At 44.0% G+C, this 288,358-nt stretch overlaps 2 protein-coding genes across 4 annotated transcripts; one reads left to right on the top strand and one right to left on the bottom strand.

Annotated features, from left to right (window-relative positions):
• The first annotated feature begins 111,623 nt into the window (after window positions 1-111,623).
• LOC147455909 (proteasome activator subunit 4-like) lies at window positions 111,624-218,502 on the top strand. Of its 3 annotated transcripts, XM_086514533.1 has the most exons (35): window positions 111,625-112,203; window positions 161,731-161,833; window positions 162,013-162,125; window positions 162,211-162,333; window positions 162,474-162,584; window positions 162,717-162,888; window positions 163,004-163,123; window positions 163,211-163,278; window positions 169,913-170,014; window positions 170,092-170,317; window positions 170,399-170,614; window positions 170,692-170,822; window positions 170,901-171,006; window positions 171,199-171,417; window positions 171,496-171,645; window positions 171,742-171,818; window positions 181,564-181,784; window positions 181,877-182,087; window positions 182,238-182,317; window positions 182,464-182,581; window positions 182,690-182,863; window positions 182,944-183,112; window positions 183,339-183,382; window positions 183,532-183,574; window positions 183,999-184,153; window positions 184,267-184,373; window positions 184,450-185,333; window positions 211,588-211,845; window positions 211,956-212,051; window positions 212,197-212,375; window positions 213,022-213,103; window positions 213,207-213,331; window positions 213,667-213,762; window positions 213,847-214,000; window positions 217,928-218,502. In XM_086514533.1, exons 1-35 carry the CDS (start codon window positions 112,040-112,042, stop codon window positions 217,967-217,969), a joined length of 5,439 nt encoding a protein of 1,812 aa, XP_086370659.1. In that variant the 5' UTR covers window positions 111,625-112,039; the 3' UTR covers window positions 217,970-218,502. The 3 variants fall into 3 exon arrangements, 2 of the variants coding, with proteins under 2 accessions (XP_086370659.1, XP_086370660.1); XR_015188422.1 differs by lacking the exon at window positions 217,928-218,502 and having other exon boundaries at window positions 111,624-112,203; window positions 213,207-213,509; window positions 213,847-213,861; XM_086514534.1 differs by lacking the exons at window positions 111,625-112,203; window positions 161,731-161,833; window positions 162,013-162,125; ... (3 more) ...; window positions 163,004-163,123; window positions 163,211-163,278 and adding an exon at window positions 163,298-163,316.
• A 17,008-nt stretch (window positions 218,503-235,510) lies between these two features.
• Window positions 235,511-238,030, bottom strand: LOC147455908 (pentatricopeptide repeat-containing protein At2g13600-like). The gene has a single exon (XM_086514532.1). The coding sequence runs from the start codon at window positions 237,901-237,903 to the stop codon at window positions 235,993-235,995; it is 1,911 nt and encodes a 636-aa protein (XP_086370658.1). The 5' UTR covers window positions 237,904-238,030; the 3' UTR covers window positions 235,511-235,992.
• Window positions 238,031-288,358: the final 50,328 nt, after the last annotated feature.

The following is a 288,358-nucleotide window of genomic DNA, read 5'->3' as shown; positions in this document are numbered from 1 at the left end:
GGATTCAAACAAGACAATTGTGTCTTGTACAGTGATAGCCAAAGCGCTATTCATCTTGTGAAGAACTCAGCCTTTCATTCAAGGACAAAGCACATTGAGGTGAGATATCACTTCATACGCACTCTTTTGGAAGAGGGACAGCTAAAGCTAGGAAAGGTGCATACAAGTGAAAATCCTGCAGACATGTTTACAAAGGTGGTCAACAAGGAGAAGTTGAGCTTTTGCTCATCTTCAATCGGCATTCAAGGATAAGAAGCCAGAATGGAAAGCAGTCACAGGTTTGGTTTGGAGATCAGTCTCCAAGTGGGAGATTGTTAAGTATGGAGCCTGATTTACCCTTGTAATTTTCTGTGGTAAAAGCGCACATTTGTAAGGCCCCCATTATGAGGAGAAGCCATCGTGCATAAAGGTAAATCACTCACCGAAAACCAAAATTTTCACACAGTTAAAAACCAGGGGCAACTTTAGGGGCCCCCTAGATTTTTTTCCTTCGCCGGAATATTATGGCCGGACGGCGGCCGGAAAGTGGTCGGAAAACAACCGTCGGTTGGCCGGTAGTCAATGGCCGGTGGCCGGTGGCCGGTAGTCAATGGCCGATGGCCGGTGGTCGGAAGTCAATGGCCGATGACCGGTGGCCGAATTCAAAAGCGGACTTGTCTTCTCAAGGGCGGCCACACATGGGCAGATAGGAGGGTCCGATTTGGACTTATCTACACAAGGGTGGCTACACATGGTTGCCTCTCATGAGAGAGGGCAGCCCTTTTGGCCTATAAAAGGAGGCCATTTCTACACACATTTCAGAGTCTGAAGTTGATGCAACAAGGTGAGTGTGAGGTGGTGAGAGTGAAGCAAGGCGGGAGCTCCATTAAGGGTATAATCCCTTTGTAAAATACTTCTTGTTTTGAAGTACTAAAGCCATTGAGTGGCTGCTTTCACATGGACGTAGCCCACATTGGGTGAACCCCGTATATCGTGTGTACTCTCTCTCTCTCTCTCTCTCTCTCTCTCTCTCTCTCTCTCTCTCTCTCTCTCTCTCTCTCTCTCCTCTATACTCTCGTGTATGTAAATATGTCTCTCTCCATTAAGTAATCTACTCAATTATCTATTTAGCTACGTCTTATTTCCTAACAATGCCAGTTCCTTGAGCCATTCTTGCAAACAACACCACTCAACTAGCATAGCAAGAGGTCACCTTGTAACAAAAACATGTATGAATTCAACATTTGTAAGCTATATAATAAAGACACTTGTTAAGTATATGTTGTACAAATTTGCAAGTATTTCTATCTAACTGGGAATAAACAATCCTAAAATATACGTTAGGATGAGATTACCACCCCTAATAAGCATGGATTTGAATCACCTACCTGCAAGATGTAACAAAGAAGACTGTTTTAGAGGAAAAGTGGTGACACTTGGCCTCTCTAACCTGCAGCCTTTCACTATTTGTGCATAAAAGCAACCTTGGTGCCACGCACTACAAAACAAGTAGAGGCAACACCTTAGACTTCAAAGTTTATGATAAGAAGAACACAATTAAAAGTAAGAAGTATATTGTTACCTTGCATAAAAGGGTGTTTTATTCAAATATGTGATGGTATTGGCAAGATATTGAAGAACCATCAGCATTCATCTCACCGATGGTACGACATTCTTGGGATGACCTCTGCTCACCCTCACGTTCGGCCTTAGGTGCAAACATTGCGAACAAGCAAATATGTATGCATACGATTTGTGATGTCCTTGAGCACCATGGTAGCTGTTGCATGAGGAAGCAAAGGATGAAAAGAGAGAGGGGGGAGGGAGAGAGAGGAACATGGGAGGAGACAAGGGGGTAGTGGGGGAGAGAGAGAGAGAGAGAGAGAGAGAGAGAGAGAGAGAGAGAGAGAGAGTGGAGAAGGACGAGAGAAGGGGGCATGGAGGGAGAGGGAGGAACATGGGAGGAGAGAAGGGGACAGTGGGGGAGAGGGAGAGAGAGGGGAGGAGGAGGAGAGAAGGGGGAAGGGAGGGAGAGGAGAGGGAGAAAGGAGGGAGGAGGAAGAGAGAAGAAAGGTTTTTTTTTGGGGGGGAGTTTTTTTTTTGAAAAATTGGACTTTTATTGCTTGTAAGTTTTAAAAAAGGCCAAAAAATACTTTTTTGATATGGATATATGTTGGGGGGGAGTTTTAAGTCAAAAATAAGTAAAAATAACTTTTTTTTTTAAAGTCAAATTTTGGCTCTTAGTGATCCACATTTTTTATGATGTGGCCACACCTCTTTACTCCCTTCAGTTTCAAAAAGCTAGAGAGAGAAGGTGACCTCCTAGGTCCACATCCTACATGTGTCTAAAAAAAAGGCTAGAAAAGCCTACTCAAAACTAGCTTCTTGAATGCCCTTGTCCCCTTAACCCTACACACCATTAGCCTTAATCCCTAAAAATTAGGATTCCTTACAAGGCCCATGCAAGGTTCATATTTCTCCTAATGGTGTAGTCCTCCACAGTCGTGGGCATCTGGATCTTCCTAGCTCGGTTGCTTGGTTGATCAATGTGCCTCTGGTGTGAGGAGAATGTGGGATCTGTTGTGGTAGTAGCTGCTCCGATGGTTTAGTGCCCGCTCTAAAGAAGTCTATGATCCGTCTTGAGACTCGCTAGCTTCTTCTCTTGTCAGGCTCTTTTTGTGTGTGCGTAGCTCGAGCAAAAAGAAATCCCAAGCATCGATTATTATCTTTGGTCCTCATTCCCCATGACTCTAGAGAGTGGTCCAAAGCCCTCTCTGAACAGGCAATGAAAGCGGCCTCATATCTCATAGTTAACGGGACGTGTCCTGGCCTCTGTTGGTACTTCGTTGTATCGAAGCTGGTGTCTTGTCACAACGCTGTCCTTCGCAAGCTAGAGAAGACGCGCTATATAGAAAGCCATCTTCGTGCCCAACTTCTGTGTGGCTGTATCCAAGATCACAACTGTGTACCATAGTTGCCCTACTCTGACAAGCCCCAAAGTGTAAGATCACAGCTCGAAGAGGTGAATGCACCCATTCGTAGGAGAAGGCCCTCGTTCACACCTTAATTGAGTGGTAGTTTAAAGCTTGAATAGAGGGAGATCACTAACTCCTTTAGAGCACTTCAGAGCAGCCCACTTATACCAGAGGTATATTAGTTGATTGAGCCATTGAGCTCAGAGAGCTCGATGCCTATGTCTACAAGGGAGACCACAACATCAATGGAGGCTCCATTAGAGGATCATGACAATTCTAGCATGACATATATGGGAGACACTCAATACAACTATTTGCATCGGCGGACATTGACCCGATGCCGGTGTCCTCGGGCATTGATGATGATGATTTAGTCTCACTTTAGGTCATTTTTTTGTATACCAAGGCATTGGATTAGATCCATCAATATTTTAAAAATGACCTTTTGAAGAGGTCGAACGCCGCGGCTGTATTAACATTTTATTTCATTTCATTCTCTCTCTCTCTCTCTCTCTCTCTCTCTCTCTCTCTCTCTCTCTCTCTCTCTCTCTCTCTCTCTCTCTCTCTCTCTCTCTCTCTCTCTCTCTCTCTCTCTCTCTATCGCTATCGCTAGCACATCTTTCACACAGGAAACCTCACCGCTTTGCTAATTATAGCTTGCGAAGCTACATCCATGGTCCCCTGCATTTAGCAGTCGAGCTACACTGCGCCAATCAGCTAGCCGTGCGAGCTGCTCAAGCTCCCTCCTCATTCGCTTCCCTCCCAGCCGACCACGAGTTGCAGTAGGGCGGCCTCTACTGGCTTAATCTACCCATGCACAAGCTCCACAAGGCGTGCGCCTGGCCTCTCTCTCCAACAAATCCCCAGCAAAACCTATCCGGCCCCTCGGTATCACCCCCCCCAAAAAAATTCAGTTTCCGATTACCTAAGAGACTTGTCAGAGTTCTTAGGACGTGACCAAGTAAAACAGGCTAATGTTGTTTGCTTTGTGCAGCAATAACTAGTACATCTACTGGAAGATGATTAGGCCAACATAGTTTCACCACATAAAAGAATCCTAGAAGCGACATTCAAGCCCACGACCCTCAAGCCCACGTCGTCCCCCCTCTGCAACAAATTTCCAACATTAAGTTTTTTGATGCACAGTCACTCTCACTCACTGAGAGAGAGAGAGAGAGAGAGAGAGAGAGAGAGAGATTATTTTCTACAGAGTCTGCTGTTTTCAAGTCATTTTTTTCCTACATTCACTGCATGTCAATAGGTTCTAGATTACTCTTAGCAAATTTTGCATCATATCAGTATCCTTCTAATTGTAAAGCTTGCGTGCTTGTAGCAAAGCTACAATATGACACAATTGGCCAGAACATAAATCCAAAAACGTTAGCTTATCCATCCTAATAGAAAGCACGTGTTCTCCATGTGTCATAGACTCTTGCTCAGACAAGTTTAGACCACCGTCGACAAATAAAATGGTCCACACTATGGAATTATGCGCAACTTGCCAAATATTTTTGTGTCAAACTGTGGAGTGCAAGATGGAAATATGACAGCAAGAGGAGGGCAACAAAGAGAGAAAAACGCAAAAGAAGAGAAGTGGCTACTAAAATAGGACGGACTCATGAGAGAGACACTATGTGAAGGTAGACATATTTGTTCAGCTTTATACAAGTTGCTCAACCTGTTGCTGCCCCACCCTGGCCAACTAGCATTGTCTGACCAATGCAGCCTTGACTGCCCCTGCACTGCCTTCCCTTTGTTGCTCGTAGCACCTGCCGTCTGCTGTGTTGGCTGTCACTGCTTCCTTGTAAGTCTTTACATCGCCCTCGCTTGTGTCAAGTAAACAATGACACCCTATTGGCCCCAAAGGTTGGCATCCCTTGCTTTATTTCTTTACTCTTACTGCACTTGAGAAAACCTATAAACAATGACACCCTGTTGGCCCCAAAGGTTGGCACCCCTTGCCGCTCTTGGAAGCCCATGTGTAGTCTTGACACCATCTCCGAGGGCCCCCATTTCGCAGCTCCTCCTCCTGCCTTTGCTAAGATCGCGTGCTGCTTCTCGCTCAATCAAACCGCTAGCTAGCGCTGCAGTGCAACCCGACTTGCGTGCCCAATACCTGTTGTATTAATAAGCTGCCTTTTAATATTCACTTGCTAGCTATTTAGCTATATTCAACTGCAATATATTATCTCGCCTCTACAAGGTTATTCTCGCGACGTCAAATCAAAGAAGACCGTACTCGTCAGCTGGTCCGTGCGAAGCTGCAAAGAGTATAGTGGTTCGCTTCTCTGAAACATCAGCTATGAGCACCCTCTGTAGCAGCTGAACGTTTCCTCCTACGAGCCCTCGAACATGCGCGTCCTCGGTTAGTTGTGTGGCGCAATTGGTGGCGGACTGACTTGAAAGCTAAGCATCGTCTCTGGATTACTGTATCCACTTGTGAAGCCTACTTACATGGCTTTAAAACAATCGAACTCCTTTTTTTGTAGAAAAAGTGTGAAACTAGCTCTTCTACTATGTGTGAAGACTTGGTAGCCTGGCTTTTATTAGAAGGCACGATGATTGTAAGACTTGAAAAGATTGGCTTTCTTTCTTTAAAGGATGTAGAAGTAGCCAATGATAAAGACTAATAGTTGTATGATGGACTTTGTAAGAATTTTTGAGAGACATCTACACGAAAGTGATCATTTTTAGTTTTCTATTTAGCCTTTATCTCTTTTAGTCAAAAAGTATGTGCTATTTTGTATATGTTATGTTAAATTGATTATTTATGTGAATTATTATAATACAACTACATAGATAGCATTTTGTGGCTACAACCATGTAGATTAAAGAAGAATTTTTTACTGCATGGTTAGTTAAAACTCCCATATAGCTATAATATTATGGCTACAGCCATCTAGGAGAATTCGAATCAAACTAGTAAGAAATCTTGCTATATGGTTACTTAAAACTCTCATATAGCTATAATATTATGGTTACAACCATATAGGAGTATTCTCATTATTACTAGTTTGCACTCTTACTAGATATGTGTATTCAATTTAGTAAGTTGCTTAGAAATTATATTTTTTTTGCTATATAGAAATGCGTCCAAAGTTCCTTGTGAATATATGTTTATAGCATCACTTGATCCTGATCAACTGACCCGCTGGTCAACCCCTGTCCCAGCTGCACTTTGAGATTATTGGGCTTCACAGTGCTAGTTGCTCAAACTCAGCCGCCCTTCGAACCCTCTATGCGTGCAGTTGTTCAATTCCTTGTGTAGCGCTGATGATGGTACCCCCAATAGCCACCTTCACGTCACCTCAGGCCCGCCCTTCCTTCTCAAACTCGGTAGGTTTGCAACCCCAAGAGATTTTACCCTCTCTGCTCAGTGGCGCTCTAAGTGCCAACCTGCTCCCCCAGTGCTTGCTTTAACGCTCACCAGTCCTTTCCCTTGTTTGGCCTTTGGCGGTACCCTCTTTCCTCCCTCGGCCCACTGATTTGCTCTGATAATCACACCCCACCGTGGTTCAAACCCATGCAGTCACAACCCTTTGCCCTGACGCCGCAAATTGTCACCCTCATTCTAGATCCATGCTGCTTTTGGTGAGCATAAACACATGTGGCTTCTCCTTCTCTCTCTCTCTCTCTCTCTCTCTCGCGAGCTCGAGTGCCTTCTCTTGTTCTCTGGTTCTCCATTGGCTCTGCAGCATGCGCTATGTGAGCTAAGGCACCTCTCCCTCACTCTCTGTTCCTGCTCGGCTCCTGCAGCGCTTCCCGTTCTGAGCCTCCCATGCCCTCCTTTATATAGGCTTCTGCAAGTGGGAGCCTTGAGAAGGGCCCTAGCATGGCCTCCATGCTCTGCACGGCGCCGCCCTCCCTCTCTTCCAGTCGGCAGTGGCCCACGTGCAAGTCTATCCCTGCAAACCTTGAAAAAATCATTTACTTTTAAAGGGCCTTTTGTTTAAAAAATGCCATTCAAGGGCGGGTTCCAACCATTGCAATGAAAATCCTCGGTCGGCAGTTACAAACTCCATAGGAGAAGACCAGTGAACAGCAATAAAAAATATCGGTCCATAGTTGTCAACCAAGAGGGTGTTCCTAAGATGTGACTTGGCAGGCCCGCTAAGATTGACCTTCCCATCTTAACCAACATTTTGACTATTACTTTGTAGCTTCACGCTCGAGATGGCACCATAATGAATGGGTGAAGAACTAAGGAGAGCACGGAATACTCCACTGCTTAATTTCTACTGTGAGCATAGATCAAGGAGCCCAAAGAAAACCAAATTTCACGGTTTGAGATATTTATAAAAAGATCGCAACTAGATCGTTCTTCTTACATAATATTCACAGCTTCAATCCCTGCTACTTGATGCCAACCACATCAGAAGGCTATGCTACTTGATGCCAACCACATCAGAAGGCTATTTACATTTGCTATCATACTATATATACAATATTTACAAATTGTCCTGAAACTCATCACCGGTTTAGGCTCCAATTTTAAAAAACTTACATATTTGTCCTTCCAAGCTGCTTTGCCTCCCGAACCATAGTGTGTGAGAGTTTGTTTGGGCCGAACTTCGCACTGTTGTCTATAGGATGAGCCCATTGCAACTTGTTTGCCCTTTTCCTACATTGCTCGGTTGCACTCTGCATCTGCCATGTTGCCTCCGCGATAGCTCCTATGTGGATTTGTGACTTGGTTGGCCGTTGCATGCCGTACACTTTATTTATTATTTTTATAAAAAAAAACATGTAGCCCTCTAGCCACGATGCTGAAAAACGCTCATTGGGGGCATTTGGGAATTGAGCATGCAATGCTTACTCGATGTAGCGTGCATGAGCGGGCCACTGGTCTCAAAACTTCACAATAATTCTTATTCGCTGAGTGTATAAGAATCTGAAGATGGCATCAAAATGCCCTTCCCTGTGTTGTACCAAAGTCCACTTTGCCCCCATACTTTACTCTATAATAGCGCCCATGCGTGTCTGAGTGCATCAATATCCTTGTCCTTTGCATCTCGGGCGGCATGATCTGAAATGGGGGGACTCCCCCTCCCCTTACCAAAACAAGCAAAGCCACAGGATCCCCGGTCGCTCCGCCTCTCACGGCACTTGCTGCCATGAGACACATGTTTGCATGCGTTTCCAGAAGAAGTGCGTCGAGCAGTTGTGGACTATCGACAATGCTTGGGTGAAGCACGAGTCGAATGGAATCGCATTGGGCCGTGTGATGGAAGGGAGTAGGTCGGTAAGAAGGGAGCGTGAAGGAGGTCTCGTCAATCGAGGCTCTGGACGTAGGGAGTCCCTCCCTGGATCCCCCATGGCGTGGTCTGCTGAGAAAGACTGTAGGCCACAAGCTGCTATTGAGTGTAGTGGCCAAACAATCTCCGTCAAACAGAGGTACTCATCTCACAAAGAGAGTGCACATTGGAAATTTGGATCTACCATTGACGGAGGAACCTGGGTAGAGGGCCATGCATGCTCAAGAGTCGGGTCCACTAGAGGCAACGTCCACCCTGGATGGTGGCCCATTAAGGACGTGAACCAACTAAAGAAAGAATGACTGGGTTTCTCCCTAGTAGGTGGTCTCTCAAGTAACTACACTTAAGTGGTTTAGAATATTGTTTATTGCAAAGAGTAGTGGAGTGGGTTTAACAATGATAAGTTGACACCGGTTTCTATCGAGCTTGCTAATAGCTCAATAATGGTTAAGCCGTAGGAAAGTCTGAAAAGACTCCATTATTAAGACCATAGTTCTTGATGGTGTGCCTCAAATTCTGTAAACAAGCATGCCAACCAAGATAATAAACCCCAATCCCACTTACCCTATTGCAATGAACAACTCTAAGCTTTCATAGATTAGAGGGATGCATCTCTTCTTAGGTAGAGAAGAAAGAAACCTAGGCTCTAATCACTAACTATCTATCTTTGCAGTCTCTTTATAGAGAGGTAGAGAGGGGTAGGATGAGGGCAATAGAGTAGAGAGAGAGCAATAGGAGATTATTTACTCCTATTGCTCTCTCTCTACTCCTATTGTCCTCTATCTATCTAATATGATAGAGATAGATAGAGAGAGGCTTGAGAGAGTGTAGAGACTAGAGAGATAGGATAGAGAGAGCAATAGGAGATTTATCTACTATTACTCTCTCTATCCTCTATCTACTCCCTATCCTCTCTCTCTACATTCTATCTAATTTAAACCCTAAACATTCCCTCCCTCCCTCTCCCTCTCTCTATTCTCTCCCTCTTTCTCTCTTTCTCCCTCTCTCTATCTATATTCCCTCTCTCTCTCTCTCTCTCTCTCTCTCTTTCTTTTATTTTGCAAACCAAATTTTTTTCTCTCTACTCTCTATATTAAACCTATTTTTATTTCTCTCTCTATTTTTGATTTCCTATCTCTACTCTCTCTCTCTCTCTCTCTCTCTCTCTCTCTCTCTCTCTTAGATATCTCTATTTATACCTATTTTTTCTCTCTTTTCTTAATTCCCCTCTCTATCTCTAATTTCCCTCTCTTTCTCTCCCTTGATTTTTTTGTCTCTCTCTTTATTATTCTTCTCTTTTTCTCTATCTCTATTTCCATTCTACTCTTTCTTTTTTCTATTTACATTTCTATTTTTTGCTTGACACTTCATTAGTTTTTTTAATCTTTTTTCCTACACAGTCTCTTTATTTAATCTCTATTCAAGTTTCAAGTTAAGTGATCAAGAAAGTTTCAACCAAGCTTAATCTACAAGCAAGCAGATTTACAAACAAAGTGTGTCTTCTACAATTAATGTTGTATGCTTAATCTACTCTACCAATCGATTTACAAGAAAAAACCCTAAACCCTACATCTAAGCTAATGCTACAAGCGAATGGAAGAGGTGTATGTGTCCCCATTTTTGTTTTTGTTTTAATCCTTTTGTGTGTACACGTGCATGCACGCGGACACACAAGAAGATGTGATGTGATGTGTGTGTGTGTGTGTGTGTGTGTGTGTGTGTGTGTGTGTGTGTGTGTGTGTGTGTGTGTGTGTGTGAGTGTGTGTGTACGCGCGCCCACAAGACGATGTGATATGTGTGCAAGGTTATCCACATCGGTCCACAATGCCTTGCGGGCCATCATTGGTGAAGAAGAGGCCAGATGCTTTGCGTAAGTCTATCCAAACAACCATCATTTCTTATCCCAAGGTCATAAAAAATACAAGGCTCCAATAAATGAAAAGACGCCACGAAAGTGCAGGTTGGCAGATTGGGCAACTATTTGGAAAGGGCACTACAACAATGATCCGGCCCCGACTACTCCACCAAAAGGTATGTCAAGGTATTCCATATTGGAAGGACTTAAAAATACAACACCTCGTGGATCCCACGCACATATTCAAGAATGTAGCTCACACCCTATGGGACCACTTTATTGACAAAAAAGACTCATTGGGGGTGAGGGAGGATTTGAGGCCTTGAAATGTCTCCCCGCCTCTGCCACTCCACGCCAAGAACCCAATGGGAAGATTTTTCTTTCTAAAGCGCAATGGATGCTAACCAAAGAAGAGCTAGATCAAGTGAAGGGTTCCATTGCGTCTATTCGCACACCAGCATGATACATGAGGTCACTAAAGGGAGCTTTCACAAAATCAAATGAAGGTGAAAGCGTTCAATTGTATGGGTTGAAGTCTCATCATTGGCACAAGATGATACAGGTAATTCTTTCTCTCTATTCTCTCCCTCTCCCTCATTTGTCTAGATATTGATTTGAGTGTATGACTTTCTCTCACTTTCTCATTTACTATTTTAACATTGTAGTTCATTTTGCTGGTGAGTATGTGCATATGACTGGACAAGAAAGTGAAGGAAGCTATTTTCAAACTTGGAGACTTAGTAAGGTACACCACATCTCCACTCAATTAAACTTTTCTATGTACACAATACCTTCAACAAGCACTTAGTGTACTCTTGTGTGTTTTCTTGTAGATCTGTAAGGTCCAAAGAAATTGAAACAGATGCCATCCTTGATGCTCAAACACTTGTCATGGAAATTGTGTGTGCCATTGAGGATGCATTTCCTTGATCAGTTCTTCTTGGCCAAATCCACCTCTTAGTTCACGTGGTTGAGGAGATTGCTATATATGGAGTAGTGCATAAGGTTTTCAAATTAGAAAGTTGGACTCACTTTTGGGCCTTTCCGTTCTAGAGAGAGAGTGGCGCTCAACCAATGAGGAAGAGGCCAACGTTACGTTGAAAATCGACATTTTGGTGTCAAGCTCTTTTTTTAAAAAGGGAGGAAATATTATTTTTGTTCATCAAATTGCACAATTTCACGCTGTCATGGCATAAATGCTGTAAGTCGTACTAACTCTGTACCGAGGAATTGCAGAACTTTCTTTGAAGACTCTATCTACTATCTTTGTTCCCGCCCAAATATGACTTTGAGTAGCTCTACTTCCCTCTCAAAACTTCTTCCCTTTTTCGTATTTGCGCTAGCCTTTTTGTGTATTCTAGTGCACACCATGAGTACTCCTCGAAGGCCTAGCACTACCATTGACTCTATTAGCATTTTTAACATTTATACTACAGATAATTAAGCATGGATACCATCTCGAATAATTATCGGAAGTTGGGTTGTACTGCAAACTAGGAGGAGGAAGAGGAGGCAACGCAATGATTTTGTGGATGCTTTCAAGGGACAAGTTAAAGAGTTTAAAGTGTGTGCACAAAGAAAGCGGGTGAAAGAGGTCCTCATACAACATGCTTTCCAGCATGCAGACTTAAGGTTGCAAACATCTCCTCCAAGTTTTCCAACGCATCGACCCAACTGTAAGTTATTTTGAGCATCTCGCTTGGTGCATGATTATATTTGAAGGTTAAGTGGTGGATATCATCTTTGGTATGTTTCAGATATTTATCCATCGAATAGGACAGATTGGCAACCAATTGAGAGCATACTTGGTATTTTTTATGCTTTCCATGCATTTATTGGTGAGAAAATGTATTGAGAAATACAACACAAGGAACTTGCAGATAATGGAATTTTCTTTTATGATATGTCATATGTGGAACCGAGAACTTCCATTGGTTGGGGTCGTGTAGCTCCTTTGTCACTTCCATCCTTTGACAGCAAGGATTGGTCCTTGCCAGCTTCGCAAACTAGTGAAAGCTTTAGGAATAAGTTGTGTCAGGATATACAAAAGACCCTCAAGTATTCAATTGCCACAAAAACAGTTCTGCTCGCACTATTTATGCCTTTTGAAGTGTTTGTAATTTTTTTTCTTCGATGAGCAAATAAGAACTACCGCAACAATGTTCATTTGCAAGTCTGAGAGCTGTTTGGACTTTTTAGATGATAATTGGAATAGGAAACAATCACAGAGCAAAATTTGTATTTTGCAAAAGAAGTCCATAATTTGCAAGATTATAAGCTCTCAAAATTTCTTAGTGTAGTTTTACTATATTAGATATCATCTTCTTAGTGGGCAGCTTATTCCACTCACCAAGATACAGAGAATAGCCTCGAGAACAAACATTTATCAATGGAGCTCTACTTTCGAGACAGCCTACTTACTGTGATGGAGACAATGTCAAGCACAACTCTTGCGCAACTCAGGGTAGATCTTACATGTGAAGAACTTCCACTTTTGCCGGAATTGTATGCATTCAGTCTCAACAATAGAAAGGTGCTTACTAAATGGATGAATTTTGATTGTCATTAATACATTAAGACAGAATCTAACTTTTTCTTCTTTTCAGATTCCAAGACTCAAGGAGAAAACAACATTGTGCAAGGAGTCACGCACAAATACTGTCATAATAATCAATATCTGATTCTCCTAAATGATTTTCTCATGTTAAACTGATCATTTAATATGGGGAAGTGCCAGGGGAGAAAAAGCTAGAATATTGGTTAAGCTGGCAGACCATCCACAGTATGGATCCAAAGGAGGGAAAATAGGGATCCAAAGAGGGGGACATCTGCAAAAGAGCCATGTGCAACAATGGGCTTAAAAAGACCCTAAGGTTCAGGCCATTAAGACTTCCAAAATGCTAAGGTTCCAAAATTCAAAGGTTGTGTCCAAAGGTCAAGCAGGGGGGGGGGGGGGGGCAATTGGATTCTTTGTGTGTGTCCCAAAAGTCTTTATCAATCCCTACATAGGAGGAGGCGAGCCTTGGGAGTAGGGGATGAGAGAGAAACTCACACACACACACACAAGCTCCCTTTACACAAAGGGAATGAGGGACACATGTCAGCTCCCTAGCCCAGATGTCCACAAGGTGTACCCAATTCCTATTGGATAGCCTTGGAGGTGGACCAATGAGAATTAGGCTAGAGTAAATCTAGTTTAATTAATTTAAACACACTTAATAAAAGAACCAATGAGAATTAAGCTCTCTAGAAGACTATTGGACAGTCTCCCAAGGGGACCAATGAGCATTCAGCAGCCCAATGGCTTGCCTGATTCCTATTGGCCAGGAGGCAAAGGGGCCCAATGAGAGTTTATTTGCATTTTTTAATTACATAAAGCTCTCACAAAATGGGAAAGGGGGACACATGTCAGAAGGCTATCACTTATACTGCTTAATTATCATTGGCTAGCTCTAGGGAGGTCCAATGAGACTGTAGCATGAGCACATAGCAAGAGGGGTCAACGAAGAGAGAGAGGGGGCTGATTTTTTCCATGCATTATCACACACACACTCACACAATCTCATGTGTGAAGAAAAGAAGACTCTCTCTCCTTCTCAAGCTTTAATGGAAAGCTTACCACCTACTCCAAGCTTGTGAGAAGGGAGGCCTACACCAACAACTCTTGGCTTTGTGATGCAAATCCAACCAAGAGCCAAGCTTCAATGCATGCTCATCTCCTCTGCCATGCTAATTACTAAGGTAAGATATGCTAATATGAGTGATTATGTGAGGAGATGTACATCTTTCTTGTAAGAATACTCCTTCTTCCTCTCAATCTACTCTCATACCCCGCTAGCTCTCACCATCTTCGAAGGTGTGTGAGGTCTTGGGTCTGAGATGGGAGAGAATTGATGTTGTGTTTAATAAGTGTTTTGCTTAGTGCATGAAGCTTTCATCTTCATTGCACTAGCTAGTCTTGAAGGAAAACAAAGAATTGTATTGTACAATGTCTCTCTTGATGGGAGAAACCATAATACAAAGCCTTTTGGAGGGGGGACTGGCTCCATGTAAATTCGGTCCTCAACTATTTTCAATAGCTTAATTGCTCTCTCTCTCTCTTTTGAAAGTATTGTTCATGCTATCTAACTAGGTGTTATGCTTTTTGTTGCTCTCTCTCTCTCTACCCAAGAACTCTTGTAATTCTCATTAGGAATCTATTCTAATGAAATGCCCACTATGTTCATGCTAATTGCCGCTACACACAAGGTTTTAGGCCATTAAATGTTAAATTGGTATCAAAGCACAAGGTTTCTCTTTTCTTGCTCAAGAAGGGAGGTCCTCAAGCTAGCTATAAATGGTTGGTATTATTAATTTCCTGTGAGTAAGTAGAATAGGGATTTTTCAGCCTTGCAGTGCGCCTGCCTTCGTGCAGTTAACAGGGTATCACCGTCGAGAGCTATGGTCTTAATAGTGGAGTCCTACTAGGCTTGCCTACGGCTTAACCACTATTGAGCTATTAGAAGCTTGACAAGAGCCGGTGTTGTTTTGGTGTTGAACGACCCTGTCTTCTGTTCCTTGCAATTAATGGTATTTGACCCACGGGTACAGTAGCTTGAGTGCTTTTTCTAAAGTGATAAAGAGGAGTAGCAACTAGGGCTTGAAGTGCCAAAGTACACCTAAAAAGTTCACACCTAAAAGTTGTTAGAATGGCTGACAATAGTAAAGAGAGTGAAATTAATGTTGATAACTTTGATTTTGCTAATGAGCAAGCTACTAATGATGCCCCGATGCTTGTTAACTATCTTGTTTCTAGGCTTCAACAATCTATCTCTCCAAAGTGAAGTGCAATGGCAGCTCCATGCTCATGGGATTCTCCAAGCTCACCACCATGACGAGAGAACACCTAGGAAGCCTCCGTGTGAGACTTCCAAAAGAGGTCTCTCTCCGACTCGGGAAGAAGAAGATAATCCATATGAAGGGCTCAAGAATTTACTTCTTGATGATGCATCTCCTTCCCAAAGGAGAACGAGAAATAAGTGAGTCTCCCGCCACCTCGGTGGAGATGGCTCCACGCAAACGGCGGGCTAAACGCTCTCCATCACCTCCGAAATGGAGAATACCATTGCATCCTTCTCCACACCATAATTCAAAGAGGGATGACAAAAAGCAAGAGAAGAAAAAGGCGAGAAAGAGGACACCCTCTTCTCCATCTTCTTCATCCTCTTCCTCTTATGAAAGTGATGGTGAAGACGATGAAGATCAAGACAAGAAAAAGGGGAGAATGAGGTCACCCTCTTCTCCACCTTCCTCAAATTCTTCACCTTCTGTAGAATGTGATGGTGCAACTTTTGAACCATCAAAAAGAAGAGGCCATAGGAAATCCTATGCCGCGTCGAAGAGGTCATCCAAGCTCAAGAAGTTCAAAGAGGGAGGGAAGAGCATCTCTTTACTTACCTATGATGGCACCTTTGGTGCTACGGACAAAGTCTTGGCCTTTATCCAACAATTTGATGTGGTGTTCGGAGATGAGGGCTTCATGGAGTCCTCTTAGCTACGCCATGTAGCTATGCACTTTCAAAAGTCCGCCAGGCAGTGGTGGTGTCATAATAATCAATATCTAATTCTCCTAAATGATTTTCTCATATTAAACTGATCATTTAATGTGGGGAAGTGCCAAGGGAGAAAAAGCTAGAATATTGGTTAAGTTAGCAGACCGGCCACAGTAGGGATCCAAAGGAGGGAAAATAGGGATCCAAAGGGGGGGCCATCTGCAAAAGAGCCATGTGAAACAACGGGCTAAAAAGACCCTAAGGTTCAGCCCATTAAGACTTCCAAAATGCTAAGGTTCCAAAATTCAAAGGTTGTGTCCAAAGGTCAACCTTAGGGAAAATTGGATGCTTAGTGTGTGCCCAAAAAGTCTTTCTACATCCCTACATGGGAGGGGGCGAGCCCCAAAGCTAGGGGATGAGAGAGAAAGCCACACACACACACACAGGCTCCCTTTACACAAAGGGAATGAGGGACACATGTCAGCTCCCTAGGCCAGATGCCCACAAGGTGTGCCCAATTCCTATTGGAAGACCCTTGAAGTGGACCAATGAGAATTAAGCTAGAGTAAATCTAGTTTAATTAATTTAAAAACATTTAATAAAAGAAACCAATGAGAATTAAGTCTCCTAGAAGACTATTGGGCAGTCTCCCAAGGGGTCCAATGAGCATTCAGGAGCCCCATGGCTTGCCTGATTCCTATTGGCCAGGAGGCAAAGGGGTCCAATGAGAGTTTAGTTTAATTATTTAATTACCTAAAGCTCTCACAAAAGGGGAAAGGGGGACACATGTCTAAAGGCTATCACTTATGCTGCTTAATTCCTATTGGCTTGACCTGGGGAGGTCCAATGAGGCAAAGACCAGACTTATTTAGCAGCTAGGGCTCGCCCAAGAGAGAGGGGGGGCTGATTTTTGCTTGGCATTGACACACACACTCTCACACTTGACCATGTGTGAAGGGAAAATACTCTATCTCCTTCCAAGCTTTAATGGAGAGCTCATCACCTACTCCAAGCTTGTGAGATAGAAGCCTACATCAACACTCTCTTGGCATGTGGATGCAAATCCAACCAAGAGCCAAGCTTCAATGCATGCTCATCTTCTCTACCAAGCTAATTACTAAGCTAAGCTATGCTAATATGAGTGATTATGTGAGGAGATGTACTTCTTTCTCGTAAGATACTTCTTTTTCCTCTCAATCTACTCTCATACCCTGCTAGCTCTCACCATCTTCGAAGGTGTGTGAGGTCTTGGGTCTGAGAACGGGGATAATTCAAGTTGTGTTTGATTAAGTGTTTTGCTTGGTGTATGAAGCTTCCATCTTCATTGCACTAGCTAGTCTTGAAGGAACACAAAGAATTGTATTGTACAATGTCTCTCTTGATGGGAGAAACCATAATACAAAGCCTTTTGGAGGGGGGACCGGCTCCATGCAAATCCGGTCCTCAACTGTTGTCAATAGCTTAATTGCTCTCTCTTTTGAAAGTATTGTCGATGCTATCTAACTAGGTGTTATGCTTTTTGTTGCTCTCTCCACCCAAGCACTCTTGTAATTCTCATTAGGAATCAACTCTAATGAAATGCTCACTATGTTCATGCTAATTTCCGCTACACATAAGATTTTAGGCCATTAAATGTTACATTGGTATCAGAGCTCAAGGTTTCTCTTTTCTTGCTCAAGAAGGGAGGTCCTCAAGCTAGCTACAAATGGTTGGTATTATTAATTGCCTGTGAGTAAGTAGAATAGGGATTTTTCAGCCTTGCAGTGCGCCTGCCTTTGTGCAGTTAACGGGGCATCACCGTCGAGAGCTATGGTCTTAATAGTGGAGTCCTACGGGGCTTGCCTACGGCTTAACCACTATTGAGCTATTAGAAGCTTGACAGGAGCCGGTGCTGTTTTGGTGTCGAAAGACCCTCTCTTCTATTCCTTGCAATTAATGGTATTCGAGCCGCGGGTACAGTAGCTTGAGTGCTTTTTCTAAAGGGGTAAAGAGGAGTAGCAACTAGGGCTTGAAGTGCCAAAGTACACCTAAAAGTTGTTAGAATGGCTGACAATATTAAAGAGAGTGAAATTAATGTTGATAACTTTGATTTTGCTCATGAGCAAGCTACTAATGATGCTTCAATGCTTGTTAATTATCTTGTTTCTAGGCTTCAACAAGCCATGGGCAATCCATCTCTCCAAAGTGAAGTGCAACGGCAGCTCCGTGCTCACGGGATTCTCCAAGCTCATCACCATGACGAGAGAACACCTAGGAAGCCTCCTTGTGAGACTACCAAAAGAGGTCTCTCTCCGATTCGGGAAGAAGAAGAGAATCCATATGAAGGGCTCAAGAACTTACTTCTTGATGATGCATCTCCTTCCCAAAGGAGAACTCAAGAGCCTCCACCGAAGGAACGAGAAAGAAGCGAGTCTCCCGCCACCTCGGCGGAGATGGCTCCACGAAGACGGCGGGCTAAACGCTCTCCATCACCACCAAAGCGGAGAAGACCATCACACTCTTCTCCACGCCATAATTCAAAGAGGGATGATAAAAAGCAAGAGAAGAAAAAGGCGAGAAAGAGGACACCCTCTTCTCCATCTTCTTCATCCTCTTCCTCTTATGAAAGCTATGGTGAAGACGACAAAGATCAAGACAAGAAAAAGGCGAGAAAGAGGTCACCCTCTTCTCCACCTTCTTCAAATTCTTCATCTTCTGAAGAAAGTGATGGTGCAACTTTTGAACCATCAAAAAGAAGAGGCCATAGGAAATCCTATGCCGCATGGAAGAGGTCGTCCAAGCTGAAGAAATTCAAAGAGGGAGGGAAGAGCATCTCTTTCCTTACCTATGATGGCACCTTCGGTGCTACAGACAAAGTTTTGGCCTTTATCCAGCAATTCGATGCGGCGTTTGGAGATGAGGGCTTCACGGAGTCCTCTAAGCTACGCCATGTAGCTATGCACTTTCAAAAGTCCGCCAGACAATGGTGGTCTAGCCTACGAGCCAACGGTGAAGCTCCACGAACATGGAAGGCTTTAAGAGCTTCCATTATGAAGCAGTTTTTGGCCACCGATGCCAAAGACAAAGTACTCACCGAATGGCGAAGCTTAAAGCTCTCTCCCAATGAATCCATCCACAAATATGTAGACAAGTTTTGGGACCTACAACTCAAAGCCACTGTCTTCAAAAAGTTGGATTTTGGAGAGCAAAAGCAACAATTTTGTGCGGGCTTAACCGAAGAAATGGCGGAGTATGTCAACTCCCAAAGGCCACGTACCATATCGGCGGTAATACACCATACTATGGTGGCCTCGCGAATCAATTTCCAAACGGGGGGTAAAAGAAATAATAAGCCCCCGGAAAACAAAGGTTCCAATGAGCCTAAGGGGAAGGACAATGTCCAAAAGTCTCCTAAGGGCAATTCCAACAAAGCTAAAGAGAAGGGAGTTTACAAAGGAAAGAATAAACTCTCTCCTGAAGAGCTTGAGCGTTATCGTAAAGATAACCGGTGTTTCAAGTGCGGCGAACAAGGGCATGCGTACCGCGCTTGTCCCCAAAAGAACAACCGCCAAGATCCTCCTAGAGCTTCTTTGGTTGAAATCCAAGAGGAGGAGATTCACCAAACTCACCACAAAGGATCTCCTCTATGCCATGCTTGGGGAAAGGTAAGAGAACATGATGCTTTTATTCTCTTTGACCCTGGTTCTACTCACAATTTCATATCTATGGAGTTAGCCACCAAGCTAGGCATACAATCCTACGAGATGGGAGATATCCTACCCGCAGACAGTGCCTTCAAGGGGCAAGAAGCTTCAGTCACTCCCTTAATCGGGAAATTGAGGCTTCATGTCCAAGGCTATGTGGACAAAGAGGATTTCTTTATCTCTCCTCTCAAGCATGAGGATGTAATCCTAGGGGCACCATGGTTTGACCGTCTGGCTGCCCATGTTAAATTTCCTGAAAGGAGAATCTCCTTTAAGTTCAGGGAAAAGGACATGTATATAGATGCTAGGGAGATGGGTAACACCATCCCCATTGTACATACACCAGCTTTCAACAAGTCAATAAAGAGCTCTATTTCCGTGTACATGATTTTTGTTAAAGATTCTCAAAATGAACCTAATGCTTTAGCAAAAGAAAATAAAAGCAACCAAAAGGAATTAGAGTTATCCAATTTTCTCAAGGGGTTTCAAGATGTCTTTATTGACGACATCCCTTGTGAGCTACCTCCTAAACGAGGTAATGACGACCATGCAATTGAACTTCTTCCAGGAAGTTCACCGCCTAACAAACCTCCTTATAGAGTTTCTCAAGCTCAACAAGAGGAGATTATGCGGCAAGTGCATGAGTTAATTGAGAAGGGCATGGTTAGGCCTAGCTCATCTCCATTTTGCTCACCTGTGCTATTAGTGCAAAAGAAAGACGGCACATATCGTATGTGTGTCGACTATAGAGCACTAAATAGGATCACTATCAAGAATAGGTTTCCCGTTCCACGGGTAGAAGACCTATTTGATAAGCTACAAGGATCGACCTACTTCAGTAGGATTGACCTAAAAAGTGGCTATCATCAAATAAGGATAGTTGATCAAGACATTGTAAAGACCGCATTTCGTACTACATTTGGTCTTTACGAATACATTGTCATGCCTTTTGGCTTGACTAATGCACCAGCCACATTTAACCGCTTGATGGAGAAGCTGTTCAGACCTCATCGAACCTTCACTGGAGTGTTCTTTGATGATATTATCATCTACTCTAATTCATTGGAGGAACACAAGCAACACCTCCAGGTAATATTTCAAGTTTTAAGAGAGAATAAACTTTATGTTAATCGAAAGAAAAGTGAATTTTTCTTGCAAGAGATTCAATATTTAGGTCACATTATCTCTCAAGATGGAATCCAAATGGATCCATCCAAGTTAGAGGTAATAAAAGGATGGCCTAAACCAAGGAATCTTCATGAACTAAGAAGCTTTATAGGTATGTGTGCATACTATAGACGCTTCATAGAAAAGTTCTCACAAATTGCGGGACCATTACATGACCTAACAAAGAAAAATGTTAGGTATACGTGGTCTGCTAAGGAGAACAATGCTTTCGAAAAGCTTAAAGAAAAGCTTATCTCTCAACCTGTGCTTACACTACCGGATCTCTCAAAACCATTTGAGGTCCAATGTGATGCTTGTGGTGATTGCCTTGGGGCTGTTTTGCTCCAAGAAGGGCACGCCATAGGCTATGAGAGTCGAAGGCTCGACCCTGTTGAGCAAGCTCTAGGCATATACGAAAAAGAACTCCTTGCAGTTCTACATGCCTTAGACTCATGGAAGCACTATTTATTGGGGACTCCTTTCATTCTGCGAACGGATCACCAAAGTCTTAAGTACTTCATGACGCAGACCAAGCTCTCCGACAAACAAATGAGGTGGGCAAATTTCCTTTCGCAATTTCATTTTCATATTGCTCACATTGCTGGCAAGCATAATCAAGTAGCCGATGCACTCTCAAGACGACCGAGAGTGAATGCGGTTTCCATAGCAACTCACAATGATCTATCTTCAATGATAGATGAGTATGCTATTGATCCCGATTTTAGAGATGTGATTTCAGCCCTTGCATTAGGGAAGAAAGAAGAACCATTTACTTTACAAGATGGTTATCTTCTCTATGGCAATAGACTATGCGTTACTAACTCACTACGTGAGAAAGTAATGTATGAATCTCATGCTCCCCCATATGCGGGGCATAGAGGGATTCAGTCTACCCTAAAGGGAATTGAAACATATTTCTATTGGCCTACCATGAAAGTGAACATACACGAGTATGTTTCCAAATGTGTGGTATGTCAAAAGACAAAATTTGATAGAGGGAAGCAACCTGGATTGCTTCAACCCTTGCCAATCCCTAATTCACCGTGGGAGAGCATATCCATGGATTTTATCTTTGGATTGCCTAAGTCTATCCATGGGAATACGGGAATATGGACGATAGTAGACAGGTTCAGTAAACAAGCTCATTTTATACCTGTCAAAAAGACTATCAAAGCCCATCAAATGGCAACCCTCTTCATTTCACAAATTTTCAAGTACCATGGCTTGCCAATGTCCATAGTGTCGGATAGAGATCCTAGAATGACCAGTAATTTCTGGAAGGGTCTCTTTGAGAATTTAGGAACAAGGCTAAACTTCTCTTCGGCCTATCATCCACAAACTGATGGCCAAAGTGAAATAGCTAACCTAACTATTCTCGATCTACTAAAAGCCTATGTAACGGAAGTAGATCAAAGATCCCAATGGGAGAAGTACTTACCCTTAGTAGAGTATGCTTACAATAACACTGTACATACTTCTACAGGAAAAGCACCTTTCGAGGTAATTGAGGGAAGATCAAAAAGTCCCTTGCTACTTAAGGTACATGGGAAGATCTTCGCTGCAGATGAGTATAGCCGAGACCTACAAGAATCTTTCCAAAAGATTAAGGATGCTATCTCTATCTCACAGCAAAGGCAAAAGGCTGCTGCTGACAAGCACAGAAGAGCCCAAGCCTTTAAAGAAAACGATTGGGTCTTGTTAAAGTTTCCCAAGGCTCGATTAAGGCACACGACGGGCAAGAATCCTACGGGCCACCAAAAGTACTATGCTAAACTAGCAAAAAGGTACTATGGTCCCTTCCAGATTCTTAGGCCAATCAATGAGATGGCCTATCAACTTAAGTTGCCCAATCATTGGCTCATACACAATGCTTTTCATGTGAGCCTCTTAAAGCCTTACAAAGGAGAGCCACCTCAAGAACCAACTATTGAAGACCCACCGGAGATCGAGGACCACGAGGAGGTGCTGCAGCCCGAGTCCATTCTCCGACATGAAGACAAGGTATTAAGAGGCGGTAAGACTATCCGACGATATCTTATTAAGTTTAAGAATTATCCTTTTGAAGATGCTAGATGGATGCAAGGCATACAATTAAAGGATAACCTAAACCTTGTCAATGCTTACAATGCTTCCCAAGAGTAAGCAAATGTACAAAATGTTAAAAATGAACAAAAATTTTTGTCTTATAAGACTCTCTTTTTCTTTATTTGTGCACAAAAATGAAGTAGTATGCATGCTTAGATCAAGTTTGCGGAGACGACGTCTCCCGAACACCAAGTAGAGCTTGTCACTCTACTATGGAAGATTGATAGGACTAATGTGCAGACATGCTTGCGGCAGCCTCAGGCTCTCAAGCGCCAAATGGACTAGTCATCCATTATGGAATGATGTCGTAGGGTAACATAGGGATCCTCTACCCGCTAAGAAAAGGACTCATGCATATGCTTTATCTTCTCTACACCATAGTCGAGGACGACTATGATTTCAAGAGAGAGGTAATGTCATAATAATCAATATCTAATTCTCCTAAATGATTTTCTCATATTAAACTGATCATTTAATGTGGGGAAGTGCCAAGGGAGAAAAAGCTAGAATATTGGTTAAGTTAGCAGACCGGCCACAGTAGGGATCCAAAGGAGGGAAAATAGGGATCCAAAGGGGGGGCCATCTGCAAAAGAGCCATGTGAAACAACGGGCTAAAAAGACCCTAAGGTTCAGCCCATTAAGACTTCCAAAATGCTAAGGTTCCAAAATTCAAAGGTTGTGTCCAAAGGTCAACCTTAGGGAAAATTGGATGCTTAGTGTGTGCCCAAAAAGTCTTTCTACATCCCTACATGGGAGGGGGCGAGCCCCAAAGCTAGGGGATGAGAGAGAAAGCCACACACACACACACAGGCTCCCTTTACACAAAGGGAATGAGGGACACATGTCAGCTCCCTAGGCCAGATGCCCACAAGGTGTGCCCAATTCCTATTGGAAGACCCTTGAAGTGGACCAATGAGAATTAAGCTAGAGTAAATCTAGTTTAATTAATTTAAAAACATTTAATAAAAGAAACCAATGAGAATTAAGTCTCCTAGAAGACTATTGGGCAGTCTCCCAAGGGGTCCAATGAGCATTCAGGAGCCCCATGGCTTGCCTGATTCCTATTGGCCAGGAGGCAAAGGGGTCCAATGAGAGTTTAGTTTAATTATTTAATTACCTAAAGCTCTCACAAAAGGGGAAAGGGGGACACATGTCAAAGGCTATCACTTATGCTGCTTAATTCCTATTGGCTTGACCTGGGGAGGTCCAATGAGGCAAAGCCAGACTTATTTAGCAGCTAGGGCTCGCCCAAGAGAGAGGGGGGGCTGATTTTTGCTTGGCATTGACACACACACTCTCACACTTGACCATGTGTGAAGGGAAAATACTCTATCTCCTTCCAAGCTTTAATGGAGAGCTCATCACCTACTCCAAGCTTGTGAGATAGAAGCCTACATCAACACTCTCTTGGCATGTGGATGCAAATCCAACCAAGAGCCAAGCTTCAATGCATGCTCATCTTCTCTACCAAGCTAATTACTAAGCTAAGCTATGCTAATATGAGTGATTATGTGAGGAGATGTACTTCTTTCTCGTAAGATACTTCTTTTTCCTCTCAATCTACTCTCATACCCTGCTAGCTCTCACCATCTTCGAAGGTGTGTGAGGTCTTGGGTCTGAGAACGGGGATAATTCAAGTTGTGTTTGATTAAGTGTTTTGCTTGGTGTATGAAGCTTCCATCTTCATTGCACTAGCTAGTCTTGAAGGAACACAAAGAATTGTATTGTACAATGTCTCTCTTGATGGGAGAAACCATAATACAAAGCCTTTTGGAGGGGGGACCGGCTCCATGCAAATCCGGTCCTCAACTGTTGTCAATAGCTTAATTGCTCTCTCTTTTGAAAGTATTGTCGATGCTATCTAACTAGGTGTTATGCTTTTTGTTGCTCTCTCCACCCAAGCACTCTTGTAATTCTCATTAGGAATCAACTCTAATGAAATGCTCACTATGTTCATGCTAATTTCCGCTACACATAAGATTTTAGGCCATTAAATGTTACAGGTGGTCTAGCCTACGAGCCAACGGTGAAGCTCCACCAACATGGAAAGCTTTAAGAGCTTCCATTATGAAGTAGTTTTTGGCCACCGATGCCAAAGACAAAGTACTCACCGAATGGCGAAGCTTAAAGCTCTCTCCCTATGAATCCATCCACAAATATGTAGACAAGTTTTGGGACCTACAACTCAAAGCCATTGTCTTCAAAAAGTTGGATTTTGGAGAGCAAAAGCAACAATTTTGTGCGGGCTTAACCGAAGAAATGGTGGAGTATGTCAACTCCCAAAGGCCACGTACCATATCGGCGGTAATACACCATACTATGGTGGCCTCTCGAATCAATTTCCAAATGGGGGCTAAAAGAAATAAAAAGCCCACGGAAAACAAGGGTTCTAACGAGCCTAAGGGGACGGACAATGTCCAAAAGTCTCCTAAGGGCAACTCCAACAAAGCTAAAGAGAAGGGAGTTTACAAAGTTAAAAATAATCTCGCTCTTAAAGAGCTTGAGCGTTATCGCAAGGATAACCGGTGTTTCAAGTGCGGCGAACAAGGGCATGCGTACCGCGCTTGTCCCCAAAAGAACACCCGCCATGATCCTCCTAGAGCTACCTTGGTTGAAATCCAAGAGGAGGAGACTCACCACAAAGGATCTCCTCTATGCCATGCTTGGGGAAAGGTAAGAGGACATGATGCTTTTATTCTCTTTGACCCTGGTGCTACTCACAATTTTATATCTATAGAGTTGGCCACCAAGCTAGGCATATAAGCCTATGAGATGGGAGATGTTCTACCCGCAGATAGTGCTTTCAAGGGGCAAGAAGCTTCAGTCACTCCCTTAATCGGGAAATTGAGGCTCCATGTCCAAAGCTATGTGGACAAAGAGGACTTCTTTATCTCTCCTCTCAAGCATGAGGATGTAATCCTAGGGGCACCATGGTTTGATCGCCTGGCTGCCAATGTTAAATTCCCTGAAAGGAGAATCTCCTTTAAGTTCAAGGTAAAAGACATGTATATAGATGCTAAGGAAATGGGTAACACTATCCCCATTGTACATACACCAGCTTTCAACAAGTCAATTAAGAGCTCTATTTCCGTGTACATGATTTTTGTTAAAGATTCTCAAAATGAACCTAATGCTTTAGCAAAAGAAAATAAAATCAACCAAAAGCAATTAGAGTTATCTAATTTTCTTAAGGGGTTTCAAGATGTTTTTATTGACGACATCCCTTGTGAGCTACCTCCTAAACGAGGTAATGATGACCATGCAATTGAACTTCTTCCAGGAAGTTCACCGCCTAACAAACCTCCTTATAGAGTTTCTCAAGTTCAACAAGAGGAGATTATGCGGCAAGTGCATGAGTTAGTTGAGAAGGGCATGGTTAGGCCTAGCTCATCTCCATTTTGCTCACCTGTGCTATTAGTGCAAAAGAAGACGGCACGTATCGTATGTGTGTCGTCTATAGAGCATTAAATAGGATCACTATCAAGAATAGGTTTCCCGTTCCACGGGTAGAAGACCTATTTGATAAGCTACAAGGATCGACCTACTTCAATAGGATTGACCTAAAAAGTGGCTATCATCAAATAAGGATAGTTGATCAAGACATTGTAAAGACCGTATTTTGCACCACATTTGGTCTTTACTAATACATTGTCATGCCTTTTGGCTTGACCAATGCACCAGCCACATTCAACCGCTTGATAGAGAAGCTGTTCAGGCTTCATCGAACCGTCACTGGAGTGTTCTTTGATGATATTATCATCTACTCTAATTCGTTAGATGAACACAAGCAACACCTCCAGGTAATATTCCAAGTTTTAAGAGAGAATAATTATGTTAATCGAAAGAAAAGTGAATTTTTCTTGCAAGAGATTCAGTATTTACGTCACATTATCTCTCAAGATGGCATCCAAATCGATTCATCAAAGTTAGAGGTAATAAATAAACCAAAGAATCTTCGTGAACTAAGAAGCTTTATAGGTATGTGTGCATACTATAGACGCTTCATAGAAACGTTCTCACAAATTGCGGGACCGTTACACGACCTAACAAAGAAAAGTGTTAGGTATACATGGTCTGCTAAGGAGAACAATGCTTTCAAAAAGCTTATCGCTCAACCTATGCTTACACTACCGGATCTCTCAAAACCATCTGAGGTCCAATGTGATACTTGTGGTGATTGCCTTGGACCTGTTTTGCGTCAAGAAGGGCACACCATAGGCTATGAAAGTCCAAGGCTTGACTCTGTTGAGCAAGCTCTATGCATATATGAAAAGGAACTCCTTGCATTTCTACATGCCTTAGAATCATGGAAGCACTATTTATTGGGGACTCCTTTCATTCTGCGAACAGATCACCAAAGTCTTAAGTACTTCATGACGCAGATCAAGCTCTCCAACAAACAAATGAGGTGGGCAAATTTACTTTCGCAATTTCATTTTCATATTGCTCACATTGCTGGCAAGCATAATCAAGTAGCAGATGCACTCTCAAGACGGACGAGAGTGAATGCGGTTTTTAAAGCAACTCACAATGATCTATCTTCAATGATAGATGAGTATGCTATTGATCCCGATTTTAGAGATGTGATTTCAGCCCTTGCATTAGGGAAGAAAGAAGAACCATTTACTTTACAAGATGGTTATCTTCTCTATGGCAATAGACTATGTGTTACTAACTCACTACGTGAGAAAGTAATGTATGAATCTCATGCTCCCCCATATGCAGGGCATAGAGGGATTCAGTCTACCCTAAAGGGAATTGAAACATATTTCTATTGGCCTACCATGAAAGTGAACATACAAGAGTATGTTTCTAAATGTGTGGTATGCCAAAAGACAGAATTTGATAGAGGGAAGCAACCTGGATTGCTTCAACCCTTGCCAATCCCTAATTCACCATGGGAGAGCATATCCATGGATTTTATATTTGGATTGCCTAAGTCTATCCATGGGAATACGGGAATATGGAAGATAGTAGACAGGTTCCGTAAACAAGCTCATTTTATACTTGTCAAAAAGACTATCAAAGCCCATCAAATGGAAACCCTCTTCATTTCACAAATTTTCAAGTACCATGGCTTGCCAATGTCCATAGTGTCGGATAGAGATCCTAGAATGACCAATAATTTTTGGAAGGGTCTCTTTGAGAATTTAGGGGCAAGGCTAAACTTCTCTTTGGCCTATCATCCACAAACGGATGGCCAAAGTGAAATAGCTAGCCTAACAATTCTTCATCTACTAAAAGCCTATGTAATGGAAGTAGATCAAAGATCCCAATGGGAGAAGTACTTACCCTTAGTGGAGTATGCTTACAATAACACTGTACATACTTCCACAAGAAAAGCACCTTTCGAGGTAATTGAGGGAAGATCAAAAAGTCCTTGCTACTTAAGGTACATGGGAAGATCTTCGCTGTGCAGATGAGTATAGCCAAGACCTACAAGAATCTTTTCAAAAGATTAAGGATGTTATCTCTATCTCACAACAAAGGCAAAAAGCTGATGCTGACAAGCACAGAAGAGCCCAAGCCTTTAAAGAAAATGATTTGGTCTTATTCAAATTTCCTAAGGCTCGATTAAGGCACACGACGGGCAAGAATCTTACGGGACACCAAAAGTACTATGCTAAACTACCAAAAAGGTACTATGGTCCCTTCCAGATTCTTAGGCCAATCAATGAGATGGCCTATCAACTCAAGTTGCCCAATCATTGGCTCATACACAATGCTTTCCATGTGAGCCTATTAAATCCTTACATAGGAGAGCCACCTCAAGAACCAACTACTGAAGACCCACCGGAGATCGAGGACCAAGAAGAGGTGCTACAGCCCGAGTCCATTCTCCGACATGAAGACAAGGTACTAAGAGGTGGTAAGACTATCCGATGATATCTTATTAAGTTTAAGAATTATCCTTTTGAAGATGCTAGATGGATGCAAGGCATACAATTAAAGGATAACCTAAACCTTGTCAATGCTTGCAATGCTTCCCAAGAGTAAGAAAATGTACAAAATGTTAGAAATGAACAAAGTTTTTGTCTCATAAGACTCTCTTTTTCTTTATTGTGCACAAAAATGATGTAGTATGCATGCTTAGATCAAGTTTGTGGAGACGACGTCTCCCAAACACCAAGTAGAGCTTGTCACTCTACTAAGGAAGATTGATAGGACTAATGTGCAGACATGCTTGCGGCAGCCTCAGGCTCTCAAGCGCCAAATGGACTAGTCATCCATTGTAGAATGATGTCGTAGGGTAACATAGGGATCCTCTACCCGCTAAGAAAAGGACTCATGAATATGCTTTATCTTCTCTACACCATAGTCGAGGACGACTATGATTTCAAGAGAGAGGTAATGTCATAATAATCAATATCTAATTTTCCTAAATGATTTTCTCATGTTAAACTGATCATTTAATGTGGGGAAGTGCCAGGGGAGAAAAAGCTAGAATATTGGTTAAGCTAGCAGACCGTCCACAGTAGGGATCCAAAGGAGGGAAAATAGGGATCCAAAGGGGGGGGCATCTTTAAAAGAGCCATGTGCAACAATGGGATTAAAAAGACACTAAGGTTCAAGCCATTAAGACTTCTAAAATGCTAAGGTTCCAAAATCAAAGTTGTGTCCAAAGGTCAAGCATAGGGGGGAAATCGGATGCTTTGTGTGTGTCCCAAAAGTCTTTATCAATCCCTTCATAGGAGGGGGCGAGCCTTGGGAATAGGGTATGAGAGAGAAACTCACACACACACACACACACACACACACACACACACACACACACAAGCTCCCTTACACAAAGAGAATGAGGGACACATGTCAGCTCCCTAGCCCAGATGTCCACAAGGTGTACCCAATTCCTATTGGATGGCCTTGGAGGTGGACCAATGAGAATTAGGCTAGAGTAAATCTAGTTTAATTAATTTAAACACACTTAATAAAAGAACCAATGAGAATTAAGCTCTCTAGAAGACTATTGGACAGTCTCCCAAGGGGACCAATGAGCATTCAGCAGCCCAATGGCTTACCTGATTCCTATTGGCCAGGAGGCAAAGGGGTCCAATGAGAGTTTAGTTGCATTTATTAATTACATAAAGCTCTCACAAAATGGGAAAGGGGGACACATGTCAGAAGGCTATCACTTATACTGCTTAATTATCATTGGCTAGCTCTAGGGAGGTCCAATGAGACTATAGCATGAGCAAATAGCAAGAGGGGTCGACGAAGAGAGAGAGGGGGCTGATTTTTGCAAGGCATTATCACACACACACACACAATCTCATGTGTGAAGAAAAGAAGACTCTCTCTCCTTCTCAAGCTTTAATGGAAAGCTTACCACCTACTCCAAGCTTGTGAGAAGGGAGGCCTACACCAACAACTCTTGTCTTTGTGATGCAAATCCAACCAAGAGCCAAGCTTCAATGCATGCTCATCTCCTCTGCCATGCTAATTACTAAGCTAAGCTATGCTAATATGAGTGATTATGTGAGGAGATGTACATCTTTCTTGTAAGAATACTCCTTCTTCCTCTCAATCTACTCTCATACCTCGCTATCTCTCACCATCTTCGAAGGTGTGTGAGGTCTTGGGTCTGAGACCGGAGAGAATTGATGTTGTGTTTAATAAGTGTTTTGCTTAGTGCATGAAGATTTCATCTTCATTGCACAAGCTAGTCTTGAAGGAACACAAAGAATTGTATTGTACAATGTCTCTCTTGATGGGAGAAACCATAATACAAAGCCTGAGAATCTGAGCCCATTTATTACTGGATGTCCTTGTGAGCGCAGCCCACATGCCTTTTTCGAGTGACCGTTTAGAGTCATACAAAAGCCAATTGCCCTTGCAGTCGCCATCTCCATATCCAAGTGGAACAAACAGATCGCCGTTGCCTTTGCCTTTTCTGCGCTCTTCCCCTTGGCAGCTCTCATGATCCTGCGTTTAGAGTCAGATGCTGATTGCCCTTGCAGTCATCTCCATCTCCAAGTAGAACAAATAGATCTCCATTGCCTTTGCCTTTTTTGCGCTCTTCCCCTTGGCCACCTCTCGTGATCCTCCGTTGAGTGGCCTCCACTGGGTTGAGTCCTTTGCTGCCGCGTCGCCATCGCCATCGCCACCTTCTAATTCTTGCTGTCGGCGGCCTGCGACATCACCATCCAGCTCTGTGCCATTGGATATTGCAGAGACAGATTCTTTCTCCCCCCTTCCTATGTGTTGTGAACTTTGTGCGCACCGAAGCCACTGCGTTAGGGTAAGACTAGAAGTCTCGCACCGCATGGTTGAAATAATTACTCCTTATGTGGCCGTGCCGAAGTTTGGGCATAGTGAGTGAGTAGGCCGTTATATCTATCAGTGATAACATTAAATTCTCTATTCTTATCCACCTGTTCCGAATGCTTGGGTCAAAACCAAGCGAATAGGGCCCTTCGGAGATTCTTGGGGCCCCTATTTGCTTGGTTCTGACTCAAGTGATGTCACCTTTTATGACATTAGCGCACGGAATAGAACCAAGCGAATAGGGCTCTTCGGAGATTCTTGGGGCCCCTATTCGCTTGGTTCTGACTCAAGTGACGTCACCTTTTATGACATTAGTGCACGGGATAGAACCAAGCGAATAGAGACCTTGAGGGGTACTCGAGGCTCAATATTCGCTTGGTTATGACACCAAATAGTTTTGGCTTGCTTTTTCTTTCAGTCATGGGGATCATAGTCCTGGAGACAGACGTTGTGAGCAAGGATACATGTGAAGAAAAACTATTCACGTTCTTATACAACGCCCGTGCTCATCACCATGCACCAGAACTATCAGGAATGTTTAATGCAGAGTTTTCTATACAGAGGATTATAGATTGCTCATTTGAGTACCTACAAAGCCATTTGCAATAGTATGAGACAGTCACTTGTGACAATTCCATGACAGTTCATGGCATGAGATATGTGCATCGAGCCGACCTTGTCCCTGACAAGAGTGCTTCAAGGAGACTGAATCGCTGTCTAGAAAAGTGTCCCTCCAATGCACTCCTTGTACAAGACAGGTGTATGAAGCACTTCAAAAAGTGTCGCTTAGTGGAATTCTACCACGGTTTTGTCTGTTACTTATACTTGCAGACGGATGGTGAGTCAGAGACTTCCCAGTCAACAACTTTCGGTAGTTGTCCATTGGCGCCGGAGGAAGAGGTAGAGGATGTGGAGGTGCGGTTCGACCCAGAAGAAGAGCGGGTAGAGGTATTAAAGGAAACATTTGATGCAGGCTTAACTCTTGCTTCTCTTGAGGATGCAGCAATAGGGTGCAAGCAAGAAAGCCCAAGTAAGGAAGTGACTTTGCCTATGAATTGCGCTCCCAGCTTTGCTATGGCGGGCGACACCCACTATGTTCTGCTCACAAATATCATGAGCTGAATATACGGGAGGACTACTGCCCAGCTGCAATTGCGAATTTTTGTGAGGCAGACATGGGGTTTGTGGATGATGATGGAGTGGACCAACATCTTATTGTTTGCTGACACAGCTGTCCGCGACTCACAGTTCACTTCAGGGTGGCAACTGATCAAAGATACATTCAATGAAGCGAAGTACGAAGCGGCCAATTTGCCAACAGATGAGCAGTTTGAATCGACAACAAAACAACTCGGCTTGGAAAACATGGGTAGGCTCGTGGCACCCAGAGATCAGGTAATGAATAGTCGGTCTATTCACTTGTGGGGGAGGTCGATGCTGGAAATGGACGAGAATCAGATGGAAACTTTTGTCGTGCATTCAGATGGTATTGGAGATGGCCTAGTGATAAAATATCATGATCATTTTTTTTGTTGACAGGTGCTAGTGTATGACGATAGTTTCCTTAGAAGAGCGGGAGGCTCACGGCAACGGCTTCTCACTGGAGTCCAAGGCAAGGATGCAGCGTTGTCTCACAACATCGGGTGTTTCAACCACAAAAATGTTTGTAGAAACAATTCAAGTACTTGGCAATTGTACTCATCTCACTTACGGCCCATAAATTCATTACAATTTTTATGTAGATCATAATATACCACAAGGAATACTCCGAGGACAATGCAAAGTTCCCACTGTTTGCAATGAAAGTTATTACAAGATTGTGTGGTGGGCACCCCCTCCCACTAAATGCAAAAAGACTAATTCTGATTGAGAAACAGTTTGCTCTACGCGTATTTGGCATTGGGTATGGGTGCCAAGCACTCAGAACCCCCTATTTCATGTCCCACACAGCTCAAGCTCTGGCTGCAGGGGTTGAAGACCCGGAGAGCTTAGATCCATACAACAAGCGGATGTTTCTGAGGGAAAGAAGACGCCTGATGCCCGTGGGGATGCTGCCATCAACAGAGGAACGAGCTCGTCTACAGAGCTTGCACATCGAAGAGGTACAAAGTGAGGAAGAAGGAGGTGCATCGAAGAGGATAAAACCGACGGGCTCAGGTCCATCTTCTTTCGCTCCTGACTCGTGACCATCGCCACCTTGCATGGCGCTCCCCCGCATTTGAAGCTCCCCAAGCCATCTGTTTCTTCTCTTTGCGGATGTGTTGTAAAGACCGTGTAATTTGTGAACTCTTAAGAAGTTCCTTCTGCCTTGCTCTATGAATTAGTCGTCTATAAGTCCATTGGTGTAACTCTAATAGGCTATTGGCCTTATCCTTTCCTCCCCCATGTCTAGTGTGCTTAAAATAGCATGTTCTTGCCATGGTGGGTTTTGTCCATGCCTTGTGTGGACCATATTGATGGTGAGCCGTATGTCTTGGCAAAATATGGACCATGGTTGAACAGTATGTGTTGCATTGAAATAAAACAAAATGGTCAATAGAGTACAATTTAAAATTTTGTTTTGTATACGTAGAATGCTAACCTACCATGTAATGTGTGATATGTTGCCCACCCCACCCTGTAAGGTAAGCCATTTTCCAATCCAGCAACGCTGCTTGAAATGATGTGAGCTTACTTTGGTCCCAAGAATCCTGCTCAACGTAGTGAAAAATTTTATCTAGTGATTTCCACACGTTCGCCTTGTGATTCTGGATTGCCCCACCACCAGCATTGTCTTTAACCACTTTATGTAATTGTTTCCATTTGTTGAACAAGTTTCTCCTTTCTTCTCTATCTGAATCTTTGAGGCTAAACCGAAGAAACCTTCTTGCCTTCACGCCGCCTATCGATGCTTTCCTAGGTACCTTGTACCAACTTTGAGACATCTTAGGGTCCTCTTCGATTTTGCATTGCCTCCATGCAAACTGATGTCTGAGAGCACTCCCTCTAATGCTTTGATCACTCTTTTTAACTCACTCTCTGGCTTTAATGTCCATGCAAAACATATGTACAAATGAACCACCTTTTCAATTATTTGACAGAGTGCATGAAGTGTACAGACGTGAACTCTACTCAGAGGAATAGCAAGCACTGGTCTAAAAGCTTTATCTTGAAGATGTCTGTTGGGAGCTCTATTCCATTGCACACTCTCAAGAGATTGTGCATCAGCCATGCAATATAAGCATGGATTTGCCACAACTTCTCCGTGTGTTATGTTGTACATACACTTAAGAGTCTTTAAGTCACCTACCACGTGCCATTCCATTGTATAGTCACCAAATCCTTCCACTGAAAAAACGGCTCCGTTTCTTTGTTCATACTGATGATAGAAGGACTTTGGGTATGACTAAAAACCCAATCAAGGATTTCAAAATTTTTCTTATCAACCTGCAGTGAAATACGAAAACACAAAATCAACAACCAAATAATCAATATTTTTGTTATCATAGAGTGAACAAAGTATACCTGAAATGATCCTAGAGTTAGAATGTCGTTTTCGGATTGCACGTTGAAGTATCGTGGACCCTCTTTCATTATTGATGGATCCAGAGCTCTGTTCATGAGGGTAATGGTGACTCTGTCCAGCTTCTTGTTCTTCAGGACCTCACACTCGTCGAGCTTCAAAACAAACTTGAGAACCCCACCGCACTCCTCTCGACTAATTTCAAAGAAGTGAACTGCATACCTTTGCAATGCTTCAAGATCAATGAAGAGGTTGTTGTGCTCGTTAAACTGTACCTCTGTGCGCCCTCGAAGATTATGTGGGTTCTTTCTTTGGGTAAGTGTTAAAGATGAAGGGGTTGAGGATTGCATGTTCAAATTGTTGTTTTCATCAGGAAAAGAAGCATTTTCCAATCTTAGAGTTGATAGAGAAAAAGACGGAGACTCGAAACTCATGAAATATCTCAGGTTTTGGGAGGGATGACCATATTCTCAAGTTTAGAGTTTATAGAGTCCATGTGGCTTACGTTTCTAGAGGGAACGCTTGTAAGTTGGCATTTCAAATCATTAGTCATACGGTTAGTTGGATTTCGGACAAGAGAACGAAGGATAAGAATGATAAAGACGGTGGCTACCTACCAAAGAATGTCATTTTGGCTTTTTGTTATGCAAAAAAGTATCACATAAAATGCACAAAATTAACATTTTCATTTTCTCTCTCTAAGCCGATGTGGCACTTCTTACAAGGCCCAAAAGTGGGTCCAACTTTCTCCTAATGTAAAGACTTTCAAAGATTTTGTGTGGCTATGGTCCCAACCAGAGGCAATGCATTGCCAAAGAATGGATTGTGCAAGAGAGATTTGTTTATATTTTAGAGTATTTGGCACAAGTTGATCCCTCCATGCCTTGCATGTGGTCAGATGCGGAGGATGCAAGGATGACTTAACACTTGCCAAGTGGAAAGGGAAAATTATTTAACATGGATATAGATCTATCCCAAGTGGTCAATAACTTTTGTCCTCAATGCAAAGGTTATGACCAAGTGGGTGGACTTGTGGACAATGGCAAAGGCAAGGCTTTAGCAAGAGAGGGAAGCATGGAAGCAAGCATATGGAGGTGGGAGGTCACCCCCAGTGCTTAAACACCTTGCATGTTTCCCAAATCTCATTAGTGTCGAGTGGATTCATGAGAGAATGACCAAAGCAAAGCACGCGGAGAAGACATCACCGACAAGGAATGGGAGTATGCACGAAGTTGCATATCAAAGGTAGACTACTCATATACTTAAACCATATTGTGTAGTTTTTTCTTAATTTTATCTTTGTAATTGATAAAAGATATTTTCTTATTTTGTAGTGTCTTTCCTTTAACTCTATGTGGTCAAAGGGTCGACACTTTTGTACATGCCACATTGAGGAGTGTTGAATCACTGTGGACTGTGGCATCATGGGAACTTTGACACAAATGGTGATGAAGCCAGGTATTGTGGGACTATTGAAAGGATACTAAAGGTTAATTTTAGAACCTTTCATACCTTCATCTTTGAGTGCAAGTGGTTTGAAAATGTGTCTAGATGGCATGGGAATGGCCTCTACATGGTGGACTCGAGTGTGCATCACACAAGAAGGTATGAAAATTTAATTTTTCCACACAATTGTGAGGAGGTGAGTGACTACCTTCTTTACCCTTATTTGCTTGTAGCATTAATTATAGCAATGTTACTCACTTTGAACTTCTCTTCTATAGGTCATCTATATCCCAGCAATCCACCAACCAAAACTTTGGTTCCTAGTTCCAGTAACACCTCAAGGGAGAACCATTTTTGCCACTAATGAAGTGGAGACCATCTTTGACCCTCTCCCACCTACTACTACTTTGGATGAGGAGGAGACAGAGGAGAGAGAGATCAATGATTCAAGTCCCACGGCTGCAAGTCTTAGCGAGGATGATTGCCATGATGATGATGATAATGAGATGGAGGATGACGAATTCAAAGATGATGAAGCCAACACATCCACAAATGAAAATTTTATTTATCTCTTTATTGATTTAGGAGCCATGGGCTTAGAATTGGATGACGCTTATTGTAGAGATCTTTTGGAAAATGATTCATAAATATTTTGTATACTTTATGAAATTTTTTATCGTGTCGTCCATTATTCTCTCTCAAATTTTTTGTCGTGTCTTCCATTCATCTCTCTCTGTCTCTCCCTCTTTCTCTCTCTACTTTTGTGAAGCATGCTAAATTATGTTAATCAAGTGGTTGTGATTAATTTAATTGATGACAAATTTTCAATAATTTTTTGGAACAATTATTTACGAAAATAAACAAATGCTTTGCATTTTTCTAAGAAGCATTGTTATTATGTAGTGTTTTGTGTTGTGTGCATTGCGAGAGTGCTTTGTAGAAGAGCTTCTTTATTGTGCTCCTTGGTCAACAACTTTTCATGACAAAAGAGCTCTTTGGTACCACTACATAAAGCCTTTCAGAATATGTACATCAACACACACATAGACTTTCTTTTTTGGTGCTCTCGGCTTTGGCAATATTGATAACATCATCTCTCAAATTGCCATTTTGACATACTTCTCGACAGCTTACAATATCGACTTCAATCATTGTGTCTTCAGCATTCTTCTCGGTGATTTGTGGTGGCTATGGCATTGACGAGCGCTTTCCTTTGGCAGTGAAAGGCAGCATTGACTTTTTTCTTGGCTTCAAAATAGTGACAGGAGCAAAGAGATACCCGAACCCCTACAACCTCTAAAACGTCGGGGGCCGATGGCACGCCTCAAGCCGGTCACGATAAAGCGAACAGGGGGCACCACCTAGCTTTGAGCGGCTAGGACGCAGACCACGGTGATATGAACACCGCAAACTTACACACACGCACACAGAGATTGACAAATGATGAAAACCCTCAGGGGTGTGAGGGAGAATTATTTCTTGCAGTATTTACAAATGACCTTCCTTTCGGCGAGGTGGCACACTGTGGTGATAGAGAGGTAGGGAGAAGAGATGGTGAATCTACTTGGTGCGTTCTCTAAAGACGACTCGATGATTGTGAAACTTGCTACCAAGAACGTGTATGTGTGTGTGCATCGACCATTGGAGTCGAGAGGTGGACGTAGCTCCCTTCACATGGTGCAATTCCCAAAGCAAACCATCACACAAGTCCACTCCCCATGATGCCAACAGTCCCACTAAAACTCTACCAAGTGCTGACCTCTCATGATTTGCCTGCCCCCCCCCCCCCCCCGATAGTCACCTCTCAGTGCCCTTTTATAGGTGTTGGTTGCTTGGATTCGGGTAATCCCGGTTTGATTAGGGTAAGCTAATCGGGGAGACAAAGCAAGGCGGTGGGCCCGGTGTGGTTGCCCCTTGGGAGTTATTAAAAATGAAAACCTCTAGGTGGGCCTTTGTGACCATCACCTAGAGAGAGGGAATTTACAAATTGGGAATTTTACAAGGGTTGGGTGAAAACTAAAAAATGATGATGATAACCTACGGTTTACTGAAAATGGTGTCGTGATTGCATGATACCGACGAATTGTGGCTTGCCGACGCGTCGGTGTAGCGCGTACGTGTTTTCGGCGTCGGCTGGGGCATGCCTTTGGCGCCTTTTTTCTTTTTGTTGTCGGTGTTGCGTGCTTTGGGCCCCTTTCTTCTTTGGATGGTGTCGATGCCGATGGATCTTACGTTTTTTTTTTTTGTAGTGCGGTGTGTGCTTTTATGCATGTATGTACGAGTGGGTAGGTGTGTGGATATATGTTCAAGGGTGTACGCATGAGTGTGTGTGTGTGTGTGTGTGTGTGTGTGTGTGTGTGTGTGTGTGTGTGTGTGTGTGTGTGTGTGTGTGTGTGTGTGTGTTTGTGTGTGTGTGTGTGTGTGTATTTGTATATGTATATGTGCGAATGCGTGCATGGGAAAAGGGGGGGGGTGGCTATATATATTTATTTATTTATTATTTTATTTTTTTTGCGATGTTGTGGCGACGCAGAGGCGGAGGGGAGGTGAATGGGGTGAGAGAGAGGGGTGCGCTATGCTCGGGGGTGTGTGTGTGGGGGTGTGTGTGTGGGTGGGTGTGTGTGTGCGTTCGGGCTGCAGAAGGGTGAGCGCATCAGAGAGCGGGGGGGGTTGATGGGGGCTTGCCTGCGGCATGTGCGCACAGAGCGCGCGGGAGAGGGGAGGGGTGAGTGCTAGAGAGGGGGGGGCAAGGGTGTGTGAGGATAGGGGAGGGGTATGGGTGGTGTTCACAGCGCCCGCAAGGGCCGGGTGAATAGTACACGACAAAGAGCGAGGGGGGCCTGTGTGCCAGGAACGGGGAGGATTAATCAACGAGAGAGAGAGAGAGGGGGGTGAGCTAAGAGAAAATAGGGGGGAGGTCCCACCATGGGATTAAGAGAGAGGGAGAGCAAGTGGTGAGGGGATAAGGGAGGGGAATGGGTAGAGAGAGAGAGAGAGAGAGAGAGAGAGAGAGAGAGAGAGAGAGAGAGGCAGGGAGAGTGTTGCTTGCCCTAAGGCCCGCGAGGCCGCTCCTAAAGGAGAGAATGAGAGATAGCTAGAGTTAGGGGTTAGGTGAGGGGGGGGGGGGGGGGGAATATTAGGAGGTGGTCCGCCAAGAAGAAAATAGGGGGGAGGGGGGTATAGCAGCCCGCCGGGGCTAGGGTGTGGACAAGGAGAGAGAGAGAGAGAGGGAGAATATTTAGAAGAGAGAGAGAGAGAGGATATACAACATCTGTGGTGGCCCGTCGGAGGGTGTGACAGAGGCACCAATGTGCCTACTGGGCCGGGTGATGCAGCGTGCGGCAGAGTAGGAGAGAGAGAGAGAATATTGGCGGAGCCGGGCAGTAGGAGATAGAGGGATTCATCTTCTGGCGATAATGGAGAGATGTGTGGCCAAACTGGCGGCGCCCCGCTAGTAGTTAACCTTAGAGAGGGGGCGGTATGGTGAATGGTAAGAGCTTTTTTTTTTTCTTATTTTGGTAACAAGCCTTCCCTTCCTTAGGGTGTGGTTCTCATAGTCATGGTTTCGAAAACCGACCATCATTAGCCCTCCCATCTGGCTAGAGGCATTCATGCTTCTAGCCCTTCCTCTGCATCTTTAGTTTTGGAGTTAGAGGGTTCTCCTTCTTCTGCAATGTCTAGCACGAACTCTGAATCAAACCTAAGAAAATACCTTTTCAGCCTCCATCATTGACTCTAGTCTTGTGAATTCTCCCATCTGCTTCCATCAGCTTATAGCTGCCGTTTTCATAGCGTCTTTTGACAATGAATGGTCCTTCCCATCTGGGTTGAAATTTCTTGTCCTTCCTGGTGTCAAATCTGTTGTTGTATCTCAGCACTAACATACCCTTTTCCATGCCCTTTTCTTTAAGCCCTTGATTGAAGGTGACTCGGCGTCATTCTGCCTACACTACATAGTGATTGATTGCTTCTTCCCTATCTAGTTAGAGTCTCTTCAGATCTAGGATGTGGTTTTAAATATTTATAATTGGGCGTTGTATCTGGCTAGCCAAGACTCGTAAGCTGGCTATCTGTACGTCAATGGGTAGAATTGCCTCTTTCCCATAAACTAGATGGAAAGGGGTGAAACCTAATGATGTTCGGAACGTCGTTCGGTAGGCCCAAAGAGCTGCCATGACATGTTTATCCCGGTCTCCTGTGTGATTATTCACCTGCTTTGTGATGATTTTGCAAATCATTCCGTTTACTTTCTCTACCAGACCATTGCATTGTGGATAGTCTGGTGTGGAATGTCGGCGTGTGATGGCTAACTTTTTCATCAGTTCTCCCACCAGATCGCCTCTGAAACCTGGTCCTCTATCTGATATTATCTCTAGAGGAGTGCCAAAACAGCAATAGATATGCTCAAAAATGAACTTTGCTACCTCTTGGGCTGTAATGCGGGTGGTGGCTGTTGCTTTTACCCATCGAGTCATGTAGTCTACACCCACTATGCTGTACAGTTTACCTAATTGGGCCCTTGGTGAAGGACCGATTGCATCTATTCCCTATTTCTCAAATGGACCATATGAGATGATAAGAGTTTGTGGCTCGTAGGTTAATGTGCGATCACTGGCCACTTGACAAGCCTTGCATGTTTTACACCAATGGTGTACATCCCTGTTCAAGCTAGGCCAAGAGTATCCTGCTTGTAGAATCTTCCTACTGGTGATATCTAGAGCAAAATGACCGACGTAGACACCATCATGGCAACTTGAAATTACCTATGTGATCTCACTGGAGGTCAGCACTCGCCTGAGAATCTGATCTTGCCCTTACAATACAAGTGGTCGTTTACAAGGCGGTATCTAGTAGCCTTCCTTACCAGCCACTATTTCTGGCCTTTGGTGTACCCTTCCGGACATTCTCGTGTATCTAGAAAGTTAATGATATGAGGCATAGTATCACTACCTTGAAAGAGGGGTAGCTTAAGTTTGATTGCTCCTACGGGAACGTCTTGTATTCTTTCTTTGGCAAGAGCATTTGCCTCCTGATTTTCTGCTATGGGAACATGAAATAGTTTCATTGCTTCAAATTTCCTTAGAAGATCCTTAACTTGGGGTAGTTGACCAAGTAAAACCTGATTTTTACAAACCCAAGTGCCGTTTATCTGCCTTATTAAAAGCAAAGCATCGTCAAACACATTTAGGCGCTGAATTCCTTGTGAAATACATTGTTCCAACCCAAGAATTAGGGCTGCATATTCTGCTTCATTGTTGGAGTGGGAGTGTAATAACTGCCCGATGGAGAATACTCTTTCTTGTTGCTCATTGAAAATGACTATGCCAGCTGCTGCTGCAGACTGGTCCACTGTTCTTTTGTATGCTCCATCAAAGAAAAGAGAGTGAGCTCTTTCTAGCCTAGGACTCTCTATCATTGGTGTTTCTTCCTTTGCTTCCGTGTTGACCTTCAACTTCTTCTCATAGTGGCGATGAGTGAGAATTCGCGATAAACTAGCCCTGGTGGAGTTTTCTACTTGCATGGTGTAGTCAAACTCTTGTAATCTAATTAGCCACCTTGTCAGAATTAGAAACGGTCTAGGCAGAAGATAGGAGCGGAACTTTGTGGTAGCAAACATTAGTGCCAGAACCATGTGTTCTGCTTCGGTAAATCCTTTTTCTGACGGGGTCATGACACAACTAGAGAAGTAAATAGGACGCATGAAAGAAGTTTGGGGGTCCTTTTGCATTAGCACGGCTCCGAGTGTGTCACTTTCTACACTAGGGTTCACATAAATGGCTCGTCCCACTTAGGGGGTGAAATGGTGGGAAGCTTAGCTAGGATTTGCTTCACCTCGGTAAATTGCTGCTCATTTTCTTCACTCCATGAGAAGACATCCTCTGGGTGATTTGTTGTAGAGGGAGGACCACTTGAGATAGCAAGTGAATGAACCTGCTTAAGTATCTTACCTCCTAAAGGAAAGAAACCAACTGCTTAGTGGTGGTGGGTGATGACAAAGATACCAAGGCTTGAATCTTGCTAGAGTCAGCCTCAATCCCTTTTGCTAAAATTACATGGGCAAGGAGAGTGACTTTGCTTTCACCAATGTGACACTTATCCACGTTGAGCTAGCCACCCAAGTTTTGCAGCCTGGTTAAGCCATCATAGACTTTGCCTAAATGAAGGGCTCGTGAACTATAGATGCAAAAATCATCTATGAAAACCCATATTGATGTTCCAAAGTAGGGTTGGAAAACAAAGGTCACATAGCGCGGAAATGTGGCCGGAGCGTTAGTGAGGCCAAAAGGAATCACTCTATAAGCAAAGCATCCCCAAGGTGTGATGAAGGTTGTCTTCTTCTTATCTTCTTCCGCAATGCTAATCTGGAAGTATCCTGAGTAGCCATCGCACACTGTGAAATCATTCATGCCCCGCCACTTCATTGAGAATTTCATCCTGGAATGGGAGGGGAAAGTGATCCCTCTTCGTGGCTGCATTGAGAGGTTTATAGTCCACACATACTCTCCACTTATCATTCTTCTTTGGCGTGAATACTACTGGGGAGACCCATTCTGAGTCTTCGAGAAGGTAGATGAAACTTGCCTGTAGCAAACTTCTCACTTCTTTAAGTAGTGCCTCTTGTTGGATTACTCCAAGTCTTCTGAGTTTCTGCACTACAGGTTTACTGCCTTCCTTGAGTTTTATGTGGTGTTGCACTGCTGTAATTCTTGGGATCTTATCATAGCCATCAATGAACAAGGTAGTGAAGTTACCTAGCATGGAGACATACTCCTTCCTTTCTTCATCGGTTAACTCATTTGAGAGCATCCTTTGTAATTTACCTGCATCCTCTAAGGACTGCGTACCTGATGGTTCCTCTTGGTTTTTCGGGGGTGTTTCAGATTGTGTCAATATTTTTGGGTCTTTAAGAATGACCCCCATCACTTCAATGCTATTGTCGCTCCCGTCAGTGGTGGTTGTCTCTTCTCCTGAGGTAGACGAATAGTCGTTGGTGGACTCATCTTCTGAAGCCTCCAAGATCATGTTGCGTTGCTTCCCACTCCTCATGTTGTAGAACATTGACTTCCCTTTAGCGTCCTTCATCTGAATCATTCCGGTGCTCCAGTCTTGTTTAGCTTCCATCGCCATAAGCCAAGGCCTCCCAAGAATGATAGGGTAGCCCTCCCCTTTGTGTGGCATGACAAAGATGTCCACCTCCACTTCTGTATTGAATGCTTTTACTTTGACCGCATTCACAATGCCCACGCATTTCACTCTTACATTATTTGCCATTTTAGCTCGGCCAGGTGCCGGCCTACTTACCTCTAGTCCTAGATGGTGCATCATTTTTTCACTCATGACGCATCTTTGCGCGCCACCATCGTTTGAGATTCGTTGCCCCTTGATGTGGGTATCCATAGTTGGTAGGATGTCGTCGAGATCCCTTCCAGAGATAGCCCCAGCTATCCTGGGTTTTGATTTCGTGGTACTCACCATTTTTTTCCATTGCCTCCTCATTCTTGGTGCAAGGTGGAGGAATTGCGGCCAAGTTATCTTCGGGCCCTGCATCAACACATCCTGAACTAAGTCATAGGGTTTTGCATACTCACCTAGGTGAGAAGTCCACAATGTCTATCTTCCGTCGCGGTTTAGCTGCTTGATTGCTAGACTCGGCCTTCCCTTTCATTTTCTCTTCTCTATGAGAGGCTTCCTCGTGCCTGGCAGGCTTCACTCCCATAGCATCCACTTCTTCTACCTTTGCTTTCCCTTTGTGCTTCTCTCGAACTGATTCTTCTACCTTTGCCTTCCCTTTAGTCTCCAAGCTAATAACACTCACCGCTTGGTTCACAGCACGTGGTGGGGGTAGTGGTGGAATGAGAGGTTGTGGTGGTGGTTGTTGTTGTATAGGTGGTCCAAGGATCTGGACCGGTGGAATCCGCTCCGGTTGCCTAGGTGGTGGTGGTATTGCTCTTGGCAGAGAGGTCTGATTCTGTCTCCCCCCTCTATTGAATTTCTGCCTCCTTGGATGTGGGCAGTAGTACATACCATGGCCGTCTTTCCCGCAATTGTAGCAATGGTACTCTTGGTTCTGTCTTCATTGTCCTCTTTCTTGTTCTCGATTCCTGACAGGTGCATGCCCTTGTTGCACCAGATGCATGGATAAACTCTCTAGTTGGGTCTTGTTGCTCCTTTGATGCCTCTTGCGGTTGGGCTCTATGGCTGGCTGTTGCAGTCATTGGGGTTGGTTGGGCCGAGCTTGTTTCCTCTGACTCATTTACTCTTGCTTGCATGCGCAACTTCTTGTCTTTAAGTCGGGCTACTTCTACTGCCAACTCATATGTTGCAAGAAACCTTCCCTTCACCTTCTCTCTAAGCGGCGACCACAGACCAGCAATGAAATGGTCCTTCTTTAGGAAATTAGGCGCTCCTTCGCCTTCCTCTAGTGAGGCAGCTGCCATAGCTTCTCTGAGCTTGTACCTCCACCATACCTCTTTACAAAAGCAGCCCTTAACACATCCATGCATTCTTGGTAGCCTGGGACAATGCATTATACCAGGACTTGGCCTCTACTTTCATCAGTAGAGGAAAAATTCGAAGTTGTGAAGCGTCGTCATCTTTGTTGGAAACGACACAAGCAATGCCGAAATCATCCAAAAAGTCGGTGGTGAGATCTTCTCCCTTCTTTCCACTGAGCGTGGGGAAAGAAACACTTGCCATGGTAGTGACTCAGGAAATTAGAAACCTTTTTTTTTATTTTTTATTTTAATCTTAATGATAGTAGCAGCTCATAGCGGCTTTTTACATAGTTGAATGGATAGGTTAAACAAGATAAAGATAGAAACATTAAGGAATGGTGGTAATCCAATATGGGGAGAATGATAGGGTTTGGGGAATTAAGGATTTCTCCTAGCACCGCCGCACCGAATAGGTACACGATCTTCTGTTGGTAGAAGATTTTCCTATCTACATAGATATTCACATGCATATGCTGCAAGAATCTGAACGCGAATGCTGTCGGCCCGTTTTCCATCATGCACAGAGGGTGGAGTACTTACTTATACTCTTACCGTGCCAGTGTTGATGAGTCGGCACATCCACAGGAGGTTGTCGCCTTTCATGGGCTCTACCTTTCCTTCGTCGCTCAGCACGTATGGGGTGATGGCGACGCGTCTGACCACTCCCAGCCTCTTCGCTAGTAGCAATTGCAGATAATTTCCGTAGTCGGCGTGTTGCATGAATTCCACTCCATTCAGCTGCAACTCGTCTCTAGCCCACTGGGTTTCGCCCGTGGTGGAGAGCTTCTTCAGGATAAGTTGTACAGAAAGAGGAGGAAGACCCTCTACCCGTCTTCCAAAACAGCGAGAACAGTAGCCGAACCACTCTTCCTTAGGACAAGGGAATCTTCTTACCACTTCTTCTTCAGGATTGTCGAAGTGGACTAGTAGTACTCGCATACGTCGTGCAAATCGATAGGCGACCTTCCGCCGCTTAGCTTCAAATGGCTTCTTCTTTGGCAAGCTGGGTATGACCTGGCTCTCTGAGCTTGAAGCACTTGCTTGGCCAAATGCTTCTCCCTTCGGAGTCATGTGTTTCTAGACTGGCTTCTCTTTTCCTTACCTTTGGCTCGAGCAGCCCCTTTAGGCCGGTTTGGAGTAAAGGTTGTAACTTTGACTGCAGTTTCTTTAGGGAAGAGAGGCCTCACCGTTTTCTTTCCTCCTTTTATGTGGATGACTTCTTCGTGATGAGTGTCGATGTAGACGATTTTAGCCCCTTTGCTGCCTTCGTTGTTGGCACTCATTGACAGTGTGTTTTGGTTGACAACAATGATGGCACTTCATAGACCTCCCTCCTGATGCTCTCAACTTGTGGTTAGAACAACCAACACGAGATGGAGAATTTACCTCTTGAATACTGACGACACTACAGTGTGGCAGTAGTATTTCGATGAAAGCGGCTAGTGCCTCCTTAGTCTCCTCCTCTTCCATCCTCCAGTTAGAAAATTCCTTCAGCCATTTGTCCATGATTGATGGCATGCGTCACTTTTAGCATTGTAAACTGAAGGTTTCTTAGAAACCCTCCTCAGTGGGGGCACCAAATGACGGGAGCAAAGCGATACCCGAACCCCGACGGCCTTTAAAACACCAGGGGCCGATGGCACATCTCGAGCCTATCACGGTAAAGCGAACAGGGGGCACCACCTAGCTTTGAGCGGCTAGGACGCAGAACACGGTGATGTGAACACCGCAAACTTACACACACACACACACACACACACACACACACACACACACCACACACACACACACACACACACACACACACACAGAGAGATTGACAAATGATGAAAACCCTCCAGGGTGTGAGGGAGAATTATTTCTTGCAGTATTTATAAATAACCTTCCTTCCGGCGAGGTGGCACACTGTGGTGATAGAGAGGTAGGGAGAAGAGATGGTGGATCTACTTGGTGCGTTCTCTAAAGACGACTCGATGATTGTGAAACTTGCTACCAAGAACGTGTATGTGTGTGTGCATCGACCATTGGAGTCGAGAGGTGGACGTAACTCCCTTCACATGGTGCAATTCCCAAAGAACCATCACACAAGTCCCCTCCCCGTGATGCCAATAGTGTCAATTCTTCCCACTAAAACTCTAGCAAGTGCTGACCTCTCATGAACTGCCCCCCCCCCCCCCCCCCCCCCCCCCCCCGATAGTGACCTCTCAGTGCCCTTTTATAGGTGTTGGTTGCTTGGATTAGGGTAATCCCGGTTTGATTAGGGTAAGCTAATCGGGGAGACAAAGCAAGGCGGTGGGCCCGGTGTGGTTGACCCTTGCTTTGTCTTGGGAGTTATTAAAAATGAAAACCTCTAGGTGGACCTTTGTGACCATCACCTAGAGAGAGGGAATTTACAAATTGGGAATTTTACAAGGGTTGGGTGAAAACTAAAAAATGATGATGATAACCTACGGTTTACTGAAAATGGTGTCGTGGTTGCTTGATACCGGCGAATGGTGGCTTGCTGGTGCGTCAGTGTAGCGCATACATCTTTTCGGGGTTGGCCGGGGCAGGCCTTCGGCGCCTTTGTTCTTTTTGTTGTCGGTGTTGCGTACTTTGGGCCGCTTTCTTCTGTGGATGGTGTCGATGCCGATGGATCTTCCGTTTTTTTGTATTTTGTAGTTCGGTGTGTGCTTTTATGCATGTGTGTGTGTGTGTGTATGTGTGTGTGTGTGTGTGAATGTATGTACAAGTGGGTTGGTGTGTGGATATATGTACAAGTATGTACGCGTGAGTGTGTATGTGTCTGTGTATTTGTATATGTATATTTGCGAATGCGTGCGTGGGAACGGGGGGTGTGTGGCTATATATATGTTTTTTTTTTGTTTTTTTTTTAGTAATGCTGTGGCGACGCAGAGGCGGAGGGGAGGTGAGGTGAATGGGGTGAGAGAGAGGGGTGCGTTATGCTCGGGTGTGTGTGTGTGGGTGTGTGTGGGCGCGTTCGGGCTACAGAAGGGTGAGCGCGTCAGAGAGCGGGGGGGGGGGGGGGGGGGGGGGGGGGGGGGGGGGGGGGGGGGGGGTTAAGGAGGGGCTTGCCTGCGGCATGTGCGCACAGAGCGCGCGGGGAGAGGGGAGGGGGTGAGTGCTGGGAGGGGGGGGCAAGGGTGTGTGAGGATAGGGGAGGGGTATGGGTGGTGTTCACAGCGCCCGCAAGGGCCGGGTGAAGAGCGCACGACAGAGAGTGGGGGGCCTTGTGCGTCGGGAACGGGGGGGGATTAGTCAACGAGAGAGAGAAGGGGGGGGGGGGGGGGGGGGGGGGGGTGAGCTAAGAGAAAATAGGGGGGAGATCCCACCATGGGAGTAAGAGAGAGGGAGAGCAAGTGATGAGGGGATAAGGGAGGGGCATGGGTAGAGAATAAAGAGAGAGAGAGAGAGAGTGAGAGAGATAGAGGGAGGGAGAGTGTGGCTTGCCCTAAGGCCCGGGGGGGCGCTCCTAAAGGAGAGAATGAGAGATAGCTAGAGTTAGGGTTAGGTGGGGGGGGGGGGGGGGGGGGGGGGTGGGGGGGGTTATATAGCGGCCCGTCGGGGCTGGGGTGTGGACAAGCAGAGAGAGAGAGGGAGGATATACAACATCTGTGGCGGCCCGTCGGAGGGTGTGATAGAGGCACCAATGCGCCTACCGAGTCGGGTGATGCAGCAGCAGAGTAGGAGAGAGAGAGAATATTGGCGGAGCCGGGCAGTACTAGGGGAGAGAGGGGTTCGTCTTCTGGCAATAATGGAGAGATGTGTGGCCAAACTGGCGGCGCCCCGCTAGTGGTTAACCTTAGAGAGGGGGGGTATGGTGAATGGTAAGAGCTTTTCTTTTTTGTTTTTTTTTTTTCTTCTTTTGGTAACAAGCCTTCCCTTCCTTAGGGTGTGGTTCTCACGGTCATGGTTTCAAAAACCGACCATCAATAGCAAGAGCGAGAGAGAGCAGTCCGCTCTCTTCATACATACTAGTAATTTAGCTAGTAGCACCTACTTGTTGGCACATTCACCTTTCAGTGGGGGGTGGTTGGGGCTAAAGGCATTGTGCCTTTGCTTGAGGCCAAACGTACTGTCCGGTCGCCCAGTAACCTTATTCTTGTACATATCCAGAGAATAAGGGGAACCTCACTTTGAGGCTGACTCCACCCACATAACAGTGCTCTCACCTTCTCCCTCTCCCCTTACTGCATGCATTGCACCGCATGCATTCTGCATTATGCACTCAATAATTGCCAAGGGATTTTTGGAAGAATCCGACTATAATTAAAGGTGCACCTTTGGTCATGTTGGAAGTATATTTAGTTTATTGTAATTGGCCATTTTATAGGCCCATGCCTCATGATTTCATCACTTGTTCTAACCAGGAAGAAAAGTTTACCATCAGTTAAATTTTGAAGCATTTGCCATATTAACACTAGAACTCGTCAAATTTTATTGGTTTTCTTCTAAGACAAGCTCTGAATCTAGCCGGTTAGAAACACGCTAAAGCACGATGTTTTGTGAACAATGGCTAACATATCCATGATCCATACACATTCCACCTATATGATTTCAATAGGGCGATGATGTTAATTAAAAAACTCATGAAACACATGAACGATAGGAGTTGGAAATTGGACAGCTCAACCTTTAAGAGACTGTGATGGTGACGCTTCTCTCCTCTCTCTCCCTCAATTGGTATATAAAATGAGCCGATTAGCTCTATTAAAAATCTCTCTCTCTCTCTCTCTCTCTCTCTCTCTCTCTCTCTCTCTCTCTCTCTCTCTCTCTCTCTCTCTCTCTCTCTCTCTCTCTCTCTCTCTCTCTTCTCTCTCTCTCTCTCTCTCTCTCTATCTATCTATCTATCTATATATATATATTATATATATTATATATATATTATATATATATCATGCAGTGATCAATGCGACCCATCTCCGGATTCTGATACACATAACCACCATTTTGTATCTGTTCTCTAAGATACACACCCACTTTTTGTATATGTACCTAGGCTCTTGATGCCCACCTTTTATAGTTCTAGTAGTGTTTCTGTTTAGTTAGGTGTCATTCAAACTGCACAACAAGCTCTGGAGAATGGAAAGATAAGTTAGCCCTAGAGTGATGGGCATATATACAATGCACAGGGGGGGGAAACCTCCTAGAGAGGGAAAAAATGCCCCCGGCAGTCCTAAGTATGTTCACGCACATCACTACCACATATATATGGTAACAAATCCCCCCTCAAGTGATGCAGTGAACGAGAGCTGGCACATAGAGTAAAGGGAAGTGTCATGCCCTGAGGACATGATCAGTCCACAAAGGGGAGTAATCCCAAAGCTTTGCAAAAAGGTTTGAACTTCTTACGAGACAATGACTTTGTGAAAAGATCTGCAAGGTTGTCCTGTGTTGGCACATAAGCCAAGTTGATCTCTCCTACTGATAGCCTCTCCTTGACATACTGGTAATGTACCTCAATGTGCTTTGTGCGAGCATGAAAAATTGGGTTCCTCGCAACTACCAATGCGCTCTAACTGTGAGTGTAGATAGTGTTGGTAGTGTCCTCTCCAACACTCAAGTTAGCCATAAGGCGTCTGAGCCATACACACTCAATCGTAGTTGTGAAGACTGCCTTGTACTCAGCCTCACAACTAGAAGTGGCCATAGTAGGTTGCTTCTTTCTCAACCATGATATACATGAACTGCCAAGCATGAAACAAAAACCACTTGTGGGCACTCACGTGGTCAAAACAACCAACCAAATTTGAGTCCGAAAAAGCATGTAAGTCTGGCGGTAATGATCCCCCCTTGGGATAAAACAAGCCAAGATGTAAAGTGCCACTCAAGTAGCAAAACTTTCTCTTGACAACCTGCCAATGCTTAGACCATGGGCTACGCATAAATCTGCTAACATGTGAGACTGCAAACTAAATATCCGGCCTCATGTTGCATACATAAATGAGGCATCCAAGAGTAGTTTGGTAAAGAGTGACATTTGTAGGAGCACTAGCATCATGAAAACTCAATTTCAAATCTGTTTCCATGGGAGTGGCAATAGGTTTTCAATCCTCAAGTCCAAACTTACATAGCGCTGTTCTATGTAACTTTTTTTACACAAGGCAATACCACAATCACACTGCTTAAATTATATACCCAAGTAATGATGCAACATCCCCAAATTTTTCATCTTGAAAGTAGCATTCAAATCAGCCTTAAATTCAGCAATATGTCTCTCATTTGGTCCAGTGATCAACAAATCATCTACATAAAGAATCACAATGAGAAGTACATCACCCTCACGCTTTACATAGAGTGTGCTTTCTGTTGGACTGTTTTACAAAAGCCTCATTTGACCAAATAAGTGGCAGCTTCTCATACCAAGCATGAGGAGATTGCTTCAACCCATACAAAGCTTTCTTACGCCTGCACACTTTATCTTCTTGTCCTTTCTTCACAAAACTGCAATGTTGCATTACATAAACTTCCTCAAATATGTCACCATTCAAGAAAACAGTAATAATGTCAGATTGATGTACATCCCAACCAGAATAAGCTGCCAATGCACATAGAAAATGCACAGTAGTCATATGACAAGTGGGAGCATAAGTCTCTTCATAATCTATGCCTTTTTGTTGTGCATAACCTTTTGCAACAAGTCGAGCCTTATGGCGATCAATCTCAACAACCGGATTACATTTCAACTTGTAAACCCACTTCATACCAATGGCCTTTTTTCTAGGAGGCAAATCACATAAAGTCCATCTGTCAATTTCTTACAAGTGCACCATATTCTCATTGCATGGCAGCCATCCAATTTTTTGAATTTTGTGCTTCATCAAAAGAGAGAGGTTCATCAACGTCATGTAAGCTAGACATAGACAAAGCATAACAATCCGATGCATAAGATGCATGGCAAGAACCTAAACAAGTACGACTAGACAAAGGTGCATCCGATTTACTGTCACGCAAAGTATGCACCAGCCATTTAGGCATACCTCTAGCCTCTGCTCATTCTCGGCCCTTTCCTCATCAAGTACATCATGTACATCTGCATCAATAATAGGCTGATCTGTAACATTTTCAAAAACCCCCAAAGGCTATACATTTGCCTCATTAGAGTTTACATACGAACATCCACCACTGAAAAGAGGCAACAAACTGTCATAAATGTCGTGTGAGCTTACATTATTGTCTCTAGTACATGACAACAAGGACTGAACAGAATCTTCCACAAACACAGCATCCTGTGAGACCAAGATATGCTTTGTTTGCAAATGATACAACCTATAACCTTTTCTTTCAGCACTATAATCAACAAAAATAAATTTGATAGCCTTATCATCCAATTTTTTGCGTTGTATTTGTGGCACCAAAGCATATGCCAAACAGACAAAAAGACGCATGTGCTCAATAGAAGGATTTCTATTATGCCATGCTTCATATGGAGTCATAGACTACAAAGCTTTTGTAGGACACCTGCTAAGTACATAAGTGGCACACATGATGGCCTCAAGCCAAATTGAATGCAGCAAAGCTTGACTTTTGACCATACATTGTGCCATTTCTGTAAGTGACGCATTTTTCCTCTCAGCAACACCATTTTGTTTAGGCATATAAGGCACTATACATTGGTGTTTTATCCCACGACTAGCCAAAAATGCACAAAAATGCATTAAATTCATGAGACATATACTCCCCCCTCGATCAAAATAGAGGGTGTCCATAGTACATTTTGAGACATTTTTCAGCCATAGCGAGAAAGTGTTTGAAGCATATAAATACTTCGAACTTCCCTTTAAGCGGAAATACCCATGCATGCCTGGAGTAATCATCAAGGAAAGTCACAAAGTAAAGGTAATTGCCCAAGGAAGGAGTTTGCATGGGCCCACAAAAATCACTATGCACAAACTACAACCTGCATTTGTCCCTAACTGAACCATCCTTTGGAAACTTCAACCGTTTCATCTTACCCAAAATACACCCTTCACAAACGTGTTTGATTGGTGCTTCAAGAGGTGGCAAAGAAGCAACCATATCAAATTTTTGCAAATGCAGCAAACTGGCAAAATTCAGATGGCCAAAACGTGCATGCCAAAGTTTTGCATCTGAAATAGCCTTTGAATCCACAACTGCATTTGCAAAATTTTGCCCACACTTGCCATACAAAGTGAGCTTATACAGACCACGACATCAAATGCCAGATGCAACAATTTCATCATCTAAAATGAGATCATATAATGTACATCTGTCATCCACAGATTTTACTACAAGGCCAAGTCTAGCAAGTGCAAATACAGACAAAAGATTCTCCTTGATCCCAGGTACATAAAATGAATCAAAAAGTGTGAAAGAACTACCATTTGTAGCAGTAAGCACAATCTTTTCAACTCCTTGAACCAGATAAGAGGCATTTTTGGCACAAGTAACTGAATTCCCATGAGGGACAGACTCAAGAGAGGTGAACAAATCACGATGTGAGGTAATGTGCTTTGTAGCACCACTATCAAAGTACCACACATGTGAATCTGCAACTGACATGCATGCATCATGGACATCAAGATTATAGGTACACTCTACACTAAAATCCTATTTTGCATCAACATTAGCATCACAGTCTCCTTCCATAGAAGACTCAACAATAGTTGCATTTGTAGTGGAACCAGCATTTGCAGTGGAGCCACCCCCTTTCTTCTTAGCCTCTTTGGCCTTCAACTTAGGACAGTGCTTGACCAAGTAATCATTAGCTTTACAGTAATGGCAACACATCTTCTTTTTGCCCTTATCACCAAAATTTCCAAAAAAATAATTCCCAACAGAATCATTAGGAACAAGTGATTTTCCACTCGCAGAAGAACCATAAGAAGTGGTTGCATTGTTGTTACCACCTTTTCTTTGAGCAACAATAAATGCATGTTCAACTACACGTTGTCTAGTCCTGTTTTTTTTTTTTGGAAAGTGGCTCTTGCAAGAGCAATGTGCATAATGAATCAAACTTGACAACTTCAGAATTTCCTTGGGTCATAAATCAATAAGTACTAGCAAAAGTCTAGTAAGAATCTGGCAAGACATCAAGAACAATCTTTACAAGGGAATTGTCTGAACCGACTTCACTGCAGGAATGAGTTGCTCATTGATATCCTTGACACCAGCAAGGAAAGTTTCCATATCATCTTACTCATGCATAGTCTTCGACTCCAGCTCTTTGCACAACAATGCAATTTTAGCCTCATTGCGAGTTGCATAAAGACGAGCAACAATATCCCAAGCCTGTTTTGCAGATTTCATTGAACAAATGTGAGGAGTAATACTGCGCTTCATAGACAATGCAATCAATGCATGAGCCTGCACATCTTTTACATCCCAACGAGCTTCTTCTGCATAGGCAAAACAACTCTAACAGCAGCAATCCTTGCAGCAAGACCTGCAACATTCTCAACATCGCCTACATCCTCAAAACTAGTACATACATCAATGCCCTGCACAATATTCCAGACACTCTTTGACACAAGAACATGTTCCATCATGTAAGCCAACATAGGCTAATTATCCCCATCCAATCTATCCTCGGCAGCAAACATCTTGAACACATTTGTGTTGTTGTCGACCATGAAGAATGCCTGGACCTAATGTAAAAATTGCCCGAAAAGAGGAGAAAGAAAGCGGGAACAAAACGTGCTATATAGCACAAACCGTAGAAGATTGTAAGGGACCTGTTATGCCAAAATATACTGACAAAAATTCTACAAAAAATGACGAAATAGCCTGCATAGTACTGCCTGTAGTGGAAACGGAGGTCGAAATGAGCCCAAATCAGAAATCTGAGCAAACTAAGCTCTTCAAGCTTGCCCAAAAATTTTGTCGACCTGTAAATGCTCACTAGAGCTCACATAAATCAAAGAAAGTGAGCAGGCATGTGTTGGAGCTGCTGGCAACTAAGCCCGAGAGGACGCAACGTGCTCTGATACCAATTGTTGGAATTAGGGTTGCAGGAAAACACACAGTTTGTAGAAGACGAAGGAAGCTCAAGGCACACCAGAGAGAGTGTATTACTTAGTGTGCAATGGAAAGATAAGTTAGGCCTAGAGTGATGGGTGTATATACAATGCACGGGGGAAAAAACCTCCTAGAGAGGGAAAAAATGCCCCGGCGGACCTAAGTGTGTTCACACACATCAATACCACGTGTAAATGGTAACATGAGTAGCCTGGAAAAGATGTCCCACACTTCTATAACCTAGACCCAATTTCCTCATCCCTATAGATTAGCCCAAGTCTTGACATGTGCATACATACATCATGGGGGTTTTACAACACATCTTAAAATAGATTTTCAATCCTCCTAGAAGCTTCTTCCCTTGCTAGTGCCCCTTCTTCTCCTTTGTCTTCTCTTCTTCCAATGAAATTTGCCTCCTGTTTGATGGCAACCTCGAGCAAAATTCCCTAGTTGTCCACATTTGTGACATATAAACTGTACTCTACCACCACCTCAGCCTCGTCCTCGGCCTTTTCCTCTTATTATGGTTGCTCTTCCTCCTCTAAATCCTCCTTGATTGAAAAACACTTGATCTCTTGGTAATCCTGGTGTAGTCACATCCTTTGGCTCATACCTATGCTTTGAATCAAACTCCAATAGTGCAGCAATTACTTCATCAATGGCTTCATCAAAAGGGATCTACTTTTTTAATCCTAATAGCTGTTGCTTTAACTCTTTGAACTTGTTGACGTGAGCCACAAGCGACTCATCGTCCCTCTTCTTTAATTTGTAGAACTGCATTAATAATTTTTTCTTTGAGCTCTTTGATGTGGTGCCAAATTCTTGGTTGAGAGCATTCCAAGCCTCCTTTGCATTCATGATCGCGGCAATATATCAGACGACATCATCTCCTAATGATTGGGCAATTAGCCCAATAGCTCTTTGATTGGATGCAATTGTTGTTGAGCCTGATGTTTCATCATTTGGCTCTATCAAATGCCATAAACCCTTGCGCATTAGCAAGTACATGGTTTTGCATTGCCATTAAAAATTTTTTTGGCATTAAACGTAGACACACACGCTAATTGTGCTCCATGAGGTGGCCTTACTTGGTCACTTTCAACTCAAGCAATGTCTATGATCCTCTTACAATTTGCACATGCAAGTGATCAATACATGGGTCATGTTCTTACAATATGCTTTCACCATAGGTTTGCCAATTTTATTTTTGTCCAAAAGGGAGTACAAGTCTCCTAGGGTTAGCACACAAGGATTTAAAAAAAGGCAAGCTTTTGGAGATTCGGTGGAGTAACCTTAAGATTACTAAAATTTAATGCTCCCAAGGCCAAGGAATCTCATGCTAACTACTTGCGGATGCCAAGATTGAGGGCGGCCTAAACTCGTGCCCAATGTAGAGGCTCCTTGTGGCGAGTTGCGCAATATTTGACCAACTGGTGGGAATGGTGCCTTAAATTTTCCAAGATCAAGAAAATGAAGTTAAACAACCCTTTTTGGGAGTTGACTTTTTTTAACGCTGCCAAAAACAAGAAAATATAAGGCAAGTGGTTGTGGAGCTCGCTTGCCTGCCAAGAAGGAAGGCCATGAGGCATGCTCAATCCAGATAGCAAGTGGTTGTGGAGCATGCTTGCCTATCGAAAAGGAAGGTCTTGATCCCTATGTAGTCCTAATTGAAGGAGTACGAGCGGAAGTGCGACGCGAGAGAGAGTGCGAGAAGAAGAGCGCGACGATATGGTGAACTCGCTCTACTGTAATGTGTAGAGCATAGTGAGTTCTTATTAGGTTTTTACAAAAGAATATGTGTACATACCTGGCGGCCCGCCCACTTACCTGGGCGACCACATTGGGCTTTATACCCCAACAACCTCCCACTTAAAGTCCAATGTGGTACTTTAAGTGTGAGAGAAGCTACTATACAAGCTAGTATACAAGAGATGTAGAGAAGTGATGTACTACCCTACACCTCACTACTTGCGAAAATGCGCAAAGCTCTCTGAGGGAAGTCCTTTTGTAAGTAGATCAGCAGGATTTTCTGTGGTGTGAACTTTGACAAGCTGAAGTTGCTTATCCTCGAGCATTTCCGTGATGAAATGATACTTCACATCCACATGCTTTGTCTTTGAGTGATAAACTGGATTGCGAGCCAATTGTATAGCACTTTGACTATCACAATATAACACAGGAATCTCTTCTTTGATTCCCAGATCTGTTACTAGTCGATTAAGCCAAATTGATTCTTTGCATGCCTCTGATGCTGCAACATATTCAGCCTCTGTAGTAGACTGAGTAACACAATCTTGTAATCTAGAACGCCATGATACTGCTCCACCAGCCAATGTAAATACATACCCTGACGTAGACCTTCGGCTGTCTAAGTCACCTGCATAATCTGAGTCTGTAAAACCCTTTACACTTAGCTCCTGACTCCCATAGCATATACGCATACTCTTTGTAGCTTTCAGGTATCTCAATATTCCTTTCACTGCCTCCCAATGTTTCTTGCCTGGGTTTGACATGTATCGACTTACTACTCCCACTGCAAATGCAATGTCTGGGCGAGTAGCAATCATTGCATACATCAAACTACCCACTGCAGACACATATGGAATCTTATCCATTTCAGCCTGTTCTTCCTCAGACACAAGACAATCTTGTTTGCTAAGTTTCACATATGGTGGCAATGGAACACTCAATACCTTTCCCTTCTCCATATTGAAACGTTTCAAAACCTTATCAATATACTCTGTTTGAGATAACCAAATCAACTTCTTTGATCTGTCTCTCTCAATGCGCATACCAAGTATATGACTTGCCTCACCCATGTCTTTCATGTCAAATGATTTTTCCATCTTTGACTTCAAAGCTGAAATTTCTTCCAAGTGCTTGCCAGCAATCAACATGTCATCCACATACAAAATAAGGATCAGCCAACTGCCATCCTTAGCCTTCTTTGTATATAGACAGTGATTGAACTCACTACATTTGTAGCCTTGAGAAAGCATAAACTTGTGGCATTTATGTTACCATGCCCTCGGTGATTGTTTTAAGCCATAAAGACTCTTTAACAACTGGCATACCCAATCTTCCTTGCCTTTCTCAACAAACCCTTCTGGCTGCTGGATGTAAATTTCCACATCTAAATCACCATGCAAGAACGTTGTCTTGACATCCATTTGGTGCAACACCAAATCTAATATGGCAACCAATGCAAGAAAGCATCTCAATGTAGTCATTTTGACCACCGGAGAGAAGACTTCATCAAAGTCAATGCCTTGTTCTTGCTTAAAGCCCTTGGCAACAAGCCTTGCTTTGTACTTTGGCTGACTATCATGAGCGGTGATCTTATACCTCTAAACTCATTTACAAGGTAGAGCCTTTTTGCCCTGTGGTAATTTAACTAGCTTCCATATCTTGTTTTTATGCACAACTGTCATCTCTGACTGCATAGCCAATTGCCAATTCCCGGAGTCCTTCATTTGCACTACTTCCTTGTAACATGAAGGCTCATTGCAATCAATCAACATGACATAGTTCATAGATGGAACAAACCTATCACGAGGTCGCGTGACACATCCAGATCTACGCACAATAGATGGCTCAAGCTCAGCCACAACCTGTGGTTCCACTCTATCCTATCCTTGCTCCTCTTGAGCCCTGACATTTTGTCTTGCACATGCAGGTCCATCTTCTTGGAAGACAACTCTTCTAATCTCCTCAACCCTCTCTGGTTTAGAATGATATTTGGATTCATTAAAGTGAACATCATTGCTGCGGACAACCTTTCTAGATTCGGGATCCCAAAGTCTGTACCCCATCTCACCAGAATTACCATAGCCTAGAAAGATGCACTTTCTACTCTTTGGCTCAAGTTTGTTCCTAAATTCCTTTGGAACGTGAGTATATGCCTCACAGCCAAAGACTCTGAGATGCTTGTATGAGGGCACCTTGCCTGACCATACCATCTCTAGCACTGAATCCTTCTGCAAAACCTTGCTAGGAGATCTATTTACAAGATGAACAGCTGTTGATACAGCTTCAGCCCAAAACCCATTTGGCAGCTGTGCATTAGACAACATACTTCTGACCTTCTCTTGTATGGTCCTATTCATCCTCTCAACAACACCATTTTGAGGAGGATTGTAAGGAGCAGTAAGTTCACGTTTTATACCTTTTGACTCACAAAAGTCCTGAAAGGCCTTTGAAACATACTCTCCACCATTGTCAGTGCGTAAGCATTTAAGCTTCTTACCACTCTGATTCTCCACAAGTGTCACAAACGTTTTGAAAACGCTTCATCCTTGTGCTTGAGAAAGTAAACCCATGCTTTCCTCGAGTAATCATCTATAAATGTCATAAAGTAAGAAGCTCCCCCTAGAGATAGGTTAGGCATAGGTCCACACAAATCACTATGAACAAGTGCCAACTGTGTATCTCTTCTATTGCTTCTATGCTTATGTGGCTGCTGTGTTTGCTTACCATACAGACAATGTTCACAGAATTCAAAATCATTAAATGAAAAGCCAGGCAAATAACCAGAACGAGACAAGATTTCCATTCCCTTCTTGGACATATGTCCTAACCGGCTATGCCACAAAGAAACGTTCGGCTGCTCGGTTACATTGATTACATTTTTTGAGACATTTGATACATAAATCATGTAAAGTCCTCCAGAATTTACTCCATGTGCTACTGTCATAGAACCCTTGGATATCTTCCACATGTTCTGTCCAAAAGTGGTGACGTAGCCAACATCATCAAGTAAACCTGTGCTGATCAAGCTCTTTGTAATTGCGGGAACATGTCTCACATTCTTCAACGTGAAAGAAGAGCCATTCTGAAACTTCAATTGAACATCTCCAACACCTAAGATCTCACATGTCTGCCGATTGCCTAGCCGAACATGATCTTTAGTGGTCACATAAGAAGTAAAACACTCCTTGTTTGGAGACACATGAAGTGATGCTCCTGAGTCTATAATCCAGTCACTCAGTGCATTTCCATCAGATGCTGTAAGAAGAGCTGAGTCCATTGTATTCTTCAAGAAGTAGATGTCTCCTGACACTAGACTGCCATCCTCTGCAACAGTGTTTGTCACATTTATTTCTTGAATCTTCACTGAGGACTTGTTCTTCTCACCATGGTCTTCAGCTTTCTCTTTGCCTTTTTCTGCTTTCCATTCTCTGGAGTCTCGTTTCATGTGACCCTTCTTGCCACAATGGTAGCATTCTATGTCACTCTTGCCTTTAGCACTGCGGGACTTGCTACGAGACTGATTCCTCTTTCCACCTTTGTACTTTTCTTTGGTCCTTCCCCTGACAACTAAGGTTGTTCCTTTGCCTTTGTCCATTGTCTTTCTATTGGTTTCTTCAATAAGCAGACTTCCTTCTACACCTGCTATGTTCAAACCATCTGGAGGTGCAGAATTACTCAAAGCTGTGCGAAAAGTGTCCCAACTTTTCGGCAATGTGATCAACAGGAACATAGCTCTAACAGGTTCATCAAACTTGACACCTTGAGCTGACAACTGACTGTAGATTGTGTTGAATTCATTCAGATGATTGGACATAGGTGTCCCTTCTTTCATCTTCAAGTCAACAAGCTTCTTAAGCGAGTATACCTATGAAGCTGCACTCTGCTTCTCATAAAGATCACTCAGCTTTAACCATGTTTGATAAGCCGACATCTTGTCTGCTACATTGAAGTAAACGCTTTCTGCCAAAGTCAGCATAATGGTAGAAAGTGCCAATTCATCCATTTCGCTCCATTCATCTTCGTCCATATCTTCTGGTTTTATCCCCTTGAGCTTTATAGGTTTTATCTGCTTCTTTTGTACCAACACGTGCCAAATCTGCTTCTTCCACAATCGGAAATTGGTTCCATCCAGCTTCTTGATATTGTAAAGAGCAGTGTCCTGTGATCTAGCCATAGCTATGCTTCACAGTAGTTTACTTTCCTGGGAAAAATTCGGCAGAGTTTCCCCTGTAAACTGACCTTTGAACCATTATCAACCTGTCAAATGAACCAAGAAAGCTTCAGATTCTGCATAAATTTCGGCAGAGTCTCCTTTGTAAAATGGCTTTGGTGTACTAAAAACAGACCAAAAAACAACTCAAAAAACACTGTCTCTCTGACACTATAAGCTGCGGGTAAACCTGTCCTGCACCTGTACTTTCTCTCATTGTCCTGTCACTGTCCTGTAAGCATAGACTGTGACAATGCCTCAACGGCAGTAAAGCAAAGATGCAATCCCAACTGTCTAACTCACAATCAATACATCCTAGCTGCCTATCTAAGGGTGCTTGAGGGATCACTCCAAGACCTGTATCACCGAAAGGATCTCAACATTTGAGAATCCCCCAGCTCAATAAAACCTCACTCGACCCTCAAAAAAGGCTGCAGTAAATCTGACAGTACATAGACTTCCCACAAAGTCATACATCCACAAATTTCCCACTATATGCTGTAACCGCTGCGGCGGTTGTTTGCTGCGTGACTCACAGCCAGCAAACCCTCAACAAACATACATCATCTCTGACAATACATCCCATGTGGAAGTACCTGCAATGTCAGGATGAAATCTGGAATATCAAGCAGCAAACACAAGCTACCTGATGAACTAGTGGATGTCGCCTACAGTCCGTGTGTAGATGCACCCGTGTCGTATGTGACACGCCTCCAAGAACTGTGAGCCGTCCTTCGATGTGTAGACAAGCACAAATCAGCACTCTGGGAGTGTCGATATCCTCAACACCTGCAGTCGTAGGCCGAAAACCCCAAATTTGTAGAGTCGGATCTGCACCCGTCGAGACCACGTACTCGAAAATGGCCTGCGCAGACCTTTGTCGAAGCCGAACGGTGGCCGAGATGACCTCAGAATGAAATTCTGACAACACCGGGCCCATTGGGTTCGCCCACGAGATTTGGGGCCGTGTCTTCGCCTGTTGAATTTCACTCCAATCTGAGCTGGTGACTCTAGCCTCCTGCAGTGCTGCCCCGAGCCTCGATCTGAGCTCTGATACCAGTTGAAGGAGTACGAGCGGAAGTGTGACGCGAGAGAGAGTGCGAGAAGAAGAGCACGATGATATGGTGAACTCACTCTACTATAATGTGTAGAGCATAGTGAGTTATTATTAGGTTTTTACAAAAGAATATGTGTACATACCTAGCGGCCCGCCCACTTACTTGGGCGACCACATTGGGCTTTATACCCCAACACTAATAGGATGTGCTTCCCTTGCCAATAATAAAGAAGAGATGAGCCCTGCACAATGCAATGGCGTCATCTTGTCTTGGTGCAACGTTTTCCTTTGCAAACTATTACGCACAGCCCTAAATCCAGTATTCGGTTGAGTTTGAGTCGGCAGCAAGGTTGAGGAAACCAAACCTCTTTGTGTTGGGGTGGAGTTTGAGTCGACATCGAGGTTTAAAGGAATCAAACTACTTGGTGTTGCAAACCTGTGGTGAGGTTATCTAAGAAGATCAACATCAAAGTTGAAATGTACCTTGCAAAGGGTTGTCTTGGCTTGCAAGAAGATCAAAAATTGAAGATTGATTGAAATCATACAGCCATATTCTTGTGTTTTGAAAAAAAAAGTCCTTGAATCAATATCTCCTCCTTCAAGTAAGCACCTAAGATTATAAGAGGACTACTCAACCCTAGCTACCACGGCTCTGATACCATGTTAAATACTACAACTTCAAGTGGGTCGGTGATGCCTAACCATACTGTATAAGTGAGAGAGAGAATGTGAACAAAAGATGTGACTCAAGTGAATTAGGTTCCAACATGGATTAGGTTGGGCTCATAAACATGATCTTGAGTTAAGTGCCAATGATCACAAGTTCGCAAGAAGCATTACACCTCATGTACACAAACTTGGATGACCTTTCATTGAGAAATGAGCCTTTTTATAGATGGCCATACTCTACTACATTGCATATGGGTTTTGTGCCCCTTCACCTCCACCAAACTTACCATAATCTATAACACCTCTCTCTCTCTCTCTCTCTCTCTCTCTCTCTCTCTCTCTCTCTCTCTCTCTCTCTCTCTCTCTCTCTCTCTCTCTCTCTCTCTCTCTCTCTCTCTCTCTCTCTTCCTTCTTTTGCTACATATTTGAAGTTGATAGATGCATAAAACAAGGCACAAAAATCAATATAGTGCATTGAAAAATGGTATGCAAGAGAGATCAATGGTCAAGACAAGGGAAAGTGCACCATATCATGGGGAGCTTTTTTCTTCATAGCACATGAGTCCTTTGTTTACTTTCACATTGCATGGAAATGGAATGATCGTATGGCTTCTTACATAATCAATGGTGTTCTTGCTTGCCACCACTACCATATATGTCCACTATAGTCAATTGGTGTGTAAAACAAGGTAGAGAGAGCAATAGAGCTGTTGAAATATGCAAATGTCTTGTAAGAGAGAGTAATGTTCAAGACTCAAGAGAGTGCACCACAACACATGGAACTACTTTCTCCACATAGCTTGAGGCCCTTTTCACTTTCCCATTCCATGATGATTGCATGATCATATGGTTTCTTGTGTAATAGATGTGGTCTTGCCTACTCCCCCTATCATACATAGACATTATAATCACTTAGGTTGTCATGTTGCTTTGCAGTCACTATACAAAATAATTATGGAAACCAATTTGGGTGTTTGGTTTACTTTTGACAACTTTGTGAGTACGTGTGTGGTCCATGCAGAGTGTGAGTGTGGGTGAGGAAGCAGATGAGTGAACATAGTGTTGGTGGAGCTTAGCATGAGGATTAACCCCACATCTCCAGTTGTTCTATATTACCAAAGTATAGATAAGGTTAGTATAGTTAGTGTGATGGGTGTTTGGCTCTTTGAAAGAGTGCAAAAACTCTTGTTCACATAATCCATGACTTAATCATGCTCCTTTTGGGCAAACCAATCCCAATCTTCTCTGATGCCTTCCTCAAAATGTAGAGGAAAAACCAGTTTTTCAAAAAAATTGTCTTTTCTTAAGTCCCTTGTAGATATTTGGTATACCACCAAGTACTTGTAGGCCCCTTGAGGTGTGTCTATGGTGGAAGATGATGTACAATCTTGAAGACATGATCTTCATGGCACGGCTGCTCCAGCAAATAGGAATACATAGTCAAACATGGATCATCAACTATCTACACAACCCGCACAATTATTGCCTATATATTAAAACTTTGCATGACCTTGTGGATATGCATTTCCTGAGACAACTCTAGTATTCCATGTTTTCTATCCCTCTTGATACCCATACCAAGAAAGTGACATGCATCTCCCGAATCCTTCATAGAAATTTGTGTGCTAAATGACTTTTTCAAGATGACAATCTTATCTTTAGACTTTCAGATTATCAAGTTGATAAGTGAACCATCGTTCAACTTCTAGGTACAAGAAGTGATCTTATTCATGGCTCCTTTCATAACCTTGGTACTGCATGTACTTGCCATACTTCATGTACCAATGCCTTGAGCCTTGTTTTAGGCCATACAATGCCTTATGCAATCTACCCACTAGTTATACCCTTATAGGCTTTTTGGATTCAAATTCAAAACCTCTAGCTGCTTCATATAGACTTCTTCATTAAGATCCCCATGAGGAGATGCTATCTTCACATCCATCTGGACTAATTCCATGTCCTCAATGGCTATTCGTCCAAGCACAAGATGCAATGTAGTCATCTTGACCACTAGAGAAAATATTTCATTGACATCCATGCCTTTCTTTTCCTTGAAACCCTTAGCAACCGACCTAGCCTTGTACTCAAGCTCATGATCCTCTGCCATGTACTTCTTCTTTGTAAGGTGCCCAACATAGAGATTGGGGTGACTTGATAGTTGGCCTTCCTTGATTCTCAATTGATTCTCAAGTTCTATTGATGACACCTCACTTCAATTCAAAGAAGCAAGGATACGAGAAATAGAAGAGAGGAAGTCCTCTATCCTTCGTGGTCATGGACGTAAGAGTCATACCCTGCAAGCCAGGTTGATAACCCAAAGGTTATAATGGGAGTTAGACCCTATATTACAAAAATAACATCTCATTGACATACCTAGGATCTATACACAACGTCTTTTTCTCCATGTTTAAGAGACACGGTTGCCATTCCTAGATGTAATATGAGACTTATACTTTAAACTAACAGGTAGAATTGTGAAAAATACTCACCTAATTGGGTCCACCCATCCCTAGACATAGTTCCATTTGGATACTAGTCTCTGACTTTCAACGGTGCGCTCACCCATTCCTCTTGTTTTTTTAATTACTACCACATTATTTACATTTATAATCACAATTCCTTCATTGGGTCTCCCCAATCTTAGAAAATAAAAATTCTTTCAAAACATATTAAGTGCATAAGTGAAGAGTGAGTTTAGGAAATGAAAGACAGATGAAAGCGGAAATTCAAAATACATATGAAGGTGGAAAGTCAAAAGACATTTGAAGGTGGAAAAGCAAAAGACCCTTTGTATCCATATAAAGAGGTGTTTCTCTTCTCCTTTATTTTTCCTTTAATGTTTTCTTCCCTTCAAATTTTCCTCTCTCTCTCTCTCTCTCTCTCTCTCTCTCTCTCAATGTTGTATCAGTCCTTCCCAGCTAATAATGTTGCAAATCTACGTGCTTCGTCATTGCCTGTTGCTACGTGCTATGGACTAGCGCATCATTTTTGTTGTTTTAAGGAATGCCTTTTTTTTCAAGCCATTAGGAATACCTTTTAATTTCAACCACAATTTCTTTCATATAGCCCTTCAAACATCACCTACTATATTTTAACAAAAAGAATTATCCAATTTTATGAGTTTGTTGCTACTCATGGAAATTCTTTGCCTAACCACTAGAGCCTTTGCAAAGGTTTTATTATTTGTTAGCCGCAAAGCTAGCAATCAAATCTTTCTCAATTGCTAACCACTAGGGATACTCGCTCACCGTGAGATGCAAGTGCTACTAGCCATAGCTTATTCGCTGCTAACCACAATATTTCTTCGCTAACCGCAAGCTCCATCTGACAAGGGCATGCCCTATCAATAGCTTTCATTTTCTAGGGATAACTTTCTAGAGTGTCAAACAAGTTTACTCTAGATCAAATAGTTCTTTTGCCAAACAATTCTTTCAACTTAATTTATGAAAATATATGCTTGTCTCTTATGATGATAATCACATTCTTGGTCAATGTAGGGCATCCTAAGCTTCCTGTACTTAGGTCAACTTATGTATGAACAATGCAAAAACTAACAATTGACTAACCAAATTAGGAGCCGATGGAACAACAACCTACAATTGAGGATGGCCTCCAGCAACCTCATTCTCTGATAGTGCCACGGGTCGAGGGATCACTGGAGATTCACACACGGCATTGGAGCTTTGTGTTCTCATCCTTGGTGGGGCCAAACCACATGGATGCTAGTTACAAAAAGGAGATATATTTATGAATCATTCTTAAATTACATAAAAAGATGACACTAGTGTGAGTTTTATGCATCCGTTTATTTAGGAAAACCTAGGAAGAAAATCATGGTTCACACTCCACATTCAATGATCAGGAAAAAGGTATTTCATGAGGAATAATAACATTATGGAGGTTGATGGAGGTAAAGCAAATCACAAGGAAAAATGAATTCTACTCTCTAATTATTAGTGCATGTGCATCCACATACATGCATACTTGGCTAATCCGAGATGTTCATTTATATGCTTATTTTTCACATGGTTTAGCTTAGGTAGATAGAAAAATCAATGTTAACACCATATTGATTTGAGGATATATACATCAAGGAGGTTTAACTCAATGGTTAGTTTACCTTGCATTTAGGTGCACTGCGGCCAAAACAATATTAGGATGGGTGACCTCCAGAGAAGTTTTGGGTCCTATTAAATGGTTGTCCCTCATGCGCAATCAACAGTGCCAATGAAGCCTATGTACCTTTGTTGCCAAGTATGCCAAAGACTATGCCTTGGTCACCCTCGAGGACAGGGAGAGGTGAATGGGGTAGTGCCAGGATGGCATGCTCTCACTGCCGTGGAAAACTTTTTCCATAGAGTTTTGTTGCTCTTGCTCTCTATCCGTTCTTTGCTCACCCTCTGCCTTGTTTTATAGGCTTTTGGGCTGTGTTATTCTTGGCACATTCTTTTTGGATCCTTGCCTCATGTATCACTATTTTTGGTTGCAAATCTCTCACGTCACTGCCAGTCAATGATGGGCAAGCGACCTCTCCTTTTAGCTATGAGTTCACATTGGCCTCTCTTTTTGAAGTCCCTTTCTCTTGGTTATTGGGGAGCCACAAAATATTCAACACCCACTTTCATAAAAGTAAGGTTTCTAGAACCTTCTCTTTATTCCTTAAGATATAAAACATATATATAACATAACTTGCACATAGAATGTCCAATTTCACAACCGATTGTCTTGAACAAATCCTAATTATTAATAAACTTAAAAACACTCCAAAACTTGAAATAAGGACCTTGAGTGGAAGAAAAATTTATTGATAAAAATTCAAGCACATTATAGACTACCCAACTTAGGAATTCGAGATGTCCTCATCTCGAGAACCAGTGAGGGTAGTCCTTCTCTACGGTGACTTCATCTTTCCATGTTGCATCTTCTTCAAGATAGTCCTGCCACTAGACAGGTAATCTCTAAGAATTTTATTCCAAAGGACCTTATCTCAATATTCCAAAATTCTAAAGGGTTGGAGCTCCTAGATGTTTTGGGTGGGCATGAAAATTTTTTCATCATCGAGGAACTGGTTATCACTAACAATGTAGTTTTAATAAGCTTACATGGAACACATCATGGACTTTGATATGATCTAGCAACTTCAACTTGTAAGCTTGAGTACCTATACACTAAATTATTTCATAAGCACCACAATAGCAAGGGATAATCTTCTTGTACTTCTTAAGTGATAAGATACTTCTCTTTGGGTGAATCCAAAGAAAAAACATGTCTCCTTCCTTGAATCTTATTTGGATTGCTTACCATCAACGGCTACTTTTGGCAATCTTGAGCTACTTGAATATCCTTTCAGATGGCCTTTGTTTGATTTTCCATCTCATTGAGCATCCTCTTAAAGACTTCAAATCTTATGGTAGGATTTGAAAAGTAGAGTGGAGAGACACATTTTTTACCATACAAGTCACAAAATGGAGTCATACCAATGCTTTGACGGTGTGAGCATTTTAATCATTCTCCACTAAAGGTAAAAACCCGATAAAAATTGACTCCATCGCTTAGGCTCCCTATGCACTAAGCTCAAAAAATATCTTCAATGACTTGGTTGACTCGTTTTGTTTACCCATTTGATTGGGGATGTTACATGGTATTAAAGTTTAGTTATGTTCCAATCGCCTTGAAGAGAGAGGTCCAAAAAATTGAAGTGAACTTCACATCTTGATTGCTTACAATACATTGGGCAATCCATGCAATCTAGCTTTTTTTTTGCACATAGCCGTGCAATGTCAGAGGTGATAAAGGTTGCCTTGACTAGAATAAAATGTGCAACCTTAGTGAGTAAGTCAATGACCATCATAAGTGAATTATATCCTCCTTGTACCGTACACAATCCAATGAAAAATTCCATACTTATACACTCCCACTTAATTTGGGAAATGTCTTGAGTGGTTGATACTCTCTCTTCCTAAATCTTTTGGCATGTCAAGCATTGGCAAACATAGCATAGCACATTTGCCTTTTGTGCTTTTGCACACTGCATTGAGGGTCTTTGTATACCCTAGTGTCCTAAAGTAGGACTATCATGGACCTCCACCAAGATAGCCTGTTTTAAGTTAGGGTTCTTTGGTACACATAACCTTTCTCTATAACTTCTCTAGAGACAATGATTATCATATGAGAAGTGACGCATTGAAGGTATATTCTTTGATTTTCCAATAAGCTGCCTCTGATACTCTAGATCAATTGATGCAACTTCCTTAATCCTTTCAATGAGTCTGCAACCATGTTTTCTCAAGTTCTAACGATGACACCTTACTACAATTCAAAAAAGCAAGGAGTACTAGCAATAGAAGACAAAAAGTCCTCTATCCTTCGTGGTCGTGGATGTAAGAGTCGTACACCACAAGCCAAGTCAATAACCCAAAGTTTTTAATGGGAGCTAGATCTTATATCACAAAAATAAAATCTCATAACATAAGTAATATGGAAACAACACCTTTTTTGCCATGTATAAGAGGCATGACCACCACTAACATGTAGATTTGTAGAAAGTACTTGACTAATCGGGTCCACCCATCCATAGACATAGTTCATTTGAATACTAGTCTCCCACTTTTCACACCGTACTCACCCATTCCTCTTGTTTTTTAATTACTACCACGTTGTTTTACATAAATAATTAGGGTTCCTTCATTAATTTCAGCCACAAGTTCTTTCATTCAACCCTTCAAGCATCACCCAAACAATTCTTTCTCAAATAGGATCTAATGAAGACAATTCTAAATTTCAACAAAAAGAATCATCCAATTTTATAAGTTTTTTGCTACCCGCGGACTTTCTCTGTCTAATCAATATAGCCTTTGCAAAGGTTTTCTTATTTGCTAATTCAAAGCCGACAATCAAAACTTTCCATATTGCTAACAGATAGAGATACTTGCTCACCGTGAGATGCAAGTGTTGCTAACCATAGCTAATTCTCCACTAACCGTGGTATTTACTCGATAATTGTGAGCTCCATATGGCAAAAGCATACCCTATTAGCAACTTCCTTTCCTAGAGATAAATTTTCATACATTGATTAAACAAGTTTACCCTAGAGCAAACAGTTCTTTTGGCAAACAATTCTTTCAGCTTAATTTATGAAAACATATGCTTGTCTCTTGTGATGATAATCACATTCTTGGTCAATTCAGGACATCCTAGGCTTCCCGTACTAAGGTCAACTTATGTATGAACAATGTACAAACTGGCAATTGACTTACCAAATTGGGAGAGGGTACAACAACAACTTGCAGTTGAGGATGGATTCCAACAACCTCATTGTCCGACACCACAAGTTGAGGATTCACTGAAGGTTTACACATGGCATTGGAGCTCCGTGTTCTCTTTTGCGGTAGGGCCATCTCTCACGCAATACACAGAGAAGATAAAGGAAAGTAATATTATAATAAATCAAAACCACCTGGATGCTATTTACAACAAGGTGATATATTTGTAAACCATTCATAAATTACATCAAAATATGACTCTAGTGCAAGTTTTATGCATCCATTCCTATAGGAACACCTCTTACCACCTACACAACCTTATGTAGGAAGAAAACCATGCTTCACACTCCACAACCAAGTGATCGGAAAAAGGGTATTTAAGGAGGAATAATAACAACATGGAAGGTGATTGAGGTAAATAAAATCACACAAAAACAAGGTTCTACTCCCTAATTATTAGTGCATGTGCTTGTAATACCCCCAGATACATGCATACTTAACTAATCCTAGGTGTTCCTTTATATGCTTATTTTTCACACGATTTGGCTTAGGTAGACAGAAAATCACGCTTAACTACATATTCCTTTGAGGATATAGACAACAAGGAGTTTTAACTCAATGGTTAGTTTACATTGCATTTAAGTGCTCTGGCTGAAACAATATTGGGATGGGTGACCACTCAAGAAGTTTTAAGTCCTGGTAAATGGTTGTCCCTTGCACACAGCCAACAATGTCAAGGAAGTCTCCATAGCCTCATTGCCAAGTATGCCAAGGACTATGCCTTGGTCGTCGCCCTTTTGCTCTTGCTCTCTGACTGTTTTGTGCTCACCCTCTGTCTGTTTTTATAGGCTTTTGGGGTGTGTTATTCTTGGTTCCTACTTTTTGGATCCTTACCTCGTGTATCACTATTTTGGCTGCGAGTCTCTCGCGTCACTACTTTTTGTGTAGTCAATTATGGGTGACCTCTACCTTTAGCTATGAGTTCACATCATGCTCTCTTTCTGGAGTCCTTTTCTCTCAGTTATCTAGGAGCCACAAAATATTCAATACCCACTTTCCTAAAAGTAAGGCCTCTATAACCTTCTTTTTATTTCTTAAAATATAAAACATAGAATTAATAGAACTTGCACATAGAATGTTCGATTTCAGAAGCGATTATCTTGAAAAAATCCCTAATTATCAATATACTTAAAAATTCTCCAATAAGGACCTTGAGTGGAAGCAAAATTTAGAGATAAAAATTCAGTTACATTACAAACTCCCCAGCCTGGGAATTCGAGATGTTCTCATCTCGAGAACAAGTCAGGGTAGTTCTTCTCTAAGGTGGCTTCATCTTCCCATGTTGCATCTTCTTCAAGATAGTCTTGCCATTCGACAATGTGGTCTCTGAGAATTCTATTCCAAAGGACATTCTCTCAAGATTCCAAAATTCTAGAGGGATGGACTCTCTTCCTCTCCCTTTTCTTTACTCCCTCATCGACAGAAGCGACTAAGGCATAGTCCTTGGGATACTTAGAAACAAGACTACAAAGGCTTCATTTTGGCGTCGTCGACTGTGCACGAGGAGCAATCATTTACCAGGACCCAAAAATCCTCGAGACGTCACCCATCCCAATACTGTTTTGGTTGGAGATTTCTTAACCTCAAGGTAAACTGACCATTGAGTTAAACCTCCTTGTTGTCTATATCCTCAAAGAACTATGGGGTTAAGCTTGAGTTTTTTGTTTACCCAAGCTAAACCACGTGAAAAATGAGCATATAAAGGAATATCCAAGACTAGCTAAGCATGCATGTATGTGAGTGTATTATGGTCGTATGCACTACTAATTAGGGAGTAGAATCCATTGTTATTTTGTGATTTTCTTTACCTCAATCACCCTCCATGTTGTTATTATTCCTCCTTAAATATCTTTTTCTTGATCACTTGGATGGGGAAAGTGAAGCATGGTTTCCTTCCTATTTAAGGTTGTGTAGGCGATAGAAGGTGTTCGTAGATAAATGGATGCATAAAGATTTCACTAGAGTCATATTCTTATGTAATTTATGAATGGTTTAGATATATCTCCTTGTTGTAACTAGCATCCATGTGGTTCAGATTGATTCTAGTATTACACCCTTTTATCTTCTTTGTGTAGTTCAAAAGAGATAGCTCCACCAAGGAAGAGAATGCAGAGCTCCAGTGCCATGCGTGAACCTCCAGTGAACCCTCAACCTGTAGTGCCGGAGAATGAGGTTGTTCCCACTCCTAATTTGGTAAGTCAACTGCCAATTTACACATTGTTCATACATAAGTTGACCTTAGTACAGGAAGCTTAGGATATCTTAAATTGACCAAGAATGTGATTATCATCACAATAAACAGGCATCTGTTTTCATTAATAATATTAAAAGATTTTTTTGGCAAAAGAATTGTTTGATCTAGGGTAAACTTCTTTGACAATGTGGAAAGTTATCCTCCGAAAAGGAAGTTAATGATAGGGCATGCTCTTGTGAGATGATCTCACATGGTTAGCAAGGAAATGCTGCAATTAATGGAGAATAAATTGTAGTTAGCAATACTTGTATCTCACGGTGAGCGACGAGTATCCCTAGCGATTAGCAACAAGGGAAGTTTTGATTGCCGGATTTGTAGTTAGCAATAAGAAAACCTTTGCAAAGGCTCTGTTAGTTAGACAAAGAAATTCTATGGGTAGTAGTTACCTCATTAAATTGGATAATTATTTTTGTTAAAATATAAGACTTGTTGGAAATAGGGTTGTAGTAAAACACACACAGCTTGGAGAAGATGAAGCAAGCTCAAGGCACACAACAAAGAGTATGTATTTCTTATTGCACAATGAAAGATAAGATAGCCCTAAAGTGATGGGCGTATATACAATGCATAGGGAAAGAAACCTCCTAGTGAGGGAAAAATGCCCTGAAGGTCCTAAGTGTGCTCACATACATCACTACCACATATGTATGGTAGCAAACCCCTCCTAGGAGTGATGCGGTCAACGAGAGCTGGCACATAGAGTATATGGAAATTCCATTCCATGAAGACAAGATCAATCCACAAAGGGGCGTAAGCCCAAAGCTTTGCGAAAAGCTTCAAACTTCTTACAAGACAATGCCTTTGTAAAAAGATCTGTAAGGTTGTCCTGTGTTGGAACATTAGCCAAGATGATCTCTCTTGTTGAGAGTCTCCCCCTGACATAGTGATAATGCACCTCAATGTGCTTTGTGCGAGCATGAAAAAATGTGTTCCTCGCAACTACCAATGCGCTCCAACCGTCAATGTAGATGATGTTGCCAGTGTCCTATCCAACACCCAAATCAGCCACCATAAGGCTTTTGAGCCATACACACTCAACCGTAGCTATGAAGACTACCCTATACTCAGTCTCACAACTAGAAGTGTCCACAGTAGGTTGCTTCTTGCTCAACCATGGTATGCATGAACTGTCGAGCGTGAAACAAAAACCACTCATGGACACTCGCCTGTCATAACTACCAACCCAATCTAAGTCCAAAAAATTTGGCACCAATGATCTCCTCTTGGGATAAAACAACCCAAGATATAGAGTGCCACACAAGATACACCGAGCCAAATCTCCATATTGCGATGGTGATGGCTAGCAGACTAGCAGAACAAAGGTTGATTAGATGTGACCTTGGCACATACATCTTGGAGAATCTGGTAGAAGCGAACATGAAGAACAGTGCCAAAAACAAGACATACATGAATTGAGACCAATGCTTACAAGACTCACATACTAGGCATTGTGTATGATTGATGAGCTACCCCCGACAGGAACCCAACTGCAACTACTCCATTGATCAAAACATGTTGTTAAACTAGTAACGGGGCCTTCAATAATGCAATCACCTAAGCGAGCAGCTGGACAAAGCTCAAAGAGAAATAAATCTGAAAGCGAAGAGATGGAATCTGACATACAACTTAGTGGAGAAATAAAGCCAAAGAATAGGGATACACCTTCTGAGTATCAATTGTCAGATGATGACGAAGAGAATGAGGAGGAAAAAGAAGAATACAAGCTCCATCGGATACGCCTAAAAAGAATATCTATAGAGCAGAAAAAACACATACCTATTTCTCAAACGCAAAGATCTGTGGAAGAGACTCAAGCACCACGGGAGGAGCTCCGAAGAAAGCTAGATGAAGAAAAGAAAAATATGGGAGCTGAGGTGGATGATGAAGGGGAGGATGATGAAAACAAGCCGTTGGAACAATGCAAGACAAAAGCACTAGAAAAGATCAAACAATACAAAAGAAGAGAAGACAAGGAAAATTTTCATATTCTTGGCGACATGTGGAAACGTATCTAAAAAGAGCTCAAGTGGAAAGTAGAGCAAAGAGCACAACACGCCACAAAGAGATAGAAAATCGATGACCTCGAGTCATCTGATGATTCAAAACACACAGATAAAGAAGAAGCCAAAGAAGAACAAACTCAACAAGAGCACAAGGAGGAAAAGGAAGAAAAGGAAGAGGAGAAAATCGGAGAGGAGGGTGGTGTGGAACCTTTAGAACTCCACACAAAAAATGTTCCTTTGAGCTCAAATTTACCCACCACTTCTCCTCCTACTCAAGAGTCAACAACCCAAGCAACAATTCAAGAAAAGGATAAGCTGACCACAGATATACCAAAAAAACCAAACGAGCAAGTATCAACAACACCGCCCACAACAGTGGGCATGTCTAAAAACAAAGAAGGGAAGGATCTGGCTCCACTGACAACTTTGAAGCTAGAAGATAAAGACAAAAAGGAGGCGGCAACAGAGAAAGAAGAAGTCGGCACCTCTAAACAACCATAGGCTATACAGAGACAAGGCAGATGTCTACTCGCTCTAAAGCAACTATAGAAGAAGGCGGTAAGCACCTTTGACATTGGTGAACATTTGGAGCAGATAAAACTTCAATTCCAATGTCAAAGAGCGCTCAATAACTTAAGAGGAGTAGAGTTGAGGACACCAAAGCAGAAGTAGCAAGAGCAGTCAAGTCAAATCGCCAACTACAAAACAAGATTGAAGAATTACAAAAAATACAGATAGATCTTCAATCTGAACTACAAAGAGAGCAAGCAAACTCGACCCATTATTATCAAGAAGCTCAAGCATTCAATGAAGCAAATACCAATCTACAGGTTGAGCAACAACGGCTAGAGGATGAGTTTAAAAAGAAACGACAAAAAAATTTAAAACCAAGAGAATCTTATGGGGCAATCAAAACAACACTTATCGAGCTATTGGCCATGCAAGACATCCCATCTCCTACTTCTACCTCATCTACACATGCCTCAATTATACAAGAGCTCAAAGATCTAAGGGAGGCCCTAGCTTATAAAAATATGTTAGATAGATCATGATGCGCGGCACAAGGCCATTCAAAGCTAGAAAGATGATGAGATCAGGCTTCTAAAAGAGAAATTGGCTAAAGCAAAAGAGGAGCTAACAACAAAGCACCACGCATGACTTGGCAATACAATAGAAAGATATGGCTATTAGTGTCGTAAGTGCTCAGCAAACAAGAGTAGAAGTCCCTCTAACGATGGGTACAGAGAATATAAGCATGAACCCTGCCCCTTGTAGAACTGCCCATCATGTCTACAAAGGTAGGACTGCATGACTTTGAAGACACATAGGAAACAAATTCCAGAGAAGAAATTTAGAGGTGGATCTTAGAAGTGCGCGACTCATCACACAAAGCATACATGCAATATGAACTCAAGGTACTAGAATCGGCCATACTTCTGATGATCACCACAGATGAGGTTGTCAAAAACCATGGGCACGACATGATATCACTACCATTGATAAGGCAAGAGGCCCTCCCATGAAAAAGCAGATGCTGCCAAGTTTTTACTTGTATAGCTCTCAGGGGTTCATGAATCGTGATCCATGTTGGCTGGGATGAAACTTTGGGAGTTTGTTCCTATAGTCTATCCTAACACACTAGTGAAGTTATTTTCAAATTTGGACAAGTTTATCTCTAGTCTCCCCAATTTCCCAAGTTATGGTCTAATTTGGTTTGGCTCTGCCATATGTGGTTTTGGATGCCCCCTTTGATCCTTGGTTATGGTAAATCTATGTGGTATTTGGCTTTGTTGATGATTTGAAGTTAAAGAAGAACCCCATCTTCAACTGCTTGTTGAGCTCCATCTTAATGGGAGTTTTTTTGGACAGTTCAGTCCCTCTGGCAAGTTTGAGTCCATTCTCAAGCATTTTTAACATTACTTTAGTCAAAACAAGTTTCCAAACTTTCTTTTTGTGTTACAACTTGTTCAAAATCACAAATTCTATACTTTGCACTCTGACTTTGCTCACCCTGACATGTAAGGCTCTTGAGGTGAGAAAACAACGACAATTTGACACATATCGCTACTTAATTCCATTGCAAACACTCTACACTTGTTTCCTAACCGGTCTGCTTCAAGGGGTCATGGATCGCGATCCATGTTTTGACACCATCGTTCACAAGACTTACAGGTTTTCTTTCAGGCATGTTCCCTAAGCTATTGGAGACTTTTATTGGATTTGGGTCAATTTTTCCAAACCGTGGATGAAAATGACCATTTGCATATTAAAAAACCCATTTCCATTTATTTTTGTGGATTTCAATGTCCATTTTGTGCCAAATTTGAAGGACGTGTTCCCCAAGGCAGCATTAAACTATATGCGTTTCCAGTTCCCTGATTGGCCATGTTGGGGGACATGGATCACAATCCATGTTTTGCAACATTATTTTTCTATGATTGCAGTAGTACAAAGGCGACTTCATCAGCATGTTTTTTCCCCATTTTTTGTTAAAATTGGAGGTGGGGGGTCATGGATTGTGATCCATGTTCCACACCAATTCCAGATTGTGATTACTTAGTTGGCTTCTGCCAAGTGAGGGGATCATTTCTATGCACTTGTTTTGAGATTTGACTTTGGTTTTCCTTCCCAAATGTCCTCTACCAATTGCCCCAAATCCCTTTCTTGATTTGATCAATGCATATTTTCTATTAGATTTTGTGCACTTTTGACCATTCAAGATTGTTCGGCACTGATAAGGAGTATACCTGTGAAATCAGGCAAGGTATGAAGGTCCGGGGTGGTTGTAGCAAGCAAGAATGTGGCAAGAACTCTAGTTCAAACAAGCTCTCTCTGTGTCTCTCTCTCACATTTTTGGTTTTGGCACTTGAAAATTTGTTTAGCGTTGAGGCCAAGGATGGAATTACAAATATTGTCTTTGGAATCCATAGCTCAATTGTTTTTGATGCCATGATTGATTTTCGGATCCAAATTTTGGTGATACTGATTGCGTGTTGTTTAGCATGTAATTTTGGTGTAGGACCAAGCAATTCTTCCTTTGGTGCACATTCATTTGAATTTTGTTGTTTGTCCCGGATATGATTTGTCTGCATGAATGGTGTAACATATGACTGATCTTTGAGATAATAATGAAGTGTGTCATCCTCCCAATCTGGAACCGCTTGGTAAGTCTGTATCCATGAAACTCCCAAAATGATGCGTTCGTTGAGATATGTGTCAGTCATAATGTGGAACCAATGTGGGTAGTAGTATTGACGTTTATCAAGACATTAACTTGCCTCAAACTTACCATGGTTTCCTTATTGGCTGCTTTGAGTTCAATCAGGGTTGTTTCAATCATTGACTTTGATAATTTGAGGTAGGTTGAATATTGCATTGCATTGACACGTACTCTAGTGTCCACTAGTGCTCTTTTTATTGTGCCAGGTTATAGTCCCAAAAACTAGCAGAGGATTGGATTGCGATCCATGTTCCTCCATGTTTGGACTCAAAACTTGGTCACATTGTTACTTGAAGTCTATAGGGTCTACCTATCCACTTATTTTTGGATTTGAAGCCCTTTCACTTTGACAAAAGCAAAATTTTAAGACTGCATGTGATTTTTGGCTTATAGATTGTAGTTTGGTGTTTTGGTCAATTTTTTGTTATGTTTCGCTATGATGGCCTTCACTCGTATCAGCTTTTCACCATTCCAATCTTAGGCTCACATGCTTCAGGGGTTCATGGATGACAATCCATGTTCCACAGCATCTAGTCATGGAATTCGATCAGTTGTATATCCAGACCCTGTAGAGGTTTTGAATTTGGAAACCAAAATGTCAAAAAGGCCCAATTTTTGTCTATTTCTACGGTTTTCTATGTCTTTGCCCAATTTCTTTGATTTGGGTGAGTTTTTTTGTCAATTTTTTCCACCAAAAGTTTGTATCCGAGGATTTAGAACCCAACAGAATTCTTTGGTATCAGTTTCTGCTCAGTTTGTGTCAGGGGGTCATGGATAGCCTTCCATGTTCCTACACCAAACAACATGAATTTTTTTAATTCATTCTCTATGATTTGGTTGTGTCGTTTTTGTACTTATTTTTGAATTTAGATCAGCTTTGAAATTCTGACCATCAAATTTTCAACTTTTCAAAGTTTGTAGTCGTTTTGCCCAAAAGATGGTTTTCACCCCTTTTTCCTCTGATCTTTTTGCTCAAATTTGATGGAGATACTTTCTACTTATCCTACTCCTAAGTACTTAATTGAAACATGAAACGAAAACAGGCAAAACAGTACAAATTTGAGTTGAAACGAAAAACAGTAAAGCACTCTGAAAGTAACGAGAAAATCGAAGAATGAAATGTTTTTGGCTATCTCACTCACAACCCTCTTTACTTCTCAAGAGTAGATCTAGTGACTTCTAGAGTCTATCAAGCACCAAACACGTGTCTAGCAGCCTGACTGTTGAAGTGTATGTGTAGTGGAAATCAACCCTCTTTACCTCTCAAGAGTAAATCTAGCAAGTCCTTGACTTCTAGACTCTACCAAGCACCCAACCATGTGTCTAGCTACCTGACTCATGACTGCTAAAGTGTATATGAAGTGGATATCAAAATCAAAGTTTCTAAGTAAAAAGCTACAACTTGGTCACTCAGCACCTAAAGATCGCTATCCCCGACAACATCACCAATGTTAGCATGTCATCACAAGCGGACGTTTATAGCACATCTTTCTGGCACTAACATAATGTCAATACTCAGGGAAGTGACTCGGATGGGGCACGGAGACTTGTTGAGGGTGTCAACCTCAAGAAGTGAACCTACGGAATAACACTATCTCTAGCACTTGCAAATCTATCGCTCTCAGATATGGTAATCTGTCTATGTCCCATGTCACCGCACTCAATCACCAACTTGTTTCGGCACTCAAATGGTATCCAAATGCTACAAAACTTTAGGATGATGTCCAAGATAACTTAGAGGCTAGTACCTACGGAGTTTGGTTGCATTCCAAGGAGGTACCAAAATCACAATCCATCATGATCAAGGTCATGGAAACTGCAATAGAACATACCATAAAGGGTCCCTTAAGGTCTAGGAACACTTTCCTATGGTCAGAATGTAAAAAAACAGTCATTTAGGCACTCAAATAAGCAGATTATGTCTAGGAACGTGTAGTCACAAATCACAGCGAAATTGGTAATGAATGTACATGAATGAAAGAGCATCAGACAAGGAACACAATGCAAGTTTCAAAATTGAAATGCCATTACCAGAGCTCTAGATACGATGATTACAAGTTTCGAGAGAGTAGTCACTCTCCGTCGTACACTTCAATCTTCAAAACTTAATAATGATAATGCCTTTCCCACTTTACAAAATAGGCTTTATACCTAGGGCTCTCTTGGCCAATGGCCAACTTACAAAATGGAACTTCCTTGCAGACTTTACAACTTAGCTTCTCAGAGCTTGCCCCTCTATAATCAGAGACTACAAATGGTTACAAGAATTTCGAAAAATTAATGAAGATTTATTCAAATTTTTAGGGCTCATGGAAGAAGGGGTCAGCTCAAAGGGCACCATCTGGCTTGATCGCCAACAACGAGGAGACTGCTTCAACCCATATAAAGCTTTCTTACAGTTTCACACTTTATCTTCTTGCCCTTTAATGACAAAACTGCAAGGCTGTGTTACATAGACTTCCTCAAATATGTCACCATTCAAGAAAGCAATAACAATACCTGATTGATGTACATCCCATCCAAAATGACATGCCAATGCACACAGAAAAAGCACAGTAGTCATACAATAAGTGGGAGAAAAATTCACTTCATAATCTATGCCTTTCTTATGTGTATAGCTTTTTGCAACAAGTTGAGCCTTATAGCGATCAATCTCACCATCTGGCTTATGTTTCAACTTGTAAACACACTTCGTATCCATAGCCTTCTTGCCAGGAGGAAAATCATATAAAGTCCACATGTCATTTTTCTATAAGTGCATCATATTTTGATTTCATGGCAGCCATCCAATTTTTTGAATTCTATGCTTCATCAAAAGATAGACGTTCCTCTACATCACATACGCTAGAAACAGCCGAAACATTGCAATTTGATTCATAAGATGCATGGTGAGAACCTGATCGATTACGACGAGACAAAGGTGCATCCAATTTACTGTCACACAAAATATGCATAAGCCATTTTGGCATACCTCTAGCCTACTCATTCTCAACCCTTTCCACATCAAGTACATCATGTACATCTACATCAGTAATAGGGTAATCTGTAGCATTTTTTGATACCCAAATAGACTGTACATTTTCCTCATTTGAATTTACATTCAAGTTTCTACCACTGAAAAGAGGCAACAAAATGTCAAATGCTCTGTGAGCTTACATTATTGTCTCTAGTACACGATAACAAGGGCTGAACAAAACCTTCCACAAACACAAAATCCCATGAAACCAAGATACGCTTTGTTTGCGGATGGTACACCCTGCGTTTTCAGTAATATAACCAACATAAATGCATTTGACAGCCTTATCATCCAATTTTTTACGCTGCATTTGTGGCACCAAAGCATAAGCCAAACAGCCAAAAACATGCATTTGATCAATATATGACTTTCTATCATGACATGCTTCATAAGGAGTCATAGACTGCAAATATTTCATAGGACACTTGTTAAGTACATAAGTAGCACACATGATGGCATCAAGCCAAAAAGAATGTGGCAAAGCTTGACTCTTAACCATACATCGTGCTCACGAATACCATTTTGATGAGGTGTATACGGCACTGTACATTGGTGTTTTATCCCACGACTAGCCAAAAATGCATTAAATTCATGAGAGATGTACTCCCCTACTCAATCTGAATGGTGGGTTCCCATAGTACAGTTAGAGACATTTTCAGCCATATCCAAAAATTTCTTGAAGCACATAAACACTTCAGACTTAGCTTTAAGCAGATATACCCATGCATGCCTAGAGTAATCATCAATGTAAGTCACGAAATAAAGGTAATTTCCCAAGGATTAAGTTTGCATGGCCCATAAACATCACTATGCACAAGTTGCAAGCTACATGTAGCCCTTACTGAACCATCGTTTGCCGAGCATTGCATCTTACCCAAAATACAGTCTTCACAAACATGCTTCACAGGTGCTTCAATGTCTTCAACATCAAGCAACACGCTACACAGTTACAACAACTTCTCTTTAAGCAAGTCCCAAGTACCAAAGAAACCTCGCCAATGAACCACCACCCTGAGCACCTTGCTCGAGATCCGCCTCTTGCACCGCATCATGCTACCCCGTGCATTGACTGAACTTGCATAAAAGAGCAACACTATATGGCCTTCAAAACACACTTTTTTGTACCATATGCACACATCCCACCCTTAACTTACTGTTGTCTAGGAGTACTCCCAATAGGAGGGGCGAGAAACGCCACTATAAATAGTGTCAAAAGTGAAAAAAGTGTGGGACCAACTCTTGCTTTCTTAGTTCAAATCTGCATTAAAATTCATCAATAGGCTTGAGATAACTACTAGAAACAAGAGCTTTAGTCTCAGTTCAAAAGCCCAAATTGATGGATTGTGATCGATATTCCATCCCCTATTGAAAAATTGATTGCACAGATTTGCTCTACAGTGTGATCCTATGCTAATTTCACTATCTTTGCAAAGTTCAAAAGCTAGAACACTAGCCAAAGTTAGAAATTTCCATCCATGGCTTTGAAAAGTACAAAAAGGGGGCTCAAACTCCCAAATTAATGATCCAATGCACACACAAGTGGTACCCATAGAACTCATTCATCACCACGAACAAACGTATATCATGAAAAGTCAAGTTTATGCAAATTGATGGATCGTGATTCATGTATCTTTTTCCTACTTTGACATGTAGAGTTGGCTCTTGTAGAGTGTGTTATCCTAAGCTTATTGATTTATTTTTGTCAAATTTAGATGAAGACTACATTAGTTATGTCTTTTTTTTTGTATATGGTCAAGCTATAGTCATGAAAGACCAAAAAAAAACATTTTGTCACCACTAACCTCAAAATAATTTTTGAAGGCCCTTTCTCGCAATTTTTTACTTAAACTTTCATTATGCCTCGACACAAGTCACGAGCACAAAGAGAATGGGATGTTGAACCATATGAGCCCATGAAGTTGATTTCCCATGAGCAAGCACACACCTCTAAAGAAGAGTTGCAAAAAATGCCTACGAATGTGTTTTAACAAAGTTTTAGAACAAAGATGCAAAAAGGGTTAGAGCCACAATCTTTCCTAAGGACTTTGCCTTCAAGTCGGCCCATGGTATAAGCCCTTGGGTTTATTACATCCTAAGTCCCCAAGTCAAAATGCATTAAGGCCTATTTCATCCTATGTTAGGGACTAGCCTTAGCCTAATCTAGTTAGGGTTCCTTTGTGATCTAGCTAGGCCATGAGTTAATTAGGTCTCATCTAGGTAGTCTTAAGCATGTAGTGGTAGTTAGCCACTAACTAATTAAATATTCAACTTAGACTAACTAGCAAAACTAACTTGACTAACAATTAGTGCTGATTTCAAATTTAAGGCCATGTGCCCATACCATAGTGTCTTTCTTCAAGAACACCAAACCGTATCCAAACTGACAAAGCCTGCCAAAAGTGAGAGTGAACACTTGATCACTGTCAAAGTGGGAGTCTAGCTCGGCCATTAAACCATCAGAGAGCAAATTGCGAATATGCATAAACCATGGCGAGAATCTGGGAAAAATTTGGCAGTTTTCCCTGTAAACTAAGCAAAAACTCAAAAATCTCACCAAGTACGGAAGAAAATAGACACTCAATGTCTCAACAGTATAGCAAAATTCACAAATGGCATACATAACAACTTCCAAAACCCTGGCAAAACGGCTCACTCCTGATCGAGTGGCTCTATGGACATATACATGTTCAAAAACATCTGTAAACCTATGAACCTGCTACCTACGAGCTATGGCTAGCTCAAACTATATCCGCATAATGCATACATAGCATGAAACTGCACAAGATCATGCAAAAGTTTTTCTCTAATGCTCCACACAATCGTATATGCAATTTTAGAACTTAATACGATATCGTCGGATAATCTTACCATGATGTAGTACCTTGTCTTCGTGCCGAAGGATAGCTTCGAGTTGGAGCACCTCTTCTTGGTCTTCGATTTCTGGAGGGTCTTCAATAATTGGTTCTATTGATGGCTCTCCTTTGTAGGGCTTAAGTAGGCTCACATGAAAAGCATTGTATATGAGCCAATGGTTGGGCAACTTGACTTGATAAGCCATGTCATTGATTGGCTTCAAGATTTGAAAAGGACCATAGTATCTTTTTGCTAATTTAGCATAATACTTCTGATGGCCCGTAGGATTTTTGCCCGTCGTTTGCCTCAATCAAGCCTTGGGAAACTTAAGTAAGACCCAATCATTTTTTTTGAACATTAAGGCCCTTATGTGCTTGTCAGCATCGGCTTTTTGCCTTTGTTGAGAGTGGATATAGCCTCCTTAATCTTTTGAAAAGATTCTTTTAGGTCACGGCTATACTCATCATCAGCAAGATCTTCCTATGTACTTTAAGTACCAAGGGACTTTTAGGTCTTCCCTCTATGATCTCAAAAGGTTCTTTTCTTGTAGTAGTATGACACTATTATTGTACGCATACTCTACAAGGGGTAAGTACTTCTCCCATTGTGATCGTTGATCTACTTTTGTAACATAAATCTTTAGTAGATCGAGTATTGTAAGATTGGCTATCTCACTTTGGCCATCCGTTTGTGGGTGGTAGGCCGAAGAGAAATTCAATCTTGTACCTAGATTTTCAAAGAGACCTTTCCAAAAGTTACTGGTCATTCTAAGATCTCTATCTGACACGATGGATGTTGGTAATCCATGGTGTTTGAAAATATGAGATATGAAGATGGTTGCCATTTGTTGTACCTTAATAGTCTTTTTGACAGGAATAAAGTGTGCTTGCTTGCTAAACCTGTCGACTATTGTCCATATTCCTGTATTCCCATGGATAGACTTGGGTAATCCAAAGATAAAATCCATGGATATGCTCTCTCATGGTGAATTAGGGATGCACAATGCCTGGAGTAATCCAGGTTTCTTCCCTCTATCATACTTAGTCTTTTGGCATACCACACATTTTGAAACATACTCTTGTATGTCCACTTTCATGGTAGGCCAATAGAAGTACGTCTCTACTCCTCGAAGAGTAGGTTGAATGCCTCTATGTCCCGCATAGGGAGGAGCATGGGATTCATGCATGACTTTCTCACGAAGGGAGTGGGTAACACATAGCCTATTGCCATGGAGAAGATAACCATCTTGCAAGGTGAATGGTTCCTCTTTTTTCCCCAAAGCAAGGGCTGACATTACTTCTTTAAAGTCAAGGTCATAGCATACTCATCTATCATAGAAGATAGATCATTATGAGTTGCTATAGACACCGCATTGACTTTTGGTCGTCGTGAAAGTGCATCGGCCACTTGATTGTGCTTACTAGCAACATGAGCAATATGAAAATAAAATTGAAAAATAAAATTTGTCCACCTCATTTGTTGTCGAAAAGCTTGGTTTGCGTCATGAACTACTTGAGACTTTGGTAGTCTGTTTGTAAAATGAATGGAGTCCCCAATAAATAGTGCTTCCATGTGTCCAAGGCATGTAGAACAACTAAAAGCTCTTTCTCATAAATGCCCAAGACCTGTTCATCCACATTGATCCTTCAGCTCTCATATGCTATGGCATGCCCTTCTTGAAGCAAGACTGCTCCAAGGCAATCACCACAAGCATCACATTGGACCTCAAATGGCTTTGAGAGATCTGGAAGCATGAGGACTGATTGAGAGGTAAGCTTCTCTTTGAGCTTGTCAAAAGCTTTTTGCTCCTTAGCAGTCCATGAAGACTTAACGTTCTTCTTTGTTATCATGTAATGATCCTACTATTTGAGAAAATTTTGCTATGAAGCGTCTATAGTATGCACACATACCAATAAATCTTCTTAGCTCATGTAGATTGCTTGGATTAGGCCATGCTTTTATTACCTCTAACTTCGATGAATCCATATGGATACCATATTGAGAAATAATATGACCTAAGTATTGAATCTCTTGAAGGAAAAAATTTCTTTTCTTTTGGTTGAGAAAAAGCTTGTTCTTCCTCAATGCTTGAAAAATCACTTGAAGATGTTGCTTGTGTTCCTCCAAGGACTTGGAGTAGATGATGATATCATCAAAGAACACTCCATTGAACTCGTGGTAGGGTCTAAATATTTTCTCCATCAAACAATTGAATGTGGCTGGTGCATTGGTCAAGCCAAAAGGCATAACTAGGTATTCATAAAGACCAAACGTTGTACGAAACGCGATCTTTAGGATATCTTCATTCACTATCCTTATTTGATGATAGCCACTTTTTAGGTCAATCCTACTGAAGTAGGTAGAGCCTTGTAGCTTATCAAATAGATCTTCTACCCGAGACACAGGAAATTTGTTTTTGATAGTGATATGGTTTAATGCTCATCAATAGTCCACACACATACAATATGTACCATCTTTCTTTTGCACTAAAAGGACTGGAGAACAAAAGGGAGAGGAGCTAGGCCTAACCATCCCTTTGTCTACCAATTCTTGTACTTGCCTCATGATCTCCTCTTGTTGAGCTTGGGAAACTCGATAAGGAGGCTTGTTAGGAGGTGAGCTTCCTGGTAGGAGCTGAATTCGATGATCATCATCCCCTTGTTTTGGAGGTAAGTGCATAGGGATATCATCAATGAAAAAATCTTGGAATCCATTTAGAAAAGTAGACAAGTCTAAATCTTCTTGATTCCTACCATTTTTATTTGATAAACCATTAGCATCACTAGTGGATTCTTTGACAAAAATCATGTACGTAGAAATCGAGCTTTTCATTGACTTATCAAAAGCTAGTGAATTTACAAGCGGTATAGTATGACCAGAATCACTAGCATCTATATAATGTTTTTTCCCATGTAGGTGAAGTGGATTCTCCTTTCAAGGAACTTCATGTTGGCAGCCATGCCATCAAACCGTGGCGCCCCTAGGATAGCATCCTCATGTTGGAAAGGAGAGATGAAAAGTATTCTTTGTCGACACAACTTTGGACATGAAGCTTCAACTTCCCAAATCAAGTGGAGTAACAGAGGCTTACTGCCCCTTGAATTTTGTGTCAGCCGTTACAATATCTCCCATCTCGAAAGCTTAAATGCCCAACTTGGTGGCCAAGTCCGTTGATATGAAGTTGTGAGTAGAGCCAGGGTCAAACAAGATGAAGGCATCATGCTCCCTTACCTTTCCCCAAGCATAGGAGAGAGATGATCCTTTGCAATGAGCATCCTCTTTTGGAGCTTTGATGGTGGAAGCCCTAGGAGTCTCATTGCGAGCATTTTTCTTGGGGCAAGAATGATAGCCATGTCCTTGCTCCCCACACTTAAAACACTTATGGTCCTTGCGAAAAGCTTCAAGCTCTTCATGACAGAGTTTGTTTTTACCTTTGTAAACTCCCTTCTCCTTGGACCTATTGTTGTTGTAGGAAGTGCCTTGGGAAGAATTTTGGACATTGGTTTTCCCCTTTGCATCATTTTTTTCTTTTTTTTCCATGGGTTTGACATTCCGTCTAGCCCCTTGTTGGAAATTGATACGGGAAGCAACCATGGTGTGGTGGATTACTTCGGTGATAGAACTAGGCCGTCGCGAGTTCACATACTCGGCCATTTCTTCAGGTAATCCCGCACAAAATTGTTCTTTTGCTCGGCAAAGTCTATCTTTTGAAAGACAGTAGCCTTGAGATGTAAATCCCAAAACTTTGTTACCATATACATGTGGTAGTGATGTGTGTGAACACACTAGGACCGCCGGGGCATTTTTTCCCTCTTTAGGAGGTTTTTTCCCCCGTGCATTGTATATACGCCCATCACTCTAGGGCTATCTATCTTTCCATTGCACACTAAGTAACACACTCTCTATTGTGTGCCTTGAGCTTCCTTCGTCTTCTCCAAGCTGTGTGTGTTTCTCTGCAACCCTAATTCCAACAATTGGTATCAGAGCAGGTCACGTCCTCCCGGGCTTAGTCGCCAGCTACTCCAGCACACGCCTACTCACTTTCTCTGATTTCAATGAGCTTTGGCAAGCGTTCGCAGGTCGACAAATATTTTGATTTGGGCTCATTTCGGCCTCCGTTTCCACTATAGGCAGTACTGCACAAGCTATTTCATCATTTTGTGCAGAATTTCTGTTAGTGTCATTTACAGCATAACAGGTGCCTTATAGTCTTCTACGGTTTGTGCTATATAGAACAGGTTGTTCCCGCTCCGTTTCTCCCATTTTCAGACAGTTTTCACATTAGGTGCAGCATTTACCATGGCTGATAACAACAACCAGATGTGTTCAAGATGTTCGCTGCTAAGGACGGGTTGGATGGGGACAACTACCCTATGTGGGCTTATATGATGCAACATGTTCTTGTGTCAAAGGGTGTCTGGAACATTGTGCAGGGCATTGATGTATGTCCTGGTTCTGAGGATGTACGCGATGTTGAGGATGTTGCAGGTCTTGCTGCAAGGATTGCAGCTGTTAGAGTTGTTTTTCCTACGAAAGAACAAGCTCATTGGGATGTTAAGGATGTGCAGGCTCATGCATTGATTGCGTTGTTTGTGAAGCGCACCATTGTTCCTCACATCCGTTCAGCAAAATCTGCAAAAAAACTTGGGATATTCTAGCAGGTCTTTATGCAAGCCGCAATGAGGCTAAAATTGCTTTGCTGCGTAAAGAGCTGGAGTCGAAGATTATGCATGAGGAAGATGATATGGACACTTTCCTTGCTAGTGTCAAGGATATCAATGAGCAACTTATTTCTGCAGGTGAAGTTATTTCAGACAGTTCCCTTGTGCAGACTGTTCTTGATGCCTTACCAGATTCTTACCAGACATTTGCTAGTACTTGGAGACTTATGACCCAAGGAAATCCAGAAGTTGTCAAGTTTGATGCATTATGCACATTGCTGTTGCAAGAGTCACTTTCCAGAAAAAAGAGAACTAGACAGTGTGCAGTTGAACAGGCTTTTATTGCTTCTCAAAGAAAGGGTGGTAACAACAATGCAGCCACTTCTTATGGTTCTGCTGCGAGTGGCAAAAATTCTGCTCCTAATGCTTTTGCTGGCAACAATTCGTCTGGAAATTCTGGTGATAAGGGCAAAAAGAAGATGCGTTGCCATTATTGTAAAGCCAATGATCACTTGATCAAGTCATGTCCTAAGTTGAAGGCCAAAGATGCTAAGAAGAAAGAGGGTGGTTCCACTGCAAATGCTGGTTCCACTACAAATGCAACCATTGTTGAGTCTTCTGTGAAAGGAGACTGTGTTGCTGATGTTGATGCAGAATGGGCTTTTAGCGCAGAGTGCACTTACAATCCTACTGTCCATGATGCATGCTTGTCAGTTGCTGCAGATTCACATGTGTGGTATTTCGACAGTGGTGCTACAAAGCACATTACCTCACATCGTGAATTGTTTACCTCTCTCGAGTCTGTCCCTCATGGGAATTCAGTCACTTGTGCCAACAATGCCTTTTATCCAGTTCAGGGAGTTGGAAAGATTGTGCTCACTGCTGCTAATGGCAGTTGCTTCACACTTGTTGATGCACTTTATGTACGTGGGATCAAGAAGAATCTCTTGTCTGTATCCGCACTTGCTAGACTTGGACTTGTAGTCAAATTTGTGGATGACAGATGTACAGTTCATGATCTCAGTTTTGGTGATGAAATTGTTGCATCTGGCCTTTTGTGCCGTGGGTTGTATAAGCTCACTTTGTATGACAAGTGTGGACAAAATTTTGCAAATGTTGTTGCAGATTCAAGGGCTATTTCATATGCAAAACTTTGGCATGCACGTTTTGGTCATCTGAATTTTGCCAGTTTGCTGCATTTGCAGAAATCTGATATAGTTGCTTCTTTGCCGCCTCTTGAAGCACCTGTCAAACATGTTTGTGAAGGCTGTATTTTGGGTAAGATACAGCGTTCTAAATTTCCAAAGGATGGTTCAGTTCGGGCCACATGCAGGTTGCATCTTGTGCATAGTGATGTTTGTGGGCCCATGCAAACTCCGTCCTTGGGCAATTACCCGTACTTCGTGACTTTCATTAATGATTACTCCACGCATGCATGGGTATTTCCGCTTAAAGCGAAGTCCGAAGTTTTTATCTACTTCAAACAATTTCTGGCTATGGTTGAAAATGTCTTGAAATGTACTATGGGCACCCTCCGTTCCCATCGAGGGGGGGAGTATATGTCTCATGAATTTAATGCATTTTTGGCTAGTCGTGGGATAAAACACCAATGTACAATGCCTTATACACCTCAGCAAAATGTGTTGCTGAGAGGAAAAACAGGTCACTGACGGAAATGGCACGATGTATGGTCAAAAGTCAAGCTTTGCCGCATTCTTCTTGGCTTGAGGCCATCATGTGTGTCACTTATGTACTTAACACGTGTCCTACGAAAGCTTTGCAGTCTATTACTCCATATGAAGCATGGCATGATAGAAAGCCTTCTATTGAGCACATGCGTGTTTTTGGTTGTTTGGCATATGCTTTGGTGCCACAAGTGCAACGCAGAAAATTGGATGATAAGGCTGTCAAATGTATTTTTGTTGGTTATAGTGCTGAAAGCAAAGGTTACAGGTTGTATCATCCGCAAAAAATACGTATTCTGGTTTCTCGAGATGTAGTGACATTAGTGGAAGATTCTGTTCAGCCCTTGCTATCATGTACTAGAGACAGTAATGTAAGCTCACAGGACATTTATGACACTTCGTTGCCTCTTTTCAGTGGTGGAAATACGAATGTAAGTTCCAATGAGGAAAATGTACAGCCTATGGGGGTTTCTGAAAATGTTTTAGATCAGCCTATTACTAATGCAGATATACATGATGTACTTGATGAGGAAAGGGCTGAAAATGAGCAGGCTAGAGGTATGCCAAAATGGCTGGTGCACACTTTGCGTGACAGTAAATTGGATGCACCTTTGTCTAGTCATACTCGTTCAGGCTCTCGCCATGCATCTTATGCATCAGATTTTTATGCTTTGGCTATGTCTAGTTTACATGATGTTGAGGAGCCTCTGTCTTTTGATGAAGCACAGAATTCAGAAAATTGGATGGCTGCCATGCAATCAAAATATGATGCACTTATAGAAAATGACACATGGACTTTATGTGATTTGCCTCCTAGCAAAAAGGCCATTGGTACGAAGTGGGTTTACAAGTTGAAACGCAAGCCGGATGGTGAGATTGATCGCCATAAGGCTCGACTTGTTGCAAAGGGTTATGCACAGCAAAAAGGCATAGATTATGAAGAGACTTTTGCTCCCACTTGTCGTATGACTAATGTACGTTTTCTATGTGCATTGGCAGCTCATTTTGGTTGGGATGTACATCAATCAGACATTGTTACCGCTTTCTTGAATGGTGACATATTTGAGGAAGTTTATGTAACACAGCCTCGCGGTTTTGTCATAAAAAGACAAGAGGACAAAGTGTGCAGATGTAAGAAGGCTTTGTATGGGTTGAAGCAATCTCCTCGTGCTTGGTATGAGAAAGCTGACACTCCTTTGGTTAAACGAGGTTTTCGTAACAGTCCAACAGAAAGCACATTGTATGTAAAGCGTGAGGGTGATGTACTTCTCATTGTGGTTCTTTATGTTGATGATTTGCTGATCATTGGACCAAATGAGAGACATATTGCTGAATTTAAGGCTGATTTGAATGCTACTTTCAAGATGAAAGATTTGGGGTTGTTGCATCATTACTTGGGTATACAATTTAAGCAGTGTGATGGTGGTATTGCCTTGTGTCAGAAAAGTTACATAGAGACATTGCTATGTAAGTTTGGACTTGAGGATTGCAAACCTATTGCCACTCCCATGGAAATAGGTTTGAAGTTGAGTCTACATGATGCTGGCGATCCTGATGATGTCACTCTTTACCAAACTGCTGTTGGCTGCCTCATTTATGTATGCAACACGAGGCCTGATATTCAGTTTGCAGTCTCACATGTCAGCAGATTTATGCATAGCCCAGGGTCTAAGCATTGGCAGGATGTCAAGAGGATTTTCCGCTACCTTAGTGGCACTTTACATCTTGGCTTGTTTTATCCCAAGGGGAGATCATTGCCGCCAGACTTACATGCTTTTTCGGACTTAGATTGGGCTGGTTAATTTGACACACTAGTGTCCACAAGTGGTTTTTGTTTCATGCTTGGCAGTTCATGTATATCATGGTTGATCAAGAAGCAATCTACTGTGGCCACTTCAAGTTGTGAGGCTGAGTACAGGGCAGTCTTCACAGCTACGGTTGAGTGTGTATGGCTCAGACGCCTTATGGCTGATTTGGGTGTTGGACAGGACACTGCCAACACTATCTACACTGACAGTCAGAGCACATTGGCAGTTGCGAGGAACCCAATTTTTCATGCTCGCACAAAGCACATTGAGGTGCATTACCACTATGTCAGGGAGAGGCTCTCAGCAGGAGAGATCATCTTGGCTTATGTGCCAACACAGGACAACCTTGCAGATCTTTTCACAAAGGCATTGTCTCGTGAGAAGCTTGAAGCTTTTTGCAAAGCTTTGGGCTTACTCCCCTTTGTGGACTGATCCTGTCCTCAGGGCATGGCACTTCCCTTTACTCGTGTGCTAGCTCTCGTTCACCGCATCACTCCAGGGGGGATTTGTTACCATATACATGTGGTAGTGATGTGTGTGAACACACTAGGACCGCCGGGGCATTTTTCCCCTCTTTAGAAGGTTTTTTCCCCCGTGCATTGTATATACGCCCATCACTCTAGGGCTATCTATCTTTCCATTGTACACTAAGTAGCACACTCTCTATTGCGTGCCTTGAGATTCCTTCGTCTTCTCCAAGCTGTGTGTGTTTCTCTGCAACCCTAATTCCAAAAAACTTGTCCTCATATTTGTGAATAGACTCATGTGAGAGAAGCTTCAAACCGCACCATTCAATAAGTACTTTGTCTTTTGCATCGCTTGCAAGGAATTGCTTCATGATGGAAACTCGTAGAGTTTTCCATGCCTTTGGGGCTTCACCATTGCCACGAAGGCTAGCCCACCATTGACGAGCCAATTTTTGGAAGTGCATAGCTACATGGTGTAGCTTGGAGGACTCCGTGAAGCCCTCGTCTCCAAAGGCCGCATCAAATTGTTGGATGAAGGCCAACACTTTGTCGGTGGCACCAAAGGTGCCATCATAGGTGAGAAAAGAGATACTCTTTTCTCCCTCTTTGAATGAGATTTTGTGATCTTCGCCATGCAGGGTACGATTTGCAATGTCCTCCCCTCTTGTATTCTCTAGGAGAATAGCCATAGCTTTCTTCATGAGAGCAGGAAGGTGAAGAAGAAGGAGAAGAGGGTGACCTCTTTCTTGACCTTTTCTTCCTTTGTTTCCTCTCTTCCCTTTTGGAGTGACGAGGAGAAGGACTGTGTGTTGACCGTTTCCTCATGGGAGGAGTTGGCGTCTAGACCGCCGTCTTCGTGGGGTCACATCTTCAGAGGAACTTAGGGATTCATTACTTTCTTGTTCTTTGGATTCCTCCTCTCGTATGTGAGAGAGTTTTGTTTTGGGGGTTTCATCAAAAGGCCTCCTAAGCTCTCTCTTCTCTTGGAGAGGAAGGGAAATCCCATAAGCACGAAGTTGTTGAGTAACTTCGGCTTGCAAAGTAGGGTTGCCCATAGCTTGATGCAACCTAGTAACAAGTTAATTGATAAACATAGAGGCATCATCATTAGCACCTTCATGTGCAAAATCAAAGTTATCAATGTTCATTCTACTCTCTTGGTTGTTGTCAGCCATTATACTTATGTGTTTACTTAGTGTATTATTTGGCAATTTAAAACCTTAGTTGCTACTCCTCTTAGCCTTTGAAAATAAGCACTTAAGTATCTACACCCGCGGCTTGAATTGGGTAATTATAGAGAGTAGTGGGGTGGGTCTAACATAGCATAATTGCCGAGGGATAGCTCCTTTCGGACTTCTTATGGCTCAATAATGGTAAAGCCATAGGAAAGTCTAAAAAGACCCAATTATTAAGACCAAAGCTCCCGAGTGTGCATCATATCCCACATAGTGGGCTCAACAAAATCGATAATAGATCCCATTCCCACTTACCCTAATATAATTAACAAAATCAACCATTAATAGGCTACTTAAGGACCTCTCTTCTTAAGCAAGAAAAGAGAAACCAAATGCTCTGATACCAATGTAATGGAAATGGCCTATGAACTTTGAGAATAGCGGAATAAAGAGAATTAGAGTGAGCATTTTGGTGAGATTACTTTGAGAACATAGAGGATGAATTTAATTGATGGTAACAACATGAACATAGTACTTAATTAACTTGGCATGAACAATACTTTTGCAAGAGAGAGACTATTAGAGAACATGACAATAGTTGAAGACCGGATTTACTTGGAGCCGATCCCCCTCCAAAAGGCGTTTGTATTGTAGATTCTCGCATCAAGAGAGACTTGTTACAATACAATCTTTGTGTTCCTTGTGACCTTGGTGATGCTATGAAGATGGAAAGCTTCATGCATCACGAGCATAACATAAAATTTGCAAAAAGCATTAACTATCCCAAGCCTCAGTTCTAAGGCCTCAAACACCTTCGAAGGTGGAGAGAGCTAGCGGGGAATGAGGGTAGGGAAGAGGAAGAAGAATCATCCATAGGAGAAAGAAATAGTTCCTCACTTATCATCACTCTTCTTGCTTAGCATAGCATAATAGCATAGTAATGAAGATGAAGAAGATGGCAAGCTTAAGCATTGAAGCATGGCTCTTGGTTGGATTTGCATTCCATAGCCAAGAGTGTTGGTGTAAGCTCTCCACTTCTCAACAAGCGTGGAGAAGAAGATGGAGCTCTTGCACTTTGCACTCCACACAATGAGAGAATGTGTGTGTGTGTGTGTGTGAGAGAGAGAGAGTAAACCCCCCTCTCATGCTTGGTCCACCTCCGTCTCTCTCTCTCTCTCTCTCTCTCTCTCTCTCTCTCTCTCTCTCTCTCTCTCTCGCGTATTATTTAATTATCTCAATTGGACATGTGTCCTCCTTTTTTTCTTTGAGAGAAATAACTTAATTATTTATTTTTATGTATCTAAATTCTCATTGGACCCCTTTAAAACCTATATAATAACATTCAAGCACACCATGAGGGCCACATGATATGGAGGATCATTTGAACATGTGTCTTTTATGCTTATTAAGTCATTTGGTTTGAATTGAATGAAGGAGTACGAGCGGAAGTGCGACGCGAGAGAGAGTGCGAGAAGAAGAGCACGACGATATGGTGAACAGTTAGTTCTTATTAGGTTTTTACAAAAGAATATGTGTACATACCTGGCGGCCCGCCCACTTACCTGGGCGACCACATTGGGCTTTATACCCGAACAACCTCCCACTTAAAGTCCAATGTGGTACTTTAAGTGTGAGAGAAGCTACTATACAAGCTAGTATACAAGAGATGTAAAGAAGTGATGTACTACCCTACACCTAATTGCTTGCGAAAATGCGCAAAGCTCTCTGAGGGAAGTCCTTTTGTAAGTAGATCAGCAGGATTTTCTGTGGTGTGAACTTTGACAAGCTGAAGTTGCTTATCCTCGAGCATTTCCCTGATGAAATGATACTTCACATCCACATGCTTTGTCTTTGAGTGATAAACTGGATTGCGAGCCAATTGTATAGCACTTTGACTATCACAATATAACACAGGCATCTCTTCTTTGATTCCCAAATCTGTTACTAGTCAATTAAGCCAAATTGATTCTTTGCATGCCTCTGATGCTGCAACATATTCAGCCTCTGTAGTAGACTGAGTAACACAATCTTGTAATCTAGAACGCCATGATACTGCTCCACCAGCCAATGTAAAGACATACCCTGACGTAGACCTTCGGTTGTCTAAGTCACCTGCATAATCTGAGTCTGTAAAACCCTTTACACTTAGCTCCCGACTCCCATAGCATATGCGCATACTCTTTGTAGCTTTCAGGTATCTCAATATTCCTTTCACTGCCTCCCAATGTTTCTTGCCTGGGTTTGACATGTATCGACTTACTACTCCCACTGCAAATGCAATGTCTGGGCGAGTAGCAATCATTGCATACATCAAATTACCCACTGCAGACGCATATGGAATCTTATCCATTTCAGTCTGTTCTTCCTCAGACACAGGACAATCTTGTTTGCTAAGTTTCACATATGGTGGCAATGGAACACTCAATGCCTTTCCCTTCTCCATATTGAAACGCTGCAAAACCTTCTCAATATACTCTGTTTGAGATAACCAAATCAACTTCTTTGATATGTCTCTCTCAATGCACATACCAAGTATATGACTTGCCTCACCCATGTCTTTCATGTCAAACGATTGTGCCATCTTTGACTTCAAAGCTGAAATTTCTTCCAAGTGCTTGCCAGCAATCAACATGTCATCCACATACAAAATAAGGATCAGCCAACTGCCATCCTTAGCCTTCTTTGTATATAGACAGTCATCGAACTCACTACGTTTGTAGCCTTGAGAAAGCATAAACTTGTGGAATTTATGGTACCATGCCCTCGGTGATTGTTTTAAGCCATAAAGACTCTTTAACAACTGGCATACCCAATCTTCCTTACCTTTCTCAACAAACCCTTTTGGCTGCTGCATGTAAATTTCCACATCTAAATCACCATGCAAGAACGCTGTCTTGACATCCATTTGGTGCAACACCAAATCTAATATGGCAACCAATGCAAGAAAGCATCTCAATGTAGTCATCTTGACCACCGGAGAGAAGACTTCATCAAAGTCAATGCCTTGTTCTTGCTTAAAGCCCTTGGCAATAAGCCTTGCTTTGTACTTTGGCTTAATATCATGAGCGGTGATCTTATACCTGTAAACCCATTTACAAGGTAGAGCCTTTTTGCCCTGTGATAATTTAACTAGCTTCCATGTCTTGTTTTTATGCAGAGCTGTCATCTCTGACTGCATGGCCAATTGCCAATTCCCGGAGTCCTTCATTTGCACTGCTTCCTTGTAACATGAAGGCTCATTGCAATCAGTCAACATGACATAGTTTTAGATGGAACAAACCTATCACGAGGTCGCGTGACACGTCCAGATCTACGCACAATAGGTGGCTCAGGCTCAGCCACAACCTGTGGTTCCACTCTATCCTGTCCTTGCTCCTCTTGTGCCCTGACATTTTGTCTTGCACATGCAGGTCCATCTTCTTGGAAGACAACTCTTCTAATCTCCTCAACCCTCTCTGGTTTAGAATGATATTTGGATTCATTAAAGTGAACATCATTGCTGCGGACAACCTTTCTGGATTCGGGATCCCAAAGTCTGTACCCCATCTCACCAGCATTACCATAGCCTAGAAAGATGCACTTTCTACTCTTTGGCTCAAGTTTGTTCCTAAATTCCTTTGGAACGTGAGTATATGCCTCACAGCCAAAGACTCTGAGATGCTTGTATGAGGGCATTTTGCCTAACCATACCATCTCTGGCACTGAATCCTTCTGCAAAACCTTGCTAGGAGATCTATTTACAAGATGAACAGCTGTTGATACAGCTTCAGCCCAAAACCCATTTGGTAGCTGTGCATTAGACAACATACTTCTGACCTTCTCTTGTATGGTCCTATTCATCCTCTCAGCAACACCATTTTGAGGAGGATTGTAAGGAGCAGTAAGTTCACGTTTTATACCTTTTGACTCACAAAAGTCCTGAAAGGCCTTTGAAACATACTCTCCACCATTGTCAGTGCGTAAGCATTAAAGCTTCTTGCCACTCTGATTCTCCACAAGTGTCACAAATGTTTTGAAAACACTAAACGCTTCATCCTTGTGCTTGAGAAAGTAAACCCATACTTTCCTCGAGTAATCATCTATAAATGTCATAAAGTAAGAAGCTCCCCCTAGAGATAGGTTAGGCATAGGTCCACACAAATCACTATGAACAAGTGCCAACTGTGTATCTCTTCTATTGCTTCTATGCTTATGTGGCTGCTGTGTTTGCTTACCATACAGACAATGTTCACAGAATTCAAAATCATTAAATGAAAAGCCAGGCAAATAACCAGAACGAGACAAGATTTCCATTCCCTTCTTGGACATATGTCCTAACCGGCTATGCCACAAAGAAACGTTCAGTTGCTCAGTTACATTGATTACATTTTTAGAGACATTTGATACATAAATCATGTAAAGTCCTCCAGACTTTACTCCATGTGCTACTGTCATAGAACCCTTGGATATCTTCCACATGTTCTGTCCAAAAGTGGTGACGTAGCCAGCATCATCAAGTAAACCTGTGCTGATCAAGCTCTTTGTAATTGCGGGAACATGTCTCACATTCTTCAGCGTGAAAGAAGAGCCATTCTGAAACTTCAATTGAACATCTCCAACACCTAAGATCTCACATGTCTGCCCATTGCCTAGCCGGAAATGATCTTTAGTGGTCACATAAGTAGTAAACCACTCCTTGTTTGGAGACACATGAAGTGATGCCCCTGAGTCTATTATCCAGTCACTTAGTGCATTTCCATCAGATGCTGTAAGAAGAGCTGAGTCCATTGTATTCTTCAAGAAGTAGATGTCTCCTGACACTAGACTGACATCCTCTGCAACAGTGTTTGTCACATTTATTTCTTGAATCTTTACTGAGGACTTGTTCTTCTCACCATGGTCTTCAGCTTTCTCTTTGCCTTTTTCTGCTTTCCATTCTCTGCAGTCTCTTTTCATGTGACCCTTCTTGCCACAATGGTAGCATTCTATGTCACTCTTGCCTTTAACACTGCGGGACTTGCTACGAGACTGATTCCTCTTTCCACCTTTGTACTTTTCTTTGGTCCTTCCTCTGACAACTAAGACTGTTCCTTTGCCTTTGTCCATTGTCTTTCTATTGGTTTCTTCAGTAAGCAGACTTCCTTCTACACCTGCTATGTTCAAACCATCTGGAGGTGTAGAATTACTCAAAGCTGTGCGAAAAGTGTCCCAACTTTCCGGCAATGTGATCAACAGGAACATAGCTCTAACAGGTTCATCAAACTTGACACCTTGAGCTGACAACTGACTGTAGATTGTGTTAAATTCATTCAGATGATTGGACATAGGTGTCCCTTCTTTCATCTTCAAGTCAACAAGCTTCTTAAGCCAGTATACCTGTGAAGCTGCACTCTGCTTCTCATAAAGATCACTCAGCTTTATCCATGCTTGATAAGCCGACATCTCGTCTGCTACATTGAAGTAAACGCTTTCTGCCAGAGTCAGCATAATGGGCTCTCCCACAAGATTTGGGGCCGTGTCTTTGCCTGTCGAATTTCACTCCAATCTGAGCTGGTGACTCTAGCCTCCTGCAGTGCTGCCCCGAGCCTCGATCTGAGCTCTGATACCAGTTGAAGGAGTACGAGCAGAAGTGCGACGTGAGAGAGAGTGCGAGAAGAAGAGCACGACGATATGGTGAACTCGCTCTACTGTAATGTGTAGAGCATAGTGAGTTCTTATTAGGTTTTTACAAGAGAATATGTGTACATACCTGGCGGCCCACCCACTTACCTAGGCGACCACATTGGGCTTTATACCCCAACATTGAATACTTCAAACACTTAGTCAACCAAGCATGGAAATGTTCATGCCTCTTGAGAGTTTATCTTTGAATTGAACACTTTAAGAACCTTAGTCATTTAAGCATGTAAAAAGCACCTCAAGCTTTTGAGCAAGGTTCCCACTAACACTTAGCAAGCCGACAAGCACCTCATGCTTGGGTAGGATTTCCACCTCAAGGTCAGCCCTAGCTTGCCTAAGATCAAATGACATTTTAATACTACCTTTTGGAGGTCTTTAATGAAGATAACCCTAAGGTCTTTAAGCTCCATTAGGTAGCATTGCTCTTAAACATACCATCTCTCATTTAGACCCCTTTAATGTTGGCCCCGTATTGACACAGATCCATAAGCACATGTCTATATTCTAACCCTTGTTCCCGTTTATTCTCCAAAATTAAATGATCATCATGAGAAAATCATTTAGGTTGGTTAGATAATAGATTTTATGACATCCTACATCCTCAGAACCAGGACATACATCAATGCCCTGCACAATGTTCCAAACGCCCTTTGACACAAGGACATGTTGCATCATGTAAGACCACATAGGGTAATTTTTCCCATCCAATGTTTCCTCGACAGCAACAAACATCTTGAACACATCTGTGTTGTTGTTGGCCATGGTGAATGCCTACACTTGATGTGAAAATTGCCCAAAAAGAGGAGAAACAAAGCAGGAATATTACGTGCTATATAGCACAAACCGTAGAATATTGTAAGGAAGCTGTTATGCAATAAACGATACTGATAGAAATTTTGCACAAAATGACAAAATAGCATCCGCAGTACTGCATGTAGTGGAACAAAGGCCGAAATGAGTCCAAATCAAAAATCTGAGCAGTTGCTCGCCAAAGCTCACAAAAAGCGAAGAAATTGAGCAGGCATGTGTTGGAGCTAATGGCGACTCCGAGAGGACGCAACCTGCTCTGATACTAATTGTCGGAATTAGGATTGCAAGAAAACATACACAACTTGGAGAAGACGAAGGAAGCTCAAGGCACACAATAGAGAGAGTGTATTACTTAGTGTGAATGGAAAGATAGATAGCACTATAGTGATGGGTGTATATACAATGCATGGGGAAAAAAACCTCCTAATGAGGAAAAAAACGGCCCAACGATCGTAAGTGTGTTCACACACATCACTACCGCATGTGTATGGTAACAGAGCACTCTAGTAGTGTGTGGTTCTCATGGTCTCAAGCTTGCAGTGAGAATAATGTGCATAGTCATTGTGACTCGTCTCCATTGCCCCACTACTCCATCTTGTATCGAAGCAAGTGGGAGCTAAGCCAAATGGCTGCATTAGTGCATATCATCGTTAAGGGGATAGACTCAAACATATAAAGGTAAGTACGATTTTCTTTTTCAATGAAGAACATGGTTTTTTAGTTGAGGGCAATTGGGTGGTGTAATGCATGAAGAGTGACACGTCAGATTCCTCCCAGGTTGTATTAGATTCATGCACGTGTGTGTGTGTGTGTGTGTGTGTGAGAGAGAGAGAGAGAGAGAGAGAGAGAGAGAGAGATTTCAAAGGTTAGTAATGCTTAGTTTTCTTTTCGCATCTAGGAAAGTGCTCGAGCCTTCATTTCCTTTTTTTGGGCCATACTCAAGTTGTCAATGGAAGAGTTGTGTTATCACATAAAATAATGTACATCAAGCCTCAAGGAGAAACTATGCCTTGAGGAGCTAAAAAATATGAAAGGGTGAAGGCATTTACCTTTTCTTAGCATCTTTCCTTTCAACTATTGAAAAATGGAAAGACTTTGACCAAACCACTAGCTAGCTCGCTAATGGTATGCTCTTAGAGAACAAGGGAGTAAGGATTGTAGATGCTTGACGACGACGATGATGATGTCGACCACGATGACGATGGACGAGGTCAGCAACAAGGTTGAGGCTAACAAAAGAGTTTGATCCCATGATGTGAAATATTGACCCAACAAAATTTGCCTTGATATTTTAATTCTTGAAAGAGTCCTTCCATTTAAGGACCTCATAAAGGTCCATTTCATTAAATTGTTTTATTATTTCCTATGCCTCCTAGACCAATTTTTTCTTATAAAAGCATTAAATTATTATTTTCTTTGAGTTTGTCATCAATGGTTACTTTTATTTTATTATTTTTATTCTATTTTATTTTCATTTTATTTTGTTTTAACATGCCAATGTGTTCCTACCTTGTTGTTTAAGTAAGACCCTTAGTAACATACAAGACATTTTTGGACTACATAAGGAGTCCTTAACAATGTGTTGGATTTTTGGTGCAATTGTGAACCGTTGGATAAAGCTTGCAAATTAATACCACATGGCAAAAAACTTTCTTTTTTAATATTTCTTTCGGGTCTTTGTGAGAGGTGTTGACATTTGTGTACCTCTCTATTTAAAGAAGTCCATTGAATATTGGTTTAGTCATTATTTTTTATGCTTTTGGAATATATTGTAATCTAAATAAGTCATTGTTACACTTGTTCCCAAAAAGTGTAATACTCTGTTGTGACCAAAAGAATAATTTAAATGCTAGTGTCGCTTTCTCATGTTTCCTCTTTCAAAAAACCCTTTTATTATTAAAATCCTCTCAATAGCATTATGTATTAGGCTATAGTGAACTCTCACCTTGTTATGAAATTCTTCTCAACTGCCTTATCTAGGCCATAGTGAATTTTCACTTTGTTTATTAAGAGCGTATAATAGAGAATACAATTTTATATTAAAACGCAAAAAATGGCATGCGAGTGTAGGCACTCATTTAGACTTACTTCCTATAACTCTCGTCCTCCCTCGTCACTATTTCACACAGGTCTAGCCAGGAGGGATCTAGGGTCCAAATTTGGGAGCGCAGAGCGGCCTTGATCTCAGTCGTTCGATCGTGCGGTGAACTAGAACTCAAGGTCAACTAGGGGTGAACTCGGGCCAAAAATGGTGCCTCAAGTTCACCCCTATTTCACTCGCCTAGCGGGGTGTGGGTCGAACCCAAGACCTCTTGGTTGCCACAAAAATGTCCTACCATCACACTAGCGCATGTCGCTACCCATGTTGGCATGGAAAATGACCACACCCTAGTTTATGTGCCCCTAGTTCACCCCTAGTTCATCCCCAGTTCATTGCATGATCCGACGGTTGAGATTAAATCCGCCTCGCCCCCGAAAATTTGGGCCCTAGATCCCCTTTGAGCCATATGGTCGTGCGATATAGTGAAAAGGCTCATCCTCCCTTAACTTAAGTGGGTCTTTGTGACTCCTCACCTTGTTCAATACTTGAAACGAAAGTCAAGGCTCACACTCAATGCTGCAAGGAAAGTGAGCATGGACGTTTCATTAAAACTCTCTCTCTCTCCACACACACACACACACACACACACACACACACACACATATATATATATATATATATATATATATATATATATATATATATATATATGTATATGTATATATGCATATCTGTGTATATATATATGAATCCCACTCTCAAATGTGGGAAAGGGTTATTGCCTTTGCATTCTTAGTGTTGCACCATTGACTAAAGTTGAGATTTTAGTGGGGATGTGGATGGATTTGGTTCATATGTTAGAGAGCTAGTGGGTTGCTTTTGGAGGCTCCTCTACAACGGCAAGGAAGCGCAAACAATCTTTTCTATGGTGTTAGTTTATGACACATGCTTTTTCCTCATTCTAGAGGGGACAACTAGTTACATGGGAATTATGCTCCACCAGAGTATTTAACTTATACTCCTCACATAGACCACTTCAAAGGAAAAAAGGAGGCCACAAAAAGTAGCATGGGCAACACCATAGTGGGAAATAAGAAGCTTGAAGCTCAAATTCCTCTGTTAAAGTTTGACTAAAAGCCTTAAAGACGGAGAATAGAGATCTCAAGCAAGCACAAGAGGATTTAAGGAATCAATGGCAATTGATGCCACAACAATCCATTGTGAAGACACCATTAACTAAACATCCGAAAAACAAGCATTAGTCTTGTTTTCAGTCGGATGCAATGAAATTTCCATTATGTATCTTTTTATCTTAACGAATGTGCTCTCAAGATATTAAAATATGTTTGTGGAGAGAGAGAGAGAGAGAGAGAGAGAGAGAGAGAGATTGATTGATTGATTTATCGTCCACGGAGGTCAGATATGACCTATAGGACCATCACAAAAGCATTACAGCGACTCATTACTTCTAAGTGAAGCCATCACAAATACATATCAATTAAGGACCGAGGGTTTGATCGTCAGGGTAAAAAGAAGGAACAAAATCTAAAGAGGGTTGGGTAGAGCCTTTTTAGGGGCTTGGAACTCTTGGATGATGGATTTACCACCCCAATATATTGGCCATTTACCTTGCTTCCGGGCTTCGTGCACCTTTTTGAGCTCATTCTTTTTTATCTTCAATTGACTTGTTGTCAGCTCCTTGCTATTCCAAACCTTTATCCCTTTGAGGAGTCGAGATTGTCGTAGAGTTGCATCTTATCCTCTTTGTCCTTGAAAGTGAGAAGACAATGCTCGGGGGGCATTTTCCTATGTGTGTCGTTGATTGGTTGAAGGAAGTCGTTGAGCTTTTTGATCGCTTCTTCGAGAGTGTCCTCGGTGGTGCACCATGACGAGGGAAGCCCACCAATGCAAACCTCGAGTTTGTTTTCTTCTTGAAGTCTCTGTTCGCGGAACTCCGCTATCGCGCAGGCCTGTACTTTGGCAAGGGCGGGCGACTCGGCTTGAGTGACCTTCGCTTCAACTTCTTTTACTTTGTCGGTGGCGAGATGAACGATGGAGTCAAAGTGTGCCTCAAGCTTGCTAAGGCGAGCTTTGAGGTCGCGGTTTTCCTCCATAACCAGATCAAGGGCCATTTGAAGCTGTTCAATTTGAGTGAACTTGCTCGGGGCTGCTACAATTGCCGTAAAACTTGGTCGGACCCTTGCGATGAGCTTCGGGGTATGCATCCTTGACTTGACAGTGTGACCAGGTTCTTAGGGTTTAAACTTTTTACTAACCTAAAAGGTTAAGAAAGATGCTCTGCAGACAGTGCAACGGGTAAGTCGATTAAGGCGTGGTGGCATGAGCCCATTTGGGCGCGAGAGAACTATGTCGTGTAGAAGGGCGAAAGAGCGTGATGGGCAGAGGACTTTCAGTGCGAGGGAACGCAATCAACAATGCAACGCCCTCATGAGGGTGAGCAATCAAAGGCATTTTAGGATTAGCTTGAGGTGCCCAAGGTGGAGATCCAGTCACATGTGCCTCTCACAGTGGGCACTACTATGAGGTAGAAGGATATTGAGTCTCCTCATGTAGCAGAGGAGTTTGACTATTTGACATGCTTTTTTTTTTCTTCAAATGTTCCATTATCCATGTGGTTGTCATTCCATTTCTATGCTCTTTGTTTATGGGGATTTCCAAGTGCAGCCTTGAGGGCCATTATGTGTTGATAGTTTCATCTTGCGATTGTCTTTGGGACGAGACCATACCTTTTAGGTCTAAATATACACCTATGATTAGACATAGGTCAAGATCTTGTATGAGCTCCAATAATTTCATAGACTTTAGACAATTATCTCACTTGTATGAGTGCCACATTAATGATGCTATGGGAAAGCTTGCATGGTCAGAGAGATCTTCATCTTGGTACCTTTCCTTTGCCTCTCTAGTGAAGGACAATGAGTTCCTCTTGCTAGTCTTATAATATGGATCTATAGGACATTTGCATCCTACATTGGTGTATCACATCCTATCTTGATGGAGTGGATGCGAATGGTTTTGGAGGCACATGATAGGGGCTTCTCAATCCCATGGTTTCTATGAGCTAAACCAAGATGGTTTTTTTCTACAATTACATCACATCATATTGGTTTCTAGCACCGGACTCATGGTTTTGCTACACCACCGAAGGAGGACAAAGCTTTTGGCAGATTTGTGTAGGCTTCTCACGGGCAGTTTAGCTTCTACATCATCTTCATGATTGATTGTCTTATCTTAGCATTGATGTATGCTATGGTGTTTTTCCTTATGATGTCATTGTATATTTTTCAATGTTTTTTCCATATTTCTTGTCTATTGACACATTGTCACAAAGGGTAAAATCCACACACTTTTTTTTTTGTAATGTGTAAAAGCCACACACACACACACACAGTGGATAGCCATGACGCGTGAGTCAATATGGCGCATGTAGAAGACCACAAGACTTTGGTCTTGTTTGCTTCGTGGTTGACCCATTTATAGCAAAGATACACTCAGTTTATCATACACGATTAGGATCCTTATATTTGAAGAGCTCTTTTGTCAAAGGTTATCAATTTCTAGAATTCATCAAATGTAACCAAAGAGCACATTTGGAAAGAGTGTCCACTCATTAAGACCCTTGTTACACAGCCACTTGTGACCTTGCATGGAGAGGGTAACCTCCTACTTTTTCTCAACTCATTATTATTCACGAATCCCTATCACACAAGGCGGAGGTGGACATTACCTAACTGCCACATCAACTATTACAATGAGCACGAGAGGCGTTCTAAATGGTCAATCTGAGTTAGTCTTCTCCTTGGCCTTCCGCTCGTTTGAGGGAGGGGCTTAAGGGTGGGTTCATATGGGGCGATGAAGGGCAAAACAAATTTGCCTTTTGCCACTCATTGCCTGCACAAACTACCGCCTACCTCAATAATCTTCCCAAATCCCCTTGGAAGCCTTCAACCGCCGCTTGAAAGGCTACAAAAAGTGAAACTTGCAAGCTTGCATGTAAGGCCCCAGTCATTGCTTGCAAAAACTATCGCCTACCTCAATAATCTTCTGAACCCCCCTCAAAAGCCTAAGAATAAATTCGGGAGTAACCAAACTAAGGCACACAATCTCTCTCTCTCTCTCTCTCTCTCTCTCTCTCTCTCTCTCTACATCACACCACAGTGCCACACATGTCACACGGCCTGGCCTTCACATCACACACCTTGATTGCATAAATTTTTTTGGTTGCAGCAGCAGAATCTTCACTCGGAACGAAGGTGAAGGGAAGGTGGCCAAGAAGAAGTGTGGACTCTGGACACTCACTAGGCTAGACAGTACTAGCAGCATACAACTTGGTGTGTGCTGCTATGTGAGAGTATAAGGGAAGTATGTGCCACTTCCCCCAACTTGCCAGCCCCGTTTTCATATGATTACTTGCGTCCCTTGTATTCGGCACTTTCTTATGATATTGATCATTCGTTCGCGTCCCTCACTCTCGTGTCCCTCTTGCGTTCAGTTTTCAAGTTGCGTTCTTGTGTATGCGTTTGCTTGCATGCAGGTCCCGTTTGCATCGCAGGTGAGCCAGCGCAGCCCCTTTCCCGCGACGCCCCGAACGAGGGCGTCACAGTTGGTATCAGAGCTTAGGCTCGAGTCCCCGCCGACCCGACGTCAGCCCGTGGCCCGTGGTTGTCACCACGTTTTCGGCCCGTCTGCCTCGTTTTTCCACGTTTTCTCCGCGTTCTCGGCCCGTGTTGCCCCGTTTCACCACGTCCATTACGTGATTGCCCCGTTTTGCCCCGTTCCTTGCGTTCTCTCCACGTTCCCCACAGTTTTTCACCGTTTTGCCTCGTTTGACCCGCGTTTCGCCCCGTTTTCACCGCGTTCTCCACATTCTTGGCCCATTTTGCCCCGTTTTGACGCGTTTCTCCACGTTCCCCATCGTTTTTCAACGTTTTACCTCGTTTTGCCTCGTCTTACACCGTTTGGGACCGGTTTTCACCGTTTTGAGCCGTTTTTCGCGGTTTTCATCGTTTTGGACCCCGTTTTGCGTTGTTTCACAGTTTTTCAACGTTTCAAGCTGTTTTCTCGCAGTTTTCCAGTTTTTGATATTTTTGAATTTCCCTCGGCTCCGGCCACAAGAGCACCCCAATGGCGGGAAATCAAGAAGATGAAGAAGGATACAGGACGGAACCGGAACCGCATAGAGCCTCGAAGAAGAACAAAGAGAAGAAGCCGCGACAAGACCACCAAGACTCAATGGAAGAAAGACTGGAGGCACGCATCATGGCCTCCGTAGAACACCAAATCAACGTGCTGTCCGCCAATCTGAGCGACCTACTACAAACACAGCTAGGCCAGCGATACGAAGACCGCCCGGGTCCTAGTAATGTCACCACGCGGCGAAACACACAAAGACGACCGCGGCCCGGAAGATTAGAGACAGTCAACGAAGATGAAGGCTACGTGGATGACCGAAGTGAAGGCGCTACTACAGCCCTGAGAGAACTCTAGAAGATGAAAACAGACTGGGCAAATTCAAACCCATCCCCCCAGAGAAATACAAAGGCCATCGCACCTCACTGGAACTCAACAAGTGGTTCAGAGAGGTAGAAGACTACATGCAGTGGAACAACATAGGCAGACGCAGATGGGTGCAAGTGGCCAAAACCTTCCTGGCCGACGACGCCTATGTATGGTTCCTCACTGAACAGCCATCAAAGCACTGGGAGGACTGGCAAGACTTACAAAGAGACATGCTCAGCTATTTTGTCCCAGAGAATGAAGGCAACAAAGTCAGAGATTCGTGGCGCAATCTACGCCAAGATGGCCACATATCAGATTACGTTGTCAAGTACCGCCGCCTGATGCTTCAACTTCCACTGATGCACACAGCAGACATGCTACATGGCTTCCTGTACGGCCTTAAGCCCTGGGCCCGTCGCGAGGTAGAAAAGCAGAACCCCAACACCTGGGAAGTGGCCGCCAATATGGCCGAAAAACTACGGGACACAAACTCAACCCCAGGTTTTCCCCCGAATAACCCTCGCCCCAACAATTTTGCCCCCAACAACTCAACTAACCCAACCGTCGGGCTAGGCCGCGGATTTGTACCCAATAACAAAAGCAACGAACCCCGCTCACCACCACACAGCTCTTTTGCGAGCAATTCCTACAGCACCACGTCTATCAGTTTTGCCCCCAAATACTTACAAAGGCAACAATAACAACCCGCGCCCCGATCGCGTCTGGTGCAGTGACTGCAGGATTGCTCATGGCCCCTACTACGCTTGTGTACGCAAACGCAATCAAGCAGCCTCCTCATCTAGCAGGGTCAACACCCTCCAAATAGAAGAACCACCCTCCCCCCCCCCCCGAATAAGAGTCGAAGAACTGGCTAGCCCTGTTGCTAACCAGCAACCCCGGAGTGGAGCAGTTTCCCTCCACCCGCAATGCATGGCAGCGGCGATAACGGACATTCAGAACTTATATGTCCAAGCAACAATTGGATCCCAACAGCAATGGATCATGGTAGACTCAGGCACCACACACAATTTTCTATCGCCACAATGTGCCACGCGCCTGGGCCTACGTCTCACCACCGTCAATGAAACGACAGTCAAGTTTGCCCAAGGAAAGGATAACAATGTCAAGGCAGCTCGTCAAGTCAGGATCGAGATGGGTGAATTCACATGTCGACTTGATTTCATAGTGGTCCCAATGGACGACTTTGAGGCAATCATTGGTCTCTCCTTCAACGACAAGTACCTCATTGCACTCCTAGGCATGAAGGTGGACCAATTACTGCTAAATAATCAAGGCAAAGCAGTGACAGTACAAGGCGCCAGACTCACAACAAAGTAAGCTTTCACCCACCAGGCGCATCTTCAAACCAATCCCCCTCCCATCAACCGCCAAGACCCTGCTCAATTGGCAGCAATGAAAGGCAAACAAAAAGTCCCAGAGACATCTTCCCCCAGACTCAATCTCATGAGTGCAAAGCAAGCAGAGCGGGCTCTCAAGAAAGGAGCTCAAGTTCACCTCTGCATCATGCAAGCACAAGAGCAGCCCACAACAAGGCTCAACTCCATCACCATCGAGCAGGCCAAAGTGGGTGACCCCTCCCTTACCCCCATCCTCCAGAAGTACAAGGATGTCATGCCTCCAGAACTTCCCCCCGGCCTACCCATTCCCCGTCAAATTCAACATGAAATTGACCTCATCCTAGGAAGCACACCCCCGGCAAAGGCCCCCTATCGCATGAACGACACCGAGCTCAAAGAGCTCAAGAAGCAACTCCAGGAATTGGAGGATCAAGGTTTCATCCGGCCCAGCAGCTCTCCTTTTGGGGCCCCAGTTCTGTTCGTCAAGAAGAAAAATGGCTCGATGCGGCTCTGTGTGGATTATCGGGCCCTCAACAAAATAACTATAAAAAACAAGTACCCAGTTCCCCTCATGGAAGACCTCCTGGAAAGATTACAGGGTGCCAAGTACTTCACGCGCATCGATCTCCACTCAGGCTATCACCAAGTCCGCATTGCCCTTAAAGACATTGCGAAGACCGCCTTCCGCACACGCTACGGCTCCTGGGAATGGCTTGTCCTGGGTTTCGGTCTCACCGGCGGTCTTGGCACCTTTTGCAGAATAATCCACGACAGTTTCCGTGACATGATTGACGACTTTCTCATCACTTACATCGATGATCTGCTTATTTACAGCAAGACCTTAGAAGAGCACCAGAAGCATGTCGCCGCAGTACTCCAGCGCCTCCGCGAACACCAACTTTATGCCAAGCTGGAGAAATGTGAGTTTGCTGTCCAGAAAATCGAGTTCCTCGGGTTCATTGTCACGTCAGAAGGTATAATGGTGGATCCCAAGAAAGTCGACGCCGTCATCAAGTGGGCTCCCCCAACATCAATCAAAGAAGTCCGAGAGTTTGTGGGCTTCTGTCAGTACACACTCCGCTTCATCCGCGACTTCAGCAAAATTGCTGCCCCACTTACAGAGATCACCAAAGGCCACAAACCTTTTCAATGGACATCCAGAGAAGAAGAAGCCTTTGAGAACCTGAAGATAGCCATGTGCAGTACCCCCGTCCTCCGACTACCTGACTTCACCAAACCCTTTGAAGTTCATACGGATGCCTCCGATGGGGCCATTGGTGGCGTCCTCATGCAAGAGAGTCAACCCATCGCCTATGAATCACACAAATTCACCGACGTAGAGACAAGATGGACCACCCATGAGAAGGAAATGCTCGCTGTCGTCCACTGCCTCCGAAAGTGGCGACACTATGTCCAAGACAAGCACATAAAGGTCTACACAGATAATATCTCCCTCAAGTACTTCCAGACACAACCAAAAATCACCCCCAAGCAAGCCAGGTGGCAGGATACATTGGCAGAATATGATATCGAGATCATCCACAAACCGGGCTCCACAAATGTCATGCCCGATGCACTTAGTCGAATGCCCACCCTCACTACTATCTCCTCAGCAACCAACACTCTACGCCAACGCATCCTCGACGCTCAAAAAGGTGATCCTGCTGTCCTCCGCATGCTCAACGACCACATCTCTGGGAAAGCTGCAGTGGGTCTCTTTGAAGTCAAAGATAACCTCTTCTACGCGCATGGAAAAATATACATCCCCAATGATCCAGAGCTAAAGAAAGACCTCATGTGTGTTGAGATGTCGAGCTCTACACCTTGAGCTGGCATCCACTACGGGTCTTGGCCGCTTACGGCATTTACTCACTGGCGCGTTAGGTGACCGACACGGAGGATCTCTGCCAGTGATTCTACAGCTGGACTACACTTATAGTGCCAGCCTAGTACGCTTCTAGCGAGTTCACACTTAGTGACCGCATGTACATATGTGCTACTTTTCAGCTTTAGCACTTAGTCATTTTGTACTCTCTTTTCTATGAAGAAGAAGAAGAAGCTTTCCATCTCTGTGTGCTTTGTGCTTGTCTTGTGTAGCTCTCTTGCATCCTCATTCTTTACAATGTGGGAGGCTCATGACTGCAAACTAGCTGGACATGGTGGCCAGAAGACATCTTATGACAAACTCCATCAACACTACATGTGGCCCAAAATGAAGGACGACGTAATCGACTACGTGCGCACCTGCCCAACCTGTCAACTAGTCAAAGCTCAAAGAGTCAAGCCTACTGGCCTCCTCCACCCCATGCCAACACCCTCCCGGCCTTGGGACATGGTAAGTATGGACTTCATCGTCGACCTCCCCCCCTCCCACGGCCACACTACCATCATGGTGGTCGTCGACTACTTCACCAAGCAAGCTCACTTCATACCTGCAAAGCCTCCCGTCACCGCCTACCAAGTCGCCAAACACTTCTTCGCCAAAGTCTTCAAGTACCACGGCCTTCCCCTAGCCATAGTTTCTGATCGCGACACCCGTTTCCTCAGCGACCTCTGGCGCGAGCTCTTCAAGCTTCTAGGCACCCAACTCCGCTTCTCCTCCGCCTACCACCCAGAAACCGATGGGCAAACTGAAAGAGTCAACCAAGGCATTGAATTCCACTACAACAACTCCATCCATAGCAGCACTGGCTACACCCCCTTCGAGCTCTCCACAGGTAAAGAAGTCATCACACCCCTTGCACTGGCAACCGGCGATGTGCATGCCTAGGATCTTGAATGTGAAGAGTTTCTTCAACAATGGCAAACCCGCATGCAAAGGGCAAAGAAGAGTCTCAAGCAAAGCAAGGTACGCATCGCCAAATACGCCAACCAAAAGCGAAGGCCTGCTGAACTCTTTCAAGAAGGTGACTTAGTCCTCGTCAGCTCCCAGAATATCACCCTCCCTCAAGCCCTCTCCCCGAAGTTCAACCACCGCTACTATGGGCCCTACAAAGTGCTCAAGTCCTACAACGACATCACCTACAAGCTGGATCTCCCATCACACATCAACATCCACAACGCCTTCCATGTAAGTCTACTCAAAAGGTTTGTGTCGGATAACACCTATGGTAGAAGCCTCCCCAAATATGTAAAGGATGGCCCGCCACATGAACCGGAGGCCATCCTAAAGTCGCGCTTTGGGCGTCGGGGACAACTCTTCTATGTCAAATGGCGAAATCGCCCCATGATGGAATGCACTTGGGTACCTGAAGAAATCATGCTTCAACTCGGAAGACCCCTTGTGCTGCGCTTCTACAACATGCCCACTGAAGAGGAGGACAACCCACTAAATGAAAACCATATAGAGTAGTCCTCCATCCCACTTGTAACTAGCATAACCCTAAGTAGCTAGACATTTTTGGGCAACACTTCACTCCCCCCCTTGTACATATCCGCCCCCAAAACCTCGGCATCAACTTTTGTATCGGCACCTCTCAAAACCCCGGCTTGACGTGGGCGTCAAGCTCTCTCAAACCGGGGGTGTATATAAGGGAAGTATGTGCCACCTCCCCCAACTTGTCAGTCCCGTTTTCATGTGATTACTTGCGTCCCTTGTATTCGGCACTTTCTTATGATATTGATCATTCGTTCGTGTCCCTCACTCTCGTGTCCCTTTTGCGTTCAGTTTTCAAGTTGCGTTCTTGTATATGCGTTTGCTTGCCTGCAGGTCCCATTTGCATCGCAGATGAGCCGGCGCGGCCCCTTTCCCGCGATGCCCCGAACGAGGGCGTCACAGAGAGAGAGAGAGAGAGAGAGAGAGAGAGAGAGAGAGAGATAGGAATATCTCAACCTTTAAACTGTTGCTTTTGCCGTACATATAGGTTTTCGCCGCTGGTCGTTCAAGGCCCAAGGGCTTGCTTTGCCGTATCGTTCACTCCTCCTTGTTCGCGATTCTGCATCTGCCCTTTTCACCAAATTGGCGCCATTGATTGAGCATGCGAGTCGCCAGGACTTGGAAATCAAACCTACGCCTAACAATTTTCCTGCCTCAATTCATATTGCGATCCCTGCCAACGATCTGCAACAATTGCGTGTGTGCAAGTAAGCTGTAGAGAACAAGCGGGAGATAAGAACCCTGTCTGGCTGCCTTCTGCTTTACCTATCCCTACAAATTTGTCTATGCACGATCGACGTGTGTTGTTTGATCTACACGTGGAGCTTGACTTGCCAGCTGGGTTCGCGGAATTGGGCGGAACATAGAGAGTGTACACTACCCTCCTGCTTCTACTCAACCCTCAGCTCACGATGGTGCACTCTTATAACAATTGGCTGCCCACAGATGTTGCAGATGAGCTCGACATTGAAACAGAACGATTTCACAGGCTGGTGGGGAGCATTCAACAGACACTAGAAAGCAATACTTTTGCTTCGAGGCTTGCTTCGTTGCAGTGGATATCTGTGGTTAACACGTAAGTGTGGACTGCTTTTCAATTCGGGATGCCAAGCATAATTATCTCAACCTGCTATATCTTGTGTTTTTATTCTAATCATGAGTCATACATATACATACATTTCACATGCTCTTCAGGCTCATGTTTATCAAGACTGTGGGTGTTATTCATGATCGCTGAATGCAATGCTGTAATGCTGACATTGCTGGTCTTTTTTTTCTGTTTTTTCATCTGAGGATCTGATGCCTCTTTTGACATATGGGCTACTTCATTATCTATCAGGGTATGAAACTTAAAACTTGCAAAAGTTTTGTGTTGGGTCACGCCTCATGTTATTTATATACTCAAAATGCGAAGTGTTTGCCGTTGGGAGAGAGAGAAACGAAAATGAAGTGAAATGCTATATTAAACGTTTTCAAAAGGCCAAAATGACTTATGAGACAAAACTGATACAATCTTGATGGATCTAATACAATGTCTAGGTACAAAATAAAACGAAGTAAAATAAAAGCCTACCTGTGTTAGTGCAGCTCTGGCAAAAACAACCCGAGGCATTTCTGATCCTGATATTTCACGACTCTAGTCAGTGGTCCAAAGCCCTCTCTGAACAGATAGTGAAAGCGGCCTCGTATCTCATAGTATAGCAGACAATGTCATATGTGATGTTTTTCTGTCTCTGGCTCTATATGACACAACTGGAAAATCCTTGCTTCTGCCGGTACTCTCCTAAATCTGCCGGTCTCAATTTCTAGCTGATGCGATGATGTGCGCATTTGAACAATAGCACATCGTATCCCATGGATAAATGAGTGTTCATATAGGGATCCTCTATGAGTTGGAGAAGATGCTCTTTGTAGAAAGCCATCTTTGTGCCAAGCTCTCGTGTTGGCTTTGTCCATGTCCTCCTAGTGTCTAGCTAGCTGCTAAATCAAATCTTGTCTAATAAGACGGGTATTACTGGAAAGGGGGTAGTTTGTCAATACTAAAGCCATGTAGCTGAAACCATGATGTCGTGTGTATCTCAACAAGATGTGTCTTTTTCTGTGAGGCAAGTTGTTTAAAAGACTCCAAAGCTAGGCGATCCCAGGTATTGTGTATAAAAGAGACGGATATGGTAAGTGCCTCTATGACCAGCGGGGGAGCAACAAGCTCTGCACAAACTCATTGGTAAAGAAAGTGCATGTCTGTGGGCATGGCTTCAGAGAGTCGAGTAGAGATTGTTGCCTTGGAATTGTGTAAAGAGATGCTGCATATGCATCCCAAAATCTGGGTTGATGTGATAGCCGTTGGGGGGAGAATGCTCATGAAAAATTCTCCATGCCTCGCTTGAGTTCTGGCTCAGGAATAGCTTGTACTATTACTCTAACTGAGCAAGATAAGTCCTCTTCTTCCGTCGCACAAGGCGTTGGAAGGCATTTTGTGATTGTCACTCCTCGTCATACCAACTGTTCTGGGGCATACTTCCTGAATGTTGTTTGTGCCTGGTTGGGTGTGTGGGTATGCCTCTACTGCTGCTTCATGTGAAGTGTCTATCAATATCTGGGTAAGCTCCTCTAATGGGCATCTTGACTCCTCTGTGGCCAATCGTCTGTAAATACTGTCCATGAAGACAGAGTTAGTCTCCAATGTAAAAGTATATCGAGTATGCGAAGATGCTTGGGCCAGTGGAGTTGTACTAAACTGGAATGAAATTGTAAATATGAGGAGGGGCCGATGTAACAAACTTGGACACTCCAAGTCAAGAATCAACCGTGACAACACCAAATAACCACTTCAAAACAATTCACAGATCACAAAAGATTTGCACTGGCCCGGCGGAGTTCCGTGCCTAGAGATATTGGCCCCAAAGACTGGCGCCCCTTTCGGTATTTCTTTTTGTATTAATCAATCATCAAAGTACAAGAGAGTGGTTAGGGTTTCACTCTCAGACTCTGCGTCCAGATGCTCTGAGAAGTGAGGCCCTCACCACTAATTTAAAGGTTACAAGGGATGCCCAAAAGCAGAGCCCCAAAAGCTTGAAAGCAAAAGCTCTTTTCTCTCTCTCTCTCAGAGAGCTTCTGAAAGCAAAAGCAAATTCTCTCTCTCTCAATGAGAGCCAGTAAAAAGCAAGTTCTCTTTTTCCCAAATCATAGCAAAAAGCTGAGATTTGTGTAGTCGTTTTTGTTTTTTTGGCTTTATCACCTCCGTAATTTCCGGAAATTAGGGTTTGGGCAAAAATTAGGGTTTGTAGGAATTTTTAGGGTTTCTGGCAGAAATTAGGGCTGTCCGCCACGTCATCACTTTGTGACATACCCCCCTCTTGAAAGCATTGTAATCGACCGCGATTACACCTACAAAACCGACAAAAGCCATAAACCCGCACCCAGACTACGACCACAAGCATCACAAAATACTTCAAATGACTTCTGTAAGTCCGTCAAAGTCAAATCTGGTCCTGTAGTCAATTTCTCTTTCAATGTCCGAAAGGCAGTCACCTCTGTGGGTCCCTACGAAAAAGGTACTCCTTTCTGTGTCAAGGTATGCAAAGGGGAAACAACCTCTGCAAACTTTCGTATGAACCGCCTGTAGTACGAACACAGTCCCAAGAAGCTTCTAACTTCATGGACATTCCTCAAATCGGGCCAATCACGGATAGTCTCTATCTTGGCCGGGTCCATTTGCACTCCTGCTGCTGCTGACACAATGTGTCCCAAAAAGTGTATCTCTGGTAGGAAAAATTCACTTTTCTTTGCATTAATCACTAACGTGTGATCTTGTAATGCCTGAAAGACTTGAAGCAGATGATCTCTGTGTTCTGCCTCATTCTTGGAGAAAACAATGATGTCGTCAAAGAAAGTGCCAACAAATAGCCTGTACTCTCGAAAAATCCTGTCCATCATCCGGTTAAATGTCGCAGGAGCATTGGTTAAGCCAAAAGGCATCACCAAAAACTCAAATAACCCAAAAGTCGTCTGAAAAGTTGTCTTGTAGACATCTCTTGGCGCTATCCTGATCTGATGATATCCACTCTTCAAGTCAATCCTGCTAAAGCACGAGGATCCCTGTAACCTGTCGAAAATATCATCGATCCTAGGAATCGGAAATCTGTTCTTGATGGTGATTTCGTTGAGAGTGCTATAATCGATGCACATTCTCCAAGATCCGTCTTTCTTCAAAACCAAGAACACTGCAGAGCAATATGGTGAAGTACTCGGCTGGACAAGACCCTTTTCCAAGAGGTCTTTCACTGGGTTCATAATCTTTTCATTATGTACTCGGCTCACACGGTAAGGTGGCCGATTCGGTGACGTGCTTCCAGGTATCAGATCAATGGTTTGATCTTCAGGCCCTCTGAAAAGCAATCGGCATGAGTGTGGAGAAAAATCTTGGTGTTCTTTTGATCAGGTCAAAACATATTCAACCTTTATCCATCGTTCAGTTCTCTTCCAAAAGAATGAATAAGAAACTGAAGTTCATCAAGTACAATCTATAAGCCCTTCATTTATCAAAGTCTCTTTCTCGGTCCGGTAGTCAACCACGGTGTAGTTCTTGTGGTACCAAGGGATCCCGAGTAGAACGTCACTCGCGTGCCCTGAACACCCCTGTCATTGCAAACGAAGTTTGCCAATGCTCGGTGTAATGGCAACATCCCATCTGGGTGCCAGTCGAACTACCTCCGCCTGTGGCGTCAGTCTGTCGGGCGTAGTTCCAAATCGAGCCGCCAATTCCAAGTGAAAAGAAGTTGGCCTTGGCTCCTTCAAAAGGGCTTCCTGATCCTTCACTTTGCCCCAAAAGCGGCAAAGTTTGTACTTTCATTCATTAGATTCGGTGTAGGTTCCACGCCATGTGGTACCAGTTCTGTTTTTCTATCTGCCTTTTCTGCCACGTTCCTCAGCTGCTCTCTAACTCTCAGACCTGTCGTCGTCTTTATCATTCTGTTCTTTCTGTGCCTTATTAGGGCACTTAGCGGAGATCTGTCCTTGTTCCCCGCATCCAAAGCACTTCCCCTCTCTGATGAAGCGAGCTCTCTCCTCAGGAGTAAGCTTAGGTCGTGCATCATTTTTCTCTTGGTTGCTCTTTTTTGTTTCTACTTTCATTCCCAGAAGTCTGTTCGGCTCGTTGTGTCATAGCCTCATCTGTGGGGTAGGTCAGATTGCCAGAGTGAATGGCAAAGCCCCGCGTCACATGACTCATCAACTCCTGAATAGAATCTGTCTTTTGTTCCAAGCAGTGACCTCGGATCTCTGTAGGTAGACCCAAGGTAAACCGCTCAATCTGTTCTCTGAACGAGATCTTCTTGAATGAAGAGGCGGGTAGAAAAGAGCTCCATAATCTTTCACAATAAGCATTGATTGTATCTTTCTTGGTCATCGGAAGATGGTTCCAAGCAGCTCGGACATCTTGTTCATATTCTTGCGTCAACCAAGAAGAAATAAAAAGCTTCTTAAATTTCAGCCATTTAACTGGCGCACTCTTGTTAAAAGAAGCGTGGACCACCAAGTACGAGCATTCCCCTTAAGGTAAGAGGTAGCTCTCCGAATCTTGGAGTGCTCTGAATAGCATCCTCCCACGAAAGCGATGTCAAACTGCTCTATAAAAGACAAAGCCTTCGAAGCATTTGAGTATCTTGAAAAGTATCAAACTTGATCGAGTGGCCACCTTCGTTAAACTCTCGGACTTTCTTGCTTTTATCTTCGAGAAAGTCATACTGGTTGGCTTTGTAAAAATTCTTCTTGTTCGCATAAAACTTTCCGTCATCAGAATCTGAGCTGTCTGTAGACGAGTCTTCAGTAGAACTGTCAGTCTCTGGGCGAGATGTAGCCTTCTTCTTGCCCTTTCCGAAGCTTTGTTTCTTGCTTCTCTTTGTACCTTTTCTGTCTTCTTCGCTCGAATCTGAAGAGCTAGAAGAACTGGGTACTCTTTCAAATCGAACACGCTTCTTCTGTTTCATTGCCTTGTCAAATGTCGACCGACGATCAAAATATCCCGGGAAGTCAGTGCCTTTCTTCTGCTTTTTGCCGTGCTTTTTGTCCTTTTGCACGTCGAAAAGCTGAGCAATCCGTGCATCAACCACGTTCTCCAGTCCCTTCTCCGTATATTTTCTTGGAGGCAGAAGGTTTCTTGAGAGCGGGTTTCGGGAGTGGTGTTGTGGTTCTCTGCCACTCCATCTGTACCTCTTCCAAAGAGGTCTGGTTCATATATTTTGCCATCTTCGGGTCCTTGGCAAAATTGAGCATCATCTTTGTTGCATCGCCTATCAATTGATGACGCTCTATCTCTTGCTGCTCCTCCTGAGTAGGCCTAGGCGGGCCATACTCTCTGTCTGAATCTTCGTTGTGATCCCAGCCCGCATCTCCAGATGCAGAGGGAGTCGAGTGATCATTGCCTGAAGCCATAGGTGCCGCGGAAAAAAATTTCGGGGATCGGATTTGCCGTAGAAGAGAAATCGGCCGTGCTCCGATACCACTGTAACAGACTTGGACACTCGAAGTCAAGAATCAACCGCGACAACACCAAATAACCACTTCAAAACAATTCACAGATCACAATAGATTTGCATTGGCCCGGCGGAGTTCCGTGCCTAGAGATATTGGCCCCAAAGACTGGCGCCCCTTTCGGTATTCCTTTTTGTATTAATCAATCATCAAAGTACAAGAGAGTGGTTAGGGTTTCACTCTCAGACTCTGCGTCCAGATGCTCTGAGAAGTGAGGCCCTCATCACTAATTTAAAGGTTACAAGGGATGCCCAAAAGCAGAGCCCCAAAAGCTTGAAAGCAAAAGCTCTTTTCTCTCTCTCACAGAGAGCTTCTGAAAGCAAAAGCAAATTCTCTCTCTCTCAATGAGAGCTAGTAAAAAGCAAGTTCTCTTTTTCCCAAATCATAGCAAAAAGCTGAGATTTGCGTCGCCTTTTTTTTTTTGCTTTTTCACCTCCGCGATTTCCGGAAATTAGGGTTTTGGCAAAAATTAGGGTTTGCAGGAGTTTTTAGGGTTTCTGGCAGATATTATGGTTGTCCGCCATTTCATCACTTTGTGACATACCCCCCTCTTGAAAGCATTGTAATCGACCGCGATTACGCCTGTGAAACCGATAAAAGCCATAAACTGTCTTAGCAGACACTGACTGTTAGTACCTACGTACTAGGAACACACATCTAGCACATGTACAAAATCGACAGTCACATCACAGGACATCACCAGACATCACAGGACATCACATGACATTCAATATTCATTCGGATCTTAGACCATGATTTATCGGAAATGTAGCTAGCAATCACATCTAGGTCCAATCGGGACCTCATCGATGTCCGATTGACTAACCCCCTATTGCAACCATGTCTATTCGAGATCAAGTATCAAAAATACGATCACCAGGCATCTGATGGACCAGAGGAGCGGAGTGCTCCACTCTTGTGCATCCCACTGCACCAGATCTCCGGCCAAGAAGTCAATTCTGGGTTCCGTTTGAGTAGAGCTCCATGCTTAACCAAAACATCGAGGTTTAAAGTTTCACAATGCGAGGACGTATCTGCTAGGTCCTCATCCACCATCCCACTTTCGCATCAAATGCAGGGCATAGTTCTTGAAAGTTAACCAAGAAAGAACCGCCTTCGGACTTTAACTTTCTTCGTCATCGTTATGTGCCAAAATCTGTTCAGGAACAAGATCTCCTCGTTTTTCTTCCATCTTCGGGTTTGCTCATCAGGCTCCCCATCATCAGCACATCACCCCTATAAGGGTTCAAGAGAAGCACATGCAATGCATTGTGAATCTTCCAAGTATCTGGCAGTTTCAATCGGAAGGAAGACATCATTTTATCTTTTCAGTTATCTGGAAAGGTAAGTATCGTATCACTTACTAAGCTTTGAAAAAGCCTCTCCTTTCCCTTTTTCTTTCTTAGGCGTGCCTTCTAAAAGTAAGAGTACCCAATCTTCCTCCTTCAGTTTCAAGTCGCGACGATGGGCGATCCGTTGCCTTTTTTTCTGTCGATCTTGAGAATTCCTGCAAAAGTCTCGCGAACCTTGGGCAAAAGCCGTATCCCAATCTCGCGAATATCATCGCTTCCAATATCTAAATCTTTCGTGCTCAGGAAGGATGGAACCTTAGCAGCACTTTCCAACAATTCTCACATGGCGTATTCCCCATCGAAAAAGAGTGTATCGTGTTATTGAAACTGAAATTATTAAAATCCGGCAATAAATTGACCATCAGTCTGCAAGTGGAACGATGACGAGAACTGCAACCGCGTGCCAATGTTCTCCCTAAATTGCCTTCCAAAACAAAACTCATAATCTGGGGGTCTCTGTCGGAGACAATAGTCTCAGACGTGCCATGTAATCGGAAAATCATCGTGATCATTTGTTTTCTTGGAGATAAAAAATGAAATCCATTGCAATACTTTCCCAGGGGTGGGTGGGTATGGGTAAAGGCTGTAACAATTCCTGTGCCTTATGCCTGTCAAACTTGACCTTCTAGCATACCAAGCAACTGCGCACAAACTCTTCCACATCCTTCTTGAGTCACGGCCAAAAGAAGTATCTCTCTACCCCTTTCATGGTGGTAGCAATGCCGCGGTGACCCGTAAAAGGTGGACAGTGGCATTTAGTCATAACCTTATCCCTCAACGGCTGTGTAACGCACAACATAGTCTTTTTCATCAAGTAGCCTTCCCGAAGGGAGTATCCAGCTACTGTCTCCCCATCCCGTAGCCGTGTGAAAATATCTGCAAAATCTGTATCTGTGGCATACTGATCGACCATATCCTCGAAGCTCCTATGATGTATCGCAGAAATAGCTAGAACCAACGATTTCCGAGAAAGCATCTGCCACCACATTCTTCTGTCCCTGCACATGGACAATCTGGAAGTGGAACTGTGACAAGATGTTCGCCTACCGCATCTGCTTTTCCGAAAGCTGCTTCTGTGACAAGAAGTAGCGCAAACTCTGATGGTCTGTAAAGACAGTAAAATCCGCTCCGAGTAGGTAATGCCGCCACTGAGTAAGAGCATGGATAACATCCAAAACCTCTTTCTCATAGATGTGTGCTGTCATCTCCGGCCTAGAGAACAAACGGCTCTCGTAAGCTATGACATGGCTTGCATCACAAAATACTTCAAATGACTTCTGCAAGTCCGGCAAAGTCAAATCTGGTCCTGTAGTCAATTTCTCTTTCAATGTCCGAAAGGCAGTCACCTCTTTGGGTCCCCATGAAAAAGGTACTCCTTTCTGTGTCAAGGTATGCAAAGGGGAAGCCTGTACTCTCGAAAAATCCTGTCCATCGTCCGGTTAAATGTCACAGGAGCATTGGTTAAGCCAAAAGGCATCACCAAAAACTCAAATAACCCAAAAGTCGTCCGAAAAGTTGTCTTGTAGACATCTCCTGGCGCTATCCTGATCTGATGATATCCACTCTTCAAGTCAATCCTGCTGAAGCACGAGGATCCCTGTAACCTATCGAGTATATCATCGATCCTAGGAATTGGAAATCTGTTCTTGATGGTGATTTCGTTCAGAGTGCTATAATCGATGCACATTCTCCAAGATCCGTCTTTCTTCAAAACCAAGAACATTGGAGAGCAATATGGTGAAGTACTAGGCTGGAGAAGACCCTTTTCCAAGAGGTCTTTCACTGGGTTCATAATCTTTTCATTCTGTACTCGGCTCACACGGTAAGGTGGCCGATTCGGTGACGTGCTTCCAGGTATCAGATCAATGGTTTGATCTTCAGGCCCTCTGAAGAGGAATCGGCATGAGTGTGGAGAAAAATCTTGGCGTTCTTTTGATCAGGTCAAAACATATTCAACCTTTATCCATCGTTCAGTTCTCTTCCAAAAGAATGAGTAAGAAACTGAAGTTCATCAAGTACAATCTATAAGCCCTTCATTTATCAAAGTCGCTTTCTCGGCCCGGTAGTCAACCACGGCGTAGTTCTTGTGGTACCAAGGGATCCCGAGTAGAACGTCACTCCCGTGCCCTGAACACCCCTGTCATTGCAAACGAAGTTTGCCAATGCTCGGTGTAATGGCAACATCCCATCCGGGTGCCAGTTGAACTACCTCCGCCTGTGGCGTCAGTCTATCGGGCGTAGTTCCAAATCGAGCTGCCAATTCCAAGTGAAAAGAAGTTGGCCTTGGCTCCTTCAAAAGGGCTTCCTGATCCTTCACTTTGCCCCAAAACCGGCAAAGTTTGTACTTTCATTCATTAGATTCGGTGTAGGTTCCACGCCATGTGCTACCGGTTTTGTTTTTCTATCTGCCTTTTCTGCCACGTTCCTCAGCTGTTCTCTAACTCTCAGACCTGTCGTCGTCTTTATCATTCTGTTCTTTCTGTGCCTTATTAGGGCACTTCGCGGAGATCTGTCCCTGTTCCCCGCATCCAAAGCACTTCCCCTCTCTGATGAAGCGAGCTCTCTCCTCAGGAGTAAGCTTGGGTCGTGCATCATTTTTCTCTTGGTTGCTCTTTTTTCTTTCTACTTTCATTCCCAGAAGTCTGTTCGGCTCGTTGTGTCATAGCCTCATCTGTGGGGTAGGTCAGATTGCCAGAGTGAATGGCAAAGCCCCGCGTCGCATGACTCATCAACTCCTGAATAGAAGCTGTCTTCTGTTCCAAGCAGTGATCTAGGATCTCTGTAGGTAGACCCAAGGTAAACCGCTCAATCTGTTCTCTGAACGAGATCTTCTTGAATGAAGAGGCGGGTAGAAAAGAGCTCCATAATCTTTCACAATAAGCATTGATTGTATCTTTCTTGGTCATCCGAAGATGGTTCCAAGCAGCTCGGACATCTTGTTCATATTCTTGCGTCAACCAAGAAGAAATAAAAAGCTTCTTAAATTTCAGCCATTTAACTGGCGCACTCTTGTTAAAAGAAGCGTGGACCACCAAGTACGAGCATTCCCCTCAAGGTAAGAGGTAGCTCTCCGAATCTTGGAGTGCTCTGAATAGCGTCCTCCCGCGAAAGCGATGTCAAACTGCTGTATAAAAGACAAAGCCTTCGAAGCATTTGAGTATCTTGAAAAGTATCAAACTTGATCGAGTGGCCACCTTCCTTAAACTCTCGGACTTTCTTGCTTTTATCTTCGAGAAAGTCATACTGGCTGGCTTTGTAAAAATTCTTCTTGTTCGCATAAAACTTTCCGTCATCAGAATCTGAGCTGTCTGTAGACGAGTCTTCAGTAGAACTGTCAGTCTCTGGGCGAGATGTAGCCTTCTTCTTGCCCTTTCCGAAGCTTTGTTTCTTGCTTCTCTTTGTACCTTTTCTGTCTTCTTCGCTCGAATCTGAAGAGCTAGAAGAACTGTCAAAAGAAGAAGAAGAAGAAGAACTGGGTACTCTTTCAAATCGAACACGCTTCTTCTGTTTCGTTGCCTTGTCAAATGTCGACCGACGACCAAAATATCCTGGGAAGTCAGTGCCTTTCTTCTGCTTTTTGCCGTGCTTTTTGTCCTTTTGCACGTCAAAAAGCTGAGCAATCCGTGCATCAACCACGTTCTCCAGTCCCTTCTCCGTATATTTTCTTGGAGGTAGAAGGTTTCTTGAGAGCGGGTTTCGGGAGTGGTGTTGTGGTTCTCTGCCACTCCATCTGTACCTCTTCCAAAGAGGTCTGGTTCATATATTTTGCCATCTTCGGGTCCTTGGCAAAATTGAGCATCATCTTTGTTGCATCGCCTATCAATTGATGACGCTCTATCTCCTGCTGCTCCGCCTGAGTAGGCCTAGGCGGGCCATACTCTCTGTCTGAATCTTCGTTGTGATCCCAGCCCGCATCTCCAGATGCAGAGGGAGTCGAGTGATCATTGCCTGAAGCCATAGGTGCCGCGGAAAAAAATTTCGGGGATCGGATTTGCCGTAGAAGAGAAATCGGCCGTGCTCCGATACCACTGTAACAGACTTGGACACTCGAAGTCAAGAATCAACCGCGACAACACCAAATAAGCACTTCAAAACAATTCACAGATCACAATAGATTTGCATTGGCCCGGCGGAGTTCCGTGCCTAGAGATATTGGCCCCAAAGACTGGCGCCCCTTCCGGTATTTCTTTTTGTATTAATCAATCATCAAAGTACAAGAGAGTGGTTAGGGTTTCACTCTCAGACTCTGTGTCCAGATGCTCTAAGTAGTGAGGCCCTCACCACTAATTTAAAGGTTACAAGGGATGCCCAAAAGCAGAGCCCCAAAAGCTTGAAAGCAAAAGCTCTTTTCTCTCTCTCACAGAGAGCTTCTGAAAGCAAAAGCAAATTCTCTCTCTCTCAATGAAAGCCAGTAAAAAGCAAGTTCTCTTTTTCCCAAATCATAGCAAAAAGCTGAGATTTGCGTCGCCTTTTTTTTTTGGGGTGCTTTTTTACCTACGCGATTTCCGGAAATTAGGGTTGCAAGAATTTATAGGGTTTCTGGCAGAAATTTGGGCTGTCCGCCACGTCATCACTTTGTGACAACCCACTGTAAATGGTATTAAACTGGGCTGAGCCATAGCATAGTCCACCGTGCTAGGCCCATGTCTGTGAGGAAAACAAGTGCCATTCATTGCTGGAAATCTCTGTAGGCCATTCAAGATAGCAGTCCATGTGCAGTCTCCATGTCTGTCAAATATCTTGAATACTCATTATGCACCACATCTTGTGAGCACGTGGCCAGTCCTAGATCATTGACATCTAGCTCTCTTAACATCTCCTTTGAGGTATCATAGAAGGTTGTTTGAGAGTTGGCGGATGACATCCCAATGGCATCAGAGTTCTGAAAAGTGCAATTCTAGGCGTGTAGATAATAATCATGAGGTTGGAAATTGGACTTTACGCTGAGGAGTAGCTTGGCAAGGTGAAGTATAGACACTTTTGCGAATGGTTTAGGAGCGTTGAACTCTCATTTGTGTGCAAAATTTGAGTTGGATCTATTTCCACCTTTGATCAACAAGTACGTTTACCAAAATGATTTCAAATTGGATGAAACCTCTTGACTTGTCTTAAAGCACCTTGTACTAATGGTGTGAGTCACCAAAAGTGGAAAAACTTGCAAATCTAGACCCCAAGATAATAAGCGCGCTTATTATCTTTTGGCCTTCTTGAATGTTTGAGGTGGAATCTGAGTGATGGGTTCTTCCAAGGCTTTTGTCTTGGAGACGAGGTCCTTGAAATCCTATGTGTCACGGGGAAGGGCAACACGTGCCAACGGAAAAGAATAGACGGAACAACTTTAAGCACTTCAAATAGCAACTGAACTGAAAGAGATGCCCGATACACGAGATGGGGAGTGGCGGAATTCCACCCCAAGAGAGCACTGGCTCCAAACGCTTGTGCCTCTTTCGGTTTTTCTTTATATTGCTTGAACTTAGTACAACGCCGGTACTCCAGACTCCGCACCTTCACACTGAAGCGTGCCATTGAATGAGCCCTTGGCTCATATTTAAATCCCCTTGGCCATGAAAAGCAGCTACATGAAAAGCTTTAAACTCAAAAGCATCTGGTCTCAAAAGCTGCCGCCCAAAGTTGCCTAGCGTAAATCACGAAAATCCGTACACCTGCCACGTCAACATGTTGGCGCAAATTGCGGAAATCCGTACAGGCTGCCACGTGGCACTACCAATGCAAATCATGGGCATCCGTATAGCTACCACGTCATCATCTTCTCTGCAAGAAAGAGTGGTCTTGCTTTATTTTAATCTCTTTAGGTCCCCTTGGCCCATCGGACGGGGTCCCATAAGTTGGCAAGACTTCTTCTTTAAAATAGGCCACTCGGCAAGACTTTGCAAGTTGGTACAACTTCTTCTGCTGCTTCTTCTAGGGTTTAGGCTCCTCGGTCGGGATCTGTATGTTGGCTTCGTTCTTCAGTGGCTTGACACGTCAACAGTTTGTGACACTGTGAGTAAGCGGCCATAGTCTTCTCCAACTTGAACAGTTTCTTGTAGCATTCAATCTTGTCCACTTGCATGAAGTGAGGGCAAAAGACAAGCTAAAAATCTGCCTTTTATAACAAGCAAGAAAAACGCGTTTGCCGTTGCAATCTGCTTCACCCTCTCGTTGCCTCCATCACCATTGGAATAAGCTCGTCCCAAGAAATAGTATTTAGCCGGCCACTTGTAATTTGCGAAGAACAGAAATTGGTATATCGAGGAGGTAATTGGGCCAAAAGCTGGATGGCCATGTCCTCTGAATTGATAAGCTTTCCTATATGAAGTATCTCCTGCTTGAGCTCTTGCATCTTGTTGATGTGATCCCTCATGGATGAGTGCTTCGCATCCAAGGTCCTCAACTGCACCTCCAAAGCTATCCGTTTCATCGGAGAAACTCTATCAGATAAAGATCCAAGTCGATACTAAATCTGCTTCGCGTCCATTATCAATGAGATGTGACTGATTACAGAGGTGTACTACTCAGGATGTTGAACAATCGGATTCGAGCATTGGAAGGCTCCCATAGCTTCGCTCCCGAAGGATCCCTTGGCTTTAGAAAGGTGCTCGTAACAAAGGCTCCATGTAACAAACTGTTGACGTGTTGAAACCCTAATTCTACTGAAACCCTAACCCTAAAATCAGAAACCCTAATTCTGCCCGAAACCCTAATTCTGCTGAAACCCTAACCCTAAAATCAGAAACCCTAATTTTGCCCAAAACCCTAACCCTAAAATCAGAAACCTAATTCTGCCCGGAACCCTAACCCTAAAATCAGAAACCCTAACCCTAACCCTAACCCTGAATTGCTGACGTGGCGGGCTGACACGTGGCCTGCTGTACGGACATTAACGCGATTTACGAAAAGCTGGGAGCGTTTTGGCTTTGCTTTTGGACCAAAAGCTTTTGAGTTTTAAAGGCTTTTTATTGTAACTGCTTTTCAAGCCAAGGGCCTTTAAATATGAGGCTAGGGCTCATTCTCTGGCATGCTTCCTGGAGAAGGTACAGAGTCTGGAGTACTGACTTGTACTTTGATGATGCAATATAAAGAAATACCGAAAAGGGCGCCAAGGTTTGGGGCCAATACTCTTTGGGGTGGAATTCCGCCTCTGTGTCGCGTGTTGTCAATTCAGTTGTTATTGAAGTATTAAAAGTCTGTTCAGTCTGTTCTTTTCTATTGGCACATGGTGCCCGTCTTGTGACAGTGGTATCAGAGCATCAGGTGTGGGCTTTTCTGAAAGCATACGGGTTCTACCAAAAAAGAGCAAACAAAGCTATTGTTTGAGGGATCTTCGCCCTCCAACTCGGGCTTATTAGCCACTCTCGGTCCTACAAAAAAAGAGCGGACAAAGCTATTGTTTGAGGGATCTTCACCCTCCAACCCGGGCTTATTAGCCACTCCCACCTTTACTTCATCGCGCATCGGGTGCGCTCCCGTCTTCACCGCTCATGTCTTACAGGTCATAAGTCATTAAGATCACTTGCAAAGAAGGATCTGATATTTGTTTCGAGTCACTGTTTTTCTCAAAAGCAGTGCCATGCAGATGTTGATGTCTATAGCTACCAAGCCGCGCACTCCAAGTACTTGGCAAGCTTTCAAGAAAAAAAAAAATTGCCTGAAGTTGTATGGTTTCTGACATCTTCCTTCAGAGTGCAACTTCTAGCAAAGGGGTATTTTGAAATGCTTGCCATGGAAACCCTAGCAGATTATATCTTGAAATTTCTCGACATCTCTCAGTAGACGTCTCTTCATGAGCAGATGACCTTGGAGGTTTAGTGTGATTGCTATCTCTTGGGACTACCATTGCCGCCAAAGAAACACGGTTTGTCCAAGAGCTGATGGACCATGCTGTGCTCGGCTACGACCTTATGGAAAGAAACCTAACCCTAATTTTTGGTGTAGGTTTCAGGATGGAAAGTCAATCAACTTTTCGAGCTCGACTGATGTCGAGATTGCTTTTTAAGTTTGAGTTCTGTTTGATCTTGTTTGGTGATCCTGTTTGGAATCTGTTTGAAATGGATGGTATCTGTTTTGAACTTGTTTTGGTGCCGATTTGAAATGTTTGACTCTGGTTTTAATACTGGTTTCATTGATTGGTTATTTTACTCCTGGGTGGAGAAGTGAGAAATACTGTTTTGGTATTGTTTGAACCTCGGAACGACGTAGGCCGATGCTTGGGGAGCGTTTCGTTGTATGCTAGAAAACCTCCGAATGACGCAGGCCGATGCCTGGGGAGCTTTTGGTTGTATGCTTGAACCTCCAAGCGACGCAGATTGCGGTCTGGGGAGCGTTCGGTTGTACAGTCCTCTAAGCTCATGGCCCGGACATTTTTAGGTTATTTGCTGGGGGAGTGATGAGGTAGTCGTTGAGTAGATCCATACCGCAGACCATTTGTCTCGGGGGAGTGTTCAGCGGTGCTGTTTGTTGTGTCTTGTAACATGCATATGTAAGCATTTGTGTTGCATTGTGATGTGCCAATTACTGAATATTCCTAATTGGATGAGATTGGCTGGGTATGTAATTTTAGTGCATCAAGACACCCGTGGAAGATCAGTACGGTCTGGGTGTGATGGCTAATTTAACTACGCCGGAATATCAAAAGTTCTGATCTGGACGAAAAGGAGAAGCTAACTCCTTGATCAAAACAGCCGAAAGGAGAAGCTAACTCTTGATCAAAAGAGCGAAAAAGAGAAGCTAACTCCTTAATAAAAAGAGCAAACTGATCGTCCCTCGGAATGTCCCTCGGAATGACCCTTGGAAATTTTTGAGCTAACCTGAGTTGTTTTGCAGATATGCTGTAATCGCGGACGATTACTCTCTTTCAAGAAGGGGAGATGTAACAAACTGCTGACGTGTCGAAACCCTAATTCTGCTGAAATCCTAACCCTAAAATCAAAAACCCTAATTTTGCCCAAAACCCTGAAACCTAACCCTAAAATCAGAAACCCTAATTCTCCCAAAATCCTAATTCTATAAAAACCCTAACCCTAAAATCAGAAACCCTAATTTAGCTCGAAACCCTAATTCTGTTGAAACCCTAACCCTAAAATCAAAAACCCTAATTCTGTCCAGAACCCTAATCCTAAAATAAAAAATCCTAACCCTAACCCTGATTTGTTGACGTGGCGGGCTGACACATGGACCGTTGTACGGACACCAATGCGATTTACGAAAAGCTGGCAGCTTTTTGGCTTTGCTTTTTGACCAAAAGCTTTTGAGTTTTAAGGCTTTTTACTGTAACTGCTTTTCAGGCCAAGGGTCTTTAAATATGAGGCTAGGGCTCATTCTTTGGCATGCTTCCTGGAGAAGGTGCAGAGTCTGGAGTACCGACTTGTACTTTGATGATGCAATATAAAGAAATACCGAAAGGGGCGCCAAGGTTTGGGGCCAATACTCTCTGGGGTGGAATTCCGCCACTCTGTGTCGCGTGTCGTCTCTCGCTTTCAGTTCAGTTGTTATTGAAGTGTTAATAGTCTGTTCAGTCTGTTCTTTTCTATTGGCACGTGGTGCCCGTCTTGTGACACTCCAAGCTTGTAAGAGTTGAAGACGGCCGTCATGGTCGCTTTCCAAATGGCATAGTTGTCACCTTCAATTGCCGATCTGTGGGAAAGGTAGGAAGGGTAGGTATCTTGATTGGTTGATAACCTACGCGAGAGTAGAATTGAGGCCAATCTCTTCACTTCTCGTTGACAAAAGCTCCATTATTGACTTTCTTGTGTGGTACTTCTTCATCACGGACCGAGTTGTAATCAAAACCATCACCCCTCTCCATAATGCTAGAGAGGTTGGACATGTGACAAGGCTAGGTTGAGGTAGATAAAGGGAAACTTTCAAAGCAGCCCAAAGGTTAGCTCCAAATGAGAGAAAAACAACATAAAAACGACAAATTGTCTCTTTTTGTCATGAAAATTCGGCACCAAAAAACTTGCACAGATCACCAATACGACTCGAGAGCTCGTCGTGGCTCTGGTACCATGTCAAAGGTGCAACGGAAAATAGTGAATTGGGTGGTGATCTCATCCGCAACCGCCAACAAATCTCCTCTCGAGGCCTGGTAGCCAACAGATTTCTTCGTAATCGACCTCCTATCGCGTACTGCCCACTGAACGGGTACGGGAACAATTTGCAAGTGAAAGACCTGCAAAGGGAGTTTGCATAGAGAAGGGGAGCGCTAGAGAGAGAGAGAGAGACCGACGCCAAAAGTTGAGAGAGAAAATGCTAGGTGCACAAAAATGCTAGAGAGAGGAGAGAGAAAACGCTACATACTCTAGAGAGAGAAAATGCTAGAGAGAGGATGTAGCTCAAGCGATGGAAGCTCTGCTCATCAATCACATGCCATAAAGTACAAGGGGTCAGGGGGGGGGTTGCATATATTGGCAAATAGAAAATTTACCCTACCTGTTGCAAAACCCCACGATGCCAATAAATGCCTAAAAATGCCAATAAATGTGTAAACTCACAACACACATTTAATAGCATTATTGCAGAATACTGGAGATTCTGACCCTGAGAAACTCTAGGAACCCTAGGAACGTGGGTTCCACCTCATGCAAACCTACCAGGTGGACAACACCGTGGAATGCACCGCTGAAAAGGTACATCTACTTGAGATACGGCCGGGCATAGCCACAAAACAACCCTCACTCCCTAATCTGCTCGTGGGAGATAGTGGAGCCACCATCGAATAGGAATTTGAACTCTAAACCTCCTTCCCCCTCCTCCGGCACATTCCCCAATAGCTCGCTGCCACCCACCTCTCTCCTTTCTCGCCCGTGTTTCTCTCCCTGCTCCACCCTTGCTTTGTGCCTTCCCATGGCACTTGCCCACCAGCTGTCCACATTTTTCGTTTTTGGCTTTGCTTCCATCCTCCCTTTGTCACAAGACGGGCATCACGTGCCAATAGAAAAGAACAAATTGAACATACTTTTAGCACTTCAACAACAACTGAAACTTAAAGAGATAAAGAGAGCACGCGATACGGAGTGGCGGAATTCCACCCCAGAGAGTATTGGCCCCAAAACTTGGTGCCCCTTTCGGTATTTCTTTATTATACTTGAACTCAGTACAATGCTGGTACTCGCGCTCTGCACCTTCTCACCGAAGCGTGTCAGAGAATGAGCCCTAGCCTCATATTTAAAGGCCCTAGGCCCGAAAGCAGTTTACTTGAAAAGCCGTACACTCAAAAGCATCTGGTACAAAAACATCTCGCCCAAAAAGCAGTAAGCGTGATTTAGAGAAATCCGTACAGTACTGCCACATCAGTAGCGCAAAATCAACATAGCCAGCGCAATCTGCGGAAATCCGTAAAGTTTGCCACGTCAGCAACGCAAAATCGGGAAATCCGTACAGTTCCGCCACGTCATCAGCTCTACGTGTGTGTGTGTCCTGCTTTATTTTATTCTCGTGTCACTTGGGCCCCATCGGACGGGGTCCCATAAGTTGGTAGGAACTTCTTCTTCGTCGTGTGCTTATTTTTAGGGTTTAGGCCCCTCAAACGGGATCTGCATAGTGGCTCCTGAGGATTTACAAGTGGAATAGTGCGACCACGCTCACTAGCATCTATATACATGTTCTTTCCCCTGTAGGTGAAGTAGATTCTCCTTTTAGGGAACTTCATGTTGGCAGCCATGCGATCAAACCATGGTGCCCCTAGGATAACATTCTCATGTTGGAGAGGAGAGATGAAGAAGTCTTCTTTGTCGACATAGCTTTGGACATGAAGCCTCAACTTCCCAATCAAGGGAGTAACGGAGGCTTGTTGTCCCTTGAAAGCTGCATCAGCCTCTACTATATCTCCCATCTCAAAAGCTTGAATGCCCAACTTGGTGGCCAACTCCATTGATATGAAGTTGAGAGTACAACGGAAAATAACAGACTGAACAACTTTAACCACTTCAAAATAATTGAACTATAAGAGATGCATGACACACGAGATGCGGAGTGGCGAAGTTCCACCCCAAGAAAGCATTGGCCCCAAACCCTAGCGTCCCTTTCGACGTTTCTTTATATTGCTTGTACTCAGTCTTTTGCACCTTCACATTGAAGCATGCCAGAGAATGAGCCTTGGGCACGTATATAAAGGCCCTCGGCCTTGAAAAGTAGTTTACATGAAAAGCATGAAGTCTAAAAACATTTGGTTCAAAAGCTGCTAGCGCGATTTGCAGAAATCCGTATAGTTTACCATGTCATCAACGCAATTTGTGGGCGTCCGTATAGTCTGCTACGTCATCAATGCACGTATTTGAAGGCCCTTGGCCTTGGGAAGCAGTTTACATGAAAAGCATGAAGTCTAAAAACATCTCGTTCAAAAGTTGCCAGCGTGATTTGCGAAAATCCACACAATCTGCCACCTCATCAACGCAATTCACATGCGTCTGTACAATTGCCGCGTCAGTATGTTGTTACGCAATGTTTGTGTGTGTGTGTGTGTCTGTGTGTTTTGGTCGTGTTTTATTTTCAATCCTAGGGACTAGGGTCCCATTGAACGGGGTCCCATAAGTAGATGGAACTTCTTTTAATAAACTACTCCACTCGGCAAGGTTATGTAAGTAGTTGGTGGGAACTCCTCCTCCTGCATTTTCTAGGGTTAAGGCCCCTTGGCGGGGATCTGCAAGTCAACTCAGGTCTTTAGTGGCTTGACACGTTAGCGGTTTGTGACATTGGGACTCCTGAACTAGTCCTTTATATATAGAGAGATGGGCCATCTTGCGAAGGACTGTCCTCGTAGGAGACCCCAACGCGCATCATAGACTCAGCTTACCAAGGCTGCTAGAGACCAGTGCTTCATATGTAGAGAGATGGGCCATCTTGCGAAGGCTTGTCCTCGCAAGGGAACCCAACCTGCTCCACAGACTTAGCCTACCAAGGTTGCCAGAGTCCAGACACAACAGAAAAACTTGGGGTGCACCAGCTGGCGCCCCCTTAGAGGTTGGTGGCTAGTGGGCAGTTAGCTGATGGCTTGCAGCAGGTGCATGGTCGTTGTGTCAAAGTCGATGATTCTGAAGCGTATAGACCAAGGAGAGTGAGCACGAGAGAGAGAGAGAGAGAGAGAGAGAGAGAGAGAGAGAGAGAGAGAGAGAGAGAGAGAGAGAGAGAGAGAGAGAGAGAGAGAGAGAGAGAGAGAGAGAGAGAGAGAGAGAGAGAGAGAGAGAGAGAGAGAGAGAGAGAGAGAGAGAGAGAGAGAGAGAGAGAGAGAGAGAGAGAGAGAGAGAGAGAGAGAGAGAGATGATATGATATGATATACTAACGTCTTCAAAAGGCCAAAATGACCTATGAGACCAGCTGATACAAAGTGGTGAAACTAGTACAATGTCTGAATACAAAAGTACAAAGGTACTGAATGCAAAAAATAAAAATGAGAAGTGAGTAGTGATAGTGAAAATGAAGTGTAGAGTAAGTTCTCAATGACACTCCGGATGTCGTGCTAGGATGTCCCTGATCCTCTGCTGAAGTCTCCGTCGATGGAGTGTGCTCTTGTGTCTCGGTCGTGGTCGCCTCGATCTCCCAAGCTCAATCGCCCTGTCAATGAGGGTGCCTCTGGTATGCACGCGGGCACAACTCTGCGCTGGTGGCTGCTCTCCTGGCTTTCCCGATCCAAAGAAATCTGTGATCGGTCTCTGTGACTGTCGTGTCCCATGTTTCCTCAACAGACTATCCCTATGCCGCTGTAGCTCAAGTAGATATAAGCCAAGGCATCTCTGATCCTCATACTTCATGACTCTATCTAGGGGTCCAAAGCCCTCCCTGAATAAGCAATGGAAGCGCCCTCGTATCTCATAATACACAGTGCAGTGGCATATGTAATGTAACTTTGTCTCTGGCTCTGTACCGCATAATTTACATATCATGCTCTCCGGTGGTATCCCTCTGAATCTGCCCGTCTCAATCTCCAAATGGTGCGAGGATGTGCGGATCTGACCTATAGCACATCGCAAACTATGAGCCAGATGAGTGTCCATGTAGCTCGGACGAATCACAAACCCATCTCTCGAGAGTTGGAGAAGATGCTCCTTGTAGAAAGCCATCTTCGTGCCCAACTCCTGCACTGGCTCTACCCATGTCCTCCTGGTGTCCAACTGTATAAGATCCTGACGAATAAGTCTAGTGATCTCCGTCCGTGTGATTGGTAGTGAAGGTGCATCCAGGGAATACTGAAAAGGAGGCAGTCTATCTAGGCTGAAACCATGCCTGTGAAACCAAGAGGTCATCTGCGCATACCAACATGATGTGTCTCCCTGCGTCGCTAACTGTCTAGAAGACTCCAGAGCCAATCTAGCGTATCTGCCTCCACGTGTATCCCATAGGCTGTGCAAAAAGGACACTGATCTGGTAATAGCCTCAATCTCTATAGGAGGAAATGATCTCTGTGGGCACTCTCAACTCCTGTAACCTACGCATCAATCTGGCTCTCGGCACTGTGTCGAATGCTTTGCGGAAATCCACAAAGCAACAATACATCCGTCTCCCATGTGCCCTACCCTCCTCAATAATGGCTCTGAGTGTAAGAATATGGTGAAGAAACCTCTCCTGAATCCAGCCTGTCCTGCTGCTGGTATGCCCTCATTTTCTATCCATTTACTCAGTTGCTGCACGAGGATGGACGCATACAACCGTGCTAATGTGTGCCCTACCATAATAGTACGGTAATTCCCTGGTACCTTGGGATCCTCTGCTTTAAAGAGAGGTACAATAGTAGATAAACTCCAAGACTTGGGCAATCCCTCACACATGACCCGGTTAAACAACCGCGCAAGAACCTCGGACAATAAATCTCTAGCATGTATCAAGAGAAATGAAATGAAATGAAATGTTATATTAACGTCTTCAAAAGGCCATAATGACCTATGAGACCCGAAAGTTACAAAGTGGTGGAGAGAGAGAGAGAGAGAGAGAGAGAGAGAGAGAGAGAGAGAGAGAGAGAGAGAGAGAGTCTCCTGAACCAATCAACCTTGGCAATGAATAAGTGAATGTGTAATACAATGGAGGCAAGGGGTTGCATATATACCAACCTCAATAAATTACCGTACCCAGACTTAGACAAATAAGTAAATAAATACCTTAAAGCCAAAATAAATAATGGGAACACATTGGGCAATTCACTTGAGATGCATAAACAACACCCTCTCTGCAGCTCATAGTGGACATAATTAGTGAGATCAAGTCGAGGAAGAAGCTACCATGACACCCCAGCAATACCGGTCATGCTGGATACACTTCGGATTTGCTACCCTCAACTTTGTACCTTAGAAAATTGTTATCTTGAGCATCGGTTGCCTTTTGAGAAAATTGAACTGTAGACCACACACTTCCAAGAATCCCCATTCGTGAACTGTGAACACATCACGTCCAAATATAATACTCCAAGATAATGAACTATGGAACACATCCTGCTCATGTTCCGACCAACAACAATGGATTGGTGCACTCATCCATAGTGTTTTATATACGACCGATTGGTTCCCTGCCAGACGCATGTGCCTTGAACACCGAATCTTTGTGTCCCGACCTCGGACTTATTGGCCACTCCCACCCTTACTCCATCGCGCATCGGGCGCGCTCCCGTCTTCATCGCTCTGTCTTAAGAGGGCATAAGCCATAAGGAATTCAGGATCACTTGCGCGAGAAGGATCAATTTTTTTTCGAACCACCGTTTTTTTTTCTCAGAGGCAGTGCTATGTAGAGGTGGATGTCTATAGCTACCAAGCCGCTCACTCAAGGACTTGGCAAGCTTTCAAGAAATTTTTTTGCTCGAAGTTACATGACATTAGACACTTTTCTTTGGCGTGCAACTCGTGGCAGAGAGGAGTATTCTGAGATGCTTGCCACGAAAGCTTTCACTTGAATCTTTGTGAGAGTGTGCGTGTGTGTGTGTGTGTGTGTGAGAGAGAGAGAGAGAGAGAGAGAGAGAGAGAGAGAGAGAGAGAGAGAGAGAGAGAGAGAGAGCACAAAATGCTTGTGTAGGGGTAGAGGGGGCGATCAGCCCGCCTGACTATCAGAGCATGAAAGACCTGTCAATACAATGTCAGTTTATCTATGTGAAATGGATACCCCCTTGGCCCCATATACAGGAGTGCCCAAGGTGGACGCCCAACTCAAGTGGACGGCTGGTCCCAAACTCGGGCGGTTAGACAAGGTACAACCTAGACTATGGGTGGCTAGCCCGGAGACACTATCCGTACAAGGAAGTGACCTAGACCTGTGTGAAGCAGCAGAGTGGTGTAAATCTAACACCGCCTCTAAGCACTTGATGCTGAACAAACCGCATGAAGCGGAAGATGTGAGGCAAACGATGAAGATGTCTGCCGCGATGTTTGCAGCAGTTCGGGGTGTCCCAACCTCCGAGAGATCTGCATGGTAAAGTGCCGTCACGAGCAGTGTAGCAAACTGCTGCATTTTGTCGATACAGGGTGAAGATACTGCGTGAAGGTTCCGAACTGAGTGTGAAAACACTCCTTGTCGTAAAAGAAGTGCCAATAGGCTTGCAAGGGTCCTGCCCAATAGGATCTGTGGTGTCTGTAGTCAAACCGTTTGGAGAAAATGGGGAAGCCTAGGAACGGGCATGAGAATGACCGGAAGCGTGTCAATGCATGGACCTGCAACCCATTGTGGCCAGGTGGCTAAGCTGTGAAAAACTCCAAGAAGGCTAGATGTAGCAATCTGCGTCGTAAACGTCCTCCGAAACAAGGAAAGTGAGACTAAAAAGTTTGCACTGTAGAAGCCACCGTAAGTTGCAGTATTCACTGATAGACTGCGCGGACCACCACTGGATGGTGTCCTATCAGTAGGTAGGGTAATCCAAGATGTGGGGAAAGTTAGACTCAACAATTTGCGCTGTGAACGGCCTCTGAGAAGAGGTGTGGTCAGGCCAAGCTGTCTGCATCGTAATCTTCCTGTATGAAGTAGGGAAGCCAAACTGAGCAGTCTGCGTTGTGAAGAATTTCTGAGAAGAGGAAAGGCCAGACCAATCTTTCTGCACCGTCTTGCCTGTATCTCTTGTGTCCAATCCTCCGGTGTCAACCAAAACAAAATCAGAATACACGAAATGAGCCTCCTAGAGCTACCTTGGTCGAAATCAAAGAGGAGGATGCTCACCACAAAGGATCTCCTCTATACCATGCTTTGGGGAAAGGTAAGAGAACATGATGCTTTTATTCTCTTTGACCCTGGTTCTACTCACAATTTCATATCCACAGAGTTGGCCACCAAGCTAGGCATCCAAGCCTATGAGATGGGAGATGTTCTACCCGTTGATGGTGCTTTCAAGGGGCAAGAAGCCTCAGTCACTCCCTTAATTGGGAAATTGAGGCTCCATGTCCAAAGCTATGTGGACAAGGAGGACTTCTTTCTCTCTCCTCTCAAGCACGAGGATGTAATCCTAGGGGCACCACGGTTTGATCGCATGGTTGTCAATGTTAAATTCCCTGAAAGGCAAATCTACTTTATGTTCAGGGAAAAAGATATGTACATAGATGCTAAGGAGTTGGGTAACACCATACCCATTGTACATACGCAAGCTTTCAATAAGTCAATAAAGAGCTCTATTTCCGTGTACATGATTTTTGTTAAAGATTCTCAAAATGAACCTAATGCTTTAGCAAAAGAAAATATAAACAATCACAATGATTTAGAGTTATCCAATTTTCTCAAGGGATTTCAAGATGTTTTTACTGACGATATCCCTTAAGAACTACCTCCTAAACGAGGCAATGATGACCATGCAATTGAACTTCTTCCAGAAGTTCACCGCCTAATAAACCTCCTTATCGAGTTTCTCAAGCTCAACAAGAGGAGATTATGCGGCAAGTTCATGAGTTAGTTGAGAAGGGCATGGTTAGGCCTAGCTCATCTCCATTTTGTTCACCCGTGTTATTAATGCAAAAGAAAGACGGCACATATCGTATGTGTTTCGACTACAAAGCACTAAATAGGATCACTATCAAGAATAGGTTCCCCGTTCCACGGTTAGAAGACCTATTTGATAAGCTACAAGGGTCGACGTACTTCAGTAGGATTGACCTAAAAAGTGGCTACCATCAAATAAGGATAGTTGATCAAGACATTGTAAAGACCGCATTTTCGCACTACGTTTGGTCTTTACGAATACATTGTCATGCCTTTTGGCTTGACCAATGCAACAACCACATTTAACCGCTTGATGGAGAAGCTATTCAGGCCTCACCGAACCTTTACTGGAGTGTTCTTTGATGATATCATCATCTACTCTAATTCACTAGATGAAGACAAGCAACACCTCCAGTAGTATTTCAAGTTTTACGAGAGAATAAACTTTATATTAATCGAAAGAAAAGTGAGTTTTTCTTACAAGAGATTCAGTATTTAGGTCACATTATCTCTCAAGATGGCATCCAAATGGATCCATCAAAGCTAGAGGTCATAAAAGGATGGCCTAATCCAAGGAATCTACATGAACTAAGAAGCTTTATAGGTATGTGTGCATACTATAGACGCTTCATAGAAAATTTCTCACAAATCGCTGGACCATTATATGACCTAACAAAGAAAAACGTTAGGTATACATGGTGTGCCAAGGAGAACAATGCTTTCAAAAAGCTTATCTCTCAACCTGTACTTACACTGCCGGATCTCTCAAAGCCATTTGAGGTCCAATGTGACGCTTGTGGTGATTGCCTTGGAGCTGTTTTGCTCCAAGAAGGGCACGCCATAGCCTAAGAAAGTCCAAGGCTCGACCTTGTTGAGCAAGCTCTAGGCAGAAACTCCTCGCAGTTCTACATGCCTTAGACTCGTGGAAGCACTATTTATTGGGAACTCCTTTCATTCTGCGGACGGATTACCAAAGCCTTAAGTACTGCATGAGGCAGACCAAGCTCTCCAACAAACAAATGAGGTCGGCAAATTTCCTTTCACAATTTCATTTTCATATTGCTCACATTGCTGGCAAGCATTATCAAGTAGCTGATGCACTCTCAAGATGACCGAGAGTGAATGTGGTTTCCATAGCAACTCACAATGATCCATCTTCTATGATAGATGAGTACGCTATTGATCCTGATTTTAGAGATGTGATTTCAGCCCTTGCACTAGGGAAGAAAGAGGAACCATTTACTTTACAAGATGGATATCTTCTCTATGGCAATAGACTATGCGTTACTAACTCACTTCGTGAGCAAGTAATGTACGAATCTCATGCTCCTCCTTATGCGGGGCATAGAAGGATTCAGTCTACCCTAAAAGAGATAGAAACATATTTCTATAGGCCTGCCATGAAAGCAAACATACAAGAGTGTTTTTCTAAATGTATGGTATGCCAAAAGACGAAGTTTGATAGAGGCAAGCAACCTGGATTGCTTCAACCTTTGCCAATCCCTAATTCACCATGGGGGAGCATATCCATGGATTTTATCTTTGGATTGCCTAAGTCTATCCATGGGAATACGGAAATATGGACGATAGTAGACAGGTTCAGCAAACAAGCTCATTTTATACCTATTAAAAAGACTATCAAAGCCCATCAAATGGCAACCCTCTTCATATCACAAATTTTCAAGTACCATGGCTTGCCAATGTCCACAATACCGGATACAGATCCTAGAATGACCAGTAATTGCTGGAAGGGTCTCTTTGAGAATTTAGGGACAAGGCTAAACTTCTCTTCGGCCTACCACCTGCAAACGGATGGCCAAAGTAAATAGCTAACCTAACAATTCTTGACCTATGTAACGGAAGTAGATCTAAGGTCCAAATGGGAGACGTACCTGCCCTTAGTGGAGTATGCCTACAATAATACTGTACATACCTCCACGGGAAAAGCACCTTTCGAGGTAATTGAGGGAAGATCCAAAAGTCCCCAGTTCCCTGCTACTTAAGGTACCCGGGAAGATCTTCGCTACAGATGAGTATAGCCGAGACCTACAAGAATCTTTCCAGAAGATTAAGGATGCTATCTCTATCTCACAGCAAAGGCAAAAGGTTGTTGCTGATAAGCACAGAAGAGCCCAAGCCTTCAAAGAAAATGATTGGGTCTTGCTTAAATTTCCCAAGGCTCAATTAAGGCACACGACGGGCAAGAATCCTACGGCACACCAAAAGTACTATGCTAAATTAGCAAAAAGGTACTATGGTCCCTTCCAGATTCTTAGAACAATCAATGAGATGGCCTATCAACTCAAGTTGCACAGTCATTGGCTCATACACAATGCTTTCCATGTGAGCCTACTGAAGCCTTATAAAGGAGAGCCACCTCAAGAACCAACTATTGAAGACCCACCGGAGATCGAGGACCAAGAGAGGTGTTGCAGCCCGAGTCCATTCTCCGACATGAGACAAGGTATTGAGAGGCGATAAGATTATCTGACGGTATCTTATTAAGTTTAAGAACTATCTTTTTGAAGATGCTAGATGGATGCAAGGCATACAATTAAAGGATAACCTAAACCTTGTCAATGCTTACAATGCTTCCCTAGAGGAAGCAAATGTAAAAATGTTTAAAATGAACAAAGTTTTTGTCTTATAAGACTCTCATTGTGCACAAATGTTAAGAAATATGCATGCTTAGGATCAAGTTTGCGGAGACGACGTCTTCCAAACACCAAGTAGAGCTTGTCACTCTACTGTGGAAGATCGATAGGACTAATGCGCAGACATGCTTGTGGCAGCTTAGGCTCTCAAGTGCCAAATGGATTAGTCATCCATTCAGGAACAATCTCGTAGGGTAAAATAGGGATCCGAAAAAGGACTTATGACTAGGCTTTATCTTCTCTACCCCATGGACGACTATGATTTCAAGAGAGAGGTAATGTCATAATAACTAATATCTAATTCTCCTAAATGATTTTCTCATGTTAAATTGATCATTTTAATATGGGGAAGTACCAGAGGAGAAAGCTAGAATATTGGTTAGGCTGGCAGACCGGTCACAATAGGGATCCAAAGGAGGGAAAATAGGGATCCAAAGGGGGGGCTATCTGCAAAGGAGCAATGTGCATCAATGGGCTTCAAAGACCCTAAGGTTCAGCCCATTAAGACTTCCAATTGCTAAGGTTCCAAAATTCAAAGGTAATGTCCAATTGTCAAAACTTAGGGAATATTTGATGCTTGTGGGAAGACTCAAAAGTCTTCCCACATCCCTATCCTTAAGGGGGCGAGCCCTTTTAGTAGGGGATGAGAGAGAAACACACACTCTTGCAAGCTCCCTTTACGCAAAGGGCATAGTGGACACATGTCAATTCTCTAGCCCAGCTGAAACCAAGGTGCATTTAAATCCTATTGGATGGCCATAGAGGTGGACCAATGAGAATTGGGCTAGAGTAAATTTAGTTTAATTCATTAAAAAACACTTGATAAAAAAATCAATAGAGATTAAGCTCTCTAGAAGACTATTGGACAGTCTCCCAAGGGGTACAATGAGCATTCAGCAGCCCAATGGCTTGCCTGATTCCTATTGGCCAGAAGACTAAGAGGTTCAATGAGAGTTTAATTGCATTATTTAAATACCTAAAACTCTCACGAAAGGGGAAAGGGGAACACATGTCACAAGGCTATCACTTATGCTTCTTAATTATCATTGACTAAGATTTGCAGAGTCCAATAGGATGCCAGCATGTGCAATTAGCAAGAGGGGTCGACCAAGAGAGAGAGGGGCTGATTTTTGCAAGGCATTATCACACACACTCATACAATCTCATGTGTGAAGTAAAGAAGACTATCTCCTTCTCAAAGCTCATCACCTACTCCAAGCTTGTGAGAAGGGAGGCCTACACCAAAAACTCTTGGCTTTGTGATGCAAATCCTACCAAGAGCCAAGCTTCAATGCATGCTCATCTCCTCTATCAAGCTAATTACTAAGCTATGCTAAGCTACAAAGAGTGATTATGTGAGGAGACACACTTCTTTCTCGTAAGAATACTCCTTTGTCTCGATCTACTCTCATACCCCGCTAGCTCTCACCATCTTCGAAGGTGTGTGAGGTCTTGGGTCTGAGACCGTGAGGAAATTGATGTTGTGTTTTCAAATGTAAGCTTGGTGCTTGAAGCTTCCATCTTCATTGCACCAGCAAGTTATTGAAGGAACAGAAAGTGTTGTATTGTAAAATGTCTCCCTTGATGGGGGAAACCTATAATACAGAGCCTTTTGGAGGGGGGATTGTCTCCATGTAAATCCGGTCCTCAACTGTTGTCAATAGCTTAATTTCTCTCTCTTTTTGAAGTATTGTTCATGCCTATCTAACTAGGTGTTATGCTTTTTGTTGCTCTCTCCATCCAAGCACTCTTGCTATGCTCATTAGGAAGCTATTCTAATGAAATGCTCACTATGTCTATGTTATTTTCCGCTACACACAAGTTACTAGACCATTAAATGTTTCATCGCCCCTCTTCACCATATCTTGCGTTTGTGGTCTACTGTCTCTCTCTCCTCTCCTCTCTCACGCTTCCGCACACGCACACTCTCACAGCAATCACTGAGAGACCGCATGGACCACCACTTGATAGGAGGTAACTTAATCCTTTGTGAAAATCACAAGCCAAGAGGCTGCTGACCACCCAAAAGTGCAACTGCGAGATGATGAAAACGTTCCTGTCCAGCGATTTTCAGCGTGATCGTACGCTCCTGAGAGAATCCGGAGCGTTGCAGAGAGTGTGGTGAGGGTGGGGAATCAATGGCACAGCCCCAGGTGGGCTGAAAACAAAGAAAACAGCAGGGATGAATGGCTGAAATCTGACTGAAATGGAGAGGTACGGGTTGGCAAGGCACCATATGCCAAGCCGGTATGTCGAAAGGCAAGATCGGGGGTAGGAAGCCCAACGCTTCCCCTTTGTGCAGCAAATGCTGCCTTGCTGTCCAAAAACACAGCAGATCCCGAAAACGCAGATCTGGCTGAAAACGCAGATGGAGTAGAGGGGTTTTCTGGCGAGCAAAATTCCCAAAAAAAGGTAGCGTCGGCAGCTAGAAGCAATAACGCCAGATGTGGAGACAAAAACCGAAGTGGAGGTGGGGTCCTCCGCGACAGAAAACTCTCCAAGTCCCATCGCTTGCCTGGCTTTTGCAAAACGCTGGCAAATCTGCAGAAAACACTGGCTGATTTGATCTTGGGAGGAAAACCTCATGCTGATGGTGAAGTGCTGGTCCCATGGAGAGCCTGAAGTTGTTGATACCATGTCAGAGTGCGCGTGTGCGAAAGCGTGAGAGAGAGAGAGAGAGTGCGCGTGTGCGAAAGCGTGAGAGAGAGAGAGAGAGAGAGAGAGAGAGAGAGAGAGAGAACAAACACAAAACGTTGGTGTAGGGGAAGAGGGGGCGATCAGCCCCCCTGACTACCAGAGCATGAAAGATTTGTCAATACAATGTCAGTATATCTATGTGAAATCAGTACCCCTTGGCCCCATATATAGGAGTGCCCAAGGTGGGCGCCCAACTCAAGTGGACGGCCGGCCCCGAACTCGGGCGGCCGGACAAGGTACAACCTAGACTATGGGTGGCCAGCCCAGAGACACTAGCCGTACAAGGAAGTGCCCTAGACCTGTGTGAAGCAACAGAGTGGCGTAAATCTAACAACAATCTTTACTTGAATTTCACGACACAGAGAAACTTCACGAATAAATCTGTGATTGGAATTAACACTTCAAACAAGGCACGGCTTGGCAGCTAGAGGGCTCCCAGCAAACAGCGACACCCAGTTGGCCCCAAAGACTGCCGCCCCTTTCTGTATTTCTTTATTCTTATTACACTTGAGAAAAACCTGTAAACTTCTACAAGCTGTCCCACTTTTATCGGGCTGAAATTTCCCTATTGTAACCGGACTTTGGCAGCATAACCACACTAGAAGTCTCCACGGACAAAATCCCAAGTGAACGGTGACTCTCCAAGCACTTTGGAGCACTTTACAAAACTTGGCGAGAAATTACAACACGCTGAAATCTCTGTTTTTGGCCTCCAATTTGCACCAAAAGACTTGTTTGGTGATTCCCTAGCTTCCTTGAAGCTCATGGGATCTATAGGCATCAAAACTGGCCAAAACCCTAAACCTGCAAAAAATTACAGCAAGCTGTAATTCTCTGTTTTGCCCTCCGATTCGCGTGCTGATCACTCCTGTGGGTAGCCCTCGAGCTCCTGCACCTGTAAGGTCACTTGGCCTTTGAATTAGACAAGATTCCTTGTGGGAAGTCTCTCTAAATTGTCCTGTACCAGTACCCAAAGATTTCCCGAGGCTCCCTTAGCATTAGCTTGCAGTTTGGGTGCGAAACCCTAAATCTGCAAAAAAACACAGCAGGCTGTAATTTCCTGTTTCGCGTCATTTTGAGCGGAGCAGACACGTCTACGCGTGTCTCAAAGGCTCCTGCACGCAATGGGACAGTTCCCTTTTGATCGGATGAGTTTTCATGTGAGAAAACTCTTCTTTTTGCATTCCTTCGTGATGTAGGGGATTGACAATTAGCTAATCCGGTTCCTGTACAGAAGGCATACGTGTATAAAACCCCTAGAGCTGTACATGGCCATTTGAGAAGCCCAACTAGAGGGGCATTACCATATGTGCAAAGGGGAGAGAGAGAGATGCGCGAGAGCAAAGCATCTCACTGCATGAGACAAGGGAGAAAGCAAGCTTTCCATTAAAGCTGTGATCACGTGCACCCACTACACACAAACACATTGTGTTCACAATGTTCAAAAATCAGCCCCTAGCCTCAAATTGGGTGCCCCCTCTTGGATGAGACCTTCTGGAGTGAGTTTTGAACTGCAGGTTGCTCTCCTACTGCCACGTGTCTAGACTCTAGTTTGCTCCTTTTGGTTTAATTCCTAGTACCCACCAACTTATAAAGTCATACCGAGGGGCCTAAATCACTTTAATTGAGCCTAGCCACTTCTTTACTAGTCGGATTCCAGTGCAGATCGGCCCAACCATCTCGTGGCTGGCTGGCCGTGACTCCTACTGGTGAAACTCTCGGCCAACGGCCGGTTTACACTGGTCACGCAATGTCTGGGCATTTGTGAGGGTCCCAAAAATGAAATAGAAATCAAGGGAAAGAAACCAACAAATATATATAGTGGTTGTCATGCTCTTTTTTTTTCCTCTTTCTCTCTCTACGCGATTTTCCCCCCTCTTTCTCTCTCTACGATCTTTTTTTTTTCTTTCCCTCTTTCTCTTTCTACGTAATTTCCCCCCCTCTTTTTCTCTCTAAGCCCCTTTTTTCCCCTCTTTCTCTCTCTACGTGCCCCCCCTCCCCCCCCCCCCCCCCCCCCTCTTTCTCTTTCTACGCGTTAGGTTTGGGAGTTGCAGGAAGAGCGCGAGGATGCAGCAAGGGCAGCGGGGGGGGGGGGGACAGGGCGAGCTGCAGAGAGCGGGAGCGGGTGTAGGGCGAGAGAGAGAGAACGTACGCGGGAGCAGCAGCGCGAGGGGGTGGAGCAAAAGAGAGAGAGAGAGCTTACATTCCTTGGTAGGGCCATATTCATGGTACGTCTTTCAGATCCCGCCACTGCCTCAGCTCTCTTTGCCCGCTCTCCGATACTCTCTGATCGCAGGATGATATACTTGACGAGGTGGTATCCCGAGTTTACTACAGAGGAGTTTGACAGTCGACATCTTATTCCCAGATTCCCTCTGACACTCTCCTTCCCGAATATGCCTCTCCATTTTATTGATGAGCATCTCCTCCAGACGATTGCTGCTCATTTTGGCACGGTAGTTCCAGGATCCTGCATCTTCTCATCTGGTCCACCTCGCATTCAGGTCTTGGTGTTTGGGGATACTTCATTACCAGATACAGTTACTGTGGCTGTGTGCGATAGAGACTACTCTTGCCGAATGGTAGTCACTGGCCGCCCAGGACAATGCTTACGCTGTCACGAGATGGGACACTTGGCGCGAGATTGCCCCACCCTGCCACGCCATCGGCGGCAACATCAGCCGGCTCGTGGCACACATGCTCAGCCACGTGGTCAGCGTCAACAACCGGTTCCTCCTACTATCACTCGAGCACCTCAGCAACCTACAGGTGCTCCTCGAGCTTCGACCCTCCATGTTCCTCCCTCCGCTTCAACTCCCACAGAGGCAGCATGGCAGACAGTGGGTCGTAACCATTCCTTCCGTCCTCGTCAGCAACCAACAACGCATGCAGCCCCTAGTGTTACCTCTCCCTGCTCCCTCCCAAGTTTCCACCACCCCCTTACCCCCTGCTTCTCCTCTCCATTCTTCTTCTTCGGCACAGGATCACTTACCTCTGCTACCAGCTCCTCCTCCACCTACCGTTCCCCCACCCGCTCCTCCCCCTCTTCCCGAGGTCCCTGTTCCCATGCAGATGGATCATTCACGGTTATTACCTCTCCCTTCTCCTCCTCTTCCTCTTGCCATTACTCTCCCCCCTCCACCTTCTGGTCCTCCCCCTCCCTCATTAGCTCATACTTACGTCCCACGCAGTTTTCTCAGCTCTTGCCCTCTTTCCTGGGGCACCCATCGGGCTGAGATGTGCGGTGACTCAGAAGGGCCATTGCGGGTGCAGCTCTACCTTATGCATCACAAGACAGGTTGTGTTCCCTCTTTAATTGGCAGTCGCTCTCAGCCTACCCATTCCTTCTTCCTTCCATTCCACGCTGCTCAGGAATGGTCCGAGGATCAGGTTCTACATTTTGTGCATGCACAATCTATGGCTCAGCTTCATTTATGGTTGTCTACTTCCGCTCCTGATGTTTTGTCTCCTCACTACCCTTCAACTATTGGTGCTATGGAGTGGAGTGATGTTTATGCTTGCTATTCATTGCCTATGGTCATTCATGTATCCTCAGATGTGGTGCTTCCTATGTCTGCGCATTTGGGGTGTCAAAGCTGCAGCATCGGTAATGCAATGTAAACAAGCTGAGGTCCGCAGTTGGTGCAATGAGACACCATATTTTAGAGAGGGCTTGCGGGTTGCTTTCCTACCGCCCGAAGCTCACCCCTTGGATGGCCCAGCTGCCTCCAAGAAGATGCGCAGTTAGTCAGATGCTCTACAAATTCTTTCATGGAGTCTATGGATTTACATGTAGTTTCGTGGAATGCTAATGGTTTACAGACTTCTTGGGTAAGAGGTTCCCGTAAGCTTTTACTTCGCAGAGATTTACACGCTCATGTAGTGGGCACTGTGGATATATTACTAGTACAGGAGCATAAGATTGCCACTCCCTTGGGTAATCTCATGCCCTCGGGCGCCCACACTTTTTGGGAGCCTGCTCTGGGCCTTCATGGACAGAGTTACGGTGTATGCATCTCAGTGGGGCCACGTTACTTGGCCGCAGTTCAGCAGCATGGTACCCTTGTTGTTGGCAGAGCAGTCTATGTTTCTATTCGGATTTGGGAATCTATCATTGGTTTTATGTCAGTCTATGCACCCACTACTCCTCGGGAGAGGGCTACTTTTTGGTCCTCCTTGGCTGCAGTTTTACCTGCTGTAGACTCTTGGGTTGTTGGAGGCGACTTCAACAATGTCGAGAGCGACTCTGACTGGCGATCCATCACACCTCTAGTTCTATCATCCATTTCTCCCGATGAGTAGCCAGCTTGGGATCGATTCCTTCTAGCTATTCAAGGTGTTGATGCCTGGCACATACCCTCTTTTGGTCACCACCCTGCTACACTACATTACTCGTGGGGGTTTCAGAGATAGCAGGGGAGATTATTAGAGCGACTTGATCGTTTTTACATTGGCCCTTGGGCAGCAGCTCTAGGTGGATTTACTACTATTTGGAGAGGGACCAGCCTCTCAGATCATTTACCCATCTCATTGTTCATCTCCTTCACTAGATCCTCTGCACAGAGACGAGGCTGCCGCATCCCTGACAGTGTTCTCACCACTGAAGTTTTGCAACAACAGATTCGTGACTTATGGTCCACGGGTGCTTCTTATTGTGGTCCCCCTGGAGAGTTTCTTGCTCATTGCATTACTCAGTCTAGTATTTACTGCCGTGATCAGACTGCTATTATTCATCGTCAGTTGAGAGTACGTGAGTCTGATCTCCACATTCCTCTTGGTTCCACTCAGCGCTTGCTTGAGGAGTGGCCTCAGGATGCTTATCTCGCTGCTAGACAGACAGAGCTCACAGAGGAGATTCGTCGCGTACAGGAGGCTAGGTTTGAGTTCACTCATCATGCTTCAGTTTCTCATTGGATAGCTAAAGTTGATCGAATGAATAAAGACTTCTTCGCGGCGCATAAAGAGCGCCCTCCTGGCACCACCCTTCGGACTTTGTGCGATGCTCAGGGGACTCTACATATGCATCCTGAGTTATTCTTGATATGTCTGCAGATTATTTTGAGACATTGTTCACTGCTGATGTATGCACTACTGAGGTTTTACTTGCCCGTGAGAAGATCTGGCATCACACTCAACAGTGTTGTACAAACACTATGGCAGAGATCTTGTTGGCACCCTTCTCACTTACAGAGCTCCATGCTGCTATCGAGAGTCTCGATCCATGCTCCTGTCCAAGAGAGGATGGCCTCACTAGAGCTTTCTTTTTGACTTATTGGGATGTATCGCATATACCACTGCTTCGTGGTTGTCAGGACATCTTTGCATCAGGATATATGCATCCGGATCTTTGCTCAGGTTTCATATCTCTTATTTCGAAAGGGGGTGACACCACTCAGCTCCGACAGTGGCGACCTATTACACTACTCCCTTCGGTCTATAAGATATTAGCGTTACTGATCAGCCATCGCTTGAGACCGTTCTTACCAGATATTATTCATACTTCTCAGACAGGCTTTGTCATGGATCGATGCATACTGGATAACATCTTCACTTTTTATGAGGCAGTAGAGTGGGCCAGATCATCTTCTGAACCTCTCGCTTTCTTCATCCTTGACTTCGAGAAGGCATACGATCGTGTTGAGTGGGACTTTCTCGAAGGATCATTAGCCAGGATGGGTTTTCCTTCGAGATGGATCTCAGGCATTTCCGCTCTCTTCAGGACTGCCAGCAGTGCTATTACTATTGGTGGCCGTGTCAGTCGCAGTTTTGAGCTTTCTCGATCTGTCCGTCAGGGATGTCCTTTAGCAACATATCTGTATCTATTTGTAGGAGAGACTATGTCCGACTTTCTTCGTGCTCAGAGTCATGCATTTCGTGGCTTGACCATGCCAGTACCTACAGCTCCGGACCTTATTGATCAGGAGTTTGCTGATGACACTATGCTGATGTTGCGCTATTTGCTAGCTGCTCTTGATGCCATGCGGGAGGCCCTAGAGGTTTTTTGCATTGCCAGTGGTGCACGCATTAACTGGCATAAATCCCATGGGTTACTGGTTGGCAGTGATGACATACCTACTTGGGGGGTAGCTGATGGTTTCACATGGCTGCAGCCGGGTCAGACATGCAGATATCTGGGCTTTCAGGTTGGATTTGATGTTTCCTCACAGCAACAGTTCGCACTTGTACTAGAGTCTATTCGCAGGAAGCTATGTCATCGGTCTTCACGTCATCTGTCGTTGGCTGGCCGTGCATTGGTCGCCAACCAGATCATTCTGGCTACAGTATGGTATACGGCCTCTTGTTGGATGCTACATTCTGGTGTGATAGCGCAGCTCCGCCGACTAGTGCGTAACTTTTTATGGAGTGGCACAGATGGGACTACTGATACTCGTGCTCGAGTTCGCTGGTCCACGATTATTCGTCCTAGGTTAGAGGGAGGCCTTGGCATTATTGATCCAGAATTACAGAGCCGCGCCCTTCTTACCAAGCTTATTGTTCGGGGTCTTTTTCCCGGCCAAGAACCCTGGAAGATGCTTCTTTCGGCTGCTCTTTGCACAGTGACTCCACGCCTCGGCACTAGAGATGGTCATACTTGGCATACAGGGTATCGTTTCCTCTTTACGGATGCCCCCTTGTCCACCACCACCCTATCACCCTTCATCCGATCGCTCCTTCAGATTTGGGTTTCCATGCGACGGGCTATCATACGCTCACCTCCCTCATGTCGTGAGGAGATTGAGCGTCAGCCTCTCATTTGGAATGATGGTGTTCTTGATTCTTCGGTTAATCCACCTCGTCAGCTTGGAGAGAGGACTCACATTGATTGGGCTGCTTGGGACACTGGCCCTGCTGCCTCTATGCGGTTGTTTCATGAGACACGTATGCTGGAAGCAGATTTTGTGGCAGAACATTATGACATTGGTCGCGGGGTGACAGACAGACTGCTTGAGATTGACTCCGCCGTTCCTTCACAGTGGGATGTAGTCATGCGAGGCACGGTTCAGATGCCTCCACATTGTTGTTGGGAAGGCCTCTTTGCTCAGAGCACTCTCCTATTAGTTCGTTTAGACACCATGCTGTTCACAGTTGCTGCTGACTACTCTCAGGGGATTCATGCTAGATTGACATATGATGCCACCTCTCCGCACCCAGTCTCCCCCGGCGCTCGATGGGAGGCCATACGAGTAGTCGGCTCCCGCTGGAAGCGTCGTTGTGTTGACCACTGTTTCGCTTCCACTGATGCTGCACTTTGGAGGCTCTGGGTGTGGGAGGGTTGTGCCCTATCTCAGCTTTATTGGGACCTAGGAGAGTGGCATTGGCCTCACTCTAATCCCACCGGTACACCTGTATCATTCTTTGAGTACACTGTCAGGATTGGAAGGTTAGCATTGATGAGACAACAACCAGAGCAGCCCACTCGTATGCGTTTCTGGTTACTTTCAGGTCTCTCCCATGCTTATCTACAACAGTTTTGGTTAGCCATCTGGGATTTACATGCGGCTCGTCGTATTTCTTTTTTCATGTGGATGATTGCACATGCAGGACTTCCAGTTGGGACTTGGTTAGCTACTATGGGTCATGATCCGCTATGTACCCGCTGTCCTTTGCGACTACTTGAGTCACCTGTGTCACCAGCGTGTGACTACTATCTATCCTTTTTGTTGATTTCTTTCTTATCTTTTTGGAAACACCCCTCGGGAAATCTAACTGCCCTGCATTGCATAGCTAGTGTGGAACTGTTCAGAGGGAGTCCAGGCCCGAGGGCAAAAGAGCACTAAGGTTGGACAAGGACTATGGTTAGCCAAAGTGGGGTCATTGACTAGCCAAAGTGGAATCCTTTGCTACAGAGGCTACACTTCAGTTTTGGGTGTGCCTGCAGTGTACAAAGGGGGTCAGATGACCTAAAAAGATACAATGGCAGCATCTCCTAAAATTTCGGGAACTGCTATTTTGGGACCTGAAAATGTGTTTGCGTCATTACCTTCGGAATGACAAGGGGAACATTTTCTTACTCTGCCGTGAAGTCAACTGGGCAACCGGTTGGGAGATTTTTAGGCGGCAACCCCGAAACGGGAAAATGCTTGTAAATGTGCCAAGTGCCACCTTCTGGTGCACTTTCCTCATGCAACAAGAGTTGGCGCTGAATTTGAAGGGAGGAGGGGCTGTTTTGCAGAATTTGTCACAGGTTAAGAGCTATGGAGTGCTTGCTTTCCCTCTTATGCACAGTGCGGTGCCAGGAGTGATGCCCTGCACGCTACGCACTGCCCTCTCTCTCCCCTATGGCAGTATGTTATGCCCCACTAGTGGGCTTTCCAATTGACCAATGTACAGTTGTGTGGGTTCATGCGCGATTGCCGAGGCAAGAGCCTCTTGCACAGGTACTGGATTAGCTAGCGGCTAATCCCCCCGCAGGTACAGGTGAATTCGGAGAGGTTTCACGCTAGAAATCTCGTCCGATTCAAAGGGCAAGTAGCCCTACAGGTGCGGGAGCTCGAGGAGTTGCTACGGATGCGACCGGCACGCGAAACGGAGCCCGAAACAGTAAATTACAGCCTGCTGTGTATTTTTGCAGGTTTAGGGTTTTGGCCCTAAATGGACCCTAATACCCCCAGGAGGTTCGGGGACGCAAGGGGACCGCTGTACAGGCGATCTGGCGCATTTTCAGAGCTGAAAACAGAGAATTCAGCTTGCTGCAGATTCTCGCCAAGTTTTGCAAAGTGTTCGTATGCGTCGGGAAAGTCGTTTAATGCGTGGGAATACTGACTGTGAAGGGTTCTAGTACAGTTATGTTGCCGAAATCAGGCCAGAACAGTCAAAACTCAGCCAAGGTTGTGCGGGGCAGCTTGGAAAGAACCACAACGTTTGTTCCCTCTTTTAAACAATAAAGAAATACCGAAAGGGGCGCCTAAGTTAGGGGCCAATCTGGTGACGGTCTTCTCATACAGGTGCATTCTAGCAGCCTTTATCCCTCTCCCCTTTGTTGTGTCTTGAAAGTACAAGTAAAGTGGACGACAAATTAAATGGGTGAAAGCAAATAAGGTTTAAGTTTAAAGTCTACCGCCCTTTTTAGATTGAACAGGCCGGTTTCATGGTTCCATTGCCGGGAGTAAATCACTTTTTCCCATAGAAGTGAGCCTTTGTCAGGTTGGGCTTGAAGACACAGGGGATCATAGACCAGACACAGTGGATCATAGACCAGACATAGGGAATTCCAATTATGGCTGACAGACCATATGATGTGACTGAAGAGGTTTCCTCTTCACAGGGTCAACAGACACATAAAGTGGGTGAGTCCTCAAGACCACCACAGACGGATGATGATATATTCAGGACCCAGTTGGCTACTGCTGTGGCTATGTTCACACAAGTAATGCAGAACCCGGGATTTTTAGCCTTTCTACAATCTCCTGTTCCGTCTCAGTAAGTTGGGTCACTGGATCATATTCAAAAGCCTGTTAAGGCTCAAGCACAGGTGATTCATACTGCAGAGTCAATGGAAACACCTGTACACTTTACGGAGAACATGTAGTCTCCACAACCTGTGTCTAAGGTGCAAGAACAGGTGGCTGAGATGCCAGTCTTTCAAGCTGTATCAGTTCAGCCAGTCACCTTTCAACAGCCTATAGCTGGTTCTAATGGGCAGGGAAGCAACCTACAGGCTATGCAACAAGCCTTCCCACCACCTTCAGTACACCCTGGCTATTTTGGAGGTGGATCGGTATTCCAGAGCATGGCTGGTCATGCACTTAGAAATCAGTTTTACACGCCAGGAACAGTGTTCGGGGGTGCTCAAACGATGATGCCTAACCCCATGTACAGTGTCATGGGTATGTAAGCAGGGTTTCAGAGCACTCAGGGCCAATTTGGGATGCCACAGGCAAATTTTGGTATGGCTGGAATTACAAATCAGCAGCCAAATATGGCATTGTCAGGTCAAGTTAATAGCGGCCAAGGAACACAGATGAACCCTAATAATGTTCCCATGTTTCAGTCACTTCCATATGACAATTTAACCCCGCTGGAGAAGCCAACTCCGTACAAAGAAGGTGGCAGAGGTGTGACATTCACGACCTTTACAGGGTTTGATGACAGGAAGAAGGCTCTCTCATTTCTCCAGCAATTTGACAAGGCCTATGCAGAGGGAAACTTTACAGAGGCTTCAAAGGTCCGCAAGGCAGCCACTTTCTTGACAGGGAATGCGGGACAATGGTGGACAACTTTATTGCTTCAAGGGCAAGCTCCATCCACATGGATTTACTTCAAGTAGATTTTTGCAGCAGCATGGTTGTCTGATGACTTTGAAGCAGATGTCATGACAGAATGGCACCAGCTTAATGCTGCCACTTGCAGAAATCTGGATGATTACAATCGGAAGTTTTGGAAAGCTCTACTTCTAGTAACTTCCTATAGGTTTGTGCCATTTACAGAACAGATTGAAAAATACTGTTGTGGCCTATCTAAAGAATTGAGAAAGTACTGTACGAAGACAAAAGTACTACTTTGACGCAGCTCATTGAGGTAGCAAACACTGGCAATGGTTTGCTCAAGGGAGAAGATTGTGAATTTAACACTAACGTCAACGTAGGATCATGCAAGAAAAATTCAGCCAAGAAGCACGTTCCCAATGAGGCTCCTAAAGGGACTAAGGAGTCAGCCAACGCAGGGAAATAAAGCTACGGCTGCATCAGAAAAGGGACCAACAAAGAAATGGAAAAGACGTTTTTCTCGCAAGTCAGAAGAGCAAAAGAAGGTCCTGAGGACAGAGAACAAATGCTTTATATGTGAGCAGGCTGGCCACATTGCTTATAATTGTCCTACAAAGAAAAGGCCAGCTGATTCTGATGACAAGGAAGACAAGAAAGGAAAGAAGCCCATTGCTGGTCTAGTGCCAGATATGGTTTGATCCAGGTGCCAAAGCCAACTTTATTTCCCCAGAATTGGCTTCGAAGTTGGGAATCAGACCTGAAGAGATGGGGTATACAGCAGAGGCAGGTTTGGCATGTCCTGGCCATACAGAGGCTGTGACACCCATCATCGGAAAGTTGCGTCTACATATCCAGTCCTATGTAGATGTTGAAGAATTTTACATCATGCCACTGGACGGATGTGATGTTTTGCTAGGTATTCCTTGGTTGTTTCGTGTACAGGGAATCATGGATGCCTACAACAAAAAAAAAGATCACTGTACAGAGCAGGGGAAAGACTCACATTCTGAATGTAAAGCTTAAAGGGGAGTCTATACCCACTGTATCAGCTTCTGCTATTACTTCTGTAATGAAAAAGCATCTTTCTGCGTACTTGGTTTTTGCACGTGAAGTGTCAGATTGTGATGAATCAAATTTATATATGCTAGATAAAGAAAGGTCAATGTTTTTACAACAATATAGTGACTGTTTTTCCGATTCATTACCGTCTCAATTACCGCCAGAGAGACCCGAGGACCATGCGATAGATTTGGTGCCAGGCAGTAGCCCACCAAAGCAGCCTCCGTACAGGGTTAGTGCGGCTCAGCAGAAAGAGATAATGGGCCAAGTACAGGAGCTGTGAGAAAAGGGGCTGATTCAGCCCAATTCATCTCCATTCTGTTCTCCAGTGTTGTTGGTGCAAAAAAAGGATGGCTCATGGCGTATGTGCATCGACTACCGTGCACTGAACAAGAATACCATCAAGAATAGGTTCTCTATACCTAGAATTGATGATATTATAGACAAATTAGGAGTAGCTATGTTTAGCAGGATAGATCTAAAGAGTGGGTACCATCAGATCTGCATTAGATCAGAGGATGTGCACAAGACTGCTTTTAGAACGACGTTTGGCCTTTACGAATTTTTAGTGATGCCCTTTGGTCTCACAAATGCTCGTTCTACGTTCAATAGGATGGTGGATAGAATTTTCCGTCCACACCAGCAGTTTGTTGGTACATTCTTTGATGACATGATAGTCTACTCAAAGAATGAAGAGGAGCATAGGCATCACTTGGCCATTGTGTTCGAAGAGCTACGCAGTCATAGGTTGCTCATCAATCCAAAGAAAAGTGAATTTTTTCTGGAAGAGATCCACTTTCTGGGACACATTGTCTCAAAGGATGGTGTCAGAATGGATCCTGCAAAAGTTGAAGTGATCAAGTCATGGCTAGATTTGAAGACGGTGCATGATGTCCGAAGTTTCTTGGGACTATGCTCCTATTACAGAAGGTTTATCCGAAATTTCGCTGAGATTGCTTCACCTTTACATGCTCTTTAAAAGAAGGCAGTCACCTTTAGATGGACACAGAAAGAGATTTCAGCGTTTAATCTCTTAAAGGAAAAGATGACTTCAGATCCAGTCATTGTGTTGCCAGATCTTAGGAAGTCATTTGTGGTCCAGTGTGACGCCTGTGGTAGTAGCATTGGTACAGTGCTAATGCAAGATGGCATGGTAGTAGCCTATGAGAGCAGAATTTGGCAAGGGCCAGAGATGACCATACAAGTCTATGAGAAAGAGTTATTGGCTTTGATTCATGCGCTCTTAAGTTGGAAACACTACCTGCTAGGTGCAGATTTCGTTGTCCAAACGGACCATCAGACCGTGCGATACTTCTTGACACAAGCAAAGTTATCTGAGAAGCATATGCGATGGGCAAATATTTTGTCCATGTTCCACTTTCAGATTGTGCATGTGGAAGGCAAGAAGAACGTTGTGGCTGATCCCTTGTCAAGGAAGCCACAAATTTCAGCTGTGTCGTTTCCTTATCATCATGCACTTGATGATATGAGGGAACAATATGACAATGATGAAGATTTTGGAAGGGTCTTCGAGCAGCTAATGCATGGACAACGTCATGAACACTATCTTCTCAAAGATGGGTTCATGATGATGCATGGCAGATTGTGTGTCACAAAGCCATTGCGACGCAAAGGTATGGAAGAGAGTCATGTCCCACCGTATGCATGGCATCGTGGTATCGATGCTACAGTTAAAGCGGTTGAGACATTCTTCTATTGGCCTACATTGAGAAGAGATGTGGATGCCTTTGTGCGAGAATGCCTAATTTGCGAGAAGGTCAAGTTTGACAGGCAAAAGGCACTAGGGTTATTGCAATCACTACCCATTCCAGATAAACCATGGGAAAGTATTGCTATGGATTTTATCTTTGATCTTCCGAGAACGCAGACAGGAAACGATGGTATTTGGACCATTATTTGCAGATTCAGCAAACAGGCTCATTTTATTCTTGTCAGGAAGAAGATAAAACCAGATCAGATGGCACACTTTTTTATGAGCAATATTTTCAAGTATCATGGCATGCCACAGTCGATTGTTAGCGACCGTGATCCACGCATGACAAGTTTGTTCTGGAGAGGCTTGTTTGAGAATATGGGCACCACGCTCAAATTCTCTTCGTCATTTCATCCTCAAACAGATGGGCAGTCAGAAGAGGCAAATTCTATTGTCCTAGATCTGCTGAAGTGCTATGTGTCAGAGCATAAAGGAAAGTGGGAGCAGTATTTGCCATTGGTGGAGTATGCATACAATAATACAGTGCATTCATCAACTGGCAAGGCACCTTTTGAGATAGTTGAAGGTGGCAAGAAAGTTCCTCCCATACTGCATACAAAGGACAAGATATTTGAAGCACATAAGTATGTTCAAGACATGGATGAAATGTACAAGAAGGTCAAAGTGGCCTTAGAAAAGACTCAAGCAAAGCAAAAGAAAGCAGCTGATCATCACCGTCGTGAAGTGGTATATTCACTTGGTGATTGGGTGCTTTTACGCTTTGAAAAGGCAAGGTTAAAGAAGACGAAGGGCAAGGAAAGACTGTTTCCAAAGCTCAGCATGCGTTACTATGGGCCTTTTCAAGTGTGCGACATAATCAGTGATGTTGCATATAGGCTGAAATTGCCTGACAGTTGGAAGATTCAAAATGCGTTTCATGTGAGTCTTCTCAGACCCTATGTGGGTGATGTGCTAGAAGATATGCTAGTTGAAGATCAGCCGGAAGTCAAGGAACTTGACGAGATCTTGGTCCCGGAACTGATTTTGGCACATAAGGAAAGAAAAGTGAAAGGCAAGGTTGCTAGGTGTTACTTGGTAAAGTTCAGAAACTATCCACCAATGGATGCTAAGTGGATGGAAGAAGGTGAACTTGCAGAGTCACCAACTGTGTTATCACTTTACCTTGAAGCGTTCGATTTGCAACCTACCTTGACCCCTTGAGTTTCAAAGCTACATGGATTGTCAGTGTGACAATCGCTTCTGAAACAAATGATGTACATGGTATTTAAAGTGAGCTCAAATGAAATACCTGTTACATGAATGTTAGAGCTGTACAAATTGTCAATTTGGCAATTTCTATTATGGAATGTCCAAAATTTTGGTTAGTGCTATAGAAGTGAGTATTTCTTGTCAGTTTTTCAAGAATACAGTAATTGCTTCTATTAATGAGTACATGTGTAACTGCATTCGTAAACTGTCGGTTTGGGTATGCTCAAAAGTGTTACGGGATCCAACGTGTACTATATGACAGTGGCAAAATGTGCAGCTACCATTTTGTCATTGGAAAGTTAGTGACTCAAAGCAATGGCAGAGTGCGCAGCTACAACTACGTCATTGGGACAGGGTTCACACGCAGGCAATACATGTGTCGACGAGGTGTTGAATACACTAGGGTTGACAATCAGCATGTATGTGTCGTATATGTGTCGACACGTGTTGAATACATAACTGTTGACTATGAGCATGTACGACATAGATGCAAACGAGGACGTTTGAGATTTCAAGAGGGGGGGTATGTCACCAGCGTGTGACTACTATCTATCCTTTTTGTTGATTTCTTTCTTATTATTTATTTACTTTCACTTTTTGGAAACACCCCTCGGGAAATCTAACTGCCCTGCATTGCATAGCTAGTGTGGAACTGTCCAGAGGGAGTCCAGGCCTGAGGGCAAGAGAGCACTAAGGTTGGACAAGGATTATGGTTAGCCAAGTGGGGTCATTGACTAGCCAAAGTGGAATCCTTTGCTAAAGAGGCTACATTTCAGTTCCGGATGTGGCCGCAGTGTACAAAGAGGGTCGGATGACCTAGAAAGATACAATGGCAGCATCTCCTAAAATTTCGGGAACTGGTATTTTGGGACCGGAAAATGTGTTTGCGTCATTACCTTCGGAATGACAAGGGGAACATTTTCTTACTCTGCCGTGAAGTCAACTGGGCAACCGGTTGGGAGATTTTTAGGCGGCAACCCCGAAACGGGAAAATGCTTGTAAATGTGCCAAGTGCCACCTTCTGGTGCACTTTCCTCATGCAACAAGAGTTGGCGCTGAATTTGAAGGGAGGAGGGGCTGTTTTGCAGAATTTGTCACAGGTTAAGAGCTATGGAGTGCTTGCTTTCCCTCTTATGCACAGTGCGGTGCCAGGAGTGATGCCCTGCACGTTACGCACTGCCCTCTCTCTCCCCTATGGCAGTATGTTATGCCCCACTAGTGGGCTTTCCAATTGCCCAATGTATAGTTGTGTGGGTTCATGCGCGATTGCCGAGGCAACAGCCTCTTGCACAGGTACTGGATTAGCTAGCGGCTAATCCCCCCGCAGGTACAGGTGAATTCGGAGAGGTTTCACGCTAGAAATCTCGTCCGATTCAAAGGGCAAGTAGCCCTACAGGTGCGGGAGCTCGAGGAGTTGCTACGGATGCGACCGGCACGCGAAACGGAGCCCGAAACAGTAAATTACAGCCTGCTGTGTATTTTTGCAGGTTTAGGGTTTTGGCCCTAAACGGACCCTAATACCCCCAGGAGTTTCGGGGACGCAAGGGGACCGCTGTACAGGCAATCTGACGCATTTTCAGAGCTGAAAACAGAGAATTCAGCGTGCTGCAGATTCTCGCCAGGTTTTGCAAAGTGTCCGTATGCGTCGGGAAAGTCATTTAATGCGTGGGAATACTGACTGTGAAGGGTTCTAGTACAGTTATGTTGCCGAAATCAGGCCAGAACAGTCAAAATTCAGCCAAGGTTGTGCGGGGCAGCTTGGAAAGAACCACAGCGTTTGTTCCCTCTTTTAAACAATAAAGAAATACCGAAAGGGGCGCCTAAGTTAAGGGCCAATCTGGTGACGGTCTTCTCATACAGGTGCATTCTAGCAGCCTGTATCCCTCTCCCCTTTGTTGTGTCTTGAAAGTACAGGTAAAGTGGACGACAAATTAAATGGGTGAAAGCAAATAAGGTTTAAGTTTAAAGTCTACCGCCCTTTTTAGATTGAACAGGCCGGTTTCAACCTGTACACTGTCTTTGGTCATGCTCTACTTCTCATGTAGTGTGGCTTGCAGTTTGTTTTGTACTTAGCAGAGCGGGTGTTCAGCATGGATTTCTCACTTGGGGATCTGTCTCATGGTTGATGCCGATGCCCGGACCGCATCTTTTCTACGAGGGCTCAGACACAGATCCAGCCCTTATGCTTACCTCGACTGGTTACTGGCGAGGGACTTTGGCTATGCTACCACAGATTGCTTGGCAGGGGGATCCTCAGACACGTGATGAAGTTTTCTCAGTCATCGCTAGCATTACACTCTGGAATGTTTGGCGAGCTCGTTGTCGTCACATTCTCAGTGCGGCTCCACAGCTCCTCCAGGCTACCCTCATTGCCATTTGGCTGGACATCATTCACACACTGATTTGGCAGTGGGATTCTTCCTCAGGTACATCTCGAGCAGCCGAGGCTCGTCGATTTGCCTTCCTTCGGCGTTGGGCCTGATTCCCACTCTTCTTCACACTTACAGGTGGCCAGATTACATGGCATTATGCCCCTCCTCGGTGGTTTCTCCTCCACTCATCACACCGACCACCATGAGATTGTTCTAGTCGAGTTGTCACTATAGTGGCTCTCATTCTTACATTCAGCTTGTACACCCCACGTGATAGGCTATTTTGTCATCCGCTGGGGATTATATTGTACTCAGTAATATACAGCCCTGACTTTTCAAAAAAAGAGAGAGAAATGAAAATGAAATGAAATGTTATATTAACGTCTTCAAAAGGCCAAAATGACCTATGAGACCAATCAGTTACAAAATAGTGAATCTAATACCATGTCTGGGTACAAAAGAACTAGAAAAGAACTAGAAGTGGAACAAAATACTACTACTACTACTACAATCTAAAACTACGTGGGTGTAGCAGCTGATACAATAGGTACCCGGTAAACTGGATGTAACAGTGTGTGAAACAAAGATGGAAGAAATGGTGAGGATCCATCCTCATCTGCACTCTGGATGTCGAGAGAGTATGGCTCGAATCTTCTGTTGTAGTCTCCGTCGATGCTGTGTAGCTCCTCTCCTCAGTCGCGGTCGTCTGTATCTCTGTAGCTCCAATGCTCGGTCGATGAGAGTGCCAGTAGTGGTCGAATGAGTGTGGGACGAGCTCTGCAGTGGTGGCTGCTCCTCTGGCTGTCCCATATCTAGTGAAAAGAAATCTAGAGAGAGAGAGAGAGAGAGAGAGAGAGAGAGAGAGAGAGAGAGAGAGAGAGAGAGAGAGAGAGAGAGAGATAGATTTTTTAACGTCTACGTGAGGCAGAAGTAGGCCTATGAGACAAATGAAGTGTACATGTGGGTATGTCTGCTATCTATCGAGAAAGACAAAATAATCCAAACTGGTACAAAATAAAGAGAAAACCTTGGTGTATGATGGGATCTATTGGGGGGGGGATGGAGCTCTAGTACTAGGGAGGTGTGCATGTGTATATGCTCAGGGTAGTACAACCATGCAGATGCATCAAGCTATCTAGCTGCATCCTGTGCTACTAGGGGGGTGTAGAATGCGGTACGTGGGAGGATCGGGAGCAAGGGCTGCTTGATTGAATGCAGCGGTGTGAGCCATCATCGGGGCTCATCTCTCCTCAGTGGATCAGCGCTCTCGGCTTTGGATCTCCTCGATCTGTCTATGGTGGAGTCGTGGGGCCGACCATCCGGTAACACGCGGACGTTGTCCGACTCATCTCAGGCTGCTGGAGAGTCACTCCCCTGGTGGATGTGGGAGTGGAGGAGATGTGGTCCTCTGAAAAAAAATTGATAGCTGTGACTGTCGCCCCCCCCACCTCTGTCTCTGTATGTGGTTGTAGGAGTATATCCCTATGCCTATGTATCTCTAGCAAGTAGCGCCCCAATAGTCTCTGATCTGGAGAGTGCATGATCTCACGGAGAGTAGGCTGCCCTATAATGACTCATATCTGCCTCTAATATCATCATAAGCTCTGCATTTGCAAACAAAATGCTCCTCACTCTCCACCTCCTCTTTGCATACTTGACAGACTCTCTTCTCCCTGAGAATTTCATGGGCTCGCCGTGCCTCTATCTCTAGTCTCTGTGATGATACTCTGAGCTGATCAATCGCGAACAATGAGCTATGTGGCATGTAGATGTCCATGTAGCATGGTCACTGTATGAACCTGTCCTCGAGTATGGTAAGGAAATGATCTCTGTAGTGTGACATCTTACGATGAAGGGGAGATGTGTTCCAAGTCTATTTGTTATATAGCTGCTAGAGATCGTGTCGGAGCACTATGTTTCTCTCACCACGTGAGAGATGAATGTGGGGTGAGTCGGGCTCATACTGGAACGGTGGCAAGCTCTCAAGATCAAGGCCATGTGCTCCGAACCAGGCTTTGACTTGGGTGTACCAAGGACTGTCATATCTGGACCTTGGTCACACGGAATGCAAAATAGGAACGAGAAACTGGAAGGGGCAGGAATTGCCATTCCCTATGACGAGACACTCACAATCATCACATGGAACAGGGACCGCAAGGGGGAAGGGGAACACGGAACGGGGAACGTGGACCTCGAAAAATAGCCATTCCTTTAATATAAAAATAACTCCTATGTTTTTGTGAGAGAGCATTTGCCAAAAGCTCTAGAGAGAGAATTTCTTAGGAGAGAGAAAACAATCCCTACTATTGTGCCTTCATGTAGCTTTGGTAGAGATGATGTTCTTCTTGCTATGCGTATGATCCCCCTCTTGGATCACAGAAGAATGTATATGTAGGACATTTTTGGGATCAACCTTTGTGGTCATCGGCTTTTGTACATTTTATCTCGAGGTTGTGCCTTTGAGATGTTTATTTCAATAGAAGATTTTCTCGGGTGAAAAAAGGCATGTTAGAATGAGGATTTTAAGGGTCTTTTGGACACAAGATGAAATCATTCATGATTTTCACATGCAAATGTTATATTTCTTGGTCCAGTGGTTATAATGTTTCTAAGATAGGTTTATGGATGTATTCTTAGTATCGCAAAGAATCGATTATGTGAAAATGGAAGCAATCAAGGTAAAGAAAGTACAGCGGTATTTTGTAAATTTTCAAAATTAGAGGGGCATTTGGGGAATTTCCACAAATTTCAGGGGTATTTCCTAACATTTATTTCCGCTGGTGGAGAAGGAAAGGTGCAGATGCTTTATATGCTTTCTAATTGTTTTTAGCATTAACCCAGGAACGCTTTTAAATACTCAAAAATGTTTTGACAGGTTCATGAAGGCAAAGTGTACACTCTCATTAGGTGATGTGGAGAATTTAGCAAAAGCTGCTTTGGATATTCTTCTGAATTCATCAGACAGTCTATATATACAGGTCTCATTCTCTAAACATACCAGTTTATATGAGGGCTACCTATTGGTGTTTTTAATAGACAGTTGTGACGGATTATTAAGTAATTATTCACATCTGGAGATATTCTCTGTCATAACCATTATTAGGAATTATATCTGGAAAAATTGCATAGAGGTTATGTGTTATTGTGTATCATGCAGACAAGGTGGGCAAACTGCTTATCCCGTGTTTTGTCAAAATACCGCAAGAAGTTGAAATTGGAGATAGATTGGAGGTCTTTTTATAATTTGCTCTTGAAGATACATTTTGAAAGGTAATTGTTTATAGTTCAAACGTTTGCTGCTTTTGTCACTGCTTCTTGGCACATTGCAAACTGAGGAGGTATAACATTTTTTCAGGTGTCTTTCCTATGAAGGTCTTACATTGAAACACAGCCACCTACAGAACTTAGTATACTTGATAGAGACTTGTAGAAGATTTTTTAAAGTGGGCTCATGTGCTGAAATATGGTCCGAGTTCAGGTTCGTTTGGGGTCAAGCCATTTTCATTTGGCACACACACATTCGAGTGCTCGATAAGTTAATTACTCATGTTCAGTAGGTCATCTATGATATTTTTCAAGGATTTGTTTTTTGTTAAATTTTGCTTGTTCACATTTTAGGCCCAAACTACATGATATTTCACACAACTCTGCTCTCGAGGCAGCAGGGTTTCTTTCTCTTTTCTTGTCCACTAGGTCGGAAAAGAGCGCTGATGTGCCCTTCTTCACCAGGTACAAGAGTCTATTTTTACTGTGTACATATTTGGAAGTGTCAGTAATTTTGATAATTTGGAGTTGGTAGTTGCCTTCTGTCTTGTAATTTTTCATAATTCTTTTTCTAATCAAGCAAAAGGGCTCTTTCAGGGATTGGTTAGCAGAGTGCCTAGAATTGTGGTCAGCAATACCAACCTGTCATTTTTGGAATATTCAATGGGCTTCACTTGTGAGCCGTTGTATCAAGCATCGGGTTTTGAGCACCTCTGATTGGGAGCCATTCTTACCTGAGCTGTTCACCAATTTCTTGAATGCTTTTGAGGTAAGCAATTCACCTGTTTAGATGCATGTGAACAAGCATTAGTACACTTTTCTTATTCGAATTAAAACATCCAATGAGTTGTGACAACTTCTGACATTTAACTTCTTTTCATCAGGTGCCGGTTGGAAAATCTGGTGTGCGATCACCTATTTACAGAAGGATTCCCGTGGAGATAAAGCGTGCATTCCATACCAACTGGTCACCAGGGTTATCTACACTTTCTGCCAAGTCGATTGTAGGGCTTGAACTACCAGTTTCTTTATTGTTTGAACGTTGGATACCTGGATTGTATTGAGATCTTTGTTTGACCTTTGTTGTGCAGGTATATCTACTTAGTCCACGTGGCTCTGCTCAAGCTCACTTTGACACTATGGTGGAGTTTTTGGAACAGTAATTTCACTTCTTTCAAGGCTACACGTTAATTTCTGGTTGGGCTCGTGTCTGAGCTACTTGTTTGCAGAGTAAAGTTTTGTTGCAAATCTTTAAGGTGTATATCTTCTGTGCAATTGTGCCTGTTTACATTTTGGAAGTTTAGAGTTGAGTGACGATTGTCTGATTTGGCTAGAAGCAAGCTTGAAAAGCATTCTGTGGTGGTCTTTGAACTCTTCACACAAGCACAGACACACAAAGCACACAAAAGGGCTATGGATGGTATATGGCTTCTTGTGCGTGTTTTTCAAATGATTGTGCTGCGCATCTTTGTCCCCTTTCCTGGAATTTTCTTTGGGGATGTTGACACCTTCAGTTCTCCATTATAGACCTTGGAGAGACCCTTGCTTGGTTTGATTTCTGGTGCAGTGCTGCAATGCCATCAGGTGCATTTTTTGTCCCAAGCCTTGCAACTTTGGCAGCGTGCTCTTTGTACGTTATGCTACATCTTGAGTATCTTGGAGTATGGATGTCGCCGTTGTTGTTCCGGCCGAGGCAGACTGATGGGCTGGTGTGATTCAGATTGGGGCGATGGTTTATCTTGGCATGGGACCTATTCGTAGAGCAACAAGCAACAACCTACAGTTGCACTTTCTTCTATAAAGGCAGAGTATTGGGCAACTTGTGGGCTTAGGAGATTGTTGTGGAATTTTGGCTTTCCACAAACCTTGGTTGCTCTTATTTGGTGCAACAACACAAGTCGATGAGATGGATTTAGGACATGCTTGAGGCACAATGTTCCTGCCTGGTACCGCCTGGGCCTGTAAAGAGATCGCTGTCACCGAACCTCCAGTATAAATGTCCCTAGCACATGCTGGTCTCTTGACTTTAAGAGCTGCCGGAGGGAGCGCTGATCTTTGAACAAGGTGGGGTGTCTCTCTCTGATGGCAGAGTAGGCCCTGCAGCCACATACACAATGCTCCTCATCCTCCCCCTCTGCCCGCTACTCACCATCCACCTCCTCTTTGCATAGTCTGGATATCCTCTCGTCTCTAGGGATCCGAGTTACTCTGCTAGCCTTTATCTGAAGGCGATGTGAAGAAACCTTGAGCAACCCAGGCGCCACCCTAGAACCATGTGGTAAGATGCCCACCATGTATCTTGGTCTCTCTATGAATCCATCTTCCTAAATGCTCAGGAAACGCTCTTTGTAGTATCGCATCTTCGAAAAAAAGGGGCTGCTTGGGCATAAAGCTACCACAAGTCGTGCTGAGAACTCTGTTCCTCACTGTGTGAGAGGTGGATATGCAGTGCCTCTGTGTCAAATTGGAAAGGTGGAAGGTGATTCATGTCAATCCTGTGCCGTTAGAACCACTGTGTGACGACCATACCGTGGTCCTCTATTTCCTGCCTGAGCCAATTGTCTTGATGCATCAAATGCTCTGTATGATAGCTGATCTTATGTCATATCTTTGAATTTTTCTAGGACACATATGGTCTGAAACAAAGCCTCCATTATCATGGGCGGTGCAACAAATTCCACTTGAATGATGTCACAAGGTACTGAAGGTTTGCTGCGAATCATGCGTCATAAGAACCTGTGGTCGCTTTATGTAGGCAGGCTTGGGGCCCATACCGTTGCTCCATACATCAAGACCTTTGTGACTCAAGTGTCAAATAGTCACTTCTTTGTCCAGGGCTCCTCGAAGAGTGCTTGATGACATTGTCTCTCTATCATAGCCAATACTTCATATCCTCGTGTCAGTCTAGCTCTAGCTGGTGATACCATGGTGAAATGTGTCGACGTCATGATCCGAGATACACGTATGAGGGGACCACCTCCACCTAACCTCCTGCTAAAGTGAATGTAGCATGACTCTTGCCCGGTCTTGAAGTATGAAAGATCATGACCTTGGTCTTCCCAAGATTCATTGTGAGACCTCTCTGTGTACAAAAGTCATCTAATGCAGGTAGTCGCTGCAGGAGACCCCTTGGAGACTTAGACACCAATATAATATCATCAGCATAAAGCATAAGATGTACTGGGGTACTTGCAAAATTGACTCAATTGCCACCCCCACGCATAATAAAGCCGACGCCCTCATCAATATAGAGTCCAAATAGTGTAGTAGATAGCGGGCAGCCCTTTGGCTTCTTTCCTTTATGCTCTGACTTGTCATCCTTATCCCGTGACTTTTGTGGGCATTCCCAAAATGTCCCTCCTCTTCACAAATGAAGCATTTCTTGGTCTCTCTTAGAGCTTTCCTTTCTTCAAAAGATTTGCCAGAAAAATGCCTTTTTTGTCCTTGTCCTCGCCCAGAAGAAGGTGTAGACTGCTTCTTGGATGTGTCAGCTTCATTAGTGGAGGGTTTATGTGTGGGAGGCACAGAAGGCTTTGTTGCAACATCTTGGTTGAAAACTGTTTGCCGTGGGACCCTCTCTTGTTGACATTAAATCCAGTGGAAGTTCCTTTCGAAAGATTACTGGCCACTTTCGCATTCTCAATCGACTGCGCCGTATTCATGACAATAGTCTTTGTGCAGTAGTCACTGATTCTTTTGGGCAATCTGCAACAACACTTCTCAATCTGTTTTGACAATGGCACAAACTTGTAGGAGCTTACTGGCAACAATGCAGCCCAGAATTGCTTATTGTACTCCTCAAGATTTGGACCGTTTGTCGCATTCAACTCGTGCCATGCTGTCATCACATCCACTTCAAAAGTGTTTGTAAGCCATGCAAGTGCAAAAAGCTCTTTAAATTGGACCCACGTTGTAGGTGCTTGACCTTGATACAACAATGCGGTCCACCACTGAAGCGCATTTCCTTTCAAGAAAGTGGCAGCCTTGCGTATTTTCGAAGACTCTGTGATGTTTTCTCTAGCACAAGTGGCATCAAACTGCTGTATGAAGGTCAAAGCCTTCAATTGGTCCTCAATTCCCTTGAAAGTTTCAAACTTCACTGCCTGCCTACCTTCCTTGTAATCCTTAGGCTGACTCAAAGGAGTCAAATTGTCATAAACAAGTGCTCGTAATAGTGGTGCTCCAGAATTGACCACTCCAGCACTCGCATCACCTGTTTTACTTGTCATATCTGCATTTTGGGCATATGGCTGGGAAAAACGTTCCAAGCATTCAAAATTGTCCATGGGCACCCTAAAAACCTGGTTGGATACCCATGTTCCTATACATAGGTTAACCGTACCTGGTTGTATTGTCCCAAACACATTCCCTGGCTGTGGAAGGTCCAGCCATAGCTTGAAATACTAAAGCACCTCCAAAATAGCCAGGATATGAAGTCGATAATGGAAGGGTCTGACTCATAGCTTGTTGATTACTCCCTTGAAAATTCACAAATGGTTCCTGCCTATGTATAGCAAATTTCTTTGGATCAATGGATATCACTGGTTGCTCAATCATATGGGCTTTCCCTTGAGCATCAAGAGACCCGTGTGCATGGGAAATCTCCTTTTCCTTCAACAGCTTAGTCATGCCCTATGTCGGAGCCTGTACATCATGTGTAGGAACTCCTACATCCTTGGGTTCTTAGCCAATTGCTGAAAAATTTCCATCGAACTACGCAGTTGAGCTCTAAACAACCTGCTCTCTTCTTGACGAGTTGAAGGAACTTTCTCTCAGAGTTACAGGGAATGGCCATTTTTAGGTCCTCATTCCTCGTTCCCATCCCAATTTCCCGTTCTGGATCCCCGTTTCGTGTATCAAATGTGAGTATCTGAAACAGGGAATGACATTTCATGCATGTTCCCATTCCCCGTTCCCCGTTCTGATTTCCCGTTCCAGGTAACTATACTTTCTCTGTGTCATGTGAGGAAGATCCTTCTTTAGATCCTTGGTTTCTCTTTTCGACCATAATGATAAGCTCTATGTTGCTTTCACCCACAACAATCAATACTGCACTTTTGAAGAAAAAGTGGCTATCCCGTTGATGAAACCATATAACCGGCCTATACACAATAGAGTGGGGCATTACCATATGTGCAAAGGGGAGAGAGATGCACGAGAGCCAATCATCGCGTTACTTGAGACAAGGAAAGAAGGCAAGCTTTGTTGAGCTATATATAGAGACACTATATATAGCTGAACAAGCTTTCCATTAAAGCTTTAAACGTGAAAATCCACCATGAAAGAAATTCAGCCTCTAGCCTCATATTACGGCGCCCCCTCTTCGGTTTGAGCCTTCTGGAAGAGTGTTGGCGTGCATGCTCCTCTCCTATTGCCATGTGTCGAGTTTGACCCATTTGGTTTAATCTCCTAGGGTTTCGGCCCTAAACGGTCTCTAATACCCCCAGGAGGTTTGGGGACGTGAGGGACCGTTGTAGAGGTGATCTGGCACATTTTCGGGGCAGAAAACAGAGAATTCAGCTTGCTGCAGATTCTCGCCAGGTTTTGCAAAGTGACCGGATACGTCGGGAAAGTCATCTATTGCGTGGGGATACTGACTGTGAAGTGACCTAGTACAGTTATGTTGCCGAAATCGGGCCAGAACAGATGAAATTCAGCCCAGATTATGCGGGGCAGCTTGTAGGAAATCACAGGTTTTATTCCCTCTATTAAAGAATAAAGAAATACCGAAAGGGGCGCCAACCTGTGGGGCCTACAGGTGTCGCTGTCTGCTTGGGAGCATTCTAGCTTCCTGGCCGTGCTTTTGTTTTGAAGTGTAATTCCAGTCTCAATTAAGTCATTGCTTTGTGTTGTATAGTCAAATGTTAAAGAATCGGGTGAAAGCTAACGTCTACCGCCCTACGGGCCGGTTTCATACACTCCAGCCTGCTACAGAACTTACGCCACAAGAGTTGTGCAGAGAGAGAGGAGTGTTGGGAGCTCATCTGCGGCCTGACACTCTGGTTCATCTGGCGGGCCCGTTGCCTCCACATCTATGAGGCTTGCCCTGTACCACCAGCAGAGACCGTTCGGGATATTTGGCTAGAGCTGATCCATACTCTCAGAGGACAGTTTGAGAGACTCAAGGGCAGCTCCGACCGCATGTGGGAGCATAGAGAGGCTTTCCTTCGACTCTGGCACCCTGGGCCTTCTTCACCATGGTCCAGGGTGTGCTCAGATGGCACTACCATCCACCTGTGTGGCTTTTCCCTCCTCCCATCTCTTGATTTATCCTCATTGTACATATGCTGTTTTTTCATTGGGAGAGTCTCCCCCTTATGATTGTTGTAGCCCTCTCTAGTAGAGGTGGTGGTAGCCTGTGGGCAGTTTCAGTAACTAATAGTAGGATCTTTTTCTCGAAAAAAAATATAAAAAATATGTAGTACATATTTAAAGAAGGTAATAGGAAAAATACACCTCCTGGTGGTAGTATGCAATAATATAGTATTCATAGGTGCCATGCGATCTGTCAGCAGGAGGCCATCATGTACTCTACAGCCATATGTATATATTTCATACTACTCTCGTGTCAATTCTAATGAGCGCCATTTTACCTCAGGATATGAGAGTGACTTGAGCACCTAGGTCTTGTCGCTCGTCTACTCCTCGTACCACCTGGATCCTAGAGTTATTATTCTAGAGTACTTTCCTTTAGTCTCAAGTTTTCATGTCAAATTTTCCATTTTTTTTGTTTGAAGTCTCAATTCTCAAGTATAAGCTCCAAATCTCATGTTTAGATTATGTTGCATTGAACGTACCATTGTTCATATGTGTGGTGTTAGTACCATACAAACACCAGATAGTCCGACTTGGCACTATTGTACTTGAAATTTATGCTAATACTTTTAAACACACATTGCTAAAGCCCATGGGATACCCTCCTGCACCATGGCCTCTGTTACCTTCTGGTTTAATGACAGCTAGATGCTTTACCTGAGCCCTCTTTGGCAGCTGGTTTTGGGACTTCTGAATAAAAGCCACTGTCTGGCAAATGCCTCTCAACATTGATGAGGCGGATAATACTCCTTGGACAGATCTCGGAAAGCCACTGTCTGGAAACTGCCTCTCAACATTGATGTGGCGGATAATACTGCTTGGACAGACCTCGAGGGGAAATTTTGCTGCATACTATTCGTAAAGCATAATGTTGCCAGAGGCCATATCTGCTGCTAGTCTTCTTCTGATAGAATTAAAGCCAGCATTTTTCTTACTTGCATACTTGGGACAGCATCTGTAGTGGTCGGCATTAGCGCCACCAGTTGTTTAAATTATGTGGATACGTGGAATGCTTAATTCTACTCCAGCAGGTTAGTGGAGGCAAATCATTAAGCTTTACAGGTCATGTGATCTTCAGGCCACTTGCTGGCCATGTTGAAGCGAGCAAGTACTTGAGAAAGTGGGAAACGGAAAGGAGCCCATGGAGATGGAGAGCAGGTTGAAGAGACAGTAGGAATTTTGTCAGGTTGAGTATGATAAGTGCTGTTGCTCACTGCACACCACAGAACAGAACAGGAGAGGCTGGCTGCGAACAGAGTTGTACAGCAGGAAAAGTAGCTTGTCTTTAAGTGTGACTTTCTCTGGCCTCCACAACATCAAGAGACTTACTTAGTATTGGGATTCCTAAATAATTATACAGCGTTTCTTCTCTGGTTAAGACGGTAAAGTTAATGGAATGTTTTCATGTTCTCTTTGTCACTTTTAGCCTGTAATTGTAGGTGAGTGGACTTACCTTTCTGTGGCCTTCTTGAATGTAGATATTATCATCCTTCAAATGGTGGCTCCTGGACAGGACCTTTGCAACGGTTCTTGCGTCTTCTGGTCTTCTACTTTATGAAGCGACTTGAGAATGAGCATTGGTATGGTCATGAGTCTCTTGTGATAATGGTTAAATTTTATCGATCAGAGACTTTGAATGTTGTCACTTGATTTTCAGTGAAATTGAAAACTTGGAGAATGTGGCTGCATTTGAAGACTTTTTGGGTCCAGCAGAGAGAGCAGCTTTTGTCATGACAGTGATGAAGCTCATTGATCGCGGCCAGTACAGTAAGAACAGTGCTCTTGCTTGGACTGCCGCTTCTGCTGCCTCAAGACTAGCTTATGTCGAACCTTCCCTTGTGCTTCCAATGGTTGTTTCCCGGTTTCAAACAGCATTAGAGACGGTGAGGGGCAACAGGTTTATGAAAGCAGAAAAAATCTTGAAAACGTTTACATGTTCTCATAGCAATTTGATTTGAGCCCAGGTCACAGCCACACATCAGCTGGAATCAGCTTTAAGAATGCTTGCTTTGTCGGCTAGGGCTCTCTTAGTTCACAATACACACACTGAAAATGGTTCAGTGCTTGCCTTGAAGACAAGCTTAGCACATGCCATGTTCAACACACTTCCTGGGCTGGATGCAAATGATCCCCCAAAAACAATGTCAACCATGCAACTATACTGCTGTGTTCTCTCAAGTGTAAGCCTCTTTATCAACACTCATGGCTTAGAAAAACCTTGATGTTTTGAATTTAATGGAGAGGGACCAATGAATAGGTTGGAAGGATTGATATTAAAGAGGATGTGAACACTGGGACGTTTCCAATAGATTGGTCATGCTGGGTTGACGAATTTCTTGATCGTCTTTTCACACTCCTTGTTAACTTGGACCCAAGTGTTCAATCAGCGTGAGTCATTGTGGGTTGTTTTCACAATTTGTTTCTCTCTCGTTATTTGAGCTGATGGCTTTCATCATGTTGTCGCAGGAATGAGGATAGCTCAGAAAGTGGATTTCTTACTGAAAAGGGATCACTATATTCCTGCTTAATTGGACTGTTGTTTGAGAAGTTGTCCATTATAGAATTCAATAAGGCGAGTACAGCATTCATACCATCCTCATCAAAATTTCCTGTCTGTTGTGTATAGATGGTGTGCAAGCTGGCTTGAAATCTTGTTTGAAGCTTTGAGATAATTAAGGATCCCCCTTTTGTTTATTTCGCAGTTGTCTTTCGTACTCATCATCATCCCCTTGAAAGCTCTAAACTTTTGTTCCTCAATTTGCAGGCTCTCAAAAGGATTGCAAAGTTTGTTATTGGTAACATCTTGCCTGGTGCTGTTGAGGAGGTTGGATTGTTGTGTTGTAACATTGTCTCAGCAAATCCAAAAGAATCATGTGACCACCTAGTTGTGCCAATCATGGAGTCTTTGATTGCATCCTTTTTGGACTCTCCTACAACAGGATTCGGTGGAAATGATGAGGAGCTCGCAGTTGTTGATTTCAAGGTAGGCATTTGATTTATATAAAAATTCAGGTGTTGATTTGCGCGTTTCAGTGTTCTGACTGGTATGGGTATTGAGAAGGTGGGCCTCTCCCCTGCATTGGAGATGACCACAAGGTACTATCTTGGCGTCCTTTCAAAAGCTGTTTTTTACGGAGGTTCAGCTCTTTCTGCTTACAAATCTTCCCTCCAGAAAGTTATAACGGCTTCATTCAATGCCCCATCTTCTAAGGTCCTCTTTCCCTCCCCCCCCCCCCCCCCCCCCCCCCTTGATTACCCTGAAAACTGGGATGTCTGTGTAAAGGATAAATTGTTCATCTTGATGCAGATTAATGATGCTGGCTGCAATCTTTTGACTGCTGCCATTGGTAGCATGGCGTTATATTATCCCAGCAATGTATACAGGTATGCCTTGAACACAACATCTTTAAGTCTTATTGTCCAAAATTTTTCTTTTCTCCCCATGTTATAAAGGCTTGGTTGCTTTTGTACTTACTTTCCTGTTGTCACCAGCAACCTGAACTACAAATTTTCTGCATATTTGTTTAACCTTGGCATTTATCGCTTCTGTCATTCTCAAAATAACAGCAATAATCACCTTCGTCGTTTGTCATAATCCTTTCAGTATGTAAGAGTTCTAAATTGTTAACTTCAATTTAGTAGTGGTCTGGTTATTGATGATAGGGTGAAGGCCTCTTTCCTTCTCAGAGATGAGTTGGGATGGCCTTTAAGCTCCTTCTGCATTGCTGTACGTGCCACGTGGACATGCTACTACTACATCTTCAAAGCTAAGGTTTGTCTATTGATCCAAGGGATTTGTACTGGCAATTTTGTGAGCATGTTTGCACTTTGTGTAAATCGCTTGCATAGGTGTTTGACGGGTGTGCTTACACTTTGGTAGGCATTCGACAACATGGGCATGAAGCCTAGGATAAATGCAACGTTGCTGTCCAATTTTGTGAGCACGTTTGCACTTTGTGTAAATTGCTTGCATAGGTGTTTGAGGGTGTCCTTACACTTTGGTAGGCATTCAGCATGTAGCCTAGGATAATTGCAACTTTGGAACGGGGTGGGGGGCCCTTGAGAGGGTCGGCTGGACCCCATTGGTGTGTCTCTTTCTTCTTCTTCTTCTTCTCTTCTTTCTCTCTAAGTATGGGCCATCAAAGAGGGGAAGGAGCAACACAAAGAAATGATGACTTCTTGGGTGAATGTTATTACAAAAACTCAACAGAAAGCGTTCGAGGCCAATAAATGGATTGAGGTTGCCAAGAAAGGTAAAGGAAACCCCACACCCACCATCGTTAACTTGACACCAGAGGAGGAGCAAAGGAGACCGGTGCGTGCCTCACAAGCGAGAATTTGTGGCCTCAAAGACAAAGATAATGTGGATGAAGAGGTAAAAGAACTCATGACTGTTATGGGAGTTAAGGAGCCGATGCATACGAGAACTTGGAGAGTGGGCAATAAGAAAAGTGGAAGCAATGGGGAAACATCGAAGGAAATTCATTTATCCTTCGTTTCCCCTCCATGGAAGCGGAGGAGGACTTTTTGAAGAAGTGACCAACTCTTAAGAAGACAGGCATCTTGCTTGGAGATGACCTCACGCTTTTGCAGATTGCTCATATGCAAGAGGTAATGCTGGCTATTAATGCGGCAAGGGAAAAAAGTAAGAGTGCTTTTTAGATGGAAGGGTGGTAAGATTGGAGCGACACTCCGCATGACGGTGCGAGACCTATGGGACCACACTAAAGATGGTAGCATGGAACTGTAATGGGTCACTTTGTCTTGATGTAGGGGCATTTGAGGAAAACTTTATATGGAGAGACATCGTCTTTTACTCAGACACACACCAGGCATCGAGACAGCTTATGCCACATGTAACTGGATATAGGTGGGAGACAACTTGTCCAGCAAAGAGAGGGCGTATGGGTAGTGGGACAAGCCGGTTTAAGGAGAGGCTTCTCCACTCTTGACCATATTTTGACGCTCAGAGCCATCACTGAGAAGGGTAGGGTACATGGGACACGGATTTATTGTAGCTTTGTGGATTTCCGAAAAGCATTTGTCATGGTGCCTAGAGCCAGATCATAGTGACATAAAAACGCCTTTCAGCCCTCCGAAACCATGAAACCCCAAAATGGCCGAAACATTTTGGCGAAACGAGTCTCCCCCTCCCCCCCCTCCCCCTTGACCAGGAAGCAATCTCGGCAAAGTTCCTGATAAACCTTCTATAGTAAGAGCATAAGCCCAAGAAGCTACAGACATCATGTACAGACATCATGTACGGTCGTCAAATCTGGCCATGTCCTAATTGCTTCAACCTTGGCAAGATCCATTCGGACACCATCCTTTGACACTATGTGGCCAAGAAAGTGAATCTCTTTGGAGAAGAACTTACTTTTCTTAAGATTAACAAACAACACGTGACTGCGTAGCTCTTCGAAGACAATGATCAACTGACGCCTATGCTCCTCTTCATTCTTTGAGTAGACTATCACGCCGTCAAAGAATGTGCCGACAAACTTTTGATGTGGGCGAAAAATTTGATCCATCATCCTATTGAACGTAGCCGGAGCATTTGTAAGACCGAACGACATCACTAAGAACTCATACAGACCAAGAGTGGGTATCTTTCTTGGAGTGGGTATCTTGACTGACTAGAGGGTGCTGCAATTTTCAACAGGATATACCTTGAGAGAAGAAGAAGAAAGATGAGAAGAAAGGGGAAAAATTAACACAGGTGATTCCTCCAAGGATGTTGAAAATGCAAATATATCCTCTAGTGTGGTCATTGAGGAGTTTTCAGACGTTGCGAAAATCTTGGTTGCGGCTTCATGACCCTCAGATTTGGTGATAGCTAATGTAGAAGACATTGATGCATTGCTTAGTGCTAATGATGGCCTATCCCAGTCTTGGATAGTAGATTCTGGTGCTTCTTTCCATGCGACTCCATCTTTGGATTGTTTTGCTACATATGTCGCAGGCAATTATGGCAAGGTGTACCTTTGTGATAATTTTGCTTGCAATATTGAGGGAATGGGTACCATGCGCTTGGCTCTTAACAATGGTCAAGAGCTTTTATTGAATGATGTCAAGTTTGTACCAGGTGTTAAGAAAAGTTTGTTGTCAATTGGCCAATGAGATGCACATGGTTTTACTACCGTCTTTGCTGGGGGTTCATGAAAGTTACTTAAGGGCTCTATGCTTGTTGCAAAAGGGTCTAAAAGAGGTACCTTATAGTATCTTGGATGCAAAGCTTTGCGTGACAAGTTTCTTGCTGTTGTTGAAGTTGCTTTACATACGGAATTGTGGCATAAGAGACTTGGCCATATGAGCCAAAAGGATATTGATGTGCTTTTCTCTTTGAAGAGGGTTGATGTAAAAGACAAAAACTTGGATTTTTGTAACGATTGTCTTTATGGAAAGCAAAAGAAATCTTTTTATTACTTTGGTGTCTCTCACAAAGCTAATCCTCTTGATCTTATTCACTCCTATTTATGCACTGTGCCTGTTAAGTCTTTTGGTGGTGCATTGTATTTTGTTACATTTATTGATGACTGTACTAGCAAAGGATGGGTGCATTTGTTGAAATGTAAGAGTGAGACTTTTATGCTTTTAAGAAGTTTCATGCTTTTGTCACTACTCAAAAGAGTGCTAAGCTTAAATGTCTTAGGTCTGACAATGGAGGAGAATATGTATCTGCTGAATTTCAGCATTTTTGTGATGATAATGGTATCAAAAGGGAGTTGTATAATCCGTCTTCTAATGGTGTGGCTGAGAGGTACAACCGTACTTTATGTGAGAGAGTGCATTGCATGTTGTCCACCGCTAATCTTTCCGAAGAGTTTTGGGGGGAAGGCATTAAAAACTGCAGTTCATATTTGCAATTGCTCTCCTAATAGCACGCTGAAAAATGACATTCTAGAGGAGGTTTGGTCTGGCAAACCTGCCTTTTATGATCATTTCAGAGTATTTGGCTGCGAAGCTTTTGTTCATGTACGCAATGACTTGAGAACAAAGCTTGATATGAAGTCCATTAAGGGAGTCTTCCTAGGTTATAGGGAAGAAGGTGAAATGGGCTATAGAGTGTGGTTACCACAATTTAGAAAGGTAATTCGCAACCGAGATGTAGTGTTTAATGAGGCAAAATTGCTTAAGAATGCTACAAAATCAGATTCTGACTACAATATTGATGACATGCTACTTGCCGGGAAACATAAGACTAGTCCTGATGCTCTGCTATATTTTGCATTTGCTATGAAGGATTTGGTGATGCAGAGCATATTTTGGGCATGCGTATTAAAAGAGATAGAAAGCTGAAATTGTTGTTTCATGGTTGCCACTCTTCTTGACATTGCTTATGCAGTGGGAGTTGTTAGTCGGTACATGTCGAATCCTGGCTCAGCAAAAACTCCGAGAGAGTCTCCGACTTGATGTCACTCTGGAGGAATTTGTCACAGCGGCTACTCGGATAGAAGGAGCTAGGAAGATGTTCACCGAATCTCCTCAGGTAGAGACCACCCGAGTCACGCAGGGAACTGGAAGCCCTAAAGTTACAGCGAGCTCTTCAAGAGGAGAAGTCCTTCTCTCTTCGACAGGAGAAGCCGCTTTGGACCAGATCAAGCACGAGCAAGAGGAGCTCAGGTCTCAGCAGGAGACTAAGGCTATGGTCTGGTGTAGCTCATGCCACTCTCCAGAGCACCCTCCACAAGAATGCCCCCTTCGTGCTTATTGCCACTTCTGTGAAAAGTCTGGACAGGAGGACAAGAATTGCTACTACCTCAAGGGATTGCGAAAAATATAGCAAAGTCTTGGTCCTACTCTTCAACAAGGGTTAGCACCTGCATCCAACATGGTTTCCCCCTATGGCCATCCAAACCACATGCCACCTTTGCTGACAGCCCCTCGTATGCAAGGTATACAGAGCACTTTTCCCTCTCAGAGCTTTTATCATGCCCATGCTCCCTCATCCACTCAAAGCTTCTATGCCTCCACCTCCAACTCCATGCACCAGGAGCAAGGACCACCTCGCCCTTCGGCTCGCCCATTGAACTGGCCCATTTTGTGATACAGATGCGGGGAATATGGACATTACCAAAGCAAATGTCCCCTGCCAAAAGGGTCCCCTCCCTGTCGTCATTGCCTAGAAGCAAAGGATCACTACAGTAAGGATTGTCCCAAACTTCGTGCATCATCGGCTTCGAGCCCCATTCAAGCCAAAATGAGTTTACCTTTCCCAAGCTCAATCTGATAGCAGTTAGCACCATCCCTCAGCCGTCCCCTTCTGCCCATGTGGTTAACCCTCAAGACAAGCTGCAATTGGTAAAGGAGTCAACAAGCATCCTTACGCGGGCCCAGAGGGCCGCTCTTGGTCTTAGCATTCCAGCAAGTGCAACTCTCCCACACATTCTCCACACCAGTGGATACCCCACCTTCCGTTGTTGCTAAGCCATCCCACAGTGCCAAGCAAGGATCCAAATCTTTGCCCTCCTATATCGATGATGCTTTCTTGGAAGCAGTTGCTGATCTACAACAGATTAAAGTACCAGTGAAACCACTGGTAGAAAAAGATAAGCTTACAACAGAGACAATCTTGAAGAACACCTTCCAACAAGTGTCCCTCTATGACATGCTGCGAGTAGATGCGAGTTTTAGAAGTGACACCCTTGCAATTATTCATTCACTTTACCCTGGAGCAGGTCCTAGTGGCGAGTACCTCCCAGTGCAACCATCAGAGTCCTATATGAATCATGATATCCCATCTCGCTCCCCTCACTGATTATAGAAGCCCTCGTCTCACCGTGTCCGCGGCAGTTCTTAGGAGTGATAGTGGATGGTGGATCTGGCATCAACTTGATTCCCGAGTTCACTATGTTGGCTTTAGGTCTGCAGCCTACCCGCCCTGCTTCCTGCACAGTTACATTGGCCAACCAGAGGACAGTCTACCTAATGGGCATAGTGGACAAGGTGCCTTTGCAGGTATAAGACTTCACCTTTAACTTGGATTTTGTTGTGGTTCGTCGTCTCTAGGTTGAGGCCGGATTTCCTTTGCTCATCGGTAGACCATGGCTGCGCCACACTAAAGCGCTTCATGATTGGGGAAACAACGCCATGTGGATACATACTCCTGGCTCCTCAATGCAACCCATTCGCCTAGAAGGAGGCATGGATCCCATAGTGCAGCAAAGTTCTTTGTCAATGGAAACCAACCCTGAACAAGATAAACCTACTCCACCTGACGGGTCAGACAGAGATCTACTGGAGTGGTTGGACGCTACCAAGTCTATGCCTTGTTATGGGGTCTCTAATCAATCTCTGCCTAAGGATACATTCTCCTCGAACGTTTCTACTGTCACTGAACCCAGTAAGCCCCCTTAGCCAGCAGGAAGTGTGCCAACCGAGCTAGTAGCCTGTGTGGCGGTCATCGGGGCAATGTAAGCCTTCACCTCAGCCTCCTCGATGCCTGACTCTACCACCAAACCAAACCTCTCCTGTGCATATGATGAGCTTTCCTTCAGAAAGCTTCCAAAAGGACGGTTACATGAAGAATATGTTGCCCTTATCTGTACTGCCACTCTACTACGCTTTAGCTGTGAGAAGGTAGCGTTCTTCTTTTCCATTTGTATCCTTGTTTGGTTTTTCTTTATTGGTGGCATTGGCATTATCAACATCTTCAAGCATGATGAGAGCATCCTTCGAGCATTCAATCCCTATTGGATAGTCATGTATTTTTAAAGAAATGGGCAAGGATGGATCTCACTAGCATATATTGGTCAAGGGCCTTATCTTCTACTTCTACAATGTCCAGCTAGAGAGCCTTTCTACAAGCCCATTCGAGGACCTATATTCATGCCAATGTGGGTTGTCGCTGTCGGATCTGCCATTATGACGAATCAAGCCGTGGTATCTGCTATGATCTTCACTGTCCATCAGTATCTTGCTCTTGCTGTTTGCTACCCACCCTAGATCATCCGTGCCAACCCCTTCACCCCTCACCACACCTACTCACCCCACCTCCTACCCTCTCTCACTCGCCCCTACCCAACCCCCTCAACCCTCGCCCCTCACTACTACTCTCTCACCCCTACCCACCCCCTCCCTCCCTCCTTGCCCCTACCCACCCCCCTCAACCGTTGCCCCTCACTACTACTCTCTCGCCCCTACCCACCCACCCCCTCCTTCCCTCCTTGCCCCTACCCACTCCCCCTCGCCCCTACCCTCAACCCTCGCCCCTCACTACCCTCTACTCGCCCCTACCCACCCCCACCCCTCTCGCCCCTCTCCACCCCTTCATGCTCTCGCCCCTACCTAGTGCCCTCGCCCCTACCTAAACCCCCTCACCCACTCACCCCTACCCACCCCTCCCTCCTCGCCCCTACCCAAACCCCCTCGTCCCTACCCACCCCCTCTCCTCCCCTCGTCCATACCTACTCCCTCTCGCCCCTACCCTCCCCCTACCACCCCTTCTCTCTTCCCTCGCCCTATTCACTCCCTAGACCACTATCCACCCCCTCAACCCTCCAGTGTTAGAAGCAACTGCTACAGGCGCATTCAAATCAGAGTTTGAGCATTGCCAAGAAGAAAACCGGGAAATTTTCACAAAGTTTCATTGCGGCGGAGGCTCCCTGTGTCGATCTAAAACCGGGAGTATTTCAAGTTTGCCCTTATTGTCTTCTGATTTGGACAAATACCATTCGTGGTAGCCAACTTCTCGCTCTTTTGGCTGCGTTTACACTTGCGTCGAGACTTGCTGGGATTTGTTCATCTTGGTCAGTCTTCAGTTTCTACCTTCTGGACAACTTACCACATTGAGGCGGGGTTATTGCTTTTTCAGCATATCTTGCAAATATCTACATTGCTTCATTGGTACCTTCCTCCTGAAATGCAAAATCTTCTACAAACATCACCTTCTTCAGTCCAGTTACTGCATTTTTCCTGCTTGTTTCACTGTTCTCTCTAGTTGCAGTGTTCTCTCTCACCGGGACAGTGAGTGGTCTTGTGGCGGGAAACCTGTAGCAGGGCTACAGTGTCATTGGTGCAGGACAGACAATTAGTTCAGTTGGTCACAGTTGGTGAGGAGTTCACACTGGACAGACTCTCACCTGGGCAGTGACACGTGGCAAGTGTTATGGATGGTGGTCTAGTGGACACCGTGGCCAGATCACCACCACCTCAGTTAGGAGATAAGCTTAGCTGGATTGGGATATCTGCCATCTATTGGTGACTCTTTAGGAGATACAGACGAGTGGTTGGTTCGAGTCGTGGGTACGCATCATTATCCATTCTATATGGTTTAGCGTTTAGTCTCGAGTCCGGAGTCTAGAGTTCTGCACACCACTGGCACTCTCCCGGCACATTGGAGCCTCGACACCCCCATTGTACTTTGAGTCTTGAGCTTGGAGTTGTGTGTGCTGCCAGCCAGAGTTGTATGGTTCTTTGAGCTTGTCGAGTTCCATTGAGTTGAGTCTGCAGTTGTGTTTTGAGTCGTGTCGCGTCTTGAGTCATATTCCACTTCTGTGTTTGAGTCGTTCCTGTGTGATGTTTCTTCTGTTGGAGTGAGGTTTCATGCATACTGCACTGAGGAGCACCCACTCCAGAGAGCAAGACACCTTTTCCTCGCTACAGCGGGTTCGAAAGGGTGTTTCCCGAGCAAAGGTGCACGAGGTTCTCTGGGTACGCCACGCACACACATCTGTGTTTTGTTTGTTATTTGTGTAACTGGAACATAAAAATTCATGTTACCTCATACTCGTCTGTGTGTGTGTACCACCTTTCTTCTGCTTCCATACAACTCCAGGAAGGGGATAGAGTGTAGCGGCAAGGGTGAGAAGCTCACAACCTTCGGATCCCGGGAAAAAATTTGCTCTAATACCACTGTGAGGATTAGTGGTGTTAATCCTATAATTAAGACTTAAAACTTCATACTTAAGATCAAACTGAGACTCAAGAGACTGAATGTGTGTTAGATTGATTGAATGAATGTTCTTAAAACTGAGTACAATAGGCTCTTTATATAGGAGACGGAGAGACAGAAATGAAAAGACATGTCTCATGGTGAAGAGACATGACTTTAGACGTAAAGACACATACTTTCGGAGAAGAGTTGCAACCATTGGATGAAGAGTCACAACCGTAGAGCGAAGGGGTTTGACCAATCGTCGAAGGAGCGGAGAGGCACGTTTCTTGAGCGAAGGGTCGTGACCATCCAAGCGTAGGGGGTCCCCTTGGCATGGCACTTTGCGTATCTGCAACTAGGAGTAGATGTAATACTGTAACATAGTCACAATTGTGACAATAAGAATCTACTACGTACCAACCTAGAAGAGGCAAAACATAACTGAAAAAACAATGTGGAAAACTTGACAACATGCGACCTTGGATTCACTGCGTGTTCAAAAAAGAATGAGATCATCACCTTTATCCCGCAAAGTCTGGACAACAACTATGTTTCCCTACTCACTTTATCTGTGCTCAAGAGTAGTTGCAGGCTTGTATATATGTTAATTTATGAATAGAACCTACTCTATGACAGAAATGGATTGAGTTTCTACCACACTTCGAAGGTGATGGAAAAACTTAGCACTGGCCAAGTAAGAGAAAAATTACTAAAAGCACTAAAGAGAGCTAAATAACAAAATAGTGTGTCACTAAGCTAAACAATAAGTGGGATTTTAAGCTCCCCACTTTATTGAATATACTACTAATTGTCTTGAGCATTCCAAAGGAAAAAACATTGGAATTTAGCTTACTATGTTGCAAAAATGAGCAGACATGTTTCACGATTCTTTTGAACGAGTATCTTTCATCCACAAAGAAATTAGATGACAACAAAGCGGGTTTAGTGAAAAAGAAATAAGATGGCATGACTGAACAACAAAAGCATACTTATCGGAACAAAGATGAGAAAGTCTAAATTTAGAGATCTCTTGTGGTACTGTATGGGAAACCTATGACCAGGAAGATGATTCAGTGCAGTTACAACCTCTGGTGCAGGGCAGAATTACTGGAAAAGAAATAAAGTAACACGATTAAACAACAAAAGCAGGTTTACTGGGGGAAATATATGTGTGGGATTGATGATTCAGTGCTATTATAATGTCTCGTTCAGAGATGGTTTGATGCTCATGGTCTCTAGATCTTTTTGTTTCAGGACTTTCACCCTACAGGCAAAAATGGATGGCAATGAAGAGTGGGTAACAACCAAGAGCAATGGAAATTTCGACAAACAAAATGTCACAAATTTGTGGCATATTCCAAGCCATGAAGAAGTCACATTCGTTGAAGAAATCATTGATGAGCATCTTACCAGGCCACTGGCAATCCTCAAGAGAATATGCGAGGAAAAAGATGGGTACAAATCAAAGTATCCAGGTAAGCCTAAATGGAGTGCAAGTGAGCTTTGTAAGTACAACCCTTTGGTGATGCTTGTGCTTCAATAAACAATGCTCTAACAATCTTTGTAGGGCAAGAGAAGGAGCATTTAAGAGTACTGCTGCTGCGCGTGGAAGGTGCTCTATGTGGGTTAGGCTCTTGCTTGCCAGATTTCGATGCTCTTACGAGATCCTCTGGAGGTGACAAAGGTGGTAGTTTGACCATTGTTGGGGCAGCAGGAGCGACAGTCGGAACCTCTGAGCTACGGCAAGAGGCAGCAAATGTTGTGCATCAAGTGTGTGAGTATGTTTCTAATCTGATCTTTGAGGAAGTGATCTATTTCTGAAATTTTTTCACCTTGCTCACTCTGCTTCCTTTTCTCCTCACAAGACTTGCTAATAATAATCGTAAAACTCTTAGTGCCTAAGCGTCTGTATTTGAATGGTTTTGCAGCTACATTCTGAAGAATAGAGGGGATGACTCCATTCTTCTGAAAATACTTGTTTCAATCATTGACTTGGTCGGCAATTATGGTAGAAATGTCTGCTTTTTGTTTGTTATTAAGCTAGAATTTGTAGTTGTGGTGTCTTGTGGTCTTGTTATTGTTGGTAATTTAGATCTTTGTGACATTAAGGATTTGAATTTAGCAACTTATTATCATAATCTTGGATGATTGTAGGTTCGGTAGAATATCATTTCTATCTCCATATGAAAGGTGTCTGGGATGAAAACGCTCGATTACTGACAGAACCTTGCACAAATTATATCAATAACACCTTTTCCTCCTCTAAAAGAAGGTTAGCAAACAATACAGAAAAATGTATGACTTCCAAGTCCTGAATTTTTATCCTTTTAAGACTGAATTTTTTGAACTGACAGGTGTCTTAAAATTGTTGCCCCTGCAGGCCGTGGTGGTTGGTAGTTGAGCGAGCATTTGTTCACAATCTCTGGCGTGCTTCACAATCTGGTTATCGATGCTACAAAGAGAAAGAAATAGGTCTTTCAGTTCCTTCTCATATATTTTACCTTTTGAATGATCTTTTGAAACTCTCCTTGCACAGCTACAACAGTGTGCGCTCGTAAGTAATGTTCTGTGCATGTTAAGTGAGTTTAATGAACTGCAAGATCTATGTGAGGACCAAGTTCTGTAACTGTGCAGGGATGCAGGAAGGAATTTGAAGAATATGCTACAGCGCTATCCATCCTTAGTTAAGACGTGCATGCCCTTGCTAACAAAGACTCTGCGAGATCCTAAAGCAACCAAGGAGTCAGCTCTTGGATCATGTGAAATTCTCATGTCAAGGCCAGTGATACGACATCTAAGACAGGTCAGGCTTGGCTCCATTGTTTGGCAGGCATGGTTCTCTATTAAGCTTGCTGGAGCACGCTGGATACTCGAGAACTTTTGATAAACCCACTGATTTCTGTCTGAATATGCTGGTCTTGATGTCCTAGAATAGCAGCATGTATTTCAAGCATGCATTCATTTTCTAACAGGCTTCAAATGCAATAGTGTATGATACCTGACATTGGTGCTCTCCGATGCTCTTGCAGGATTGGACAGGATTGACATCTTTCTTGCTAGCTCTTTTGGGCAGGTACAGTGGCCAGATGCATGTGTTGTGAAGTATTTTATGTGCTGCAGTACATCCTGCTTGCAGCTCATATCATATATGTTTTATTTTGTGATGTCAGAAGCGTGATTCTTCATTATTTTTCTGATCTAACATTTGCTACATCTCTGCAGTGCACATCATGAATCAGTTGAAGCTCAGGATGCCATTAATGAGGTTGTGTTCTCTTCCTTTCTTCAAACAGCCTTGTATTTGCCCTTGTTTTGTGTCTTTATATATTGTGTAAGAATTCACTGGAACAGTACAATAGTTTCACCAACAGTCCTTGTTGCCTGCCCGAATGGAGCTCATCATCTCATTATGCAGTAGCCAATCATGAATAAGGGCTTGCTTCACCAAAGGTGGTTCAAACAGTTAGAATGATTATATATATCAGCCTTGTCATATCTCAGACCAAAGCTCCAATTTCTGCCACAAGATGTTGAGCGCTTAGCATTGCTTGAATCTTATGCCCGTGGGTTGCGTATGGTGTTATATTTGTTCATGTAGAGGTTTTCACACTAAACTTGGGGCTAGTTGTTGTGGAACATACCTTTATTGATACTCTGACTGAGCAAATATGTTGTATCTCAAATTGCAGCTTTTCATTGTTTTCAACACTTCCTTTGGAGGCGTACCAGTAAAGGCATATACCAGCGATGGAGAAAATGAAAGTTCAGACTGTATGACCTACACTAGCATGGTATCGTACGTGAAAGACCTTTTAAAAGGAGAGTCGATCACTATTCACTGGAGGTAGGTTCTAGTATTTGTGTTTGTTCATGCATAAACATGGGTGGTTGGTTACTATTTGTCAGTGTTGCTGTTTCTGCTGCCAAGTGATGGCTTCGCTAATTTTTTCATGGCAGGTACAATTTAATGGCACATGGCATTCTACTTTTTCTTGTGTTGCCTGTCACAAATTATGAAAAGCCTTCAGATGATACGATTTCTGATCTTAGGTACTCTGTTGCTGGTAAGTCTGCCCGTCTGTTGTGGTGGTGGTGTTTGGGATTTACCTGTTTTTAAGTCTTAACTTCTGTTGTGTGTAGGTGGATTTCTTAGAAATTTGAAAAGTGAGCTCCCACCGCTGAGACCTCTCTCAGTTATTGCTTTACTTTTCCTTCTAGAAGCGACTCCCCGTTGTGATATCAAATCGGAAGGGCCACTTGCATTTTCAACTGAGGAAGCATGCAATGCAGGAAGCAATGATTTTCACAATAGTATGGCTAATGTTTTGGATGATCAGAAGTTTGGGGAGAATGTGGTCAACAAGCTGGCTATCGACAGGCACACAGGGGATGAAGATGGGTACTCTTCCCAAAAAATTTCAGACGCAGGTATAACAGCCTTCATGCCCACATATATGCGTGAATGGCCGCACACAAAGACATGGGATGCTGACATGCAAGGAGACCAGTTTTCTCCTACTTTTGCAAAACTCTTCAAAAGGCTGGTGCAGAAATTTGGATCAGTTGTGCTGAAAGTTCTCCATGAACCATTGGAAGCAGTATCCACAGCTACTGATGATAAGGGAAAGCAATGTATTGCGGCTGAAATAATGGCAGGTCTTCTGCACTCAGATGCAAATTGTGTCCTTGCTGCATGGGAGGAGTGGATATCTGCTTTGTTTCAGAAATTTCTTGTGCTGCCTACTCTTGACTCAGCATCTGAATGGGCAGCGTGCATAAGGTTTGCTGTGGGTGGCAAAGGGCGTAATGGGAGCCGCATGCCACATTTGCGTCCTAAGGTTCTGCAGTGTGTGGCTCAGTGTCTCCCAGAGAAATCATCCAGTACTTTAATAGCAAGAAGACTCATATTTCTTAGGGCGGCATTGGTGGAGCTGCTTCCTGCTTATTCATCAGTTGAAGAGATCACATTCCAATCAGGTGTTTTGAAGGAGGTCCTCAGCCTTCGAAATCATTCATCACCACAGGTAACAGGCTTCTGAATTCCTGAGTAAAACTTCTTACTTCACTTCCATTGTTGAGGCTGCCAAAGTAATAACAAGAGATAGTGATGGGAAAGTACCTTTCAGAGCTGAGCGTAATCGTGCGTCTATATCGTGCTAGCTTTAGGATTGGGTGAAAGAACCACTTGATCCAGTGTACAACTTTTATGTTTTTTGTTGTTTTACCCATGATCCACATAAACATGGATATTCTTGTACCTTTTCTTTTATTCTGTACCAATTTGCAGTATTTTGTCTTTTTGGATAGAGAGAGGACATACATGTATACTTGATTTGTCTCATAGGCCGACTTCAGCCTCACATAGACTCTAAAAAGCTTTCTCTCTCTTGGATGCAACGTCACTTGGATGATTTGAATAGGTTCGCTCAGGAAAGTGGTTTGTCCGTCAACCTTGGTAAAACCAAGGTCATGGTTTTTAATACCACCCCACAGTGGATCAGGAGGTCAGCACCAGCATTCACATACGGCCAGGCGACTGTGGAGTATACAGATGCGTACACTTACCTCGCAGTGGTTTTTAGTGGGCCAACATTTTCATTGAGGAGGGCAGCAGAGACTAGACTGACCAGAGCCCATGTAGCATTGGGGAGATTGGAAAGGATGTGTTCACAGGTTCAGTTTCAGGAGCCTAGGACGAAGCTCTGGCTCTTTGACACTCTGGTGGCTTCTGCATTACTTTATGGAGCTGAGATCTGGGGACCTTCATTAGATCATCACGGGAGGACAGGCCGCAGTGATGGATGGGGGGACATGGAGAAGCCTCTGGTCTCTATGATCTCGCGGCTCATTAGAGCCAAGGCCTCAGTACCATGTGCTATTGTTCGAGTAGAGCTAGCTGCCCCCCCACTAGTGGTTGAGGCGCTCACCAGATCGGTCTCCTTCATACACCGCATGTGGGAACTTCCCAGAGACAGATATGCTCGCCTTGCACTTGAGTCCTCTTGACAGTTAGCCATGCAGGGAGATAGAGCATGCTGGTATGGGGAGATGACATCATGGTTTCAGGCGCATGGGTTCAGCATAGACAGATTGCCTCCCTTCCAGTACTCACTGGATGCACCCTCTCTGACTCTTACACAGTCCGAGATCACCAGGCTCATCCGCCAGGACTTGACTCAGCTAGACACCAGGAGGACATGGATACAGCCAGCACAGGAGCTGGGCACGAAGATGGATTTCTACAGAGAGTATCTCCTCCAGCTTACGGTTGATGGCTTTGTGACGAGGCCGAGATACATGGACACCCACTTGTCTCATGGGATACGATGTGCTATCGGCCAGATACGCACATCTTCACACCAGCTGCGGATCGAGACTGGGAGATACATCGGAGTACCAGCAGAGGCCAGGACATGCCCCCTGTGTGACATTGAGCCTGAGACAGAGTTGCACTACACATGCCACTGCCCCGTCTACTACGAGATACGAGGCCGCTTCCATTGCTTGTTCAGAGAGGGCTTTGGACCATTCTTCAGAGTCATGCAGTACGAGGATTAGAGATGCTTGGGTTTGTTTTTGCTCGAGCTACGCAGACACAGAGAGAGCCTAATGAGAGGAGAGGCCAGCCAGTCCCAGAGACAGATCACAGATTTCTTTAGAGCTATCACTGGACACCCGGAGGAGTTACTACCACAGCAGAGCTTGTCGTCTCACACCAGAGGCACACTGATCGACCGAGCGACTGAGCTTGGAAGATCCAGACGCTCACGACTGCGGAGGACTACACAGCATCGACGGAGGCTGCATCAGAGGATTCGGATCACTTTGGCTCGACATGCACGACGCCCGGTCAGACTACTGACCATGGAGGAGATTGATGAGATCCGCCAGTGACCGATGCTGGATCTCTTGTGATCTAGCTATCCCAGCTAGGTGCTGTTCACACCTAGTAGTTTAGGATTCCATAGTATTTTATTGTGACATTTGTCATTTCATTTTTGTCATTGTTGTCATCTTGTTACTCTGACTTTGACTTTGTATCAGATCCACCACATTGTAACTTTCTGGTCTCATAGGTCACTTTGGCCTTTTGAAGACGTTAATATAACATTTCATTTCATTTCATTTCTCTCTAGCACTAGAGTCTTTGCGACAACTGGCGTTGTAGGGAGATAGATCATGTTGGTATGCAGAGATGGCATCTTGGTTTCAGTTACATGGCTTTAGTATGGATCGGCTACCCCCATTTCAGGAGTCTCTAGATGCACCCTCCATCTCCCTCATTAGGGCAGAGATTACCAGGCTCATCAGACAAGACTTGATTCAGTTGGATAGGAAGAGGACATGGATACAACCTACAAATGTCTCCAGCTTACGGACGATGGTTTTGTGATCAGACTAGGATACATGGGTCAGATAGGCACATCCTCACATCAGCTAGAGATCGAGACATGCATATTTAGAGTAGTACCCGCTAAGTCCAGGATTTGTTAGGGTGTGCCAGACAGAGCCCGAGACAGAGCTACATTACATGTCACTGCCAGTATACTATGAGATATGAGGCCGCTTTCTCTGTCTATTCAGAGAGGGTTTTGGACCACTTTCTAGAGTCATGAGATACCAGGATCAGAGATGCCTCGGATTATACTTACTGGAGATTCGCAGACACAGAGAGGACCTCTTGAAGAGGGGCACAATGAGAAATGAAATGAAATGTTATATTAATGTCTACAAAAGGCCAAAATGACCTATGAGACCAAAAAGTTACAATTGGTGAATCTGATACCATGTCTGAGTACGGAAATTACAGAGTTACAAAGTTACCAAATTACAAAGGACTAACACTAAAACACGAAGAAGAAAGGAAATAAGGGGGAGGAAAGGGGGGGTGGGTTTGTGGTTCAGATAAAATCTCTCATCGGTCGCTGTCGGATCTCATTGACCTCCTCCATGGTCAGAATTCTGGTTGGGCGTCTTGCATGTCGAGCTAGAGTGATCTGTATCTTCTGTTGCAACCTTCGTCGGTAGTGGGAGACCCCCCGAGGTCGTGGACGTCTGGATCTGCCAAGTTCAGTGGCTCTGTCAAGCAGTGTACCTCTAGTATGAGTAGGCTCTGAGATTTGTTGTAATGACTGCTCCGTTTGCTCTCCTCTGGCTGGTGTAAAGAACTCTGTGATTCGTCTCTGAGATTGTCTTTCCCCTGATGTCCTCAGCAAGCTCTACCTAAGTCTGCGCAGCTCTAGCAGGAACAATCCGAGACACTTCTGATCCTTGTAACTCATGACTCTAGAAAAAGGTCCGAAACCTTCTTTGAACAGGCAGTGGAAGCGTCCGCGTATCTCATAGTATGCCGGGCAGTGGTAGGTGTAGTGCAGCTCTATCTCTGGCTCTAAGTTACATAGGTGACATATCCTGGCTCCTGCCGGCACCCCTCGAAATCGGCCAATCTCGATCTGGAGCTGATGTGAGGATGTGCGTATCTGTCCAATAGCGCATCTTATCCCATGAGATAAGTGTGTATCCATGTAAGCTGGCCTAGTCACAAAGCCGTCCTCTATGAGTTGGAGAAGATGTTCTCTGTAGAAGGCCATCTTCGTGTCCAACTCGTGTGTCGGATGTATCCATGTGTCCTGGTATTTAGCTGAATCAGATCCTGACGTATGAGCCTGACGTATGAGCCTGGTGATCTCTGTCGGTGTGAGAGACAAGGAGGGTGCATCCAAGGAGTATTGAAACGGAGGTAATCTATCCATGTTGAGACCATGCGACTCGAACCATGATGCCATCTGTCCATACCAACATGCTGTATCGCCTTGTAGAGCTAGTTGTCGAGATGACTCCAGGGCAAGCCGAGCGTATCTGTCTCTGGGGAGATCCCATAGACCGTGCATAAAGGAAACTGATCTCGTCAGTGCCTCCACCACAGGGGGGGGGTGGGGCGGCTAGCTCGGCTCGGATAATCTCATGTGGTACTGAGGCCTTAGCCCGAATCATCCGAGCGATCATAGAGACAAGAGGCCTCTCCATACATCTCCATCCATCTGTGTTGCCAGATCTCCCATGGTCGTCTACTGAGGGTCTCCATACGTGAACTCCATAGAGCATAGCTGGAGTCACTAGAGTGTCAAAGAGCCAAAGCTTTGTTCGCGGTTCCTGAAATTGAACCTGCGAACACATCCTCTCCAGTCCTCCCAAAGCTGCATATGCTCTCGTCAGTCTAGTCTCTGATGCTCTCCTTAGTGAAAACACTGGTCCACCGAATACTACCCCAAGATAGGTATATGCATCTGTGTACTCCACAGTCTCCTGGCCATACATAAATGTGGGTGCCGACCTCTTGACCCACTGTGGTGTGGTGTTGAACACCATAACCTTGGTTTTCCCCAGATTGACCGACAATCCACTGTCACGAGCAAATGTATGTAGAGCATCCAAATGACGCTGCATCCCCTCTGGGGAGTCTGAAATGAGCACAATATCATCAGCATATAGTAATAGCGGAATCCATGTCCCTGCTAGCTGAGCCCCCCTTCCCCCCTGCCGCTCTACATAGTCTGAAAACTCATCCACATACATCCCAAAAAGAGTCGGGGATAGTGGGCATCCCTGCTTTACTCCAATAATGGAGTGGACCATGTCAGACATTCCCTCAGTGGTGTGTACCCGCCCCATCACTGTCCTGTATAGAGCCAGAATACCTCATATCAGCTCTGTAGGCACACCCATGTCCTGTAGTCTGTGTATAAGTCTGGCTCTCGGCACTGTGTCAAAAGCTTTGCGGAAATCCACAAAGCTACAATAGATTCTCTTGCCATGGTGTCTACCCTCCTCAATAATAGCTCTGAGTGTCAGAATCTGGTCAAGAGTGGAGAAACCTCTCCTGAGACCTGCTTGCCCTGGTGCTCTTATTCCCTCTCGCTCTGCCCATCTACTCAGCTCCTGCTCAAGAACGGATGCATACAACCTAGCTAATGTGTGGCCAACCATGATGGTGCGATAATTCGCGGGAATCATGGGATCTCCTGACTTGAAAATAGGCACAATCGTAGACATACTCCAGGTCTCTGGGAAGCCTTCATACATGGCTCGATGAAACATCATAGCCAGGAGCTCTGCAAGCATATCCCTGGCATGTATGAAGTGCTCTGCTACCAGACCGTCTGATCATGCACTCTCCTTGTCTTCATCCTATCAATGGCTTTCCTTACCCTCTCGGTAGTAAAGTAAGAGCATGTCTCTGGGCATGTCTGTCACGAGGACGTGGCAATTGCTAACCTTAGTTGTTGGTTTCTTCCAATGATTTTTGTTTTATTTTTGAGACCCTCTTTTTGAAGTTGCAAATGGTCGGACATTGTATGGCCAATGTGAACGTTAGTTTCACCCGCAGACGGGAAGTTGGTCGGCACTGGAATTCGTACAGTAAGAGGATGTCTAGGCTCAGAGCAAGATCATACAGGTCCCCCCCGTCGCACTTAGCAAGTTGGTGGATACTAGGAAGTGAACTCAATAAAGGCATAAAGTCAAGGTGGGATCACCAACAGAAAGTATCCGACAGTTGGGCCACATTGCACTTTTGGATGCTGTCCCAATGAGGATAGATGGTCAGAAGACCAGCGGGAGCCCGACGGAAGCATCTCCTAAAAATTAGGGAACTGCTATTTTGGGCCGTGAAATGTGTTCGCATCATTACCTTCGGTATGACCAAGGGAACATTTTAGTGCTCTGTGTGTGTAAAGAATTTCAGGTGAAAGCCAACGCCTACCGCCCTACGGGCCGGTTTCATGGTTCCATTGCCGGGATATCAATCACTTTTTCCTCAAAGAGTGAGCCTGGATTGTTCAGGGTAAAGACACACAGTGCAGGAACACGGGGATTACACTATGGCCGACAAAGGGAATGGCATTATGGAAGAGGGTTCCTCTTCACAGGACAAACAGGAAATTCCGCATGTACGCCCTGCTAAAAAGTGGTCAAATTAGGGCTGATTTTCTGCTGCGTTTTAGGGTTTGCAAGTATGAACCAAGATGAGATAGGGAGAGGTCTCACGGTGGTAGATTGGCCACTAGATCTCCTGCGGGAGTGATGTGGGTCTGCCAGGTGACATGCTGCTTGCCGATTCTCTGAGGCGATTGCTTGGATTCTATGACGCATTGGTAAATCATTTTGAAATTTGAGCTTGCTTGGTCGTGGGTGGTACGTCAGGTTGTGGAATTATGTTCGTTTGCAGAGGCAAGAGCCTTTTGCAACACGTAAAAGTTAAGGGACAGGTTGCAAGATGCTATGGTGAAGTTCAAGAACTATCCACCTATGGATGCAAAGTGGATGGAAGAGCATGAACTGTCAGAGTCACCAAATGTATTGCAGCTTTACCTTGAGGCCTTTAGGTTACAGCCTACGTATGCCCCAACCCAATGTTTGCAAAGGAGGGGTAATGATAGAGCTAGCACATCAAATGTACTCATGGATTGAGTGCAACAGCAGTGTACAGTTTGACAAAAGTATGAAGGTCTCATTAAGTCATTTGTACATATGTTTTGACAGTCTTTCTTGCGGATACATGCGATGATAAAAGAGTGCTAACAACACAAGATCATTAGTGGCATGTATTTATGGTATGCAATCGAGGACGTTTGCGATTTCAAGAGGGGGGTATGTCACGAGGACGTGGCAATTGCTAACCTTAGTTGTTGGTTTCTTCCAATGATTTTTGTTTTATTTTTGAGACCCTCTTTTTGAAGTTGCAGATGGTCGGACATTGTATGGCCAATGTGAACGTTAGTTTCACCCGCAGACGGGAAGTTGGTCGGCACTGGAATTCGTACAGTAAGAGGATGTCTAGGCTCAGAGCAAGATCATACAAGTCCCCCCCGTCGCACTTAGCAAGTTGGTGGATACTAGGAAGTGAACTCAATAAAGGCATAAAGTCAAGGTGGGATCACCAACAGAAAGTATCCGACAGTTGGGCCGCATTGCACTTTTGGATGCGGTCCCAATGAGGATAGATGGTCAGAAGACCAGCGGGAGCCCGACGGAAGCATCTCCTAAAAATTAGGGAACTGCTATTTTGGGCCGTGAAATGTGTTCGCGTCATTACCTTCGGTATGACCAAGGGAACATTTTAGTGCTCTGTGTGTGTGTTTAAAGTAAAGAATTTCGGGTGAAAGCCAACGCCTACCGCCCTACGGGCCGGTTTCAATGTCTCTAGTGGGTCCGGTAGAGGTGGTTGTCCTGATGCTGTGTAGAGAGATGTGGCATATTCCCCCCATGTCTCAGTGGAGGTGACCACGGTGAATGCTCGTGGAATAGCCTTCATGCTTCGCTTGAGTCCTGGCTTATAAATAGCTGATATAGATCCCGCTCTAGCTTAGATAGATAGGCCCTTTTCTTTCGTCGCACTAGGCAGCGAAAGATAATCCGTGACTGTCTATGTGTGGTGATACCCGTGAGCACTTCCCTCTGTAGTTTGATTCTCGTCTCTCTGCACTCCTCATCATACCAACTGTTCTGGGGCATGTTCCCCGATCGTCTCCGTGTGGGCTGGCTGTGGGGCTATGCCTCTGATGCTGCATCATGGAGCGTCTCTGTCAATATCTGAGTGAGTTCATCTAGTGGCCGTCCCGGCTCCTGGGTGCATAGCTGCCTGTATATCTCATCCATATACACAGAATCCTTCTCCCTCATGAAGGTATACCGAGTGTGTGTGGGGACCTCTCCTAATGGAGCTGTGCTGAAGTGAAAGGTCAGGGTGAGACACGATAGCATGATCAATTGCTACTCCAACTGACCTAGTGCCCACCATGAAATCTTGAAAGAAAGGAATGAGACTTGGCTGGGCCATAACATAATCCACTGTGCTGGCACCATGTCGGTGTGGAAAGCAAGTAAAACCTCCCAACTGTCGAAAATCTTTGTAGGCCATTCACAATGGCCAATTTGTGTGCGGTTCCCATATCTATCAAGTATCTGCCATATTCAGTGTATTCCTCATCTTGTGATAGTCTGGATAGACCCATCTCTGTGACGTCCAGCTCCCTGAGCATCTCTTCGGAAGTATCATAAAATATTGTCTGGTGGTGGGCAGTCCTAGCATTGAAATCCCCTAGTATGATAATGTCACCATCCTTGGAAAACTCCCATATGTCATTATCCAAAATAGCAAAGGGGATTGTCCTCTAGGTGATGCATATACTGACGTACTAGGAGGAAAGTAACATATAGCAATGTAGAGGTATCTGCCCGTCTCTGCCCTGAGCCTCACCCACATGTACCTAGCCTGTTCATCCTTGCGTGCTATATATATCATTGGCTGCAGTTGCTCCCTGAATAGAATTGCCACTCCCCTTGAGCCCCGTCCTCGATGCTCCGATCTGGTCTCCTGTCTGCAGGCTGTCTCCCATCTATATCCGCTCACCTGTGGCATGGATTGTCCCAGTGCTTGATGCGTCTCAGAGTAGAAAATGATGTCTCTCCCCGTGAAGCTATCCTCAAAGGCCCCTACATCAAGACGGAGTGACCCGTTACAATTCTAGGTTGCCATCTTTAATGTGGCCCCATAGGTCTCGCACCGTCATGTGGGGCGTCGCTCCAATATCACCACCTTTCCATCCCTGTAAAAAGCACTCTTCCCCTTTTCCCTTGCTGCTCTTATTTCTGGCATTACTTCTTGCATATGAGCAATCTGCGAGAGGGTGAGGTCATCTCCAAGAAAGATGCCCGTCTTCTTTAGAGTCGGTCTCTTCTTCAAGAAGTCTTTCTTCGCTTCCATGGAGGGGAAGCGGAGAATGAGTGCCCTTTCCTTCGAGGTTTCTCCATTGCTCCCACTTTTCTTAGTGCCCACTCTCCAAGCCCTCGTATGCGTCTGCTCGTTTACCCCCACCAAGGTCATGAGTTCTTTCAGCTCTTTGTCTACATTATCTTGGTCTCTGAGGCCACATATCCTTACGTGTAAGGCCCGCACACGTCTCCTTTACTCCTCTGCTAGTGTCAAGTTGATGATGGTTGGTGTGGGGTGGGAGTTATTTCCTTGCCTTTCCCTTTCTTGACAATCTCGATCCATTTTTCGGCCTTTTCTGCTTTTTGCTGGGTCTTTGTGATGACATCTACCCACGAGGTCGTCATTTCTTTTTGTTGCTCCCCACCTTCTTTGATGGCCCGTACTTGTTCCTTAATCATGTTAAGCTCTTCAATGACAGAGGGTTGAAGCTCTCCCTCTTCGAGGACATTTTGCGATCGCACCTCTGCAAGCTCTTTCTTGAGTATTGGGATTTCCTCATCTTGGGCCTTCACGCGATCCTCGAGAGTCTGTATCGTGCTTTCTTGTATTGCCACTCTTGCGTCGAGTTCGTTAATAGTACCTAAGAGGTGGCGGTTGATCTGGTTGATGGACTTACTCAATTCTTCTTTGCACTTTTGGATGGCATCCTCCACCGGGTCATCCTTGCTATTTTGCTTTCTCATGATTGAGAGGCCGCAGCAAGAGAGGGGAAGGGGTGGGGGAGGGAGACAGAGGCGAAGCATTTTTTTTTTCCTCTCTCTCTCTCTCTCTCTCTACGCGTGCAGGCTCTTTCTCTCTCTACGCTCGCAGTTTTTTTTTCCTCTCTCTCTCTCTCTACGCTTGGAAAAACTCTCTTTCTCTCTCTACGCCTTAAATGCCTCTTTCTCTCTCTACGCTTAAAAACGCCTCTTTCTCTCTCTACGCTCTGGGACCTCTCTCTCTCTCTCTCTACGCTCCTGGACCAAAATCTTTCTCTACGCTGGGAAAGAAAGCTCGATCCAGCGACAACGGCAGATTACAAATTTCTTTCAGTCACAAACAGAGGAGTTCGAGTAGCCCCCACAATATAGCGACACCAGAGGCATCAGAGGCATACTGCTTGATCGGGTGATAGAGTCGGGGCGGTCCCATCGCCCATGGATGAGGGGGCCCTCTCGACATTGACGCAAATTGCGAAAGAGGATTCATACCATACTGGCGCGACATAGGAGCGGTCCCGATAGAGTGCTTACCTTGGAGGACATTGAACCTCTATAGCCTTTTGGATACTAATGTATATGTGTATATGATGCCTCTACTGTCAGAGAGCTCCATTGTATCAGCTCACCCTTTGTATTTACTTTGTATCAACTTTCACCCTACCCCTACCCACTATTTTCTTTTCAGTTCTTTGTACTTTTTGTACCCAGACCAAGTATTAGATTCACCACATGTAACCTTTTGGTCTCATAGGTCATTTTGGCCTTTTAAAGACCTTAATATTGTCATTTTGTCATTTTGTCATCTTGTTACTCTGACTTTGTATCAAATCCACCACATTGTAACTTTCTGGTCTCATAGGTCACTTTGGCCTTTTGAAGATGTTAATATAACATTTCATTTCATCTCTCTCTCTCTCTCTCTCTCTCTCTCTCTCTCTCTCTCTCTCTCTCTCTCTCTATCAGATCCACCACTTTGTAACTTTCGGGTCTCATAGGTCATTATGGCCTTTTGAAGACGTTAATATAACATTTCATTTCTCTCTCTCTCTCTCTCTCTCTCTCTCTCTCTCTCTCTCTCTCTCTCTCTGTAAAGCTTTCGACACGGTACCCAGAGCTAGATTGATGCGCAGACTATAGGAAATGGGAGTACCCACAGAACTCATTTGGGGGATCATGGCATTGTACAGATCAGTAGTAGGGCATGTACGCACCCCGGAGGGACTTTCTACACCGGTTCACTCCACTATTGGGGTGAAGCAGGACTACCCGCTCTCTTCTACTCTTTTCGGTATGTATGTGGATGAGGTTTCTGACTACATTCACAGCGATGGGGATAAAGGTGCCCAGTTGGCAGGGACATGGATTCCACTTTTGTTATATGCTGATGACATAGTGTTGATCTCCGAATCCCCAGAAGGAATGCAACGTCAATTGGATGCTTTGCATACGCTTGCCCACGAAAGTGGTTTGTCTGTCAACCTAGGCAAACCAAGGTTATGGTGTTTAATACCACCCCACAGTGGATCAGGAGGTCAGCACCTACATCCACATCCGGCCAGGAGACTGTGGAGTACACAGACGCTTACACTTACCTTGGAGTGGTTTTTAGCGGACCTGCATTCTCACTCAGAAGAGCAACAGAGACTAGACTTACTAGAGCCCACGCAGCATTGGGTAGATTGGAGAGGATGTGTTCGCAGGTTCAGTTTCAGGAGCCCCGGACGAAGCTCTGGCTCTTTGACACCTTGGTGGCTTCAGCATTGCTCTATGGGGCTGAGATATGGGGACCTTCACTGGATCACCACGGGAGGCCGGGTCCCTCAGACGGATGGGGGAACATGGAGAAACCTCTCGTCTCTATGATCTCGCGGCTCATTAGAGCCAAGGCATCGGTACCTCGGGCCATTATCCGAGCAGAGCTAGCGACCCCCCCACTAGTGGTAGAGGCGCTCACCAGATCAATCTCCTTCATAAACCGCACATGGGAACTTCCCAGAGACAGATATGCTCGCATAGCACTTGAGTCCTCTCGACAGTTAGTCATACAGGGAGATACAACATGCTGGTATGGGGAGATGACATCATGGTTTTAGGCGCATGGGTTCAACATAGACAGGTTGCCACCATTCCAATACTCATTGGATGCACCATCTCTCATTCTTACACAGTCGGAGATCACCAAGCTCATCCGCCAAGACCTGACCCAGCTAGATACCAGGAGGACATGGATACAACCAACACAAGAACTGGGCACGAAGATGGCTTTCTACAGAGACCACCTTCTCCAGCTTACAGAAGATGGTTTTGTGATGAGACCTAGATACATGGATACCCACCTGTCTCATGGGATGTGGTGTGCTATTGGCCAGTTATGCACATAGTCTCACTAGTTGCGGATTGAAATTGGGAGATACAGCGGAGTACCAGCAGAGGCCAGGACATGCCCCTTGTGTCACATGGAACCTGAGACAGAGCTGCATTATACATGCTGCTGCCCTGTCTACTACGAGATTCAAGGCCGCTGCCATTGCTTCTTCAGAGAGGGTTTTGGACCACTCTCAAGAGTAATGGGATACGAAGATCAAAGATGCCTGGGTTTGTTCTTGCTCGAGCTGTGCAGACACAGAGAGAGGCTGATGAATGGCGAGGCTAACCAGTCTCAAAGACGGATTACAGACTTCTTCAGAGCAGACACGGGACATCCGCAAGAGCCACTCCCACAGCAGAGCTCCCTCCCGTCTCACACCAGAGGCACACTGATTGACCGAGCGATTGAACTGGGGAAATCCAAGCGCTCACGACTGCGCAGGACTACACAGCATTGACGGAGGCTACAACAAAAGATTCAGAGCACGCTGGCCAGGCATGCACGACGCCCGGTCAGACTACTAACCATGGAGGAAATTGATGAGATTCGCCAACGACTGATGCTAGATCTTTTGTGATTCAGCTATCCAAACTAGCCGCCCTTTTTTGCTTAGTTTTCGGCTTAGCTCACATCGACCAATCTAGAATCCCATAATATATATCTTTGTTTTGTACTGTTGTTAGGTTATTTTGTTACTCTGACTTTGTATCAGATCCACCACCTTGTAACTTTCTGGTCTCATAGGTCACTATGGCCTTTTGAAGACGTTAATATAACATTTCATTTCATTTCTCTCTCATAGGACTGACAGTGAACCTTGGAAAGACCAAGGTCATGATCTTCCACATCTCTAGGTCTCCTCGCCACATTTACAGCAGCAAGAGGTGTAGTCGAGGTGGTCACCTCCTATGTCTCTCAGGGATTCACCTTCACTAGCAGCCATGGCACCTTCTCCATGGCTCAAGCCCCCACTGCCACGCTCACTAGTGGATATGCATCTTTGGCCATGTTAGATCGGAGATTTTATAAGGCGCACTTTGAGAAGCCCCGCACGAAGGGGTGGCTATTATACATTAGTCACCCTAGTCCTGATGTACGTAGCAGCAGTGTGAGCACCCGGGTTGACAGATAGCCAGGGGGCACGGATCGAGAGACCACTGGTATGTACGATCTCCCGCTTGTGTCACAAACTGGTGACGTGGGAGCGGGTCCCCGGACACACAAAATGTTGACTGTACTGCGGATAGTGTGTCATGCTCTCTACAGTGAGTGCTCCTCAATGCAATGTGCGGGACATCTCACTCAAAACAGAATGAAAACAAAGGAAACAATAGATAACAACTCATCAACACAGAGACACAGCAAAACATATGGACTTGACTATCTCAAAGAACCGATACAGACTCTGGCGTGGTAGCACACTCAGCTCCAATCCAAAACTCACGGGTATAACGGGGGTCTCGAGGCTCAGATGTGCAAGGATGGTGCAGACGTGCTGTGTATAGACTCGCACCCTAGACGACGACGCTCGACCATATATGAAGAAGATGATCTCTATGACCCAACAACTACTACTCATGTCCCACCATAAAGAGCTACCAACGGCTCATAAATGTCAGCTATCTAAGTCTATCTCCAGATTGAGTGGTGGTGACCTGGCCACGATGTGCACTAGACCACCGTCGTATCCCTGCCACGTGCCGCTGCCCAGCCTAGAGAGTCCGTCCAGTGTGAACCAACCCAGACCAACTGTTCTAACTGTGTGTCCTGTGAAAGTGACACAGAGAGGGGACGAGGGGTGGGTGAGATGCATTAGGTAGAGGCTAGGGGTGGATAGGGGGCGAGAGTTGGACAAGGGGGCTAGATAGGGGCGAGGGGTGGAAGGGGGTGGGTAGGGGCGAGGGGTGGGTGGGTTGGGGGGGGGGGGGTTTGAGGGCTGAGTAGGGGGTGGGTAGGAGGGGGGAGAGGGCTGGGACTAGGGTCGAGGGGGTGTGAGGGGGAGGGTAGGGGCGAGGGCTGGTGAGGGGGGACGAGTTGGGGAGGGGGAGGGGCGAGTTTGGAGAGGGAAAAGGGGACGAGTTTGGAGAGGGTTGGGGCGAGTTGGGAAGGGGAAGGGGGACGAGTTTGGAGAGGGTTGGGGCGAGTTGGGAAGGGGAAGGGGCGAGTTTGGAGAGGGTTGGGGTGAGTTGGGAAGGGGAAGGGGGACGAGTTTGGAGAGGGTTGGGTAGGGTTGAGGAGATAGGGGTAGGTAGGTGCGAGAAGGGAGCAGACAGCTATAATGAGCAAGGAATTCATCAAGCAGGACGGGCTCTGTGATGGGAGTTGTCTAGACAAAGAGGATAGCTTTGTTCTGGTTGGAGAAACAGAGACCAATGGGGCTGATGTTTGAAGGGGGGTGAACTCCTGTAGAGGAGATTTCTTCCCGCTTCTATGATTCTTCATAGGCTCACCAATTTCAAAGGCTTCCACCAAGGGCGCATCAAGAGTAGCTTCTATGACCTTCAACCTTTGAGCTAGCTCAGGTGGCTCATTAGGTTTAGTTATTGTGGAAACATTGGAAGAGGGTGTACCTTCAAGCAAAGGTTGAATAGATAGTCCATAACAAGGCGTAGACTTGGTAGCTTCCAACCACTCTAGCAGATCTTCGTCTGACCCTTCAGGTGTAGTAGGCTGTTCTTGTTCAAGGTTGGTTTCCATCGACAAAGAAACTTGCTGCACCACGGGATCCACAGACTGATGTGGCCGTGAGCTCTCGCCTATCTCAAACACCATAGGAATTTGCTGTCTATCCTTCGAAGAGGAGCCCTCTTCCATAATGCCCTTCCCTTTGTCGGCCATAGTGTAATCCCGCGTTCCTGTACTCTGTGTCTTTACCCAAAACAACCGAGGCTCACTTCTTGAGAAAAAGTGATTGATGTCCCGGCAATGGAACCTTGAAACCGGCCCGTGGGGCGGTAGGCGTTGGCTTTCACCCGAAATTCTTCACTTTAGACACACACACAGAGCACTTTACAAAGGTAACCTGGTACGGGAATTAGCGCTTAAGCACAGACACGGCTCGGAATCTAGAATGCCCCAAGCAAAGGTTGACAATCTGTAGGCCCCAAAATTGACGCCTCTTTCGGTATTTCTTTATTCTTTAAGAGGGTATCTACAAAGAAGAGTCCTAGGAATTCTTTGTCTGTATCCAGCTAGATACCACCTGTTCTGGCAAAATTTCGGTAGCATAACAGCCCCAAAACTTGCCGAAATCAATTCCCTTGTTGGAACTCACATCCACGGGCATAAACCCTCGAATTTTTGCCCAAAAACAGTAAATTCAGCTCTCTGTATTTACTGCTTTTTGCCCTGTTTTCAGCCCTAAACAGTCCCCAAATTGTCCTCTATAAGTGAGGCTCAGTTCCGAATGGTTCTGGCGTCCGTATGGCTGAAAAACATTCAAAATACAGCGCAGAAGCTGAAATCGCACTTGTATGGTGAGGTTATCACCCTCACGGGTGCTTGCTTTTAGAGTGGGAGTTATCTACTCTTGTTCCTCCTTAGATAGGCTCTTGCCTCAGCAAAAAAGCATATAACCACACGACTGTACATGAGTCAAATGAAGAGTCCTCTTGTGGGGTATCACATTATTGCACGTAGGGAAGAGAGAGCAGTGTGAGGTGTGCAGGACATGACTTCTTGCACCACACTGTACATGAGAGGGAAAGCTTGCAGTCAATAGCTCTTAACCTATGACAACTTGCAAAATGAGGCCTCCCAACTACAAATCGAGTGCTCCCTTTTGCTACATGAGGAAAGTCCACCAAAAGGTGCCACTTGGCACATTTTCAGGCAATTTCCCGTTTCGGGGTTGCCGCTTAAAAATCTCCCGACTTGTTGCCCAGTTGACTTTGCGGCAGAGCTCTAAAATCTTCCCCTTGTCATTCTGGAGGTAATCATGCGAACAGATTTCATGGCCCAAAATAGCAATTCCCTAATTTTTAGGAGATGCTTTTGTTGGGCTCCCACTGGTCTTTTGACCATGTATCCCCATTGGGACCGCATCCAAAAATGCAGTGTGGCCGAATTGTCGGGTACTGTCATTTGGTGACCCCACCGTGGCTTTATGCCTTTATTGAGTTCACTTTCTAGTATCCACCAACTTGCTAAGTGCGACGAGGAGACCTACATGATCTTGAAGTGAGCCTAGACATCGTCTTACTATACGAATTCTAGTGCCGACCAACTTCCCATCTGCGGGTGAAACTACCGTTCACATTGGCCATACTATGTCTGACCATTTGCAACTTTAAAAAGAGGGTCTCAAAAACAAAACAAAAATCATTGGAAAGAAACCAACAACTAAGGTTAGCAGTTGCCACGTCCTAGTGACATAGTTAACAATTGCCACGTCCTCGTGACAGCCACCTTCGCCACATCATACTTCGCCCTACGGTGGTTTTCTAGGCTATCCGCCACCCGCTCCTCCCACCCCAAATTGCCTCCCCTCCACCTCCTACGCATGGGCCGGTGCACCATATTCAATGTACCCTCATCCAAGGGATGGCCTCTGAAACCAGCCTGTTCAATCCTAAAAGGGGTAGACTTTACTTCAAACCCTTATTTAGCTTTCACCCATTATTAGTCGTCTATTCTACCTGTGCTATAATGACATAAGAGAGGGGAATGGGAAACCGACACCAGATTGGCCCCTAACTTAGGCGCCCCTTTCGGTATTTCTTTATTGTTTAAAAGAGGGAATAAATCCTGTGGTTCTCTCCAAGCTGCCCCGCACAACCTTGGCTGAATTTTGATTGTTCTAGCCTGATTTCGGCAGCGTAACTGTACTAGAACCCTTCACGGTCAGTATTCCCACGCATTAAATGACTTTCCCGACGCATACGAGCAATATGCAAAACCTGGCGAGAACCTGCAGCACGCTGAATTCTCTGTTTTCAGCCCTGAAAATGCGCCACATCGCCTGTACAGCGGTCCCCTTGGGTCTCCGAACTTCCTGGGGGTATTAGGGTCCGTTTAGGGCCAAAACCCTAAACCTGCAGAAATACACAGCAGGCTGTAATTTACTGTTTCGGGTTCCGTTTCGCGTGCCGGTCACATCCGTAGCAAGTCCTCGAGCTCCCGCACCTGTAGGGCTACTTGCCCTTTGAATTGGACGAGATTTCGAGCGTGAACCTGTCCGAATCACCTGTACCTGCGGGGGATTAGCCGCTAGCTAATCTAGTACCTGTGCAATAGGATCTTGCCTCGGCAATCGCGCATGAACCCACACAACTGTACATTGGTCAAATGAAGAGCCCACTAGTGGGGCATAACATACTGCCATAGGGGAGAGAGAGGGCAGAGGGAAAGCAAGCACTCCATAGCTCTTAACCTGTGACGAATTCTGCAAAACAGCCCCTCCTCCCTTCAAATTTAGCGCCAACTCTTGTTGCATGAGGAAAGTGCACTAGAAGGTGCCACTTGGCACATTTACAAGCATTTTCCCGTTTCGGGGTTGCCGCCGAAAAATCTCCCAACCGGTTGCCCAATTGACTTCACGGCAGAGTAAGAAATGTTCTCCTTGTCATTACGGAGGTAATGACGCAAACACATTTTCAGGTCCCAAAATAGCAATTCCCTAAATTTTAGGAGATGCTGCCATTGTATCTTTTTAGGTCATCTGACCCCCTTTGTACACTGCAGCCACACCCAAAACTGAAATGTAGCCTCTGTAGCAAACGATTCCACTTTGGCTAGTCAATGACCCCACTTCGGCTAACCATAGTCCTTGTCCAACCTTAGTGCTCTCTTGCCCTCAGGCCTGGACTCCCTCTGGACAATTCCACACTAGCTATGCAATGCAGGGCAGTTAGATTTCCCGAGGGGTGTTTCCAAAAAGTGAAAGTAAATAAATAATAAGAAAGAAATCAACAAAAAGGATAGATAGTAGTCACACGCTGGTGACATACCCCCCCTCTTGAAATCTCAAACGTCCTCGTTTGCATCTATGTCGTACATGCTCATAGTCAACAGTTATGTATTCAACACCTGTCGACACATATACGACACATACATGCTGATTGTCAACCCTAGTGTATTCAACACCTCGTCGACACATGTATTGCCTGCGTGTGAACCCTGTCCCAATGACGTAGTTGTAGCTGCGCACTCTGCCATTGCTTTGAGTCACTAACTTTCCAATGACAAAATGGTAGCTGCACATTTTGCCACTGTCTTATAGTACACGTTGGATCCCGTAACACTTTCGAGCATACCCAAACCGACAGTTTAAGAATGCAATTACACATGTACTCATTAATAGAAGCAATTACTGTATTCTTGACAAAATGACAAGAAATACTCACTTCTATAGCACTAACCAAACTTTTGGACATTCCATAATAGAAATTGCCAAACTGACAAACTGTACAGCTCTAACATTCATGTAACAGGTATTTCATTTGAGCTCACTTTAAATACCATGTACATCATTTGTTTCAGAAGCGATTGTCACACTGAGAATCCATGTAGCTTTGAAACTCAAGGGGTCAAGGTAGGTTGCAAATCGAAGGCTTCAAGGTAAAGTGATAACATAGTTGGTGACTCTGCAAGTTCACCTTCTTCCATCCACTTAGCATCCATTGGTGGATAGTTTCTGAACTTTACCAAGTAACACCTAGCAACCTTGCCTTTCACTTTTCTTTCCTTATGTGCCAAAATCAGTTCCGGGACCAAGATCTCGTCAAGTTCCTCGACTTCCGGTTGATCTTCAGCTGGCATATCTTCTAGCACATCACCCACATACGGTCTGAGAAGACTCACATGAAACGCATTTTGAATCTTCCAACTGTTAGGCAATTTCAGCCTATATGCAACATCACTGATTATGTCGCACACTTGAAAAGGCCCATAGTAACGCATGCTGAGCTTTGGAAACAGTCTTTCCTTGCCCTTCATCTTCTTTAACCTTGCCTTTTCAAAGCGTAAAAGCACCCAATCACCAAGTGAATATACCACTTCACGACGTTGATGATCAGCTGCTTTCTTTTGCTTTGCGTGAGTCTTTTCTAAGGCCACTTTGACCTTCTTGTACATTTTATCCATGTCCTGAACATACTTATGTGCTTCAAATATGTTGTCCTTTGTATGCAGTATGGGAGGAACTTTCTTGCCACCTTCAACTATCTCAAAAGGTGCCTTGCCAGTTGATGAATGCACTGTATTATTGTATGCATACTCTACCAATGGCAAATACTGCTCCCACTTTCCTTTATGCTCTGACACATAGCACTTCAGCAGATCTAGGATAGTAGAATTTGCCTCTTCTGACTGCCCATCTGTTTGAGGATGAAGTGCCCATATTCTCAAACAAGCCTCTCGAGAACAAACTTGTCATGCGTGGATCACGGTCGCTAACAATCGACCGTGGCATGCCATGATACTTGAAAATATTGCTCATAAACAAACGTGCCATCTGATCTGGCTTTATCTTCTTCTTGACAGGAATAAAATGAGTCTGTTTGCTGAATCTGCAAATAATGGTCCAAATACCATCGTTTCTTGTCTGCGTTCTCGGAAGATCAAAGATAAAATCCATAGCAATACATTCCCATGGTTTATCTGGAATAGGTAGTGGTTGCAATCATCCTCGTGCCTTTTGCCTGTCAAACTTGACCTTCTGGCAAATTAGGCATTCTCGCACAAAGGCATCCACATCCCTTCTCAATGTAGGCCAATAGAAGAATGTCTCAACCGCTTTAACTGTAGCATCGATACCACGATGCCCTGCATACAGTGAGACATGACTCTCTTCCATAACTTTGCGTCGCAATGGCTTTGTGACACACAATCTACCATGCATCATCATGAACCCATCTTTGAGAAGATTGTGTTCATGACATTGTCCTTGCATTAGCTGCTCGAAGACCCTCGCAAAATCTTCATCATTTTCATACTGTTCCCTCATATCATCAAGTTCATGATGATAAAGAATCGACACAGCTGAAATTGGTGGCTTCCTTGATAAGGCATCAACCACAACGCTTTCTTGCCTTCCACATGCACAATCTGAAAGTGGAACATGGACAAAATATTTGTCCATCGCATATGCTTCTCAGATAACTTTGCTTGTGTCAAGAAGTATCGCAAGGTCTGATGGTCCTTTTGGACAACAAAGTCCGCACCTAGCAGGTAGTGTTTCCAACTTAAGAGCGCATGAATCACAGCAAGTAACTCTTTCTCATAGACCTGCATGGTCATCTTTGGCCCTTGCAAAATTCTGCTCTCATAGGCTATTACCCTGCCATCTTGCATTAGCACTGCACCAATGCTACTACCACAGGCCTCACACTGGACCTCAAATGACTTCCTAAGATCTGGCAACACAATGACTGGATTTGAAGTCATCTTTTCCTTTAAGAGATTAAAAGCTGAAATCTCTTTCTGTGTCCATCTAAAGGTGACTGCCTTCTAAAGGTGAAGCAATCTCAACGAAATTTCGGATAAACCTTCTGTAATAGGAGCATAGTCCCAAAAAGGTTCGGACATCATGCACTGTCTTCAAATCTGGCCATGACTTGATCGCTTCAACTTTTGCAGGATCCATTCTGACACCATCCTTTGAGACAATGTGTCCCAGAAAGTGGATCTCTTCCAGAAAAAATTCACTTTTCTTTGCATTGATGAGCAACCTATGACTGCGTAGCTCTTCGAACACAGTGGCCAATTGATGCCTATGCTCCTCTTCATTCTTTGAGTAGACTATCATGGCATCAAAGAATGTACCAACAAACTGTTGGTGTGGACGGAAATTTCTGTCCATCATCCTATTGAACGTAGCAGGAGCATTTGTGAGACCAAAGGGCATCACTAAAAATTCGTAAAGGCCAAACGTTGCTCTAAAAGATGTCTTGTGCACATCCTCTGATCTAATGCGGATCTGATGGTACCCACTCTTTAGATCTATCTTGCTAAACATAGCTGCTCCTGCTAATTTGTCTATAATATCATCAATTCTAGGTATAGGGAACCTATTCTTGATGGTATTCTTGTTCAGTGCACGGTAGTCGATGCACATACGCCATGAACCATCCTTTTTCTGCACCAACAACACTGGAGAACAGAATGGAGATGAACTGGGCTGAATCAGCCCCTTTTCTAACAGCTAGTGTACTTGGCCCATTATCTCTTTCTGCTGAGCCGCACTAACCCTGTACGGAGGCTGCTTTGGTGGGCTACTGCTTGGCACCAAATCTATCGCATGGTCCTCGGGTCTCTCCGGCGGTAATTGAGACGGTAATGAATCGGAAAAACAGTCACTATACTGTTGTAAAAACATTGACCTTTCTTTATCTAGCACATATAAATTTGATTCATCACAATCTGACACTTCAGGTGCAAAAACCAAGTACACAGAAAGATGCTTTTTCATTACAGAAGTAATAGCAGAAGCTGATACAGTGGGTATAGACTCCCCTTTAAGCTTTACATCCAGAATGTGAGTCTTTCCTCTGCTCTGTATAGTGATCTTTTTGTTGTAGGCATCCATGATTCCCTAAACACGAAACAACCAAGGAATACCTAGCAACACATCACATTTGTCCAATGGCATGATGTAAAATTCTTCAGCATCTACATAGGACTGGATATGTAGACGCAACTTTCCGATGATGGGTGTCACAGCCTCTGTATGGCCAGGACATGCCAAACCTACCTCTGCTGTATACCCCATCTCTTTAGGTCTGATTCCCAACTTCGAAGCCAATTCTGGGGAAATAAAGTTGGCTTTGGCACCTGGATCAAAGAAGATAAGCACTGTTTGATCCCTGACCTTTCCCCATGCGCTGCAAAGCTCACTTGCATCTGAATTTGGCTTGTCGCCCACCGTATCTGGCACTAGACCAACAATGGGCTTCTTTCCTTTCTTGTCTTCCTTGTCATCAGAATGAGCTGGCATTTTCTTTGTAGGACAATTATAAGCAATGTGGCCAGGCTGCTCACATATAAAGCATTTGTTCTCTGTCCTCAGGACCTTCTTTTGCTCTTCTGACTTGCGAGGAAAACGTCTTTTCCATTTCTTTGCTGGTCCCTTTTCTGATGCAGCCGTAGCTTTATCTTTCCTTGCGTTGGCTGACTCCTGAGTCCCTTTAGGAGCCTCATTGGGAACGTGCTTCTTGGCTGAATTTTTCTTGCTTGATCCTACCTTGACGCCAGTGTTAAATTCACAATCTTCTCCCTTGAGCAAACCATTGCCAGTGTTTGCTACCTCGATGAGCTGCTTCAAAGTAGTGACTTTGGTCTTCGTGCAGTATTTTCTCAATCCTTTGGGTAGGTCACAACAGTATTTTTCAATCTGTTTTGTCAATGGCACAAACCTATAGGAAGTTACTAGAAGTAGAGCTTTCCAAAACTTTCGATTGTAGTCATCGAGATTCTTGCAAGTGGCAGCATTAAGCTGGTGCCATTCTTTCATGACATCTGCTTCAGAGTCATCAGATAACCATGCTGCTGCAAAAATCTACTTGAAGTAAATCCATGTGGACGGAGCTTGCCCTTGAAGCAATAAAGTTGTCCACCATTGTCCCGCATTCCCTGTCAAGAAAGTGGCTGCCTTGTGGACCTTTGAAGCCTGTGTAAAGTTTCCCCCTGCATAGGCCTTGTCAAACTGCTGGAGGAATGAGAGAGCCCTGTCATCAAACCCTGTAAAGGTCGTGAATGTCACACCTTTGCCATCTTCTTTGTATGGAGTTGGCTTTTCCAGCGGCGTTAAATTTTCATATGCAAGTGACTGAAACATGGGAACATTATTAGGGTTCATCTGTGTTCCTTGGCCGCTATTAACTTGACCTGGAAATGCCATATTTGGCTGCTGATTTGTAATTCCAGCCATACCAAAATTTGTTTGTGGCATCCCAGATTGGCCCTGAGTGCTTTGAAACCCTGGTAGCATGCCCGTGACACCATACATGGGGTTAGGCATCATCGTTTGAGCACCCCCGAACACTGTTCCTGGCGTATAAAACTGTTTTCCAGGTGCATGACCAGCCATGCTCTGGAATACTGATCCACCTCCAAAATAGCCAGGGTGTACTGAATGTGGTGGGAAGACCTGTTGCATAGCCTGTAGGTTGCTTCCTTGTCCATTAGAACCAGCTATAGTTACAGCTTGAAAGACTGGCATCTCAGCCACCTGTTCTTGCACCTTAGGCACAGGTTGTGGAGACTGCATGTTCTCCGTCAAGTGTACAGGTGTTTCCATTGACTGTGTAGTATGAATCACCTGTGCTCGAGCCTTAACAGGCTTTTGAATATGATCTAGTGACCCAACTTGTTGAGACGGAAGAGGAGGTTGCAGAAAGGCTAAAAACCTCGGGTTCTGCATTATTTGTGTGAACATAGCCACAGCAGTAGCCAACTGGGTCTTGAATATATCATCATCCGTCTGTGGTGGTCTTGAGGACTCACCCACTTCATGTGTCTGTTGACCCTGTGAAGAGGAAACCTCTTCAATCACATCATCTGGTCTGTCAGCCATAATTGCAGTTCTCTGTGTCTGGTCTATGATCCTCTGTGTCTTCAAGTCCAACCTGACCAAGGCTCACTTCTATGGGAAAAAGTGATTTAATCTCGTCGATGGAACCATGAAACCTGCTTGTTCAATCCAAAAAGGGCGGTAGACTTTACTTCAAACCTTCATTTAGCTTTCACCCATTATTAGTCGTCTATTCTACCTGTGCTATAATGACACAAGAGAGGGGAATGGGATACAGATGCTAGAATGCACCTGTATGAGAAAACCGACACCAGATTGGCCCCTAACTTAGGCGCACCTTTCGGTATTTCTTTATTGTTTAAAAGAGGGAATAAACGCTGTGGTTCTTTCCAAGCTGCCCCGCACAACCTTGGCTGAATTTTGACTGTTCTGGCCTGATTTTGGCAGCATAACTGTACTAGAACCCTTCACGGTCAGTATTCCCACGCATTAAATGACTTTCCCGACGCATACGGGCACTTGGCAAAACCTGGCAAGAATCTGCAGCACGCTGAATTCTGTGTTTTCAGCCCTGGAAATGCGCCAGATCGCCTGTACAGCGGTCCCCTTACGTCCCCGAACTTCCTGGGGGTATTAGGGTCCGTTTAGGGCCAAAACCCTAAACCTGCAAAAATACACAGCAGGCTGTAATTTATTGTTTCGGGCTCCGTTTCGCGTGCCGGTCGCATCCGTAGCAAGTCCTCGAGCTCTTGCACCTTTAGGGCTACTTGCCCTTTGAATCGGACGAGATTTCGAGCGTGAACCTCTCCGAATCACCTGTACCTGTGGGGGATTAGCCGCTAGCTAATCCAGTACCTGTGCAAGAGGCTCTTGCCTCGGCAATCGCGCATGAACCCACACAACTGTATATTGGTCAAATGAAGAGTCCACTAGTGGGGCATAACATACTGCCATAGGGGGGGGAGAGGCCAGTGCGTAGCGTGCAGGGCATCACTCCTGGCACCGCACTGTGCATAAGAGGGAAAGCAAGCACTCCATAGCTCTTAACCTGTGACAAATTCTGCAAAACAGCCCCTCCTCCCTTCAAATTCAGCGCCAACTCTTGTTGCATGAGGAAAGTGCACCGGAAGGTGCCACTTGGCACATTTACAAGCATTTTCCCGTTTCGGGGTTGCTGCCTAAAAATCTCCCAACCGGTTGCCCAGTTGACTTCACGGCAGAGTAAGAAAATGTTCTCCTTGTCATTCCGGAGGTACTGACGCAAACACATTTTCAGGTCCCAAAATAGCAGTTCCCTAAATTTTAGGAGATGCTGCCATTGTATCTTTTTAGGTCATCTGACCCCCTTTGTACATTGCAGCCACACCCAAAACTGAAATGTAGCCTCTGTAGCAAAGTATTCCACTTTGGCTAGTCAATGACCGCACTTCGGCTAACCATAGTCCTTGTCCAACCTTAGTGCTCTCTTGCCCTCAGGCCTGGACTCCCTCTGGACAGTTCCACACTAGCTATGCAATGCAGGGCAGTTAGATTTCCCGAGGGGTGTTTCCAAAAAGTGAAAGTAAATAAATAATAAGAAAGAAATCAACAAAAAGGATAGATAGTAGTCACACGTTGGTGACAGCCTCTATCCTCCCCCATCCCCGCACTGGCCCTTCTATCCGTCCCCACCATCATCGGAGCATCGACGACTAGCCCAACCGAGCATATATACAACCATAAAGCGCAGCCAACGGCTAACACAAATATCTTGGATGCTCCAGCCACCAAACTGTGGTGGCGGTGAAGTGGCACGGTGTCCTTTAGACCACCTGTCTGCTATGTTGTCACTGCCCATACGAGAGTCCACCCAACGTGAACCCAAGACCAATTGTAATTGCCTGTCTAGGGCAAGTGACACTGTAGCCCTGCTACAGGTTGCTCGCCACAAGACAACTCACCGTCCCGGAGAGTGATGGTATAGCTATCTACTGACTCTGCATGAACATTGGTGATATGTACACTCGAGAACGGTCAAGTTATGTCTTATGAGTCATTGAGTCTAGAGTATTTAGTTGAGTCCAGCACTTGCACACTAGCATGCTCCATACACAGTTGGAACCTCGACACCCCCATTGTACTCATGAGTCCTGGGCTTGGAGCTGAGTGTCCTGCCAGCTAGAGTCTGTATTGGTCTATGAGTATATTCGAGCTTCCATTGGGTTTGGAGTCTGTTGTTGTGTCATTTGAGTATAGTTTTGCTTTGCTCCATTGCTCTACAGTGTTGTTCTGTTTTGGAGTGAGATTTCTTGCATATTGCATTGAGGAGCACCCACAATAAAGAGCACAATCTTCTGGTCTTCAATACTGTCTCAACACGCATTATCTCTGAGTTTTTGTATATGTATGGTTTTATTTGAGCATCAAAAGTATTTTTTGCGCTTCCTGCTCATCATTGTCTTCTCTTTTCTCTTATCACCCTGTTGTATTGGGCACACACTGTATCAGTGATCACACATACCATACACATTTCTAATCAGTAGCACCTCTAGTTTCACTTTAGTATCCAAACATGGTATCAGATTCACAAGTTTGTAATGGTTTGGTCTCATAGGTCTTTTTGGCCTTGTCGAGGACGTTAATGTATCATTTTATTTCTTTTCTTGGCACTATACCCCGACAGGATTTTTGGGAGGCATTGTAATGTGCTGTATTTTGAGTGAGCTTCTGCAACCAGAATTTGGTTTGGGCATCTGTGGTTTTTCTTTTGGACTTATCATGCATTTGCATTTAACTGGTTTCATCAAAACCAGCTATTTGCAACTTAAAAAGGAACTGAGAACAACTGTTGTATATGCTAGAGTTGTAAGTTAGCATGTAAAGATACCATGTACAACTTTACATGTAGAAACAATGTGTTAACAGTAAAAACCTGATCCTGCAATGTATGAAGTGATAGTAAGTAATTGTGGGTATTTTTCTACAGGTTCGCCGCTCTGCAGGGAGTGTGTTATGCATTCTATTGTCTAATCTTTACCTTTATGCACGGAAGCATAGACAGAATGAAGGCATTCATGTAGAAGATGTGAGTAAAGAAACATGCATGATGTTGATGAACGATTCAATGGAGGCAACTAAGAACATCATCAATGCAGAGCCCATCACTGCCACTCAAGCTTCATCTAGTGAAGGAGACGAAGTACAGAAGAAAAAAATGAAAGAATCTGTGAGACAGATGGAAACAGTAAGTTTTGCTGTAAAAAAATTCTGTGGCTTGATTGGGTTGCGTTTTTTTCTTGTGGAGCTTGGCAGGCACTCAATTGTTTTGGTTTCTAACATTCTCTCTTTATTTAGATGTTTTATTTTCTAGTCTCAGCAATCCTTTCTGGAAGAGCTGACACTCTCATGACTGTGATCATTACACTTATATATCCAGCACTCTCTTTACAGGTGAACATTTTGTGAGCACAAGCAGCTACCTTCTGTTGTCAAGTTTTCAGTACAAGTACATTTTTTCATGTCATATTTGAGATTTTGGTTTAGGCTGAATGCCTACAGTACCTTACTAGCTTTGTTTCTTTTCTGTTGAAAACAGGAAACCTCTGAAAAAGATTTATCATCATTGGCACGGGCTGTGATGAGATTTATACAATGGCAGCCCTTTCCAGTCTCACACCTTTCACAAGTGGTCCAAGTTGCACTAACTGGGGCTCAAGACAGTAATTGGCACACAAGAGTAGCTTTTTTGAGTTTTTTGCAACCTTTTATGTACAGGTAGTTTGTGTTTGAGTCTTTTTTTCTTTTCTGTTCTTTTTCTTGCTCCTCTTTATTCACGCTCTGTTAAGCATTAAGAGAGCCAGTTTCCTACTTTTTTGCAAAATGGCTACTGCACATGCATGCTGGCTGGACTAGTTAAAATCAGACATGGAATGGGCTGGTATGCTTGTGTGTCCAACCCCAAGCCCAACGTTACTATCAAGCCACTATCAGGTGGTGAATGCAATCACTCATCAGTTTCATCATATAGAAGCACTGCTGGAATAGGCAGGAAGCACAGGGTATTTTGCCTTTTAAGTAGGCACTTTTTGGAAGGAAGATGACAAAAGGTAAAAGCAGTGTATTTCTTTGGGGAGATCCTTGTTGAAATCTTGCACCCAAAGTCTGTTGGACAATTGTAACTCGTAAATTAGATATTTCAGATTCCGTTTTGGATCTCTTGCTGCTTTTTATGTGTTTGTCCAGATGGCCAAAATCAAAAGGCAATTACTAGAAATACAGTTAAATAGTGTGGAAATAAGTACTTACATTTTTAAGGTTTGTAGTCAAAAGTCACCTTGGAAGGAATGTTGGGTGGAAGTACCTGTCAATATTTGTCATGGTCATCCTCTGAATTTTTTACTTGTTGATCAACATCATGCAGGCATAAATTTATCTTGATAAGCTCTGACCAGAAGTTGCTATGGGACAAAGTAGTTGACCTACTTTCAGATCCACAGCTAGAGGTGCCGATCTGTAAATTGCACTGCCAATTTTTGTTCCTCCCTGCGCTTGTGTTGGATATGGGGTAAAATTGGTAGTCTGTGGCTAATACATTACTGAAGGCAGGTTCGGGAAGTGGCAACCAAAACCCTGTCAGGCATGATGAAGGGAGCTGAGAAGACATTTGCCAAAGCCTTTCGTGAGAGGGTAGCAAAGGAAGCTTCTATTGTTAAACGCGAGAAGGGCAATGGGTATTACCTTCTTACTAGTTTGTCTGCCGCAAGGAAAACTTTTGCGTTGATTTGCTCATTTTGTGTATCTTTGACCAATCAACACCTTCATGCTGTGGCAAGTATGCAAACCTTCGAGTATGATATCTGGATGAGGCCATCCTTTGGACTTTAAAAAGTGATCTCTGTTGTCAGCCAGGTAGGGGCTGGGTAGACATCAGCCATGCCCAATTTATGGTGCTGCCAGAGCTCCTGTCTAGCAACATCTTCTTGGAGCTTTTTCTTGAAGGCAATCGAGCATCTTCTTTGCTCCTGTCTTTGAGCATGTTTTTGAAAGCCTTTTTTGTTATTTTCAGGCTGATGAGTGGAGGTGCACGATCGATACCATATATTCATGGAATTGTGCTCGGACTCTCAGCAGTAATATTCTCTGTACCATATGATATGCCCAGGCATGTTCCATTTCCAATTTTTTCAATACAAGTGAGCATGACGCTGTACAATAGCTTCTAAAAGAAGGAATTCCATGTCTGCAGCTGGCTTCCTGATATTGTCACACTACTAGCTGACTTTTCTAATCAGCCCTGGCCCATCAGAGGGACGGTCAGGAAGACTATCAGTGATTTTCGGCACACTCACTCTGATATGTGGGAGTTTCAGAAGGAGGCTTTTACTGAGCAACAGCTTGAGGTATGCCTTTTCTTGCAAACAGCTCAGGCTTTTGTAATAAGTCATTTTATTTTATTTTTTGAAAAAATTCTCTTTGATTTAATGACCAATCAAACTACAATATACGATGGCCTGAGGACCACATGCGAAGTATGTCTGCAAAGACACAATATGCAGAAATAGTGCATGCTCGCTTTAAACCAGTCATGCAAGCAATTCATGACATGAAAGTTGCCCCCAAGATGACGGGCCTGTCAGAGATTGTTCACTCCATCCATTTGAGTGAAGCAGGGATGTACACTTTTTGGTGATGTGATGATTTAACACCACAGCACAGTGGACGGGGGCATGAGCACCAGTATTTACACACAGTGAGAAACTGGTTGAGTATGTAACGTCCTACACATATCTGGGAGCCACTTTCTGAGGACCCTCTTTCTCTACGAGAGAGGCAGCAACTTTGTGCAGTGGTTAAGTTTTTGGGTGCTTGCCCCCGTGTAGGTGGAGGTGACCGGCACACAGTTTTTTTTGGGGGCAGCAAGTAGTTTAAATATATAACATACAAGTCGCCCTCCTCAAGCACAGGCACGTACGTAGTGCCATGGCAGAGGCGCACCATCTGAGGGCTCAGGTGGAGAGGTCGATTCCGTGTGCGCTGCATGTTCTTCACTTTTGGTCAACCGGCTGGGGCCCTCTTGATTTGACTGGGAACGCAGTTTTTTTTGGGGGGAGCACGTAGTTTAAATATATAACATACAAGTCGCCCTCCTCAAGCACAGGCGCGTACGTAGTGCAATGGTAGAGGCGCACTGTCTGAGGGCTCAGGTGGAGAGGTCGATTTCGTGTGCGCTGCGCGTTCTACACTTTTGGTCAACCGGCTGTGGCCCACTTGATTTGACTGGAACCGGGAAGGAGGGGCAAGCACTCGGATATCTAACCAACGCCGCAACTTTGAGACAAACATGAGGATATGCAGCTCTTGCAGGGTTGAAGCAGATGTGCTTGTTGGTGTAGTTTGAGGAGTCTCGCAGTAAGCTATGGTTGTTTGACACATTGGTGACATCCACATTATTGTATGGAGTACAAATTTGGGAAGCTAGTCTATGTAGCGGAAAAGTAAGTACTGTGCCTGTGCAATGGGTTGCTACTGTGCAGTATGTGGAAGTCTCACTCACACACACGTCCACAGGTGAACTCGGAGAACAAGGTGGATACTCTGCAAAACAATCACAGTACACTTGTGACAAAACTGATGACATTGAGAAAACGAGAGCAACACACTGTATTAACATTGCCAAAGATGACTACAAGACCAAAACAAGAGACTGATGACCAGCTGGCAGCACATCCAGCTCAAGACCACTCAGAATTCAGGTACAAGGGGGTACCGATGCTAAGGTGCAATGGAGGAGTGTACTGAGGTGGTGTAGCCTCAAGATTCCAACTGCATATAAGTGTGTGTGATAGGACTGAAGTAACTGAAAGATATTGCCTAAGGTACATCACATCCTAGATTTATCCACTCAAATATCAAAGATGAGTGATTTGGCTGCAACTATCCACTACCACAGGCAGAGGGTAATGATGCTTGCCCACAGGTATGCAGTGCGCTCTTGGTCCATACGGCCACTGTTGTACACTGGTCTGCATGACCACTCTGGTACCGTGTTGGTACCGTGGTCCACAAGGCTACACCTTGGCCCACATCTGGTATACATCGAAATGGCCTCTAGCTGGAGCACCTCTTTAATTGGCTTACATCTTGCGTTTGTATCATAGTTTCTTCGATACGTTTCCATATGGCAAACACATATGGGTATGGCTTTCAGGAGAGGAACTCCCACCACTCCGTTTCTCTTGTCTACTGCGGGTGTGCTCTCTTTCAAGTTCAAGTGTTTGCTCTTTCGATCAGATCGGTGATTGTTGCATTGCTAGTGGCTTGCCGGTTACAAGCTGCATGCCGATGTCCCCAAGATGCTAAGGCAGATTTGTCCCTTGCTCGTACCAATGCACACGCCTTGATATTAACATACAGCCAGCACACCCTCATAGCCAAAGACCTGATGAAGCATCCACGACAAATAATCATGCATTAGGAGGGCTGTGAGCAAAGGCAAAATGCCAGTGAGCTGCAAAAGGCTAATGGCAACATCTTCTCGAAGCATGAATGTCAAACTACTCCTAAACTCCGGGATCCTGTGCTGCGGGTTTGACGTATCATCTGCTTCACAAAAAGATCCATAAAGTCAAAGTCTCCAATTATTGACGTATGAAGCATGTCCGGGGAAAATCAGCCATGCCAGCCACAGTTGTATGTTGCCACGTCATCATCCGTCAAATATGCTGCAATTGGTGCCACAATTCCCGCCGCGATTTACAAGAGTCTGCATAGGGTCGTGCTCCAGCTTGCTGGCTCAGCCTTCCGGGTTCACAATTCTCTCTTCTTCTTGATCCATAGGTTATGCCACATCATCCATTTTTGAAATTCCCCTTAAGAGAAGAGCAATCGCCACAGATTACACTTGCAAAATTAGATCCAATTCTTGAGTAGACACTGACTTCATGCGGACATGGCAATGACGATTTCCTTGGAACAGTTCATTCTCCAAGCATGCACAAAATTTAGTTCCACATAGTTCTCACTAAAAATTTAGATTCTACTCTGTCTTGTCATCTCATGCTTTTCAGAACACTTTATACACCAAAATGATGATGTGCCTGGTCATTTCATCCCACTATATTGTGAAATTTCAGAGTTCATGCTTCACAGATACAACATAGTTCACAAATACACTAATCACATGCATTCACTTGGATATGAATACATAAAGTGCAGCATATATTGAGGAACCGTCCATCCGCTGACGAGTCCATTTGCTTAGAGCGCATGCATCCATTTAGAGCGAGTGTGTGGTACAAGTGCGTGGACTGGTGTCCGCTTGTACAGAAACTTTAATAACTATTGCCTTGGGACCATCTGCTTAGAGGCGGTCTGATATTGCCATTTGCTTAGGGCGGGTTTTATACGGATCCAGTTTCTCAAAGCTGGTCTTAAAGATTCTAGATTTTCATAAGTCCAAACATGTTCAAACAATCAAACAGGTTCAGACAGATACCAACCAGATTCAAACAAGTTCAATCAAGATGAAACAAGGTTAGACAGTACCCAAACTGGTCCAAACAAGATCAACGAAGTGTAGACAGATTGCAAACAATATCCTCAAAACAAGATCATAGTAGTCAATTTAGCAAACAGATTCTTCTCCTCGTGTCGTATCCATAGAAGTGGATATCTATCTCCCATGCCTGTAAATCCAGTTTCCTTGCTCCAAAACAATCCCTCTACCTGTTATCTTCAAACAAACAACCAAAGGATCAAGAAACTTCAATTAAACACATGCTGAAATTTTATGGTGGAATCCTAGTTCGCGTCTTAAAACCCTAATTTTATGAAGTAATTAAAATCAAAATGTTTTCTTGTCAATGGGTAGGGCTCGTTGAGAGGATCAACTTTGATTTCTGCGCATCTCCAAATTGTCAACTGTTGAGAAGTTTTTTAGAGTTTTCTTTTTAGGCTTTCTAGAGAAAAAACGACCCTATTAAGTCATGGAAACAATTTGGTGTTGATTCTTGATGCTGGTGCACGCTCTTCTATGCATTTTTCATGCCGGTCAATCGTTGATCAATCCATAGTCAATGCTAGTCAAATGTGTAAAAAAGCAATCAAACCCGCTGTCTCCTTGCTTCTTTCTTGCTCTGCTATGTTGAAGTCACTTTGCTACGCAGAAAATCCTCTAGTATTGGCATTATAGAGGAGTTACTTAATAAGTAAGCTGTTAGTAGTGTTCATTCATAGATGCTGTGACTTGATTGCAAAGGTTTATTTATTTATTTAAGCAAGAACTGGCCAGTAGAACCTGGATGTAAGCTTGAATGTTCCTTTTGCAGGTTCTGTCAAATCTCACATCATCAGCCACATATTTTGCATGATTCTATTTCTAGTTTAGTATTGAAGCATCTACTCCTGGTGTAAAAAGAATGTCCTCATGCTCAATGTTAAAGGCATGCATTATGAGGAGCTTCTCGCCCCCAGTTTCAGGAGTAAAGAGCACAGATTAATTGGCTATTGGCGAGCCGGTGACATTTATAAATTGTTTATCAGAGAAGTGCTCTACAGATTAAATCAAAGTGTTACATATACCTGGCCCAAGGCGGACATTACCCGGAGGTGGCCTATCACCCAATATTTGCAGCCAGCATTGTGTACTCCACATTCTCTAACCAGCATTCCTCACCACCTTTTGTTGAGTAGCACTAAGATCATGTCAGAATGACTCTTTCTGTAGCATTATAGTGCCCATGTATATGTCAATTATGTAGCGTAAGGCATGCAGATGGCAATCAGAAAGGCCTTTTGGGCGCAAGACCTGACTGTTGTAATTGAGCTTGCTAATATGTTTATTCAACATCCAAAGGTTTCCTCCTAACATATATGAAATGACATTAGCTGTCTTTTTTGGGTTTGATAACTGGCTTTTGCACTTTTGCATCTATCAGCATTGAAATGAGAAACAACAAAGTGAATTCATGTACAACAAACTTTGTGGGGATAAAGTAGTCAAATGAATGGAATTAGACGCACACTTGTATGGAATCAAGGGGCTTGAAAGGCTGTTGTTCTAAGCCTTCTATAGCATTTCGGGTGGGTTGGTTTTGTTTGATATATCAACGCAGAAGCATCAGTTTGTTGCTCCCTTGAATGCATTAAGTGATGCCCAAGTGAAATAGTAGAAGCAGGTCTGCTTGAAGGAGCAACAAGCAGGGAACCGCCACCTCGGCACAGTGCATTGAGTGGGACTAACTACTGCTCCTCGTAGTCACGAAGGATTTTCCTTATGGGAGGGGGACCCTTGAATATGTACAATTGTGTATCTAAACTTGGCATTTATGATATTGATAAATTATAGTCCTTGGAAGGCTTGTATACAGCTTACAAGAAGATCTGGCTAGCGGTAGTTATTCTTAAATTGTATTGCGAGGTATTGGCAATATGGTCAAATGAAGGCTACTTACTCTTTATTGACAATGTGCTAGCCACAACTCTCTCTCCACATGCAAAACGCCCTACCAGAGTACTGACCATGGAGCAGGTGGATGAGATCCGACAGCGGCTAATGAGAAATTTCATATGAACCCACAAATCCCCCCCCCCCCCCCCCCCCCCCACCAATTTCCTTTCTCCTTAGCGTCTTAGTGTTAGTTCTTTGTACCTTTGTAATTTCCGTACTCAGACATGGTATCAGATTCACCAATTGTAACATTTTTGGTATTATAGGCCATTTTGGCCTTTTGAAGACGTTAATATAACATTTCATTTCATTTCATCTCTCTCTCTCTCTCTCTCTCTCTCTCTCTCTCTCTCTCTCTCTCTCTCTCTATGATACTTCAGAGAAGATGCTAAGAGAGATAGATGTGGCAGAGACGGGCCTTTCCAGACTATCACACGATATGGAATATACTGAGTATGGGCGACACCTGATAGACATGGGCACTACACATGGATTGGCCAACTTGAACGGCCTATAGAGATTTCCTACTGCGGGAGGCTTTATATGCTTCCCACATAGACATGGAGCCAGCACGGTGGACTATGTCATGGCACAACCGAATCTCATCTCTAGTATTGAGGATCTCACAGTTGGGCCCGGACCGGTCGGGGTGGCGGTGGATCATGCTCTGGTGCCAATGACCATCTCCTTCCATTTCAGTGCAGCACACAGGCCACGAGTAGCAGCCCCTACTCGCTACACATTCACAAGGGAGACGGACTCTGTATACATGGACGGAATCTACAGACGCCTATGCACTGAGGACCCGGGGCGACCTCTGGAGGAGCTAACTACTATACTGACACAGACATTACATGAGGCAGTAGCTGAAGCATACCCACACACCCAGCCTGAGCAGAGCCGCCGATTTGGGAGCATGCCTCAGAACAGTTGGTACGATGAGGAGTGCCGCCAGACTAGAGCCAGACTTCAGAGAGAGGTGCTATTGGGGGACGTCACTCACAGACAGTCACAGATGGACTTCCGACGCCTGGTGCGGCGGAAGAAGAGGGCTTTTTTGGCTACACTCGAGCAGGATCTATATCAGCCATTCTTGAGTCAAGACTCGTGTGAGGCGTGGCGGCTCTTTCATGAGCAGTCCCCCCCCCCGCTATTTCCTCCACAGAGACATGGGGTCAGTACGCATCATCTTTGTACACAGTACCTGGACAGCCGCCCCTCCCCAACCCCCCCGACCCATGCCCACATACATGTGTCTTTTTCACCGCTGAGATGGTGAAGAAAGCCATTGACAGGATGAAGACTGGGAGAGCATATGATCATGAGGGCCTAGTAGCTGAGCATTTCATGCATGCCAAAGACCTACTAGCAGAGCTTCTAGCAGTTATGTTTAACCGTGCCATGTGTGAGGGCCTACCGGACACTTGGAGCCTACCTACAATCGTACCTATCTTCAAATCAGGAGACCCCATGGAGCCTGGGAATTATCGCACTATTATGATTGGGCACACACTGGCACGGTTGTTTGCATCCATTCTTGAGCAAAAGTTGAGTAGATGGGCAAAGAGGGAAGGAATACCTGCAACTGGGCAGGCAGGATTTAGGAGAGGCTTCTCTACTCTTGACCATATCCTAACACTCAGGGCCATCATCGAGGAAGGCAGATCTCATGGGAGACGGATCTATTGTAGCTTTGTGGACTTCCGCAAAGCTTTCGACATGGTACCCAGAGCTAGACTGATGCGCATATTACAGGAAATGGGAGTACCCACAGAACTCATTTGGGGGATCATGGCATTGTATAGATTAGTAGTAGGGCATGTACGCACCCCTGAGGGACTTTCTACACCGGTTCACTCCACTATTGGGGTGAAGCAGGGCTGCCCGCTCTCTCCCACTCTTTTCGGCAAGTATGTGGATGAGATTTCTGACTACATTGACAGCGATGGGGATAAAGGTGCGTATGCCCTATTAACTACCTTTTCTTTTGTGCTAATTTTTCCAATTTAACGCTTGTCTCAGTGCTAGGCTTCATTATGGCTGAGTCTGCCCTTGATCTCCGGAGTCATGACAGAAACTCAGCACGCTGAACTTTGTGTTGATGTATGCTCATGTGTGTGTGCGTGTGGTGTGTGTTGTGTTTGGGAGCATATGTTTGTACCTAGTTCTACACCCACTATTGGGCACTGACGACGTTAGTGGGGATGTCGCGGTATTTAGTCAATACTATGCATGATGGAGCTGATGGTTATATTGTCTCGTGGGTGACTACCATGAGTCTATACCTTGCACTTTCCTTCAAGGGTGAATCTGGGTATATCATGGATTCATCTAGGTATATAAAGGTGCTCAGTTGGCAGGGACATGGTTTCCACTTTTGTTATATGCTGATGACATAGTGTTGATCTCCGAATCCCCAGAGGGAATGCAACGTCAATTGGATGCTTTGCATACGTTTGCCCACGAAAGTGGTTTGTCTGTCAACAAGGGTAAAACCAAGGTTATGGTGTTTAATACCACCCCACAGTGGATCAGGAGGTCAGCACCTACACTCACATACGGCCAGGAGACTGTGGAGCACAGAGACGCTTACACTTACCTTGGAGTGGTTTTTAGCAGACCTACATTCTCACTCAGAAGAGGAGCAGAAACCAGACTTACTAGAGTCCACGCAGCATTGGGTAGATTGGAGAGGATGTGTTCGCAGGTTCAGTTTCAGGAGCCCCGGACGAAGCTTTGGCTCTTTGACACCTTGGTGGCTTCAGCATCGCTCTATGGAACCGAGATATGGGGACCTTCACTGGATCACCACGGGAGGACGGGTCGCTCAGACGGATGGGGGAACATGGAGAAACCTCTTGTCTCTATGATCTCGCGGCTCATTAGAGCCAAGGCATCAGTACCATGGGCCATTATCCGAGCAGAGCTAGCAGCCCCCCTACTTGTGGTGGAGGCGCTCACCAGATCAGTCTCCTTCATAAACCGCACATGGGCACTTCCTAGAGACAGATATGCTCGCATAGCACTTGAATCCTCTCGACAGTTAGCCATACAAGGAGATACAGCATGTTGGTATGGGGAGATGACATCATGGTTTCAGGCACATGGGTTCAGCATAGACCAGTTGCCACCATTCCATTACTCATTGGATGCACCATCTCTCACCCTTACACAGTCAGAGATCACCAAGCTCATACGCCAAGACCTGACCCAGCTAGACACCAGAAGGACATGGATACAACCAGCACAAGAATTGGGCACGAAGATGGCTTTTTACAAGGACCACCTTCTCCAGCTTACGGAAGATGGTTTTGTGGCGAGACCCAGGTACATGGATACCCACTTGTCTCATGGGATACGATGTGCTATTGGCCAGTTACGCACATCTTCTCACCAATTGCGGATTGAGACTGGGAGATACAGCGGAGTACCAGCAGAGGACAGGACATGCCCCTTGTGTAACATGGAACCTGAGACAGAGCTACACTATACATGTCACTGCCCCGTCTACTACGAGATACGAGGCCGCTTCCATTGCTTGTTCAGAGAAGGTTTTGGACCACTCTCAAGAGTCATGGGATACGAAGATCAGAGATGTCTGGGTTTGTTCTTGCTCGAGCTGTGCAGACACAGAGATAGCTAGATGAATGGCGAGGCTAGCTAGTCTCAAAGACGGATCACATACTTCTTCAGAGCAGACACGGGACAGCCGCAAGAGCCACTCCCACAGCAGAGCTGCCCCTCGTCTCACACCAGAGGCACACTGATTGACCGAGCGATTGAACTGGGGAAATCCAGGTGCCCGCGACTGCGAAGAACTACACAGCATCGACGGAGGCTACGATAGAAAATTTGGAGCACGCTGGCCAGGCATGCACGACGCCCGGTCAGACTACTAACCATGGAGGAAATTGATGAGATTCGCCGACCGACCGATGCTAGATCTCTTGTGATTCAGCTATCCCAACAAGTCGCCCATTTTTTGCTTAGTCTTTTGCTTGGTTCACATCGACCAATCTAGAATCCCATAATATATATCTTTGTTTTGTACTGTTGTTAGGTTACTTTGTTACTCTGACTTTGTATCAGATCCACCACTTTGTAACTTTCGGGTCTCATAGCTCATTATGGCCTTTTGAAGACGTTAATATAACATTTTATTTCATTTTATTTCTCTCTCTCTCTCTCTCTCTCTCTCTCTCTCTCTCTCTCTCTCTCTCTCTCTCTGACTTTGTATCTGATCCACCACCTTGTAACTTTCTGGTCTCATAGGTCACTATGGCCTTTTGAAGACGTTAATATAAGATTTCATTTCCCTCTCTCTCCCCTACCCCGTGCGCTGTTCCGTCCCCCCCCCCCTCTCTCTCTCTCTCTCTCTCTCTCTCTCTCTCTCTCTCTCTCTCTCTCTCTCTCTGGTCCGTACTCTATTGTTGCCCCTCCCTTGCCATACCTCCTTGCGTTCCCCCATTCGCCCAGCTACCACGCCGCTGCTAGTGTGGATGCACACATGCGCTTACTGGCTCTTTTTCGGACAGCGATCAAGCATGAAGAAACTGAACGATAAAGCCGACCCCCTAGAGGATGCCATTCAAAAGTGCAAAGAGGAAATGATGGAGACCATTACCAAGATGAACCACAATCTCTTGGGCACAATAAACATGCTCGAAGGACGCGTGTTGATCCAAGAGAGCAAGATAAATACGCTGGAAGACCGAGTGACGACTCAGGATGAAGAGAATGCACCACTCAAGAAAGATCTCGCCGAAGCACAATCAAGAAACACACTGGAAGAGGGCGAACTGCAACCCTCAGTAGTCGAAGAAATCAACACGATCAAGGAGCAAGTACGGGCCATCGAAGAGGGAGAAGAGCAACACAAAGAGATGACAACTTCTTGGGTGGATGTTCTTACCAAAACTCAACAGAAGGCGGATGAAGCCGAGAAATGGATCAAGGTGGCCAAGAAAGGAAAAGGCAAGGAGATAACGCGCACGTCCACACCCACTATCATTAATCAGACACTAGAGGAGGAGCAAAGAAGATGGGTGCGCGCTTTACATTTGAGAATTTGCGGTCTTAAAGACGAAGGCAATGTGGACAAAGAGGTAAAAGAAATCATGGCCTTGACGGGGGTTCATGAGCCGACGCACACAAGAGCATGGAGAGTGGGCAACATGAAGAAAAATGGAAGCAGTGGGGAAACCTCAAAAGAAAGAGCACTCATCCTCCGTTTTCCCTCCATGGAAGCGAAGAAGTCCTTCTTGAAGAAAAGACCCACTCTTAAAGAGACTGGCAACTTTCTCGGGGATGATCTCACCCTCTCGCAGATCGCTCATATGCAAGAAGTAATGCCGGAGATTAGAGCGGCAAGGGGAAAAGGCAAGATTGCCTTTTATCGAGATGGAAGAGTGGTAATACTAGAGCGACGCTCCACATGACGGTGCGAGACTTATGGGACCACACTCAAAGTGGCTGCCTGGAACTGTAATGGATCTATGCGTCTTGATGTGGGTGCTTTTGAGGATAGTTTTACTGGAAGAGACATCATCTTTTACTCTGAGACACACCAGGCCCCTGGGCAATCCATCCCTCACATCAGTGGATACAGGTGGGAGACAGCTTACAGACAGGAGACACGCTCAGAGCACAGAGGACGGGGCTCGGGGGGAGTGGCAGTGTTATTTAGAGAGGATCTGCAGCCATTTATACATATAGCCCGTAGGGATGAGCAGGCTAAGTACATGTGGGTGAGATTGAAAGCAGAGACAGGCAGATATCTCTACATTGCTATTTGCTACTTTCCCCCGAGTACATCAGTCTATGCATCAGCCAGAGGACAGTCCCCTTTTTCTATTTTGGATGATGACATATGGGAGTTCTCTAGAGATGGTGACATTATCATTCTAGGGGACTTCAATGCTAGGACTGCCCATCACCAGACAATGTTTTACGATACTTCAGAGGAGATGCTGAGAGAGCTAGATGGTGTAGAGACGGGCATGTCCAGACTATCACACGATGTGGAATATACTGAGTATGGGCGACACCTGATAGACATGGGCACCGCACATGGATTGGCCATCTTGAATGGCCTACAGAGATTTTCTGCTGCGGGAGGTTTTACATGCTTCCCACACAGACATGGAGCCAGCACAGTGGACTATGTCATGGCACAGCCGAATCTCATCTCTAGTATCCAGGATCTCAGAGTTGGGCCCAGACCGGTTGGGGTGGCAGTGGATCATGCTCTGGTGTCGATGACCATCTCCTTCCAGTTCAATGTAGCACACAAGCCACGGGTAGTAGCCCCTCCTCGCTACACCTTCACACGGGAGACGGATTCTGTATACATAGACGGGATCTACAGACGCCTATGCACCGAGGACCCGGGGCGATCTCTGGAGGAGCTAACTACTATACTGACACAGACATTACATGATGCAGCAGCAGAGGCATACCCACACACCAAGCTTGAGCAGAGACGCCGATCAGGGAGCATGCCTCCGAACAACTAGTACGATGAGGAGTGCCACCAGACTAGAGCTAGACTTCAGAGGGAGGTACTTTTGGGGGACGTCACTCACAGACAGTCACAGATTGACTTACGACGCCTGGTGCGGCGGAAGAAGAGGGCCTTTTTGGCTCGACTCGAGCAGGATCTATACCAGCTATTCTTGAGTCAGGACTCGCGTGAGGCGTGGCGGCTCTTTCATGAGCAGTCCCGCCCCCCCCTGCTATTTCCTCCACAGAGACTTGGGGTCAGTACGCATCATCTTTGTACATAGTACCTGGACAGCCGCCCCTTCCCAACCCCCCCGATCCCTGCCCACACACGTGCTTTTTTCACCGCTGAGATGGTGAAGAAAGCCATTGACAGGATGAGGACTGGGAGAGCATATGATCATGATGGCTTAGTCGCTGAGCATTTCATGCATGCCAAAGACCTAGCAGATCTTCTAGCAGTTATGTTTAACCGTGCCATGTGTGAGGGCCTACCGGACACTTGGAGCCTATCTACGATTGTACCTATCTTCAAGTCAGGAGACCCATGGAGCCTGGGAATTATCGCACTATCATGATTGGACACACACTGGCACGGTTGTATGCATCCATTCTTGAGCAACAGCTGAGTAGATGGGCAAAGAGGGAAGGAATGCATGCAGCTAGGCAGGCAGGGTTCAGGAGAGGCTTCTCTACTCTTGACCATATCTTGACACTCAGGGCCATCATCGAGGAGGGCAGATCTCATGGGAGTCGGATCTATTGTAGCTTTGTGGACTTCCACAAAGCTTTTGACATAGTACCCAGAGTTAGATTGATGCACAGATTATAGGAAATGGGAGTCACACAAAGCTCATTTGGGGGATCATGGCATTGTACAGATCAGTAGTAGGGCATGTACGCACCCCTGAGGAACTTTCTACACCGGTTCACTCCACTATTGGGGTGAAGCAGGGCTGCCCGCTCTCTCCTACTCTTTTCGGTATGTATGTGGATGAGGTTTCTGACTACATTGAGAGCGATGGTGATAGAGGTGCATAGTTGGCAGGGACATGGATTTCACTTTTGTTATATGTTGATGATATAGTGTTGATCTCCGAATCTCCAGAGGGAATGCAACGTCAATTGGATGCTTTGCATAGGTTTGCCCACGAAAGTGGTTTGTCTGTCAACCTTGGTAAAACCAAGGTTATGGTGTTTAATACCACCCCATAGTGGATCAAGAGGTCAGCACCTACATTCACATACGGCCGGGAGAATGTGGAGTACACAGATGCTTACACTTACCTTGGAGTGGTTTTTAGCGGACCTGCATTCTCACTCAGAAGAGCAGCAGAGACCAGACTGACTAGAGCCCACGCAGCATTGGGTAGATTGGAGAAGATGTGTTCGCAGGTTCAGTTTCACGAGCCCCGGATGAAGCTCTGGCTCTTTGACACTTTGGTGGCTTCAGCATTGCTCTATGGAGCTGAGATATGGGGACCTTCATTGGATCACCACGCGAGGCCGGGTCGCACAGATGGATGGGGGAACATGGAGAAACCTCTCGTCTCTATGATCTCGCGGCTCATTAGAGCCAAGGCATCAGTACCACGGGCCATTATCCGAGCAGAGCTAGCGGCCCCCCCACTAGTGGTTGAGGCGCTCACCAGATCAATCTCCTTCATAAACCGCACATGGGAACTTCCTAGAGATAGATATGCTCGCATTGCACTTGAGTCCTCTCAACAGTTAGCCATGCAAGGAGATACAACATGTTGGTATGGGGAGATGGCATCATGGTTTCAGGCGCATGGGTTCAGCATAGACAAGCTTCCACCATTCCAATCTCATTGGATGCACCATCTCTCACTCTTACACAGTCAGAGATCACCAAGCTCATCCGTCAAGACCTGACCCAGCTAGACACCAGGAGTACATGGATACAGCCAATACAGGAATTGGGCACGAAGATGGCTTTCTACAGAGACCATCTTCTCCAGCTTACGGAGGATGATTTTGTGACGAGACCCACATACATGGACACCCACTTGTCTCATGGGATACGATGTGCTATTGGCCAGTTACGCACATCTTCTCACCAGTTGCGGATTGAGACTGAGAGATACAGCGGAGTACCAGTAGAGGCCAGGACATGCCCCCTGTGTGACATGGAGCCTGAGACAGAGTTGCATTATACATGCCGCTGCCCCGTCTACTATGAGATACGAGGCCGCTTCCATTGCTTGTTCAGAGAGGGTTTTGGACCACTCTCAAGAGTCATGGGATACGAGGATCAGAGATGCCTGGGTTTGTTCTTGCTCGAGCTACGCACACACAGAGATAGCCTGATGAGTGGCGAGGCTAGACACAGAGATATCCAGTCTCAAAGACGGATCACAAACTTCTTCAGAGCAGACACAGGACAGCCGCAAGAGCCACTCCCACAGCAGAGCTCCCCCTTGTCTCACACTTAGAGGCATAGTGATTGACCGAGCGATTGAACTGGGGAAATCCAGGCACCCACGACTGCGGAGGACTACACAGGATCGACGGAGGCTACTTCAAAAGATTCGGAGCACTCTGGCCAGGCATGCACGACGCCCGGTCAGACTACTAACCATGGAGGAGATTGAGGAGATCCGCCAACGACCGATGCTAGATCTCCTGTGATTCAGCTATCCCAGCAAGCCGCCCATTTTTGCTTAGTTCACATCAACCAGTCTAGGATCCCATAGTATATATCTTTGTTTTGTATTGTTGTTATTTTGTTATTCTGACTTTGTATCAGATCCACCACCTTGTAACTTTCTGGTCTCATAGGTCACTTTGGCCTTTTGAAGACGTTAATATAACATTTCATTTCATTTCATTTCTCTCTCTCTCTCTCTCTCTCTCTCTCTCTCTCTCTCTCTCTCTCTCTCTCTCTCTCTTTGTAACTTTGTAATTTCCGTACTCAGACATGGTATCAGGTTCACCAATTGTGACTTTTTGGTATCATAGGTCATTTTGGCCTTTTTTGAAGACGTTAATATAACATTTCATTTCATTTCATCTCTCTCTCTCTCTCCCCAGCCGATATTCTACAGCGAAATCGATGTAATACATCTTCCGGAAAGCACTTGATGCCGGACACTCTTGGACATTGATGTTCATATACTAGGATTGTACTACCCACTCTTTCACCGTCACAAACTTTATAGTGCTACATAGCTCTGAGTTGTTTAGATCCATGACAGTAGCCATTTAGTCTTTATTATTTTATTTCATTTCGTTTTCTCTTCTACGTTGACATTTATTAGATTCGTCAAGATTGTATCAGTTTGGTCTAATAGGTCATTTTGGACTTTTAAAGACTCTCTCTCTCTCTCTCTCTCTCTCTCTCTCTCTCTCTCCCCCCCCCCCCCCCCCCCCCCCCCCCCCCCCCCCCCCCTTGGTCATGATACATGGAGGTTTATTTTGAACACTTTGGTCTGGACACGATTGAAATAGGCCACTGTGTAGCATACTATAAGGTATGTGGCCGCTTTCACTACCCCTTTAGCAAGGGTTTTGGGCCTCTATCTAGAGGTATGAGATACCATGATTAGAGATGTCTAGGCCTCTATCTACTAGAGATTCAATGATATTCGAGTAGGGTTATTGAGAGAGATGTTCACGCACAGAGAGACAGATTACAATGTTCTTCCATCCAGAGATTTGAGCAGAGACGAGACCAGCCAAAGAGCAAGGAAACATGACATATCATTAGTAAAGGTATATTGAGTGATCGAACAGCAAAGCTAGGGAGATCTAGGAGGTCAAGGATGAGGGGATGCTCCCACCAATGGAGGAGGTTGCAACAGAGGATCAGATCTATGTTGGTGAGACATGGAAGACACCCTGTGTAGACTCTCACCATGGAGGATATTGACACTATCACCAACGATGACTAATGGGAGCCATCTCCAAATTTTGATATATCCACCATTTTGTATCTATTCTTTGAGATGCACACCTACTTTTTGTATATGTACCACTTAGGCTCTTGATACCCAGCTTTCACAGCACTAGTGGTGTTTCGATTTAGTTAGCTTCTTACTTTTTATTAAGACCTAGGATTAGATTCACCCTGATGTAACTCTGTCATAGGTTATTTTGGCTTTTGGAAGACCTTAATATAACATTTCATTTAATAAATCTCTCTCTCTCTCTCTCGCTTGCTCTCTTTCTATCACACTCAAGTGTGGTAGATTGGTTATGCCATTTCTCTCTTCAATAATAGGTCTTGAGTTCAACTCTCCTCGTCGGATAGATCTTTTAGGTCTCTTGGGATCGTTTCCTACGACATTAAAATGCTCTTCTTCTTCTCATAAGCAATTCCAAACATCGAGCGAGATTTTTCGAGCTAACCCAAGTTCCAACAAACTTGAACAAGATTAGACAACAATGGAAAAAATCATGGGGTTAACAGAAAAAGGGAGGGCTTAACATAGGGTCTAATTGTCTCTAATAAAACTCTTAAGAAAGTATATAATGAATAAGGAAGTGTACACACGTGGACGGGTGGTCGGACGTCCGGGCAAAGGCGCGCAACGCCTTACTCCAACAATTGTGAACTCCTTCATTCCTATTGAAAGGCAAGTTCTGACAGACAGTTGTAGAAATAAGATTCTCATTCGGCATTCCGTGGTCACAACCATACAATTTCACCATACTGCATTGTTCTTGCACTCCACCTTCCTCGCATGTGACAAGTACATTCCCCTCCTCATGGATCACCATCACTTCCTCTATAATGAGTGCCTCCATCCGCTCAGGAACTACCCTCACCTGTGGTTGTAGTGCCTTCCCCATCATGCAATATGAAAGACAGGCTTCTAGTGTTGTGATCTTGGTAGTACCTTCAAATTCATCTGTTGGCGGCCTTTGCCGTTGCCTTTGAACTTCTAGCCCTAGATTGGTATCAAAATTCCATGGTCTGTAACAGGTCTTGGAAATGATCTAGTTCCTCACAAGCCATGTGTACCTTTTCATAGGCAAGACTAGTCATCAGATCATGTGGTGCTTCTAACCGTTCTTCATCTAATTGGGAAATGCTCACCTCCAACAACATCAGCTCTTGAGGATGGGGCTTCAGGTCATTCTGAAGTCGCTGCCCCGAAGCAGAATCTAAAAAAAACAGTGCAAAGTTCTGACAGACAACTGTAGAAATAAGATTCTCATTCGGCATTCCGTGGTCACAACCATACAACTTCTCCATACTGCATTGTTCTTGCACTCCCCCTTCCTCATTTGTTCTTGCACTCCCCCTTCCTCACATGTGACAAGTACATTCCCCTCCTCATGGATCACCATCACTTTCTCTATAATGAGTGCCTCCATCCGCTCGGGAGCTACCCTCACCTGTGGTTGTAGTGCCTCCCCCATCATGCAATATGAAAGACAGGCTTCTAGCGTTGTGATCTTGGTAGTGCCTTCAAATTCATCTGTTGGTGGCCTTTGCTGCTGCCTTTCAACTTCCAGCCCTAGATTGGTATCAGAATCCATAGTCTGTAGCAGGTCTTGGAAATGATCTAGTTCCTCACAAGCCATGTGTACCTTTCCCTAGGCAAGACTAGTCATCAGATCATGTGGTTCTTCTAACCGTTCTTCATCTAATTGGGAAATGCTCACCTCCAACAACATCAGCTCCTGAGGATGGGGCTTCAGGTCATTCCGAAGTCGCTGCCTCGAAGTAGAATCTGAAAAAATAGCGCATAAAGTTTTTGATGACTTAAGAAATTCCGCTTGAAGCTGCATGTCGTCATCCAATCGGTTTTGAACTTGCATCTGCATATCCACCAAAGTTTGAAGAACCAGATATGGACAGTCCTCAGCATCGAAAACGTTGTGACCCCTCTTCTGACAACCACAAATTTTATGTGATTGAATATTTTGGAGTAAGGTTTGCTGCCACCATTCTTTGAGAACTTCCAGAATTGCTCATACACCTTCATACGAGCAAACAAAGTGACCAAGAAGTATACTTTTGTTGAGCAATGGTCAATGGTACTTTTGAGTGTTATCTGGAGCGACAAAGTTGACGGTTCCTAGACTACAAAATCAGTCCATTTCTGAACAAACTCGTCATCAATGTTCATCCCTATTATTTCTGCGTTCGGCACAGTGTCGCTCTTCTCTGCCCTGTGATACCCATTCAACCGAGAGCATCCCTCGTAGCATGTCCGAAGTTAAGTCCAATATCAAAGCCTTGCTCTTGACTCCCCAGGAAGGATTTCGATTTGATCCTGATCCTCCATGAATCTCCTCGTGAACCTCTTTCCACAGTCGACTCTTCTGGGCGGCACGGTTCAATTCCAACTATCTCCGAACCCCAATTGGGAGATAGATTCTCTATCAAGATTTATTCATCTCACCACCGTGATTGCCAAAATGGAATGAACTGGTCACTTCTGCCAGCTATTCCAAGTTGGAGAGTTACACTTAGTCAGACAAGATCAGACAAATAGACTTCAGATGGCTTACGATCAAAGTGAACTAGAAATAGAAACAAGAGACAAAAGACAAGAGACTGGAATTGGAATTGGAATATATTTAGATACTGAATTTATATAACTGGAATTAGAAACAGCCAGGAGAGCTAGATAATGCTTAGAGCAAATGCCAAATGAATACAAAGAATGACACTAGACTCCGGAAACAACAACCTCAATAGTAACCCGCAAAATGAGTAATGGGCCCTTTTATAAGTACTCGACCGTTGACTGTGTGCACGCTACACAGTTACTGCAGTGTGTCTAGTAATTACAATTCCTATCGACTAAGCTAGAACCCAACTAGAGAGACGGACAGACTTCAGATGGCATACGATCAGAGTGAACCGGAAATAGAAGACAAGAGACTGGAACTGGAATTGGAATATACTTAGATATTGAATTTATATAAATGCAATTAGATACAACTAGGAGAGCTAGATAATGCTCAGAGCAAATGCCAAATGAGTACAAAGAATGATAGTAGACTCCGGAAACTACAACTTCAACAATAACCCGCAAAATGAGTAATTGACCCTATTTATAATTACTTGGTTGGGCCTCTGACTGACTATGTGTTATATAGTTACAACGGTAATTGTGTTCGGTAATTACCAATTCTTATCGACCATGCTGGAACCCGACTAGAGTTTGTTTCCACTATCTACAGCCTGAGATATATGACTATGAGGATACGGGGATGCAAGCTAGAAGAGGTGGAGAAAACTCACACATCAAAGGACTTAGGGCCAGACAAAGGCCACCATGGGAATCACCTACTAGAGCTGGGATCATGCCACCATCTTGTTCTTTATAACGAGATGACATAGGGTAAGTGTACCAATAAGGAGGCATGCATGAATGGCCAAGTGTATGAGGCCCATTAGTAAGCATTCCTTGTGCCAATAAAAGTGAAAAATCGTAAAAGGTGATTGGTTGAGAGCTTATCTTTTTGTGACCTTCTTTTGGAACAAAAGTGCCCCTTTAGAGTCATTTTTCAAAGTTTTGAAATACTAGCACAAATTTCTAAAAAAATATCAATATTGGTCTTGAAAAATGCGCCTTGAAAAGACAAATCCATATATATGTGCACATCTCATATTTGCATTGAATAGCAAAATCCCCCCCAAAATTGCCTCTTTTTTGTTAGGTGCACATTTACTGGCACCTTTACCCTAGTAGCCAAGGACGTACAGAGACAAAAGGCATTGTGGTGGATTATCTTGTGGAGTCATTAGAGGCCTCATAGCTAGTTGTCCTCTATTCTATCACGCCCCATCAATGCTGATCATATATACTTGGCATTCCGACTAGCTGGCACCCAAGTGACGTTCTACCATCTACTTCACACATGATATGGATGACATATACACTAACAAAGTACATGATGCAATTCTACTCATGAATCCATTGCCACCCGTAGATGTTATCACCACACATCTAACCTCATTGCTACATATAGCAGCAATGCAGAGCTTCCACCATGGAGCCCATTTTAAGGACCCAACTTAATCTCGGACTATGACCCAAAACAGATGGTATGAATGTAGATCCGTATATACAAAGAGCCTTGGGGGCTATCATAGAGAGGGGTGCTAGGGGAGAGAGAGAGAGAGAGAGAGAGAGAGAGAGAGAGAGAGAGAGAGAGATGGACTTTTCCAAAACCTAAAACCACTTGGTATACCATCAGATCCGAATCATGACATGAGGCATTTATGCACTATATGAACGGGTATTTGGGAGAGTTTGATGCCCTAGAGGTATGTCAGAGACCAATGCTAGGGCTATTGGTGTTAAGCAAGGATGGCTACTCTCTCCCACACTATTTAGATTATACATATACGAGGTAATTGAATTCAGTACATGTGTTGGTTGTGACAAAGTCGACTTGGTAGGTACCCCAATCCATATTATGTAATATGATGATGATATTATATTGGTTTCTAAGTCTCTAGGAGGTCTACAATAGCCCCTACATGCATAAGATGACATTTGTACACACAGAGGCCTCACAATGAACCTTGGAAAGACCAAGGTCATGATCTTTCGCACCTCAAGACAAGGCAAGAGCATGGCTACATTCAATTTTGCAAGAGATCACATGGAGTTGGTCACTTCATATGTACACCTTGGAGTCACTTTTTTGCCATCACCACATGATTCGCTATGGGATTAACAACTAGGGCTGGATTGACATAGGAATATGCCGCCTTGGCTATGCTAGAGAGAGAGTGCCACCAAGCACCCTTTCAAGAGCTTCGAACAAAGGTATGGCATTTTGACACTCTAGTCTTGCCAGCAATGATGTACGGAGCTATGGTGTGGGCACCATGCCTAGCCACATATTCATGGACACAAATAAAGCGACCACAAGTACTCATGATGGCGCATAGTATCACAACAAGCCCTCTATACCTTATGATATTATTTGAGCCAAGTTTGTTGCAACATCCATGAAGGTGGAAGTCATATTTCAGACCAAGTGACTTTAGTAGATAGAATCAAGGAGAGATATCACATGATCGTTTATTAATTAGGGCTTTTAAGGTTTCCAGACAGCTGGCAGAGGTAGGGGACAAAAGATCTTGGTATGCCCAAGTCACACAATGGTGACACTGTTGTTGAGGAGGCTCTTATTGTGCAGTTGTGTCTTAAAACATTTTCAATTAGAGGTAATCATGTATGATTTGTCCATGCTCTTCTTGTCTCCTACACTTCCACTGACCCTTTGTCACCTTCTTAGTCCATGATGCGGAAGTGTAGAGCTTAGAGAGAATGCATGAGAGAGAGTTGCTAAACCAACCAACTAGGCAATGAAGTAATGATCAATTACTATGGGGGCTTAGGATGCACTTCTATACTAGGGTGCAATTATTTATTAGCCTCGGGCCTTAAGTACCCCCTCACAAATTGCCCTACCCAGAATCATGTCAAATAAATAAAAATAAATACCTATAGACAATTGATTAACTAAGAACAAATTGGGTTATTCACTTGAGATGCTTTAACACCCTGAACATGCTCGTGCCAACCTCTTTGGCGAGAGAACACCTGTTGACCAAAACAACTCTTACCACTCATGCAAGACTCTAGCTTATTTAATAGCTAACTTTAATAATCACAAGTTCACATGTATGCACATTTTTTATGTAGAAGACAAAAGTTCTTAAAACAAGAGTAGCTCCAACCCATGGGACCCCTAAACTCTTGATTGGCTCTACTTCGTGGTCAAGAAAGTTTGTTGACATTGGTCAAGTTGAACGCATACATTAAAGGTCCACATGCTATGTTAAGGTGTAAAAACAACTACTAAGCAAGACTATATTAGGAGATAACTTTTTCTAATGCCACTATAAGTATAATTAAAGGAAAATTCAAAATTAAGATGAGAAAACATGCAAGGCATAAGCCTTTGGAGAACCATACATAGAGATATGTCCAATAATGGGTGAAACAAGATTAGAAGCTAGGTTTGAAAGTCCACTTCAAAATTTTGAATACCATGTAGATACCAGTGGTCTTTATAGACACAAGGCGCGACACTTCATCATATAGGGCCGTCCATAGTTGTAGCATTCTAAGATAAACAGTTAGAGTGTCGACTGACATTGTCGCATGGGCCTGTTTAGTTCTGTATGGTTGCTTTGTTCTTAGCAATTTGTCTTGTAGAGCTCGTACTACTGGTTAGATTTGTAGTGTATAGATTCCTTTAGTACTTGCTTTTCATCTTCTCTAAGTGATTCTTTCAAATCGCCAAAACCCCTTTTTGTTCTTCATCTAGAGATCATGGTGATTGGAAGCTATTGCTTTCAAGAATCGGGCCAGTCTAGAGATCATATAAACTGGAATCACAAATGATGAGCTATCAGTACATTTAAACTAATGGAGCTCGCCACAAGCATCGCCTTGAATGATTCATTACTCTTCTATATCATTCCAATTACTGGACTCAAGAGTACATGTTTAGTAAAACAACACAAGCTGCAGGATCTGTCGGATCCAAATCATAGCACCACTTTCCCGCTCGAGCTCCACGCTCTATATCACCATGTGTTTTACACGCACCTAGCAAACATAACCATAACATCGGAAAATAAGCAAACGGTATGCTTTCAATGAAAGCCTCAGCTTCTTCAAGATGTCCAGCCCGACCAAGAAGATCGACCATACACACATAATGATCCCTTATATAGATGACCCCATGGCACAAAGGTATGGAAGCAAAAACATACCTACCAAACTCAACAAGCCCAGCATGACTGCATGCCATTAATATGCAAAGGCACGTAATTTCGTCTACCTGTTTTCCTTCGCACTTCATTTCATTAAAGAGTAGTAAAGTGTCCAAGTAATTCCCAACAGAGGCACAAGCTCCAAGCATGATATTCCATGTCAAGGTGTTCCTGATGGGTAGTCTATCAAAAACTCTTCTCGAGTCAACTAGGCAACCACATTTTCCATGCAAGTTCACGATATTGTTTCCTACTACTACATTCTCTTCTAGTGCTTTTTCAATAATCGCACTATAAATGATGCGTCCCTCGTCTATTGCAGCCAACCCAGCACACACATCCAAGATGCAGATAAATGTCACCTCGTCCGGACAAAAGCCTCTAAAATACATTTGATAGAACAGAGAAAGAGCCCTTTCATGCTCTTGATTCTCAGCCAGCACACCAATCATAACCGTCCAAGGAATGGCATCGTAAAATGACATATTACAAAAGATGCTGTTTGCATCAAACAAACTTCCCCCTTTGCCATACATATTAACAAGAGCAGTTTCTATAACTGGATTTTTTCCAAGGTCCATGTGCACTACTGCCGAGTGCATCTCCCTCCCTTCCTCAAGGGTTGACAAGCTAGCACATGCATCCAGGGCACAAACATACGAGATTACATCAGGCCTCATACCTTTCTGTAGCATCAAGTGGAAGAGATCTAAAGCCTCCTCGCCCTGCTCGTTGTGCGAAAATGAAGCCATCATTGCTGTCAAGGCAATGGCGTCTGGACAAGGGATTCTTTTGAACACATTGAATGCGTCTAATGTGGTACCGCACTTGTCGTACATATTAATCAAGGCAGTCCCAACCATCGGATCACCCTTACTTCCCACGCTGATACTCAAAACGTGAACAATCTTTCCAATATCAAGGGACCTTAGGGCCATGCACGCGTCAATAACACACACAAATGTGAACTTATCTGGCAAGACACCTTCAAGCTGCATCTGCAGAAAGTAAAACAAAGCATCTTGGCAATACTTGATCGGTCGAGAAGATGCTGCAATCATGGCATTCCACGACACAACATTTCGATGAGGCATCCTCCCAAAGACAACTCTAGTATCATCCAAGCAACCATGTTGGCTAACCAGCTTTATGAGTGTATTCCAAGAGCATACATCAGGATGAGGGATCCTTTCAAAGAGAGCCCGCACATCTGCTAAGCTTGCATGCCGGCCATACGCATGGAGCAACAAATTCCATGAGAAAACATTAGGGGAGGGCAACCGGTCAAATACATGTTGGGCATCGTGTAAGCTGCCGCAGGCACCATACATGCCAATAAGACAATTTGCAAGGAGGATGTGATGCTCATAGCTAGATGTGATGATGTGCGCATGCAAAAGTTTCCCAGCAGAGAGCGATTTATGCTTCCCGTGAAGCCTTAGCAGAGAAACTAGTGATGCAGGTTCTTCAGGGAGGTTTGAGCAGAGCTGGGAGGAGCCATTTGTACCGTCCTTGGAAAAATCGAGCTTTCCTTCTCGTTGAGTGCCTTTTAGGAGTGAAGATGGGGCAGAAGTAGATGCAGAAACTCGCAGGCGTTTCGCTGGAGCCCACGGTAGGTAAGCAGCCATCGCCCACGGCAACCTCCATCTCGCAGAGGCACCACGAATCGCACCTCCGGGTCACGACAGCGAAGATGAGAAGTAGACTTCAGATCTCTATCCGACGAGTCTTGAACTCAAATCGTGTGACTAGGTACCCAATATGTCTGAACGATTTTGATTTTATTCCCAATCGAGGAGAATCAGTATAGATCCTTTTAAATAGGCAAGGAAATGGAGGGGGGCCGGCATTGGCAAGGTGGCAAGGTGGTGGGCGGCTAAAAGCTTCCTCGTTGCTTCTGGACCGTGGTTCTCTCTCTTTTTGGAAGCTTTTTGCAAGGGCAGCGGTGGTGTGGGCGTCTCTCTCTCTCTCTCTCTCTCTCTCTCTCTCTCTCTCTCAAGTCGAGCGCATGCTAGGAAAGAGGTGGTGCAGCTCTGTGTAAGCGCTTGATTGTTAAAGGATTTCCTCTCTCTTTTGTCATGAGCAATTTGTAGGAGCCCTTTCTGTCGCTCTCATGAGAGCTTTAAAAGGTAGCAGATGCACGCGCATCCTCGCAGGCGTGGAGTTAGCCAGGTTGCCTCGTGCAGGAGGTCCATCAACGTGCATGTTGGGATCGCAGAGAGTAGAGGTGGCCGATAGTAGGGGAGCGAGGTGGCCTTGGGAGATGGTATCACTCTTTGCATGAAGCTCATCTCAACAGTAGGTGCCTTGGTGTATTTCTTCCATTAGGGGCATTGAATACGTGTAGCCGACAAGCGTGAAGCTCAAGTAGGACATCAGTCTAGACAAGGGGGGCTCTCTCTTTGCAGCCAGTTGTTGCAGGCGTAAGTGAGAGCTGAGGCACCGCTGCAAGTTATGCAGTTGGGCATGAGAGAGAGGGCGGCGAGAGGTCGAACGTGTGGTGTTGACATGGAAAGGGGGAGGGGCAAAAGAGTATATTCGAGGGGTATCAACCTAGAAATCAGATTCTTTTTTAGTGAGCAGAGAGAGAGAGAGAGAGAGAGTGGAAAAACATAATTTCCCATGAAATACAACCTCTACTACGCACCATGAATCGAGGCTAACCTCAAAGAATTACCTTCCAATCTCTATAAGCTTACCCTAGAAGCATAGTGTTCGAATATTCATCGACCCCATGGAACACCTTCAACCAATTTGCAGACAAACTAGATGTCTCATGACATCCTTCACTTATAAAGTTAGTTGTGTAAGTGCTAGAGCGTGTTGATTTTTTGGAATTAAGGTAGAATCGAATGTAAAAGGCAAGGAGAATACAAGGGCCCCAAAGGAAAGGAATGCCTCGCATTCCTTACAAGGGGAGGGAAAAGACATTCACCCATATACCATATACAATCATAGATTAATTGTTATCAGCTGAATTTCTTAGACAAAGTGTAAGGTCCCTCGGAATGGGCATGTGCTTCTCTGCCAAACCTATACTTATATAGCCTTGCTCATTGCTTCCTTACTCGAGACTTGCTTAGGACTCTTGTCCTCATACTACTCCCCGCTTGGAGAATAGTTTTTGCCCCTGAAAACAAAAGTGAAAATTTGTGTTTTAATCACACTATTGTTCTCACAAGTGGAACCTTTTTCGGGTTTGTCTTTCAACTTGGAAAAAACATCATAAAAACATAGTCTCCACGCTCGTAGTAGCAGAACACTTCATATGCGGAATATCTTGATGCACTTGTTAAAAATAACAATAGGTAAAGATTACCAAAATGTGACGAATAACAAGTGCCATAGAAAGGATTTCTTCCCTTGTAGTCGTGGGATCTCTATAATCCAATCTCGCTTTCAAGATCCCATGACTACAAAACTAACTTTGTAATTATGCTTACCTTTGTCATAAATATTTAACCACCTGTCACATGATAATTTCACATTGGTAAGACCAAAAGGCATTACCAGGTATTCATACAACTTAAAGCGTGTAGGAAACGTGGTTTTGTATATGTCATTAGGTTCAATCCTTATTTGATGATAGCCATTTTTAAGGTGAACAACATTTTCAAGCGAGCAATTTCTAGTGAACGTTTTTTTGGGTACTTTTGGCAAGTTTTTTTAACAACATAGAGAGAGAGAGAGAGAGAGAGAGAGAGAGAGAGAGAGAGAGAGAGAGCCTCATAATAGAGCTTTTTTTTTTGTCGAAATATTATTACAACCAAAAAGTCCCTGCATGTTCTACTATATTGTTAGAACATTTTTTTCATTGTCGAAACATTATTACAGCCAAAAATTCCATGTTCTCATTCCTTATCGCTAGCTCTAAACCATTTTTTTGCATCCACCTTACTACTACTCTATGTTTTGGGCATCCTCCGATGTGGTTACCTCTTGTGAGGTTTTGAGAGTACTCGTGGCTAGTGTCATTTCAAGTGGCAAAAGGAAAACTTCCATAGTAGTTGGACCCAAGTGTCAAGACTTCTTTTCAAAAACACATTGTGGTGGGACTTTATATAACCCATGCTCTCGCAAAAGCAAAAAACACCGAAGTTGCGAGAGCCACCACATCATTTATGTTTAAAGGGTATGTTCTTAACTCATGTTCTTAACTTGCGGTTGCATGAAATGCAAACATCTCTTTATCTTATCACCTAAAATAGTAGCCTTCGTGTGGTCAACATGAGGTGGCTTGTGTCGAAAACTACATTGAAGATTGACCACATACTCTATCAAAGGATCTTTTCTATTAACTAATATGAAATGTTACAAAAAGATTACACTAAGAAAGAGAGATCGTGCTATACTAAATTGAATTGTAGACTTTATGAAGAGCTTTATGAGTACATGGTTTTGAAGCACATTGTATCAAGTGACTTGTGGCTTTCACAAAATTATTGGCTTTACCAAAATAAACTTTCAAAACAATTACAATTTTTCAATTGCACATAAAAGCTAAGAAAAGGATAGCATTGCCAATTAAACAAACCCTTCATAAATAACTCAATCATAAGAAAACACTTATTTTAACACTCGATTGGTTACGGGACACTTTTATGTCATGAGACATTTTTATGTCCAGATAGTCGATGATTTTCTTGAATTATTTTAAGAGTTACAAAATGAGTTTTTTGAGTGTTGTATATCCACAAATTTTTCACATGAGTTGCAAAAAACTTGGCATTTTTTTGGGCCATCAATTCCACGATTAGCCTTATTCTTGAAATGTTTCTCAACCAATTGTGCCCAAAAAAAATGTGATGTTTTTGGCAATTTTTCAAGTCTTAACTTTTTGCAACTATACAACCCTAAAAGTCATCCAGGTGAGGTTTAGATTACTACATGACTAATTATAGTAGTTCTCAACCTAATTTCATGCTTTTAAGGAGAAGAAAAGGCTCGCTTTGAAAGTTACACTCTATTTATGAAAAATTATCGACTTCGTTTTTTGGGCAAAATATACCCTTTCATGATTTTTTTAGTCATTTGAATCAAATTCAATTTTATTTTTTTTGATTATGCACGTGGATTCCATAACATATAACTCTTCTTCCAAAAGTTTTAAGGCACCTAATACCCCATATAGATAACAATACAATCATGGTTGAGTTTTTTTGGTTTGACTTGATTCAAAGTCATTTTGAGTTAAAATCAATAGGTTCCTTTCCATTCCTATTTTGATAGGAAAATCATGTTAACTTTGTACCTTATATCAATGTTTAATCATACCTTTTAGGTTACCTTTATAATGGAGGGCCTTTTAAGGGCTTGCCTAGTGTGTGCGAAGATCCTTGGCAATTTTTCTTGCATAGCAAGTGACCAAGTCTACAATGGTGCGGCCTAACTATGGGAGTCTTTCCTTCGTAAGAAAGGAGAGGATTATGCATTCCATGAGAAAACAATACATTTTTGCAACATGCTTTGAGTGTGGAGCCAGAAAGTGGTACATGTGTCGAGATGAGGAGGGGAAACACACGATTATTGATGCATGTGAAGGTGTTTGAAGAGTGTCCCAAGCAGATATGGTGGAAGGAAGATAGGTGAAGTGACCTAGGTATGGGAGTCTTAACTTTGCAACAAAGGAAAGGATTTCGCATTCCATGAAAAACAATACATTTTTGCAATATGCTTTGAGTGTGGAACCAAATAGTGGTACATGTGTCTAGATGAGGAGGGGAAACCCGTAAATATTGTGCATGTGAAGGTGTTTGAAGAGTGTCCAAGGAAAATATGGAGTAAGGAAGAGAGGTGAAGAATATGGAAGCCAATGATGGTGCAATGGGCACAAGGAAAAACCTCAAGGTTGTTCATACGAAGTGTCCATATTTTCATATCCTTCAAGAAAAACAATATCGAGAGCTTGCACAACTTTATCTACAGATGGAAATCACAAACCATAAAGACTTCTTAGAAGGGTTCCTTGATCATGTTTTTGTTTCAATGATTGATTTTTGTAGAGAACTATACTTTCAAGGAGTAAAATGAGACTTGATGCATGCACTGGTACAGTGACGAGGTCACCACATTAACTATGTCCATGCAAACAAAGATGGGAAAAACACATACCATCTTTATACTTCTAACAAAAAAAAACATGATACAATGTTTCTCTAGCATTGTTTGCTTCTTTATGATAGTTGAATGAACGATCAGGGACACCAGCTCAAACTCCATTGAGTATTGTGAGATGGTTGTGCAGCTCACTTCAAAGCATGGCACCCATTCTACTTTGTGGCTAAATTTTTTAGCATTATGAAAAAGAAACGCTTTGGAGTTTTCCATGTTTATTGCACAAAAAGAAGGAATATGATGGAGCAGATGTTGTAATAAAACGAGAACTTACATATGAGCAATTAAAATCGGGGGATGCAACTTCTCAAAAATGTAACCTATCACCTGAGTTTAACAAAGGGGTATTTAATTCTTTTGGAACTTATAGAAAAAATTTCATAGAAGGGATTTTCTTTCACAATTCCCCGAATATTTGCAAATTTTGATAGAAAAATATTCTTAAAATCCCTAAAAAATTAACAAGTAAGGGGTTTTAAAAGAGGGTCTTGAATGTATGTGATACAATAATAGTAAATAAACTGATCTCCCCAAGAATTGAATCCAGATGGGTGCACCCTTAAATGTGCATTTGATTGTGTTTTCAAGATTGTATTTCTATCCTTAGTGGTAGGTTCTCTTTCAAAGATGTGTAGAGGGTTTTCTGGGAGATCAAGGTAGGAAAGGTGCTCAAAGAAATTCCATGGGATTAGAGGAAAATAGCCAAGTCTCTCTCCATGCATTCAGTGAATGGCTACTCCACCACTAACACACTTGCCATATGATGTCGCTCATTATCATGCATTTGTGATGATGAATGCAAGGACAAGCGATAGGGAAGATGTAAGAATAAGCGATATGTAATGAGATAGAAATACCCTCGGGGGATCGACTCTCTATAGAAAAGGACACGCCACTTGCGAGCGGAGAGTTTTGGAAAATCCGCTATTTATGACGCATGTGAGAAAAAAATGATCCCCTTTTCTACGCTTATAGATATATGGTTACTAAATAATTATGCCGCTAACTTATACATAAAGTTAGGTATAGTTTCTCACCTTCAAGTTTTTAGAAAAAACCCCCTATTTACGACTCATGTGAGGTAAAAAAATCCCCTTTTCTACACTTATAGATATATGGTACTAAAATTATTATGGCACTAAATCATACATAAGGTTAGGTATAGTTTTTCACCTTCAAGTTTTAAAAAAACCAAACTTGATGCCATTCAAGCTACATTTTTATATTAAAATTATTATGGCACTAAATCATACATAAGGTTAGGTATAGTTTTTCACCTTCAAGTTTTAAAAAAACCAAACTTGATGCCATCCAAGCTACATTTTTAAAGTCAATACCTTAATCATATTGGCTTATAATCTCTTTTTAGGGGCATGTAATGGAATAACCACATGTAATGCACCAGCAATAGCTAGCTTGTTTACTATTAAAAGACCTTGATTTGTATGTCTACATGTATGTTATCAATCTCTTCCACTACCCCCGAACCCCCCTCATTCCCCCCTTGAAGTATATATTACAACCCCCCTTCCTTAGTTTTGGTAATGAAGAAGAAATTATCAAGGGCATACCCATAATTTATACAGCCTCCCAAAGAACCCCCTTCCCTTGCACTTACGTGGTACAATAAGTTTCTCATGGTGAATCCCTGATGGAAATACCGCAATATTGTGCCATTGATTGAAGTTGTAGCAAGGAGAATGATAGGATGAGGGGAATGCACCCTTGTATGTAAGGCATCCAAATCCTAATTCATGAGGATGAGGGGAATGCACTTTTGTATGTAGGGCATCCAGATATTGGGGGGGTCACTATATGTAATTCTTATATATAACACGCATTCAAGGACTATTTATAGAACTCCTTAGTAGTGAATTTTTCACCAATAAAAGGGACCCTGATCTTATTTAATCTATACATTTTCTTCCAAGATCAGTTTTTCAACACCATTGTGTATGTGAAAATGTGAGAAAATATAGAAAAAAAAAATCCCTAATGTTGAACCCATGTGATGAGAGATCCAGATGTCCTAAGTCATGTGTTGTCTGTGGAAGAGAATTTTGGTATTAATAGAGAGGAAGGTGCAGACTTCTTCTTCATCAAATGCAGTGTTACAAAGACCATAATTGGAAGGGCATGGTAGGACAATCTGGGTAATGTTTTGGTTGTATGTGTAGTGGTTATTGTTGCATAATACTACTATGAGAGAATGCAAGGTAATATTTGAGTGGTTGCTGGTTGACAAGCCACCTATTGATGTATTCACACCTTGCACGCGGTCCATCAAGTTCGAGATGGATCCAATATCAAGTGAAGCAAACCAATATATGATGGATGAGGAGGTCAAGGAGAACATCTACAAGTGCATGTCTTTTTGCCTATAGCAAATTAGACAACTTCTGTCAAGTCTTAAGTTGTATTTCATTCTCAAAACATAAAGCATTTTTGTTTTACATATCTTGCATCCACTCTCTGGGCTCCGTGGAATTCAACCTTTTAAATAACCAAACACCAAGATCCCCAAACAAAAAAGTATTCAGTTGGTCCTCATTCGGCTTTGTCATGGAAGGCACCATGATGACGGTGCCTACATGATTCCCAAGAGGTTGGCTTCCAAAAGTGTATTATTTGCATTGAACTAGGGCTGTAATTCCCAAAAGTGCATCAGATGCTTGAAGGAAATGGTCTTTCTTGATAAGAAGGGTCTAATGGCAACAATGCACCCTCCTACCCAATACAACCCTTCATCTAGTACTAAGCTAAGGAAAATGAAACATCAATATGCTCTTGGAGGTCGTACAGCTACTTGCTTGAACATATAAATACATGTGCATACATGACATCCGTCAGCAAGAATTACTTTGCTTTGTTTCGAATATAGTACACTCTTCCTCTATCTTGCTTCATGGTAACAGATCCAAGAAATGAAAATTTGGGACACCCTATTCATTGCACCAGCTAACCTTGGGGGGTGGCTATGTATAAATTGTGTATCTCACATGCATTCAAGAACAATTACTAAAACTCCTTATCTGTGAATTTATGACAAATTAAGTACACCCTTTTCCTATGCAATGTATAATTTTTTTCTCAATTCCATTTTACGATACCCTTTTGTATAAGAGCATGTGAGAAAAAATAAAATTTAACAAAACCTTCTACTGCACTCACGTGATAGTCACATAATTAGTACCCCCCCAAAACAACTAACCAATAATGCATTATTCAAATCAAATATAACCATAGGCCTGCCTAAAAGATCCTTCTCATAGAATACTAGTGGCGTTTAGTCTATCTCTTCCACTCTCATACCCTCGTCAGTCTTAATCCCTATAGAAGGCATTATGGGTCAAATCATTAAGGATAAGCTTACAAGATAGCGACAATGGCTTCCATAACTTGAACAAAATTGCAAGAAGGAGGCACACAAACAAAAAGAGACCTACTACAAGATCATGTGACACAAGGCTTTAAAAAAGAAACTCTTGCATTGGTAATATAAAGAGGATATACAAGATAACACTAAACGTTATGCTTTTTAACATGCCCTGGCTTTGGGTAGATGTTCATTAGGGTAGATGTTCATTAGAGGTGGGGAAATGAGTGGGTGTATTACTCTTATTTTTCCTTGGTGTAAGAAGAAGCAACCGACACTTGTTCTTGTCAACAACCTCCACCTTCCCTCCCTTCCTTATCAAGGGAGTGCTTGCCTCGGGGGTCTAGATTCAACACATTTTGTTTTTCCACCTTGTCATGAGCTCAGCAAGCATTTTGTACATTATACCATCTCTCTAGAGACACTATCTTGTTCAACCACTTATCAACATCTACATGTGGTTGGGACTTCATGAGTAATGATTTACCCCCCGCCACTTGTCTATGCCTTCTTTGGCTATTTCATTTACATCTACAAAGTTGTGTCCACCGACACTAGCATGTACCTAGCTAATTTGATGGTCTTCTTGTATCATAGGTGGAGGATCAACTTCAACCCCTATAGAGCTTGCACCAATCCTAGCTCTAATCCTTGCTATGTGCCTCTGTCGGGTCTCTCACAGCTAGTAGTTGTAGTCTGGCCCAGGTATGTTTTGTTCTCTTGCTTGAAACGTGCAGAGGACTTCCCTGCAAGCCAAAAAGAGGACCATCGCTAATAACAAACAAATCTATAGGCCTACCTTGCATCAAGTACACAATAAAACTTCGTTTTCTCTCTGCCTATCACACACCGACCTAGGATTTGGCAAGATCAGGCACCAATTGTTGTCACCCCGGTTGTGCATGCAGATAGTCCTTGTAGCGCTTATAGACACAAAACAATAAGGATGGAATTGATGAGACCAAGCGAACATTCACATACCAACTACTTATTCTACCTCTAAGGCAAGCCGCAACCAACACAGTGGCCGTTGACACCAATTGCATGGTCAACACTAATGGGGCATGCAATATAGGGATAATGGTGTGCACCACCCCCTCCTGAGGTCCTCAACAAAGCTATCTGAAAAAATTAATGCGTAATTGTCTCCTTCTCTTCTACCAAAGTGATCTTGTAGTTATTATCCGCACATCATCATGGAGAGATTTAGACATCAAAAAAATACTTGTTACAAGCTTAAAGTGATCTCTAGCCACCCAAAAGCAATTTCCAGTCTTGGGGGGTGCACTACGTAATCATGTTAATGTATAACGTGAGTTTGAAAGGAGGGGTTTTAAAATGCAAAAATTTTAGGCAAGCTAACAGAGATACAATAAAATAAGGGGTTTTTATATTCAATTTTGGAAAAAAAATCCTAAAATAAGGGCTCATTTTATTTATCCAAACATGTTAAAAGGGGTTTTCTTTTAATACCCCGCGAACGCACGTTATATAAGGGGGCACTGAACACTGAATCCCTTGAGTTTCCAGTTAAACAAAGTGCTTTTAGACCATAGAAAAAATAGCAATGCAAAAAATAAAGTCTCAGGTAAAGAGCTTGTGGACTAGATGCCTCTTGGCCCTTGAGAAGTGCACCTAGCCATTGTCCTACCATCTGCACTAGCCTTGCTACATATATATAAGTAGCCACATCTTGTACACACATTAGTAGTGTTGCTAGTTCATTTCTTAATCAAGCTATTTCTATTGGTTTCATACTTTTTGTGTTGTGCAATTGCTATCTCTAATCTCTCATCATGAATGCTACTGTAAGTATGCCACTCTAACCCTACCACATAGCCTTTTCTATAGCAATGAAAGAACTTTCTAAATTCCCAAGAGCTTTTGGATGAACAGGGTGCATCAGCCAAGAAAGCAGTAACATGGCAAATTCAATTGGTACCAAGTGGGTAAGTATTCAAGAGAACCCTATTGTAGCACAACCTACAGGTAGAGGCATCAAATACCTCTAGCTTAAGGGGGAGGGCTATATGATGCATGGTTTTTAGGACCCCTTCTGAAGATGCAATAAAGGCACAGTCAGTTGTTGGGGAGATGAGGATACTCTAGTCCAAGGGATCTCGAAAGAGAAGAAAAATCTACTTCACAAGCACCAAAGAGTAAAAAGTGCCATGGACAGAAGATACGTGGGAACGAGCTCTTATGCATGCCTACAACCTATATCTTACAGAATAGCCCATTCTAGGTGTGAATTTCTAGTGAAATTTACACGAGGATGTTCGTGTGGACTCAAAGCACAGCATACTCTGTTTTCACCTTTTTACAGACAGTAAATATTTTTTACCACAGTAAATATTTTTCACCTACATGGTAAATACAAATCACTTTTTACCTACAGTAACTTTTTTTACCCATGGTAAATATTTTTTACTGCACCATAAGTATTTGGTAGGTAACAGTTCACTGTTACTAGAAGCAGTGATTGGGCATCAACAATGCAGTTACAGGAGGAGAAAAGGGGAAAATCTTATGGTAAAGGTGAGTCAACAGGGATAAAGACTTTTGAGTTGAAAAGAGACATGCTGATTTTTTCAAAGAACACATGTCAAAAGAAGCCATGGTTGAGGATTTTTTGAGAATTTGATATTCAGGAGGACCCAGCTGCCACCTTCCCCCCGCAGGTCCCCCCCTGATATGTGCAGAACCTCCAGTTTCAACAGCCACCTTACCTGCTCTTAAATGCTGGTCAAGGCCTTATCCCCATGTGTCACAATCAGAAAAATCAGCATTTACCCTCCCCTCTCACATCACTCTAGAGAATATCTTGATGGTGACATATCAGGTGACCTCAATCTGTTGACCACCCTAAGCAAAAAGTAACCCCAATCAGCGGATTTAAGCATGTTTATCCCTAATCCTAAACCCTCTCAGAAACCTATATAAGGAGGCCTTCTCTCACTCAAAACCAACACTTCACCCACTTCACCAAGCAACGAAGCTATGACGACATTGCTCACAACGAGGAGCTATGGATGGAGCTCTACTCTCTCTCCCTCTCTCTCTCTCCCTCTAGTATGCTACATTACTAGCCCTAAAACCTAAATAAGGAGTCTTCTCTCATGCTCCATGGCCACCATCTTCGCCATCATTCTCTAAGGTATTGATGTGTTGCTAGTAGGATTATACCTACTTGCTGGGTTGATTGTTTTTGACAAGGGATTATGCCATCCTTGGCTTGCTTCTCTATATCCTTGTTATGTATGATCAGATGCCGTTGTATTGTTAAGCTGATGTCTTGTGTATATATATGCTACATAAGGTCCCTAAGCTTCGCTTCTATGTGTTTTGCCATATGTTTTGATGCCATCATAATGCCAGAAGTCTCACTTGCCTATGTGCACTATGTGTGAGGTCCCTAAACCTCTTAATTTAGGGTGGTGCCCCCTTTGTTTTGTTCTTTGCTTGTTTGCATGAGGCGTGGTTTGTGGAGTGTGCACGAGTACAGAGGCCACCCGATTGCACTGCTCTTTTTCCCGCTATCATTTTGGTGCCCCCACGGAGGAGGGCTACACAGACCTTCAGTCCACAAGCAATGAAGATGTGCAATCTACAACATGGACGAATGGCGTGAGGAGTTTGCAAATTGGAGAACAGAAGAGGAGGAGGCTTTAGAGGCCTTAAAAGCTTTCATCGAGGTCTTGTTACCAGGTTGCAGTGTCATTGAAATTCAAGAAGTAAGTTCTTCTACATGCCTTGTTCATGATCGTCGCCAACGAAGGAGAGTGAGAAGAAGAGCTTGATGTACCTCTCCTCTCAACCTATGAGTGCTCCAGAAACCTCCAACGCACACGAGCTTGAAATATTCTACATCAACATACACGAAGGTACTGTGACACACATTAAGGGAAGAGAAAGCATCACCAGACCTCTCTTTCCTGAGGAGCCAACTAAGAGGAGGAAGATCACCTCTACACCTAAGTGGCCCAAGGCCGCAGCGCGTGCTCAAGCGTAAGGTAACATTTGGCTTAATCTCATTAATAAGGGATTACATGACCACTACAGGCAAGAAAAAGGCTAGTGAGCAACCAACTTCAACCTCCAACTTGCAACCACGACTCTCACCCCTAAATCCTCCTGAAGCAAAGAGGCGAAGGCTTGCCTACAAGATTGCCGCCCGTCTGCGAGTGCTCCCAGTGCACTTTGTGAATCCAGACACCACCAATCCCAAGCCAACCTCCTGTCCGTGTGAAGATCACTTTGGATATTGTCCAAAGTGCTTTGGAGACCGGGTGAAAAGCCTCCCTGCCCCACCTTTGCTGCTAATTTTCAAGAAGTTATCTCAATCTAAGGAAACTATCTTAGTTGATGATGTGCTGCACATTAATGGTGTCACTTTCATTCGTCATGCTGATTATGGTAATAGCATCCAATTGTTGCTTGCTAAAAGGCTCAGCATTGTACAAAGTGTTGCCATCACGCCTTACGTCTTCACAGATGCATCAGGAAGAGTCGAAGTGATCCGAGGTGCTGACCTTCTGTGGCTGATCAGGCTCATTGGTCCCAAGGTGGTGCAACTAAGCTAGGCTCTTGTGTGTAAGTATGGATGCCAATAATGAGAATGATGATCCCCGCATGTTTCCTTTCCATTTTGTGCGTCATATCCGTGTGAATATTTGTATTGATAGAAAAATCTTTTATCAGCAAAGAATAGCCCTGTTGTTTGGAGCCGAGAGACTTGGGGAAATCTTGCGCTCTCCTCATCCTGTCATTCTACCCTTACTAGACTATTACCATTCCTTTGATGTGTCAATCTTCATCCTATTTTGAGCTAAGTTGTGCTAAAGCTCCAAATTGTAATTACCATACTCTATTTTAAAAGAAATTGGAGCTGTTTGTGTAATTGTTTACTCTCTCACTTATGGCCTTCCCTAATTTTTATGGTAAGCCTGGGGAGGTTGCTCCAGACTTTTTGGATAATTTGGAAATGGCCTTTCTGGTATCGGGAAGGGATGACGAAGCTACTAAGTTAAGGGCCTTTCCTTTGGTCTTGAGGGAAGGTGCAAAATTATGGTATCAAACTTTGGCACCTGAAGAAAGAAGAGACTGGGAGTCCTTAAAGATGGCCTTCATCGAAGAATTTTGCCGCCATGAGCCTCCAGAGGAGATATGGAGACAGCTCTTAGAGCTACGCCAAACATCACCCAATGACTATAGAAGCTATGAAGGAAAGTTTTCCAACCTGTGGGAGAAATGGTGTGCATCACTAGGTGAAGGAGAAAGGGCGCCAGAATGCCTAAAGAAGGACTGTTTCCTGGCAGGGCTTTACCCCATCCTTCGAGAAAAGGTAAAAGGTAAATTCCCAGATACCTTTGATAAAGCTATGACTTATGCAAGGGAGAAGGATAGGAAGTTAAAATTCCAAGCTCAACTACAAGGGGGAATGGAGCCTCCACCGCTAGCTCAACCTACGGCAAGGGTAGTAGCAGGGACTGGAGCAACAGACCAAGAGTCCTCTCAACAAGAATTACTTCAACAAATCACCAATCAACTAGAGAGCCTATCCATCAATCTGGTTCAAGGTGTAAGGGCTCCCCAGCCAGGAAATGAACGAAATAGACAAGAAGGACAAAGGCAAGCACGTGAGTACATTTGCTACAACTGTGGAGAGGTAGGTCACGGCATGTGTTATTGCCCCCATCCACGACGCTATCAAGGAAATGGTAATCAAAGACGGCCTCCTCGCCAGCAAGTCACTCCTCCTCGAGCTAGGCCACTAAATGGACAAAATGCACACGTGGCTCCACCAATCCAAATATTGAGACCCCCTCCTCCACCACCACAAGCACCAGCAGAGATCCCTCCACTACCATCGGGAGGGGAGGACAGGGCTGTCTCTGTCATAAGTCTTGACAATGGGAAGGATAAAGGGAAAGAAAAAATGGAGGAAGCTGTTGCCATGCCAATAAAGAGAGTTAGGAGACAAAGAACTGATGAAATGGAAGCTTCAGAGCCGGATAAAGGGAATGAGGGTTCCTCCCAAGTGATAGGAGACAAGAAAAGGAAGAGTAGGTCAAGGAGGCACATAGGAGTAGAAGACTTTCCACTTGGGGTAGGATCCATACCTTACGACCTGGTAGCAGATGTGAGTAAGCAAGGACCAAAGATTTCATGGCAGCAACTCCTCCACCTTTCCCCAAAGATGCGTAGAACCTGGTCTAAGATGGTCAGCACCAGGAGGGCTAAGGCAAAGTCAGTTGGGTCTATTAGTGCAAGAGGCATGAAGGATATCGTGCCAGTCATTGATGCAGAGATTAAGAGTCAGTGAGTCTCCAATGTGTACGTAGATGGTGGAGCCGAGATTTGTGTTATGACAGAGAAATTAATGCACAGGTTGGGTTTGGAAGTAAACGAGCAAACTTCCTTACAAGCTAAGATGGAAAATAATGTAAGGGTGGCTTGTGTGGAAAAGGTTAATGGAGTGAAGGTTTCAGCTTTTGGTGTGGCAATCTCAATTGATGCTTATGTGATCCCAACTAAGGGGGAGGGCTATCCGCTAATCCTTGGAAGACCTTGGCTTATGGCTATGAAAGCTAGGCAAGATTGGGAGACAGGTTCCCTTGAGTTGCGACCAAATCATAAGGTAGGTGGCAAGCAACAAAAAATTGTGTATGACATGAAGCAGGGTAGACAACAAGACCTAGAGATAGAGACTTCTATGGATGAATGGAGCACAAGCAACTGCTCTTCATCTGAGGATGAGTCATCTGAGGAGGATGCTAGCTCTTTGGAAGTCATGGGTATAATACTACGAAACCCAGAAGGAGAAGGTGGTCAAGACTCTCTAAACAAGGAAGAAGCCACAGGCTTAGAGGAGATGCTAGCTAAGGACCTACTAGAAGAAGAGAGAGAACCCTATTTGCAGGTACTAAAGAAGCATGCTGGACTCTTTATAACTGATTACGAGAACATTAAAGGAGTGACGGTAACCCAACACCATATCCAATTAAAGGAAGGTGCCAAACCAGTGCTGCAAAGGCTAAGGAGATTAGGGCTAGTGCAACAAGATGCACTCTTAAAAGAAGTAAAAAGATTACTCAAGGCTGGATTTATCTACCCAGTGGAAGATTCAGAGTGGGTGTCTCCAGTTGTGGTAGCACCAAAGAAAAATGGGAAGTGGAGGGTATGTGTGGATTACAAGCCTCTAAACGCAGCCACAAAAAGGGACCATTTTCCTTTGCCTTTTCAAGATGAAATACTAAATGAAGTGGCTGGTCATGAAAGGTACACAGTGTGTGATGGGTACTCATGCTACTTCCAAATCAGAATTGCAGATGAAGACCAAAGAAAGACTACCTTCATAACACCTTGGGGGTGTTTTGCTTATAGAGTTATGCCTTTTGGTTTAACTAATGCCCCAACTACTTTCCAGAGGTTTATGAACTTGGTGTTTCAACCTTACTTTGGTAAGTCCATACGAGTCTTCATTGATGATTTTTGCATTTACAGCTCTAGGGAAGTACATCTGTCCAAGGTTGATGAAGGTTTCACTCGTCTGGCCCAATTGGGTGGGCAATTGAATAAAGACAAGTGCCACATAGGTGAGAGCAAGGTCACTCTACTAGGCCATGTTGTGTCTCAAGATGGTATTGAGGCTGACCCTGAAAAGGTAAAGACATTGTTAGCTTTACCTACTCCTTCAAACGTGAAGCAACTAGTCTCCTTCATTCAAAAGGTTCGCTACATGGGACGATTCATACATCTCCTTTCTCAGGCAATCTATCCTTTGCAGCAGCTCACTAAACACACTACATTGACATGGAGTGAGAAGGGTGAAAGGTGCTTTCAAGAAGTTAAAACCATTTTGAGCTCATTGCCTGTCGTCCTACAACCCACATGGGGTGAATTATTCTATGTAAATCCTAGTGTAGGTCCAGAAGCTCTAGGAGCTGTTTTGATGCAAAAAGACCCAAAGACATCTCTCATGAGACCAGTCTACTTCTTTAGTAGAGTGATGACAGCTACTGAAAAGGGTTTCAGCGCAACTGAGCAATTGGTGCTAGCTCTTAAGTTTGCAGTGGAGAAGTTTCGGGCTTACTTACTTCCGAGACAATTTGTGGTGATCACAACTGAGGAGGTTTTTCCATATGCCCTACAACACATGGAATTGTCTCAAAGAATAGCAAAGTGGGTGGTGCAGCTTCAAGAGTTTGACTACACACTACAAGTAGAGGATTCCACCCATGCTTGTTTGGCATATGTTCTCACACAAAGGTGTTATGAGAAGGCCAAGAAAGAGGCACCTAGTAAGGTACCGCCTATCCCGGAGCCTGAAGTTCTACTGGGAGCACACAATCTGTATTTTGATGGGGCTTACAAGAGGACCAAAGACAAGGCATCAGCAGGCATAGTAATATTAGGTCCAGAGAAGGAGAAGATCTTTGCAAAAGGGTTTCACCTAAAAGAGGTTCATTCTAACAATGAGTCAGAGTACCATGCCCTTGTTTTAGGGTTGCAATGTTGTCTTTCTCCGGGCATCACAAAGCTAAATGTTTTTGGTGACTCCATGTTGATTGTTAAGCAAATGGTTGGTGTATGGGCCTGTAAAAATGACAAATTGTCTGTTAAGATGAGGGAAGCAAAGGCCTTGTTGAAGGGTTTTAAAGAAGTTCGAGTGCACTTTGTACCTAGAGATCAAAATCGAGAAGCAGATGCCTTAGCAGGTGAAGAACTACAAACTCTCATAGTAGGTGCTATCCTTGTGAAAAGTCCTTTATACCAGGGAAAGGAGGAGCTGCATGATTTACTTTACTTTCTTGAGCATTGTGAAGCACCCTCTGGTATGAGTAAAAGTGAACGTAGGTGGGTGGCAAAAAAGGCTACCAGCTATAGCTTAGTGAATGAGGACTTGTATTGTAGAGGGAAAGATGCTGTCTTAAGGAGAGTTCCTGCATCCCAAGAGATAAAGGATATTTTGTTTAGTTGTCATGAAGGTGTGTGTGGTGGCAACTTTGCACAAGAGATTACTAGCAGAAAGATTTTACAAGCAGGGTTCACGTGGCCAAGCCTCCATCGAGATGTACAACATTGGTGCCGCACAACATTGGACCAAGGCGTCTTACCCATGAAAATCAGCATCCAATCAAAACCTATGGGCCATTTGAAAAATGGGGGATAGATGCAATAGGGCCACTACCTTGCACTCAATCAGGGAAGGAATACATCATTATGGGGGTGGAGTACATGACCAGATGGGCAGAAGCTCGTCCCACAAAGCGCATCACAGCCAAGGACGTGAGTGATTTCATTTTTGAATGCATTTGTTACCGTTTTGGCACACCTTTGGAGATTCTCTCGGATAGGGGACCGGGATTTCGAGCTGATTTAGTCAGGCAATTGATGAGCAAGTTAAAAATCAAGCGCAGGCACTCTACACCATGCTACCCTCAGTGCAATGGTCTTGTGGAAAAGGTAAATGGTCTTATATGTAAAATCATCACTAAGCAAGTGCATTTACATCCTAAGGCATGGGACAAACACCTAGATGCAGCACTTTGGGCCTACAGAACATCCTTTAAAACATCCTTGGGGTATACACCTTTTCACTTGGTTTACAGCTAAGAGGCACTATTGCCTATAGAAGTGGAGCTAGCGAGCCTCCGAGTTCTAAAAGCACATCAAGAGGATAGTCAAGAGAAGCAAGTGGAAGGAAGAATCATCGATTTGGAGAGGTTAGGGCTAGATCGAGAGTCAGCAGTGAAGTACTATGCAGCCCAAGCAAAGAAGAAACGAAAGAAGTTCAATCGCAACCTTGTCAAGAAAGGTATCAAGGAAGGTTCTTTAGTGCTCATATACGACAATCGCTTTGATCGCAGGAAGGATGGTAAGTTCTTGCTTAAGTGGGAAGGCCCTTTTGTAGTGATACAGAGGTTCTCAAATGGTAGTTACCAACTAGGTGACCTAGATGGTAAGGTACATCAGACCCCGGTAAATGGTTGGCGATTGAAGGCCTACCAATGTCGTCTTTCACCGCCATATGCTGGTGAAATCAATGCTAAGGATGGTTCAGAGGAGAGCTCATCATATTCGAGCTCCAGCTAAGGTAACAATCATGTACATAGTCGTTTCAAAAAAAGAAAAAAAAAAAGGAAAAAAAGAGAAGAAAAAAAGAAAAAAAGAGAATGCTACCAGTGAAAGCGGATATTGACAATGGATGGGGTATGGCTTTCAAGGGTCTAGGAGACCAGTTGTTAGTCATGGATGGATACAATTATTCATCAGAAAGGACTAAACAGGGTGCATCAGCCAAGAAAGCAGTAACATGGCAAATTCAATTGGTACCAGGTGGGTAAGTATTCAAGAGAACCCTATTGTAGCACAACCTACAGGTAGAGGCATCAAATACCTCTAGCTTAAGGGGGAGGGCTATATGATGCATGGTTTTTAGGACCCCTTCTGAAGATGCAATAAAGGCACAGTCAGTTGTTGGGGAGATGAGGATACTCTAGTCCAAGGGATCTCGAAAGAGAAGAAAAATCTACTTCACAAGCACCAAAGAGTAAAAAGTGCCATGGACAGAAGATACGTGGGAACGAGCTCTTATGCATGCCTACAACCTATATCTTACAGAATAGCCCATTCTAGGTGTGAATTTCTAGTGAAATTTACACGAGGATGTTCGTGTGGACTCAAAGCACAGCATACTCTGTTTTCACCTTTTTACAGACAGTAAATATTTTTTACCACAGTAAATATTTTTTACCTACAGTAAATATTTTTCACCTACATGGTAAATACAAATCACTTTTTACCTACAGTAACTTTTTTTACCCATGGTAAATATTTTTTACTGCACCATAAGTATTTGGTAGGTAACAGTTCACTGTTACTAGAAGCAGTGATTGGGCATCAACAATGCAGTTACAGGAGGAGAAAAGGGGAAAATCTTATGGTAAAGGTGAGTCAACAGGGATAAAGACTTTTGAGTTGAAAAGAGACATGCTGATTTTTTCAAAGAACACATGTCAAAAGAAGCCATGGTTGAGGATTTTTTGAGAATTTGATATTCAGGAGGACCCAGCTGCCACCTCCCCCCCGCAGGTCCCTCCCTGACATGTGCAGAACCTCCAGTTTCAACAGCCACCTTACCTGCTCTTAAATGCTGGTCAAGGCCTTATCCCCATGTGTCACAATCAGAAAAATCAGCATTTACCCTCCCCTCTCACATCACTCTAGAGAATATCTTGATGGTGACATATCAGGTGACCTCAATCTGTTGACCACCCTAAGCAAAAAGTAACCCCAATCAGCGGATTTAAGCATGTTTATCCCTAATCCTAAACCCTCTCAGAAACCTATATAAGGAGGCCTTCTCTCACTCAAAACCAACACTTCACCCACTTCACCAAGCAACGAAGCTATGACGACATTGCTCACAACGAGGAGCTATGGATGGAGCTCTACTCTCTCTCCCTCTCTCTCTCTCTCCCTCTAGTATGCTACATTACTAGCCCTAAAACCTAAATAAGGAGTCTTCTCTCATGCTCCATGGCCACCATCCTCGCCATCATTCTCTAAGGTATTGATGTGTTGCTAGTAGGATTATACCTACTTGCTGGGTTGATTGTTTTTGACAAGGGATTATGCCATCCTTGGCTTGCTTCTCTATATCCTTGTTATGTATGATCAGATGCCGTTGTATTGTTAAGCTGATGTCTTGTGTATATATATGCTACATAAGGTCCCTAAGCTTCGCTTCTATGTGTTTTGCCATATGTTTTGATGCCATCATAATGCCAGAAGTCTCACTTGCCTATGTGCACTATGTGTGAGGTCCCTAAACCTCTTAATTTAGGGTGGTGCCCCCTTTGTTTTGTTCTTTGCTTGTTTGCATGAGGCGTGGTTTGTGGAGTGTGCACGAGTACAGAGGCCACCCGATTGCACTGCTCTTTTTCCCGCTATCATGTTCACACACATCTGGACACAGATTCACCTCTGAACACACTCCCCTCTCTCCCCTCTTGTAATTACTTTATTCTCCATGTCACCTCTCACTTTTTTTCATCAACCCATCTCTCTCTCATGAGACTGCTGTTCTGGCACATATACACACAGCCAGACAAGTGGGGCCCACAGTCACATGGTCTATGTAGATAATGATTTCTTCATTTCTAAATTCTAGAACTCCTCCCCCCTCCTCCCCTATATAAAGAGGGTTCACCATCACACTAAATACACACACAACATCACCATCACGGCAATCACCATGCTTGTCTTGAGCATGACCTCTACACCCTTGGCTATGGAAGATGAAGGGCAACTAAATGAAGGATGATGGCCATAACCCTCGTGCGAGTCTTCGCTATCAACTCCCACCTATCCGCCATGTGCTCCACCACTCTCTCCCTTCTCATTCCCTTCCCTATGCTCCCCATTTCATCGCATTATTCTCTAAATAAAGCTTGAGGTTTTGTGAGTATGTTTTCTTGCAATGTTTTGCCCATGTGAGGTGTGCGGAATCGCCACCTAGTCTTGTGTTTGGAGTGAGCTTGTGTATGTATGAAGGGTGTGCGGATTCGCCATCCTTTTGTGGTGCCTAAGTACTAAGCCGCTATACCCCCTCCCTCACTCTCTCTCTCTCTCTCTCTCTCTCTCTCTCTCTCTCTCTCACTTGATCTCATTCCCTTTCCTCTTCATCATTACTCCCAAGCATCCATCTCTCTTGGATGAAAACTTTGTTATGGTGGTGTGTTGTTTGCGTCCTAGCCGCTGAAGCTAGGTGGTGCCCCTGTTTGCTTTACCATGACAGGCTCGAGGCGCTCCATTCGGTCCCCGGTGTTTTAGAGGCCGTCGGGGGTTCGGGGTTCGCTTTGCTCCTGTCATTTGGTGCCCCCACTAAGGATCGGGGGTTCGGGGTTCGCTTTGCTCCCGTCATTTGGTGCCCCCTTCAGTTTACAGGACTGAAACCCCTAAACTATTGTGAATGGATGAATGGCTAGCAGGATTTGCTAATTGGATGACAGAAGAAGAAGAGCTCCAAGCACAACTAGACGAACTCCGCATCTCCATCGAAGCTCGAGTGCTAGGCGTAACGGTAATCGATTTGGAGTGGGAGAGTCAACCAACACGCCTAACCCAGTGGATATACATAGGCCGAGTGCCAAGAAGAAGAAGGAGAAGGTCAAAACCATGTTCGCAACCTACAACCAACCCACAACAACAAAATGGAAGGAGCTCTACACAATAGAGAATGAATACTATTCTACTTTGAGAATCGGGTAACTCAAGTCACCGAGGTAATTATCACAGTCAGTTTTCAAGTCGCACCTGATGCTACAGCACAGATAACGGAATCATTGGCTCACACTCTCACTAGAGAAACTAGGGATCTACTGAGTTTGTTTCAGGAAAGAACACCACCCTCTCCCACAAGCTTGGATAGTGACTAAGCACCTCTAAGATTCACATGAATCAGTACAACCTACCTCAAGACAGATCACACATACCAACACATGTACGCTCAATCAAGGTGATACTGGATTTGAAGGCTCACTACCAGCACGTCATTGACACCATGCTGGGTGGGGAGCGATTTTTTGAGGTTCTGGCATCAGATCAACCATTTGTCCTACCTTTGGTACAAGGCAATGTACCGTTTGAAGTTTTAATCTATGTCCTAGTATAAGAGGGTATACACGCCTCCTTGTAAAGAAGAAAAAAACTTTTGCAAGTTAAGCAGTGTGTCTTTCTAGTTCTCTCTTAGTAATCATGGCAAGTGTAGCATTTCCAACATTTAAAGGAAAGAAGGGGGAGGATTTGGTAACAGACTTCCTAGATGACTTTGAAGTAGCATGTGTAGTGAGCAACAAAGATACGGATGAATCCCGGGTTAGAATCTTTAAGCATCTCATGAAGCTAGAAGCTAGATCATGGTACAATGCACTTCCACAAGCAACCAAGGATGACTGGGAACCCTTAAAAACCGCTTTTAAGAGGCGCTTTGGGGGAGGTACCACTTCAGAAAAGTTGTGGGACAAGTTGAGAGACTTGAAGCAGGAGGGTCTTTTAGAATATGCCACCTATGAGTCCAAATTTGTGGATTTGTGGGAACGGTGCGTTGAGTCACTGGCAAGGGGGGAAGCCACACCCGATTTCCTAAAAGAAGATCGGTTCACGCATGGCTTATGGCCGCTTCTCAAGGAGAAGGTGAAAGGTAGATTCCCGGCTACGTACGAGTTAGCCGTTGAGATTGCTCGCCTTAAGGACAAGAAGCTGCGAATGAAAGCCAAAGAAACCGAGTCAACAGAAGCAGGAACATCGCGTCGACCAGCAACTACGACAACCACCATACCACCACCACCGGCTCTTGGGGTAAGAGATGACCAACAAGATATGTTGGCCCATATTACTGACCAACTGCAGAATTTGTCTGTCCACTTAATACAGCAAGGGAGGAGTCAAGAAAGAGATCAAGACCCTGGAAGAGCACGACGACAAAACAGGGAGTATCATTGCTACAACTGCGGAGAAGACGGTCACGGTATGTACTACTGTCCCAAACCACGAAAAAACTATAATAGAGGAGGTAGGAGGAACCAATTGTCACCCCCTAGAGAAAGAACACCCCCACCCCGAGCACCACCCCCACCAACACAAATTCTACGTCCACCCCAGACACCACTACAAGCATCCATCCCACCTCTTCCACCAGCCCCACCACTTGATCGCCCTGTAAACATCATAAGGCTAGAAGAGAAAGGAAAAGCCGTAGTAGTGGATCCACCCAGAGCAAAGGAGAGGGACAAGGGTAAGGAGAAGGTAACCTTTTTAGAACCACTTGAAGCCATGACTGTGAAAAGAGCTAGGAGGGAGAAAGCTACACAATCAGATGATGAGAGAAGCATGAGAGGAGAAACTAGCAAGAGGCCATCCAGGCCACGACGGAAATTGGGCATCACCGACTTCCAGCTAGGGGAAAGTTCTAAGTCCTATGATCTAACATTGGATGTGGCAGAGCAAGGACCGAAGATTACATGGCCACAACTGCTACATCTTGCACCAAAAGTAAGGCGAAAATGGTCTAAAATGGTAAGTACAAGACGCTCCAAAACAAAGGTATCCGGAGCAATTTCGGGATGCAACATGGATGACATCCTTCCAATTGTCGACGTAAACATAAAAGGAAAGAGGGTTGGAAACACCTACATTGATGGAGGTGCACAAATCTGTGTAATGAGCGAAGCTATGATGCTTCGATTACGGCTCGAGGTTGACAAGCCTTCTCCATGCAAGGCAAAGATGGCAAACAACGCAAAAGTAAAGTGTGTGGGTGTGGTAAGTGCCGTGAAAATCAAAGCTGTCAACACTGAGGTAGAGGTAGATGTTTTTGTAATGCCTACTAAGGGGGAGGGCTATCCACTAATTTTGGGAAGGCCATGGTTGATGGCCATGAAGGCAAAACAGGACTGGGGTACTGGCCTTCTACGCATGACCGGTAAGAAAGGAGAGACAATCTACTACGACATGAGGATTGGCAAGCAGAAGCAAATGAATCTGGAAACATCGGCAGATGAAACCACTAGCATATCTTCCAGTTCTGAGGAGGAGACCACATCCACCGACGAAAGTGACAGTTCCATTGATGTGATGGGTATCATTATGAAGGATCCACAAAGGGTAAGCACAACTGGTGATCCATCACCAAAAGGGAAACCCAATGAAGAGGAGAGAAAATCACCTGGCCTAGGAGGAAGTAGGTTGAAGGGTATGTTGTCTACGGAATTAACACTTGAGGAGAAAGATAGTTTTTTGCAAATGTTGATGGGATTTCCTAACCTGTTCATTGACAACTATGAAAGAATCACAGGCATTACAGTGGTGGAACATCATATTAAGCTCAAGGAAGGGGTAAAACCAGTTGTGCAAAATCTACGACGATTGGGGGTCATACAAGAAAAGGTACTCTTAGCCGAGGTAAGGAAACTGCAGGAGGCGGGATTCATCTATCCTGTAGAAAACTCAGAATGGGTGTCACCCGTAGTGGTGATGCCTAAAAAGAATGGTAAGTGGAGGGTCTGTGTTGACTACAAACCACTAAATGCAGCTACAAAGAGAGACCACTTTCCTCTCCCTTTCTTGGATGAAATTCTGAATGAAGTAGCGGGTTTTGAATGCTATACCGTCTGTGATGGTTATTCAGGATACTTTCAAATACGCATAGCCTTGGAAGATCAGCTAAAAACCACTTTTATCACGCCATGGGGTTGTTTTGCATACAGGGTTATGCCATTTGGTCTCACAAATGCACCTGCCACATTCCAAAGATATGACACATATGTTTTTCAACCGTTCTTTGGAACATCCATAAGAGTGTTCATTGATGATTTTTGTATATATAGCTCCCGTATTTCACATTTAGAAAAGGTAACTGAAGGTTTGGCCAGGTTGCAGAGCCTAGGTGGGCAATTAAATGTGGATAAATGTCACATTGGGGAGAGTAAAGTCATTCTACTAGGCCATGAAATTTCAGTAAGAGGTATCAACGCCGACCCAAGTAAGGTGTCCGCACTCATAGCCCTACCTTCACCAACGACAGCATGCCAACTGGTCTCTTTTCTACAGAAGGCGAGGTACTTAAGTAGATTCATACATCTACTATCACAACTTGTTCTACCACTGCAACAACTCACTCAAAGATCAACTTTCACTTGGGATGAGGAAAGCGAACATCACTACAACAAGGTAAAGGAGGTCTTAGCCACTCTGCCAACTATCTCACCACCTAAGTGGGATGAAAAATTCTATGTCACCTCAAGTGTTGGTGATGACTCATTGGTGTTTGTGCTACTCCAAAAGGATACGACGACATCTTTCATGAGGCCAATCTACTTCTCTAGTCGAATGATGACAGCAGGAGAGAAAGGTTTCACCCATGTGGAACACTTAGTCCTAGCTCTTAGATTTGCAACTACAAAGTTTAGGTCATATTTGATGCCTAAGCAATTTGTGATTCTAACCACGGATGAAATATTTCCCTGTGTTGTACAACACATGGATGTGTCTGCTAGAATTACTAAATGGCTAGTTCGTCTGCAAGAGTTTGACTACACGGTACAGGTAGCAAGCACGACAAGGGCAAGTTTGGGGGGACTCATGACCTACCAAGTCTTTGAAGGGAAGGAGAAGCAATCTAAGGAAGGAGAAGTATGATTACCTCCAGTACCACCGATGGTAGAAGGAGCATACTCTCTCTACTTTGATGGAGCCTACAAGCGAGCGTCCGACAAAGCAGCTGCAGGCATAGTGGTCTTTGATGACAAAGGGACAAAGGTATTTTCGTTGGGCCAATTGTTAGATTCACATTCTAACAATGAAGCTGAGTATGCAGCACTAACCAAGGGTCTACAATGGTGTGTCTCGCAAGGTGTACAACGCCTTAATGTATTTGGGGATGCTCTACTTCTGGTAAGGCAAGTAAATGGAGCATGGACATGCAAGAATCCTAGTTTAAGGACTTACTTAAGTGGTGTAAAAACCTTGTTGGGTAAGTTTGAAGAAGTTCAAATACACCATATCCCAAGGGCTCAAAACCAAGAAGCAGATGCCCTAGCAAGTGAAAGACTACAGGAAGTGGTGGTTGGAGCAATAAAACTAAAGCTCCCTCTATTTCAAGGAAGTGATGCCTTGCCTGACATCATGCATTTTTTGGAAACAGGGGAATGCCCATCAGATTTAACAAAGGGACAGAAGCAATGGCTGACGCGGAAGGCCACAAGGTATCAACTCATCAATGACGGTTTGTACTGTAAGGGTAAGGACCAAATACTCAGGAAGGTCCCTCTCTCTCAGGAAATCATGGGAGTAATTGCTAGTTGTCACGACGGGGTTTGTGGTGGTCACTTTGCCCTAGACATAACAAGTAGGAAAATCTTGCAGGCAGGCTTCATATGGCCTAGCCTCAACCGTGATGTACACCACTGGTGCAAAACGTGTAAGTTGTGTCAAAAGGCTGGCACTAGGTCACTTATGCCTAAACCACAGACACCTATTCTCTCATATGGCCCATTTGAAAAATGGGGTATCGATGCCATTGGGCCATTACCTAGGGCCAACTCAGGAACATTCTACATTATCATGGGGGTCAACTACATGACTAGATGGGCAGAGGCTACAGCCACCACTAGAATCACAGCGGTAGAGGTAGCTAAATTTATCTACGAGCACATATGCTGTAGGTTTGGCACACCTTTAGAGATCATCTCTGATAGAGGGCCAGGTTTCAGAGCAGACTTGGTAGGAGAATTAATGCAGAAACTGGGCATTACAAGGAGGAACTCTTCACCATATTACCCTCAATGTAATGGCCTAGTTGAAAAGGTAAATGGAATGGTTTCTAAAATTATTACCAAGCAGGTAAACAATCATCCTAGAGACTGGGATAAGTATCTACTACCAGCTTTATGGGCCTACAGAACTTCATTTCGTACATCCTTGGGATTCACACCGTATCATCTAGTATTTGGTAAGGAAGCAATCTTGCCCATTGAAGTGCAACTACAAAGTCTCAGAGTAATGGCAAGCCAGCTTCAACAGCCCAACATGCATTTGAGAGATCACATCATCAACTTGGAAAGACTGCAGCTGGACAGAGAAGAAGCAATAAATTATTATGCAGCACAAGCAGAGCATAGACGGCTTAGCTTTAACGAGCATCTCCGGAAAAAAGAATTGAAGAAAGGAATGTTGGTGCTCCGCTATGACAATCGCTTCGACACGCGCAAGGATAAGAAACTCCTACTCCGATGGGAAGGTCCTTTCATCGTCAGGAAAAAGTATGCCAATGGAAGCTACCAGCTTATGGAGGCTGATGGAAAACTTCATAAAACCAGGGTAAATGGTTGGCGACTTAAACCTTATTTTCTTCGATTTGACCAGGCTCCACCAATTGACATTCCAGATGAGGACACACCATCAGCCGCCACCTCCGACGATAATGATCAAACAGATGAGCTAGAGACATGAATGCCTCTAGCCAAAAGGGAAGGGCTAATGATGGGGGCTTTTCACAAGCCAAGCTCCCATACCCCTCTTCTCTCGTCCCCACCCCATGAAAACGCCCTCTTAGGGAGGGAGTGATAAAAGGCATTGGAAAAAGTAAGAAAAAAATAAAGTATGATTATGTAAATATATAAGAAAGGTAAAATAGGCCACCTCATGCCTGCGGGGTAGCCCATCCCCACCTTGCCTCCTTTTTCTTCACTGTTGCCCTGTCGGGTGTCCCTTTTCCTCTCCTCCACTCAAAAGGTCAACCCCCTCTCTCTTCCCCTTGTCCTTTCTCCTTTCTCTCTCCCCTCAAGCTACCCCACCTCTCACCAATAATGCATTATAACTCACTAATAATGCACCCTAACTCACATGCAACTTACCCTATCTTCCAAAATAGTATACCCCACCCCCTCTTTCTCTCTCCTATCATATCCCATCACCCAAATACCCCCCTCTCTCTCTAAAGGGTGCCATGTCTCTTGTCTTGTAGCTAAATAACCTCCCCCACACTCACACACACTCAGTTTCACTGAAAAAGGTGTCCACAGACCCATCCCCACCCGGTGGTTACCTGATTTTTCTTGTGTTCACACACATCTGCACACAGATTCACCTCTGAACACACTCCCCTCTCTCCCCTCTTGTAATTACTTTATTCTCCATGTCACCTCTCACTTTTTTTCATCAACCCATCTCTCTCTCTTAGTCTCTCTCTCATGAGACTGCTGTTCTGGCACATATACACACAGCCAGACAAGTGGGGCCCACAGTCACATGGCCTATGTAGATAATGATTTCTTCATTTCTAAATTCTAGAATTCCTCCCCCCTCCTCCCCTATATAAAGAGGGGTCACCATCACACTAAATACACACAACATCACCAAAGAACACACTATGCACTGTGTGTGCCTAGTGCACACACACACACCCACACCATCACCATCACCGCAATCACCATGCTTGTCTTGAGCATGACCTCTACACCCTTGGCTATGGAAGATGAAGGGCAACTAAATGAAGGATGATGGCCATAACCCTCGTGCGAGTCTTCGCCATCAACTCCCACCTATCCGCCATGTGCTCTACCACTCTCTCCCTTCTCATTCCCCTACCCTATGCTCCCCATTTCATCGCCTTATTCTCTAAATAAAGCTTGAGGTTTTGTGAGTATGTTTTCTTGCAATGTTTTGCCCATGTGAGGTCTGCGGAATCTCCATCTAGTCTTGTGTTTGGAGTGAGCTTGTGTATGTGTAAAGGGTGTGCGGATTCGCCATCCTTTTGTGGTGCCTAAGTACTAAGCCGCTATACCCCCTCCCTCTCTCTCTCTCTCTCTCTCTCTCTCTCTCTCTCACTCACTTGATCTCATTCCCTTTCCTCTTCATCATTACTCCCAAGCATCCATCTCTCTTGTATGAAAACTTTGTTATGGTGGTGTGTTGTTTGCGTCCTAGCCGCTGAAGCTAGGTGGTGCCTCTGTTTGCTTTACCATGACAGGCTCGAGGCGCTCCATTCGGTCCCCGGTGTTTTAGAGGCCGTCGGGGGTTCGGGGTTCGCTTTGCTCCCGTCAGTGTGTGCGTATTGAGAATTGTCTCCATTTATCCATGTCCATGTCTCTCCATACTTTCTTATGTAAGCTCCCTCCCTCCCCCCCCCCCGCTCTCTCTCTCTCTCTCTCTCTCTCTCTCTCTCTCTCTCTCTCTCTCTCTCTCTCTCTCTCTCTCGCTCTCGCGTACCCTATCTCTCTTAGTATTGTGCATTGAAGAGGGTGGACATAGAACGAGCATGTGCATTCGACACATTGCGTCCCTTTTCGGTAGCCTTTCATATTCTATTATGAAATGCAAAATCTTTTGACTTTAGTACTGTGTGGCTTTATGTTTAAAAATAACTCAGCGAGTGTGTCTTGCCAAAAAAAGGGAACAAAGGTGAAAATAAAGGCATGCGTGAGTTTTTTTTTTTTTTTTTTGGGGGGGGGGGGAGCGGGGGGGTTAAGTAGGGGAGTTCAAGAGTGAGTCTCCATTTCCCAAACAGGTTACAAAATTTAAGAAATATAGAGACTCTTTTGGGAGGGAGAATTCCATAAGATGTAGATGGGTAGGTGGTAACTAAAGGGAGGAATTTGATATAAACAAGAATGTACCTTTCCATAAAGATAGAGGGAAAACAAGGGTGTAAGGAAATTAAAGAGAGAAAAGATGGGACAAGTACAACTCAAGGAGAGAATCTAGGACTATATTTCAAAAATAAAGGAAAAAATCTAAGGAGTGTTCTTGGAAAATTGGTATCATCTTAAGCAATTGAAGTCGAGGAGGATGCTTGATTGCCATGGTCCAAAGTGCGGTGCAAAAAGAACGGGTGGAGGTTGCTCATGGAAAGGAGTTTGCCAAGATTAGGTGAGTTTAGCCCACAAATAACATGTTTGCAAAGATGTGAGAGTTCAGGATTATTGGATAACCATTTGACGAGGTTTTTATTAATGGAGAGGGCTAAGTTGAGCCGGCGAGTGTGGGGGGAAAAGAGAATTTTAACAAGGGTAGTATTTTGTTTTAGAGTTCCTTTTAAGAAGCAAGGATCTATAATCGTAAGAGATGTACACAAAGCAAGCCCTTAAGAGAGGAGAGGGATATCCTTTAGCCCTTAGCCTGAGGAACCTGACTAGATGTGTCATAATAATCAATATCTAATTCTCCTAAATGATTTTCTCATATTAAACTGATCATTTAATGTGGGGAAGTGCCAAGGGAGAAAAAGCTAGAATATTGGTTAAGTTAGCAGACCGGCCACAGTAGGGATCCAAAGGAGGGAAAATAGGGATCCAAAGGGGGGGCCATCTGCAAAAGAGCCATGTGAAACAACGGGCTAAAAAGACCCTAAGGTTCAGCCCATTAAGACTTCCAAAATGCTAAGGTTCCAAAATTCAAAGGTTGTGTCCAAAGGTCAACCTTAGGGAAAATTGGATGCTTAGTGTGTGCCCAAAAAGTCTTTCTACATCCCTACATGGGAGGGGGCGAGCCCCAAAGCTAGGGGATGAGAGAGAAAGCCACACACACACACAGAGGCTCCCTTTACACAAAGGGAATGAGGGACACATGTCAGCTCCTTAGGCCAGATGCCCACAAGGTATGCCCAATTCCTATTGGAAGACCCTTGAAGTGGACCAATGAGAATTAGGCTAGAGTAAATCTAGTTTAATTAATTTAAAAACATTTAATAAAAGAAACCAATAAGAATTAAGTGTCCTAGAAGACTATTGGGCAGTCTCCCAAGGGGTCCAATGAGCATTCAGGAGCCCCATGGCTTGCCTGATTCCTATTGGCCAGGAGGCAAAGGGGTCCAATGAGAGTTTAGTTTAATTATTTAATTATCTAAAGCTCTCACAAAAGGGGAAAGGGGGACACATGTCAGAAGGCTATCACTTATGCTGCTTAATCCCTATTGGCTTGACCTGGGGAGGTCCAATGAGGCAAAAGCCAGACTAACTTAGCAGCTAGGGCTCGCCCAAGAGAGAGAGGGGGCTGATTTTTGCTTGGCATTGACACACACACTCTCACACTTGACCATGTGTGAAGGGAAAATACTCTATCTCCTCCCAAGCTTTAATGGAGAGCTCATCACCTACTCCAAGCTTGTGAGATAGAAGCCTACATCAACACTCTCTTGGCATGTGAATGCAAATCCAACCAAGAGCCAAGCTTCAATGCATGCTCATCTTCTCTACCAAGCTAATTACTAAGCTAAGCTATGCTAATATGAGTGATTATGTGAGGAGATGTACTTCTTTCTCGTAAGATACTTCTTTTTCCTCTCAATCTACTCTCATACCCTGCTAGCTCTCACCATCTTCGAAGGTGTGTGAGGTCTTGGGTCTGAGAACGGGGATAATTCAAGTTGTGTTTGATTAAGTGTTTTGCTTGGTGTATGAAGCTTCCATCTTCATTGCACTAGCTCGTCTTGAAGGAACACAAAGAATTGTATTGTACAATGTCTCTCTTGATGGGAGAAACCATAATACAAAGCCTTTTGGAGGGGGGACCGGCTCCATGCAAATCCGGTCCTCAACTGTTGTCAATAGCTTAATTGCTCTCTCTCTTTTGAAAGTATTGTCGATGCTATCTAACTAGGTGTTATGCTTTTTGTTGCTCTCTCCACCCAAGCACTCTTGTAATTCTCATTAGGAATCAACTCTAATGAAATGCTCACTATGTTCATGCTAATTTCCGCTACACATAAGATTTTAGGCCATTAAATGTTACATTGGTATCAGAGCTCAAGGTTTCTCTTTTCTTGCTCAAGAAGGGAGGTCCTCAAGCTAGCTACAAATGGTTGGTATTATTAATTGCCTGTGAGTAAGTAGAATAGGGATTTTTCAGCCTTGCAGTGCGCCTGCCTTTGTGCAGTTAACAGGGCATCACCGTCGAGAGCTATGGTCTTAATAGTGGAGTCCTACGGGGCTTGCCTACGGCTTAACCACTATTGAGCTATTAGAAGCTTGACAGGAGCCGGTGCTGTTTTGGTGTCGAAAGACCCTCTCTTCTATTCCTTGCAATTAATGGTATTCGAGCCGCGGGTACAGTAGCTTGAGTGCTTTTTCTAAAGGGGTAAAGAGGAGTAGCAACTAGGGCTTGAAGTGCCAAAGTACACCTAAAAAGTTTACACCTAAAAGTTGTTAGAATGGCTGACAATATTAAAGAGAGTGAAATTAATGTTGATAACTTTGATTTTGCTCATGAGCAAGCTACTAATGATGCTTCAATGCTTGTTAATTATCTTGTTTCTAGGCTTCAACAAGCCATGGGCAATCCATCTCTCCAAAGTGAAGTGCAACGGCAGCTCCGTGCTCACGGGATTCTCCAAGCTCATCACCATGACGAGAGAACACCTAGGAAGCCTCCTTGTGAGACTACCAAAAGAGGTCTCTCTCCGATTCGGGAAGAAGAAGAGAATCCATATGAAGGGCTCAAGAACTTACTTCTTGATGATGCATCTCCTTCCCAAAGGAGAACTCAAGAGCCTCCACCGAAGGAACGAGAAAGAAGCGAGTCTCCCGCCACCTCGGCGGAGATGGCTCAACGAAGACGGCGGGCTAAACGCTCTCCATCACCACCAAAGCGGAGAAGATCATCACACTCTTCTCCACACCATAATTCAAAGAGGGATGATAAAAAGCAAGAGAAGAAAAAGGCGAGAAAGAGGACACCCTCTTCTCCATCTTCTTTATCCTCTTCCTCTTATGAAAGCTATGGTGAAGACGACAAAGATCAAGACAAGAAAAAGGCGAGAAAGAGGTCACCCTCTTCTCCACCTTCTTCAAATTCTTCATCTTCTGAAGAAAGTGATGGTGGAACTTTTGAACCATCAAAAAGAAGAGGCCATAGGAAATCCTATGCCGCATGGAAGAGGTCGTCCAAGCTGAAGAAATTCAAAGAGGGAGGGAAGAGCATCTCTTTCCTTACCTATGATGGCACCTTCGGTGCTACAGACAAAGTTTTGGCCTTTATCCAGCAATTCGATGCGGCGTTTGGAGATGAGGGCTTCACGGAGTCCTCTAAGCTACGCCATGTAGCTATGCACTTTCAAAAGTCCGCCAGACAATGGTGGTCTAGCCTACGAGCCAACGGTGAAGCTCCACGAACATGGAAGGCTTTAAGAGCTTCCATTATGAAGCAGTTTTTGGCCACCGATGCCAAAGACAAAGTACTCACCGAATGGCGAAGCTTAAAGCTCTCTCCCAATGAATCCATCCACAAATATGTAGACAAGTTTTGGGACCTACAACTCAAAGCCACTGTCTTCAAAAAGTTGGATTTTGGAGAGCAAAAGCAACAATTTTGTGCGGGCTTAACCGAAGAAATGGCGGAGTATGTCAACTCCCAAAGGCCACGTACCATATCGGCGGTAATACACCATACTATGGTGGCCTCGCGAATCAATTTCCAAACGGGGGGTAAAAGAAATAATAAGCCCCCGGAAAACAAAGGTTCCAATGAGCCTAAGGGGAAGGACAATGTCCAAAAGTCTCCTAAGGGCAATTCCAACAAAGCTAAAGAGAAGGGAGTTTACAAAGGAAAGAATAAACTCTCTCCTGAAGAGCTTGAGCGTTATCGTAAAGATAACCGGTGTTTCAAGTGCGGCGAACAAGGGCATGCGTACCGCGCTTGTCCCCAAAAGAACAACCGCCAAGATCCTCCTAGAGCTTCTTTGGTTGAAATCCAAGAGGAGGAGATTCACCAAACTCACCACAAAGGATCTCCTCTATGCCATGCTTGGGGAAAGGTAAGAGAACATGATGCTTTTATTCTCTTTGACCCTGGTTCTACTCACAATTTCATATCTATGGAGTTAGCCACCAAGCTAGGCATACAATCCTACGAGATGGGAGATATCCTACCCGCAGACAGTGCCTTCAAGGGGCAAGAAGCTTCAGTCACTCCCTTAATCGGGAAATTGAGGCTTCATGTCCAAGGCTATGTGGACAAAGAGGATTTCTTTATCTCTCCTCTCAAGCATGAGGATGTAATCCTAGGGGCACCATGGTTTGACCGTCTGGCTGCCCATGTTAAATTTCCTGAAAGGAGAATCTCCTTTAAGTTCAGGGAAAAGGACATGTATATAGATGCTAGGGAGATGGGTAACACCATCCCCATTGTACATACACCAGCTTTCAACAAGTCAATAAAGAGCTCTATTTCCGTGTACATGATTTTTGTTAAAGATTCTCAAAATGAACCTAATGCTTTAGCAAAAGAAAATAAAAGCAACCAAAAGGAATTAGAGTTATCCAATTTTCTCAAGGGGTTTCAAGATGTCTTTATTGACGACATCCCTTCTGAGCTACCTCCTAAACGAGGTAATGACGACCATGCAATTGAACTTCTTCCAGGAAGTTCACCGCCTAACAAACCTCCTTATAGAGTTTCTCAAGCTCAACAAGAGGAGATTATGCGGCAAGTGCATGAGTTAATTGAGAAGGGCATGGTTAGGCCTAGCTCATCTCCATTTTGCTCACCTGTGCTATTAGTGCAAAAGAAAGACGGCACATATCGTATGTGTGTTGACTATAGAGCACTAAATAGGATCACTATCAAGAATAGGTTTCCCGTTCCACGGGTAGAAGACCTATTTGATAAGCTACAAGGATCGACCTACTTCAGTAGGATTGACCTAAAAAGTGGCTATCATCAAATAAGGATAGTTGATCAAGACATTGTAAAGACCGCATTTCGTACTACATTTGGTCTTTACGAATACATTGTCATGCCTTTTGGCTTGACTAATGCACCAGCCACATTTAACCGCTTGATGGAGAAGCTGTTCAGACCTCATCGAACCTTCACTGGAGTGTTCTTTGATGATATTATCATCTACTCTAATTCATTAGAGGAACATAAGCAACACCTCCAGATAATATTTCAAGTTTTAAGAGAGAATAAACTTTATGTTAATCGAAAGAAAAGTGAATTTTTCTTGCAAGAGATTCAATATTTAGGTCACATTATCTCTCAAGATGGAATCCAAATGGATCCATCCAAGTTAGAGATAATAAAAGGATGGCCTAAACCAAGGAATCTTCATGAACTAAGAAGCTTTATAGGTATGTGTGCATACTATAGACGCTTCATAGAAAAGTTCTCACAAATTGCGGGACCATTACATGACCTAACAAAGAAAAATGTTAGGTATACGTGGTCTGCTAAGGAGAACAATGCTTTCGAAAAGCTTAAAGAAAAGCTTATCTCTCAACCTGTGCTTACACTACCGGATCTCTCAAAACCATTTGAGGTCCAATGTGATGCTTGTGGTGATTGCCTTGGGGCTGTTTTGCTCCAAGAAGGGCACGCCATAGGCTATGAGAGTCGAAGGCTCGACCCTGTTGAGCAAGCTCTAGGCATATACGAAAAAGAACTCCTTGCAGTTCTACATGCCTTAGACTCATGGAAGCACTATTTATTGGGGACTCCTTTCATTCTGCGAACGGATCACCAAAGTCTTAAGTACTTCATGACGTAGACCAAGCTCTCCGACAAACAAATGAGGTGGGCAAATTTCCTTTCGCAATTTCATTTTCATATTGCTCACATTGCTGGCAAGCATAATCAAGTAGCCGATGCACTCTCAAGACGACCGAGAGTGAATGCGGTTTCCATAGCAACTCACAATGATCTATCTTTAATGATAGATGAGTATGCTATTGATCCCGATTTTAGAGATGTGATTTCAGCCCTTGCCTTAGGGAAGAAAGAAGAACCATTTACTTTACAAGATGGCTATCTTCTCTATGGCAATAGACTATGCGTTACTAACTCACTACGTGAGAAAGTAATGTATGAATCTCATGCTCCCCCATATGCGGGGCATAGAGGGATTCAGTCTACCCTAAAGGGAATTGAAACATATTTCTATTGGCCTACCATGAAAGTGAACATACATGAGTATGTTTCCAAATGTGTGGTATGTCAAAAGACAAAATTTGATAGAGGGAAGCAACTTGGATTGCTTCAACCCTTGCCAATCCCTAATTCACCATGGGAGAGCATATCCATGGAGTTTATCTTTGGATTGCCTAAGTCTATCCATGGGAATACGGGAATATGGACGATAGTAGACAGGTTCAGTAAACAAGCTCATTTTATACCTGTCAAAAAGACTATCAAAGCCCATCAAATGGCAACCCTCTTCATTTCGCAAATTTTCAAGTACCATGGCTTGCCAATGTCCATAGTGTCGGATAGAGATCCTAGAATGACCAGTAATTTCTGGAAGGGTCTCTTTGAGAATTTAGGAACAAGGCTAAACTTCTCTTCGGCCTATCATCCACAAACTGATGGCCAAAGTGAAATAGCTAACCTAACTATTCTCGATCTACTAAAAGCCTATGTAACGGAAGTAGATCAAAGATCCCAATGGGAGAAGTACTTACCCTTAGTAGAGTATGCTTACAATAACACTGTACATACTTCTACAGGAAAAGCACCTTTCGAGGTAATTGAGGGAAGATCAAAAAGTCCCTTGCTACTTAAGGTACATGGGAAGATCTTCGCTGCAGATGAGTATAGCCGAGACCTACAAGAATCTTTCCAAAAGATTAAGGATGCTATCTCTATCTCACAGCAAAGGCAAAAGGCTGCTGCTGACAAGCACAGAAGAGCCCAAGCCTTTAAAGAAAACGATTGGGTCTTGTTAAAGTTTCCCAAGGCTCGATTAAGGCACACGACGGGCAAGAATCCTACGGGCCACCAAAAGTACTATGCTAAACTAGCAAAAAGGTACTATGGTCCCTTCCAGATTCTTAGGCCAATCAATGAGATGGCCTATCAACTTAAGTTGCCCAATCATTGGCTCATACACAATGCTTTTCATGTGAGCCTCTTAAAGCCTTACAAAGGAGAGCCACCTCAAGAACCAACTATTGAAGACCCACCGGAGATCGAGGACCACGAGGAGGTGCTGCAGCCCGAGTCCATTCTCCGACATGAAGACAAGGTATTAAGAGGCGGTAAGACTATCCGACGATATCTTATTAAGTTTAAGAATTATCCTTTTGAAGATGCTAGATGGATGCAAGGCATACAATTAAAGGATAACCTAAACCTTGTCAATGCTTACAATGCTTCCCAAGAGTAAGCAAATGTACAAAATGTTAAAAATGAACAAAAATTTTTGTCTTATAAGACTCTCTTTTTCTTTATTTGTGCACAAAAATGAAGTAGTATGCATGCTTAGATCAAGTTTGCGGAGACGACGTCTCCCGAACACCAAGTAGAGCTTGTCACTCTACTATGGAAGATTGATAGGACTAATGTGCAGACATGCTTGCGGCAGCCTCAGGCTCTCAAGCGCCAAATGGACTAGTCATCCATTATGGAATGATGTCGTAGGGTAACATAGGGATCCTCTACCCGCTAAGAAAAGGACTCATGCATATGCTTTATCTTCTCTACACCATAGTCGAGGACGACTATGATTTCAAGAGAGAGGTAATGTCATAATAATCAATATCTAATTCTCCTAAATGATTTTCTCATATTAAACTGATCATTTAATGTGGGGAAGTGCCAAGGGAGAAAAAGCTAGAATATTGGTTAAGTTAGCAGACCGGCCACAGTAGGGATCCAAAGGAGGGAAAATAGGGATCCAAAGGGGGGGCCATCTGCAAAAGAGCCATGTGAAACAACGGGCTAAAAAGACCCTAAGGTTCAGCCCATTAAGACTTCCAAAATGCTAAGGTTCCAAAATTCAAAGGTTGTGTCCAAAGGTCAACCTTAGGGAAAATTGGATGCTTAGTGTGTGCCCAAAAAGTCTTTCTACATCCCTACATGGGAGGGGGCGAGCCCCAAAGCTAGGGGATGAGAGAGAAAGCCACACACACACACACAGGCTCCCTTTACACAAAGGGAATGAGGGACACATGTCAGCTCCCTAGGCCAGATGCCCACAAGGTATGCCCAATTCCTATTGGAAGACCCTTGAAGTGGACCAATGAGAATTAGGCTAGAGTAAATCTAGTTTAATTAATTTAAAAACATTTAATAAAAGAAACCAATAAGAATTAAGTGTCCTAGAAGACTATTGGGCAGTCTCCCAAGGGGTCCAATGAGCATTCAGGAGCCCCATGGCTTGCCTGATTCCTATTGGCCAGGAGGCAAAGGGGTCCAATGAGAGTTTAGTTTAATTATTTAATTATCTAAAGCTCTCACAAAAGGGGAAAGGGGGACACATGTCAGAAGGCTATCACTTATGCTGCTTAATCCCTATTGGCTTGACCTGGGGAGGTCCAATGAGGCAAAAGCCAGACTAACTTAGCAGCTAGGGCTCGCCCAAGAGAGAGAGGGGGCTGATTTTTGCTTGGCATTGACACACACACTCTCACACTTGACCATGTGTGAAGGGAAAATACTCTATCTCCTCCCAAGCTTTAATGGAGAGCTCATCACCTACTCCAAGCTTGTGAGATAGAAGCCTACATCAACACTCTCTTGGCATGTGGATGCAAATCCAACCAAGAGCCAAGCTTCAATGCATGCTCATCTTCTCTACCAAGCTAATTACTAAGCTAAGCTATGCTAATATGAGTGATTATGTGAGGAGATGTACTTCTTTCTCGTAAGATACTTCTTTTTCCTCTCAATCTACTCTCATACCCTGCTAGCTCTCACCATCTTCGAAGGTGTGTGAGGTCTTGGGTCTGAGAACGGGGATAATTCAAGTTGTGTTTGATTAAGTGTTTTGCTTGGTGTATGAAGCTTCCATCTTCATTGCACTAGCTCGTCTTGAAGGAACACAAAGAATTGTATTGTACAATGTCTCTCTTGATGGGAGAAACCATAATACAAAGCCTTTTGGAGGGGGGACCGGCTCCATGCAAATCCGGTCCTCAACTGTTGTCAATAGCTTAATTGCTCTCTCTCTTTTGAAAGTATTGTCGATGCTATCTAACTAGGTGTTATGCTTTTTGTTGCTCTCTCCACCCAAGCACTCTTGTAATTCTCATTAGGAATCAACTCTAATGAAATGCTCACTATGTTCATGCTAATTTCCGCTACACATAAGATTTTAGGCCATTAAATGTTACAAGATGGACCATGCCCACCAAACCATAAGAGGGCCATGCTTGCAAATAACAAGAAGAAAGATACAACTCAAACTCACATTTAACTAACTAGTGATAAACCTATAGCTATTGCTTGGACTTAGCATTTCAAGAGCTGAATCCAACTGGAGGTGATGGGCACCTTGGTGGGGAGGTCGTCGCCACTCTGGTGGGGGGCTCAGTTGTGATATGAACCAACCAAAGGAAGAAGACGAGGGTTGCTCCCCAAGAGTGGTCTCTCATCTAACATCTACAAGAGATTAATTTGTAAGTATTGACTAATCTCTCTCTAATCTCCCTATACATAATCTCTCCCTATCTATATACATCTAATCTACACGGTTTCTTTATTTTCTACACCTAATCTCTACCAAATCTACACACCTCTATCTATCTATACATAATCTACACTACTTAAACTTTATCCTCTACACCTAATTTACATCGCTTCTCTACACCTAATCTACACTACCTCTCTCTATATCTATTTAGACCTAATTTAAACCGCTTCCCTATTCTCTATATTTAATCTACATGCCTCTATCTATCTACCTAATATAGTTAGAGAGATAGATATCTATCCACTACACCTATCTACGTCTAATCTAAAGCTAGAGAGGATGTAGAGAGAGGTAAGTAGAGGTAGATAAAACGAGAGGGTAAATAGAGGTAGATAGAGAGGGCATAAAGAGAGATGTAGATAGATTTTTATCCATCTATTTACCTCTCTCTCTACACCCGATCTCTACCTAATCTACACACCTTTATCTCTTTACCTAAGGTAGATAGAGAGTACATATAGAGATAGATCAAGGTACATAGAAGGGGGATGTAGAGGGATAGGTAGATGCTCTACTTCTCTACCTAAGCAAGGTGGATAGAGAGGGAATAGAAAGAGAGGTAGAATAGGTATAGATTAGGTGTTGAGAGAGAGGTAGATAGATTTTTATCCATCTATATGTTGGGATTCAGGCCAACTGGCCGGACATCCCACTTACTACTAATCTATCTACTAACTTAACGTATATACACTTATTCTTTAATACAAAAGATAAGGAGCTGCAGTAGGATAACGTTACTGCACTCCACCCAAAGCATCTCTCTCTCTCTCTCTCTCTCTCTCTCTCTCTCTCTCTCTCTCTCTCTCTCTCTCTCTCTCTCTCTCTCGCACTCACACACGCTTCCCGTGGCACCTTCAACTGGTATTAGAGCAAGGTTTGTGCTTGTCGTTTTCGCGTTCGCGCGTGTGCAATTTTAAAAGTGCAAATAGGTTTCCAATTTTGACATCGACAAATTCAGCATTCCAAGAGCATTTCCACCATGCGTCCTAGGTTTTACCCCCTTTTGAAGTTGTTCGTGCAGTTGAAAGCTTCATCCGAGCTACGCTTCAAGAGTTGTATTTTTCAACTCCACTTTTGCTAGAGGTATAGGTACAGGTATAGGTACTGGACACAGGTGCATGTTGTTCAGAGACTATCTTGGGATGGTATATAGCCGTTTTATGGCTATTATGTGTTAATGAGATGGTGTTTATAGGCTGATTAGGAGCACTTTTTGGCATCGACATTGTCTCGGGTTTTTCAGGCATCCATCTCCTCATAGGTTCTTGCATACATACAGGACATCCAGGTTTCTTTTGATGCGCATATGCATTGTTTTTGGCACTTTTGATAGTGTTTGAGCTCTTTTGAGAGTGGTTTTACTACCTGCAGAAATTTGTTTACTGCTTGCACATTTTGTTTGGCGCCTGTTTGAGCGTGTATACTGCACCTTGCAATATTGTTGACAATGGATGTACGTTGAGTTGTGGAAACTACCATATGTACCTTTTGTGGAGCCGATTTGGCTTGTTTTTGGCAGTCCCGACCGTTTTTGAGACTCGGTTTGGAGGCCCTTTCTGAGACTGGGCTAGTTTCTTGTTTGCATTAACTTTTGTGAGGGTCGATAGCGTGAGGTTTTCTTGAGCTGGGGGATTCTCGAATGTTGAGATCCTTTCGGTGATACAGGTTGCTGGAGTACCCCTTTTTCGTGGCCTCGCCATAGGACATGTATAAAGAGGGCTAGGTGCATTTGACGCCATGTTGGCAGTCTCGGGTCAGCTTTTGACTTTTTATGCACAGTTAGTGGTTGATGCGCATGTCTTATGCTCTGAGAGCATTACTTTTGCGTTACTGATCTCTTGTGATAGTTTTGGATTGAGATTCTGTCAGTTTTTTTGGGGAAACTCTGCCAAATTTTTCCCAGAATTCCCTGTGTTTATCGCCATATTATCTTTAGTTTGCAACCATGTCATTTAGTGGTGAAAAGGATATTTACAATATCCAAAAATTTGATGGGACGAATTTTTCCATATGGAAAGAGCAGATTCAAGATGTTCTTATACAAAAAGGCCAGCTGGATCCTATCATGGAGCACCCAAAGGACGAGTATACAGATTTTGAGTGGGAGAGACTTGATGTTAAGGCCAAATCTACTTCCGTTTGCATTTGGCCGAATCTGTGTACTTTACTATAGTTGGAGAAAGAACTGCTAGAGATGTATGGACAAGTTGTGTTCCAATTATGAGAACAAAAGTGCCACTAATAAGGTTTTCTTGATGAAGAAGCTGTTTGACCTTCGTATGAAGAAAGAGGACACTATTTCTACTCATATTAATGAGTTCAATATCATTTTCACTCAGTTGACCACTCAGGGTTTGGTCTTTGATGAGGAAACCAAATGCATCTTCTTGCTATGCAGTTTACCCTCGTCTTGGGATACGTTTTGTACCGCGATGAGAAACTCGGCACTTGGTACCGGTCTAGTGTACAATGACATCCTTGGGAGTCTGTTTACCAAGGAGATTCACAAGAAATCTCTCGAAGGCAAGAAGGATGGTGATGTGTATGTTGCTAGTGATCGACAGAGGGGTCGCACTCAAGTCGTGCCAAAATCAAGGAACGTGGAGGCTCACGCAGTAAGTCTCGGGGTTCTATGCGTAATGTCGAGTGCTATCACTGCCATAAAAAAGGGCATGTGAAGAAGGATTGTAGGAAATGGAAGAAAAGAAAGAAGGATAAACAATTCGGTGAAACTTCTAAGTCTGATGATTCAAACAAGGGCAAAGAAAAGTTAGAGGATATCAATGTGCTAGAGTCGTCAAATGCTCCTATTGTAGAGACTCTTCCAGTGGTTGTTATGCCACTTACCTCTAACGTATTGGTCTTCATAGCAGATCTACCTATCAAGGCTCTTGTTACAGAAGATGCGCAATATGCACAGAATTGGATAGTAGATTCTGGTGCGAGTTTCCATGTGACACCACATAGAGAGTGGTTCTCTACTTATTATCACTCTTGTGGCAAAGTGAGACCTGGTGATGCTTATGAACTAGACATTGAGGGTGTCGAAAACGTCAAATTGCATCTAAAGAATAGCATGCACTTTACTTTATGTAATGTCAGACATGTGCCCAAGTTGACTAAGAGCTTGTTTTCTATTGGCCAGCTTGATGATTTGGGCTACAACACCACATTTGGCAATGGTTCGTGGATAGTATGCAAGGTTAATCTTGTTGTACTTAGAGGTTAGAAGCATGGTACCTAGTATTCCATGTATGTGTCAGATGTTGGTCATGATTACATATCTATAGCCAAGCTGCCGTCTATTGAGTCGTGGCATTGCCGGCTAGGTCATATTAGCCAAAAAGGAATGAGAATGCTGACTCGTTTTGACTACTTACCTGTCTTGTCTTATGTTGACTTTCCTGTTTGTGGGCACTGTATCTATGGCAAACAGACTAGGTCCGTGCAATTACCATTGGGTCAAAAGCGAGCTGAACCTCTAGATTTAATACATAGTGATGTTTGTGTTCCTATGTCAACCAAACCTCTAGGGGGGCGAGCTATTTTGTGACATTCATAGATGACTCTACTCGAAAGGTGTGGGCATATCCTTTGAAACATAAGGATTAAGTTCTTCTGTTCCAAAAATTCTTAGCACTTGTTGAGAATCAGTCTGGCAAGAAACTCAAGAGGTTGCGGACTGACAACGGTGGAGAGTATGTCTCCAAGGAGTTTGACAATTTCTGTGCTAAAAGGGGGATTAAAAGGCAGTTTACTGCACCATACATACCAGCTTAGAATGGAGTTGCTGAGTGCATGAATGGTACAATTCAAGAAAGAGTCACAACCATGCTTTCTAGGGCAAATCTCACACAAGGCTTTTGGGCAGAAGCCGTCTTGACCGCAGTGCACATTATAAATTGTTCGCCTAGTACGCCATTGAATTATGAGATTTCAGAAGAGTTATGGTCTAAACGTAAGCCCCACTATGACCATCTACGTGTTTTTGGTTGTGAAGCTTATGCTCACGTGCCTAAACAACTTTGACAGAAGTTAGAGCCAAAGCCACACAAATGTATTTTCATTGGATATCATTAGGAAAAAAATGGACTCTCCATGGGCCTTATAAGAATCCCTAATTTCAAGGAAGCCTGCCAAGATTAAGGGGGACAAAGGCTTTGAATGGGGCTATTTTGGTAGGGTCTCCTCCACCTTTGACCCTTAAAAAGGTAGGGGGAAGGGGGGGGGGGTAACCATTTAAAAAGTAGGGAAGGGGGGGGGGGTAAACCATTTGAAAAGTAGGGGGGTAGGGGGTCTTCTCTCTTTAGCTTTTTGGCCAACTTGTAAGTGGCCTCTTAACTCTCCCATGCCACCTAAGCAAATCCGTGGGTCAAAGAGGTCAAAAAAATGACTTCTTTTCAAAAACTTTCAAAAAAACTCTATTCCCCCCTAAAAAGTACCCCCAACATATATACATATTAAAAAAAAGATTTTTAAGTTAAATTACTCATAATTCAACATTTTTTGACTCCCTCCAAAACTTTTAGGAAATTCCCCCCAAAATTGAAAACTTTCCCTTCTAATCTAAGCTCCTCTCCTACACCCATCCCCCTTGCACCTGCACCTGCTGCTGCACCTACACACCCATCTCTCCATCCTTCAAGCTTCATCTCTCCATCCTACAAGCTCTATCTCTCCATCCTTCAAGCTCCATCTCTCCATCCTACAATGCCTCTTGACGACGTGACCAATGTCCCAGCAAGTAGTTCACGTGGTAGGTCTCCAGGGCTTTTCCTATGCCTACCTCAAGAGTATGTTCCGACAAAGAAAACATGCTTGGGTACATTACCTTCAGCCAACGAACGTCGCACTCAAGGGGAGAAGAATGTGGATCTCTGGACAGACGGATGCTTGTATCCAAAGGATTCTTCTCTCAATGTTCATCCGTCTTTTACAAACATTCCATCACTGTTGCAATACATTGGAAATGGAGAGCAAGGTTTGTTGGGCTACTGCAAGAGACTCAACAAACACGAGATTGTGCGGTCTGAGATCTACTTGCGTCATTGGCAATTGCTGAATGAGAGTTTCCACAATCTTCAAGATCAAATGCAAACAGCTACTAGTGTGCTTGAGGAGGCAAAGAGCACCATCACAACCAAGGAAAATGTAATTAAAAAGCTTGAGGATACTCTTGCACACATGAAGAGTACTGCCATGGGAGGTAGGGTGAGGAAACGAGAGTTGTCCGAAATTCACACTCTTGCACCACGCGGAGGTGCAAGAAAACGAAGGGTGACAGCTATGAGGTAAGATGTTATGTCCCTCATGTTGTTTAAGTCTAATACCGCTCATCATTGTTGTTTTGGGTAATAGGAACTTCGTCCAAGAAATGTGCGGCATCGAGAATGCGTCAGCTAGGGCTTCTTTACTTCGTTCTTGTTTCAACAAAGAGGATTTTATTGGGATGCTTGATGCTCTATAGGCAAAACACTTGAAAGACGCAATCACTAAGAGAGTTCTTAGTGATTTTTCTAATATTGTCACTGATCTAGATGTTCAGGATATTTGTGATGCTATTGGGATTAGTACGAAGGGCTATCAAGCAATATATCAAGTGTTAAAAGATACATTAAGAAGTCGAGGCGTCACGGAAAACCTATTCCCACTTCCTCACAGAGTGGCGATTGCCAAGAAGGTGTCAAATGAAGATGTTGTTCACCGATTAGGGGACTACTTGTATATTGAAGACACGATGCCTCTTCAGCCGCTCCGTAGCAAATCACAAGGAAGGAAGGGCCGCAGGAAGGGAAGCAGTGCTGTTTCTAACAGTGTGTTGCGGATCGAAGGGTTTGTTTACACCAAATTCAACAATATCTTTGTGGACTTGATACGATTGCAGCAGTCCATGGCTGTTTTCTACAATTTGAGTGATGCAGGTTAGTTTAGGGTTGCCTACATGCTCTATGATGTGTCATAACATGCATTCTGAGGCTTTATATTGTTGGCAGTTCTTGAAGGCAAGCTTGTGTTCGTGCTGAAGTTGGATGAGTGTGTAATTGTTAAAGGGAGAAAGTTGGAGAGAATGAGCATCACGCTTATGAATGAAGCCCTAGCTTATGCCAAGCAATCTTGCAGTTCGAGTGAAGCGACAAAACCCTCTTTTAGTGTGATTTTAGAGAAGGATATATGGTGGCTTGGTGCAATTGAAGTTCCGAAAGAGACACATGAAGTCCTTGCATGGATTTTCAGTAGAATCCCATGGGTCACAGAGGTCATTAAAGCTCAAATAAACGGTGAGAAGCTCATGGTTCCAGGACATGGGGAGTTTGATGTTGAATGGCATTTAGGTGGTGATCTAAAGACCATAAAGTGCATGCTTGGATGCAAACAAGGTGCAAATTCTTTACTTCCCTGTCCATTCTGTGTGAAAGGGCACAACAAAAGTCGAGCAACTCAAGTGGAAGGTCAGGACGAAGATAATGATGACCATATAAATAGGGAGTGGCAAACTTCGGTTCTTTCATGTGATATGCTACAGGTGCCCAATAGGGAGAGCAAAGATCCTGGGTGGAACCCCATAATTCCCTTCTCCCTCAACAATGTTCACTTTTGTACATTGCATGCGTTTATGCGAATATTTGATAGGATCCTAAAGCATCACATTGATTATGGTTTCACAATGAAGCCCCTTCAATGGTCAAAAGACTCCTTGCACGGGGTGGAGACGCTCCTTAATGAGATTGGATGTCACCGATCAAGGGTGAACATTGTAGCAGAGACTTGTAGGGAGAAGACATATGAGGTGGCACAGAAGGTTTCCATGAATGGAGCCAAGGCACATCGATTTTTCAAGAAGATGTCAAAGTCTCCAATGTAGGTATCCAAGGCAAGTGTCGATCTAGCAAGTGAGAAGCGGTGGGAGTTGTGGAAAGATTTGTGTTCATGCACGACGGACAAAGATCCCAATGTGGAGGTTGCTAACCAACGCAAGCTAGTATGGTCATCCTTTCAAAAGGTTGTGCAATTGATGAATCTTTCAAGCACCACCGTTGAGCAGCGAGAGGAGTTCAAGAAGGTGCTTTATGAATTCACAAAGGCCGCTAAGGACGGATGGTCTGAAAGCAAGATTACACACTACATGGTTTGTTTTAACGGACTTAATACATATGCAATGTTTGAAAATGCAACTTTTCTATTGGCTTGTCTCCTTTTTGGTTGTTTTAGCACATTCTCTATGCGCATGGTGCATACTTCATGGACCGCTATGGTTCGCTTGATATATGGAGTATACAAGGCATGGAGAAGTCCCACTATCGAGCAAAAGGAGGGTACTTCAAGAATACTCGGCATGGTGGTGGTAGTTCACACTCCAACTACCTCCAAGAGATGTTTAACTGGTTTTTTAGGCACACCTTTGGGAGAACTCACACTATTGAGAAAGCAAGAGAGTCGATGTTAGCAAAGCAGTTACGCAACGCCTCCCGTACTGCAGCATCCGAGAAGTGGAAACGCTCGCGAGCGTCCTTGGGCCATGAAGCTTGGCGTGCAACTAAGTATCGAAAAGGGAGCGTTTGGGCGTCGCGTCAGCCGTCCGCATGATCCAGGTTTAGTTGTTAAATTCAATTGGTTTATTTGAGTTTCACTCAATTGACCGCATAGTGTGAAAGGGCCCAAATCTCAAAAAAACCTATTTAAAGGTTGAAGGCGCTCATTTTGTCATTTTCCCTACTAGGTGCTACCATGGCAAGAACAAAACAAACGGCAAGGATTGCATATCCAGTGGGGCCGGATGGCCAATGACTCAAAGGTACAGCAACAGAAGCTGGAACTTCACAAGCTCAAGGTGAAGTCCATACAGAAGAAGCTGGAGCTTCAAATCAGCATGGCCAATCCTCTACAGCAACAAAAGAGAGAAGGAAGCATCGATGGCCTTGTTGTCTATTCATCGGACTCCAACGATTCTGATGGCAACAGGGAGGATGAGAGCGACCAAGGCAAAGAAACAAACAGCCAAAAGCAGCCATCAGAAGGCTCCGAAGAGACGCAAACGGATGAAGATGCCCCATGGGTTGGCGTCAAAATACAAACTTATCAGGCTCACATGTCTATTGGGGGTAAGACACTTCCTAAAGGGAGTGGACCTACACCATCACAATCCGCTCAATAGTGAAGAGCACGAATCAGATGGAGAGTGGGTGGAATTAGATTATGAGGTGTTGGAAGTGCCTGTGCACAAAAAAAAAGAGAAAGAGCATTGTCTACAAGAAGAGGAAGCAAGATGCCCCAACTCGTGCCAAAAATGCACCTCCACGTCAACCTCAGAAGGTACGAAAGCGCAGCCGTGCTTTTGCAGAGATTCGACACTATCAAAAGAGCACCGAGCTCTTGATTCGGAGGGCCCCTTTTGCAAGGCTATGCAGGGAGGTTTTGCAATTGTACAACACTCAGTTTCGGATGGGCACCGTGGCCATAGAGGCAGTCCAAGAGGCAGCAGAGCAATATTTAACTAGCATATTCGAGGATTCTAGCCTATGTGCCATCCATGCAAAACGTGTAACCATTATGCCCAAGGATATGCAGCTTGCTCGTCGTTTGCGCCATGAGGAGTAGCTTGTAATTAGGCATCAAACCTTTTTGTATTTACGGAACTTCCAAGATTGGGAAGAATTTGAATACAAGCGTCTTTTGATTGTATACCCCACTCTGTGCATTGTATTGGGAAGAATTTGAATATAAGCGTCTTTTATTGTATACCCCACTGCGCATTGTATTGTTTTAATTCTATACCATGCGATGTAGCACTGGTCCAAGTTTTGTCTACCTTCTATTGTATGTATGTAGCCATTAGCTTGTTATTGTGAAAACTTGCCTATGTTTAGCACCTTGGCTAAGTGGGGCATGCACTTCCTGATGCATCCATGCTATGTGACTCACTATTGCATGGAAAAAGCATCTACAAAGTGTTGAAAATGGCTTGGAATGCCCCCAAACTGGCTGCCACAAGGGCGTGCATTTGGGGCTTCCAGAGGCATATGGATGGACACAATGCGCGCCCTTGTGGTAGCCTTTTCTAGTGCATTCCAAACACTTTCCAATGGTTTCTAGATAGTTTTCACAAGCAATAAGTATGTTTTATTTGATTCAATGCTTCAATTAGCATAGATGCTTCTGGCAATCATCCCCCCTTAGTCCATGTAGCATAGAAATTTTGAAGGATGGTTGTTGCATCTGTGAAGTCAGTCCTATACTCCAAAATGGGCTTGATATTGCCACATAGTTTTCTCTTGTGGTTTGTTAATACAACTTTAAGTATCTGGGGCAAGATGGGCTTAAGGTTACCTGGGTATGCTTGCCTTTCTATTTTGCAACTGGGTATGAATGTCTTGTCTCTCTGTTTTGCACCTGGGTATGCTCCTATATGGGTCCAAAATCATCTGCCACAAGGGAGCACATTTGCCCATTTCATTTGCTGATGGAAGGCCCCAATGCACGCCCTTGTGGCAGCCCATTTTAGGGACTTCCAAGCCCTTCAGTAGGCACATCCATAACTTTGGAAGCCTAGATATAACAAAGTATGGATTTTATTAATTTTAATGCCTGCCAAACCCTTTAGTAGTCATATCAGAAATCATGGTGCTTCTCATACACAATGGAAGCCCAACATATAAGAAATTCAAAACCTTGCAAGTAAGAGAGTCGTAGACACCAAAAAGTAGTTTCATTAAAGAAATCAATGCTTTACATGATATCCGGCTTTTGCTTTAAGATCTTTCGAATTACAATTTTCTGGCGCTTGGCCTTTTGGGGTGGCTCCGTGTTAAGTAAAGTGGTTGTGATTTCTTGGGTGTCATTAACCCCTACAACTTGGTTCATGCCGACATGGGCAATAAGGAGCTGGCGAAAGTTAACACCGAAAGTGGATATTGCAAAATCTTTCTCTACAAGCACTACAAGATTGGCCGTTTGGGCAAGTGTTGTTAAACACAAAGCCTTGGAGAGTGAACAGAGAGCAAAAATGTTGTAGCGACCATTGGGAGAGTAGTCGGCATGGACAAACACCATGACACCAGTCGGAAGTGTGTCGAGGTAGTGAGCAAGTGCCGCTTGAGGTCCGAACGGTGTCCTCCTCCCCCCTGACCGTTGCGCCTAGGAGTCAACCTCCAGAACATCCTACAAAACATAGGTTTTATTTGATATGGCACAGAATTATGATATAACATTAACAAAATCATTTGTAACAATCAAATGTAAGTGAGCATCTATACCTCTTGTCTACAATCCTCCTCATCGGCATCCGTAAAGATCCACACTTGACTTCCCCTTTGGATCAAGCAAAACAGGTGTTGCAGCAGGTGGTGGTGAATCCAATCTTGCGCATTTAGCCAAACACATGGCTTGCACGGCCACAAACTCCTCCTCAGAGACCTTGGCCTGCTCGGCCGCTGCTACCTCGGCTTGTGCGATCGCCACTGTGTCCGCCAAAGTATTCCCCATGGGCAGTAGGAGATCATCGTCATGGGAGGTGGTGGTATCAACCTCAAACTTGCCATGGGCATCGAGGATGGCGAAACACTCATCCATGCGAAGCTCAAAGGATTTCTCCAGATCGTGCATAAACACAAACTCCTCCCCACCCACCACAATCGAGGAGAAGCGGGTAATCTCTACCTCAGGGATGGCATCCCGACTGGTGGTTTCTTCTGGTGGTCCCAAGGATGAACCGACAGATGGAGAGGCCTCCAAGAGGCCTTGAATCCCTATAGGGTAGGTCAAGGCAAGCGTCCTCTCCTCTGCGGATGAGTCAATGGCCGCGGGCTTGGGGTCCTTCACATCAACCTGTACCCCGCCGATCTGCAAGTGTGGTAGCACTACGTCACGGCCTGCTGGGCACTCGTGAAGGAGGAAGATCATTATGGCCTGAACAGAGAAAAAAGTGTTTCCGATCCTTCCCTTACGCATTGCTCGCACATCATCAGCTTCAAGCCACACATATTGTCCGGCGGGTTGTGCTATGGTGGCAAAGCGTGCAAGCCGCTGATGAAATGGCATGTCCCCTTGGTAGATGTGGTGGAAAAGGCCTTCAGGGACCCATTGCCCTGGCCGGTTTGGTAACTCAACAATGAATCTCCCCATGCACGTGGAAATGTATGAAGTAATGTGCTCAAGAGATTGAGAGTGGAGGGTCAAGGTGGTTTCCAAATCGGGTTGGGTTGTGAAAAATGCTTGAAGCTCAGGGCGATTTGCATGCCCAACCTCAGTAAGGAATGCATCTAAAGCACTAGTAGCAGCCATGTCTTCTCTTTGCATGATTGGGGATGCTAGGTCTCTCTGCAATGCTGGGATGAAAATGGTGAAATGAGGAGGTGGTCCCCCTTATATAAACATATTCCATCTCGAAAAAAATTAAAAAATAAGCATTTAAAAAATAAATTTACACCTTAAATCAAGTACAACTCCTTAAATTTTTTCAAAATCTTTAATGAAATATCCAATATATAAACGATTAAAGTTACAAGCCAATTCACTTAGACAAGATAATTTCGTCTGTAGCCCAATCTTTGTAAACAAGCATAGTGGCCTCCATCCGCCTTCCAATCTATACAACCAAAAAATGGGAAATCAAAATACAAATACCCAC

This window comes from Adiantum capillus-veneris, chromosome 6 (assembly GCF_014529385.1).
Source record: "Adiantum capillus-veneris isolate H3 chromosome 6, ASM1452938v2, whole genome shotgun sequence".
NCBI classification, from domain to species: domain Eukaryota; kingdom Viridiplantae; phylum Streptophyta; class Polypodiopsida; order Polypodiales; family Pteridaceae; genus Adiantum; species Adiantum capillus-veneris.
Note: the sequence above shows the minus strand (reverse complement) of the source record. Positions and strands in the feature narration are given on the sequence as shown.

Excerpts from the sequence above, each read along its gene's own strand:
- LOC147455909 (XM_086514533.1), top strand. The coding sequence starts at position 112,040 with ATGGTGCACTCTTATAACAATTGGCTGCCCACAGATGTTGCAGATGAG. Across the intron at positions 182,318-182,463 it reads TGACTTGGTCGGCAATTATG|GTTCGGTAGAATATCATTTC; the intron begins GTAGAAATGTCT and ends GGATGATTGTAG. Across the intron at positions 211,846-211,955 it reads CTGTGAGACAGATGGAAACA|ATGTTTTATTTTCTAGTCTC; the intron begins GTAAGTTTTGCT and ends CTCTTTATTTAG.
- LOC147455908 (XM_086514532.1), bottom strand. The coding sequence starts at position 237,903 with ATGGCTGCTTACCTACCGTGGGCTCCAGCGAAACGCCTGCGAGTTTCT.